General features: G+C 43.3%; 7 protein-coding genes across 22 annotated transcripts in view; 4 read left to right on the forward strand and 3 right to left on the reverse strand.

The window, feature by feature from the left end:
* emilin3b (elastin microfibril interfacer 3b) overlaps positions 1 to 8,876 on the reverse strand; it is a 17,166-nt gene extending 8,290 nt beyond the window's left edge. Inside the window, exon 1 of the mRNA XM_030421723.1 lies at positions 8,192 to 8,876. Within this exon, the coding sequence (XP_030277583.1) occupies positions 8,192 to 8,376 (185 nt within the window). The 5' untranslated portion in view covers positions 8,377 to 8,876. The remainder of the gene's footprint in view (positions 1 to 8,191) is intronic.
* A 64,465-nt stretch (positions 8,877 to 73,341) lies between these two features.
* Positions 73,342 to 76,530, reverse strand: aar2 (AAR2 splicing factor). Of its 2 annotated transcripts, XM_030422764.1 has the most exons (4): positions 76,423 to 76,530; positions 75,366 to 76,324; positions 75,040 to 75,269; positions 73,342 to 74,355 (listed from the first exon to the last, which is right to left on the reverse strand). In XM_030422764.1, exons 2-4 carry the CDS (start codon positions 76,132 to 76,134, stop codon positions 74,188 to 74,190), a joined length of 1,167 nt encoding a protein of 388 aa, XP_030278624.1. In that variant the 5' UTR covers positions 76,135 to 76,324; positions 76,423 to 76,530; the 3' UTR covers positions 73,342 to 74,187. The 2 variants fall into 2 exon arrangements, with proteins under 2 accessions (XP_030278624.1, XP_030278625.1); XM_030422765.1 differs by lacking the exon at positions 76,423 to 76,530 and having other exon boundaries at positions 75,366 to 76,416.
* A 678-nt stretch (positions 76,531 to 77,208) lies between these two features.
* prpf6 (PRP6 pre-mRNA processing factor 6 homolog (S. cerevisiae)) lies at positions 77,209 to 93,630 on the reverse strand. The gene is made up of 25 exons (XM_030422763.1): positions 93,395 to 93,630; positions 92,301 to 92,463; positions 92,029 to 92,147; positions 91,812 to 91,890; positions 91,273 to 91,449; positions 90,450 to 90,578; positions 90,240 to 90,334; positions 89,991 to 90,147; positions 89,287 to 89,449; positions 88,412 to 88,530; positions 88,064 to 88,282; positions 86,679 to 86,801; positions 86,472 to 86,593; positions 86,203 to 86,341; positions 85,951 to 86,070; positions 84,822 to 84,998; positions 84,541 to 84,674; positions 84,127 to 84,218; positions 83,789 to 83,903; positions 83,502 to 83,628; positions 79,777 to 81,997; positions 79,310 to 79,444; positions 78,979 to 79,035; positions 78,595 to 78,735; positions 77,209 to 77,749 (listed from the first exon to the last, which is right to left on the reverse strand). The coding sequence occupies exons 1-21, from the start codon at positions 93,580 to 93,582 to the stop codon at positions 81,845 to 81,847; spliced, it is 2,910 nt and encodes a 969-aa protein (XP_030278623.1). The 5' UTR covers positions 93,583 to 93,630; the 3' UTR covers positions 77,209 to 77,749; positions 78,595 to 78,735; positions 78,979 to 79,035; positions 79,310 to 79,444; positions 79,777 to 81,844.
* An 11,333-nt stretch (positions 93,631 to 104,963) lies between these two features.
* LOC115585825 (sterile alpha motif domain-containing protein 10-like) lies at positions 104,964 to 158,175 on the forward strand. 2 transcript variants are annotated; one of them, XM_030424480.1, is made up of 6 exons: positions 104,964 to 105,414; positions 113,919 to 114,047; positions 128,118 to 128,302; positions 138,466 to 138,634; positions 146,559 to 146,699; positions 156,090 to 158,175. In XM_030424480.1, exons 1-6 carry the CDS (start codon positions 105,402 to 105,404, stop codon positions 156,110 to 156,112), a joined length of 660 nt encoding a protein of 219 aa, XP_030280340.1. In that variant the 5' UTR covers positions 104,964 to 105,401; the 3' UTR covers positions 156,113 to 158,175. The 2 variants fall into 2 exon arrangements, with proteins under 2 accessions (XP_030280340.1, XP_030280341.1); XM_030424481.1 differs by lacking the exon at positions 113,919 to 114,047 and having other exon boundaries at positions 104,966 to 105,414.
* Positions 158,176 to 162,550: 4,375 nt separating this feature from the next.
* Positions 162,551 to 194,098, forward strand: znf512b (zinc finger protein 512B). Of its 8 annotated transcripts, none has more exons than XM_030422883.1 (17): positions 162,551 to 163,984; positions 165,523 to 165,669; positions 177,163 to 177,242; positions 177,399 to 177,527; positions 177,870 to 178,045; positions 178,160 to 178,443; positions 178,542 to 178,619; positions 179,717 to 179,851; positions 181,445 to 181,572; positions 182,880 to 182,972; positions 185,929 to 186,027; positions 186,720 to 186,869; positions 186,975 to 187,316; positions 187,590 to 187,691; positions 187,863 to 187,925; positions 189,272 to 189,370; positions 190,132 to 194,098. In XM_030422883.1, exons 2-17 carry the CDS (start codon positions 165,537 to 165,539, stop codon positions 190,474 to 190,476), a joined length of 2,436 nt encoding a protein of 811 aa, XP_030278743.1. In that variant the 5' UTR covers positions 162,551 to 163,984; positions 165,523 to 165,536; the 3' UTR covers positions 190,477 to 194,098. The 8 variants fall into 8 exon arrangements, with proteins under 8 accessions (XP_030278743.1, XP_030278741.1, XP_030278745.1 ...); XM_030422881.1 differs by having other exon boundaries at positions 162,552 to 163,984; positions 186,618 to 186,869; XM_030422882.1 differs by having other exon boundaries at positions 162,554 to 163,984; positions 178,548 to 178,619; positions 186,618 to 186,869.
* A 666-nt stretch (positions 194,099 to 194,764) lies between these two features.
* Positions 194,765 to 213,579, forward strand: uckl1b (uridine-cytidine kinase 1-like 1b). 4 transcript variants are annotated; one of them, XM_030423092.1, is made up of 15 exons: positions 194,765 to 194,915; positions 201,462 to 201,658; positions 202,120 to 202,226; positions 203,418 to 203,588; positions 203,928 to 203,999; positions 204,968 to 205,157; positions 206,372 to 206,433; positions 209,256 to 209,275; positions 210,014 to 210,112; positions 210,216 to 210,309; positions 210,767 to 210,829; positions 210,978 to 211,100; positions 211,522 to 211,629; positions 211,723 to 211,879; positions 211,974 to 213,579. In XM_030423092.1, exons 1-15 carry the CDS (start codon positions 194,878 to 194,880, stop codon positions 212,051 to 212,053), a joined length of 1,581 nt encoding a protein of 526 aa, XP_030278952.1. In that variant the 5' UTR covers positions 194,765 to 194,877; the 3' UTR covers positions 212,054 to 213,579. The 4 variants fall into 4 exon arrangements, with proteins under 4 accessions (XP_030278952.1, XP_030278949.1, XP_030278950.1 ...); XM_030423089.1 differs by lacking the exon at positions 194,765 to 194,915 and adding an exon at positions 197,590 to 198,006; XM_030423090.1 differs by lacking the exons at positions 194,765 to 194,915; positions 209,256 to 209,275 and adding exons at positions 197,592 to 198,006; positions 208,107 to 208,123.
* Positions 213,580 to 234,968: 21,389 nt separating this feature from the next.
* The window catches only part of zbtb46 (zinc finger and BTB domain containing 46), a 68,939-nt gene continuing 15,549 nt past the window's right edge, over positions 234,969 to 288,358 (forward strand). The window contains exons 1-4 of one of the 4 annotated variants that reach the window (XM_030423205.1): positions 234,969 to 235,453; positions 257,158 to 257,378; positions 257,893 to 258,820; positions 286,906 to 287,187. In XM_030423205.1, coding sequence (XP_030279065.1) covers positions 257,193 to 257,378; positions 257,893 to 258,820; positions 286,906 to 287,187 — 1,396 coding nt within the window. In that variant the 5' untranslated portion in view covers positions 234,969 to 235,453; positions 257,158 to 257,192. Of the gene's footprint in view, positions 235,454 to 257,154; positions 257,379 to 257,892; positions 258,821 to 286,905; positions 287,188 to 288,358 lie in introns of all 4 variants that reach the window. The other 3 variants (XM_030423203.1, XM_030423207.1, XM_030423206.1) reach the window with 3 other exon arrangements.

Below are 288,358 nucleotides of genomic sequence, written 5' to 3' on the forward strand. Positions count from 1 at the left end.
ATATGAGCCCCTGATGTGTGAGTGGTCATATGTGAACAGAAGAGTGCCAAATTTTGTGTTTGCAATTGTCTCAGCTATGTCAAGACTGCTCTAAGCTGGACATCTCAGGGGAGAAACAAGAATGAGAAGTCCTGATCCAGAGGAGTACAGAGAGGTGGGAGGAACAGAGAGATGGCATTGCTGACCTTCTCTGAGCTATTTTCACACCTCATCTCTCAGCCAATGTGGCACAAGGAGACTGCTTTTAAAAAGTATAAATACTTACTGATGTTTGTTTTAGCACTTGTTGGTGACAGATGGGACAACTCAGTAAGTGCCTGACAGTAAAAGTCACTTAGGGCAAATCAACTTTATTTATGGCTCACGTTTAAAAAGCAACCACCTTTGGGACACATACCACACAGCTGCAGTAGGTGCTTGCAGTTGCAATAAGTATGATTAACAGTAACAGTAAAACATAACACAACTGCAGTTTTCATAATATATATACAAGGCATCATTATATCTGGAGCATGAAGCTCGATTTGACTAAACTGTCAAAGAGAAACGAACTGTTTCAAGACAACGCTGAGTGCAGTTGAACTTTTCTTTAGCTTTGGGTCAGCAACAGCAAAGGCAGAATGAGCCTTGAAATGAACTTTGCCCCCAGGACAGGCAAAAGACAGCATCTGGTCAGAGGACCTGAGCGAGAGCCGCTGAGGAATAGCGAAGAGGGTCAGAGGAAGAGGAGGTTGCCGACATACATAATAAATCCCAACAGGACAAAGAGCCAACATCCCTGCTGGCTGCTCTGTGAGGCTATACTTTGGTAAAGTGGTGCCTTGAGCTAACTGCCAATGTCAGCATGCTAAGTATGTCTTCTTTGACTGAACAGTGTCTAATGTGTCTATTGTCTTCACACTGCACTCATCTGGTAAGAAGGTTCAAACAAAATTAGGCCTTGAAGGATACTGATCAACCTAGGTCTGAGTCAAATGTTGCCTGATGCATTCGACTTTTTCATGGTACAGATCCACTAAAAGTCAAAAAATGCAGATCAACTTTCTGCAAATTACTCTAAAGTTGCTGTACATTTAATTTAAGACATGTCTGGTTATATTCCACCCATTACTGACTCATTAACGTGTGTGAACTTAACTTACAAGTTAGATCCTACTAAAACAGCAGGAAAACAGTCAAAATAAAAAGCCTCCAGTTTATCCACACCCTCACAGGAACCACCCAACCCCAGCTGACTCCATACTGACTCAAATCATCAGTGTATTGAACTCTCTTGTGCACCTCCCACTGTCATGTGGCCTCTCTTCCTCCCAAAACAATATCGAAACAGTCTTCACCTCCCTTCACCATGACAGGAAAGTCACGCTTACTATTTATTTTGCCTCATTTTCCTTCCACTCTCACTTTCTGATTGCTTCCCCCCTTTTAACACCAAAATATCGTCTTTTTTTCTGTCATTGCGAGTCATTTCTTGACTGCTGGTCTGGTCCCACCGTAAATATTTCCAGTATAGCATTACCGTTCCTAAATCGCTTCACAGCCTCCCAGGGGGAAAGCAGAATTCCCATCTCAGATTCTCATGCAGAGCCTTTTCGGCAAATATTATTCCTGCCAGATCTCCACCCTCTGCTGGGTCCAAACAACTTACCTTTCAATCCCCCTTTTCTCATACCGCTCCTTCCTTTTTTTCTGCAAAATCTGCAAGTTGAAGGTAATCTCTGTTTACTTATCTAAGCATGCAAATCCTGCTCTTGACTCTGTCTCTAATACTCTCCTCCTCCTTTGATTTTCTTCGAAGCCTTACTCTGTGTTGCCTCATCACAGCCCTGACGTCTCCAGCCCTCCGGCCCACCACTTTTTCCTTCCTTGCCTTCATCCTAGTTTTGACGCTGCGGCACTGAAGGGCTAACCTTCCTCATTACTCCTCTCTCACCTGCAGGGTTCCTGACTGTTTGAACCCAGGCCACTGCTGTTGCCTCTGACAGATTTATGACTGGAGTAGGCCAGATAGAAAACCATGCAATCTTTAATAGGACCTTTAACAACCGTGTCTGTGGGCTAATAACTCTCCTCTAGGGCCCATCTCTTTCCATATATGCTTTTAATGAAACCTATTTCCAGCCAACTGGCGCGTCTTGGCGGCCCCATGGTGCCGGGTTGATTAACATTGCTCATGTGGCTACTGATTAGGGTTAAAGGAAAGATGTGATACTCCCAGCTCGAGGACCGAAGGGATCACGCTGTCATTCACTGCCAGCTCTTGTTATAGCTTATAGGCAGACTATTACTTTTACATGTGCTAAAATCTTGGATATTGGCCCCTAATCCTTACTATAGCCCCCCCAAACCGCACAACAAACCCACCAATCCAAAGAGTCACCATCACATTTGGCTTCTATTGAAAACAACATGGCCTCATTCTGTGGCAACTAGAATGGACCTCAGTAGAGTGCATACCTCCGCCAAGACCTACAGTCCCAATGTTGTACTCACCTGCCTAAATGCGGCTGATTTTTGGCATCAGGATCTATGCATTATTCCCTCAGAAAGCTCTATCCCCCAATGTTAAAGAAAATGAGAAAACATTCCTGGACACATTCCTTTATCCAGATCAGCACCAAAAGTTAACTGGGGCTATTCTGGGTCTGGGTCTACATCCTCCGTCCCAAGTTTTGTTGAAAACCTGTTCATTACCAACAAAGAGACATACTATCCACTTACACTTTCAAAATAAAGGCACCAGAAGTCCTTGGTTAAGTTGAGGGAAAGATCATGGTTTTGCTTAAGATAACTGTCAAGATAACTTCCTGAAGACACTCACCTTTGCCTATTGCCTCACACAGGACTCGAACCCAAGTCACCTGGGTGAATGGATGAATGTATGAATGAACCACTTTATACTACATCTATTTTTCCCTTCATTATCGCCCCTCGCTAGCACCGCACCTTCACACATGTGTGTTTCGGGTGGGGCCACCGTCACCCTCAGACACTGACTATTCCATTATAAACTTCGGCTGTGATAAAACCTGGTAGATATTGAAACTGTTTACATTAATGCATCTTTAATTCCTATTATACCCTATTTTCAGATTGTTGTTAAAATGTGATAACTTGTACGACTAATACGTTGCTTTTTTGGACTGTTCATATTCTTAATGGTGTTTTTCTTTGTGTTATAATTGAGCCACAGTAAGAGGCTCAAACACCAGTAGTGAAAAACACAACAATAACTTATCCTCAGGCATTTCCCAGAGCACATAATCTTCTTTGAGTAAGAAGAGCTCTCTGTGTTTTTGAAATAAAAGGGTATTCACGTGTAATAGTAAGATTTGTTGTTTGCTGTTTATGCTGTGGAATTAAATCATCAGCAATGTGCATTGTGGATGTTGGGCAAAACCAAAGCAGTCTTGATAAGTATATAATAAATCACATAACCAAGTGCTACTCAAAACAGATTTTGAAACAATCAAGCCAAATAACAGAGCCTTTCTCAACGTTCTCATCATCCATCCATCCACCCATCCATCCATTTTGCCAGGTTGCCATGGAAGCAGCTTAACAAGCTAGTTCAGTCGTCTCTCTCCCAATACTTTCCAGCTGCAGGTGGTGAATCTTGAGGCATCCTGATAGAATATGTTGAACTTCTCATATTGCTCTGTGTTCTGGGTCTGGTGTCCTCAAACCCTCAATGGATGGTGATCCTGATTAGATGCCTGAACCACCTCAGCTGACTTTTGGCGACTCCGGCTTTACTCTGTTGTCTGAGCCCAGGTCCCTACGAGAACTCAGCTTTTTTCACTGCTTGTATCTGCAGTCTCATTCTTTCGGTCATAAGCCAAAGCTTATGACGACAGATAATGTTTTCAAATGTAGAGCGATTGGTAAATCCACTGGTGAACCTCCCCAACATAATGGGTCAGTGCATTGCCAACTTTACTGCCGATGCCACAACAATCCACCTATTGATCTCCAACACACCTCTTCTTTGGGAGTGAGCTGCTGCACCAAGCGACAGAGTTCAAATATCAAGCGCGGCTCTTCACACATGTAGAGCCAAAAAAAAAAAAAAAAAAAGAAATCAACATTTTAGGACAATACTCTTATATGCTTTCTTGCACAGTTACATGAGAAGCCTGATGTCTTTGTCATGTTTGTACCTTTTGTACCTTGTAAATATGAAGCGACAGCTAGCAGGCAAACAAGCCGCTAGCTAAGGTTGGAAGAAAGCTGCCTAGCAACATTTCTAAAGCTTACATGTTATGTATTTTTTATGCTAAGCTAAGGTGATTGGCTGCAAGCTGTTCATTTACCAGACATAAGGAGCCACATGAATCTTTTCCCCTAACTCTGGGCAAGAAAGCAAACAAACATATTTCCCATCTCAAACTATTTCTTTAAAAATGTTATTTAAGTTTAGGGATTTACAGAATTTGGTGCGTTGAGGACACCATGTGATCATTCCCGTCCAGTGTCTGTTTAGAAACAAATCCCAAACATTTCAGCAGAAAGGTCAGTAGAAACAGTTACTTAGATAAATGTGTTGGTAAGGATCTTGGGAATTCACTGCCCAGTTTCTTTGACCCTTAGCAGGAGACTGGCTCCACTCTTGTCCTCCAATGAACACTCAACACAAACTTACAACAGCAACCCATAACCTCTAACCTCTACCAACTCACTGACCTCTCCCCCTTGATCTCTGTCCCATACATCACCGAAAAGCCCTCGGATATGTCTCTAATCTGATCAGTGAAGGCATCTGCTGGGATACTAATTGATTTATACAAAACCCATTTCCCAGTGATGGGTATATGGCTCTCGGATTAGGTTTCACCTGCCCTTGTGCATTCTGCGTCATAGTAATGTGTTATGGTGTGACAGTGTGAGATGCTTGTGGGATGACAGACACATTTCTGTGTTTGCTCTTCCCCCCTTTGTGACTTTTACAATTATATCAGGATTGTGTTCACATGATATATTGGAAAGATGGTATCAGGAAAAAGAAGTTTTGCTCTTGGACATGAAAAAAATTCTCAATGTCATGAAATGTTAAAATGTACGCCTCAGGCCAAAATGCCCATCATGAAAACCAAACTAAGCCACCCATTCACAGCTGTAGCTGTAAAATAATACAAGCGACACAATAAAGCTGTGACAGGTACCGTTTGAAGAGCCACAGTCAGTGACTAGAGGGCTCTATATATTCTCTGGACAGCAAGTGGTTGCCCTGAGTAAAAGGAATGACTATGAAATCAAAACGCTGGCTTTGCTGCCAAAACACGGATAATAACTCATCATGTCGAAAAGGAGTCTGTGGTGCACCAACAACAGCTGAGAATTTTTTTAAAAATCTCACCGAAGAACATGCGTGTTATGTCCACGTGACTGCGCGGTCAGTCACAAACAAGAGTTTGCATTTTACAAGCTGTAAAAGCACACGGGTGAAGGCCCTCACAGTAAACAAACATAGACCCGCACATATATGTGCACACTCGGACACACACGCGCACGTCATGGCACGTATGTTATTTTTAAGTCTCTATTTTCACTGACCAGTTAGGCTGACAACAACTGAGCTCATATATCTGTGGTGGTGGTCTGACACTGACACGTCCCCAGGGCCCACTGTGTCCAAGGTGGGTCAGCAGCTCTTGTGTCAACACTATAGTTGGACACAGACACATGTGAGGGGAATATAACAAGCTACCAGCGACAAGCAATTACTGACCATCTGTTATTAAAGAGAAGCATGTTTTGAATAGAACAATCCATGTCTGGTTGATTTATCAGTGGGATTTAGGCTTTGGCATAAACTGGCGTTGTTGAATTTAAATGAACATCTTTACGGTCATCAAGACCGTCAGAAAGTAAATGGATGTCTGTCATCGTGCCACCCACATATAGTAGATATGATCAGCAATGTTTAATATTAGCGAGTGTGCTAAATGAGGAAAAATAAGACGCAGGGCGTACAGCAAGGGCAAGGCAACGCCAGGGAGCCAAAATGTGTACAAAACATGTCATATCATGTTCACGTTACACGTTAATGACACGACTGTCACATCAGGAGGTGGAGGGGATGGTGGCAGAGCTACAGCTGGATGAGAAGATTGCCGAGACTGCTTTTTCACATTTTATCAACCACGTCAATATTTTTTTGGACGAGATGTCGAACATCTTCAGCTGTGTTTTGTGCCGACAAAACCAAATGTTTTCAACTAGACCAAAGGGATATCTCCAGCTGTGTTCGTATCAGCCAAAATGGCTGTTTGTGCCAGAACGCGATATTTTCCAGGCTCTGACCGCGGGGTTTTTGCACCGAAACTTAACCAGACCATGAGCACAGCATTGTAACAACATAAAACTCACAAGTGGAAATTAAACGTAAAGTTATATCCATGACTTGCAGAAGCGTAGACTGCCAACATTTATTCTGCAAATTTGGTTGCAAGGCAAGCTGGCGTAGAACTTTTTATTGAGTGTGTGGAAATCTCTTCTATTAGTTTGGACCCACTGATGATACAGCTTGGAGAACATCAATGCAAAACAATGCTTTTCATTAGATATATGAGAAATTAAGAAAAGGCAAAGAGGGCAATATAAAGGGACACAAATAAGATTCAAAACAAGTAGCCAATAATGAAATAGGAGATGAAAATACAATAATAGATTTTGAATAATAATGTACTGCAAGGATTAAGAATGGTGTTGATCTGAATTGTGGAAGCAAAGGAGGATAACAATTTTAAACTTCAGTAACTGCATGACAGTTTCTGATCTCTGTGTCTTCAACAATTTTAGGTTCTCTCAGCAACGCAAAGATGGTCGTGTTTACGTTCAGTGTGTTCTTTGCTGGCTTGCTAACTCAGGAGTCGCCTGGTTAGACTGGAGCTGGACGGTGTTTAAACTCTACGACCCTTGAGTGCTGCTGCGTGCGGTCTTTAGGGCCAACTTTAAGAAAAATAAAAACAGGACCAGTTGAGTTAGTAGTCGTTCGAGTATTGAGCAATGTGGATAGATAGGTAATGGATTAGATAAAATTTTCCGTAACACTGATCAAAAGTGAGAAAAGTGGCCATTTTTGGCTTGGGAGAGTAAACCCGTGATGACCCGCTGCCTGTAAACAAGAAAAGGTAAATGTGGGTGTAGCAGTCAGGGCTGTGGGATGCTGAAGAGCCCTCTTCCCCGGAGGTGAGGGCGCAGGGCAGACTAAAGCAGGGCTGGGTCGTCAGCAGCGCTCTGTGGCAGTTTGAGTGAAGCAGCAGGTAGCTGGGGAGCTGTCCAAAGACATAACGGCTCTCAGGGGAAGCCAAGCAAAAGAGACGGGGAAGGGAGAAAAAAAAATGGAAAAGAACCCTGCAGGCCAAACATCAGCCGTCTTCATCCAGGCAAAATATATCCGCATGGCTCTGTTTCATCTCACAGATTCATGGCTTGCAAAAAGCATGCGTGGAGATTTTTATTTCTCTCTCGGCTAATGTGGGCCTTACAGAATCGGTTCGGCTGTTTTACACACATCACTAATATAAAACAGAGGGAAATTCACCACCTCTACTTGTTGATACTGGAAGCGTTAGGTAGGGAAAAAAACACACTTTCCATAGCAATTTTGACACAAAATCCGCTGATACTCCCGTGTTACTGCTTGAATATATTGATTGGAAATGAGTTGTGCCACTCCCTTCTTTGCAGCGGGTGCCCAGCTGTACTGTAAGTCTTGCCTCTAATTGAGCCCCCCCCTCTCACCACACACACACACACACACACGCACAGCGGCTGCAAGGGATCAATACTCTTGTCAACAACTCAGCACCCCCCCTCGCCGCGCCGTAAAGCTCATAATGACGGCTTTGTTTTCGCAACGCTGCATGTCATTGTTGCTCTATAATGTTTATCCCCCAGCTACAGATGGTTTTAGGTGTGAACCGCAAGAAAAAAAAAGGAGGCTGATGGTGAGTAAGAGAGAAGAAACAGAGAGTCAATTCAGGGATCTGTTACCGAAGCTGATGCCCCTAACAAAAACCATATTTCTACAACCCGCCGGTGACATGTGTTTCTCGGGGGAGATACAGTATGAGGTGGGTCCGGCTTGCAAGCACTCAAGCTACTTGGAATGACTTTTTGGATGCAACATCCAGCAGCGTGGGAAGGGGGGGGGGGAAATGTGACATGTCCAAAACAGAGCACTTACTTGTGACGGGTCATGGGCTTGTTTGGTGAAAAGTGAGGGTTGAGTCCAGCCTTGTACAGGTTGTATCTGTTTCCATAGAATGGGTTGACATGACCTCCATAGAAAGTTCCTTTGCTGTCCACCACAGAGAGCAACACTTCTAGGAGAAAGAACTGTGCAACCAGTTGACACAACTTGGTCCTCATTGTTATTTCTTTCTTCTTCTAAGTCTTTAAAAGCTCAGTTAGTTCCAGATTCTTGGAGGGAAAAAAGTGCAAGTTGTAGGTTTCTCGGAGGCGCAACGTGCAGTCTCGTCTTCCTCAGTGGGCCCTGAAGGATACATGGAGCCCGAACAGCTGTAGCATCAGCAGCATCTCACCCCGCGGTACGCTCTCAGCTCGCTCACCAACCACAGTCTGAGCACACAGGACAAGAGCAGAGGGAGAACTAGTGAGGCTGAAGAGGGAGGGGAGAGGAAGAGGGGCAAGGAAAACAACACAAAGGTGTGCTGGAGGAGGGGGGAAAGGAGAAATAGGAGAGCAGAACAGAGGAAAGAAGGAGGGAAGAGTGTGTCTCTAGGAAAGTTTCAGCTCACACACACACACACACGATAGTGTGTGAGACCTGCTGACTAGGCTCGACCATCCAAGTCCTCAGCACTCTGCATGAGTGAGGGTGTGTGTGTGCAAGAAGCATCGTGCTGCTCTGCTGCCTCTGAAGGGGCAGGCAGACAGACAGCCTGGATTTGCATATCCCACCCCAACTCCAGGCTGGCTGCTCTGCACAAGGGAGAGAAGCGGTGGCGGTGGTGGTGGGGGGCTAATGTGATTTGGTGACTGTTTCGCTCATTCTTTCTTTTTCAGTCTTTCTCCCACACACACGAAGACAAACACACACATAAACACACACTCTCAAACCAGATTCAATGAACAAAAAAAGCTCTGTTGCTTAATCCTGCTTCAGCTCTGTTCATTATCCTCTTGCTGGGTCTTTTCCCCTTTCTCTCCAATCTTTAAGTTTTTTTAGAATATTTTTTTTGTCTCTTTAATCCCTTAACAATTTTATTTCTTTACCCTTTCCTTTTCTGTCTCCATCTGCTCCGGGAGCAGCTGTACATCAAAGCGCTGCCCCAGTGTGCGGTGCCATGTGCGTGGCTGCGGCTGCAGCCAGCTAAGACGCTGCAGATCTGGACACAATGGACCTCCTCCTTGCCTCACCGCGGTCAGTCATTAAAAATCCCAGCCACAGCTTCAGTTGCGATCCACACCCCGACCCCCTGCTTATGTCTTGCTGCACTTGCGCGTAGTTCGTGAATTCATGCATAACTGCCTCCTGTGTCTTTCAGGAGGTTTTTCCTGGGAATTACACTCATCAATTCAGTTTCTTTAATAGGAGAGCGTCAGTGTCTGAATTAATGTGTGCTGAGCCCTAAAAATATCTCCGCACATTTCAGGGAGAGTTGATTATGTTTAAAGCGGCAAAGTTCTGTTTTTATGTCCCTACATGACTTGTCCCAGTCACACTTTTTAGGAGAAACCAAAATCACAAAAAGCGAACGAGGAAAATAATAACAGTTCTGATGTTTAACTCCTTCTGGAAACATCTTGTTGTTGTTTTGTTTTTTGTCTGCTGTTGATGCCTGGTTACACCACAGTCTGGCACAGCCAAAACCGTTTGCACATCCTCAATAGGCCAGAAATAGGTAGTGCTGAGTTGGTAATTTCATGTGCAGGAGCTTCATTTGTCCTTGCTGAATACAAAAAGGAGAGCCTGGATGGTTGGAACTCCACAGTATATCAAAAGTTAGCACTCTCAAGATAGTTTAAAAATAAGTTAGGGACACAAACTTGTCTGTTAAAGTTCTTCAAAGTTTAACTGTGAAACTTTACTTCTTCCCCTCTGCAAGCACTTAAGTTATTTAAAGCGCCTACAAGGAAATTCTATTCCATTCTGGCGCCCCCTGTGGACAAAACGGTATATATGTTTAAGATTTTGATCTGGCTATTACATTCATTTGTTTAGGAGGCGAGTGAAAGAAACAGGGGCGATGTAGAATTGAAAAACTAGTAAAACGATGGTAAACATTCCCGTCCTGTGCCATCAGACTACAGAGCAGCTTCCCTCCTCAGGCTGTGAGACTCCTCAGTTCTTCCCCAGCAACCCGTCATGAAAGGTAGTTTGAATTTCACGTTTTGTATAATTCAGTATGCGACTACGTAGAAACAGAAATCTTCTTTCTCGTGGTCCTGCTCGCTTATTTAGGTCATATAAAGGCATCGGTGTTAAATTGAGAATTTCCTGTAACCTGCTAAAAGTTCCTTGTGGTACAACTAAAAGTTTGCTGTTGTTCTAATACATCGGGTCACCAACTGTTGTGGCCGGAACACAGTTTTACCCTTTCTGTGCTCCGTGTGATGAACAACAGGACCAAAACTTAATGGCTGGCCAAAGCCTGACCCTGAGAAGAGACTTGAAGGAAGAGGCCAATGTTTGAAATGGCCTCTTAGTTTCGATGGTTGGTTTGCAGTGTCCTCTCTCACCTGTGCGTGGACTACGCTCCATTTACCCTGCTTTATTTACCCTTCATTTACAGGTCAGTGTGAAAGAAAAACACACAGCTTCACGGTATGCAAAGAGACACATGAGAGGATTTCAGACCCAGGAGCTGCTCAAACGGCCGCGGAGATGGTCGACAAAAGGACGAACAAAAAGATCCTTCAAAACACTTTTGAGTTATGGTCCTTTATTTCCTTCCATCTTATGCCACGGTATGCTCTTAAGTATGGAATTTGATGGGATTCCTTCGGTCCATTTATGCTGCACAGATTCAAAGATCTACAGAGTGTGAAGCTGCTGAAGTGTTCAGCCTCCTGCCGAAGATCCACCCCATCACCCCAGAAACTATCACCTCTCAAAAGCAGGAAGACAGTGAAAAGGAAACTATTTCTAAATCCCTGTCTATTCTGGCAGACGGCTCTGTGCTGAAATACCGTTTTTCACAGGAATGACTGGCACTGTTTTTAAACAGATGTCTGCGAGCACACTGTCCAGATGTTAAGGAAAGATGATAGATACTGTATCTGTGGAGCTCTCACTTTTTTAGTTTATGATCATTTAGAACATTGAATGTCATCACACTGGCCTCACGGCAGAAAAATACAATCCAACCAAAACACATCGTATGAAATAGAAACAGGAAAAGCATCAACATGGAAGAGTTCTGGTTGAGTTATTACTGTAATTAGTGAACCAAAACAGTTCTCGTGACTCTGGGCGTGTTCCATTTGCTCTCCTTTTCTTTTTTTTTTCATTTCCGTGAGTTTTATGTAGAATAGACGATCGTTCTGCCAGTATTAGACTTTAAGTCTTTTGTGCTACATCTGTGAGTCGTTTCAGATAAATACCCTTATCTACTCCTGACAAAATCCATACCCTGAATGGAAATCGGAGAAGAAATTCATGCAATATTTGAAAAGGGCCGTAGCCTCTTGAGATTCGGCTAATATAACAGTTTGGCTTTCGTACTGAATACAAGACAGTGACCAAAAATATTACACCGCACTGTGCAATTTCCTCATCTTTAAATGGTTTAGGACTCAGGGTATGGTATCCTGTTCCAAGTGACATACAGTCAGTGTCCAGTTTTCTCCCTTTACTCCCCAGTGCCTGATAGAAGTGTTTAGGGTCTCTGTGCACAGTCCTGCAGTGATGAGAGACAAAGTTAATGAATCCACTTTAGTGAAACACGACACCACACAATTAGTTTCATTGCCCTAACCCCTCCGTGAACCATCCCCGCCGTTGGCTCTCAGTCTTCTCCAGGATTTTTTTTTTTTTTTTTTACAGGATACACTTTCATCAGTCCCAACACGGAGGCAAAGACATGGTGAGGGAACAGCAGAGAAAATGGATGGATTCCAGTTTAGTGACATCAGCTACTTAGCAGTGAGAATGACACTCGATCCTTTCTTACAGTAGTGTTCCGGGAGGCGACCCAACCTTTATAAAGAAATGAAAACAGGGAGGATCGCTGTCATTCATTTTTTTTGTAAGAAAGTGAGAGTTCTTGCACAAGTGTCGTAGATAAGCTGGAACCAGAGAGCAAAGCAACTTAGCCTCAAGATGTGAAAAAAAAAACTAAAACTTTTCTTTGCGGGTAAACTTAAAACCACCCCAAAAAAAACAACTTCTACTAAACGAAATGAACTTGCCGTTAGGCCAATTGGCGGGTTAATTTCTAGGTGGTGCGACCCTCCATCACTTCCACCATAAAATCTGCTCGTTAACATGTGACACCAGCAGTAAAATCAGGCCCCCATCTACAACAGTTCAAGATGGATGGTGATAAATTACCCTCTCTTTCCACTCTGCGGGCATTAAAGACCCACTGGTGCTTTCCAGCCAAAGAGGGAGGAAGCATTCTGTATCAGCTCGGGGATGGTAACATTTCACATGGAGTGCACAGAGAACGTGGCCTTCACAGGAAGTCCACTATCAGAAGAACAGTCTGATTTTAACTTACAGGGCCTGAAAACATTTTTCTAAAGCAGCTTGTCACTATGAGTGATGGGATCCAACAAAAACTCTGTAGTTTCTGCCAAACTTAGACAATTACGGTTATTTCACATACAAAATTTCTGCATTTCTTTTTTTCTTTGGGGTGGGCGGAGCTCGGTTGGAAAACGGTGATGTCGCATACTCATGTGCACCAGTCACTATCAGTGCTTTATGTAAATGTTTTAGTTTAACAAAACTTTCAACAGTATGTGAAGAAATAACAGTTTTGACCTGATTTTGAAGGTGTCTTTGTATTGTGTTAGAGAGATTTCACTTGAATTTAGCAGGCTAACAAGCTAGCCCCTAGCCAGTTTGTACCTGAAGTGGTGATAAACAACACCAACACTCCCTCCGTGGGCTGATCTCCCAGTGAGGGCAGAATAAACTAATGCCACCGCTAGCTGCACAGCTGACTGAGCTTATTAGCTAAAAGCAGCTACAGTTAGCAGCAGTCAACAGTTACTCTAGTGATGTGCTAATTCCTATTTGTTTGGGGTATGGATTTGATTGGTGTGCAATTCTTAAATATTACACCTTTAAGATTTCATCCAGATCTTGGATAAAAGCCTACGCATTTTGGATTTTTTCCAAACAAGTTTTTCAAGAATTGTCAGTTGTGTGTGTGTTTTAAATTAAAATTACCAAAAAGAGCAGCCATTGTGGATTGAGCCACTACAGACCCTCAAATAAGGGGGACAAACACAGGATTTTCATGGGGGTCAAAGGGGCCTACCTGTAATGTAAACAGCTTATTTTTCCACAATAGGATCAGGAGGAGATGCACTCGTAATAATGTAGGTGTGGGAATGGAATGGCGTTTTAGAGTGTGCACATTAATAGACAATAGTCACTTTTTTTTCTCTGCTCTTTGCAACCACACAAGTCCTCAACGTTGTTGTGGCTCCATGTCAGGTATGCCAGTCTTTACCATCAGTCCAGGTTTTCAAATAAAAGCCAAATGGTATGAATGGGTCACACAGAGAGAAGGAGAGCCATGTGCGTTTGAGACGGTTAGGAACATAATTGAGTCCGAGGTATCAGCAGAATCTTTGCTGTGTGAACGTGACAACTGTTGCTGCTGCAACAGAGTCCCAGTGTGAGCTGGAGATGACCCTTAAACTTCCTTGAGGTTTCATCAGGGAGGGATAAGAAATGGCTGACTACTATCATCTATGGCTCTTTGTTTGAACACTTGATCTTTGTTTCCGACACTGGGTAGCAAAGAAGAACAAGATATTAATGGTCTGCAGTAAGGGGCTCACTGTATTTTTTTGTTAGATAATAATTATTGCGTGTTTGCACCAACTATATGGCATTGTGATCATTGATAACATGACAAGTTTTTAGATATTTTTGATTTTTTGGGGAAAGAGGAAATTCCAGTATTTCTCAACCATGGCTTTACATTGACAGGTTTTGGTTTGCATTTGATTTATACTCACCAAACTTTTTGGAATCAGTCTAGTACATTGCCTCAGCTGGTCTCATCATAACCCTTTAGGGCAACTCCAAGTGCCTGACAACCTCGCTGAAACACTTTCTACAGACATAGACCTTTTCGTCAGAAAATGAACTTTCTTCATCAGCAGAAACACAAGTCTCGTTCAAGCAGATATTGTGCCAACTCGCTCCGTTGATGTACATACAAACACACAAGCTCTTAATAACACCACTGTACTAAACTATATCCCTTTATATTCTTAAGCCTTGAATAAAATAAATGATAACTACAGAGTGTGTTGCTCACTTGCTTTTAATGACAGCCACCTTCTAATGGTGCCATCCTTGCAGCGGAAAACTTTCTGCCATTTGGGGTTTTTTGTAGTTTGTTGAGGATGATGATTTAAAAACAGCTGAAGGGTGTCTGGGTTGGGACGGGTGAAATAATCTATGGGTGGGCTCACTGGGCTGCTTGGGGTCTCTGGTGAGATCATCTCCACAGGAGATGGTGTACTGGGCCTGTCGCTTATCACAAACCTGGACATGAAAAGTAGAGGAATAATGTGGAATAGGTTAAGTCTGAACAAGATTACATGCACATAATGAGTCTGCATGCAATCAGAACTTTGGCTAGTTGGCTTGAGTATCGAAAACAATAGTATAATGATCTGAAAAATGGACAAACACTAATTTTATTTTAGAAAGACAGTACAGTCAACATAATGTATAGACAATGAAGCATGACATAAGAGGAAATACTTGTAATTTGTGTACTGCATCATGAGTAATATGTATGCAGATGTTTTATTGTAGCAGTAGTTAATCAGTGTTTTATTAATTTTAACTGTATAATGTTAAACTGTTGAAAGGACAATAAACCATAAACACTGACTGAAAAAAATATGTAAAGCATACATATTTGTTAAGTTGTTAGCTCAATGTCCTTCATGACCAAACTGGAGTGTGGGCACGAAGAAAGGTGCATGTTGGCACTTTAAACACTCTGGTGACCTGATTTGGGGGATGTCATCATAGGTAGAAAGGATCAAAAACTGTGAAAATGGCAGATCTTCCTGCTCAAAACACATCACATTGCAACATGTGAGTTGTAAACTTGTAGATCTGCAATTTTGTGTGGCATCCTTTGATGAAAGTATGAAATAGGGCTAAAGTGGTTAATAAAAGTAACTAATCAATTAATCAGGATAGTATGTGAATATGGTTATTGTTTTCCAATACTTTAGATAACTAGATTTAGTTGTAACACACCACACCATCCAGAGTTTGCTATTTATTATGTCAGTAAAGTTCATAGACAGTTAAGCAACCATTCTGAACCATTTATTTTAATTAATGTTTATCCACACCATTCTAGAAGGCACATACCTGCTAACCACGGTATCACTACCTCCTTCACATGGTGGAGAGTCTTCCTCAACACTTTTTTTTTAGCCTCCTCCTGCACCATAAGGGCAGTGGTAATGGGAGCTTCACTCTCTTCAGACTCACTGTCAAACTCACGTGAAGGACCCGCTGCTGAAGCTGCAGCATCGGTGCTGCTAGCCCCGGCCAGGCCGGCCCCTGCAGCAAACATCTACGTAATTGTTTTACTTTTAGCAGCCTGTGCTGCTAGAGCTTTTCTTTTCCTTTCCCTCAATTTTTCCGCACCGCCTTTGCGTTTTTTACTTTCCTTCTCCATTTTTGTTTTTCATGTGCTGGTGTGTTGTTGTTTTTTTCTCTTGCTCTCTCTGTCATCATTGACTCCTCATCATTAAAAGTGATTGGAAGAGGGGGGGTCTAAAACATGCGTGGGTGGGACCCCTGGGCCTCTGTAGCCTCTCATAGGGCCATTGGGCCAGGTATTCTTTAGACAGACAAGCCACTGGGCCAATCGTGACCTCTCTGCTGTGTCTGCAGCTGAGCACTGTGGGCCGAGCCGATGCATGTCTCTCTCCCCGGGCCAGAAGAGTTACAATAGTTACCAAGGTGAGGCATGGCAAAAAAAAAAAAAAGTTAAATAAATAAAATTTTTTATTAAATAAAATAAAAAAACGGCTGTCCATCGGCCCATTAGTGACTGGCCCACCAGGAAAAGTACTCCCGATTGCCAATCCACCCGTGAGCTCGAGGAAGTCAGCGGATAAGCCTGTTTTTAGATCAGGGGCATTATTACTCTCCAACAGATTTGCTTGTGAGCAAAGAAATGGCCTCAATTCTTGCTCCTTTTAGGCAGTTTCAGCTTGTTTTGTGTGCTTGTTTTGCGATGCAATTAATTGTAGATTCAGTTTCAGATGCATTTCAGAGGGGAAAAAAATCAAGTTGAGAGAGCAGCTGGTCCGAGCCAGACATTCGGACCATTTTTCATTCCCTGTATTCCTTGTAGTAGCTTAGGGCATTTTTCTTTTGTATTTGTTTGACAGCTGCCGTATGATGCATTGTGGTACTTTCGTGCTGCCAATTTTCAAGTGCTGAAATATGAATGATAATATTTATAGCTATGGGATGAATCGATCACGGGTATATTTACCCGTAGTGTTGTTTTGAAAGGTTCATATGGCTCATGACTGGAGTAGAGGCTAATGTTGTGTATCTGGGATGTAAGCAATTAGCAGTACATGATTTATGATAACAACACATTTTTGTCTGTTGTTTTTCTTGTGCTATGGACTTTCCTCTGTGTCCTTAATAAAGTAATTATCTAATCATATTTCATCTTATTCTTGTGTTAAGCCCACTTACATAACTATTTTATTGAAATATAATTATAGAGGAATGTTGGCATGTCTTTGTTGCACACAGGATTGGCAGGTTTACATTTCTTTCTTCAAACTGTCAATGCAACTATCCAATACAGAAATATGGTAACTGAAAAACATCCATGTGAAAGCTCTTCTAGCTCTTACGGCCAATGTTCCTGGGACATAATCGCAGCAGCTGCTCAGAGCTGGCTTGTTCTAGAGGAGACCTTCTGGAGAAATAAACACCCAGAGTCACATTAGTTTCAGCTCTGTTTTTTACTGACAGAACAAGCACTCAAAGAATACTTACTTGCTTAATAATTGCTTAATTTCTTCATACCTGTTTATCAACCAGACCGCAGCAGCGGCACAACAGTAAAGGTGACCACCATTGCTGGGTGTTTACTTACTGTAATGTTGACTGTAGCTGAAGGCGAAATGTACTTTACTACACAATCAACATTACAGAGAGGAGAGGGGAAAAGAAGAGAAAGAACCAGAGTCTCTGGTGAGTGCTGAGTTTAGTGAGAGGTTGACCTGAATTAAAACACACGGATACAAACACCTTCGGTGTGTGACATCGCTCGCTGGCTTACAATTAATGCACTGTAAAGTCATCTGCTGTGTTTCAGCCAGGTATGGCATGACAGTGGATCGCTGAGTCTATATTTATCCATCTTAATTCTCCACAGAGAACATTTTCCTCAGTGGCGAAGGTGCCCCATAGACAAATGGCCATGCATCAGCCCACGCAGGCAAGTTTGGTTTGTAAGGAGAGTGACGAGGTCAGAGCATAGAAGCCAGACATAGACTGTATTCATACAGTGATAAATCCATTCCATGAGAGTTTTCCCACTGCACTTTTTTTCACAGCTACCCCAATTATATCATGAGATCCTTGTTCTTTGTCTTTATGAATTGAAGTCATCTGACCACTTGAAGGAGTCTATTCTTTGTACTTGAACAATGTATTCCAAAAATTTAACCTGATCAAACCATCTTGGCAAATGGATTGGTGCTGATACACACGTAGCATTGTACACACCAAGATGAACCCAGTGTGCGCTGTTCAGGGTGGATATTTTAATTAGATTTTGCTCATTTAAGAAGTTCCGCGGATAATTTCAGCTCCTTTCTAACAGCTGGTGCTGTTGTGAAATGACCTTTTGTATGTCAGATGTTTTGTCTTAAGCGCTGGATTTAAAATAAATCACATTTTTCACCGTCTTAATCCTTAATATATCAACTAAAAGATAATACATGAATCGCCACCTATTGACAGTTTATCTAAGAGGGCTTTTTAAAGGGCAGCAATAATATCAGTATTCTCCAGCCCCATGACAGCACTGGCTATATGCAGTCTGTATGATTTATGGGTCATGTGAAGCATGAGCTCATTCCAGTCAGCACAGTGTCCGACTCTGCCAAATGTGGTTGGTGCAACGCAAAATTACATTGGATTTGTAATCAATGCTGGCGCTGTGCATGCACCAACAGACACACGCACAGGCCTCACTCTCCCTCCAGTGGGTACTATAGTCTGCATCCACTCCACATCTGGTTTACATCATCACAAGACCACCGCCACCACCACCCAACACAGATCTATCATGAGACTCACACACACACTTTTCAATCTCACTCATTTTAATACCTCATCATGCGCAGCTCTTTTGGAGTGAAACACAGAAGCTCAGTGTTGAACTTCATCCTCCAGCAAGCAAGCTGACTTCACATTATTCCCCGGTAACGTGCTGCATCTCGACCTGCTGTTGGAACGCGTCAGCATCTAGAAGCGCAGACACCCACGTTAAGCGCGTCTGCATGCGAGCGTGCATGCAAACACTTAGCACTTTAATTGCTGCCTTTGTGTTTTATTGTAAATGCTGCAGAGCCGGTGGGGGTCAGGGTCTGCAGAAAATATGAGGTGTGCTGAGATGAACACGCACTCACAATGAGCCCCTTGTTTCCCCAGCAATGTGTTCTCAGTTGCAAAGCAATTAAAGACTAGTTTACTGGCCGGGACTGCGCTTTTCTCCGCCTGTGACGCAATCCTCCAGGTTTGCCCGGTTGAGGGCTGAGTGATGGGTCGGCACACACCGGCAAGCACAAACACAAGGCACGTGTGCACGCGCACGCGGAGGCGGACCTAAACACACGTGGACCCATGCGTGTGCGTGCTGCGCAAAACACACGCACATCATTTAAGCCCAGCCAGAGCTGGCAGAAGGTAAACACTCTACGTTACTCTTGAGCGTGATTAATGTTTTGACTCAACACAGAACACAGTGTTTACCTTTTATTTATGCAGCAACTTAATATAAATGCAAGGGTGGAGTTAAGTTACACCCGTTCTTCCTTTTCAGAGATAAAGATAAAAAGGAAACAGACAAAAGCGACTCAGTCAAACACCTCCCTCGCTTCCTCTACAGTGTCTCCTGAATTAACTATTTGTCCATCTTATTCTGACCTGTGAGATGCAAAACTGTTCTTGTGTTTCCCTGTTTTTCACACAAAGCTAAAAAGGCAGGAATGTGCACCCTCAAGTGATGATTAATTATTGATCAACCTTACCAAACGTTTACCTTGCAAGACAGAGGGATGAGCAAGATCGTGTTATCACCGCCTGGTCGACAGGATTTAATGTTTGCGGTTAACGATACGAACCACAGATACGTCAGGGGTTGACATTTGTACCAAACTGGGGCCTATCGCATTCACTGTTTATGCTCCATCACATCAGGGGGTGGAAGTGATGACGGTGGTGTTATTACAAGCCAACAAGGCTGAAGAACCACCACTGGGTATTTTTTAAGAAAACCTGCGGACTTGGGACTTTTGTGTGTAAATATAACCACAGCGTTGTGACAAGAGAGTAAGACAAATTCCAATCTCAGCAAATTTTCTATTGCAAAATAAAGAAACATCAGTTTAATTATAACTTATTTATCTTTTTTGCGAAAACATTAATTCCGGCGATTGGCTTTGTTTATCATGTGATGTCGCTAAAAAACCATCTCGCTGGAAAAACTGTACCAATGAGCCTCCCATGAGCATACGGGTGTGGTTTGGGTGTGACAGCAAGTGAGAGACGTGACTGTTCTTTTGAAAACAACAATGGCAGCTCCTAAAAAGGTTAGTGTAGCTGCTGCTGTAGCGTCAGTTGTATCAGAACTGGAGAGTGCATTTCATTGAAAAAAGAGCAAAGAGCGGCACTGAAGGCTTTTCCTCGATTGAAAACATGTTTTCGCTTCTTCTCTCGCCTGGCTTAGGTAAGAGTTTGAATTACCTCCTGGCCTGGTTGGTGGAAGCGCTCTCCTACTGTTGATATGATTGGTTGAAGTTTGACTACGATAAACAGATGGTTCATCCAATCACATGCCAAAGTTTCTAATGGTGCCTTTCCAGATGGTTCTGTGTAACAAACCATCTGGCACGTCATGTTTTAACAAAGTGCTGTAGGTATTCAAGGTTTTACCGCCTTTCTCCTGTTGAGTTTATATACCGTGCACTGATGGACGGATCCGCGGTGTTTAATTTCAGCAAAATATTAATTCATTAGCCACTGTTGATCATATTTAATCGCTCTCTTTAAACAAGAAAAGGTTAAACGAGGCTCACTTTTACAACAAAAGCAAATCTTTGAGTGTGGGTATATTGTGAGGCTAAATATTATTGGGACTCAGTCGGCCGGTATCCACGGCTCAGACTGGTATGTGCTGTACGGATTGTGTTTTTTCTTCGAGAGGCTTCCATACCAGTCCGATGTGTCTTATGATAGCACTGCAGGGTGTGTGAACGGGCATAACTTTCTCCATGTGTGCAAGACGTGGTCTGTACCTTTTTCTTTTTTCTTTTTTTTTTTTTTCGCTCTCTCTGAAATCTCTCCAGCAGCAAAATAGACACACATGATGAAGAAGGATTATTGTTATTTGGAGAGACTTGAAACAGGGTTCCACAGTATTCGGCCCACTCAGGGTCAGCGGGTTTAGGATTTTCGCTCTGGCTTAAGTGGGTGATGGGGTGGAAGAAGTCTCAGCCATAGCTTTTTTTTTTTTTCCCCTCCCTCTCTTTTTTTTGATACTGTGGTATGAGAAGCAGTGAGAAAAACTCAGCACTGCTGTCCTGTGCCGTGCTGCTCGGGCTTTCACATCACTTCAGATTACGCTTTAAAAAATAAATAAATAAATTTAATAAATAGCCTTTGGTTATTTTCGCCTGATAACTGCGTGTTAACCTTTCCTTATCTGTGTTAGAGCCTGGAGCTCACAATAGCGACCTTGTGTGTGTTTGTTCTCCTTCCTGTGGCTTGTGGTCGCAACAACAGGAATAAGCCAATCACTCTTACGACGGTGTGTGCTGTGTGTCCTCATTTGTGTGAGCTGAAGTGTGTGTGTGTGTTTTTCCCACACTCAACGGGGGGTTGTTAATGGTTCACGTGAGGTCAACACTTAAAAGGGTCATAAACTCACAATACTAAAGCCATCATTGCCTTTCCTTGCCCATATCCTTGATTATAACTCATCTGTCCGATAAAACTTGTCGGGTCTCATTCCTAAATCCCTTCTTCTCTCCCCCCCCAGTACGCCTGTTCAAACAGTAATCTCTCTCTATTCCATCCTTCAGATTCCCGCCGACTCCCCCCGCCCCTCCTCCTTCATCACTCCATCATAATGGAGGAATTTAATTCTTGAGTCCGACCAGTTTAGTTCTCCCCGCCGCAGCCCGGCTCCCCTTTCTAAGCGGATTCTGCAGTGTGCTAACTGCAATTGGTGCCGGTGTCACCGCCCTCTGAAACACTCGGACACGGTCCAAAACCACCCTCTACAATGAGACCAGGCACCGGGAATCACAATAAGCTTTCACTTTGCCACAGCATCAATGGTGCCAAATGGTTTCTCCTGGCCCGTCTGTGTAAAAAGCCTTCAAGTGAAAAGCCCTTTGGAGTGTCAGTCAAAAACAACAAAACTCCAAACACCCAGCCACTTAGCTTCGGTCTCCAAATACAGAAAGAGCAAACGGTTAATGGGAATGGTCTCTCAATGCAGAGATTGACAGAAACAAGCTCCAAAATTGGAAACAGAAGTGCTTGATGAGCAGATACTAAAATAGACTGAAGGGTGCATCACTGTCATATGTTAAGTTTTATTTATTTAAAGGACGCTTCTATCCAAAGCAACATATGAAACCCAGACGCTACAAGAACGATGCACGCATGTCAACCGGATCATAAATACTGAAATGCTTCAAGCGCTACATTTAGAAACAACAAGAGAGGTTATTTTATGGGCCGAGATGACGACTGTACAAATGAGTTTTCACTCGGTGACAACACATGTGTGGAGTTCCTGCAGCCCTGTTGTTAATGAAGAGCTTGATGCACCATTGTGGAGTGGGGAGAGTGAATAGTCGTGGTTTTGTTGAGCAGTTGCTGAGCCCCCCTTGGGGTGAATCAGTAGGAAGCCGATTGGCCATAGCATAGTGGACGGCCATGTTTTTGATGTACTGTAGGACCGATGAGGATAAACAATAGCAAGAGCAGGTTGCAGTAGCGTTGACATGAGATGACAAGAACCAGGATCAGAGGAGACAATGACGTGACATTTTCTCGTGCAAGATTTTTGAGGGGGGACGTAGTGGTATGTTGGCAGAAGGTTATCTGTTCATCCAGTGTCACACACAGGTTGCATGTAGTCCAAGCCGGAGATACCAGTTCTCACGGCCGAGAGATGCCTTTCCGGAAAGGAAGAGCAGCTCAGCCCTATCGAGGTAATGACAAAGGCTGATGTAATTATTAAGTTAAAACACTGATCTAATGATGGTGGCACCAAATGAAAAGCCATCTGATCACTGAAGTGATTACAGGATTCATCCTTAGAGAGACACAAATGTCAACATCATTGTGGCATTAGAGAAAAGGTCAGGGGATTACCAAAGACATGGGTGCCATCCTCTGCAAACAGATATGCACGACAACCCATCCTATAGTTGGTGAGATATTCCAACCTGATTGGAACTGCGACTGCAATCCCTAAATCCATGTGTGACTAAAAATGAAACAAGCAAAGGGGGGAAAAAAAAACAAAAGCTGTACAGTACGCCATCATTTGCTGCAACAGGAATTCTGAAAATGTAGATTTGGCAATCTTTTCAAACCAGTAACCATGATTTAAGCCGTGTCAATCTCGGTTTATTTGTGCAGCCCTTAATTAAAGAAGCAGTCTCAACAGGCTACACAACAGGCACATAATAAAACAATAAATGAAAGTAACAACCCTTACACTTCAAGCCTCAACTAGAACAAAGGAAAACAGAGACCAAAACGCAAATGGAGGAAACCCTGTGAAGACAATGAGACCCTCTGAGGACCACCCAGCATACAGTGGTGTCACCCAGCATACTGTGGTGTCGTCCAGTGGTGAAATCAGCTGATTTACTTCCAACTCCAGTGACATCAACAGCCAGCGCTACACAGAGGTTTACACAGTTGTAACATTGGTTTCAGTTCTGGACACCGTATACTATCATTAAGGTTCAGGATAGGCTTCCTCGTTTAATAAGAAACACGTCTCACAAACCACACACAGGAGTTTAACTCGGGAACTTAAACCAGGTTGCTGGTTGAAAAAACAGACACGTCATTTTCTCCACACTATTTTATGCTCTGGGCATAAAAAATTTCCCATTTAAGAGACCGTGCTCCTTTAGGGAACTTTCAGGGGAGAGTGAATTTGTTACTTCCACATGCAGACGTACAGGGAGCACAATGGATATGTGTCCATAGAGCGCAGCAGTCCTGCTTCTCCGCCTGTGTGGTGAGTTTATGATTTATAAACACCTCTGGCAGAGAAGAAGAAAGAAGAAAAGAGGAGCTCTTGGCAGGAGCTGCAGGCCGAGAGGGACGATTTACCGCGCTGTGATGTAGGACCACGATGAAGGCTTTTATCACTCCAGTGGAATTGGCATCGCTGCTCGCAATCTGTTTCTCCTTTCTGACCTTCACCACCAGCACGGATCCCCCAAGAACACACACAAACATTTGCCAGCATTTTTTAACAGAAGACACTGCAGCCTGCAGTCATTGACATTTATGACTTTCATATATTACTTTCCGAGCAGTCAGGAAAAAAAAATGGGATTCTGAGTGTTTATTTTCTGTACCACAAGTCATCGTCTCAGTAGACCCCTCATCAGGGAAGTAGAGAATGAGCGCAGTAAGTACAGCACTTCATCGCCTATCTATTATTCAACTTGAATGGACAACCCAATCAACCGAGTTCATGTAGAGTAAACTTCAAACTGAAATGGCCAAATTGTGTGTCTGAGTTCGAGCCTAGCTTCTTTCCTCCCTAATTTCCTGTGAGCTGAGGACGGCAGACACGAGTGGCGCGGAGCTCATCTGGGCTGCAGTCTGAAGCCGCCGATGCCAAGAACCCCTGGCCTGCATACCAAGGGGGAGCTGAGACAGGATAGAGGAGTCAAGGGAGAAGCATCAAGCACACCGCCCGGCAGTTCAAACGCTGCACCGGGCCTCACCGGCTTCTGAGGTAGAGTCAGCAGAACTGTTTTAAAAAATGTTGTTGTGGATATGAACGGAGATCTTCGACATCCTGGTTGGTGGTTTTGGGCACCAAGGAGCTTAATTCAACACTCCACTAACAGTGAAATGGGAAATAAGGAGCACAAATGGAAGGATCATCACTGACAACCCAACTACATGCTGACAGATAGATGAATGAACAATGTAACGGCCTGAGTGTTGGCCTCAGCTGGTTGGGCTGGTCCTTGTTGGCTGTGCGTTCTTTGTGTTGGAGTAAAATGATTGGTGGAGCTGGAACCTCTTCAGCACCTGAGCAGGCTGGGCTCCACAGGCTACAAGCTTAAAGTCAGAAACAGAAACTACCAAAGGGTTACAGATGTGTTGTTTTCTGCACTTATGCATATTTTGCATATTATATCAGCCCATTTACATGTCAGACATGTGTCATCGCTAGAATAAATGTTGGCAATGTATGTTTCTGCAAACCATGGATATGTTGAAACCTTACATTATCTTTACATTGCAATCTTACTGCTAGTTTATTTGGGGTTTCTATTTTAATATGTGACAATGCTGTGCTAATGCTCTTGCACAATAAACACCTGGTTATGGTTGAAAAAAACAAACATGTTTTGGCTTAAAATATGTGGTTTTGTCACCACGAACATGGCTGAAGCTCTCCCGACATGCTTTCATATAAATATCATGTTTTAGTTGCTGCAAGCGTGTCTGGAAAGTTGTGTGTCGCACTTTCAAAATGTTGAATCTCAGTCTTGAACAGCGGTCACTGGCTTGCCAGCCTTCTCACCTGTGACTCCAGTGCAACCCACCACCACCTCCCAGTATGAGGGTCAGGTCATAAAACATGGTAATGTCGAAATGATGTGACACATTTTGTCAATATGGTTATTAGTCTATGGCATGTACAAATGTTGACGTATCAGTGGTTTGTAGAAACGCTAACGGCTTTTATTTTATTTTTTATTTTTATTTTATTCTGGTGACTGGGCTGGGGCACTAAGCTTTAACCCAGTGCAGTACGAACAGGACCATTAGTGCTAATTAAATACAGCCCTTGGTTATACTATTAGTTGGAATTTCCCTGCTACAGTATGTCAAATCAAAATGTCGCCTGTGTCTTTTGCATTAAGTGGTGATATCAGTCAAATTTCATAACTTCTTAAGGCTGAGGTATGATTGAAAAGAACTAGTTCATACATTGCGTCTTTCAACCATCGCTGAAGGTAAAAATGTTTGTCTTTTTTGTATTGTAGGTTGCCAAGGGCTGCAAATAATCATTCAAACAGGGATCATGGCGCAAACCTTCCAGTTCATCGGAATAAATGTTTGCACTTACTTGTAATATAAAGTGGTTGTAAATATTGATTTGCAAGTTTAGGAAATGAAAATTTGATCGTCTGACAAAGTCTCATGTCAGAACGATAGTCAAGGAAGAGGATTGTTTGACCATCTGACAAGGACTTTGGCTGAAGCATCCTGATACCTTTACAAAAACTGACTACTACTTAAGATACTACAGCCTTTTATTACAGTCGCTTTACTCTATATTATTACAATCGTAACCATTGCACATTTAAAAAGTTAACATCTTCTGATTAAAAATGGATTTCCTCTTCTCTCCTCTCCTCTCCTCTCCTCTCTTGCTGCTCCCTACACCTGACTGAATTTATCCCTGTAATTAATGGATCACAAGTGCCACAGACTGTATTGGCACTCGGTGCAGCCACTCTCCAATCCCTGGGGCCAGGTCTAATAAAAACGGCTTCTATAAATAAGGCCAACTGTTTCTCTGGAGCCAATAAATCTTAGAGAGCTGCATTTCAGCTCCATTGTGGCATCTGGCGTCATTTGTCACATATGTGGTGAGCAATTAGGTATAAAAGAAAACCAGGAAACCCAGCAGAGGCTGCACCGGCTGGTGCCAGCAGCCATTGCTATGTTAAACTTTACCACAAAGAGACCACGACCCAGAGACTCTGGTCGGGTGAGAGAGAAAGTGAAAAATTACTTTTTAAAACAAAAACAAAGGATTGGGTCTGGGAAATGACATCACTGTTTTCCACTGAAGGATGTGGCTGAAGTTACAGCATTCTTGTTTACGTCCACCACAAGCTAACAAGCGTTTCATGCTGAATAGATTGCAATCAAAGTCCCTAACTCTCATAATCCGGGGATGTTAACCTGTTTCAAACAAACAGGGATGCGGTGTAATTACAGGCTGAGATACACATAAACAAATATCTGCAAGAAGGGTGTGCGTGCATGCCAACAGCACCATGAATCATAGACTTTTAAAGGTGGCCTTAATATGACAGATCCTTGAGAACACGATGCAATTTGAGACACTCATGATATGATTACATTATGATAAAAATGGCTAATGTATGGTGTCATTGTGCAGTATTTCCTGACTCCGGCTCTTGGAGGTCGATGTATTTCTGTCCTCTCGTTCAAACTCTACTATTCAGTGCAAACCAAAAAAACTATATTAGGGCTTCCTGTGTCACGCCCAATCACTTCCTGGTGCCAGTCACCGCGCTGCAGACCTATCCGCGTTGAGAGGTTTCGGGCTGCATTTCAAGATCTACGAAGAACAAAGTCTTGCGTACTATAAATACTGACATTCTGGAAGGAAAACTGAATCTCGGAGACTGTTATGTGATTTTGATTACAGCCCCACTAACTCGCCAGTCTGACGGGCCTTTTCACTCGGGACAGAGATTGCCGCTCTGGCTCCAGAGTCTCCCCGGCTCTTCTTCATCTTATACCCAAGGGGAGTCTAATTGCTGCATCTGTTTCTCTTCACAATTTCACCTCAAATAGGAGGTTTTCACAGCGTCGGGGGTCAAACAACAAAGCTACCATCTGAACAAAAAAACACTATTAGACACACTAATGACTGTAGACAGACCCAGACACGAGTCAGGCCCGCAGACCTTAGAGCTGTAAAGGAACTGTTCTCCATAAATGTTAATAGAAACGTCTGCAGTCAGACGCTGACGTTTAATTTTTACTGTTACAATAAGTCCAATATGCGGCTCAAACATGGACACTAAAAACCACTTGTAGATTCCATCTGGTGTAAGTAAAAAACATTCACCTCCACCTTTCCCTGGTCCTCCACTCCTCTTTCATCAGAGCCCCTCCTACTTCTCCTGACTTCCTGATCTGGCATCTTCAAAGTGGTGGAGCACGCTGCAGCACACACCTGTGCCAATAAACATAAAAACGTAACATCAGCACACATGCACGTGCATGCCAGCACATATGTATGCGCACTCACGCAGATACAAACTCACTTCGCTCGGGGCGTAACCAAAAAGTGTTGTGTACGCCTCCAGTCCGATAATCACCTTGAAAACAGAGGAACTCACTTTCCATATGGACACACAAACTGCGTCTGTCTAGACAAGAATCACAGCTGAATGTGTGGGAGCGGTGACAACCCAACTGGGAACTGTTGGAGTCCGAAGCTGTAGAGAGGAGAGCAAGGGGGGCTGCAGGAGCAAATTCTTTCTATTACCGGGCTGCCCTTTCCACTCACTATCCCCACAACAAACACAAAATAGCCACAAAATACTCTCTTAATGGGGTTTTGACCTTCCCAGTGGGAAAGTGCTTCTGAATGCCAGAGTTAGAATAGGGGGACGAGTGTGTATGGACTGAGTGTGGACTGGGGTCAGTGATGCACATCGAGCCACCAGACCCAAACCCGTCAACCCTTCATCTGCTCAGTCCCATAACCCTCCAAAGCCTCTCATCCCCTCCCACCGCCATCTCTGTCTATGACATTCTTTCACCTTCCACCCCACTCTTTGCCTCTCTTTCTATACCTCTTTTCATTCATGCTTTCCCTCTCTCCTCCTCTCTGGATGGTGCTGTAAAGAGAGGGGCCGATTTCAGTTCATTGACACTCGAATGCCATTCACAGCCTCTTCCCTCTGCGCTAAAGGTGCAATTTGTAAGAACTTGGCTGCCTCTTGAATTCATACACTCAAAAACTGGAGGGGCAGCGTATCACCAGAGTAACCACAAGCTGCTGCTGACTGTAGCTGCCATTAGCTAGTCAGCTCAGTTAGCTGTGCATTAAGTGGTCTGGACCAAGACCCAGAGAGAGCATCAAGCTTGGTAGACACTTTTCATAGTGGCCAAACTGTTGAAGTACATCGTCATGGCAGTTAGCCAGCTCTGTCAGTGGAAGTCTCTAGTGCGCACACTTAATGGGTTGCACAACACAGATCTGGTTATTTCATACCAGGGATGTTTAGCTTTTCGGCCTCAAGCGCCACAAAGCAGTTTTCGTAGGAAAGAATGGTGCTCCGTCTCCAACACTCCGTCCAGATTCCTTGATATATCCATGCTCTGGACTGAGAGCGCTCAGTGCTTTTACAAGAATGGACAGGCCAGGGCTAGCTGCTTAGCATGCTAACATCAGTAGATGTCTCAGCAACACAATACGTGGGCATATTGGACATAATGTCGTAACTCTTATGTCCTCACATTCTGTTTATAAGTTATAAGTTCAGTTATATTTAAATGTAACATTCTTACATGTCGCTCCTTTCATGGATGATTGTTATCGTTCTCAAACTCAACCCCTGTCTGAGATATTAAACTCTACCATAATATTGTACCGATCCTTCAGCAGAGGTCAACCCTCTTCAAAAGTCAAATATGTCTCGTGTTTGCATCAGAAATCGGGGGCAAAAACCTCTAAGTTCAAATGTCATATCCTCTTGTTAAGAGGCTTCAGCGCCGACCTCTGACCTCCTTTCTATTAGACAGAAGCTGTGGCAGCAACTTCAAAGGTTTACAGGACATACCCGAGGCATTACTGGCATTACCACTATATTACTTTTTCTTCGGGTGCGTGCCTTCACACGAGCACGTTTATGCACACATGCACACTACGTTACTCACTGACATTAGTGTACTGGCATGTCACTGTGTGATGGTAACCATTCAGTCAGCACCGCGAGCCAATACTTTGAGCTCCTGGGTCACGAAAAAAAAAGAACAAAATGCACTTAAATTATACAAAGCACAATGCGGCTTCTGTTGTTACAGTGAAACTCGCCCCTCTCTGTCCCCAACACACTCAGCAAAATCATTAACAGATGTTTAAAGAGCCTCCTTCGGCCAGCGTATCACAAACACTCTCTCTGCCTCATTATATTATTCCATTTTCTCAGTCACCGCGTCTGGCTCTGTTCCTTTGCATTTCCTCAATTCCATCTCCACCGCTCACGTGCCGATGCACTCACACCACAAACACACGCAAATGCTCACAGAGAACAACACTGAACTTCTACTAACTCACACATGCTGAGCGCGCTTATCCCAGTCTGACAAAACCATGATCACAAGAAACACATCCTTCTCTCATGTTCTGTGTCTTTTGCTGAAACAGCCTATGTTTTCTTGTGGGATCTAATTCCTACTTTACACGCTGTGCTACCTCTATTTATCTTTATTCAAACCTTTTTTTCTTTCGGGGGCGGTATCAATACCTAGGTTGCATTCTTATATAGTCACACTGGGCAAACTGGGCTGGTCATAAATTTGGAGCGCTGTTGGGATATACCCTTCAATTATTCAGAGCACCACGCTCTCAGAGCAGCAGAGCACACTCTGGGCACTCTGTCTGAGGAGACAGAGCACCACAGTGCCAGAAGCAGTCAGTGTTTCATGAACAGTTGAAATAGCAGTCCTAGCTCAATGTAGCAACTGTGGGATGATAGGTGAAATGACTGGAATAATTCAACCCATCAAAGCGGTACATTTGTTTTTCTTAAGTTACCTTAGCGGTGTCGGTCATATTGTTGAAATGGTAAAAAAATAAAATACACATTCAGTTATAAATTACAGACATATTTAGCTAGCTTTACGTTGATATGTAAAACGGCTACGCTCTCATTTTAGTGTAGCACCGCAGTGGATTTAAGAACGTACCCCTAATTTGTGCTTTGTAACAAAATACAGTAAGATATTTAAAACATCTACTATTGTACATTTTTGTTGTCTTTCGTTGTGTCTGTGAAAACCATTGAGTCTTTGGAAGCTCATTAAGCCGCACACCTTTCGAGGGAACTGGACTTTAAGGGAGCCCTGCTTCCTCAGCCACGACCACCACGCCCTTCATCAGCTGCATTCAATAATTATCACCTCATAATTAGTGGTCCAGGTTTTCACGAGGCCAAACAGAAAGTGTAAAAGGTGTGCCAGGGCAGGAGCTTGGCAAGCAGTTAAGTCGAGGGAGGCGGAATTCAGTGGGGTGAAAGGAAAAACTGGAGGGAGTCCACTGTGAGACACAACGCACTCAGGAATTTACAGTTGGTCTCATAAAGCCAATGAAAAGCAGGAGCTCTAAAACAGCAGGCGTAGTCATCTGAAGGAAAACACTGGCAGGAAGAAAAAAGAAGAGCCAGTTAAAAGTTCTGAATGGGCAACAACAAGCAGAGAGATGGAGAACTGGAGCGGGACGGAACATTGTGATGTTATTTGGTTACCATTAACGGTGAGGCCGTGCCTGGTTAACACCTGTAGATTTACCAGAGCTCATAATTAACTACACCGTGATGAAAACTGAGTGGTGCTGCTCTTTAACGCACCACTACTTGGCTGCAGGATCAGAGCAGCAGGGTTTAATTAAGTGCCGTGTGGTTTTCAGAGTAAAGTGATAATATCTATTAGGGCTTACGGGATTAGTCTCTGTTACAGGCGAACACAAGGAATGCAGAGAGAGTGTGGTTACTCTGGTCGATCGGTGCAAATCCACATGGTATTAGTCTGCTTACAGATCCAGAGGTTAGTGAACCAGTGTTGCCTGGGCAAGGCTGGAACACAGTGGTCACGTTTGGGCCAAAACTCATGGAGTCCTGCCACAGGCTACCTCATCGCCAGGATTTGGCTTGGTTACACTGGCACTGGATTAGTTGTGTGTGTGTGTAAGAGAGAGTCAAAGAGAAAGCAGGGATACAAGGCAAAGCCACGGGCTATTAACCACAGCAGCTGTGCTGGTGCTCATGGAACCAAATATTCATCACTGCTCGACTGTGTTTCTGTACGTTTGTGTGTACACTGGCGTATAAATGAGTAAAAAGTAGAGGTGTTGGGGGGTCATGTCCAAATCGCTCCCGGAGCTTTTAGAAATACAATAAATGAAGGGGAAAGGGAGAACGAAAACCAACATGGACAAGAAAATCAAATAGTTTGAAGCCAAATGATCCTTAATGAATATGTAAACAAAGCTGAATTGGATTTCCGTTAAAGACATCTGAATGAACTCCGGGTTGCTGTAGGTTCTGGCTGCTCACTCTATGTCCAAATGTTAAATTAGCACTTTAACCGCTGGCTGGTTCCAGGGGACACGACATGGAGTGACGGAGAAAGACTGAGAGAAAGGAGCTCATTACAGAGATGGTATAGGAGCTCTGCTTGTTTTGCTTTTGTTTGTTTGGCTGGTGTTTACCATTAGAGGGTAGGGTCAACATTCAGACCTAGGCTGTTAAGCTTTCTCACAGAGCAGCACTTAACAAAGGCAGGAGTCTGCTAGTCTGCACAGGGAGGCCCCTAGCCATGCCAAACAGGGGCCCGGGGTCACCTCGTCTATGTCCTCTGCCTATGTGTGGCCACCAAGGACAAACCAGGCCAAGTGTGCAAACCACATGACTAGATAGCCTGTACAAGATGACTGTGTGTTAGTGGAACTAAGGGCATTCAGCAGCAACGACAACATACATGATGGGAACATTCTTTGTCTGCAGCTTTCGTTCCGATGATGTGCTCACTCAGCTGTAGTTTGATGGATAAACATGGAAGATTTACTGAACTATTTCAATGAACTCTGAATCTCTGTTCATTACACAAATGCAGTGCCAAGTCTCATGTCCCTTTGGCATCTTTGTTGAACCAGTGCATTTACGTCAGCATCACAACACATGACTAGCATCACTGTCATAATTTGATCCATTTTATCCAATGACATTTGGACAATCCAGAAGAGCTGTGTGATTAAATCATTTTTATCCCCATGGAAGTTTGCTGGCTCCACCGTCAGAAGTCTCTGGTTTGATATTACACCTGGTTCAACCTTTTTTTATTTTATTTTTTTTTGGGGGGGGGGGGGGGGGTAAATGCAGCTCTGACACTGACACTGTATCAACTTTTCATTATGCATCCATAGTTAGTCATTGTATCAAACTTGCCCTATTCCAGAGAGCAAAATTGACATCCTCATCCCACTTGATGGCATGATGGCACTTGGAATGTCTGCTTTCGCTTTCCAGTGTTTGTCTCGGGCCAGTGCTGGTTTTTTTCCGATCACACTTGGCTGACATCTGGCCCTGCTGTGGCCTGCTTGTGGCTCACATCTGGCAAACAGGAGTGTCTTGCCCAACTGCCATCACTCCATGCAGCATGTGGGCCATACAATTTCTCTATCTGGGATATAAGATAAAAGTTTGTGATTAGCCTGATACGGATCAAATCAGATGGAAATCTGTCTGCCAGGCAAATGTGCTCGGCAGATCTGATCTTGAGGTTAGGCCGACATTTGTGCCCTGTGTTCATGTTGGTCAGTGATTCAGATTTCAGCTGCAAGATTTTGTTTGAAATCCATCTCTGTTGTGAACTGTGAAAGAACTGAGAACTCTACTCTTGATATCATTATTTTCCAACTCCTCTCTGTACCACATTACAGATATTGTGCAAGCATATTGGTAACAGCCCTGTCACATCTGTCATTTACATAACCAGTGTTTTGAAGTCCAAAAGAAATTACTTGAATAAACAGACAAAGCTAGCAATGTTTGAAAATGGCCATGCACACATCTCCAATTCCAATTCAACATTTTCTGTACACCAACACAACTCATGCACAGATGGTTACCAAATAAGTGCTACATCCTGGCTCGAAGTTATGGAAGTCATCAGCGACGATAGATGGCATTTTTTTCAGGCTGCATACTTCTCAGATTTGGACTGGTGTGTTGCTGCTGAAAGCCTTTTTCTGTTGTCATCTCTCTGATCAAAAGCCGTGCAGTGATCACGCCGCACATTCAGGGAACCGGATCCTCAGAGGACACATAGTCGGGATTCCAAAACGTGCTCTCAGTCTAAACACTCTCATACTGGATATCAAGGAGGACACTTCTCTCAACTCCTAATGGCCAGGTATGAGGTTTAACAGGTCGAATCAGTGGTTTATCCAAACCACTCACTTACTGGAGGAAGTAGTTAGGGAAAGTCAAGGATTTGAGTGAAGCTCTGTTTTATGTCCAAGTATGAAACAACAATTGGAGGGATGACTGGGAACTTGGAGAGATTTCCGTAGGGTCTGGGGTGGAAAACTCCTTGTCTTGATGGGCTGCTGATGATGGTGAGTGGGTTGCAGTAATCTGGGTGGTCAAGGATCCCAGCTGTCCCTGTCCCCTTAACCATGCCAGCTGGACGCAGCGAGGCCCTGAGAGCCACTGGGACCACAGGGACGAGAGCCAGAGAGACCAGGAACAGATTTCCTGGTAGGATTGGTAGAATTGGTAGCAGAGGAGGCATAGTCCACAGGATTAGTGACATCTTTGATAGCAGTGACTGAAAGCAAAGCCAATGGTAACTGAAGACTCTGGCAGTGTTTTCATTTGTGGAACAAAAAAAACAAAAAAACAGAGGGAGATGATGCAGTGTGAGATGAATGAGAAAAGGATATGAGGCTCAGTGGGATCCAAGGAGAATACTGACAGAATTGGCTCAAAACTGACAGCCTCCATGACACTTCATTGCTCTCACTCTGGATTCTAACCCACAGTGCTGCAATGATATCTCTGGATGCCTCAACAGATTACCTCAATTACAGCAGATTGTCCCTTCTGGCGCCTCCGAAGACCCCCAAAGCCCCACTGTCTGTCATTTAATGCATGCCTGTGTGTACAGTGAGTTTGCGTTTTTGGATGAGCGCTCATACATACCGTTGTCTTTCTGTTTTGCCAGGTTTTACATATCTGGTGGTTCTTGTCGAGCTGTTTCACATCTCTCTCTCTTGCCTCACTGACTTCAGCATGCCTGACTGTAAGAGGCTAACCTCCACAGTTGCTAAGTGTGTGTCTATTGGAGTAACTTGAGTATAATCTTCGGAGGTCTGAGTTGTCCATTTAAGCTAAGAATAGGAGCTTAAGTCATCGGACGCAAGAGAGGACAGAGCTCATCCGGGAGACGCCAGATTCCATATCTGTCTTTTCAAATTTAGTTTGTTCATCCCTACAGACATCTGGAGGAACTGGGACACATTTTCTAAATTAGAAGACCTTAGATGACATAGCCACTCATTGCCTTCTCATGTTATCATTTTTAAAGTTGTCTTGTCTCCTCGAAGCAAAGATTTACATGGTTGCTGTGGTCAAACGAGGACACCGAGCCAAGACAATCGATTTGGACCCAGTTATCTGGTTAGCCCTGCCTTCATGATAGAGCTGTGCAGATGAATCCCAACCAACAAATATTGACATCTGCAGACCAGAGATATATACGAGTAAACACAGGAAAAATATCAAGGAGACAGGCAGGGTGGCGCGTTTACATTTCCTAATGCAATAATAGCGCTGCAGACAGAAAGTGAAAGTGAGAACATGTGAAAACTTATCATATCTTGCGGGGCCTGCAGGGTTTCATTATGGCAGTCTTGCATCATATACGGGAAACAAACATGGCAAAAAACCCACTGAAATGCAATCAAGCATAAATCATCCCGTTGCGCAAAGCTCAAGAGCATCAACACTGTGGATGATCAGACACAGACACAGTAGTCGGATACTTTTTCAATTGAAATAACTCAGTGTAAAGACAGTATTTTGAAACTCTAATCTGTGCTGATGACAGAGGGAGTGAAGATTTTACTTCTAGCTTATAAAGCAAGGAATGTTGGCCTCTCCGCCTGTCTGAACGCAACAGAGCCAACCGGAGACATGGAGAGTTTTGCTGGCTCAGGCATGTGTTGGCTGACCAATCAGAGCAGACCGGGTATTCGGCGCGGGGGCTATACAGAGACGGGTAGCTAAAACTAAAATTTGTTTCAGATAGATGGGGGAACACAGTGCTGCAGGCCTGGACAGTATGACAAAACTAATGGGTTTTTGAGACATATTCTATCAGTAACCCAAAATAAAATCATAAACCTGACACATAGTTTCATACATTTGTCTTCATTTTATCCAATTTGTAGCCATGTGAGAGCTGTATCAGTAAACAGTGCTCTACTTGTAACCTCCCACTGGGGCAACCTGTTTGTGTGTGTGTGCAATCCCCATGGAGTGGTGCTCTATCAGTCCATCTCTTGGACAGAAAATGCTTATTTTTCCTCTTCTCATTCTCTCGAGGTGCCTCCCAACTTTATCACTTCCAGGCAGCTAGCTGGCCACCTGGGAGCTCAGGGCGTTGAGTGGTGTTTACGCACGAGGGCCCGTGAGTGTTTGCATGCTTGTACACATGCACATTTGTGGGTGTCCAGCATGTTGAATAAAACACAGCGGATTTCATTGAGAGCAGGAAAGAAAAAAAAAGGCATGAGCGATTCCATGACTGAAACCTGCGGGCGAGTCGAGTCCAGCACAGTTTGACCTTCTCTTCTCTTAAGCAAACACTCAGCGGAATCTCCGCAACACAGTGGAAAGAAAAATACAAACACACACGCATACACATGGAGTATCAAGTGGAAAGTCCTAGTGTTTCCCAGTTTGGGATGGTTGAGTAATCAAGCCTCGGGATCGCGAGCAGTGTTACAAGTCTGCATCCTCACTGATAAGACAGGGATCTTCTCCTATGATGCTCTGACCTTTTGGTTCACAGTGTCTGTGATCTTTCCTCTCAGATTTTTTTTCCTTAAACAACAGGATTCTACCCAACGCAACAGCTGAAGGGAGGCTGAACCTGCGCTGGGCCTGTTCCATTACTGAGCAAAAGCTTCAAGTGTTTTGTCTTGTATATAAATGAAATGAGGTGAAGCAGAAGCTTTCAATCTGCGTCTCTTAGCTGTGCATAATATCCCCTGATTAGGTCTGACATTGCAATACAAACAGATTCTTCACTTGAAAGCATACGACGGGACGGAGAATAATGAACTCTGTGTCTTATTAAAATGCCAGGAACTGATACAGTCAACACGTTGGACCGTAGCACCGATGCGTCAGGTCAGAGAAGAAACAGCACAAAGATTATCAGTCTGCGCCGTCTTCTTCTGGCAAATACATCTCGCAGCTCCTAATCAGCATTTGCGGGACACATTCGCTTTATTTGTGAACAAATTGACCCCATTTATAGCTTTCACACACAGACCAGAACACAAAGACTAATACAGTCCAGTGCACTGGTATGCAGACACACACATGCAAGCCACACATGCACAAACACAAACAGGCACCTCAGTGAGAGCGGACGGCTGCAGCCACTACAGTGTGTTTGTTTTTGTGCAGGCGGCCAATTCCGATGGGCGGACTTTCAAAGCCGTTTCTAATCCATTTGATTAGCTGAACCCAAGAACCTGGTCCGCAGACAAAGAGCTCTTTCACACATGCAGCCGCTGCTTACGGCTACATGTGATCCTAGGAATCTGTACATCACAAAACATTCTTCTGCATTCCGCCGGCCTCTCCTGCCTCGACTGATAAGACCACTGAGGTGTTTCTGACTCGAAATGATCTCTCAGCGTCGATGTCGTGTTTTTCTTTCCTCGAGTTCTGCTAAATCATTACCCAGTCCTCGACAGACACATGGCTCTTCAGGACTTGAAAAACCGGGTACTGAGTGACTGGCAAAATAACAGAGACGACATATAATGGCGAGCATTGAAGCACACCACAGCTTCAAACAATAGCACAGAGTTCCATACATGTCTCTTAAAGGCTTCCCCAAGGAGACATTTAATCCACGATAAGAAGGTTAAGGTTGCTGAGGTTTGATTGGGTGAATTACTGTTCAGGGGAGAGGCAGACAGTCAAATGAAAGCTTCCCCCAATCAATGGAGTGCCTATTTATGTGCATTTTGTTTTGACATGGGTAGTTATTAGATAGAAAGAGCAATAGCTGATCACTGTAAGAAGAAAAGAGCAATTGGTTGTAAAGGATAACCCCCAATTTCCACTGGATACGTGTCCGCTGTGTTGCAGCTCCGATCCGGTTTTGCTCCGCCGTCCGCCGTCCGGCAATCTCCACCGGTTGCGGTTTGAGTCCGCTGCGGCGCAGTACGGTAGACAGCTGGCTCACGAGGCAGAGGAGTTCCCGCGATAATCACATGATCACTCACGACCGCAGTTATAGGTCTGTGTTATTAAAATCAAGAACACAAAGTGTTCCCGACCGAGGGATTAGCAGAAAAGCTTGTGTTTGTCTCTTTTTTTGAGATTTATGTACTGGTGTTTGTTATTTTAGCGCTTGACTTCCTGTCTGCTCGGTACTAAATTCAGCTGAATTGCTGCGTCGCACTCTGGCATCCGCCAGATATAGGAGTCCTGCGTATCTGTGCCGGAGGGCGCAGGACTGCCGGAGCTGGGACAGAGCAGATACGCAGCGCAGCGGACCTGGTGGAGATTGACACATTGACTAAAGTGAAACGTATTTGCTCCGCTGGCGTGGCGGAGACGCAACGCAGCGGAGACGTATCCAGTGGAAATTGGGGGTAAGTTCACCCCAAAATGAAAATTCAGATGTTATCCACTCACCCACATGCCGATGGTAATGTTTCGTAGTGCAAAATAATTTCTTTAACAATTTAACAGCAAAACTATTTTGCATCACTCTCCTAAACAACTATATAAGTAGTAAGTACATTTGGACTTGTTTTTAATATGAAAAACACCCCCCCCCCCCCCTAAAAATGCTCTTTACAGATCATCCAGAGTCATCCAAGTCTCTGGAAGCCCAGAGATCCCAAATGGATCTGAAAAGACGTGATTTTCACTCTTGATGCGTCGTCGAACCCACTTCAGTAGAGGTGCGAGTTAAGGCTTCTAGCTTAGTGGCTTCAGTGAAGATTATGGCTTGAGAGGAGTGTCAATAATGTCTAAAGGACCACGACACTTCACCTGTCTTTCCATCAGCATCAGGGTGAGTAAATAATGACTGCATTTCATTTTTGGGCGATCTTATCCTGTCACGCAACAAATACAATAAAGTTGGTCCCATCCTTCGTCACTGTGGAATAAAAAAAAAAAGGAACATTTCAGAAAAAGTGACCTGCTGCAGTGGCTTGGAATCCTAAATGTTTAAAAGCCACCAAAGAGTAAAGAGAGAAAATGTGGCCGTAAACAAATCTGTTTCGGATATGAAATGGAAGCAGCAGAAAAACATTCCTCCTGGTTACGTTCACGTCAACATGTCATTAGCAGCTCCCGTGCTTTGCCATCTCTTGTCCTGAAGCTGATGTGGGAAACGTAATGGAAGGACCATCTGGTTCGACAGGGCCTCTGACATCAAATGGCTTAAAGACCACAAGAGATCCCAGGGAGGACCAGCATGGTCACACTCACGTGAATACCACCTCCTCGCCAAAAGCCCAAACACATGATCCAACGAGCGGAGCATGCATTCTTGTAAAATGGTGGTGATCAGAGAAACCTCAGAGGAACCTTAAAAACTCAAGTGTGAATAGCTGTGAGCGAGTGTTCTTTTTAGGTTTTGTTAAGCAGCAGCGGATCAAAGTTTTAACGAGTCCCCCAAGTTCACGACTCATCCTTTTCTCAGTTCCATCGAATACTTAAGCGTTTAGATGACATGCAGGAAAAGACAGGAAAGAGTGAACATCTTGTACTCTGTTTTCATGGCTTCCATCTGGAGCCGATAGTCGAAATCTTCTAAACACCGGAGTCCAACACAAGTTATCATTCCTCTCCTGTGTGACTGTGAAATTGTTCAAGTGAGCATCTGTGGGCGACTATGAACTGGATCTTAAGAAAGTAGGCAAACACACGTGCTATTTAGAGCCATATTTATTAGTTCTGACGCCGTGTATCCCCCCATCGCCCACATACACACATGCACACAACTGCCTCCTCTATTGGAAAATGTCATACGAACACTTTCTTATAACTGCGGCAATAAATAAAACAACAGCATGTCAAAACATTTAATGAAATGTGCATTGGGTATCATCCCCAACAGGCCAATTTAAAGGTGTGTTCCACAGCTTAATAGATCGTTCCAGACAAAAGCACTTGGGACAGAGGCTGACTGAAAGTCTGCATGCATGTGTGTGTGCGTGTGAGTGTGTGTGTGTGTGCGGCAGTTTTATGCGACACAGAGGAGAGGCAGATCTGGGTTGTGGAGGGAGTGTCCGTGTGACGGGACTCTAGAAGCAGGCGGTCTCCCGTCTCATGGGCCTCTGTTCTGCTTGCTGGAGACACTGTGGCAGCAACGGCTAATGAAATGTTTTCTCAAGGTCAGTGATAGCAAGGCCTTAAACACAGCCTCCACTGAGGGTCCAATAAAAAACACACAGCTATTCAAAAACACAGGAGAAGATCCTGTGATGGGCAGGAGAAGAAACAAATTATCTTCCCCCGAGTGTGTACGCACGTGTACCGATCCGTGTGGCTATAACCATGACGGACTGTTGTCTCAAAATGCACTGTTCCACACCACTTTTGTTTTTATGAAAGATGTTTGGCATTGAAATGCATACAACAATGACTCCTGCTTATCAGCAATATTGTGTTCCGTGTTTTGTTTGTTCTGAGCTGAAACAGAAAAAAAGACATAATGTCTGCAGAGTGACAGACCAGCAGAGATATCCAGGTTTGGCAGGTACCCTCAACTCTTTTTCTTTCTTTCTTTCTCTCTCTCTCTCTCTCTCTCTGCCTGTGCTCCTAGCCAGCTGTGAGTCTGTCCAGCCAGTCAGCATGAGACATCTGGGACGCATTGGACCCGTGAGAGAGGAGAGGGGAGGGCAGCTGGAACCTATCAGAGCCCAGGAGATCAGCAGATCTGCTGTGTGTGTATGTGTGTGTGTGTGTGTGTATGTGTTTATGTGTGTGTGTGTGTGTGTGTGTGTGTGTGTGTGTGTGTGTGTGTGTGTGTGTGTGTGTGTGTTCTGACCTGTCCTGAGCTCGAAAGCTCATCCACTGTCTTGCACAGGAATGATGACAAGGTAAAGAAGGAAGGGTGGCCATAAAACCTTTTGGAAACTGAAATACTTTTTACTCGTGTGTTTTGGGTTTTTATGGGTGTCAACAGTTTTCATGTGCAGGTCCAAGTGGGAGTTGTATGTTTACTTGGGAGCGTCGGTTATCCTTCTATTCTTTTTTTTTTTTTTTTAATGAGCCAAAAAATGGTTTGCCAAACACAACGCTCATTTGTATATTTTTGCATCTGTATTGCAAATGATCACATCTCGCTCCATAATGCAGGAGCAGCTATGTCAAAAGCGGATAATTAAACCTGATCACCCCCCAAAAATATGTCTGTCTCAATTTTTCAGAATCGACTGTAATATTATTGTTACATGTGCAGCAACGTCTTTTATTCTGCCCTCTGTCAATATAAAAAACAAAAGCCTCTGGTACAAAGAGAAATATTGTGTAAACAAGAATTATTTCATGCAAATTGTAGATTTGTCCATGATTTGACATGGACCAGTGCGGTACCCATTGAAAACATGCTGTCTGGTGCAGATTATGTGGTAATGTAAACAGGGTGGGCTCGGGATATTTGAGGGGCAGGGGCGGAAAAAAACAACAAAAGGGCACCAGCTGTATGTGATGGGGCTCCAGCATGCAGAAAGTCATGATATGTCACAATTATAGTGAACTAGAATAGTGATCCCCTGAGTCAACAGTGAATGTGAGGGGTTTTACAGAGCCATTCTTAAGTCTCCTGAACTCCTCACAGACTCATCAAGGCCGTCCCAGTAATATCAAACATGTCTGATATTTACAATCTGGATGACGCTTCTGCCAGCAAACATAAAACATTGTAGCCCTTGAGGCTAACGTTAGCTAGCATATTACCATTGACAGAAATGTATAATCTCACCTCAAGTTCTCACTGAAGAATGGAAAACCTGTGTTGACCACGTCTCCTCACTTATCCAGACTTGTTTAAACTTATGCTGTCTTACTCCCTTTAGGACCTCAGTAACAGTGTGAAGTGTGAAGTCGATCGCTTGAACTGTTGTCGAGATATGTGATTGACATAAATGAAAAGTAATTAAAAAGTCTTGTGAAAACAGATGGGTCTGCGTTACAATGCTTTGTGTATTTACAGAGCGAGACAGATTTATTTAAATCTTAAATTCAAAGACAAGGTTTTGATTTGTAATGCAGCGGAAACATCAGGTCTGTTATCAACCAGACAGGGGTATTTAGTAGATTATTTTCAAAGGCTTACTCTGAAGAAAGTTAATTGTAGTTTGTTTGTTTAAACTAGAGTCCACAGAGAAGCTTCTGTACACTTTAATTATTTCAGACATTGGCTTAAGGATGCGAGATTATGGAATCAAACATTGGGACGCAGCCAACAAATGAGCCCAATCCCACTTTTCAGCAGCTTCCCCCTCCTCCTTCAGCCCGCCAGAGTCAACATCTGTGCACAGGTTACACCAGGTGCGGCCTGTCCTGGGCCTGGGAAGCCCAGGGTTAGATTTGGATCTTAATGCAGGGGGACAGATGTGTTTATTGGGGGCGCGCTGATACTAACATGGCCCGACATCTGGAGCCTACGGTGATGATGGGGATATTTAGACATGACTGTACCCTGTAATCCCTTTACGCTTGGCCTTTTCAGATGGGAAGTGAAACGAGCAAAAAAATGTGTCAGAAAATCACCTGACAAGCGTTTTTCTTTTCTTTTTTTTAAACTCTGCCCTCTGGCAGAGCTTTGCCACAAAACTCAAAGCACACCTGCCTCAAGGCACCTGGCACCTGCCTCGGCTGAGACTGACACCAAATGTCAGAGTGGGATGGGGTCATTTGGTCAGGCATGTCAATGAACATTAAAGTAGCTTCAAGTGATGCTAACTGTGGCCATAATTTGATTAGTGTTCTTGGACGTGCGGAGAATATCATTTTTTGCTTTGGCACATAAAAGAAATTCCAAGCCAGCATGTCCCACTGTGAAAAGCAGAGGAAAACATCGAGCTGGAGTTCACGTGGACAGTACTCATCTTTAAGGGCTCCAGTTGTGGGCAGTCACAGATTGTGGTGTTGGCTTACAGTGTTTTTACGAGAACAATATTCATCATCCCTGCCAGAAATCAGGACCCACCCTGGGAAAAACAGAGATCCTCAAGTCTCCCATACGGACACATTCGCACCTCCTCTTTCTGCAACACATACATACACACAGAGCTGAACCCAGCGTCGTGTTTTTTTTTTTTACTGTTGTATGAAATCTAATATGTTCTCACAAATCTCAAGTGCAAAAAGATCCTTGCCGGTGCCCAACCACTGGATGGAGTCATGTGTGAAACATGACGCAGCAACTCCAGGCGAAAGTGTCCAAGCTCAACTCGGTGACCTTTTTACAACCACCGATCCACACTCTGAATTTACAGCTAGATTAGTGTTTCAGATTTCATCCCTCCCAGTGCATTTTCTCTCATGTCTGGCCAACAAACCAAAGGGCTTTCTTATTCACATGCGGCTTCCATATGCTTGACAAACGCCCCGAGCTATTCGCAACACGGGCTAAAAAGTAAGCAGCGGTCTACACACATTTGTTGGTGACTACCTACAGTGCCTACTGTATGTCGCAACTTTACAAGAGCAAATCTGTTACGTGCACTCTCTGCGCGACAGCTGATGTAGCTGTTTCCTGATTGGTTTTATGTAGTGAGTGAGAGTGTACTCACAATGTGACGCACCATCACTTTCTTCCCCAGAAGGCTTGAGGAAACAGTTGTGTTTGTTTCTTTTTGGGTGACCCTGTGCCGCTCTGTCGCTCCCTGAGGTTCCCAGACTGCTTTGTGCTCCCATGCATCTTCCAGCCTTCTCCTTTCCCCCACCGGTCACAGTTCATTAATGAATTATGTCATCCTCAAATTGCAGTTTATGTTTTATGCTCTCCCAATAATAAAAAATAATTCAGGCGGGACGCTGTCCAAGACAGTGACTCATTGTTTTTGAGTGTAAACAGCACACAAGCAGTGCGTATTAATCGCTTGCGACAAAGCTGATGGAGGCTGAAGGGGGATTTTGCATCCATTAAAATGTCGTATCAAGACCACCCAGCACAATGTCAGTGCCTCTGAGAAAGCCCTGAGCGACGTAACAGATATAAAATACTCAATTTGGGAAAACAACCGAACAGAAACAAATGCATCAAGTTGAACTGAAAATAAAGTTGAATTCATTAGTGCAGAGAAATTAGGTCCCTGTGTTTGTTTAAGGAAAAAGACATTAAAATAAGTTTTATCATTTTTTCGGTAATGATAACAACCCTGCATTAGGTTGTAAAAGGGTGTCAATTCTCGGTTGTAACTTAGCGCTGGTACTCTAATTGAATCATGAACCACAGAGACTTCAAGCGTAGAGGCTGTTTCTAAAGACATGTCCAAGAATGGTTTTGTCCTTTACATAAAATGTAAAACATAAACATCATTGTTGTTTGCCTGCACATACAAAAAGGGAGGACAAATCCAATTTCTCTTTTGAATTTAACATGATAAGAAAGGCATATACAGCAGGCTGTGCAGGGAAGCGGCTGAGACACTCGATCTAATCACGTTCCCCCTCCTTTACATAGATGCACATCCTCTCAGGAAGCCGGCTTCGCACTGTCCTGTCACTTCGAGACAATCTGATTCTTGCAGCTCCTGAGTCGTCGTGGGAGGCCTGGCAATCCTGGAATTCCAGAATCCCAAATTGTTTCCCCTTCTATCCAGGAAACATCTCCATTGTTTTTCCACATACCCTTCCCTCTGCGTCTTGTAGGTCAAAAGTCTTTTTGAAACCATCCAGTAGAGAGTTGCTCTCGTATCAAAGTCACAGGTGGAGACCTGTCCTGCAGAGGAGCCGTTAGATTCACTGTCACACAGCTCACTGACTCACAAACAACTCGTGACCCATGCAGCTCGCCTTTTCCACCTGCCAGACGATCCTTTCTTCATCAATGCAACCATAAAAGTACATTTTTCTAATTATTCACTGATAGAAATTGACAAATTGGTTGCCCTCATGAACACTGTTGACCTCTCAAGACATCGGAGCCACCCGATCTGGACCAATTTGGACCACCAAGGTCCTGTCGACCTTTGACCTACTTGCTGACTGTTGGTTTAGCAACAGCTCTGTCTTCCTGTCTTCCCCATTCTGTCTCCAGGGTTGACGCATCTGTCCGCATCACGTCCTCAATCTAACTCTTTCACTCAAAAAATCTTTTATCAGTTTCCATCTTTTCCTGCAATGCTGCATCACCTTTCTATTATGACTTTCCTTTGTATATCTTTCTTTGACCACTTTCATCCTTTTTTCCATCATTTCTTTTCTTCAATTGGAACTGCTGATAGACAAGTGAGTGCCACTCCTCTGTTATTTATTCCTGTACTCCTGCAGTTGCCATGGTGTAACAGTGTCCGCCTTGTCGGCACGGTTCTCACCGGGTCTTTTTGACACTGAAGGTCGAGCAGATCCTCAAAAGAAGGGGTCACTTAAATGACAAAATAATGATCCAGTATTCCTGCCTCTACGCGGCCTCTTGCCAAGTGGAATTCCTAATTATCCAAGAAGTTATTCCCAAGATCTCAATGCAATTAGAAAGAGGTTCAGCGCGAGAGACAGGGAGAGAGAGGGAGGCTGCACATGAGAGGAGATGGAGAGGCTGCAGAGTCACTAGAGTAGCATAATCGAGGTCTCGCAGAGTGCACACACACAGTAAATCTTGTGTCACAAAGGAGGGTGAGAGCACATTGGCAAGGTTATACGAAAAATGTTGGCCAAACATCTGGTAAGGCCTTGTGTTGAGGTGAGGGCTGTGTTTCATTGTTGTGCTGTGTTTCAGGGCAACAGTGACGTGGATTCAGATAAATGGGCAACAAATAACATTTACTGGGGCTTTTAGCGCCAATTAATCATCAGTTAATATGACAGAAATGGCTGACCTCTGTGTGATTAAAGGATCAGTCGTACACCACGGTTCTTAAGAGGGTGCAAGGGCACTGTGGACATGGAGTAACTCCTTGGGAGACCCTTATGGCAGTCTATATTTCACAGCGGGGCTGTTTAGACAAAGATAGATCTGATGGATGAGATCTAAAGACAGACAGATTTTATGCAGAACGGCATAAACAAATCCACTGTTTGCTCCACACTTTTTGAAAGAGAAAACAAAATAAAAAGATAATGTATGTAAATTTGCACATGAATCCATCTGGTTTTACCAAAATGTAAACTCATCAACACTTATAAAAATAACTTACACCATTGAACCAATAGTTTCACTTTAGGTTCAGCACGGTTCATACTGAAATCAATCGGTTTAGCGCACACCAGCCTGGGTGACACATTGTCGGTGATGGCCAAACATAAAAACTCGGATCTGTTGACACAGCTGGCAGTTTATGAGGGCGACAGCGAGGTAAACGGAACAGATAAACAGAGATACTTGAGGTTTGAGATACAGGCTGGCTCCGCGGCCTCCTGGTCAAACAAAAGCCAGATGCTATCCTGGCTTCCCGGATTACTCTGAGTATTATTTATTAACCTCTCTCATGGATCATGCCAAGGATTTCCAGAAATCTAAATTCCACCAGTGTGTTGCATCCAGTATATCATATGCCAGACGCCATTCTAGCCAGCCCATTCTTTTACAGTTTTCTAACCTCCAGGCCTATCTCATGGAGATGGGAGCCCATTGAAACAAATCTCATTTATCAATGACCAAATGGTCCTAGAATACAAGCAGGCACCATTTAGCCACTGCAGTGTCCCAACATGTGCTGTTCAGAGTGACTTCAGCTTCACTTGCAACTCCAAGGACATCGTTGTCCTGTTGCTGCTGATGTAACAGCAGCCGCTGGCCAGGCTGTTACATAAGCTCTGGAGCCACATGAAAAAGCCAAATTGCACATGAAAATCAATGAAAATCTCTCTGGTCACTTCTACAGAACCACACAGCTCCTCCAAACACAGGCTACCGGCCAAGCACATCATAACAGCTCTATGATCCAGTTCTCTATCCACCTTCACTGAATATGATTGCCATATGGAGGAACTGCGAATCAACAGCTGAGGGGCTGTGTGCGTGTGCAAATTGTTAACATAAGTTAACGTAAGTCAAATCTGCTGAAAAAATGTGTGCGTGAGCACCCAACTGCCACATGTGAAGCGTTGTACAGGATTCCTCAAAATGGTTCAAAAAATTCAAAATTTCAATCCTCAGTTATTTTGCAAATAAATAAATACAGAAATCCCTGACATAAACAGCAGTGACACTTTGAAAGTTGCATCGCTGAAATTCTCCCTTAGCTGTTCCCTCTGATTAAAACAACATGTCACTCCCATATTTTACATCTTTCGCCCCTGTGGGCTAAGATGACGACACATAACAACAAGTTATATGATTCTGATCGTAAAAAATGAAAGCCATCTCTCCTGGAGAGCAGCCAAGAATTCCAAACGTGTTTCGATCCAGTGAGTCAGCGCCATGCACTCATTCAACCCTATTTCTCCTCAAAACTGTGGGAACAACAAAATCTTTAGAGTTCAGTTTATTTGGATTACTAAGACTCTTAAATCAAGGAACCATTGTTAATGTGATTAGCAGCACGTGGCACAGCCTCTGCACGGGTAGGCACTAAAAATCATTTTTTAATTATTTAAAATACAACATCCTTGCAGGCAGTTAACCAGCTGGGTGTCCACTGACGTTTCCCATTGTTGAGCCCTGTCTGTGATTTTGTCCCTTTGTTACTCTGTGGCTTTTAGCTATTCAAATTACAGAGTAATGTACAGAGGGCTGAGCTAACAGGACTACAAAACGCTATGGGTTTTAACAGTGTGGTCACTGACTATCACCACATAAAGCCTCATTAAAGAAAGCAAAGGTTAACTAAACCACCCCCTTCCTATAGAGTGCTCGTGGGATGGCGCAATTTTGTAGGCTAAACCGATAAGTCAGCTCTGGTTCCCTTGTAAAAAAGCCTGTGGGATTTTTTCATTGAATTCCATTTTTGGATTTTGCAGAGTATAAACTTTGGAATAATCCTCACAGATGGACACCACTTTAGCAATTGTATTTATGCTTTGAAAATCCCAAATGTAAAAAGCTAATGTTAATGTAGATAAACAAACTACATTGCGGTTGCATGAGTCACTCTCATTACAGTTCGTACAAAATTGTATTTCTATCTTTCGGGTTCACAAAAAAGACCCTCTGATAAATGTCCTTTTATTGGAGGATTGTTAGCTATCTGCTAACCTAGAAAATCATGTCCATTTTTTAGTAAGGGCAGAATAATGACTCTACAAGTATTCTATAAATTGATCAATCTACAAGTTGCAGAGTTAGAGATTGACTATTTTTGAAACTAAAACCAGCCTGTAAAGACAGACTACAGAGATGATGTTTAATGTCCCGGGACAACTTCTGCAGTCTCATTTAACTTGTAAGCAGACGCCGTTTTTTAAGTCACTTAAGCGCTTTATTATTCAATTGCGGGGTGCAAAACTTGTAAATATCTTAAGCATGTGGTAACCAAAGACCTCATTTCAGGCATTTAACCAAAAACCCATTAAAAAAACTAATTTACTCTGAGATGAGAGAACCAGAAGGGCGAAAATGCGAGCCAATTTCCGGGTATTAGGACTCATTACTAGAGCGGTCTTTAATGTGAGATGAACATGACATTAAGGGTGCAGGATCACTGACAGCAACTCAGCAGGTGTTCAAATAACATTCATGAAATGTAACATCAAGTAGGAATCTGTGCAAATATTAGCAAGAAAACTAGCTAACTAGATTACATTGTCGAATGTGGAAAAGGGACAGACAGCTTAAATCCCTACGGCTAAATATCTTGTATCTTAAGTGTAACATGTAGGTTCATATAAGTGCAAAACACCTTGCAGCATGACATGTGATTGTTAGAATTCAATCCTTTCTGGGGATAAAGTAAGCAATTTAAACATCCGGTGTTCTTATTATAAAGATTGAAACTGAAACTGGGTTTTTATTTTAGCATCAAATCCTGCCTTTCTTTTAACTCTAAGAACAGACTGGTTGCTGCCACCTTTATGTCAGTTCTGGACAACGGTCATGTTATATATATGCAAGCCTCATCTCAAAGCTTACATGCTCTTGACACTGTGTATCATGGAGTACTGAGGTTCATCACTGGTTTTAAAGCGCTTACTCATCACTATACACTGTATGAACGGGTTGGATGGTCCTCTTTATCAATGCGCAGACTGAGACACCTGCATATTCTCATTTAGAAGGCAATCTTAGGTTTTCTTCCTTCTTACCTTTTGTCCTACATTAACCGAAGTAAAGCTGGGACGTACAATCTTCGGTCTCAGGATTTGTTCTTGCTGTCTGTCCCAAAGTTAAAGTCAGAACTGAACTTGGAAAGAAAGCATTTGGGTTTGCTGCTCCCTCTGCCTGGAACATGTTACAGAAAACTTTGAAACAAAATGAGTTGGTCTCATTGAACACTTTTAAGGGGAAATTGGATGACCTGGAGGCAGAAACATATGGTTGTAGATGTTTTGCCTGAGGCTTTTATTACTGTAGCTGACCTTCAAATGTTGCTGTTTTGGATGCTAAGTGTCTTTAATGTTTGTGTCCACCTTGTGTTTGTGTGTATGTATGATTATGCAGCTGCCTGTCTTGGCCAGGACACTCTTGTAAAAGAGATTTTTAATCTCAATGAGTTCTTTTCCTGGTTAAATAGAGGTTAAATACAATTTAAAAGATAAATAAAAACGGAATAATTGATGTCTCTCTCTTGCAGGCCCCTTTTAATGCACTGTATACTGAGTGTTGAGATGAGGCCAGTCTCACGTGACGGGGCAGAGCATGCCAACTTGGTCCACCCACGCTGTGTCCCGGGGAAATTACTCTGACCAGCCCTCCTGGCTGTCTTTGTGTGTGGATCAGGAGCATATCACCAGTAACACATGCTGTCTTTATTTTCTCATGCTACCTCATGTTCACATTTTTTGTTTCTGTATATCAACCTACAGGTTAAAAAATAAATGGAAGAAGGATTGAGAATTACATTTTTTGTAAAGCTTTACGGTTGACGTTTTCATTCATAAGAAAGTTGCTCCATGTCAGTTTCGTCATCCAAGTACGGCCAACCTAGAGCAGCAACACTCATTCCTATAGTAAAACCATGACCTCTATTCACACCCGGGAACAGACTCATTAATATAATCCTACTTTCATAAACCTGATTTACAAGAGTTTCCTCTGACCAGACCTGTTGAACGCGCCGTGTGAAAGTGGAGCATGGTAAACAACATAATCACTGATGAAATCTCACGCAATGCTGTTGGACAACTTTCCCTTCGAACTGGGAGATCGATGAGGGTCTTCTTTCAACCACTCAACGGACTGACACACAGAAATGCTTACAGGATGGTATTTCCTAACCAGTGTTGGGGAGTAACGAATTACATGTAACGACGTTACGTAATTTAATTACAAAATGTACGTAATTGTAATCCGTTACATTACTGGGAGAAAATATGTAATTAAATTACAGTTGCTTTTGGAAATTTCAATGATTACAACTTAAGTTACATTTGAAAAATCACCGCAAAAGCTCCGATTTATGAAATAGTTTTTCGCCCCTTCTGGATTCATGTTTGCTTTTAGTTTTTTGCATATCAATATCCTCCTTCCAAAACTGACGCTTGTGATTGGCTCTCTCTGGTCATGTGCCATTCGACTCAACCGACAAACCGTACGGCGGCAGTCAGACTCAGCAGCAACAGTGTCGGCGGCGCACAAGATGTTCCTGTGCTGGAAACACAGAAAACACTTCATACAGACAGAAGCCAGGCTTCCCTGTATACAAAGGTGGCTCTCTGTTAACCCGGCTAGATCACCATGGTAACTTATGTTTAGCTCATAACCTGGTCCCGACCAGGTTCTGTTCAGAGTTTAATCATAAAATTGGCTATAAAAGCGCCGCTGTTTCACTATTTAACTCATTTACAGCTGGCGTCACCTTTACTTTGAAAGTCCAGTGGAGCTGGATCAGAACATTTGTACGGAGGGAGAGATCGCGCTGATCCGCTGCTGGTTACTTTCTCTCTGAGCGTCTCTACAGATGTTCAGCTGAGGGGAAACGCTGCTCAGCTGTTGATCCGACTCGCGTCAGGAGGTCATTTATTAGACTGTAGCCTGTTTACTTTTATGTAGAGTCAGTCACCACTGAAAGAAGTTGTGCGCTCGCAGCAGGACAGATAATTTAACTTAATGTGGCCATGAATAAATTAATAGTTTCGCCTGTTATGTGTTGCCCAAACGCAGTAAATCTTGAGTAGGTCTTCTCTGTTTTCTCACATTTAAAAAGGTCTTTGTACAGAGACAACATGAGATTTGCTTGTAGCTTCAGCACCTAAAAAACCCACTGTAACCTATTTTCATACACACACCAGCCTCGCTTTCAATAAAACACACACTGGCATTTTATAATTGCGATCAGTGAAATATATGAAAACAATCTAAAACAGTTTAAAACAACAGTTGTTGTTGCTCTAAAGCTTCATATTTAAAAGCAGGTCAATGTAGAGCTGTCAGAAATTAAAATCAGCCTCTTCTTGTCATATTTGCAGCAACACTGTTGCTTCAGGCTATGATCAGGCTTTTTATATCGCTACTCTCTCCATTAAAACAATCTGCTCCTCTTGGCTGAAATCAGCCCGTTGTCACTCCATTTAGTGAGGAAGTGATCCTCCTTCAGTACAGGCCGAAGGTCAGACTCATAATATATGGTTCAACCTTTGAACTGAAAGGTTTATCACACTATAGGTCTTAAAATGTGAAAATTCAAAATTAAGAAAAGTAATCAAAATGTAATCAAATGTAATTAGTTACATTACTTTGACAAAGTAATCAAAATAGTTACGCTACTATTACATTTTCAACAGGGTAACTTGTAATTGTAACCAATTACATTTCCAAAGTAATCTTCCCAACACTGTTCCTAACCCAGAGCGCTGCCTTGCAAAGTTCTCTGATCGTAACAAAGCCCATTCAGCATTCAAATAAAAGAGTAGTGGAGGGTAGAATATATTAGAATATATTTCAGAGCCAGCCACTGTAACCACAAACAGATGAGTCCTCTACCACTGAAATTAATTGATGGAGGAATGGAAATAATTTGAGCCTCACCAATCAGAGGTAATAGAGGCCCGTCCTCCCCTGACACCCCTGTTCTAATTAAAGAGTACAAGCGGTGTACCGATAAATCCTTGGTTGGTTAATTCTGCTGTGACTCTGGGCTTTTAGATGTTAACATGCCACGGCATTATACCGCCTGACCCTGTAATTGTAAAGAGCAGGCTGTAATTTTACATTAAATTATTGCACGCTTTTTCCACAATCAAGATAAGAAGCTGCTCTGTGGATATCAGCCAGATCTCTGTCTCACTTTATGATTTGTGTGTCGGTAAAATTCACAAGAGAAAAAGTTCTCAATCACGCTTCCGTAGACTTTTTAACCTGCTCGTTAATATACAGGAACAAAAATGTGAACCTGAAGAAGAATAAGCTATTGAGGACAGCATGTGTTACTGGTGATATGCTCCTGATCCACGCAGACAGACAGCCAGAAGGGCTGGTTGGAGTCATTTCCCCAGGAAACAGCCTGCATGGACCAAGTTGGCACGCTCTGCCCCTCGACATTCCCCCACTGCAAGGGACTAAATCTGCACATTTAACAGTGATGCTTTCTTTTCTTTTGAATGTCTTATTATTTCCTTAGCTGAGCTTTCTTTGGCTGCAATTGTTGATTTGATGAAAACAATTCAGGATATCTTACATAATCCCGTCAAGAGGCACACAGTATTTCATTCTTTACATGCTAATACAATACAGTGAAAAAAAGGTTGGAAAATTCAAAATAGGAGATAAAAAACATTTGAAGTGAATCAAATGCATTCCGTTCAGGCAGCCTTTTTTTTTTTTTTTTTTTTTTGCCTGCGTAGGGGAACTGGAGAGAGAATCTTTGGTTTCTTGGATGCTGGTCAGCAGCTGAAGACAGCAACAAACTGAGTACTCACCAGAGGCTGGCTTGCAGAAAACTGGAGTCCACTTGGTTCTGTTAATAATTCTGGAATCGGCGCTACAACCGTAAACACAGAGAGAAGTGCAATCAGTCAGCACTTGAGGCAGTAAACAGACCAAGTTGCCACTGGGGGGCTTTGTGGAATTGATCGTGAGCGCACAGTCATTTATGTCTTGGCCAGAATAAAAAAAAAAAAGTGTGCACAGCAGAGAGCGTTAAATTATACAGCATTGTGTGACAGCGGCAAAATGAAACATGGTACATTTTATTGTAAAAGTATTTCCAAAAGAGGATCCAGAAGTCTTTTCAGGAATTAGAGGTGGTCTCTTAAAAAAAAGGGGGTAGTTAAATAGTATTCCATTCAGTTGCAGCCTGACAGTAAACTTTCCTCTGTTAAACAGGAGAAATATTGGGGGTGCCTGGTGGGAGATGACAAGCACTTGCCCACCAGGCATAGACCTCGGTTCAGCTGAGTGCAGCGCTGCTTTTGTTTTGGGTCTAATCGAACACAACTGTTTACTGCACAAGCAGGGAGCCTGTGGTGATGGGATTGGGTTCTGGGGGGGATTGCATCAACATCCTTGCATGCTACAGCCTCCCGCTGAAGCTGGTTGCTAATAGGTGAAAAGCAGTGGGTGGAATCACCATGTGGTATTAGGGGAAGATACACCCTCATGAAGCCAACACTGGGAGCAAAAAGGAGGAGGAAAACGGAAAAATGTTTTTGAAACACAAGAAGAGACATTTAATAAAAGTGTAAACTCCAGCAGAGGAGGTTGATCTCTACTGACATTCAGCTTTAAGAGACAAAGGCAACATGTCCTCACACTGAAATTACTGAATAAGTAGATTGCCTGTGACTCCTAAAATGAAATATGTGACCAAACTGATGTATTTGACTGGTGGAGAGTTAAGTTGTGTGTAGTAATAAAGCAAAGATTAATTTTTGAGGAAAATGGTTCATTATTAAAGGTCCAATTTGAAAAGTAGTTGATTGTTGAGTCTCATTCCAAACTCAATAAATAATGACGTTTTGGGTCGGAGGCCGGCCTTACTACCAACCCAAAGTGTCAGAATTGGACGAGTTCAGAATGAGACTCAACAATCAGCCATCTCTCTCCAGAACTTAGGTTTAAGAAAACTTGAATTCTCTGTGTGGCTTGTGTTAATAACGTCAGAAGTATGTGAGTTTGAATAAGTCAGCGCTTACTTTTGGTTTTCACACATGGATGTCTTTCTCCTGAGTGAAAGTCTGGGTGCATTTGACTCACACTTTATCACGCTTGCATGATACCACGTCAGAGGACTTCCTCTTTTGTGCCTGCCATAATTATTACGGCCACTAGAGTGTGGACCTTAAAATAAACATAATTATGGGTCTTCATAAGTCTGCTTGCTCAGGTGACTTATTCAGCTGTTTTCCTGTTGAGGGAAAAGATACAATGAGAATGAGAACTAAAAACAATGACTATCTGTCAGTTTGCACTCACTGAATAGCAAATGCCAGATTGGTCGACCTACTTTTTGGATCAGCATCAGAGGAGAGAATAAATGTAGAAGAAACTGGAAGCTGGAATCAGTCCAATGGTCTTCTATTCTCTTGAATTGACAACAGACATGTGTTGACAAGGCTGGGTTAAGCAAATACATGGCAGACATGAGGACTCAAGTCACATGACTTGGACTCAAGTCAGACTCAAGTAATTAATCTGATGCCTTTCGACTCGAAACCAAAAAAGTCTCGCAACTCACAGCTCTTTGACACTAATGACTTTAGCCTTTTGACCTGGAATAACCTGATTAGCCAGAAGATTAACATTTCGGTTGAAAGAAGAAGAAGAAGAAGAAGAAGAAGAAGAAGAAGGAGAAGGAGAAGAAGAGGTAGGCAGGGAATTAGCTCTTTTGTACAGAAAGGGATGGTGAATTTGGCAGAACAGGCCATCAGACAGATGATACCTTGGATTATACATTCGGATGTAAATAAAAAAAAAACCAGATGGCTTAATGCAAAGAGTTTACCGCTGATTGTAATTACATCGCTTGATGAACATAACAAGGCATGCCTGATCATTTTACTTATGAAAGACTCTCATACATTTGGGTATAGAGCACCAATCAACAAACAATAAGACATCCCTGTCAGTTTTTCGTGGGCTGCCTAGGTCAGAAAAGGTCCCTCAATCTGAGTATCTCCACCTACAGCGTGGGAACTATCTTGCAATGGTCCTCAATTTTTTTCGTTAGCAATATGTCGAAGGTAAGAGTTGAGCACAGCTGCTCTGCCGCTGGCTGCACAGACCAGCACAAATAATTACAACAGCTCTAAGCCTCAGAGGACATTAGAACTGAGTGGATATAGTTTATTTTTTATGGAAACATCCCCATAACAACTGGAAAACTCTTGTGTGTGCTAACAATTTTACTTTGGAGGGCCAGTGCAAAGCTAAGAGTAAAGACTGCCCTGTTGTTGGCTGCAAGCATAGACACAAAGGTCTTCATCTAATCCCATCTGAGGATGTCAAGACCCAGAGGATTAACTTGTGACAAATGTCGGCACAATGACAGGAGAACGCTGAGAATTGTGTGTGCATGTTTACTCCCGCACTGCTATGGTAACTTCTTAAGCTGAAGGAGGTCTGAATTTTTATGACCATCAGCTTTATTAGCAGGTAGCGGTGCTAGCTCAAAGATGCATTAATATGGCTTTCTGTCACCCGACTTCCGACTTGGAAGCTGTAACTTATGCCATGTTTAAGGTTGAGTTACTGTCTGTTTCTGAGGTTAGCCTGTTGAATAAGGCATTAGCACGATGCTACTCCCATCTGGGATGACATTGAAATAATGTTGTAATACTGCAGACATTCGAGAGAAACCGCGTGAAATTTTAGCCCAATTTAAGCCATCTTAATAATAGGTGGTAGGTTGGAACACTTTTTTTCATGTTGCTTTAAGTGTGTTTTCACTGCAGCTCTAACTCTGCTAGCGTTAACTATGTTGTTATGCAAAGCCTGTTTTTCTGCGGCATCCTTGCTGCTGTGTTTGTATGTGTTGCTGCTGCATGTAAATGTACCTGATAGACAAGCATGAGAGCATGTAAACTTAGTCTTGCAGCAACCAAAAATTAATGTACCTGTAAATGAGCATAATATGTCCCCGTTACATGATTTGGTATTAACTTTGCATGTGGACTTTCGACTTTGTTCATTTTGACCCTGGAAAATAAGACATAATCTCAAAAAGTTGGGAAAAGGTTGGAAGTAACCCTGGAAAGACATTTTCATAGAAACTTGTCCATTATCGGGTTTGATCTTTGTGGATCAGGGTGATCAGAGCACCAATTGCCAGAATAACTGTCCCCCAAGTCTGTTACTGTCATAAGGCAATGAAAGCATTGGACTACTCAAATAAATTCAGAAAAACTCACTTCAGATGGGGGTCCCATGGATACAATTCTTCCCATTAGAATCAGTGGAATAATGTGCTTCCCTTTGGGGACTCTACATTTAAGGCCCTACAATGGACATGATTGATTGTATTGCGTCATCTAAAGGAGGGATTGACTTTGAGGAAATGACAAATAAAGGACTTGCAGATGGAGGAACTCATGCAAAGGCAATGTGTGCTCAAGATTTTGCAACACGAAAGAAAGAAATAAAGCTAATTAGGGAGAGAGAGACTGAAATAAAGGAGTGGCTAACGTCAAATATACCGTGAAAAGTCTCTCTGTATTTATTTGGCCATTCATTGCCGTCCTTGTGTTCCAGAAACTTCATAGCTCTATCATTATCTATAGTGCATATGGCTATCAAACAGCCAGTGAACTGAGAAGACAGAGATGCCTTTCATTAAAACATCAAAGATCATTCCCCCAACCTGAGCGCTTCACTGAGCCACTTGGTGCATTGCATGCCTTATTAGATTAGTTCAAGCTAATCCAACTGTAACCAATTGTGCGTTATTGTTCACGCTAATTACTCCGTCGGAGGAGGTCGGTCTCCGCTGAGCTCACCTCAGGTTCACGTCGGGAAGTCAGAGGTCACAGCCGACCAGGGTTGAAACTTCTCGCGCAAATACCCCACCTTCACCTCCGCCCAGCCTCGCTCCGTCGGCCTCCGTTCACTCAACAGCTTAACCCATATTCCCTATACCCTTCGCAGCCTGGGAAAGATTAATCCGCAATAACGGGAGAGTGGGGTTGTCATTGGAGATTTAAGGTAATACGCATACATCCGCTCCCCACTGTGGACCTGTGACCTGTGCATGTGGCCCCGTCAGTTGAGAGCACAGGTATGCGGGGAATGCCATCTCAGCAGATGTTGCAGAGGGCTGCGAGTAAGAGCAGTCGCGGGTTAGGAGGTGAAGACCGCACTTCACGCCCAGATTCATGTTTTTTCAACCTGGGATCATTTATGATTATAGCAGTCCAAGCAGGAGGACATGGTTATGCCTCCATCATCTCTATCTCTGACTGGATAAGCCTTTCCCCCTCAGGCTATGCGATACAAAGAAAGTTATATGTAATGATGTGGAAGAATTTAGTCCAGCATTGCAGCCCCCCCCGTGGTGCAGCATGAGCCTGCAGCTATATCTCAGTGCCGTCTATCATCTGTCTTTAACCCTGATTTGTCCTGCCTGGATTGTAAGGAGGAGTGAGAGGGCTCCTTATTTCACACATAATTATCTCATTTCACAGCCTCTGGCACAAGATCAGAACAGAGGAGAAGCCCGGAGAGTTCTGAAAGCTGGAGCTCCGATCACATGGTGGTGTGTGTATGTGTGTGTCAGGGCCCTCTGCTGTATTGAGGCAGTGGGATATTTGAGTTATCTTGTAAATAAATGTAGGGTAGCATTAAGGAGTTGAGTTTATCCCCAAGAATTCTGAGCATCCCGCAATCGACATTCAATGCCAAGGTTCAGTGTCAGTGCAGGAAATAGTGTGCCCTTCATACAGCGAGGCATGTGAGATAAAGTAAGCATTTTGAGGTTCATTTTGGTGTAGAGCATGTTTGACTTTCATGCAGGGAAGTCCATTCAACAACCTACAATTGATGTTCACCTTTTCATGAATTGTAACCACAATCTGGTGATAGGTTTAGTATCTGTATGGGTTTACGTCAGGGCATAAAAACATGAGGATGACATTGTGTTGACCAGTTTGGACAAGCAAGTGTGCACAGATACATTCTTGAAACACACACACACACACACACACATATACACAGTATCTTTACTTCTACAAGCTGCACACATCTGCTGTGTAATTTGGCCAAATGTAATGGTGCACCTGTTAAGGCACATTTTTAAATCTATGTTAAAGTATTAAAGAGGGACAAGGGGAGCTTATACAGCACATAGATGCTGAAGGTACACTGTAGCTGACATCAGCAACACAAATAACCCTCAGTGATCGGTCGGCTTGGGCTGCTTGTGTTTTCTCTCACGTACTTCTGATGCCATTTTTGACGGTGAAGATGTCGAGACTCAAAAATCCTCTCGGTTTCAGTAGCACACATCTAGCAGAAATCATCTCCAGCGCAGAACTTCTGCTTTTATCACAACATCTATTTTAATCCTCTTATAATTTGGACTGTAGGTTTCTTCTGAATGAAAAGAGCATATGCACTTTCAGACTGTCCAGCTGTCAGCTCCATTCTTGTGAACACGATGTCTCAGGAACACCTTGAGGGAATTTCTTCAGATTTGGAAAAAATGCCCATTTGTCCACAGTGTGTGAATATTCAGAGATGAACTGATTCGATTTAAGTGGGCAAAGGTCAAAGGTCAAGGTCACTGTGACCTCACAAAACACATTTTTGGCCATTACTGAACAATTTATACTGTATAAAATTTAGACAAAAGGCTTATAGGATAAAATTATGACATAAAGACATTTTCAAAATATTCATATAGGTTAACTGTGATAATTATTAATGTCTCATTCACCAGTATACCTAATTGCTGTGGTCACGTTTGTGTACTATCTGTATATACTTTTTTTGGCCTTTCATGGCTTTATTGACAGACAAGCTGAAGAGGTGACAGGAAACACGATGAGAGAGAGACAGGGAGTGACGCGCAGCAAAGGGCACCAGGCCAGGAGTAGAACCCAAGTCTGCTGCAGCGAGGACAAAGCCTCTGTACATGGGACGCCCGCTCTACCAACTGAACTAAGCAGCGCCACACAATCTGTAAATTCTGTTGTGTTGGTTGTCCATACACCTGATGCTGGTTGCATGGACGTCAGTCCAGTTATAAAAACTAAAGCATGAAGTGTCCAACACATCTGCGTAGTGTTGTGGTGATATGTCAGTGGGTGAAATGAGCTGCTGAACTATCAATCAATTCGTAACCTGGAGGCGTCAACAGCTGCACTGCTGAATGCTAATTCCACCTCCATTCAAAATTGAATTGTCACTTCGAGCTTTGCAGGATAAACTAACACTAAAGACAGCCAGCATACATACATGGTGAGCTGACAGAGAAATGGTGTGACTTAGCTTGCATACAGTCTGTAACTGTAGATACAGGATCATACACATGACCCGCACAGTGATCTCCGCTTTCATATCTGCCGTCGAGCTCCTGCTGTCATTCCCCAAGAAAGTTTTAATGGCACAAAGAAGGTTATACATGTCGTTGTAATTCACAGAACACATGCCAAACACACAGCAGCTGCTGTCAGTGCCTCTGCTCTACATACTCTACTGCCTCACCATACACCTGAAAAATCCTAAGCATGCATGTGTACACATACATTACTTTCAGGGGAGCCTCCTGGTCTCACACTGGGCTTTGACAAAGCACAAAAGGACTGTTGCCACAATACAGTTTGGAATGTAATCATGCTTGATAGGTGGATCAGTGTCGATAAATCAATAATGAAGTGTGCAGTTTAAGCATGGGAGCTGGTGCATGTTGGTTTAATGGAGAGCTCGGCCCTGGGATGTTTAAACAGACTGTGTTGTCTGGTGGTGTAATCCTTCATATGACACAGTACTATCCAAACAAATCTCACGTTTTAATAAAGACAGGAATTCTTCTCTGGTCTAATACAACCAAGCCTGGATTGGGTGTGAGGCTAAAGGGAATGCATATTGCAAATGTATGGTCTTTAAGTATAAAGGACTAATTTGTAGGTTTGTACCCAAATCCTTGTTGTGCCCCGACTGTCTGTCCATGCAGTCATGCTACGTGCAGCTTAATCAAAGGTGCACTGAGGATGAGGGGCCCCAGCCAGTGTGTGTGTGTGTGAGTGTGTGTGTGTGTGTGTGTGTGTGTGTGTGTGTGTGGTTGAACATGTGGCTTTGAGATGTGTAAGACGTGAATGACAAAGATGTCTGGTGTGTTGTATCAACTGAAGATTTCATCTAACAGACAGCCCAGTCACCAGGGTAAAATGTTGGCAGTTAACATTCCTCCTCACCACTGATTGGTGTGTCTGTGTCATAGGCTACATATCATATTGACATTTCAAAAAAACATGTCATAGCACGTGTACATTACATTTTAATGACTTATCCAAACCAGTGACCACAGTTTGAGACTATGTTTCAACACTTGTCTGCCCGATTCCGCTGGCTCTAAAGAGACAATTGTGAGCTGCTTCTTAACAAGACCTTTGAACAGTTGTGTTTAACCCTAACCAAAACAGGTATTTTAAGCCAACGCATGATCTTTTCCTAACCCTAACCAAGTGGTTTTTGAGCCTAAACCTAACCAAGTCACAAGGACAGTGCTTTCATAACATAAAACTGAAAGCTGAACATAAAACAAGATAAATTTGCAACATTAACAAATGTAAAGTTTGAACACGTCCGTGGTTTGCAAAAGCATACACTGTCAATTGTCATTGTCAAGTGCAATGCAGTGGAGCCAGGGGAAGTAAGGTTGCCTTGTCTTACATATCTACGCATGGAGCAAAACCGTGCCAGAGCCATTCAGAAACGTACATGCAAACAGTGGAATTCCGGAGTTACACACAGACATCATCTCACCTCTGTTGCAGCTCTGTTACTTCCTACGCTGGTGGATCAGAAGCAGAACGAAACTTTCCCCTGATTCCACCTCTGTAACTTTCACACAAGCGGCGTGGCGAAATATCAGCGCAAGATCCCTGCTTTGAAAAAGCAATGTGAGAGGAGCTTCTGATACAGGGCCATGTTTCAAACAGAAATAAGCACACTGAAAGTTACTCAAAACATTTGCCAAATATTTGCCTTTTAACAACTTATCTGTAACACCACAACATGGCCTTCTGCATCCTCAGCAGTTCATCAAAACACAGTTACCCTTCCACAAACTTTCTCGCAGTGCGAATGTAGTAACTCCATGATCCCCACGACCTTGTCCTTGACCCCAACCCAGATCCCATGACCCAAAGCTCCCCCATCTACCGAGTCCATTAATCATACAAAATACCTTCATGCCTATTAAGTGGGCTCCTGAGCTTCTCACTAGAGGCATGCTGTACTAATGAACTTCCTTTTCAGTTAATTCCATCTCACTGTTTCTCCTCCTCAGCAAAGTTTTAAACAAAGCCCTGAAAAGCCCGGCAGCTATCAGGGGTAACATTTTTGATAACCTTTGCACACAAGTAAGAATATCTTCCTCTGCTGCTCGCTCGCTTCATTTCTGGCCCCACAGATGTGTTTAATGATCTGAGTGTTTTACTTGTAGGGTTAATAAATGTCCCTCGTGGCTTCGAGGAGGGTTACTTTGCCTGCCCTGAAGATGATTTTGTTTAATGAAGAAAAAAAAAAAAACCCTCATCCTCCTGGAGCTGTGACAGTATGGATTTAGCCCCTCACCCAGGCATCTCAAAGACTAACAAATCTCTGCTCTTTACTGGACAGGATATGAAGGATATCTGCCACAGCAATCACAGAACATGTGCCAGTCAAACACGTGCATGTGTGTGTGTGTGTGTGTGTGTGTGTGTGTGTGTGTGTGTTATGTGTGGGAAAGAGTGGGTGCATGCATGCACATGTAAGTACATTTGTGTGGTTTGGATTAAGAAACCCCAATGTGCTGATCTACAGACTGCCTTGTGTTTTCTCAGGCTATTGGATATTAAGGTAAGAATTTGTGCATTGGTGACCCCAGATATCTAACTTAAGGCAGACTGTATCCACTTAGCACTGCGGCACTACTGCCGAAACTGAAGGATTGCTACAACTGAAGCAATTCCCCCACTGGGCCAGTCTGGAATCCGGTTAGATTAGCCCCCAATCCCCCTAAAGCTTGTAGGCATCAGAAGTCCATCACAAAAGAGAAGGAGGTCTCATTCCTTTGTATGGTATGTATACATTTGATATGTGACCTCAAAGTACTCATGTCCCACTAATCCCTTGACTCGTAAAAAAGTTTAGGTCTGTCCTTATTAACAGTAAGACCGAAACAAACACATTTGCAAAATGCTCCCATGTCCTCGCTGGAGACTGAGGTCTCTCCCGGGCGTGCGAAATTATTGTGTGAAAAGCTGGACTTCAAATTGGTTGGGTGTGACGGCCACGAGTTTGCCAATCATTCCATTGCTTTTATGGGACTGACGCATGCTGCCAAAAGACAAGGAGAGTGAGACGCAGCCTGCAAATTGAAAGAGACAGAAAAACAAACAAATACTTGCATAGAAACATAAAACCGGGCTGAATTAATCCGACGATAAAGCTTTTATGGAGAGAAAAAGGAACTGCAAATCTGTGAAATGTCCGTTGTTTATGACCATGCACGTTCTCCATAAATGATCCAAGTGGAAGAGGTGCAGAGCACTGTTTGACACATCATGTGTTTGTGTTTCAGTCACAATCAAAAGAGAAACAAAATAATCTTACAGAAGCTGAGATGTCAGCTGATGAATTGTTTGTGTCATCGCCTTTCCATAAGAGCCTGTACATCCTACCTGTTCCTGTCATTGGACGTGAGAGGTAAACATTTAAACATATGGATGTTTCCCCTGTCTGTCTTTGAACATAAGAAGATAACCTGCCTCTCCTGACGAGAGTAAGCTGAATACCATATAGAGACACTGCCCGGACTGGCACATAAGCACCGTGTGTTCACACTGAGAGTTCGGTATTGTCCTTTTCCTACTGTTCATTTGCCTTTCTAAGTATTTGTTTACTAAGTGAGGACTTTTAGCTATTTGTTGATGCTTCAAAGATTTTTAAATGGGCTTGTGTCACAACAGCCACTGTGGCCACAGGTGACAATAACTGGAAAACACTAAATGCTAAAACATAGTGTAGTGCTATTTTAGTCGCAAAATTAGAGTGTAAACCTGCTAAAAATAGCCTACTGACTCTTCTCCCATTGCAGCTGTCAAGCGCACCTTTCTGGATTTTTTTCCCCCCTCACTCATGAATTGTCATGAATGCGCTGGAGTCCAGGCAGAACGATCACTTTTTAAGATTTGTGTCTCTCAAACTCAACACACAAGCTTAAAGCGCATGTCATAGCATAGCATGGGAAAAGGGGGCAAAAATAAGCACGTCCACCCAAGTGTCATGTTTCCATCGCAGCTGATCGGAGCCAACGAATCCTCGTGACTACTGCAGAGTGATTCGACCTTGGAGTGAACGCTGATTTTACCCTCACTTACTGAAGACAAAAGCCAGATGTTAGTGGTTTCACATCCAGTGTGAAAGTGGTCAAACAGTGGCAAAAGAACCAACTCAGCATTGTCAGTTACACAGCAATATCTGCCGAAAGGTTTGCTAGCGTTTGCACCTATAATCTACTGGTCGTTACAAACTACGCAAGGCTGTAGCTGCTGAGTGTAACGATTTGAGCAAAAGTAAGCTTTGTGCTGATGAAGTCAACTTTTCATTTGAGGGAGGAAACATATGTTATCTTTTCTTTTAAGATTTACATCCCTTGTTTTGACTGTAATATAATCCTGACCATAATAGTAATTTAGGCATGCCGATATAAAACTAGCATTAGTAAATCCCAGGTCGGATGTCTGTGTGCGACCCTTAGATTGGGGGCTGACAGCCAGCGCCAATCTTCTGTATAAAAAACACCCCTTCCTTTCCCCTCTCTGACCATTAAACACGACCGGATCGCAGCACGTGTTTCCGTCTCAGCGCGGGTCTTTGTTTGTCTACCCATGAATCCGGGCCGCTCTGTGTTGGGGGTGCAGGAAGGGATGCAGACTGGAAGCTGTGAGAGTTGAATATCATTAGCCATAAAGCAGATCTTCACTCTGCATCCCTGTACATAAACTCAACATATGGTCAGCGACGTCTTTACTGTCGGGCCCAGCTGCATGTGACTGAGCGAGCTCCCAGATCGAATGTTTACTTTGGACTGGAAGCCTTCCCTCATGAAACTACAAGAACAGGACACCCCAATTCTGGACAGAGAGGTGGATACCCTTGTCAGGTTCTGACACCCCACCTGGCAAAACAGAGGAAATGGTTTTAGTGTGTATCCCGAGCACACATATATACACGCGCGCATAAAATCACCCAACACTCACATGCATACACATTTGTAAAGGGCAAAATAATCTCTACCGTGGGCTCCGCTGTGAGGGACAGGTCAGAACTGAGGTCGAAGATGTGGAGTGAGACATCACTGACACAATGCAATGCTAATATTTTTTTTGTTTAGTATGAATACAGTATGTTTAGCAAAATAGATTGACTAATATACTATACAAAAATGTTTTGATTTTCTTTGCAAAATCAGATTCTGATGTTACTGTATTCCATCCAGCTTTAAATATTTATATTGAGATTTTCCAAAATCACTCTTATGTCTACAGTAGTCGTCCTCTGACTCCTTTCAGGACACTCCAATAGTTTGTGTGCAGATGTTCTGTGGGCAGTCAGGGCCTGACTTTCATTAGCCAGCTGTGATTCACGAGTAATGCACGTATGGAGAAGGACCAGAGGAGAAAACAACGGAGCTGCTAAAACACCAGCGCCAATGTCTGTTTACTGGCCAGTCACCATGGGTCAGAGAGGTAAACATCAGCAGCAGCTCCCGGCAAAGCCACATAAAGAGTATGACGTAGGGAGAAGGAGTGTTTGTGGAAACATGTGGGTGATACTCCTTCTGGGTTTACTACAGAGAGAGGAAGCTGCAGAGGTGGTTGTGTTTTTTTCTTAAAGGTCTCTTAAAAACACATTCAAAAACTGCAATTCTCAACAGAATGTGAGGACCCACACAGTACTGATGTTATAATGTCTATGCATGTTGCCAAGATATACTGAAATTAGCATGCTAACCAGCTAGCCGTGGCCCATCCCGGTTCAAAGTCTAGTGCTAGCAGTGTAAAACCAACACTTCCAGTGTTCCCCAAGCTCCCAGTCTGGATTGCTAACTGTATGGCTAACTGAGCTAACTAGCAAATTGCAGCTAAAGAGAGCTGCAGTTAACTGTTACCTAGTTATATACTGCTACCTATTTGTTTTGAGTACGAAATCGACAGGTGGCCAATTCTTACATATTGCACCTTTAAGTAAAAGTGGTACTGTGGACAACTACTCAGTAGAGTACAAGTTACAAGTAGAAGCCATGCAAGTGAAAGTACTCATTATTCAGAATTATTAGAATAATAAAAATAATAATAATGTGTCTATTACTTTAATCTGGAAGCTGGTAAAGGTGGTTTAACTAGTTTATTATCTGATGAGTAGCCTTTGAATTTCCAGAGCTATTAATAGAGGTAGAGTAAGGTAACGTTACCAGCTCAGGTTTGCTACCGGTAACACAGATAAGCTAGCAAAGCGGGGCAGTTTGGTTAGTTAGCTAACGTTAGCCAACTGTCTTATCCGAGTTTGATCCTTTTAGCGGTAAATTATAATCATGGTAAACAGTAACCAAGCTAAATATTTAAGAAAAAAACACTCCACCTGCTCCTGACGTTTCTCAGCTGCAGCTCTATAAAAGTGTTCGCCACTTTGCTCTCCATCTGAGCTTTTCCCTAGCCCAACATCTGCCTAGCTATGTTAACCTGAGCTAAACTGAGTTGGTGTAACTGCAAACATACAGTGTTTGCTCATCAAAACATTTAGGGCGACCCTTACGTGATATAACGCAACATGAACTTCCCAATATAAATGTGCACAGTGCTCCTGCAGTAAGATACATGGAACGAAAAGTGAAAATGTTCAGCACTTAACTAAATCATCTTACATACTTTTTCTGCACTCGGGAGCTGTTTACCAAAGTGGCACCAGTACAGAAATGCTCTGTGGCAGCATTGTGTATCATGGCAAATGAGCAGTTTCTGTAAGTTGTTAGTGATTTTGCTTGACTGACTTGAGCCCCTTAATCATCTCTAAGCTTACATACCACAATTATACCACACCTAACATGTTGCTGGGTTGCTCCTGAAGCCAGAAGACTTTTCTTGCTTTTCTTTTTTTTCATAAAAATCTAGATGATTTAATACTCCTAGCTGCCTCTCTGTTTTGTTTATATTGATATTCCCTGTGACCCAAGGCGTTTCGAACCTCTCCCATGTCAGCGTCAAGACCCAACCTACTCATCGGAGACCCTCTGGATTCTCATCTGAGGCTTATCTGTGTCACATCTCACATCCAGGGCTGTTATCTCTCCTTTCGCAGGCCAATTAAGATCTTTGGAAAAAACTCAAACCGCTTTGGTAATATTTGCATATGAGCTTTCGCCAGATTTTCGAAACTTGCAGGCCAAATGTCCCATTCCCGGTAACGTCTTCCCAGGCTTCTGTTGCCAAGTCTTTGGCGTCGTATCAAACCTGGCGCTGTGTGCATCACATGGCTGTGTTTACTGCCTGTGGTTAAACATCGATAGAAAAAAATGGCCTCCCTGCGAGCCAAGCACGTGGCCACCTGGCTCCAGTGAGCCTGGCCGCAAACATGGATGCAGACGCACATGCGCTCGCACGCACTGACAGAAGCCTGTCCTATTAGACAGACTTTAATTGCAGTGGTGACAGCAGCGGGATCGGGCAGGAGACAGCGAGGGCTCAGATTAGGGCCGATCAGCTGAGATGAGTCTGGGTTTCTGGCCAGTAACACTGAGGGAGAGTCAGAGATGGAGAGAGAAGGAGGGAAAGACTTTAAAGCAAAGGGTAATTAAGAGTTATTTACTTAATATCCCTAATAAACATACCCTGATGAGAATTGATGTCTCTTTTAGGCCTGTGAATGATTAGGAGTGAATTTGTGGGTGCTGAGATTTTCAGAGAGTTCACAATAAGAGAAGAGAAAATGCTGACAACAGATCAGACCCCGACTCTGCCTGCTCTGCTACGCTTGATGATTGTCCCATAACTCAACTTGAGCCCGGTCAGGGAAAAGCAGAGGGATGGAGGAAGTGGAATACGGTAGGAAAGAGAGGGATGGGAAAAAAAGTGCGCAGAGGAGACGGGAAGAGAAAGATTTACTGTCATATTAAAAGGGATGCCAGAGTAAAAAACAGGGGAGGTGGGGATTTTTTCTGAAGCTTTTAAAAAAGCTCCCCGTGTCACAAAACAAATCCTGAGCCTTTCAGAAGGAGAAACGAGATGATTAATGACAGAGAACAACACACACTCTGCATGAGGGGGGAAGGAAAAGGAGAAAAGACAAGGTGACGATGGAGAGCTGAATGAAAACTGGAAATTCATCAAACACTTACATTGCATTACAGTGGCTATATGTCACACACAAAATGATCACCTTTCTATTTTCTGTTTCCTTTCAAGATAACTGGGCAGCTTTGCCTGTCATATCACGCTCACATTGCATGTTTATTCCACTTAAGGATGGTGGTGAAGCCAATGACAGGTTCGAATCAGGTTTGAGTCTGCGTTTCAACATTTGGAAATGTGACGAACCACCTGCAGCCATGTTTGTGGCAACAAAAAACACAGGTGTTTTTAACGAGACCTTGGGACAAGTCCAGTCACATTTGTGGTGACGGAAACAAGTATTTTAAGCCAGAACATGATATTATCCCAAATCTAACCTTGTAGGTTTTCTGCCTTAACCTAACCAGAGCATACGCACATGGTTGTGACAAGAGTGACATTTTTAAAAATGAACCTACAGAAAACACAAAGCCGCAACATACAAAAGCGAGCTTTATTCTCGGGCTGATCGAACACCACGCCACCGCAGCCATAACACGTTATGGCGGTACTGGCAGTACATTGCTTACAGGCCAGCCCAAACTATATAAAAATATAAACAAAAAAACATGAAAATCTAGGGGTAATGCCCAATAAACAAATGCCTCTTCTGGGTGTGACAAACAAATGCCTCCAGGGAAGTGAAATATCGAACTGGTGTATTGGGGCTTGGATTTTAAGGGGTTACACATACAAACAGTTTTTTCACTTCAAATGATGGGGCAGCCAAGAAAACCCAACAGGGCCTGAACAGACTGAAGTTTCCGGCTGGCAATCTAAGGGGGACGCCGTTCTCAATGGGTCAGGGACTGATTCAGAATTTGGCTGAGGGCGACCTGTGCGCCATCCACCACCGCTGTTAAGCCTACACAAAAAAGGGTGTCACTACATAGTGATTAGCTGGGAGGGAAATGCCCCCAAGCTGCTTCCACTCCTCAGTCAGGAGTCAGTCTCCCCACCTGTGCACAGGTGATCTGAATCCAAAGAAAAAAAACAAAGGAAAACAGCAAGTCTCAAACAATTGGACTGCTACAACATTCACCTGCTCCACCACCTGAGCTACAGCAGCAGCCCCACACTTTGCAGTAATTGAGTGTAGCATAAACTCACTCACACTCTACATGCATTTCACTTTTGTAAATGTTTAAATCTACTTTACATGTAGGAGAAATATTGTTTGATAATACCTTTTTAGGAAATTCCCGATGACGTCATGTATGGTTGTACTGGCCGGCAGAGGAAGAAGTTCACAGAGGGGCACAGACAATGAGGATGTGTCTGGTTTTTAATAAAAGGGTAAAAAATCAAAGCAGACAAAAGCAGTGTGTGTGTGTGTGTGTGTGTGTGTGAGAGAGAGAGAGGGAGAGTCTGAATAATACATCGGAAATCACTGAATTATTCACAAGGTAGCGGGCAGGCGCTAAAGGTTTGGAAGAAAAGTACAGAAAATTGATAGAAAGCAGAAAAAAAGGAGCGAAGGAAACAGGAATGAGTTGAATACCCAGTAGAAAACAGTGAGTGATGAATGTTTTCATCCTCCTCCTCCTCCTCTCTCAGAGCGCCATCTGAAAGAGCCGGGTCTGCTCCCTCCTGCCCTTCCTCTCCGCCCTGTAACCATTCAGTGGCTTCTCCCCTGAGTGCGGGGCTACCAGGACGGCTCTGCTTTCACCTCAGAACCTTTTTTTTTTTCGCGCACAGTCACACAACCGTTCAAGAAAAACACGTAGGGTAGGAAGAGAAAGTGAGCGATGGAGAAAGGTTGTGCGAGTGTGTATTCGTGGTGCAGCAGCGGTATTCAGATCCTTTCTGCTGTGACAAGGTCTGCCAGAGTTCACGCTCTTGAGTGCGGCGGCCAAACACAACACACACACGCTAAAAATGGAAGTCGGAGATCAGTCATCTGATGGGCAGGTGGGGGGGAGAGAGCGAAAAGATATCTGATGGACCGTGGGGAGGGAAACAAGGAGCAGGAAAGGAGCTTTGATGTGGTTTGTCTCACCCGCCGCTTGATCTGAAGTGACTCGTCCAATGTTTCGTTAATCTCTCAAGGATGATATACGGCACCGGCGCAGACACTTTTATGAGCGCTGCGACAACGCTGAGACACGACAGCCGAGGTCGTGTCCGTCTCTGTTTGTGCGAATCACGGCGTGCACTTGCTTCACCTCTGCAACTTTAGCTAGTTTAGCCCGGGACATTTATTGGCCAGCTGTTGTGTCCTCATCGCCGTACACGACCGCACACACACACACACACACGCGCGCCTGCTGACCAGAACCTCCAAAAGGTCTACCGCCTTGTTTTTTAAAGCTCCTGCCTTTAATCACTTCAGCAGAGCGCTACAACAGAGCGTATTGTTCGCACACTCTCGCACTCTCCCCTGGTGTGTATGAAATTTCCAAGAGGGATTTTTTTTTTTTTTTTACCTTCATCGATCCAGGCTTTTAGTGCACCTCCACCCACCTTCTCCCCCCTTCGTCCATATGTCCGGGCACCAGAGCTCAGAACGTGCACGCGCCTCACACTCAAATGCACGGCCTGGGAAAAAAAATGTACACGTGCCTGCCCCACATTTGGGTCATGCGAGTCAGACATGTGAAGCCCCGCTGGTGCCGCGGCAGAGAGGAGGATACTGACGAGTCACGGTCTGGTCATCAGCACACACACACACACACACACACACACACACACACACACACACACACACACACACACACTTAGGGAGGCTGATAAAGAAAGAAAAGTCCAAGACGGAAAGGAAAAGTGAAGAGAGCAAGTCATTTGAACTTTGTATGTGTGAAAAGTGAGGATTTTAAAGGAGCTGTATGCAGAGATTTTATTTAAAAACAGTCGAGTGTGAAGAAATATCAGTGTCTTTGTATTGCCTTTCACTGATATAGACTAAAGCTAACCAGTGAGCCTCAGTCCAAGCAGGGGAAAGGGATTCACTAGAGCCCGGTCCAACATCTGAGGACGAGGAAAGGAAGCGCTGCCTGAGGGTGTATTCTAATCATCCGCTCCTGCCAAGAAAACACATTGCCAGAGACAGGAAGTGATAGCGACGGAATCAAAACAATTGTTAAAACGTCAGCCTTGCCAACCACGGCTGTTCAGCAAGAGCTTATAAATGCAGCTGATCCTCAGTCACACCGTATCCCAGCTGGACTCAAGCTATGTTGTGAGACCTTCATCAGAAAACACTCTGCTTGGCCTGATGAAGGTCTTCGGACTCATTAGGTTGAAACGAGTAGTTATCTGACGAATACCGTCTTCTTTTACCGAAAATACCTTAGTAAGGTGGCTGCTGCCAGAGAACTGGTGATAAAAACCACACCATCTGTACTTGCTGTAGGGTATATGTCACTTCCAGAGGAGAAATGTCCAAATATCACAGAATGAAATGTGTGTTTTCTGTTTAAAAAGTACAAACGTAGGACGATCTTAGCAAACGCTCATCTTTGACCTGAGTGGTTAAGTCTCCACTGATACTCCTGCCCACACCTAAAAGATAGGTGGTGTGTTTACATGTCATCACCAAACTTTCTGCTGACATGCTGCCCACAGTTTGTCTTGACAGGTTGTCAATATCTCACATGCAGCGCCTTTAACCGTTAACATCGCTGCAATTTTATAAAAAGGAATACGCATGTACGAATGTTTGTAATTATTCGTTAAATAGAGGTCAGAGGGGTCCACTTCTCTACCTACATCTCTCCCCGTGTGTAAGCTCAGGACACGGGCAATTAGCAAAAAAGCCCACTTTTTGACAAGCTATTCATTATAATCATGCATCTCGCCATACATCAAAGTGGTCGCAGAGAGAAACAGACTTCACTTCCACGGCTGAAAGACAGACAGCAGGCAGGGAACTGGCAGCAATCCGGACGGAAATACTCGGATTGTGAAAATTGAGAGCCTTGTTGTTAAAACCTCTCCAGAAACACAGTGTTTGGAGGGAGGCAGTGACGCAGGACAACGCAAACACAAACACTCAGATGGCACAAGTTTTTACTACAGAGGACAATAAGAATGATCTACAATCACCCATTTATTGCAGATGCGTGGGTGATGATCACAAACCACTGGGTCAATTAATAATTAAAGACCTCAGCACACACATGATCAAACATATGATTTGTTCAGTCAGCAATGATTAATAGTACAACCAGAGTCAGAGCATGGTCCACACACACACACACACGCACACACACACCCCAACATCCATCCTTTCTCCTGCCGTGAGAGGGGGGAGGAGAGCAGGGAAGTGACTGGGAGAGAAACAGAGGGGCCTGTGTTTACACTGGCAGGGCGAGCAGCTCGTGAGCCCCGTGGAAATGGCCGGCTCACATCTGATGGAGCGAAAGCTCCACCATGACTGACGGGGCCTGCTTGTCTTTGAGCTCCTTCACAATCAACGCGGTCCGTTTCCCAGCGTGCTTCGCTCCCCAGGGCGGGCCGCACCAAACGAAACAAATAAGAGAGACTAGAAGGGAAAATGGTTGCTGTACCGGGAATGAGGCAGGAGACCATACACTGAGGCTGAAGGAGGCTCGCAGAGAAGCAGGACACTCAACGAGTCGTCCGCTGACTTGCTGTACACTGTAATTCCAGCTTTAATGGAGGGGCTCGGGATGCCAAGAACGTCCCCTGTAGAGTAATTTCTGAGACTTGTCTTCATCGGCGATATACAGTATTTCATCCCCGGAGAGGAGAATGAATCTACAAATAATTGGCGTACATTTCCGTCCATGTTGTGCCGATATGTTTCCACCATGTGTTCCGAGCCATTTTCTCCGTGTAATTGCGTTCAAAAGGAAAGTTAGGAAAGTTAACAACCAGCGCCGGGCCCCAGTGGTCTCAGAGTGGACCACAAATACTGAACTGATCTTCTTTTAAGATGTGCGTAAATCTTCAGAAAGGGGGTGAAAGCCTAGCATTACCATCCATTTCACAATACCATCTGTCTTCTGGCAAGAGAATGGATTTTCTTTTTTTTTTGTATTGGCATTTGGATCTCCATCAACAGGGCCAGACTCTATTGATTCACATAATGACATTAGATGGCTTTAGTCCTTTTCACAGCGGCTTTATGGTTATAGATGGGTTCATGGAGCCGGGACGTGTCAAAACGGAGACGTCCAACTGGAGAGAAAAAAAGAAAGTTTGAGGACGGGGCGGTGGAGAAATAAACGAGCGAATGGATTGATGGAACGACAGGCCAACACAAAGCCCGTCCCATTCGTCACTGTCAAAGGGACACACACATACACACACACACAGCTAATAAAGTGCATGTAATTACGTTATCCAGTTGCTGTCTGTGCTCCCCACACTCATTCCTCCACCTGTTAGTCCTCACAAATCATCTTTGTTGGGATCAAGAGAAAGCTGAAAGATGATCTCCACCCAGACAGTCGTGTTTTACAGACAACTCACTGCTGATTCCAGTGTCTCCTTTCCTACTGCTCAGCACTGAAAACAGCGCAGTTTCATTTTGTGTGAATGCACATTTTACATTTACAATGGAGATCTTTAGGGAAGATGCACAAAGTTGCAAATCTTCAGAAAAAAGCCCATGAACGCCATCTAGTGGAGGAGAAAAGAGATGACTCCTGAGGTCCAGCATGCACAATTTAGGAGGATCAATTGGCAGAAATGAAATATAATTTTCATTCTTGTGTTTTTAATAGTGTAAAATCACCTGGAAATAAACAAGTATTTGTTTTTATGATTATAATTGACTGGTCAGGTGAAGTGCTGAATGATACGAGCACCGGGCCACAGGTCGGATTTGGACCCTAGGCACCTGCTGCGAGGACACAGCCTCTGTACATGAAGTGAACATTAGATTGACTCCTTGTCCACCATGCTCTACCACCATGTTTCAACAGAAGCCTAGAACGGACAAACCAAATACTGGCTCTGGAGGCCGTTATGTCATTTAAGCAGCCGTCGCTGTGTCCCCTTTATGCTTGGAGCAAGATGGAAATAAATCCTACACACTGGACCTTTAACGTTCATTATATGGCACTAACACAAAGCACTACAAGACTATTTTGTAACAAAAGTGTTGGTTTTATTTCAGGGATTTTTGCAATAAATCACAGAAAAGTAAAACTTAAAAACAGTTCTGAAGGAAACAGCTGAGACATGGTCTTTATGTTTGACTGGTTCACAAACCGCAACAATATCGTTGTCTAAACTGGCAGCAAAAGGGATTTATCAGCACACGGTATTATTTATTTGTAACACATGGCATCTAGAATAACAATACTATACTTGTGTTTTTTTTTATCTAGAAACATCCTAGATACTTACAATTCTGCTGAGGTTAGGTGATATTAAGATCACATTTACAGTGTTTGTACCTATGAAAGTATTATGCAGCAGTTCTGTCACCGATGAAGACAGCAGCTCTGTGTGTAGGTATTAACAAAGCCATCAGTCAACTATCAAACTTAAGTGAGGCCATAAATTCTAGTGGGCTGATTTTGCTGACAAATGTGTTGAATCTTCGGCTCTCAAACAGGCAAACAACGCGAGACAACTCTTTAGCTGAGCTCAGAGAAAACCACCACCAGAGGGCAGCACTGGCCTTTATTACAGTGCAGCGCCGCCATGACTTCACACTCAGGATGACTTAATAACATGTTTTCTGTCTTTACAACGGAGTACAAGTTGTCTGCATGTATAAAAGGTTTGTAACATGTTAATAGTGTGTTAGAGTACTACTGGTGTAACTGACAATATAAAAGTGTAATCTTTCTGAGGACTGTGGCAATGCGGTGGTTCCAGTTGTTTGTTTCCGTCTCGGGATTGGTGTTAAATACTGGGCTTCATTGTCAGGATATTTCAGTCCTGCTTCCTGCTCATGGAGTATATCGAGTCCACGGTAGAGTCTCAGTCCACTGTGACGCCTTCAGGCAGCTCCACCACCACGGGGGCACAGTCGTCCAAGTCTGCGTCGAAGTCCCAGCGAAACTTCTTGGTCAGGTGAGCCTTGAACTTCTCTGCTCTCTTACGCAGTGTGCCGTCTACGCCGGGTCCACTGGCAAACTGGAAAAAGTCCTGTGAGACAAAGAGTCAAAATCAAATCAAATGACTTATACCTTTAAATGTGAACATTCATGATGAGAATAATTGTTTAGGTGATGCGTTGACACTGCTGCTGATTTGCCGTTATGGCCCAGGCATGTCCAGTCAAGACAATTTGGTCACAAAAATACAGGATCATGAACTATCAGCTGTTCCTAACAGAGACATTGCATGAGAAATGTTCAATTTCCAAGGTGGCAATCACAGCTGTGTGGGACCCACATTTTCACTGGTTTAGCTTGAGCTTATTTTGCAAAAACACTTGAGAGTTGTTTGTTATTTCCATAGACTATTATGATAACAACCCAGACAAATTGTGTTTGTTGAGTGACATCAAACGTGCAACTTTAAATAGAAACGTCAATGGGGCAGTGGTGGCCTTGGGGTTAAGACAGCTCTCAAATCCTGGTGGAAATAAGATTATATTCCTGTGTGAATGGGCTAATACCAAAAAGTAGAATGATATGCGTGTCAATGTCAGAAATTCAAGAAAACAGACAAACAGTGGAAGTGGAAATTAACTAGAACATTATACACTGTTTTCTCCACTCAAGAGATGTTATTTAGACCACGAGAAGCTCAAAATGTTTTCATGCACTCTGATAAAGCGACTACAGACAGATACTGTCTTTGTGGAGTCTGAAGCTGCGCATCTACCTGAAGTGTGGAGGTGAGGAAGTTGTCCTGAGACACGATGTCGACAAAGAAGTCAGGCGGGATTTCTCCGAGCTGGTGGTAGAGCACGGCGATGAGCCCCAGGTAGAGCTCCTTGCGTTCCCGCATCGCCTCCTCCGCTCGACACAGCAGCACCAGGAGACGCTTCCAGTGCTCAAAGCCCTCGTACACATTCCCAATCAGGAAACACACAAAGGCAAACTGCAGCTCACCTGAAAGACAAAAGACAAGATTTTGGTACTTTTTCATATTCAATATAATGCAAATGTGAGCCAGTTTGATCCGATATGAGTTTCTCTGACACATACCGAGCACGTTGAGAGGCTGCAGCCTGTGGTTCTTCTCCAGCACCCTCTCCAGGGCATAGCTCAGGTCCATGCTGCACTGGGTGATCTCAGCCGGTGTCGCCCCAGGAGGGTAGTTCTTCTCTGGGATAGCAGAGAAGCGCAGCTCCGTCCCCTCCCTGTGCTTCATCCTGGGCAGCCTGTCGAGGCCCTCTTTCATGCTCTGGCAGGCTGTGTCATTCCTCGGCTGCTCTTCCCTGTCTTTGGTGTGTCTGAAGTCAACCACGGGGATGACATCACTGAAGGCGCAGACTCGACCTGAGAGAGGTTGCAGGCTGCTCGCCACCTCCTGGCTGAGACGGTCAGTGAGCGACACCCATTTTCTCATCACCTCATACGGGTAGGGTCCCAGGAAAGGATCCAGGTCTCGCAACGACGCTCTGATCCGGCTCACCTCCTCTTCGTTCTGGGAGGCTGAGAAGTCCAGATCTTCTGTTTTGGGGTCCCAGTTGGCCAACAGGATCTCTCTGGGTTTGAGAGTGAGGAAGAGGCCTGTCTTTGGACCAATTTCTCCTCCACAGCTCGGAGGGTTGGCAGAGCAGTAGTGGAGGAAGTGCATTCCCGGGGGGATCATCTTCACACCCTTGAAGCGGGGACCAACCTGCCAGCTCTTGCAGTCAATCCCGAGCTCTGTGCCCTGAGGGACACCCAGCAGCACCAGGAAGGCCCCCTCCTCGAAAAGCCTCCGAGCCACATCTGGATCCATGTCGACCACATTCCTACTGCTGGCCATGTCTGCTCTGTCAGGGGCTGCCTGACTTACACTTGATTCAAACGCGAGAAATAAACTTTAAACTTTTAAGTGAGAGTTTTTCATGTTAGGGAAATCCAGCAGGGTTTACTCAAAACGTGAAACGTTAACGTTACGTCAGAAAGTTCACACAGAATGAAGCTCCTTTGAATTACGTTTCGGTATTTTTTTTCTGAAAAGCCAGAAAACAAAACATAAATATACTTTAAAATGAACCCGTTTAAAATGTGTAAATGTGTTAATAATGAGGTGAATGCGCCGCAGCGGTACCTTGTGTTGCTGGTTGTTGATTTTTCGTATCGTCAGGAAATCGTTTGGTCGAGGCTGTGCATCATATTATCTGCTCCGGACGGAAACAATGCCGCATTAGAAGTGTTCCGCTTCTATAGTAATAATGGCTGTGTTCTCACAACTTAATACAAATAATAAACAACTTAATCATTATATGAGACTAACAAAGTATGTATTTTTTTCAAATAATTCCAATAACTTTATATTTTTTAATCAGTTATTTGTTATGTTTCCTTTTTTACACTAACGTCTTCTTGTAATATATGTTTGCTGTCTCTTTGTTGTACATTTATTATGTTAATAAAGTTTTTATTTTAATTGTATTATACATATATTTTTTACTACACCACAATTATTATTATTATTATTGTTACTAGTATGTGTTTTAGTGTGTTGTTTTCCTTTTGTAAAGTGACTACCATGGAAAGTGCTATATAAATAAAATATCTAATAATAATAATAATAATAATAATAACAGTACCAAGACTTCATGTAAGTAGAAATCCAACATTTTAAGGTAATATTATGAAACTTTTTTATACCGAAATAACAGCCTCAAAATCATGTTGATGGTATCGTGTCTTCTTATAGGGTTTCTCTGTCTCAGTCAACCCGCCTCCTAACACTTGTTTCTGCACTATGTAACTTAATGAAAATACATGTTTACATCAAAATATAACCTTGTTATCATGTAATGAATGGCACAAGACAGTGGTCTCGTGCTATTGTGGACACCAAAATCACATCAATCATTTCTACATAGCATTGCTTTAAATGTTTGTTTTATTGCATTACATATACTCCGAAAACATAAATGACAGAAGACAAATTCATGTATAACACACAGCGTACAGAGACAAACATGCTTATTAAAACATGAGACACCTTGGAAAATGTGCATATTCTGACAGAATTTGAATGCATGGTGGATATTTTTTTAGCTTATCTGTGGTTACTATAAAACTGTTCCATAAAACAAGGAGCAATGCTGACATACAAAGTCCGGTGTAGTTTTAAGACACAAAACACTGAGAACTTGACAAGAGTAAACATTCATGACATTGCATGTAGTTTTGTAGTATCCTCTGTTTAAGTGAACTTTCAGGAAGTTCACCGAATGTCTTCATAAGAGAGTAGCACAGGCTTACATGAACCAGGAAGCACGACGTTTTTCTACTTATAGCATATAGACACTTTGAAGTTTCTGCCAACAAGTGATCAGCGCCTTGATGACTTTGATCAACCTGATCCTCTTTCTCTTCTTTCCTCGTATTTTCTTGACAGCCGAACACGAGGCTTTCCTCCCCTGAAAGCACACAAACCAGAAGGATTGTTTATGCAGTTTAGCCAAGTGATCTGCTTTAATTGTGTTCTAATAAGGGTCACGTCCTTAAAGGAAAAGTTCTCCCATAAATTAAACTGAAGTAGAAGGGGGGACTTGTAAAAAAATAAACCACGGCAATGGTTCTAAACAGCTCATACAGCATGATGCAAGTCCCTGGAAGCCCTGAAATCCTAAATTGAATCATAAAGACATCATTTACACACTTTAATCAGTTGAAATTTTCGTCACTGTAGTCACTAAGCTAAAGGCGGACAACCTTTCTGGAAGTAGGGGAACAAGTTTGTTGTGTGTCAAGGGCGCCAATATTGTCCTTCCTCTCAGTTTGGGATCTCAGGCCTTCCAGAGCCTGAGATAATGCAACAAGAGCCCTTGAGAGTCATTGTCTATTTTTTGACATTTTTTAAACAAGTCCCCATGTGTTTCAGTTGTTTGGTTGAATGCTGCAACGCAGTTTGTTGTGAACCTCCAGAAATGTTCTGTGAACCCTGAAAACCTTACCAGATATTTCAGCAGCATGAGACTGAGTAGACAGTGTCTGATTTTTCATTTCTGGGTAAACTTGTCTTTTAAGGAAGTTTATATATCCTCATATAGATCAGACCATCTGTAAACCATTTCCTCCATTTGTTTCTTATTGTAGATTTGTGAGAATTGGTAGAGCAGTAATTTTTTGCTCTTTTCTTTGTTTGTTGTGTCCTTACTTTGCTTGGGGGGGGGGGGGGGGGGGGGGGGGGGGGGGAATCAATAGATATTCATTTAACAAAAAATGGAAGAACGTAGCTAGTCTCTGCTGTCCTCCTCCTCACCAGATAATCAGGGCTGCAGTTGTGAACGATGAGCTGCTCCATGCTCTCCAGTGGCTTCTCCAGGTCAGACTGCTGCTTGCCACCCCTTTGACACCGCGTCTGCTGTGTCATACCATAGATGGAAACCAGGATGCGACGAGCCTGCCATGAGATGGATGTGAAGAAAAATTAAACACAAAAGAGTTTTAAATATCATCCTCCGGCTCATCCGTGGATGGCACTTCACAAGAAATGTAAGTTACAGTTCATGGTTCCCTTAGGACATTATTATTTTGCCGTTGCCTTCATTGTGACATCCACAGAGTAACCATATGATGTCAGATGAGGACATCATCATTACCCTGTCCATGGTGCTGAAAGCGCACGTAGTATAGTGCCATTTACCTTTCCTGAGGGACAGGGGTCTCTCTCTTTGGAGGTATTAATGGAGCCAGTTAAATTCTGCAAAAGGACAAGCAACATGGTTTTATTTAAAACAATGTTTGAAAACATTTTATTATTATTATTGTTATTATTATTATTATACAAAAAATAGCTATAGGCTTCAATGGTGCAGTAACAATTGTGGCAGTCTGTCACAGGATATCCAAGCACTCCCCCCACCACATGATGTTGAAGAACAGCTGCAACATACAGCAACTGCAGTAAACTGACACTGAGATCGTGAAGTGAGCGAATTAGTACATACAAAATGTCGGCGACACTGCTATCATACCAGATTCTGAAGCTCAACGAAGATGACCTCTCTGTAGGAGCCCAGGATTTCTTTATAGTTACATCTACGTTTACCACAAGAGCTGGCCAATAAGAGAACCACCAGGACACTACGGAGTAGAGCTCCGGTCAGACACTATGAGACAGAGAGAGAGAGAGAGAGAGAGAGAGAGAGAGAGAGGGGCGTTATAATAGATAATATGTAAAAAATTAATCAATCAATGAGAAAGAAATGCGCGTGGATCAGTGTCCATTTGGCGCCGACGCACAGTGCGCCACAGCGCGTTGAAGCATCCGTCGGTTTCCAGCTGTCTGCAGCACAGATCATCACGACTAGAATGAGTTGTCCCATTTTACAATACAGCTGTGTACACAGACATAATCGTAAAGTGCTCGACTCCCAGCAATATCCCATAGCAGCTCGTCTGCTGCGTGAACACGCACCAGATGTGGAAAAACCGCACATACCATTTATCATGTTCTGCTGCGGGATCCTCAGACGAGCAAAGCCATCTCTGTCATCAGCAGGGAGATCCAGGCAGTCACTGCTCACCCGACCGCGTTCATTGTCTGCCTTCTTTTCTCTTTTTTTCCCCTTTCACCTAGTATTCTGACACTTCCTCCGCTGGATAGGTTAACGCGGTGGCGGGTAGACTTCCGATGTGGTGCTACGTGGTTTCCAACATCACCAGAGCCACTGCTGCTCCAATTTCCTTCCCGGTCATGGATTGCTGACACTGAGCTTAGGATTTCACCAAACTCCAGTCCGATCAAGTCGAGGAAAAAACTTCTGCAATCAATCACTCAGCTTTCATCCTTTCGGTTTCGCTGGAAAGCCGTGATGCAAGTGAGGAGGGGTGTGAAGGGCGCGGGCGTAATCTGGTGGATGTTTTTTTTATTGCAAAGCGCCTTTTTGGCACACATTTCAAGAGTGTATATGATACTGTGGTCTAAAGTGATTTCAGCCAAAACAAAACAAAAGGTAGTAAGTTACAGTGAAATCCCCCACAGAGAAAAAAAAACGCCACAAAGCTGCCCATGCATGGGAGGATTGGTTTTGGTGAGACTGTGGGAAAACTCATCTCACAAAGACTTGAACTGTGCACTCTGAGTTAGAATTGACATTCAAAGCACAACAAACCATTTTATAACAGGACTTGTTTGGAACAAACACGGAATGCTGCGATAAACTGGGTCGTTTGTTTATTGGATGCCTGCTAAGTATTTCAACACATTTCAAGCAATCTAAGTACAAAAAAGAAAGTTAATCACTACAACATGAGAAATCATGTGATAGTTCTTGATGACAAGGAGTTTATATACACCGCTAAACAGACGGAGCAAAGTCTGGACCTCTTACAAGAAAATCCCTCAGAAATAGAAACAGAGATGATTTCATATTTTCTGATGATAACAAACGCTCACTCAATGTCCAAAGAGTTCTATTCAAACATACTGTAAATCTGGAATCAGCGTGTGTGTGTGTGTGTTCGTGAGCACTTCTCTGTCACAGTATTCATTTTCATTTCTGCTTTTTTTTCCCAGCCTCAATGACTGAAATCTGATTCCTGAAACCAAACGGCAAAAAAATTGAAGTCAAAGTGAAAACAAACCTACAAAAATCACCCTGATTTAGTACAAATATAAATTGATCCACCGCCTCTTAAGTGTTAATCCTCTTTACCTTGCAGCCAGATATTAGGGTTCGCCTTACATGTTGCGTGGGGACACATAGCTGGCACAGAAAAACACCGACGGGACCAACAGCATGGCCAAACAACATATTAGTGAACACGGGTCCAAAAAACAAAAGGTATCTGTCACAAAGATTAAATTAAAGCCAATTTACATATTCATCAATTTAATCTGCACTTCAGTATGATAAATAGATTTCTCTTATTGAGAATTACACAGCAGTTAACTGGATGAATCACCAGGTGCAACTATTTGGTAATGTTGCAAGGAGGAGCAGAACGTAGGGAAAAAAAGAACTCAGAGGAATGAGTGAAACAAAGTGGAGGAAAGTGTTAAAGTCTAATGAGACCAGACCATTGTTCCAAACAAGCCATCTGCCCAACATCAAGCAGTGAGGTCAAGCTCAAACTGTGGGAATCTTTTCTGTAGCAAAACACAGTGAAATCCCAGAGGACAACCTGCCAAGTCAAAGGCCAGACCCCCAGTCCGTTTGTCCCCATGCTACGTGACAGACATCTGTAAATACGACCACTTACCACCATTTATTCACTTTAAGACGGTGATCAGTGATGGGTTTGAGTTTTATATTTGTAGATCTGGTTTCACTTTGGCACATTTTCCGCTGAAAATACACAAACTGACTCACTTTTGTAAGAAAAACAAAACAAAAAACGAATAAACTAAAACATGAAAAAGGTGGGGTACATGTGAACACTGTATCTGCTGCAGATGAGTAAGTCCTGGTAGAGAACAACAGTTGAGCATGTCCATATCTGTTTCCTGCTAGACTGGTGACTGCCAGAGTCTTCCAGGTGTTCTCAGTCAAACGTTTTCTCCAATCTCAGAATGTGTTCTTGATCTTGCTGGCTACCTCTGCTAAGATCTCTCCCGTCTTCTTCTGCCAGTTCAGAACGTGTTTGGACTCGGCGCACCACAGCTCCCCGTGGCGAGGCTCGGCGTTCTCACAGCGCTTTCGCACCTCTTCCTGTTGTTCCTGATGGATGCAGAGCAGTGAGGTTACACAACCATAACATGCACAAGCCTCAATGCCAACACACAGATACTGTTTTTTTGGGAGTGACTACCAACTTTATGAATGAGTGAAAAGCAGTGATGTGTGTCGCAAACTAGGTTATGGCGGCAACACCATGTACTTAATAACACATCTTGCAGAATGCCAGAATGTCTGGCAGCAATTTATCAGTTAATCTGTCAGGCTCTTCCATCTTACAAACCTGGTACATTGACAGAAAGCACCGCAACACAAGAACACAGACGGGTAAGAAAATGTGTTGCCTAAGGCTTATTCATGGATGAACTCCTCTCCTTAATACTTCTCAATAGTTTTGATGTTCGTCCACAACAGCTCTTAACAATGCACTATTGTTAAGATTCTAAATTATACAATAATAACATAAACCAGCCGCAGCAAAAGCTGCCAATCAAAGCAACATCAAAGGTTAACTTCACCACAAGTGTCTTTACAGGTCTTGGGGAGTGCTGCTGCATGTGTTTAACAAAGTTGTATTGAGCCATTTGTGGCTAAGTGGAAGCTGCATGTTATCGGATAAAATGCCTCCAGTGATGTCAGTCAGTGGTAAATTGCATTGTGGGTAATATAAGTGGCCTGTTGAAAAGGAAGAAGATTGCATGGAATAAAAAAGGTGTTTTTGGTTCCGCTGTATCCATTTTGGTTATTTGTATACCAACTTCCCATAATTAGCAAACAGTGTTAAAGGAGTGCAATGATAGACCAGTGGACTGCTTTTCAAACCTCAAACCCACAGTGCAACTTTGCCACTGAGTGAAACCGCTGGAGGAAATCAGATTACATGCAACTTTGTCTGGATCCACAAAAGGCTTTATACTACTTTTTTTTAATTTTACATATGCAGTAGTTTCCCCCAATACATAACAACATACTTTTACATTTGTAAAATTGTTGGATTTACTCTTTAAATAAACCTGCATTTGACTTCAGAATGCCATTCTCCATCAAAAGCACTTCACTCCAACAAACCAACAACCAACAACCAACAACCAACTATCTCATGACTGCATCTTCAATCATCTTATCTAGGTCAACATACAGATGTCTTTATCTTATTTATGTTTTCTGTATATTGTCACTGCATGCATCAGAAGATGGTTGTGGTCAGTCCTGCTCAGATGTGTATTGTTCTATCATGTTGCTTTCATGGTTGTATATGTGCGAAAACAGGATTTGTTTTTGGTGTATTATTGTTCTGATATCATTGTTTCTTATTGCTTTGCCCTTTTTATGACATCTTCTATTCTTTGTTGTGCAAATGTTATCACTTTATAGTTTTCAATTATTGCCAAAGGACCGCAGTTGAATATAGGTCAACTGTCCACAGAGGCACATTTACAGCAATGCTGATTATTGTGTGTTGTCCTTGTGAACATTGAAGACTGACCTCCACAAAGTGGCACAAGCTTTATACCCAGAAAAAGACAGACAGTGATAGGACCCTTACCTCTGTGCCGTGCTGCATTTCAAACTTGTAGAACAGAGCCCAAGCATCTCCCAGGTCTGGCTCGATCTTTACTGTCCTCAGGAACCACTCTCTGGCTTTGGTGATTTTGCGCTCACTCCAGAACAACCTAAAAGATTGCATTTGAAATTAATACAACTTGTTAAATACACTTTATAGCTCAGACTTCAGAGATAGAACAATATCATATAATCAAGATTTGCATTCACAGCAGAGGTTATTACTGAGAAAAAAAAGAGTAGAAAACAGTGAAAAGATTGCTGTCATACTTTGCCACAGCGAGCAAGACATGGGGATCATGTTCACACTTCTTCAAAGCATCAACACTCTTAGTCTTCCTCTGGGGTCTGGCCTCCAAGAACACTGCCTCAGCCCACAGGATACCTTGAAGGAAGGAAATGGGCGCGGGATAAAAACAGGGCACTTGAGATTACAGGCACATTCACCAGGTTATTGAAAAAGAATATCCTATGTATATAAAGGAGTATAAGCAGAGGTAATGTCTCTGTTGTTTTGCCAACTTATTTTACAACTCCAATTTAGTTTTTACTGCGACTGAAAGACTACGCACGGAAATTTCTTCCCAACAGATGAAATATATTCTCACCTGAATTGGGGCACTCCTGCAGGGCTTTGGCCATCAGGGTGTTGGAGATGTTCTTCAGTCCAGCCCGGAACTCCAGTCGGACTGACTCCAACCTGGTTAATATGATAAGAGAATAACAATCTTTGAGGCAAAGATTTACGTAATTAAGTCATTATTATCATCAGAGTGGTAGAATAATTTAACACTGATCCCAGTTTGTGCTGTTGTCAAAGAAAAATGTAATACATTTTGAAAATGCCCACTTTGGACATGTTGTTTAGTTTTGGAAAGCAAATTAATCATTACTACAATACTTTCATACATACATGCTTACTAATATATACATTTCCATTGTCCATTTGCAAACCAAACAATCAATGGGCAGCTGTGTCTGGTACTGTGCCTGTATTTCCTTCCCCCTTTAAATTTCCTCACCATAACTCAGGACTCTGGGGGTTCTTCAGTCGTGCCTTCTCCAGGATTGCTCTCGCTCTGGTCAGCTGTCCCACTCTCTCTTCAAGATGAGACAGCAGCAACCACAGGGGCACTGAGTGAGGACACTTTTTCAGCTGCAGAAGCAAACAGATTGACCATTTTAAGATGAATCAGGTAGGAACCCTTTTTGTTAAAACACGTGGTAAATAAAATGCAACTCCTTTTGTTCCCTTGCCTATGTAGTTATGAGAACACCCAAATAACCACTTCCAACAACTCACCCCCTGGTTGTACGCCTCTCTGGCCTTATCCATGTTTTCACACTGCTCTTCTATTTGGCCTCTCATCATCCACAGTTTGGGGAAGTCCTCATAATGTTTCAGGGCCTCTGTGCACAACTCCTGGCCAGCCTCTATGTTTCCCAACACCCACTCCAACTTAACGGACTTCATAAATACCTGTAGAGATTAAAAACCCACAAACACACACACAAACACACACACACACACATACACACACAGACACACACACACACACACACACACACACACACACACACACACACTTATCAGCTAAACAATATGTTAAACAGGACCCATGACCTGTTTTTACTTGCAATATACTTGACATGAGGTAGCATTATTAAAAACAATTTGTAATACCTGTATAAGCACCCATTTATGCAAGACCTTTACTGGATTTCCAATGTGTCAAATACCAGGTTCCAGGGGCATAGCCTAAATGCTAAGCTGCTTCATTAACACCTGTCAGTTGTCTTATCTGGCAGGTCAATCAGTACAGACAACATTAAAGTAGGTTCTCTTAGTCATAACTGTCAGTAAATACAATGAAGATAACTAAAAGGAGTGTAGCCAGGTCACCTGACAGAGAGAGTGATCATTTAAGAGCCCTGCTGACAGCATCAGTCGACCTGAGTACCACTGACTGTTTAGAGGTGTAGAAACCTGCAAGCCTAAACCTGAGATAGACAGCATGTTTGTAAAGATGCCTAAAGTACTATGCACTACCGAATTATTATTTAACACTGGCCTCAGACCAGAGAATAAAACAAGATAATCAAGCCACCCCTAAAACATGGGTCAGAGCTCAATTCATACTACATTACATAATGACAAACAAACTGTACTGGTACACAGGGTCATGAGAGGATAATTAGAGTGTAAAAGGACAAAACAGTTCAAATAAACAGACAATCTTCCGCTGTGCAAAACAACAACTGAAAAAGCTGGTAAATTTCTGTTAAATTTGTCATTTATCTTTTTAAACTATTTGATTTTTCAATGTCTGCTACTTTTTGTTATGGATCTTAATGAGAGTGTGAAACAGGAAAACCTCTCTTTTCAACTTTCTCTCTCACACACACACACACACACACACACACACACTCACCCTGGCTGTTGGGGCACTGCTGCGGGCCTTGGCCAGCAGGCGACGGGCTCTTTCGTACTCATTGTTCTCAGATTCCAGCTTGACAGCAGCCAGCCAGATCTCTTCACTGTTTGGGTTAGCCTAGAGGAGTGGAATAAAAGAGGAAGGACAAATATAGAGCATGAGGAAAGGAAAGAGGAAAGACGAGAATTGGACACAAGCTTGCATGAAAGCTATGTGAACAAGTGGAAGTTATCATAATCTCATCATCACCTGGAAGGCCAGAGCAAGGATACTTCTGGCTGCAGGAACATCCTCAGCCAGCCACTTGGACTTGGCCCCCATCAGCCACAGGACCTCTGCCTTGGGGCAGTGAGCCACAGCTCTTTGGAGCAGGGCCTCCAAAGACTCTCTGAGAGATGCAATGAAACATGGAAGAACAATGGAGGGGAGGAGCACAGAAGTAGTTGATTAGGCACATGAGATAACACAGGGGAAATCACAACTATTGTTTTCTAAATTTAGAAACAAAACCTGATCACCTGGTGCCGTTATTTTTTTCAAAGTAGGCCGCTCTGAGCCAGACACTCTTTTTACTGGGGAACACCTGCAGAGCATGGGCATAGATGGCCCTGGCACACTCCAGTGCCCCATGAGCCACACACTGAAACATAACAGAAAAGCATTTAACTTATGCCATACGAGTATGTCTGAACATGGCCTTTGTACAAAAACAAATCAGTACTTACACTATCGGCATCCTCCATCCAGGTATGTTTGCGGTCCTCCTCCTCAATGCCGATCCCTATGACGGCCCTTATCACTGCTTGGCAGGTAGCCACACTGCCTGCTTTGTCACACTCCTCTGCATCCTGCAGGACAAAAACAAACATTTAGGAGGAAATTGTGGGTGGCAAACTGAAAGAGAAAGTAAGATAATTGAGGTATGAACTACTGACCCCAATAGTAGTCAGTGAATTCAATGATATAAATGATGGAGCCATTGAAAAAAACACCTGAAATATCAGAAACAAATGTCTTCTACTACTGAGACAAGAAGCCCTTATATGACCCAAGATTACTGATAGATATCCAGTTTATGTAGATAATTCATCTTTTCATGATAGATGGCTCAAGGTCCAATCACACACAAAAGGATTGATTTAAGAACTGCCAAATCCTGTCATCTGAAGCTGACTTCTTGTTGGTATGCTGGCAAACGGCCATGATACACCTACCATAATCACCACATACTTTGCCGGAGGTGGTAAGAGATAAGATTTCAAGGGGAAAAGAGGGGGATTGCAGTGAAGGTTATTGATTGCAAAACAACTGTGAGCTGCAATTAACAAAATGTCAGTCACAGTGCTGGCTTGTGTTCTGCTGCACCCAGATGAAAAAGCAGCTTTTCCAAAATATGCTGGCACACATTTAAAGTTGACGAACTTTTGACGCAATCTCTTCTCCCTCAGTGCCAAGGTTGGATGTCTCAGTCAATCATGTTTTGACCTGATAATTTGCAGGTTTGTTAAAGTTTAGTGTTTTGGATCCAAATGGGAGCTTAGAACCTCTCTTAATATAATGCAATCTAATCAAAACAGTATTGTCACTTTTTAAAACAATGCCTCAGTACTTTTACGTTTCCTTTCATGAAAGTATATTAATTTCTTTTGGCCTTAGGTAACTCAGTTACTTACTCTGTCAAGGTTTCCCTCTCCCATAAATAGCTGCAGAAAGCCTGCAAAGTTCAATGCCAAGCTCTATACCCTGCCTCGATACAATCAAGTATTGAAAATGGCTTGTCATTGGATACCAAATTTCATCTCATCAGTGTGAGTCAGCCAGTAAGCATTCAGCACCCGATTTATGCCAAGACCCAATAGTGCTGGTGATTGGCTGTCTCGAGGCATGCAGGAAAAAGCCTAGGTCACGCCTGGAGAAGGGGATTACCACGTTTATGTGTAATGTAATCATTTAAAAAATGGATTTCATAAAATTGGTACCGAAAAAGCATTATTTAGGAACCCATGTCAAAGTAATGGTATCACATCGGTACGGGCCTTTATATTTTATAGGGTACTGATACCCAGTCCCACTCTATGTTTTCAAATCAAACCACGAGACAAGAACAGACCTGTATCCACTGCTCCCTGTTGATCTCCACGCCATTGGCCCGTAGAGAAGTTATGGCTCTGTCAATGATCTTCTCCACCATCTGAGTGTTGCCATTGGCCTCTTCCAACTTGGCAGCAGTGATCCAGATATGGCGATCAGTGGGGATGTTCTCTCGAGCTTTGTTCAGAACACGGCGAGCGTTTTCATACGTCTCTAAGCGGGCCAGTGCCAACCATAGCTATGAAGGACACACAAAAATATTTAGACATAGAGAAAGCTTCATATGTTGCATTGCACTGGGTGGCATCCTGTTGTATGAGTTTCTTTCATGTCTGGGGGATGAAGTAACAGAATGTGATAAGTGTACCTCCACACTGGTAGGGCAGCACTCCACAGCTCTGCTGAGCATGATCCTGGCATCCTCTTGTTCCTCCAGCTCAACAGCTGTCTTCCACAGTCGAACTGATTTTGACACATTCTCCAGAGCTACATGGGTAACAATTACACAACTATTAAGTCACTTCATTGACAATCTTCTTTCCAAGAGAGAACCATTAGTGAACAGTTAAGTGTGTTGCTAAAAAGCAACTAATTGTCACAAAAACAACATATTGCCAAATACCAGAAATATATTTAACAATAATAAGATTGGCAATGCATATACAGCAGCAAAGAAGGATATAAGACACTTCAATTAACACACATCCAATAAAAACAAACACTACATATCCTTCAATAGTAGTACAGTTCAACAGAGTCTGGGTAAGAAGTAAAAATATTGTGTATGTAATGGAGAAGTAGAGCAGAGGCAACCGAACATGTAGAGGCGAAGACAGCTCCTTCCACAAAGGAAGCTCCCCATTCATAACTGTCAGTGGAGTATGCTGCTGGGAAATATTGGTGTGTGTGTGTGAGGGCATTGACATGATGGTTCAAACAGGGTGCCTGGCCTTGACGAGAATCCAGAATTGCAGCTGCCAAATGTAACGCTTATGAAATCTTTTATGCAGTCTTATGTGTGCAGGGAGGGACTGAATTAGTTCTGTGTGGTGCTTTTATGAGACAATGGACAGATGATGATTGGCTTTGAATCTCTGCCCAGCAGAAATTATTGTCTTCCTTTTGGCAGGGTTATTGTGACACATTCATTCATATACACACTGCCGGTGAAGGCACACAATACCAAGACAAAGTTACTTCTTTTAAGTCACTGTTACAACTGATAATATCCAACACTCTTACCCTTCCTGAGGACTCGTTTCTTGGCTCTGACATCTGTCTCCAGCTCTGCAGCTCTGATGTAGATGCGGACAGACTGTGGCAGGTGGCGCACGGCCTGGGCAACCACGGCTTTAGCTGTGTCACCAGGCTGGAGCCTGGCTGCCTCCAGCCACACATCCTCACTCTGGTGGGCAGAGAGAAATGCTTATTTCAACAGGGGGGCCAGGACCATTTTCACAATTGCAACTTATCATGACATCAGACTGTCATCTTGGATTTTCGATATCATTATGATGTTATATGGCATAAGTGTTGTCGTTCCCTCATTTTCTGAACTTACAAGACTGACCACTTGTTCTAATACTTTGCTTTAATCTCCTATTCTTTATGTTAATATTCTGTGAAAGCAACAATTGTCATCCCTATAATATTGTTGAAATATAGGTAAAGGGCTTTTGGCCAATAAAAATGAAAATGCTTTTGAAAAAATCTCAAAATATTAACTTGTATAAAGTGTATTGCTTTATAGCTTAAGAATATTGCCCTAACCAAACCCTAATGTAACCAAACAGCTGGCAAGGCAAATTGAAACGTCTGATACGATCATTAATGTTGGAGATTGAAAAAGCTTCTTCCTCATAACATACATCAACAACAAGCAACACAAACAAATCAACTAACTATAATCGAACTAATGACACATACAAGCGTCCACCATTCTTTACCTTAACACACATCTCTGTGCCTTTCATGATCAGGTTCCTGGCCACCTGCAGTTTGCCAGTCACCTCCTCGAGCCTGGCAGAGGCAATCCAAGCAGGTGGGTGATGGGGATTGGTCTCCCTCACTGATTTCAGCAGCAAACGAGCTTTCTTGATGTCACTGGACATGCGGAGACAAACATATGTCAGACACTCACACAACAATGCATTCAACACAAACAGACCCTGCTTGTGCAGGCATGGTGTCTCTACCTGATGTCTCCTCCATGTGTGGGGATCATTGAGTTGAGATCTGTCAGATAACCCTTTGGATCCACTACAGTCTGTCCGCTCACTGAGTCAGACACCTGAAGATACATAAAAGACAACCACAGGTAAGTGAAAGTAATAAAACCTGTGTACAAAGACAACACTAGCAGAGTATAAATATTAGAGACGGGGTTAAGGATGACAATTAGTTACCTGGCTGAGCCTCATATCCATCAGAGTGTTCCTGGCCTGACCGATTTTTCTCATGTCCAACTCTCCTGTACCTGGTGTCATCAAGCCGGGGGTCATGCTTCCTGGATAAGGTGTGTTCAGACCTCCAAGCTAGTGCAGAGAAGAAACAATAATAATGGAGAGGAGCATTACTCTCTCTGTGAGAGTTGTGTTACAGCACGGTGAAAATACTTGCGAAACATACGCTTAGATCATGTAACACTCACCACTGTAAATGATGCCTGTGAAAGTCTCAAGTGTGAACAAGACTGCCTTCTGCTGTAAAACTGAACTATACTGAGTGGTGGTACATTTTACAATTTAATTATAATGAAAATTCCAAAAAAACAATAACCTTTTAAATCAAAAGGCCATGTTTCCAGTTATTTTCAATGTAAGCCCTGTGTAATGAAAACAACTTTCAAGCACAATGAATAGGACCAGTCAAATTGCCTAATTGTGAAATGTTACGTGCCAGAGAGGTCACACAATCAATATCAGAATTAGGTGTCTGTTTACAGTAAGCAAGTTTGTTTTCATTCATTTTAAAAAATATCTTTAATAGATATATCAATCTTAATTCCAGTATCTATCAAAACCACTGACATGATATTTACACTGAGATAACATGATTGAATGGATAAAAGGAGAAGCATTTACAAACTGCACTGATTGTAAAACCTGAGTGATCTGCTTCTTTGCACTGAGATATCCTGACTCCTGCTGGTGCAGGCTGACACTACATCATGTATGTTTTGATGTTGGTGTCTGCAGTATGTGAATATGTAGTTGTATGTATACTGACCCCTTGCAGAGGGTCAACAGTGGTGTGGTTCTCTCCAGTCTGCAGGTGTTTGGAAAAGAAGCTGTCGGGGACAGGAGTGAGTTTTTCATAGCGGGGATTTCTCTGGCGTTTATTCCTGGCATCGCCAACCTCAGGGATGCTCAGCCACTCCTCTTCTGACACCTCTGCCAATTTCCTCTGTGAATAAGAGAGAGAATTAAGATGAACAAGGGAGTGATTTTAATAAACTTGAAATGTCAGCAATGTTTAAATTTCTCTCTGATCACATGAGAATGCAGACTAAATGTTGTTACTTAGAGGGCATGGATGTCCGGGGAGATTGATTTGTAAAATTGTGTAGTGTTATCAGTGTGCAACATTCCTCTCATTTATTGATTCAGCATAGACGTAGACTCTTTGTAACAAACTAAAGCAGCACACTGCTTGTGAAAACTTGTACAAGTCACAGGGGAACAAAGGGGACAGTAGAGGAATATTCACTGTGATTACAGGTTGTAAAAAAAAGTCAATAGTTTAGCGTTTTGCATGCAGTTCTGTACCTTTAGATCTGAGAACTGCTGCTGGATTTTTGGTCGCTCCATACGATACTTCTCAATTTCTTCCTTTTCTCTCAGCTCCCTGAAAATACACAAGAAAGGTTTCAAAATCACAGACACACAGTGTCAAGTGCACAGGATGTCAAACAAAAAGCTGTGTAAAACTTGAGAGAGGTGTGCTTGTTCCTTAAAACGCAAAATAAACATATTTTTTAAGAACCTTCTTTCTTTGCGTCTTTCATCCATCCTCTTGTCCAGTGCTGCATAAATAGCATCTGCTTCTTCATCATCCTTCTCATAGGGCCCACTGGAGAACAAGCTGCCTGCGTATCCATTAAACTAAAAGAAAAAGGCATCATAATGTGATAAGAATGACTAAAGAATCGTATTTGCAGAGTAAACATTTTTCAACTTTAAATCTTTGAGTGGGTGTATTAAGGCCTTACAAACAGCCCTAGTAACAAGTACAAAATACAGTCCATTCATAGGCACCTCATCATAATTTGTGTCGTTCAGATCTTCATCATCATCATCCTGGTTCTTTTTCATTTGGTCCCCAACCGTCCTCTTCCCTGGGGGAGCATGTCGGTCATCCACTGGATCGTTGGCATCACGAGCAGGACCGATATCAGATCGGGTGGTGAAACCAGTTGCACTAAAGAGAAACAATTAATTCAAAAGTTACACACATAAACATTGGTAGACTTTTGATTAACATGCGTGGTGAGTGCATCACCAGCTGACAATGGTTGCAAAGCAGATCTATACTTTTAAGCAACCACTTTGGTCTTCTTTTTGTGATTAAAGTTTAATTTTTCATAATTGGTTATGTTGAGTATGGCAGCAAATCTTCAGTGTTAACAAACATTGACTTTAGGGCTGCACGATATTCTCAAAAGGTGATGTTGAGATTCTTTTAACAGATATTGCAATTAGGCCATTATTTGTGATATTTCTACATGATTAAATATCACTATTTTAATTATAATTAAAAAACTAGTAGAAATCATGATGATGTGGCATTTCTCCCACTCTCCGCCAAAAAAAAATGTTTTATTACACCTGGAGAACTAGTCTGTAGGCCAGAAGTCCTTTACAGCACTACAACATTTCATGAAAACACTGTTGTGAGACACACTTTACATGTATTTAGATTATTTTCCGGTCAACTGTCCAGCTATACTTGACACTGATACATTTAATGGAACACAAGTACAGTACTCGTGTTTATCTATATAAAGAATATATAGTATATATAACACATACATTTAGATTATATTATATATAATTTACACATATAAATAATATATTTATACACACATTCATCAGCTACCTTACAAAAACGCTTTTATCTTTTAATCATTTTCAGGGGTTAGATCATGCTGCCATGTCAGGCACTTTGCAGGCAAACTGGACCAGACTTGACTACAGCTTAAGTCTTTTCTCATCAGCTTAGTTGACAGCACACGCCTATTACGATGCAAGATACTTTGCTCAGCCACCAACTTTATCTGCATGACAACAACCTAGCTAACAAGCAAGACAACTAGCCGTAGTTAGCGAGCTAGCTTGGCACGTTAGCTTACCCTCTGCCCAGACCGGGGACGTATCCGAGCGGGGCGGGCATGCCCAGAAACGGCTTCTTCTTCTTCCCCATGAGCGGAGAGGCGAGGGGCATCACTGGGGGCCCGCCGCTTGCCCCCGCCGCCCCGGCGCCTCCCGCAGACGACTTGGAGACAATTTTCGTCGCTTGTTTCCCTCCACCGCTGGCCATCGTTGCACCGACGAGAGAGGACTCACTGCCGGATGAACAACAGTCGCACTTCCGGTCCAAGCAGACAGCGACCCTGTGCTTCTCGAAACTTCCGCCGACGTTTGTTACAGCGGCCCCCACAGGACAGGGAGGATCACATGTACCTTCTCTTCTTTTATCATATTCATTTAACTTTCAAATCATTCGTGTTGTTTACGTAAAGTGCTCATTCTCCATCTTTCGCACCACGAAGGTGTTATTTAGATAAGCTCCTTAGGATATTTCTGCATGTTTCACATTAATTATAAATAATTTTACATTTCGACTTTTGCCACAGGAGGGCGCCACATCCCGAAAAATTAAAAGGCCCACTGAAACACAGCAATCAGTCACATTTAAAGCAGACCTGCAGGCTTGATGGATTATTATTCCTGATGGGACTTTTTGCAGTGAGTTATTGTCATTCTTCATGTCCAGAGTGTAAAAGCTGAATATAGTTCATGAAGTTCAACTTTATTGTATATATTTTGGTAGATTTGTGCAGCATTCTAATTTACTGTCATATCCTCATAATTAATTTCCTTGAGGGCATTCATGCAAACTTCAGAGGCATATAAAATAGGCCTGATAATAAAATTCAATTGAGTGCCCGGCATGAATTTTATGAGATTATTTCATTTCCTCCGTTGATTTTCATAAAGGGACCTTTGACTCCAGTCAGAGGATGCATGACACAGTTTACACAAACGTTCAGGCCCTGAAGGTCGCATACTGCCTGATTCAAAAGAGCCTCCCCATTCTTCATAATCTCAGGGCTTAAACAAGGCTCCTACCAGGATGCACTGCACAGTAAAATCATTGCTATTGTGCCAAAATTGCATCACACTCTCATGTTCAATATGGAGGATATAGAGGATATTTAGACTTGTCATCCACGTGAAGTCATTTAAGAGTCATTCCGACACACATTAATATTAATGTACTACAGCGATAACTCACTGTATCTGTGTTATGAGTTAAAAATATTCATATTGCAGAGTCTATATCCGGACATGAGACGTGAGACTGCAATAAAGGTAATTACATTCTAACGTGACATTTCTGGGTTTCATCTCTTGAGATGAAGTTAAGCCATACATCAATTAGTTTGAATCAGGTTTAACTTAACCCTGAGTCTGAGTCTCAGCCCAGGCCTTTACATTTTTCTTCATTTACATCGCCTGGAGGGCAGACATTACTTCACTCCTGGGAGAAGAACGTTATGATGAAAATGGACTGTCAGACACATTAGGAGACACATAGCTCACCCAGCCGAGGACCAATTTAAACATGGAGCTCGACTCGAGCCTTGATTTCATCTCCAACACGCAGCCTCTTTTTACTTTCCTCTGATTATTCAAATTATCATTTCATTTCAGCTGAGCGATTTTTATAATCACACATAGAAGACTGGCGCAACGTTCGGTTTGAATTTACATACAAGGGAAAAGCAGTAAGGAAAACCACAGATTACATGTCAGTGTGCTTTTAATAGTGCTGAGCCATGGATGAGCGATCCAGGTCAGTCTCATTAGTGATGAATAAATCATTAGCAATACTGGCCAATATAAACAATCATAAAATGCTACAGAGCCGGGTCCAAGCACAGGATGAACTGGCACAAGGACGGGCCCATTTCCCTCATCTGCCACTAATATATGGGCAGTAACAACAATGCAAAATACATAAACTGACAACCTGTATTTTGGTAACAAAGTGTGTTTCGATAAACATAAACACATTCAGCAGGAATCCGCCACCACGCACACATTAAAATGTACAATTGTGGCAGCTGAAGATATCAGATATCTGCTCTGGGGGTCATTGGGGCCGCCTGTGGTCTCGCCAGAGATGGTACAATAATAATTCCCTTTGAAGTGCTGCCATTCAACACTTGGCAGTGCTTCTTGTAAATGCAGCTGTGAGCTGGAAAGAGAATGTGAAATGAAGTCCTGGATAAAAAAAAAAAAAGCAAAAAAGAAAAAGGAAAAGCACTTCTTTTCTAGTTTACCTGCATTAGAGACAACTTAGTGCCATGGCGTAGAGAACTGAGAGTGGCTGGTGTCAATGTCGATGAATTATGGATGGCGTTGCATCCGATTTGCACTGAAATGACAGTTTTCCGGGTAGTTTTCAAAGTGAATATGTAAGAGATCTTAATGGTGAGTGGAATTATGATTGACAGCCCACTTGTACATTTCTTATTATGCCGAGGGGAAAAAAATAATGATTTTTGAGACTAGGCTATTAGTGTGGTTTGTCAGTGTGAGCAAAAACAATCTTATAATGGCTAAGCCTTTTTCCTTTTTTAAATGACTAATCACTTCATTTGGGCAGAATTAGAATTTGGATGAAGGAGATTCACAAAAACAATATCCCTCATTTTTATGGATAATACTTTTAATTTGCGATGTGGAGATAAACCGGTGTGTGAGAAAATGTGTAATTAGTGAATTTGAGATGTTATATAAACGAGGCGAATCATATCTGGGTTACTGTGTGTGTGTGTATCATGGTGTGTGTATTTTTCCGTGCCAGCGTGGAGTAATCTGCATGCCTCTGCAAGTTTATCCATTCATGTGTGTGCCGGTTTGCATGGATGCATGACTCCATTTAATCTGTTTATACAGTGCATATGACACGAGATGGAGGGGAGGGCCACTGGACTATCTGTTCTATCTGTCACAGCAGATGTCCGTACGATAATAAATGTAGATGTAGGATGTGGGTGGAGCTGCATGGATGCCGTATGTTAGAAGATACCATGAATCGAAAAAGCTGAACTATTGCAGCCAAATGTCCCATTTCTGGTCTGCTGACTGAACTGACGGCGCCGTGCGCAAGAAGGGAGCGCGGGAGGAGATGTGTCGAGATGACGGTTCTATTGATATCACCTACAAACACACACCTACACACACAAAGAAACACAGGCGTTTCGTTCATGTCGCCTGCGCTGCATTGTGACTTAATTTTAGCTAATTATATTCAACAATGCAATGTGGGCGAGGGAAGAAAAAAAAAGCAAAATGGGACACGGGCATCATCATTTTTCACTATTACACACACATGCTAAGCTCAATTACCATCTCTTAGTTGGATGGAGTCTACGTACACAAAGCCTGACTTCACACATAGAAGAAACGTCCTCGGAGGATTAATTTAGCTTACTTAGTGCTGATTACTAAGTGTGTATCTTTCTGAAACAAAGAGAAGTGTCCTTGGGAGAGGACAGCGGTAAATTGCTATCGGGGGCCTTCCTTCAGGAGCGGCTGACCGGAGTCGTTTTTGGGCAACAGATGCTCAAATGGAATTTCATTGATCCGCTGAGCTTAGTGCAACAACAGCAAAGCTTTGAGTCGGGACGGTTCAGTAATTAGTCTCCGGCAAGATCTGAGGCACTGTACAAAAGAGAAAAAGATGGTGGACTTGTGCTGTGAATCCTAATGCATTGATCTATACTCTCAAGCTCCACAGCATCCACTCTACTTTTCACCTCCATCCCTTTGCTGCCATGTTACATTTCCACATGTATACATTGACAAAGGGAGAGCAAGTGACACTCGGGCAGTTTTAGCAGGAGGCTGTCATATTTTTCACATTAAAAGTGACAGCTAGCAGGATCCAAAGTGGAGCTGACTTGTTTCCCTGATGGCTGAGCGGATAAATGAGATTATTGACTCCAGCTGTTCTCTCTGACCCGTTGTTCGAGTCAGACCGGTATTTAGCCCGGTTATTTAGACAACACGGATCAAGCCGAGATGCATTCCCTTGTTTGTTTGTTTTTTCTCTGACCCTGTGTTTCATGAGTGGAGAATAGACTCTTACACTGCTTGGGTTTGCACAGCACAGATTCAAAGGGTAAAAGAGAGAGGAGATCATTTTAGAATGAAACAGGGAGGGTCTGACAGAGAGAGAGAGAGAGAGAGAGAGAGAGAGAGAGAGAGAGAGAAAGAGAGAGACTGAGCATCCTGCCATTGGTCAGAAGTATGCCGCTTGAAGAAATCTGGATCCTCTCCAGTCAGAACCTTCCCTTGGGACCCGATGCAAAGGTGTCTTCTTTTCATACACATAAAGATGAAGCGAACGTAGCGCTGTGCTCTTGTCTGCCATTCAATGCAGATCACCTGTCTTTGAATTGTCTTAATTCAGCCAAGGCGCAGTGTGAAATGTATTCACATTTTTTTTCTCGTATTTTTATCACATTCAGAGAATCGCTCCCTTTTGAAGAAGATTATACAGTGAAATAGCATCGAGTGAGGCGATTATTTTAATGTACTGCTCTGAAGTCAGCCGCCATTAGTGGCCGCGGATAAGAGCAGAGAGAGGATTATAATAAAAAGTTATGTTCCAGTTTTAAAAAGCATGTTTTCTTTAAGTATATTGTGATTCTGTATAATTAGAAACAGTTGTGTTGCACTAATGGAAGCTAACTGAAATCAAGAACTTCTGGACACATTTCCCCCCAATGCAACTCCTACTGAGTGACACTACTGGAGGTAGTTTATCAGATTACAAACAGCTTCCTATGGAGCCACGAAAAAAGGTTACCGTTTAAGTTTATTTGAAGCCCGAGCTCACTCTGTTCTTAACATTTTGCCGTGTTCTGTTTGTAAAAGCAACAAAAACTGCTGTTTTGACACAAGGTTTGGCATTGTGTGGGTGTGTGAGTCAGAGAACCCTCCATTTTTTTAAGCGAGAAAAAAATCCTTGGAAAAACACAGATAAATCACTCACAGTAAAGCAATCTTCCGCAAAAGCTACCATCTCCAGAGAGAGGCGAGAATGACCACTAAATTGACTTGCGCAGACTTTTAAAATATGAGACTCGAGGTGAGAAGAGATGATGATGCAAATTTTGCTCTTCTTTTCTGCATGACTTGCAGGGTTTTCTGTTTTCACGAGCGGTGTTTTTTTTTTTTTTTACAGGGTGTCTTTATTTTTAGGTTTTGGACCAGCGCTGACTGTGAGCGAGCAATATGTGCTTCACCAAAGTGGCTAATAACTACAAAAATCAGTATTACCATTTTACCAACTGAGCAACAGTGATTATATTTTTTTTTAGCCAGTGTGGAAAGAAGTTATTACTGTTTACAGGGCTCAACTGTTCTTCTGGTCCAACTCAATCCAAACTGACATAAATAGAGACGGCTTCAGATACAAAAATGGCAGTTCAGTTGAGCCCGTACCTCCACCAAGGCGCCACAGCCCCCTTTAATTCAATCAAGCCTAATCCAGTATCAAGTAAACATATTTAAACACACTAGACTCAGATTTTTATTTGGAACTCTCTCTCACCAACCTAAATATGCCTGACTGTTAAAATCAAGATCCATGTATTGATCCCTGAGAAATTAACCAAAGTGTCAAAAAATGCCCTTTTCTCAAAACATTAAAAGAAAGTGAAACAGATCCATCCCTTCATCCGGAGCTGCACTAAAACTTAATGGGGTCTATTCGGGGGGCAGTTCTCCGTCCAAGTTTTTTGTGGAAAAATCCGTTCAGGAGCTCTCTGTGTAATCCTTCTGACAAACGGGGTGCAAACCTAACCTCCTCGGAGGTTATTACGGTAAACGACAGTGAGGGAACAACCCACATAAATTGTCATAAGCTGCCGGAACATTTTCATTCCTCCTCGGCATCGATTCTAAAAAAGTATATTGAACTTTACGATGGAATGAAACTGCATTTAAAGAACAGCTTTTCCCTAACTCGAAGTTTCCTTGGTAGTGACAGAGGCACAACGATCCCATAGCTGTGTTCACAAAGCCCGTAGCGCATGATTCACATTATGTTTATACTCATTAAACCATTTGGCGACCTCTCGTGCCCTGTGGATGAGAATGTGACATCCTGTAAGAGACCCCTCCCGTCGGCCAAAGCTATGTGTCATCATGGAAGAAAGATTATCACTTGGAGTAGATTTGTGTTGAGTTGCAGCGACCTTCCCCTCTGAGGAGACAAGAGGACCCCCCAAAAAATGTCATGTTATTTTTTTTTTTTCTCAGAAAAATATGGAGTTAAGTATGGAAGCATCTGTATTTAACATCTCTGGTGAAGGGTGCCCTTCCAGTGGACAAAACGCAGTGAAGTGCCATCTCCTCGCTATAGATACATCACAACACTCTGCTTGGTGCTGCCCCCCCCCAGCACACATGCGGTGCCCTTTTTGTTGTTTTCACCCCAGCACCTCAAACATCTCGAGTCCGCCGCTGACCCCAATCTCCCCATCGCTTTACCACCTCTTTATTTCTTTCTGTCTTACCTCTGTGACACACTTGCACGCATTAACTCACAGCTAGAGCATTTGGTTTTGTGCCACGGTGAAAGGAAAGGAAGGAACCAGATATAGATAGATAGATAGATAGATAGACAGATAGACAGATAGACAGATAGACAGATAGATAGATAGATAGATAGATAGATAGATGGATGTACTTGGGTTTGTCTGTGTCTTTGTATGAGAAAGAGAGAGCAAGTTTGTGTGTTAGTAGCACAGCTCAGTGTCAGACACTGTCTGTTACACTGTGGTTATTTGCATAACAGTGAGGTCACCATCACAGAGTGAGTGGAATGAGAATCGCTCTCCTTTCCCATCCCTCCCTCCCTGCACATATGTGCATGCACAGACACACACACACACACACACACACAGACACACACACACACACACACACACACACAGAAGAAGCAGAAGCTCGAATACATTGCACACACAAAAGCAAACACACACACGCACACAGGGTGTGGAGGGGGGAGACAAGAGGTGATGATCAGGGAGTGGCGAAGGGAATATATCTCTGAAATAGGTTCTGTCATCTTTTGCTCCGCAGCCTCCCTGAGTCCAGAGAGGGGACACAGCTTTTTTCAAAGGAGAACCTCTCCACAATATGCGCCTGGAATTACAGAAAAACTCCCTCAGGTCTCCGATTAGGAAAACAGCTCAGGGCCACAACTTAACACTATAAAGTGGATTCCTCTCTATCATCGGCTCTCATCTCAGTGGAGCAAATGGCTTCCTGTGGGAATTCATTAGATTGCTTTCACTTCCACCTGAAAGAGCCCCTCTCTTTCAGATCAGATTAAGTACAGGCAGAGGAGAATGCTTATGTTCCATTGAAATCCAAACCTCTTTGAATCTCCCGTTTCCAGGCATTTAGATGCGCCAGAGGTTTGGGTCCGGTCTGTCCTCGGCTGCTCTTTTCTCTCCAGTTTTTTTTTTCTATCCTGTTTGGCACCATTATTTCTAACTGCCATCTCAGGGACAGCCATTCACCATGACACCAGCTTTGGCAGGGCTGATGCCACACTCCAGCATCAATAGCTGCTCTATGTCTCTTGAGGAAGTGCTCGAGAGAGAGAGAGAGAGAGAGAGAGACAGAGAGAGAGAGAGGGCTCCATGACATTCCCTTTTTACAGTGGTATCAGCCTCAATCTGTTAGCTATACAAACATGCTGATTTTTGTGTGTTGTACAGCTGTTTTTCCATGAAATAAAACAGTGTTTGTTGCACGCATTTGTCTATGCGTGTGTGTGTGTGTCGTGCAGGCAAAAGAATCGAGGTCTCTTGGCGCGAGGAGGACAGGCCATATGCGACGGTCCAACACTGACAGTAAAAGTTTAATAGCATCGTCTGTTGGTTACAAGATGTAATGCGCGGGCCTCGTGGAGACACCATCGCTCCACTCTCCCCACAACTGCTTATCGCCGTGATTCTTGAGCTGAATCCCAGTGGAGACTCCCGACTACATGGTAACAAATGAATATCTACAGAGGTATAAAACAATAACATCTTTCCATTCCCTCACTCCTCCTCTCTCCTCTTGTTTTATCTGTGCTGTGCCAACGTACAAACATTGCTTTTTTCTTTGTGTCGCACAGGAGATGCTCATGTCTTAGCTGCTGCGTCTCCACCACCTGACACCCCGCCGGACGGCGCTCGGCGAGCCTTACCCCTTGATCTCTGCAAGTCCCGCCCTATTCATTATTCACCACGCTGACCAGGGCTTCTGAATTAAAGATACACACTTTCACCGTTCAATTTTTTACAGGACAAATTGTCCTTACAGGCACACAGTAGCACACTTCTAAATTAGGCCCTGTCTCGGAGAGTGTCAGCGAGTGCGTACGAGTGTGTGTCTGAGACCATGGGTGTGTGTGTGCGTTTGAGATGGCGGGGCACACGCATCTGGTGTCTTTGTGCATGTAAGGGTGAGTGGGTAGCGCTTCTCGCTCCCAGTCAGCGTGTGTTCTGGTGAAGCCCCCGACGGACCAGCTAGTCCTTTGTTCCTCACTGTATGCCCTTTGATGATGCAGTGCTTCAGGGAGGGCCCTCATCCTCCAGCAGCATCCAACCGATGGACCGTCTGGAAGTCTTTTAGGGGCCTATATTTTCTGTGTTCAAAAAAGAGCTGCAGCACCGAGCAGCCCCGACTGCATCTGAATCTGAGTTGAATGCCAGCAGAATCAATTAGCCGGGTATGTTGTGAGACTACATTGACAAAGACTTGCTCACAACTTGCTCCCAAAATCTCTGCTTTGAAGTGGAGCTCGGCTGTTTGACGGGCAAATAGCGGCTGATGTGGGCGTCTGCCGAGGGACGGCTGTTTTTAGGCTTTTTCTGCAAGCATCCAGTGGATCTCCTCCTGCTTTCTGTTTCTTGGTTCATGCAAAGACCGCGTGTTTGCAGAGGTGGTAGCCCACACACGCTCCTGACTTTCGTACTCATTGGAAACCTTAAAGGGGAAACTCTACACAACACAACACCAAGCGGTTGTATCCATGTTGGAGAGCACCTTTCAGCATGAAGAAGCAGCTGTATGTCTTGTGGAAGGAGATCTAGAGGGAGCTCTCTTACGTCTTAGAGGAGCGCAACCTGAGATAACCTTGATGACATCGTGAGGGTTATCTCAGGTTGGGCGTGAGACTTTTAAATTACTGAACGTGCGGTTACTGTACATGCTGTGGGTGTGGAGATTTGTGTTGATACCATTGATACTGTCGTTCTTCTTCAGATGACAGTTTTGAACTGGAGGTTCAAGAAGAATACCACTTTGACACACAAATTTGCATGTACATGCAAGTTTACATGTAGCGACACAGAGGCCAGAGACCGCACAACGGTGGTTACTTCTCTTTTCAGTCTTTACTCCTAACTTCAGTGCCGATTGTGCGATGTTCAAGAGGTTCTTGAACACAGACGGATGGAAGGATTACCAAACCAGCAGCCTTAACTTTTAACACATATCATGGCATGAAAAGGGGCGAAAATGAGTGTGTCAACCCGGGTATTGTGTTTCCGTTACAGCCGAAAGGAGCTGGGAGAGACTGTCACTCTTCACGAAAGCCTGATATTAGTGGATGTTGGTGGGGTTTCTTTTGCCCAGTGTGAAAAGGGTATAAAAAGTCAGGATATCTCAACCTCCGCCGCTTCAATATTGACTTTCTTTTCATTAAAAGAAAACTGTAAGGCCACAAACTTTATGGATATGCGGTATGAGATTTCCAGCAGAGAAAGTGCAACTCCTCTACGGCCTTAAAGAAAACAGACATCTACCGAAACCATCTCAGCACTTGTTTCTGCGTCTGACTCAAAGCAAACACAGGGAGCATAGCTGATCCATATTGTCGTGCCGGCTGACTTATTTGCTGTATTCATGAGTGCGTGTAGGTTTGTTTATGTTTGTCTGAGACGGGGCTCACTTTTGATTTGGCTTGTTTTCATAGAGAGGTGATAGTGAATGCGAGGCTGCAACCCGCAAAAATGAGAGGACACGGTACACAGTGTGCAGTTTCCAATGCTGCCAGTCCCCTGGGGTTCCTCGGGGACTACTTTTTGTGCTTTACTTTCAGTCACGCTCAAATGTGAGTATTTCAGAAGATCTCTGTTAAATTGAAATGTTTTTTTTCAAAGGGTGGGAGGCATTTGCTCTTTGCCCTTGTCAACACCAGTCTTACCTCAGCCTGCATTTCCAAAACGTCATTAACTGCATTTTACATGGACCCTAATATTCCACTAACAATCGGAATAATAGCCTGGCCAGAACCTACCTTTGTTGGAGTTGCTGAACCATTTAGGAAAATATTAGTGTTTGATTACCATATAAATGCTTAATCTGATTGTTTCTCTCTAGTTGGACTAAACATATCCTCTCTGTGCATGTTCACATCACACAAGGCTGAAATTAGGTGATGTTTCTCCCATGAGCGACAGAAACATGTCAGGAGCAAAACAGAACTGATCCTATACAACTGTTTTGTTCGCGATTTTAACAGATTGAAGGGTTGTTGAAGGCCTTGATGGTAGAACGGCTCGAAAATGAGTTGTTCAAAAAGATGAACGAAGCCAGAATCCACTGAACCACTGACCGAATCAAAAAGCACTGGGAAGTTTTGAAGGCTGCTGATTAAAAGGCTAAAGTCAATATACCAAAAGTTGTTCAAACCAGCCAGAGTCCTTTCTTCTTCTTCTGTAGAAGAGATAAGACGCTATCGGCAGGTGGAACGACTTTGGGGCAACAGATGTTGCGGGATCACTTTATTTAGGATCATTATAAACGGTTAAGTTTGAATCACACCCAAGAAATATTGTCCATGTCACCCCCGCTGTGGAGGACAGAGAGCATGAGGACTACACTGTGACTGACAAATACCATGATTTCATCTTGATTTTATATTTCGATTAGAATGACCTTTACCCAACTACATGCCATTTGATGAAATAACGCTTATTGAGTTTTGTGTACATCTTTGTATTTCTGTCTTTAGACACAGTCTGAGTTTGATTGCAGGGTACCTGATTGTGGGCAATTCTGCGGTCGTAGCCACACCCAGAGGAGGGACTATTATGATTTATTCAGTAGCAGACACCTGAGTTAAATATGATACCATATTACAGATTGGACTAAAAATCTTCTTTTTTTTTTTGGGTGGCAGCATATTTGATGAAAAAGGGTGTTTTACACACTGATTGCTCGGTTCTAACACCAATGAACTTGACCCTTAAAATTCAAAATTGAAAATTCAGTCTAATTGTATTTGGCATTTCCGCACCTCCGTGTTAAAGTATTTTTTTAAAAAATGTAAAAAAAAAATATAAAAAAAAAAAAACCACCAAAAAAACACCAACAATTAAACAGAAAATGTACACAAATAATAATAATAATATTTTTTGAAAAACCAACACATTTGGATTTATATTAAAAAACATTTCTGGAATATATAGTTTAAAAAAAATCGCTGATAATATTCCTGCTGTAGCCTATATGGTTGCCATAAATGAGGCTCGAGGAGTGTGTGTGTGAGAGAGAGAGAGAGACAGAGAGAGAGAGCGAGAGAGAGAGAGAGAGAGAGAGAGAGAGAGAGAGCGAGATAGAGAGACCGAGAGAGAGAGAGAGAGAGAGAGAGAGAGCAGTCTCTCCTCTGGATCGAGTAACAGCTGGTGTCGGGGCGTAGTGACCTTTTGTCTCCCGGCGGTCAGGTGCGGAGGAGAGGGGGGCGGAGATTCAGCAGAAGGAGCTGCTTTACATCGGACCGGTCCCGGCGTCCCGGACAAACAAATGGCCGTGAACCGGCAGAGAAGGACAGAGTGATCCAGGTTTCTTGGTTTTTTATTTTTATTTGATTTTTTATTTCTCTTACCTCTTAGCGCGTCTTCGGCGCAGAGAGCTGTCTCCATGCTCACATAGGAGGTTAAAGAGGGTAAGAAGCGCTCTTCATCCTCACACTCAGCGCATTTCATCCATCTGGCAGAAGAATGGGAGAGTCCTGTTGACACCACGGAGAGATACACGCTGAGACCGACCATGGCTGTGGACGGTAAGAGCACTTTCTACTGCCCTCACTGTAACAAGCTCCACAGTTACTGACGACTCCACAGTGACCTTACAGCACTTCTTAATGTTAAATGCCACATTAGACCTCAGCTGTATATGCATACAGTAACCTATTTCCAGAGGGACATGATGTTTAAATGTAATACATGCTGGTACATCTAAAGCCTCTCTGTAAAATGCAGCTATTTAAAGACTATATATGTAATTTTCTTACATATTCAAAATCCTCAGAGTTGTTGGGGCAGGATTCCAGACGCTGTCGAAACAAAGTGTGACTTCACGTTTTTCTGTCAGGGTAACTTGTATTTGACATGATCCACTCTGAAACTTATGAACGTTCCCCACGCAGTCGCAGCCAAAAGCATCCATCCGGTTGAGCGTTTCATCGATGCGATCTTTGTCGGAAAATATTTTAATATTCATCGTAGTTAAGCAGCTGCAAATTCTTTTTCGTTTTTTGTTTCTTGACAGTGGTTATAAGCGGGGCCAGCGAATGCCTCACCTTGGTAAATTACAGCCCGGCTCAGGAACACAACAATGAGGCAGCAGTCTTTGTTCCTCAGTCTTTTGTTTGACTAATAATGGAGACTTAATGCTGTACACGGAGGTGCTCTTTTATTCAAAATGAATATATTCTTCTTTTATGTATGAAATCAGAGGAGCGGAAAACCAATGGACTTCATCAAGGGGTGTTTTTGTTTGCTTTGTTGTGAAGTTTTTGTTTTGTTTGTACAGTATTGAAAGCAAAAACCACGGCTAAACTCACGCCCTAACCACCATCCATCAACTGAAAATGTAAAACATTGAACAATTCATATGTAATTACAGTTCTGACTTTGGAAAGCGCCATCACTTGATTCATGTTTGGTCTATCAAATGTCAGAAAAAATGGAATTGTTTCTGAAGCCCAAGGTAACATTTTCAAATAGCTTGTTTTGTTCGATCAACAGTCCACAACACCTTCCCCCAAAACATTTTTAAATCGATTATGATATATAACAGAAAAAAACATTTCAAAGCCCCCCTCCAGTCAAGAATATGGTGTTCTTTTTGTTCCGACAGTTGAATGTTTGAGCTTCACTGTGTAGGATGATATGCAGGTTGTTTGTCGCCAGAAAGCTGTTTTCACTTTTATTAAAATCTGAGTTTGAGAGACGGGACTACGAGCATGATTTGGGACATCACAGATAGTTTAGAAGCCAATCCTGGTCCGGTATGAGGTCGAAACTTGAAGCCTCCAGTGCAAATGACACTTCAAATTCATATACTGTGCAGTTAGAGGGGCAATATGTAGGAATTTTAGTTGAAAACTTTAAAGAATTGAAACAATTTTGATGTTATAAAGTCGTGTATGCCGTGTTGCAGAGATATCTACTGAAGTAAGCATACTAACCAGTTAGCCCCGGTCCAAAGCTTGCGTGCTGGTGATTTAAACACCAACACTTCTCTGGTCCCCGAGCTCCCAGTCCAGACAGGTGCAAGGCTAACTGTGCTAACGGCTAGTACAGTTAGAAGTTAACAGTTGCTCTGTTGAATTTCAGCCTCCTATTTGTATAAAGTGTGAATTTGACAGGTATTAATTTCTTGCATACTGCACCTTTAAAATGTGGGAAGTAAAACATTTTTGCATTTTAAGCATTTTACCGTACTAGTTATGTATATTTTTTTCTACTAAAACCATGTCAGACACACGTTACAGAATGTCTACAGTGTGCATGCTTTGATACACCTGTGGAGGGGATCTTTAAAGCTGGAAAAACTCTAAATGATCAAAAAAATTGTTTCCAGGGAATGGGTTAAGATCGAAAACATCTTTACCAGATTAGGTCAAATTCAGCCTCATCTTAAAAGAAATATCTGTTTACAAGCCTCTGAGAAACCCAGCCAAGTTCCCCAAAGCTGATTAGCCATAATTACGCTTTGCCTTGAAAGCTTAAAAGTATTTTCCGACTGTTTGCACCACAGTTGTTGTTGTTGTTGTCGCTGTTGTCCTGCATCTCTCTCCTCCCGTTTGTTTGGCAGGCTGGTGTTTGCTCCGGGCTAACATACTTAAGTGAAGCCTAATCAGAGCCCTTCTGTGCTCAAGGGCAATACTGCTTGTGAGAGCACCGGTGTGGTGTCAAGTGTGTTCTCCATCTGTCCTCTGTCTACTGAAGCAAGTTAGCTCTTCATTAGCATGGCTGCAGGTAGGACACTCAGCCAGATATGCATGCACGCCTAGTGACACATTGGGCTATCTATAATTAATCCATAGTTTACTTAAGCATCATTAATTTACTCAGGGCCCTGGGCGTTGGGGCCACCCTGACAGTGTGCCACTTAAACTTTAAAGAGTGTTGGCCTGGAAAGACTCAAGCACTGTTTAAAGATGATAAACAAGGCTTGATTTTACAGGAGCAGGAAACAATAAGATCCACCAGCAGTCCTCGTGCACAGATGCAGGTTAAGGTGCCCTTGTTTGAGAGGACTTTGTCTGAGATTTCAATTTTTTAAAAAATGTTCTGCACTAGAACTGAGCGAGAACAGTCGCTGGGGACAATTCATCACTTCCTTCTTAAAATTGCGAGACAGCAAAATCAACTCCACATTGTACCGAGTGAGGTCCCGGACGCCATTTGTTACCTGTGAATGTTTTAGGTGCAGGTATGCACAGTATAATAGCTTAGTTGATTGGTAATGTCCGCATTGATTTCCATTTGACGGGAGGTCGCGGTTTCATTGTTCGGTGGGCTGCTGGCTAGGAGCCCGTAACACTATCAATTACAAGGGGTGACCCGCATTTTAAATGGCATAATAGACATTATTTTTTTGTCTCATCTTCATGCAAATTGCTGGGAAAATTACATTCTCCTTCTTGCTGCCTGCGAAGCAAGCGAGTCACGCCATACAATTATGTTCCCCTCCACATTTGGCTATTCAGTGTGGATAAAATTCATCAGACGATTGCTTAAATCGCCCGGGACATCTGGCTGTATTGTTATATCTGAGATAAGCAGCCGTACAAATTATGCTACAGGGCCACTCCATTGTCCAGCGCGCAACATCCAGGAGGAACACGTTATCGGAGGAGGAAGAGAGAGTGAGCAGCGTGGTCCATCCACTGTTCACATCAAGGATAGACATGGGGGCGACCCAGTGTGTGTGTGTGTGTGTGTGTGTGTCCACTCAAAGGGGCAGGCCTGAATAAGCTCAGCGTGCAGGAGATCCAAAGATTCGGGTTGTTGCAGAGAATTCCAGGGTGGCTTCCATCCATCCGTATACTGCTAGACATATGTGCTCACCATCAACCTGACAGGCGAACAGGGAGACGAGGCGTGCAGCTGGATCAGAATCCAAAAAACAGCCTATTTATTTGTCTCTCCGAGCATGTGGGTGGACAGTCCGCTGTAGCAGGGTCGATTTTTGGATGTCGACATGATGGACATGCGAATGGGAAGGGAGCTAGCAGATGTGGCGAAATGCGAACGGAGTAGAAGCCTGAGAGTAAAAGGAGGATTTAATGGGATTTGCTTCCTTTTAAAGCAGGCAGAAATGACACAAAAATTAAGTGACGCTTCTATGAAAACTGTCTCTAGAGGAACATAATGACTTTCTTGTTTGTGGTAATCGGAGAAACCGTAATTTTTTCGAAGATGCTTTGAAAAAAATAAAGTCTCATGTCTCGTTTGCTTATTCAGAAATAACAACATCTTCAGCACTGATCTTTTTTAAGCCAAAGAATTGTCAACCCTCTAGACCATCGTTAACCCCCCCCCCCAAAAAAAACCCCAACACAGCAGACAAACACACCCTTTCTTCTGATCAGGTCACACAGTCGTCGGCTCAGTCAGCTGTGAAATAATTGCCCCTTTCCAGAGGGGTGCTCCTAGGATTCCAATCTGTACGTGTGCGTGTGAGCGCATGCTTGTGTTTTGGTTCGTGTGTTGTGTGTGTTTTTGTTTGTGTATGCGAACATGCAGAAAAAAAAAGCAGAAGGGAAGCCAACCCCCTCCGTGGGTGGGACGCTTGGGGGTGGGGGGCGAGATTGTTAGCTTTAGACAGATAAATACAGCCTTTGTTGTTTTTCCTGGCATGTGTTACGTCGCCTGCTGGAGACAGCGTCCATTTGGCGCAATTGGAGTCGGAGCCAAATGTGTTTCTGGCCTCCGTTAGTAAAGTAATATGGTAATGGTGTGTTAACCCTCTCGGGAGGGATCAGGCCATGATTTTATTTGTGTGTTTGCATGTGGGAGAGCATGCAAGCTGTTAACCTCTTTCCCCCCATCCATCATCATCCCCTGCTTCCTCCCAGCAGGGAGTGTGTCACTCAATATAATGCATGGAGAATCCCTCTTGAACGCGCACATGCACACAAACCCCCTCCTGTCATCCATCATCAACTCTCTGATCCGCCACCGCTCCGCACCTGCACCTGGACTGATCCCGTGGATTTTTTAGACTTGCAGTAAGAGGAGCGAAGACAAAATGGACAGAGATAGCGGGGGACAGAGAGGGATGTGTTCGCATGAAACTCTCTAAATGTTTTGACAAGAGCCCTGACATGAAAAGTGCTCATAGTTTGTTCCCTCAGAGGAGTGACGTCTCGAAGGATGTGTGATTTTTATCAAAACCTGGTACTCATTTTTTTCAGTTTTTCCATCATTTCTACCAGTTTTAATGACATTGGAGAACACGGTGGCCGTGCTGTGAGAACCATACGTGTTCAAATGATCAGACAGGTTGGAAACAAGGCAACAGTTGGTCTGTAAACCGTGACGGATGATCATTTTACAGTTTGTTTTCTCGTCCCAAAAAAGTTTGGCTTAACACAGAGTTGGTTTAAGTGCTGCGCAAATCTTAAAAGATTTCTCCACTAATTTAGCAGCGAACCATTTGAGCGTGTCTCACTCACACTGGATGGCTTCAAACAAAAACAAAATAGATGCAACCGAACCATTTAATAGATACTGTCTTTTTTACTCCACATACTCCCGTAAAAGGAAGGTACCGACATTAGGCACAATTAGTGGTGTTAGTTGATCAGTGATCCACACAGGCTGCGCCCGACAGTTGAACACGCACGCGACCTGCAGATTAAATGCACAGTTTAACGATCATCGTGGTGAAATACGCTTTCACTGCCGCCGTTACGTTTTAAAGTAATAATTACCTGAATCTCAATGAAGAGTCGCTGGTAGACAAGACAGATGCATCATCACTTTGGCTTCCATCGGGTGAAATGTGACTCGGGCAGTTTTGTTGGTGTCATCGCGGAGGTAGATCATAAGATTATGACGTTTATTGCAGCGTCAGTAATAACTTGTGCCTCCCCTTTGACACACTGCTGCCACCTCATCCTCTAGCGGCTCTAGTGTCTCTTAGCCTGCCAAGCACAGAAGCCTTCAGTGTTAATGGGCTATTACTCATCGTGTGTTAGCAGTGCGGTGTGGTGACCACGGATATATCTAAGAGCTGATAATGCAGCGCTCGTACAAAAAGATGAAAAATAAATAATACATCAGTTAATAACAATGCTTAAGCTGGGGGATATGGCCTAAAAATTATATAGTGTATATTATAATAGTATACCATTTTTAAGACATATAGCGATTAACTATTTACATCTTGTTTTTTTGAAATCTCCTTAAAAGCCTTTCATAAATGTTTAGATTAGATGGCAAAATCAAATATCACCATGTTTCTGACCAAATACCTTGATTTTGATATTGTGACAATATTATAGGGATGACTACTGGAACTTTGACAAAATATTAAGAGCATATCTTTAGATAAATAATCATCAGTGACGCGGATAAAGTGACTAAGTTTTTACTTTCTGTACACTTCAGCCATATCACAATAAAATGAAATCCAAAATCCATGACCATATCTATCCTGATATCATTATAATCATATTGATATATTGCGCAGCCCTAAATAATACTTACATGTCTATAATAATAGGTGTAATACATGAATGACTGCAGACGGAGAGAAGCGGCTATATCATCGCCAAAGAAGCACATTTTAAAAATTAGTTTGACCCTTAGCCCAGGGTTTTCTTTTTGCTGATCAGGAAAATGATACAATCCAAATCGCAAGTTGCAGCCCTACCCAGAATGCAACTCAACCGCAGTTCGGTTAGCGATTCAAGTAACCTGCAACATCTGGCCTCATGACATCATCATCATCATCATCATCACCAGAGGCAGTTTATTTGAAATATTATAGAATATATTATATATTATACAACCTTTTGCACCAATGCAGTTGTGCTCCCTGACTCCTGTAAACTGACATTCTTGTGTAAAACTTTCAGGGTTCCTCAGCCTTTCTGAATTGTTTATGCCGATGTTGCTCCTTGGTGAGCAAAACCTTATCACTTTGGTAAAACTGAAACAATGGAGCGAAGACTTAAATCACGATAGAAGGCAATTATCGTTAGAGGAACTCATGCGTACCACAGGATTAGGGCGCTCAATGCCGCTCACTACTAATACAATAATCAATTAATTTAAGCTGACGCATCCATCAGAGTTGGTGTTGATGGAGAACACTTTCGGTGGGTTATTGATCTAACGGATTTGTCAAGTGGTCCTCTCTGACCGCCCGCCAACTGTCATGACCCCTGACCCAGTGTGCAGGGGTGGGCTCGACAGAGGATGATTCAGTAGATAAACATTTACGCTCAGGTCCTACGGGCTCTTTCAGAGATTGATGGAGTGGTAAAAGAGGAGAGTCCTGCCGCGGTATAAATCAGCAGTGGATTAACAGGACACAGCAGAGTGTGCTGGAGTTTTGGGATTCTGTACGAAGGCGTCACACTTCAACTGTCTCATCCTCTCTGCCCTCGCCGCTAACCTTGCCATCCCTTTAATACTTCCAGAAATGACACGGCTTCACCGTTCTGATCCAGAGCCCTTGTGTCGGGTCCGACTTCTCCACTCCCCTCACACTCCCCACACCTCCTCCCCCCCTCCTCGCTTCTTCTCTCTCTCTGAATTAGAGTGCGCACAGGCCCATATCCAATTTCTCCGCTTTAATTAGCCTTCTGCGCTGGGAGAGGGATCGAGGGAGAGGGGCTGAAAGGGTGCAGGGACGGATGAAGAAGAGAGATGTAATTTTTCTGAAGGATTGCACTAATTAGGTATAATTTCATACAGGGGTTGTATCCCTCATGTACAACACTGTTGTTACTTAATACGCAAACTCTTAAACCATCACTTCTCGCTGCGTCTTTCTCCCGGCCCGCACATGCTCAATCAGCTTAATCAATGCGTTTTGGCTTTTCAGATAAAGGATTTGTTTACTTTCATTTTTACGCCGTAATTGCATTAGCCGCATCGCAATCATTCAATTTGCCATTTATGAATGCTGCCCATTGTTTCTCCTCGTCATTACCCGTGCAGAGAAAAACAGGACGAGGCCGCGCTCCCTAATATCCCCGTGTCCTCCGTCTCATCCTTGGCCAGATGTCTTTCAGACTGAAGTTTCAAGGAGAGCGCTGAACCTTTCCTCCCCCCCACCAACTCGCTATCCCTCCCATTAGAGCCTTCTAAACAAACAGTCTAATTAAGTGTGGCCTCGTGCGATAGGGTAAGCTAGGAGCTTTACACTCCTTGTTAATAGGTTGGCCCCCCGCTCCTCCTACCGAGTGCCGGGGGTCAGTGTGGAGTCTGCGGTTCAGATTGCCCATTAAACCAAATGGCTAATGGCTGCAGCGACACCACAACAAGGCAGACATCCTCGCGCAGTCAGGAGTGCAAGTCACGTTCATCCGCTGCAATGGCAATTTCGCCGCCACTTGCAATCTAATAGCATGATCTGTGGCTATTGTTTATATGCATTATACAGCACCGTGTGTGTGCGACTTTGAAATTGAACATGTTTTAGCCTCATCGGTCATACCTCCTCCAAAAATAGAAATCAATTTTGCCTTCTCTCTCCTCCTCTTCTTATCAGCCTTTCTTCTCTGCACTCCTCCAGCCTATATCTCGCACCTTTTTCAAAAACGCCTCTACGCGCCTCACCTTCTGCAGCTGGCTTACTTACTTTGCGCACATTCCTCTCCAGCTCCTTCTTTGTCGCCCTGACGTGTGTCGTAATCACGCCCCGTGAATATTCAGCCCTGACAGGGTCTGTCGAGGCTGGCTGTCACAGTGCTGATCAAATGGGCCCTCAATTTACCATGTCAATAGGCAGGCAGCCAAGTGTCAGCGCGTCAGTTCCACAGCTGAGGTGGGGAGAGAGTTGTTTAAGCTGCAGCTCAACTCTCTTTAACCTCTGAAACTAACAGTCTTCCGGTGTCTCCTCGCACATCTCGCTGCATTTCGTTGCCTGTTTTTCAGGTTTCCCCCTCAGCTGCACTTCATTCTCACGTCTGTCTCCTGCCCTTATTTTTTCTGCAGCGTTCCTAAAAAGTCCCTTTTCCAGTCCCACAATCCTTTGCATGCTCATTAAAAATGTGAGATTTTCACTTCACAAGCTTTTCCCTTTTCTCCCACCCAGACTCACTGAGCCCAGGGGAATCTCTGGCTGAGCTGTATAACAGCCATATGGCACTATCAAGGAACGCCTCACACCATGGCGACCATATACTGCAGAGATTTACAACACGCTCAGACTATATGGACATTTGTGAGTACTTTAATGTGACATGTTTGGGTGTGGATTATCTGCCTTTCAGCCGCGAGTAAGAGCTGACTCTGACTGTGATTTTCTTGATGTCACAGCCTAGAAAATGTCCTGCAGGCTGAGCAGAGGAGATCCCTTTTAGCCTAAATGTAACCCACTACCTCATGCAACCCCTCCTGACTTTCTATTAAATTATTCATTTGCAAAAAAGGAAATTGGGGCTACAATGCATGAATCTGCACCTACTGATCATGTTTTACAAAAATGAATATGATTTTATTTGACTTTGATCTGTTTCTTGATTTGGAATTCAAGATCCGTAGCTAAATTCAAATTCCTCTTTTAGTTTTCTTTGGATTTGTCGTTTTAGTACTTTACTTTGGTTCCTTTACATCAGGCAGTGGGAAAACCGACTGCGACTCTGCAGTCTTTGTGTACAAAAATGCCCTTTTGAGTGTCTGCACCCCTTTGACCTGATTTAGTTGAAATCCACTGAGACATGTGGCTGTTGTACCTTATCCGTAGATTAAGAAGGATTTGGCCCGCAAAAGTGGAAGATAGAAGCAGCGGGATGTGATTGCCTAAGTGCTGTGTGGGTCACAAAGGCTGCGGGACTGAAAGACAGACAGAAAAAGCTCGGGGTGATACGTGTACAGCCGTGTATGCTTTGACTGTGTACACGCACCGGGGGCGTTGTAAGACTTTTGCAGAGCTTGACAGTCGCTTTAAGGGATAAACAGCCATCAGTTTGTCAGCGTCTCGATAAATTGCCCTAAAAAGCAGTTCCTCTTCATTCCACTTCATCTGCTTTTGTCTTGTCCTCCAGCCCTGTTGAGATGCTTTTATAGAACTTTGCCCCAGAAATAGTAGTTATATTGAGCTTGGAATGACAGACGTTGAAGTGGTAGCAAGACCAAACTATTGTCGCGGGAGGCAGCCGAGGTTACAGGGCTGTCAGTCAGAGTTAGTGGGGGCGGGCTCTAAGCTGTCATCCCAGCGTTTTTTCGGTCTCGCCCTACATATCAGGTCACTGGTGCTCTGCAGGCGTCGGGTGTGTTGGCAGGGGCCAACACACACAAGCGCACACGCGCGTACTTCTACGCACGTAGCACAAGCTACATATATGCATGCAGTCTATGCACACGCGCGCACATTTGGACTCGCGGGCTGAGTCACCGACCGTGGCAGCGATTTTTCAGCTGGGAATAAAAACTGACACAAGTCCCGTATTAAGTTTGCGAGAATCTCTCTGTCATCAGTGGATGGAATAAAACCTTTCAAAATGGATCACCAGAGAAGTGACAGATCTTTTGAAACTTTTGAAACTGGTTTAGAGGCCAAAGTAATTGGTGACTGCAGAGGAAAGTGCGGCTACCCTCCTGAGGGATATCAGGAGGGACGGGCTTGAGGTGCACCCAATTTGGCTGAAAGTGAAATAATTAAGTGTCGGATAATAAAGTACCTCTTTCTTGTCCTCTCTCATCTGAAGTAAAAATGGCCCACAATCAGCCAGTGCATTAATATGAGTGGATGTAATGCGCATACGTGGGTGGTGGGTGTGTGTGTGTGCGTGTGTGTACGTGCGTGGGTTAGAAAGTGAGAAAAGCCAGTAAAACGGGGCGGCTCATGCATGCTATTAATGTCTCATTGTTAACATGATGTGTATGTGGGATAATTGGAGTGTGTACATTGGTGCGTGTGTGTGTGTGTACGTGTGAGTGACTGTACGAGACGTCTGGGTGATAATAAGGAAATGGTTTAGTGGAGTGGAAGAGAGGGTTGGAACGAGAACCGGTTTGGCGCTGCACTATTGGAACAGAACCGCTGAATTCGCCTCACACACACATACACACACACACATGCCATACAAGTGGCGGTGTCAGCGTTAACAAGCGAGCACACACATTGGTTGACGTGGTCGCACACACGCTGAGGCTGATTAATGGTTGGGTCTGTGAGAGGAGCCCCGAGCATCCTCTACTTCACGGTGCTGTCTATAGAACATCTGGCGCCATTAGAAGTCAACATTAGGAGTTATCAATAGAGAGCTAATAGTGTTTGAAAACCTGACATCGATAGGGCACAGTGATGTATTTGCCCTGGCAAATGTGTGAAGGAAGTAGATTCTAAATCACCTAATTACACTGACTATTACTGTAGCGAATGTTTTACACGGTGCAGAGATTTACTGTTGTAGCTGTGGATGGTTCAATCACGTGAATAAGTCAAAGTGTTGGGTCATTAACTTCACAGAGGAACACAAACATTTGATGCCGGCACTACATGAAATACAACATGAGTGTTGTCTGTGTGCCTCTGATGTGTTTGAAGTTGAATTATAAATTATTTCTAATATTGACCCACGGTTTCTTTCTTGGTTAATCGGTCTAGCGTTCCGTCTGTAAAATACTGCGGACATTTTCTCAACCACCACACAAAGGGCAATACCTGGAATTGTGTATATGCGATTAAAACGATGTGACACTGACAAAAGCATCTTCACATTTGAGAAGCTGGACTCCTAACATGTGACTTAAACATTCAAGCGAATATCAAAATTCAAGTTAAATGAGACATATAATGCTGCTTGTCTGAAACACGCTGTCTTAGCTCCTGTCTCTTTAAGTCTCCCCAGATTGGTCAGTTCACACACGCCTGACCCAGCACCACTTGCAACAACAGGGCAGCTGTACTAAATCAGTTGTTTCGTGGCAAACGAGCAGTGAGGCATACATTATGCAAATGTGTGACATAGTGACATAGTGTGATGTCACAGAATTTAAGGTGGGACTAGTGACGAGGCCTTTCAGGAGCAGTGTTTTCTGTGGGAGAGTGGAGCTTCTGTTTGACCTTTTAAACTTTTAGGATCTTTTACATGCACCAGATCCTATATAAAATGCTGAAACAAAAGAAAAATTGCCTAATAGGTCTCCTTTAATTAAAAATGGTTTCTGTACTTATTCCATACCTGCTGGAGTGAGTTGGAGAAACATTTGGTTGAGCTAGAGCGGCTGAAGTGCCTGTTAAGTCCAGTATAAAAGGATTTTCATGTTTTGGTGAGAGCCCTTATTCGCTTTCTTGCAGAAAGTTTGATTTGAAGATTAACATTACTGTTATGTCTGTATGAAAAAATATGAAGCTACTGCCGGGGGCTAGCCTGGCTGTGTTCAAAGGTACCTCCAGTATGAGCACCTCTAAAGCTCACTAATTAACACATTATCATGAGCTAAGATAATCACCTGCCGGCTCCAGATTTTTATTCGGTGCACAGCCACAAGAGTGTTGTCAATTTTTCTCATAACTCCAGGCAAAGAGAGGGAGAGAATTAGGGGTATTTCCTCAAATGTTGAACAGTGCGGTTACGGGAAAGCAACACGGGGAAACAAGCAGAGGGAGAAGAGGTGAGAATGAGAGAAGAGATGAGACAGTGCGAGTGTGTTTAAAGGATTAAGAGGAGGAGGGGGAGCAGAAAAGGTTCCCCTGGGATCTTTCGGCCTGGACAAGAAGCTCCTGCTGGGACTTTATGTGTATTGATGTGTGTATTTGTCTGCCTGTGTGCATGAGGGGCTACAAAGACCTTTGATTCGCTTTCCCCGTTTCATCCCTTACTGCCCGTTTTGTACCAGCTGCCGTCTGCTACGTTACCTGACAGCACAGCCTTAGGAGTGAGCGGGAACAAGTGAGCGCGCAGAGGAGGGTAATTGGCGTGTCCGTCTTGCTGTCGGACTGAAAGGCCTGGGCGAAGTGGCAGTGCAGGAGTGGAGCTGATAACATGGCAATTAAGCTTGGGGGAGACAGACCTCCAATCAGCACAGCATGCTGCAGAGACCAGGAGAGACAGGTAGGACCTGCGTGAAGTGGATACAGGGTTGGGGGAGAATGGACGAGTGCCCCCAGGCGTGAGCTGATTTGTCTCACAAAAAAAAGCTCCTGACTGTGTTGTTCACACAAACCCTTCCCTCTCCTCACTATAGACACCTGCTGCTGCTGAGAAAATCCCGTCACATCCCTTTCAAACTCACACTAAGACTGCACATTTTAAAAAGGAAGTCGACTGCTGGCAAAGTTAAGGGCTTGCATCTTCTGTCGCTCACTGAAATCAGGCATAGAGGAAATGGAGCAGAGTTATTTTAATGTGTCTGTTTGATAGTTCTTTGTCCGTGGCAGCGCCGCAATCTTCCTCTCACCTGTCTCGGTGGCATTGCCTGAGCCTCTCTGTGTGGCCCCCCGCCACAACCTTTGCATCTTTTACCCACCTTTCTTCTCTCTTTCTCTTCTTCCCCGTCCCTCGGGGGGAGATTAGAGGCAGCCCTTTTGGATCACATCACACAGGAGCACGAAAAACTTTTTTTCCGAAGCTCCGAGAAGTGTTTCCACCGTAACAGCCACCACCGCTGTTTCTAATCATTCATGCCGCATGCGAAATCTACAAACCGGCTCCCTGTCTGTAATTTCCGTACTCTCTCTATCTACCTCAGCTTCCAACTCATTGGCACATTTCCCTCCTCTCCCCCCTGTGTGCCTTTCTCTCTGTTTACCTCTCAGCTTCTGTGGAGCATTAACTTTTATCTTTTTTTCCCCCACCAGCTCTACAGCCCATTCTATAAGCCTATTTCCTCCTCTTTTTTTGTCGCTCTTTATTTTCTTTTATCCCCTCATCCTGGGCTCTTTGTGTGGATGCAAGGATGGCGTAGAGCAGATTATCAACTAACTCGCAACGGTCATTTATTCGAGTCATTGTTTGCAAACCCCTCGGTGCTCGATAACCTTTGTGTTTGTTTGCGCGAGAGTGTGCGTATATGTGTAAAAATGTTGTGCCATCGACCGGTTGTTAATTTTGCCACGCTGCATTGCTCAGACATTTCCTCTCTAATATGTCACGGAGGTCTATGAACGCTGACACACATGCGCAATCAAAGTTGGGTACTTGTGTCACGGCTTAGGGACGCTCAATAAAGTATTGAGTGCTGAACCCGAACCACATCCCAACGCTCTCACCAGGCCCCGGCGTGAGTGCACCACATCGATCGACAGTCCACATGCGACAATCACAATGAACTGTAGTCCCCTCTCATTAGAGCTGTGCGAGCATGAGCATGAGTTACTCCCCTCAGTCTGCAAGTTTGACCTCTGCAGATGGCGTCCGATCTTCTTGTATCATCATGTGCGACCAACACGGAACTTCTCTATGATCAGCATGGTGGATCCCTGCCGCACGGCCTTACAGGCAATCACTGAAGGTATTTGTGTCGTGCTTCTCAAGGATCTTTGCGTGACATGTGTTGCTTGTGTAAATTGCTTCTTTGATTCCAGTTCAGAAAATGAAAAAAAAAGGAAAGAGATAATGGCAAAACCTGTTTGTCTGATTGCTTGAATCACTTTCGACTTCATTAGCAGACCATCTGGCTCGAAGCTTATAGCAGTTGCTTCCGAACGATCGGCGCAAATTGCACGTGGAAATCAAAGGATTAGACTCTGATAGTGGAACGCGCGCAGACATTATTTTTGTGGTAACCTGCTAAATTCCTGGTTTCCTGCTGTTAATTGAGACTGCGCCTTCATCATGGCAGCTGCGCAAAGCTAATATGCAAACGGAGCGTTTCAGAGCTGTAATATTTTGTACCCAAACATCCGTTAATCCACTCAGACGGATCACTTTGCCACTCAGGGGAGCCGCTGTAAACAAACACTAAATATTTCAAAAGGCAATCTTGTCTAAGCTGAGAAGTTGTGTGCTACTGTTCATGCCGTTTTCCCCACATCCTTCTGTGGAGTCGTTCCAGTAGGATACAGGGGAGGACGGTCGTCATGACATACCCAAGTTTGAACAATATGTATTGAGGTTTGAAAGCTGAGGAATACATTTTTTTATTTATTTATTCATTTATTTTACATGACATCTAAAACAACTGTAATTCAACACAGAGGAACAGAACATTCTCTCACTGTTACATACTCAAATCTTGAAATTGTCAATCTGCAAGCCAAAGATGAAACATTTTGAATGGATGTTGAGTTTGATCAGTTAACGTCTCTCGTTTGACCTTTTGCGGAATCAAATTATTCAGCCAATCAGAGCGGTTAGCCTAACCTTTACACCGCTTGCTTGTGGTTGCCGGCTCCGTACTGAGTTTAAAACTGTTTAAACATTCATTAAGTTATGCTCGTCCTGCGTGACCTTTTGATGTAATTTTTCCCAATTTCGAGCTCTGTGCCATCTGACATCTCGATCCACTTAGGTCTTAAACAGGTGCGTTCGGATGGATTTGTCAGTTTTTTCATGAGCTGTGAATGTCAACAGTGTTGTGGATGTGTGTGAACAGTTTAATTCATTTGATCATGTCGCCAGTTAGGGTGGCTTGTCCAATGAAAGTTCAATATCTCATAAACAAGATCATGCACATGTACACGGATAGCAGTGCCCTTAAAGATCTCTGGCACTTCATTGGTGTGTTGATTATACTGGAGCTGGTGATGCTCTTCTGTGTGTGGATGGGAGCCCAGCGTTAGGGTCAGATTTGCTGAATCACAACATCAGTACAGTGGTTGGTAAATCATTCATTCTCCCGCAGAAGGGAAGTCTTATCTCACATGATTTCTGTCTCACTGATGGGAAGTTGGACATGCCGCCTACTTTTGCGCACCAATCAGGGTGTAGCACCAATTGAAAGAAATGGGAATTTGACCCAAAGCTTACTGTCAACCAAATCGGATCAAACCAAACTCATGAATATTAAATGAACAAAAACAATATTGGAATCTGTAATAACCACGGTGATCCAGCCAAGTAAAAAAAAGGTCAACCTTCGCGAAATGTAGAAATGTTGAAATGTTGGCCTGCAGAAATGTACAATGCCAACATTTTGTTCCGACAAATGGGCTGGAAGCTCCTGATAACCTGGCACATGTGAAGGCATCCAGCGATCCTGCCAGTTCCTCAGTTTGATCAAGCCTGATCACGTCCCACATCCTATTACCCGACCACGTTCCTCTCCTCCCTCTCCGTCCCCCCCCTCCTCCCCTTCCCCTCTGACTTTCGCTCTGAATTATCGATTGTCAGCGAGATCTAATCTGTCCTCCCACTGTCATCATATAAGGGGCTCGGCGGTGAAGGGGAGAAAACAACAGATCTCATCTACTCATCGTTTCACTCCCCTCCATCTCCTCTTCCATTTCCTGATGCAATTAATATTAATAGTCTGCTCTGAAGCGTAATTTTCCATCTATTTTCTCCTCTGTGACTCGTCAGTCTGCCATTTTTTTCTTACGTCTCTCTGTTCCCCACATTTACCGCAGGCCTCATTCCTTCATCCTGTTAGGAGGGCATGACCGAGCCCGACCCTTGTAAAGCATCCCTTTGTCTGTGTCATTCTTCCTTTTCCTCCTCTTGTGCGAGGCATGTACTGAGTTTCCTTTGAGCAGAAGTGGACATGACAGCCGGCGGCCTCAGGTGGAGGAGTTAGCTGGACTGTGTTTGTGTGCCCGCCTTTCTCCGCGTGTGTGTTCTATCTTAAGTGATCTGTAATTGTATGTTCTTTGACACGGTGATGGATAATCAATAGTTCTGTCTGTCTCTGTGGAAGTGCGGGCAGGGGCCGGAGTGGAGACTGAAAAGTCACCCTGTCCTCAGCGCAGGACCTTGCAGTCCTCTTTTCTCCCTCACACCAATGCCTAAAAGAGTCTTTACAAAAATGTCACACGGGGAAACCTGACTTTTTACACGTGATCGGCTATTTTCAGGTTTGAAATACAATTCTGAGAAAATGTCACACGTGAATAAGAATTTTTGCATGTGAAAACAAAACATGGCAAAGTGAAATCACGTGAAATTTGCTTCGTCACAAGCGAATTCCAAAATGTTCACCTGCCAATGTCTATTTTGCCAAAATGTCATTTGAAACTTGCCTTTCCCATTTGATTGAATATATGACATGTGATTGGCTGTGAACTAAAATGTCAACATGTGAAAATACAACAATGCCCCATTTTCAGACTGATCTACTTTTTCCACGTATAAATAAAAATATCCACGCAACAAATCTACACTGGCACATGTGAATTACTTATGTCTCTTTGTGCTTGACATTTCTTTTCACATGTGGATCAGAGATTCCACCTTTGGAATTAAAACATGGCAAATGAAACCCTGCGACATTTACTTTGTCACATGTGAATCCCACATTTTCACATTTGGAAATCACAATTTCACATGGATAGAATAATGTTTGTGGTTTTTTTTTTCATTTATAAGCGTAGTATTTTAAATGTTCAATTAAAAATTTCACATGTACACTTATGCATTCACAATTGTCCTTTTTCCACGTGTGAAAACGATCTATGGCAAATTCAATCAGGTGAAATTTCCTTCACCGCATAGCAATTACACATTTTTAAACTTGTTCACATGCCATTTTTCTCTTACTAAAACCTCACAGGTGAACCTTTTCACATTTGAAAATCATAATTTCTCATGTTAAAGCAACATTATGTAGACATTGGCATGTTGTTTGATTTGGCGCCCCCCACAGTTTCTGAGTGCATTAAAACAATCGTATGTTTATATCCCAGGCCTGTTACAATTCATCAGACTTTGTCAGACTGCTGACTACAAAAAAAACTCATCACGTCATAACAATGTTATGTGTTGAAAACTTGTATCTTGAAGTAAACATGTATGTAACCCTGTGATCCTACCATCTCACTGAAGTTACATAGTGCAGAATTAAGAGACAGAGACACCATTCACCATGTTACAAGACACTGTACCATCAAAATGATGCTGAAGTTATATCCTAAGTTTTACGAAAAAGTTACACAACGTTGCTTTAACTGCACATTTTCACATGTGATTGGCATGTGATTATTTCAAATGAGAAATAAAATGTTGAACATATTGATGAATACAGTTGTCTACAGATTAGGATTACATTTTCACGTGTACAGTACATATGTGATGTGGATCAGAATTTCCACACAGGGATAAAGCAAGCAAAAAATCCGCATGGTATCTCTCAAACCCACCTTTGTTTTTGTTGTCTGCTTTGAGCTTTCAGGGCGCAGACGCACCTCTACAGTTACTATCAGTGTCATAACAGAAATGTCAATTCCACCTGTGTTTTGAGCTACACCCTGCATTGTGAGCGCCGCATTTTAAATCAGAATTCACCCTCCATCCATACACAGACTCCCTTTGCAGCTTTACCCTGATCCGCTGGCATAAACGAAAGCAGTCAGGGATTATACAGATGTGTGTGGATATGTGACTCCTCATGCTGGCAATCGTGAGTCACATTCACGTATGCATGAGCACGCCGGCACTCGCTGACACACCCAATCACTCAGCGCAGATTCAGTTGGCCGTTCCCTCGTTTGTGTCCTGATGAGAGTTGGTGTGTTGTTATCTTCAATCAGTCTGTGTTGCGGATGTCCATTGTTTACTCCCATTTCCCTATCCGCGTGCTCCCGTGATACTGATAGTTTGTGAGAGGTAAACCTCAGCCCCAGCCTCTGTGACAGCGTCTCATGTCAGCACGGGTAATAGACTAGCAATGCATCATGGGGAAAAACCCCCTGGGGTTCTTGGGTTTTTTATATTTATTTTTAAAGCTTCAGCCAGAATACTTCTTTTCTCCCCCGTCTGCTTTTTTAAAATGGAGTAATTTCATGGCTCATTCCTGGGGTTAAGGCCAGGCCTGGTGGAGTGGAAGAGTTTGTAAACAGCCCCTCGCTTTACCCCCAACATACTATAGGTGCAACAAATCTGGATCATTGGTGGATGTACTTTACATAGTGTAAGTTGGCAGCATTGGTCTGTTCAACGCTATATTTAGAATTTCAGGTTTAATGTGTCACGCAGGCATGAAATCACTGCATGATGAAGTTTTCACCTCCTTGCAGATTACAGAGGAACAGGGCTGAGTGTGATTACCCCCCACCCATCTCTCTCCCCCCCCCTTTGTCCTCTTTCATATGAAACTTGGACTGTAAATAGAATTTTTCTTTATCTTCGAGTTGAATAAGAGGTGCTCAGCAGGGAGGGAGTGGATGCCAATACCGTGCTGCTGAACTGCACCATGGCGCCCTCCCTGCGACGCCTGAAATGAAGTGGATTAGCCAGACCGCTTCCCTTTTCCTTCATGCAAGAGGCAAACACACATACACACAAACGTGCGGCCTGAAGTTAATGCCAAGGTCACGCAGAAAAATCAAACTTCCACAAAAAAGCCCCACACAGCAAAATAGTCCACTCGGACTAATTTAGATGCGCCGCTTTTGAAGTCAAATGAGTAATGTCCAGTGATGCCACGTTAATCTACCACGGGATTCGGCTTGGAACGACCTTCGGAAGTGCCGTACCTAACAGCTTAATTACCTTTTCAAAAGGGAATACCTCTGAGATTTAGCCGCCACTCTGCACCGCAGATACGCTGCTCAGTCTAGAGGAGGCGATACGAGGTCACACTTCACTGGGCTGATTCTCATTGGCCTGCCCACCCTCTGCACACACACAAACACCTGTCTCACCCGTTGACCTTCATTTATGGCAACCAACAGTTCTCGCCCTTTCCTTCCACCTTTTTTTTCTCGCTATGTGAGGCTGAAGTTACACATTTCAGAGCGTGAAACTCTACATCACCGTAAAGGAATTTCCATATGTCTCATGAGTTCATAGTCGTAAAATTTGGCGAAATACATCTCCCACTCCGCTCAACCCGTGAGGTGAAGTTACGCCGAGGTCGTGCTCTGTGTTTGCAGAGGTTCCTCTTCCATCTCCCTGCACTGTATCTCAGGAGACGGTTGTTTTGAGCTGCCGGGGAGATAAGGCGCAAGTCTCCCAGACAGCCGAGGTCACATTCAGTTCCTTTTACATCTAACCTTCACTGTATCTCACATGAGAGACGCACCGGCTCCACGATAGACCAAACTCCAATATTCTCCCGTCGGTTACGGCTCGACTGAGGTGAGCAGGTTTCCACAGGGTATATTTCATAGCAGGTTACACAGTCACAGACCAGGAGGTGTGCTAGTAATACACTGTGTTGCTCCATGTGCTCCTGAGCCTGTTCTCCTCCATCGCGCTTCATTAAAAAAACGTCAACGTCTCGTGAATCTCCTTTCTCACCTGGGTTAACCAGATGAATGGAAATTCATCAACGGTCATATCTTCTTATATCCTTTCTGATCACCCACTGTAACTCAGAAGACACGCGTCATGCCTTTCGCTTTTCCCCCTCTGCCTCTCTCCCTCCACCCTTCATCATCCTTTCTCCCACCTCCCTTGACTGGAGGCGATAAAAGTCGACGGCAAGGGCGGCGAGAGATAATACAACGCCGGTTAGTGACAAATAGGACGGGGGGGAGATTTGGCGGTGGTCCAGGCTGATCAAACGTGTGTTGAGACAGACAAGGAAAGGTGACAGATAACCCCTTCCTGCTGAGCGGGGAGAGCCGTTTCAGTAAAGGCGAAGATGTATTTTCGCAAAGCTTTCTGACTTTATAAGTAACCAAGCACGCTCAATGTCACTTCGAAAGAGACATTCAGCGGTTTGAAGGTATGGATTTTTAATCGCCTTTGGCTGATTCTATATTCTCAGCCGTGTCCTGTGCCAGGAGGTTAAGACGACCGAGTCCATCGAAGCTTGCGAAATGGGCTCTTTGTCTTGGTTTTATGACTGCTGGAGGTGGCCAGGTCTGGGCTGTGTGTGGCAGAGATTGAGACTTCAGTGGAAGCGGGATACCGAGACGCTGCAATTCATCTTCGCAGAGAGCTTTATAAGGTTGCTCGGTCTAATAATTGGGATGCTCTGTTTGTATTAGCTCGTGAAATTAAGTTGTTCTGCGGTCTATTAACGCGGCTCCCTGAGCTCTTTTCTCCTCGCTACAGTTTGATCAGTTTGCACGGATCCGGGGCTAATTTACAGCGCGGCGCCTCTCGCTCTCTATTTCTTGTCGGCCTCGCTCCCGCCTTTTGTGCTTTTCTCTTGTCTCTCCCCGTGAGATTGGCAGGTCTTTAAGGGTTGCAAGGCGCTTAGCTTCCCACGTTTCCTTCCTCCTGTCTCCGCCCCCCCTCTCAGTCTGACTGGCAGTAATTACATCGGGGCTGGGCTCGGTTTGTCCCGACGACCCTGACAACCTAGAAAGAGGGGCGAGGGAAACAAGAAAGATACTGCTGCATAAGAAGATTTCCAGAAGCAGCAATGTATAGAAAAGGGGAAAGCGGGAGAGAGGCATACGAGTGGAGAGAGGCAGAAAAAGGTCACACATCACTGATTTCCTGACAGGCCTTTGTTGTTTTTCATCTCGGCACCCTCTTTTTTTTATTCCTCCATCATGGCTGCGTGAACTCTGCATTCAGCCGCGCTCACTTGAACGGACTCTTCACTCCTCCGACTCCTCTTGAAGGCAGCCAGCTGTAGCTCTAAAATATGAATACTGAAATACGTGTAGGAAGGCTTGTTGATGGAAAGGAATGGCCTGGTTCTTTATTTGTTCTGTTCGTGTTGACCACCTTTTTTTGACAGCGTATATCATCGGGTATGGGAAGATGGCGCCCAAAAGGGGGGAAAATAACAAAGAGACAAATAGATGAACACGCTTAATGTAACTTCAGGTAGCACATTCAGATGAATCCAAGCTCTCTCTTTTTTTAAAAATGATGTCCCCCCGAGGAGGACGGGGAGAAAAATAAATTAAGAAGTCGTTTGTGGGAGATTAATTGAGGCTTTCCTCAAAGAATGCTTCGAGTCTGTTGCGAACGAGACTTTTTTCTTTTTCTTATATAAAAAGTGATGAATGAAACATTTATTAAGTCTTGTTCTACTTCTCGCTCCATCATCAGTAATTCTGTCTCTCTCTCTCACTCTCTCAATGACTGCGTTTACATGCAGACATGAAACCGGGGATTTGAGGGAGAGATCCAGTTAACTTAGGGAAATTGGAGAATTCCTTACGTGCACTGCGACACTGCCGGTTGTTAGTAATAGTCATGATCTCGTCTCTTCTTTTGCGTCGCTGCGCGCCTCTTCTCCAGCATCACAATACGGATTTCAACCCTCTCTGCCCGGTTCAACTATGTTTCTGGTGCGTCTACGAACAGTTTGAATTATTTTAATGTGACGTGAACATATCAGAGCCTGTACTTTCTTTTTACGTAAGGAAAGAAGTTGAACCAGTACTTCCACTTATACCTTTTTACCTTTATATCTCTTCTTCTACTTGAGTAAACAATGTGTGCTCTTTGCCACCTCTGCTTACATGCCTCTTCTGCTACAGAGATACTCTGCTTTGAAAAGCTGAAGTGCCTCTGTCTCCGTTTCGCTTCCTTTCATGCATTCCCTTGACCTTTCCTGCTCCCTTCTACTGTCTCCTTTCCATTCTGTCTGCCTGATGTGCAGTCAAATCCTCTTCCATCATTCACGTTAAAGATGAATCGGTGCCTACTTTAGATAAGGGGGGGAGCGGTGGCTGTGTTTTCTCCCGCTTTACAAACCAACTCCCACAGATGACCGACAACGATGGGTAGCCTGTTCAACTTGACATGAACTGCAGACGATGCCCCGTGGCTCTCACAGAGCTGGACTCTGACCTCGCATTGACAACTTGTCCTGCCTCGCTGTCTCACAAGCTAACGCTCGGCCCAGGGAGGGGAGGAGAAAAGGATAAATGGAGGGGGGGAGAAGAAGAAAAACCAAACAAATATTCATGATGGAGGATTTAAATAATCCGGGGCTAATCTAGCAGGAAAGACACAATTCCAAAAAATCATGCGCCGTCTCTGTGAATATGCACTCACCGTAATTGGAGATCAGCATCTCTGCCCGCCACTGTCACCAAAAACAGCCATCTGTTTGTAGCGGTATGAGAGTCAGTACACAAAGCATGTAATCTAGAGTGAATGCAGCCTGTTAAGCTCTAAGGGGATTATCAGTTATTTATTTTTGTAGTTGTTGTTTTTTTTGTAATGCTCCTGTTGCTCAGTTCATGCACACGTCTCAAACAAAGATGATACAAAGTCACTCTTCTTGTCTCATTCTGTTTTTTGCTCTCCTCTCCTCTCCTTCTTCTTCCTCTCAGCGGCGTCCAGCTTCAGCTTCTGCCGCGCCTCCCTGGAGCACACGCTGTCCGCTGAGGAGCTGAGCTACCAGCTGCCGCGTCGCGCCGGAGGCAGCAACCTGACCTGGCACGACGGCCGCGGCCAGAAGACAGCACACACACGCACCGTCAAGCTGCTGCAGCAGCCCGGCACAGAGGGCATCCAGGTATGAGGACGTCCATACAAACAGACCAGAGGCGGTGTGGAGAAGGGTTTTTCCCTGCATGTGAATGACTTTCAAATGTGTTTTTTCTTCCTCGCCTAGGAAATAAGTCATTCCGTCTGAGAGACACAGCTCACAATTGGGAAGGTTAGACCATAAAAAAACATGGAAAGAGAAGAAAGCTTCTGAGGCCCAGACCATACTTGGTTTCCCTGCTGTGAAGTGCTTTGTGCATAATCTGTCACTGATTTTTTTCAAAGGGAAAAAATTCAAGCCACTGGGCAATCACAGCAGCACAGAAAAAGAAAACAAGCCTTTATTTTTAACACAATCTATTTAAAGAGTTTCCAGTTTAATCACATTTTGCAGCTGCTTGGGGTCAGTTCAGCCAATTCCACATTCGGCTAGTGTTGTTTTTGTTTGTCATTTCAAGGCATAATTTCCCCTCGAAATGAATGTTTTTGGACAATTCTTCTTTAGCTTCTAGTATTTTTTACTATTTTGCTTTGAATTTTTAGTACTTTATCGTTATTTGTGTTCCAGCTCTCGAGATTAATTCAAGAAAGTCAAAATGTGTTTTTCTGTCGAGCACATGATGAAGCTTCTATATAAAACGGAAGCAAAGGGATATATAGTTGAAAGCTAGAGGAATCGTGAAAGTTTCTCATCATATGTCTACTAAAAGATCTGATGAAATAAAACTCAAATCAGTGTTGTTTCATTGGTTATTTCTTCTCATTAGGATATAAAATGATTTCTAACTATAGTGACTGTGTCTGACCAAGTATAACACAACTTAGTTAATGTTGTAACCCAGTTAATAGCACAGTACGGTTTTGTCTTAAATTACATCAAAGTCAAATATTTTGAGTATTTTTAGCAGCTTAGTTGAGAAAACATTATTTCCCTCGAGGGGGGCTTTGCTGTAATTTAATATCGTCTGGCGTAAATTAACTGGTAAGTCATAAAAGCTTCGTAAATTCAAAGCAGCGTGTCTCTAAGTGTGTCAGAGAAGAAGAGGTGTGATGAAGCTGTCCTGACTTGGGTGCGGGGAAAAAAAGGCAGATAAGGCAGATAATCTGTTATCATCCGAGAGACGAAACAGAACATTTAGTGAATCAGCGTTGGCGCTGCACGTCTAGCTGTCAAATCTCAGCGGTAACAGGAAGTCTAATGGTTTTATCTTGTACAAACGTTGGCCGGTCTCACCTGAGACTGTCATGTTAACCACCAGAGAGAAGCTGGTTATGTAATGGAGGAGAGGTAAGAGATGTGTTACCTCACCATCTCGTGACGTAATGTTGCATGCACAAAGGAGCACAAACTGTATAGAAAATAGAATCAGGAGTACACAGCTGATTGTGCCTTTTCTGTTGAAAAAATCCCACATGTTTATCCCCAAAGCGCAGCATAACACAGCTGACACCGGTTATGTTTTTGTTGAGGAAATGCCTGCTTGGTGGCTCAATGTCTCAGCAGTATAATGTAAGAATGGCAGCCAGCGCATCATTTACAAGCACACATCGTTCTTGTGCAAAATGGGATCCCATCTGTGTAGCACCAGAGAGGCAAAAAAAGGAGGAAAATAAATCTATTTTAAGGCATTCTGCCTGTGTTTGACCTAAAGCAGCATATGACACAAAAGCTTCCTTTCTACTCACATGAAAGGGAACAGAGAGCCCGGTGGAGGTCATTTGTGTAGTCTCTCCTATGCGTTAAGGAAAGTTGGCTACTGTAGGGCTGTAAGATGTACATATGCGCTGCAGGATTGTTCAATAATTCATAAAAGAGTGCCCCCTCAGCTATAAAAGCTATAAAAGGCTTAATAAAAGACAAGTGGGAAGCTGTTTCCATGTGATTACACACAGACTGGATAATTAAACCTCCTCTATACCATGAGAAGTAAGGCTTATCATTTCCTTGTGGCAACAAGCCTCATTATGCATTATTCAACAACTGGGAGAGCGGTCCAGCTCTCTCTGATGTGTTTGTGTGTGTGTGTGTGTGTGTGTGTGTGTGTGTGTGTGTTGTGTGTGTGCGCGCGCGCGCGCGCATGTGCATTCACAGAATTTTGCATTGTCCATTTGCACAGACGTACTTTCAGGAATCTGCATTAATGGGCGTGCACGTGTGTTTGCAGGTTGTGTGGACTGGTGTCTGCGTGCGCCGTACTCTCAGGAGTGCTGATTAGATTATTCTCCATTACACTGGCTCCCTCATTACAGCTGATGTGTGCACAAGCAGTTAAGTGAAACACCGCTCAGCCTCCATATTGAAGGCGGGACCTGGGGAATGGTCGTTATCTGTTTAAGAAAAGCTAATAAAATACATTATGCGCCGCTATTCAAACTGCCGTACGCACACACACAAATATGAGGATGCAGACCAGACAGTCGGTGGAGACGAGAGCGCGAGATAGTGACAGCAGGGAGGACATCAACCTAAGATATATACTGATGTTCATGTGTGTGAAAACATGGCCGTCATTGTCAGAGACATCCCCCGCGTGTTTTATTTATCAGTTTATTTGACAGGGACGTTCATCTAAATAAAATGCAACTGGTGCAATGCTAATAGTCTTTCTATCTATGGCTTATTTGCAGCTCTTGTCCCTGGTTAGGCTTTTAAGGAATAAAACACCGTTCTGATCAAGTACGGGGACGCATAAATGGTGGCAGATGTACCTATTTGATCAGTACATGCAATATTTGTAGGAGCAGCTGTAGCTCAGAAGGTAGAGCTGGTAGTTCAGCAATCACAAGGTCGCTGGGTTGATTCCTCAGGTCCCCCTTCAAAGTATATTTGAGCAAATTGCTCCTTATGAGCGGGTCGGCGCCTTGACAAACCAACCAACAAACAGACAAAAGCAAAAAAAAAAACGACTTCCTTGGTGGAGGTAATAAGGCTCATTGCTGCAATAGCGATGTAGAAAATGGTGCTTGAATCAAGTTAATTTGTTCTGTAAATGGGCGAAATGATGCCACCGGCAGCCACCGACTTTATAACAGCCAACTAAATGATTTGTTAGAATAAAGGTTATATACTCATTTGTGTTGCTACACTGCTGCAGGTGGACCTGTAGGCAGACGTATCGCTAATGGGATTTTTCCAAATAATGACTCATTGTGTACTTGGCGCACCCTCTGTGCTATCCCTGAATTGGCTGTTGTTTGGGTAGCCAGATGGGGTGAGGGGAGGGGTCTGCGGTCGGCTCATTTCGCTGTCTGACACACAGATTGCGGGTGAACCTTTAGATGAGACTGGGGAATAGGTGAAATAACAGAGACGCAATTTAGAAAGCAACAGCAGCGACTGTGCCTTCTTTCCCAACATCAGAACCAAGACTGTTACAGGAAGTAAGGCCCTTATTTCTCTAATTTGCCATGCTGGGTGGGCGAATGAGAAAGAGCAGTCTGTGATTATTTTTCCCTCCTCATTACAGAACACAGTGGCTGACCTTTTCAGCTGTCACCGTCGCGAAGCCGCGAGCCGGGCAGATTGAAACACACAAATACACAACACGGATTCTTGTAACTTGGACCACCCCTTCAACTCAATATGTTTCGCTTTAGGTTTTTAAGGTGGTTGTCTCCGGTCGGGCTCATTATTTTAGCCACCAAAATGGATCAGAACATGGAATCCTCTGTTAGTTACTCTTGTTGTGAACTTTCTGCTTTGGTAGTTGAATTATGCCATTAAGCTAACAAACTCACCCAAATGTGCGGTAACATCAACAAGATGTCACATAATGTAGTGTACATGATATCCAGACTGATATATCTGAACAACTTTTGGATAGATTGCCTTGAAACTATACACAGGCATTCCTGGTCCCCAAAGGATGAGACCTCCGATCTGTGATGATTCGTGATTTTTCCACCATAAGGCTATCAGCAAGTCAAAACATTGAAATATCTAAATGTCTGCTGAAAGGATTGGCCCAACATTTTGTACAGAAGTTCATGGTGCCCAGAGGATGATCCCTACTGATTGCTGTGATGCCCTGACTTTTCCTGTAGTGCCTTTATGGTGAGGAGATTTGGGGGTTTTGAGTGAAATGTTTTAACTACTGGATGGTATTACTGTGAAATTTGATAATTTTATCCCCTTCCGGATGAATTCTTATCCCTATGCTGGTCTCCTGACGTTGCAACATCGTCAGGTCAGAAGCTCAATTTGTCCAATGATTTGGTTTGTGATCAACACATTACACGATCACACAGGCGAGACCTGACATGGGAGTGATACAGTCCCAGTAGTCCAAGTCGTGTGCCGATTTGCAGCGGGAACACAAGGAAAACAACACGAAGAATACACAGGGAAGAAAAATGAAAGAATATGGGTGACAGAATGAATTAGGACATGTGGGCAGCAAGGATTATTTTTGCACTGAAAATCTGGGGTGTGTCTTTGAGCAGTTCACTCATTGAGATCATAGCACGCGGGAGTGAGTGGCGATATGCCTCTGATCGTGGGCTTTTCGATGGCGATCTCAAAATTTTCATTTGCCTGAACTTTTCAAACTTTAATTAAGATTAAAGTTTGAAGAGTTCAGGCAAATGAAAATATTTCTTTAAACATGCAATTTTTCATTACTTTCAGTTACTAAAGACAGATTGCATGTTTTCCTCGGGAAGCATAACCTCGGTAGCAGACGGCCGAGCTGGTGCAGTGATGATGCAGTGAAGAACAGAGGTTTGAAAGGCACAGCAGAGTGAAAAAAAAAAAAAGAAGTGCTGGGCTGCAAGGCAGAAATGCTTTAGCCCGTATTGTCCTAGTCCTGCCACTTAGTGATGCTTCGCTCTCTCACTCTTTTGCACAGGAGGAGTCAAGTAGAAGCTCAGAAAAGAGACATTTTCAGAATCACAATGACACACTCAAACACACACATGTGTACAAGGCCAGACGGAGCATTCGGAGACACAAGAGGGCTAAGTGAGGTTACAGACACTGCAAGGGACAAGGGGGGAGGATTTTGTATTTTGCCAAGCGGAGCGGGATGAGAGGTACGGTGAAATGAAAGGAGAGGCAGAGAGGTGTGAAGAAGATATAAAGGATCATGTGTCAGGATCTGTCAGGGTCTCAGGGATAGGGAGGGGGAGACAGATTGAAGATCTGACTCTATGATGACAGAAGATAGATGGGTACAGTAGATGGAGAGATAGACAGAGAGAGCTGTGAGGTGAGACAGCGGAGCACACAGAGAAGACAGAGGAGGGGTGTTTAGTATCCTGTGGAGAAAATAAAGTGACAGCGAGAAAAGATGCAGAGAGGGAAAGGCAGGTGCGAGGCAGAGTACATGACGTGCAGATTATGAAACATAGATTCGCTCGCTCACACACACACGTTCGAATTTCAGACCGCTAATTGGCGCGGCATCATTGATCAATCTCAAGCAGGGTGTGAATGTGCAGAGACAGAGACGGGCACAGGAGGAGAGAGAGGCGTTTTGGTCACAAAGAGTGAATTTTAAGGATTCCCCACGCTCCCCTGACTTTTGGCTAATCCCCCGCCTCAGAAACACAGAGAGGCAGGGCTCAAACACACACTCACAAAAACACGGAGACGGAGAGGGCAACACAGGCCCTTCTGTGGACGAAAAGCAGCTCAGTGCACAGAAGTCGAGGCAGAAGAACAATCGAAGGGAAGAAACAAGAAAAGGGAGGACGGGGAGGGAGGAGGGATAGTGTCAGGCAGCCAGAGGATAAAATTTATGAGGAGCAAGACGGGAGCGGGGGGGTGAGAGACATGATAGAACAAAGTAAGCAGGGAAGGACAAATAAGCTGTTCGAGGATACAAACAGAATGATCAATAGAGTAGTGCAGAGAGGGGAAGTCAGAGTATGGGGAGTAAGAAGAGGATAAAGGATGTGAGGAAGCAATAACACAGAGAAGTTGTTCCTTCAACACAGCGACTATAAGAGAGTTAGAGAGAGATCATATCTACATATACACCAAGATATAAAACTATGAAGCTTCAACTAGATTGCATACTGAGCATACTGAACAGCTAGCCTGGTCATGGCCACATGATACAAACAACTCCTCATACCTGCACCTGCATAGGTGCAAAGTGTAAGAATTGGCCATGCATTGAATTCGTACTCTAAACCAGAGTTACTGCTAACTGCTGCTAACACTTAGCTGCTTAGCTCAGTTAGCCGTGCAGAGGCTGGTCTGAACTAGGAGCTCTGAGTAGTTTAGGAAAGGACGGTGCTAGCGATTAGCATTCTAATTTCAGTAGATATCTGTACAACACAATACAAAGACTTTTAAGACCTGACACCAAAACTCGTCTTTCGTCACATTCTTTTGACGCCTTCAGTACATCTTTGAATGTTTTGACACTTTGATTCAAACATATAGAAAGTGGCTTTATGTAACAATTTGTAGCAGCCCTCTGTTAGTGATGAGTTGTTGTAACGCGATGTGAGACCTTTTTCCCTGAATACACAGTAGAGCTATTTTTTAATGGGGCTCTATAGAACTTCTGTGCTGTGCTGGAAGCCGGTCGTTACTTTGCGTTAGCAAGATACATTACTTATTGTTGCACTGTCTTACCAAGTTTAGCAGTTTGTCTACTTTAAAGTCAGATAATTTCCGAACACTTAATATGTGACACAGTCCCCTAACAATTGACCTTTTAGTGAGATATAGGGAAATCCTAGATCATTTTCACTTTTTGCATTGGCTTTTTACTGGCAAAAAACACCTGGTATTCGTTGTTTATTTCGCTTATTTTTGAAGTGGCATTTTTTCCAGTGCATCCTTTGGACTGTCGCGGAAAAAAATCCAAGTCCCTCACAAAAAGCATTACACATCTCAAACAAATCATCCACAGGCTTGTACAGGCGACCGACAGAGAAGGGGAATGTCTCATTTCTCATATGAGCCCCTTTAAATTTAATTTGATAAAAATGTATGTAAACATGAGAAAAGGCATATTCAAATATCCATGTTAAATCCAAGTTATATAAGCACCAGTTAAATATGCCTGACTTTAGGGGGACTTTGTTTTTTGCTGCTGACTACAACATACCACCGCATACCCATTACCTTCCCCTCTTTCCCTTCATCCCCTCTGTCCTCCACCTCTCATTAGACTTCCGCTGCACATACAGCCTTTCCCTTTGCCTGTGCCTTTGCCCCTACCTCTCCTGTACTTAATAAGTGAGGGAGCTCCTCCCGCTGGACAGAAGTAGGTCTCGGGAGGGATTGGGGGAGGTAGTAAAAGAGTAAATGGGGACGGCAGAGAACTGGCCAGAGGAGATACAGTCTGATGGATGGCCGAGGAGCAGCGCGGGGAGGAGAGAGGGAGGAAGAGGAGAGAAGGAGAGGATGATGGGAAGCTATCATTCCATTTCCCCTTCTGTCTGGTTTATTGACGGCGAAGGCCATTATTTACTCAGAGAATACCACCACTCCCCCCGCGCACCGTCTTATCTTTCTTTTCGTCGTTTTTCTGTATTCTGTTTTTGTAGTTCATTCATTTTCTTTTCTCGTGACACACACTGCGCGGTAAAATAACTGTCAAATAATATGTGTCATGAAATATGCAGAGATCTGTATCTATTTCCCAGAATTGTTATGGCTACTAAATTATGCCTCAGCGGATCTAAAAGCACTTTATTTTATTGCTTCTGTGGTGATGCAATGCCATGTAGCTCTGTCACTCTTTAAGATAAGGTATTGCAGACGCTTGCATCATCTTTTTAGTAACATGTGAACGCTATTTTAAAGTGCGTTGTCTTAAACATGTATGTCCCTGGCCTGGATCATTGTGAATCTTGAAACTTTTATATATACAGCCTAATGTTTCTTTTTCAATTGTGCAAACTCAAGAAAAGAGTGCATTGTTTTGAAAGCAGTTGAAGAGGCCTGTTTATTTGTACTTTGGAAGTATGCCTATGTCTTGTTAGGTAAACGTGAGAGCCAGTTAGCCTAGCGTACCATGAAGACTGGAGGCCATAGGAAACAGCAAGCTTGGCTCCGTCTACAACAAGAGCCAGTCAAGCTCTTTCCCCTGTTTCCAGCATCATAACTACGGCACAGCTATGAGAACGGTGACGATCTCCTCTGGGGTGTTTCCCCAAATGTTGCTTTAATGAACAATATGTGAAGGCGAGATGGCCTTATGCTCATACGCTGTGTGCCGCCCAGAATATTGTAAACACCAAATTACCAAACACCTTTCCTGTTTGGTGATGGGAGTGCAAACAGCAGGTCCCGTTGCCTTTGACTTGGTTTGCACAAGATCTATTTGTCTTCATAAATGTATCACCTTTGATGATTGCCCAGGCCGATGCAGCCTCCGCTCATTCTAATATTTAATCAAATATGCCAATATGATGCCTGACGAGACGATAGGGACTAAATCAGCAGGACTGTAGCCTCGCTGTGGGAACAAGTTACGGCTATCCAAAGACTAGGGAGCATTTCTGATCCCCTCTTGTCCACACTCGCTCCCAACTCAATCACAATTAATGACGGGGGCCGGCAGTAAATTTGGGTTATTAAAATGGCTTCGGTGCTCCATTGAGTTGAGTTAGAAGCATGTGTGCAATTAGGAAAACGAACAAAGACACCGGAGCGGAGCGATTGGAGTTGTTTTCAATTAAGGCCTACAAAGCAGAACGCACTTAGCCGGTGGATCAGCCAGAGCTTGAGAGGGCTGATTGGTTTAAATTGACGGGAGTGGATCTCGTTACAGTGTCAGACAAAGATGTAAACAGCTATAAACCTGCGTCTGTCACATATAGACATGTGAAGGTGTTCTGGGCGCCTGTCATTGGCGCCATGAACAAGACGCAGCGGGGAGAGCGTCGGACGTTGAGCTACGCGAGTGTGCGCGAGTTGCATTTGTGTGTATGACATTTCAGCATACATAATCGCATTAAATGCAGTCAGTTATGGAGTGGAACGCTTGGCAGCAGTTCTGTGTTTTTCTGTTGAAAATCAGCCAAAGCCTTTGTTGTTGGAGTTGGCTCAGTCAGAGCATGAATGAATGGATTAGATATGAGAGTACGTCCCACGAGAGAGACAGAGAGAGAGAAGGGGGGAGAGTGAGAGAGAGCTGAGGGGGGGGGGACAAGGAGTGGTTGTGTTCTCGGCCCATATGAACTGTTTGTGACTCTATTAATGTCCGTATTAACTCCCCGCACATGGCCGCGACACAAAAGGAAAGGGCCGAGCCGCTGTCTGGCGACGGTCGGGGTCAGGGGAATGTGTAAGAAAATGAACTATGAGAGAAATAAAGACGTGCGCTCACACAGTCCAGAGGTACAGATGACAGAATCATTCGGAACGTGGTGCTGACTGACTGCATAATGAAGGTGCTGCTGTCGGGAGAAATTATCTCTGGAAGGAGACCAAACCAAGCCACAATCCTACGCCGACACAATATGGAATGTAATTACCACATCAGGGCATGTTGTCGACAGAGGGGTGAGCTGCCACGTGTGTGGGAGAAATAGCAGCTTTTACATCCGCTTCCCTAAATTAGGGGTTTAAAGGTGAAAAAAACTGCCTGCGTCCCTTTTAATCAAAGAACAGCAGTTGTTTGCCCTCCCGTGCCTACAAGCATTTAAACCGTATGTTCGCTGTTAATTTGGGTAATATTTGAGCTCATTACTTGAATTCCATTTGTTTCACACGAGGGGGAGACTCTAACCTTTACGAAGATTTCAAGCAGTTAAATGCAAGGTGCGCTTTTTTTTCCTCACAGGGCCCTGCGCTTCGGGGCCACCCACAATGCTGTACAGACCCTTAATAAGCTGTCTTCCATTACATGACTTTATTTGCACCCTGCACATTGTTCTACATTTGCGATGGATTCGCCGCGCTACCGGGAGGGATTTTCGTGTCGCGAGCTGAAGCATTAGCACACATCATCCCGGCTAATTTCAAATTAATGAGAAAATCCAGCATGTTGTATATTTAAGTAAGCTACTGTAGAGAAATTACAGTGTGATTATCCGAAAAAAGGCAATGAAATAAAAAAAGCAATGTTCCAACTTGCATCGTGTATTACCCCAGGGAATTCAAACACAAATACACACGCACACACACACACACACACACACACTGGTTCTCTTCTTGCTAATACTGCACCCACACACAGTGCCTCCATATAGTTGATATAAAGTTTGCTTCTTGTGTTGTTTCAGTTGCGTCCGGGCGAAGCCTTCACTGTGTATCACACCAGCCCGACTCTGTCCAGTCTGTCCAAACCTGTGGTGCTGTGGACTCAGCAGGACGTCTGCAAGTGGCTTAAGAAACACTGTCCTCACAACTACCTGACCTATGTAGAGGCCTTCTCCCATCACGCCATCACAGGTACTGTACACAGCACAGTACATTGCATACACACCATTAATCATTTTTCCTCCAGGTCTTTTGGACTTTGACTTTGGGTTTTGGACTGTTGGTTGGAAAGACACAGGGAATTTGGAGATGTGACTTAGATAATCAGCATATAAATCAATAATGTAGTAATGTAAAGTAGTTATTTTTAGCCCTAATGCACCAGCGAAGCCGCCAGAATAATGCACAGCATTGTCACGCAAAATGTTGAAAATTGAAGACAAAGAAATGTAAAGTTGCAGCATAAATTATTGCAAAATTTCTCGTTTTATCCGTGGTTTCCAGAAGCACACATTGGGTTGAATGTTCAAAATCACTCCTCAGTGAAATGATTACACCGTTGTAATATAAAGGACTTACTTTCATCTTTGCAGCTCTTAGCAGTAGAGTAATGAATTGTAGAAGTTGCTTGACGGTGGCATGGGGCCTCGCTCACTGACCTCTGCTCTTTTAAATAGGCACAGCAGCGATGCTCCTTCAGACGAAGACATTGTGAACCAATGCCATAAAAGGCTTACCGAGTGTCACACGACTTTTATTTTTAGGTTCGTGGTTCCACAGCTTAGCTTTTTCAACTGGAAACAGGTTTACACCCAAATCTCTCCAAAGGAGATTTAAAAGGCATTCATGTGAGGTAACGAAAAGAGTGCAGCCTATTTTGGGAGAAGAGAAGGGAAAGCTGCGGAAAAAATGGAAATTGTGGGTTATCGTGTTTGGAGTTCAAACAACACCCCCACCCACGCACACACGCGTTTGTTTGTCGCGAGCCCACCCAAATGCATGCGAGAGCACATAAATCACAACGCCAGCAGACACACACGAGCAAGTGCATGTAAAAGTACACGCAGACACGAATACACATTTTATTCACACACATCCCCAGCCTTGACAGACCAGACGCCAGAACAGTTTCTTCTTTCTCTCAGAGAACAGATTGCTGCTTTGTGCCGCGGGGTCAGCCACCACTCGCTTACATCAGCGTGCACACAAACACAGGCGCACGCGGACACACACACACGCGCGCGCGTACAATGATTTCAGGGTTAACAAAGCAGCCGCCGTCACAGATACAGCAGCTCTGATCTGATCATTTTTATTTATGTATTCTCGAACAGAGAGAAGGAGACAGAGCTCGGCTTGGATATAATTATCCTTGTGTATTCACTTGCTGATGTCCAGCTGGATTCCATTTCGCCTCGGTTTTTTAGCTCCTGTGTTTTCTTGTGCAAATATTGGCCGAATATGTCTTTTTTTTTGTTGCGGATGCATATGGAGAGTATCTGAGGATCACATCACTAAAAATGTTTCACAACACGAGTCCGCTGTGTTTTTTTTTCGTACACAGAAAGATGCAGACGGTGGAGAAATGGATTCTGTGTCTATATCATCTTAGTTCAGTGACCCAAAAGTAATTGTGTTTCTCAGTGGCGGCATCATTTCAGTGGAACAAGATGCCTTGAGGAGACCAGTGCAGCTTATGTGTGTGTCTTGCTTTTACATAAAACACACTCGATCGTCTTTTGTCCTTTTATATCCATGTGATCACGACTGTTGTTATTGTCGTGTCTGGTTTCTACTTCCAAAAGTTGTAAGTAATAGTGGATAAAATGTAGGTGATTCAGGTCGGCTCAGGTTAGAAGCAGGAAACAGACTGTGTGATTAGCATACTTTTCCACTGCCAACTTTGTGATTAAGTCTCCTATATTCCTCCTGTGATTTCTTCTCCTCTTAGTAGTATATCGTAGGTGTAGTCAGGAGATTTGTTCATTTTTAACACGGGGACCCCCTCCCCCCCGGCTAAAGAACATTAAGATCCAAGATGAAACTGATAGAACGGCTCGATGATAAAAATGTCCAGTTATTTCGTCCAGAACATCATCATTTCTAACTTGGATTATGATTCAGTGGCGTACGAAATATTGTATTTCCTGTTCCCAACATCAGATTTGAGTCTAGCGGTGGCCATCGCATTGCCACTTTTAATAATCGCCACGGTCTCATATCAGCTGATTTCTGGGAAGAATTAACATATAAGAGTCCACCGTTGATTAAAAGTACTGTTTTTCGCTCGTCTCGTCTCTCATCTTTGTGTCTGACCCGAATCATAATGCTGAGCAAGACACACAGATTTGAGTGGCTGAGTAGCATCAATCAGAGTGATTTACAACGCATGCGATTGGTCTGTGAGTTTTCCTGGGCTGCTGGTGCTAGAAAAGCTGTGCCAGTTAAAATAGAAAGGCTCTGTCAAAATGTAATAATGATCAATGATTTATCAGCCATTGGTCCGGATAGGATGACATCTTGGTCAGCAGTCTGAGTGACTTTGTTGGCAACTAAGAGGGATGGTAGGTTAACCAACAGATGCATTTAGGTAACTTGGCTTCTCAAAATGTCTGCTTGGTGTATCTGAGAGGGGGTATTAAGCCGGAAAAGGTATTTTACATTTTAAATGTAGGACTTTTATTCTTTTAGAAGGTTTATTGTCACAACTTGGGAGTCAAACTGATCCTATTTAACTTCTGCTAAACAAAAGTGGCCGGAGGTCAACTTTACAAGATAATGGCGAGCGGTAAAATGTGGTATGACATAGCACAGCTAAAGATGATTCATAAAGTATAAATAATATTACCCAGATCTAATAATAACTTAAATGTAACTAACATATATGTTAGCTAACCTTAGCCATTATAAGCTACACATTCTTCTGGACCAATTAAAAGGTAACCCCAATTCCAATTTTACACATTAAACTGTGTTTACAGGTCATGAAAAAATTTGAGTAAGGCCTTTTGTGGCTCAAGAGGAAGCTGCATGTAACCTGATAAGGTGCCTTCAGTCACTTAGTTGCTAAGCGGTATTGTGGGTAATGTAGGCGCCAAGTTTTAAAAAGGATCCGCTGGTCTAACGTTGCATAACATTGCTGGACTCATTGTGGACAGTTTAAAAATAAAACATCTAAATTAATAGAGCAGAACCTGAGAAAGCGATACCACCTTTTTTTATTCCACTCATTCTTCTTCCTTTTCGAAACCTACTTTACCCATAATGCAAATTATCTGCTGAGTGACATCACATCACTGACAAACAGCTTTCTCTGGAGTCACAAAAGACTTATATATTACTTTTTTCACATATGCAGTAGTACTCCCCAAGACCTTTAAACACACTTTAATGTGTACAATTAGTGGAGTCACCCTTTAATGCTGAAGTAGAAAAAAGTGCATTAAATAGTGAGAGTTACACGCCTCACAGTGAAAATGGATGCATGGAGTGTTTGTGATTTAGTGACCGAAGCCTGCTTTTCACCCAGTATCAGCAAAGGGATCTTTGACTAGATGAGTTCTCAGAAAGACGGTCACGCCAGGGGTTTTTCTTCGTCTCTAGATGCATTCTTTTTCTTACAGTTGCTGTTGTCTACGTTCTGTTCACACTGTGATAAGAAATTGCCAGCGTGCTGTAGGTCAGCAGGTTTGAGAGACCTCAGCTGCCAGACGAGTCGATAAACTGTCACCTGCTGTCCTCAGCTCATGTGCAGACGATACTTTCTTGTGGCTGCGAGCTGTATTGAATGCATTTACAGGCTAAGATGTGAGACCTCCAGATGTGATCTTGATTGCATTCCAGCTGTTGACTCATGGATTGTAATTATCCTTTTTTTTTCCCTTTATCAAGGTAATATATTGGTGCAGGTCACAATTGTATAGCGGCTGTGAATTACAGATGAGGCAGATAGGATGGAGGCATACAGAGAACATGTAGTATTGAATATATGCTGTGAAGTAAAGTTGATACATGTGGCTGCAGGGTGACATACTTACCGTATTATTACTGTATAAAGAACCAGCTTAATACAGTTTGCCTTCAGGGACAGCCTGGACGGGACTGGTCTGCTATCAAAGGCTTAATCTAAAGGTTGTTCTTTCATAAGGAAGTCTTTACCGTCGTCCCTCCTGGATTGCTCTTTCAGACGGTCGTAAGTGTCATTACTGTCCTAGCCAGGCTGGAACTGCTTCCCATTTGCCCACAGACACTGTTAATAAGCAATTTATTTTGAAGCCAAATTGAGAAAAGCGAACAGCTTTTGTTTTTGTGTCTCTTTTCTCCCTTTGACAAGCGCTACTTTCCCTATCTGCAGGCAATTATTAGGAGCTGTATTAAGTCTGTCTGAGGGGAATTGATTTGAGCTCCATTCATCTGCTTTGTCTCATTTGTACACACGCAAACACACACACACACACACACACACACACACACACACACACACATGCACGCCCAGACCAAGGACAGTGGTTTTTCTAGGACATACTGGTACTGCTGTTGTAAAGCACACACAAGGGGGCTGTAGGGGAGATGGGGTGAAGAGGTTGATGAGCGTGTACGTGGAGACTCGTGTGTAAGATTACTGTAAACCGAGGACAAAATAAATGGCAAAATTAGGGTTATTGTATTCCCCAAGACGGCTGTGCTCACATGAAATGGTTTGTTCCACTCCGTGTGCTAGAAACAGAGAGCACCTGGACTCGGAGGGAAGGTAAATAATGTGCCTTTAAACCACATGTACGCACACATACACAAATCCATTAAACCACGATGAAAGCTAAGGGGTTTGTCATTGCTTTGTCTCCCAGGGAGTGGAGACTTGCCCACAGTAGAGGTAGCTATTGTCTGTATTGTTCAAGCCCATCTGGTTGCAAGACAAGGGCTGGCTGACAGTTCTGTCCTCGTTTGGCTGGCAAAAGCTCTAGTGAGAGCTATATATCATATCTCATATTTGAGAAACAAAAATCATAATTGTATCAGCTTCCTGATAAAATGTTCAGCAGTCCGTCTGCTGCCTACAAAGAATCAATCACTTTACTTCAGAGAAGCTTTGTTAACAAAAGTTTCCTCAGTGTTGTGTCCCGAGACAAAAAAAAAATAACCAAACCATAACCAAAACTTGACTTCTTCAGTTGCTCCTCCAGAGATTGAGATTCAACACTGATTTTTTTATTACGGTCAATTTTTTATTTTTTTCAAGCTGAAATGCTACTTCAGTTCACCTCCAGAGGTATATGCATAAACTGCGATATGAGCAACCAGGCAGCAACATAAATATAGAAACGGAAGAAGAGACAGAGCTGCAGTTTGTTTTGTAAGAGTGCAACGGTCAGCAGATGAGTCATACATTCGAAAACATCGAAAGACTGTCTAGAAGTCCAGCAGTGGGTTCCTGCAGTGGAATATGAAAGTGTTAAAGGGCCATTATACATCAACAGAAGTCGCTTGTCAGATGGTCAAAGAGCTTCAGAAACCCCCCTCCACCTACATCGTTATAATATTTGAATTAGGGGCATCTGTACTAACAATTTTTCGAAATTTTTCTGTAAACCAACAGTCCAACTTTTAATTGACTCTAAACGGGAACTAAATTATCATAATGCTGTGTTAAAGAAGAACTGAACCTAGTGATTTAAACCATGAACTCATTTGGAAACTGTATTCTGAGGGGAAAAAATTGAGAAGTTGGATAATTTTCTCATAAGCTTACATACAATCACACTCCTTTTTGCAACCAATGGAGTCACCATCCGCTGGACGTTTTTTAGACTCAGGAGTTCTTTCCATATTTTATATAGGCTGTCGTTATCTCCAAATTTGAGCCACTATGGCTTCTTGTGTCTCTCTGTGACATCCAGCTTTTCACCCCACCTCTGTGTGTGGTTGTTCAGCACAACTATAAACATTCATTGTGTAAGTATCAGTTTTAGGGGATGTGGGCAAAGAACTGATGCAGTGTTGTCACTTTACATTTTACCAGTACTGCTGAGGTAATGCGGTTGGGAATACTATGGCTTGGGGCATGTTACATTAGTTTTTACAGATGGTTTTAGAGGCACTTAGCTCAGGCCTGGGCCTGCTGAGGATCACAACAGACCTGCCTCAGTCCCACCATTACACATAGATCTGTTCTCTGCCCTACAGCCTTCGATGAAACATGACTTCTGACTCTTTATGAAAGATATTTATATTTCATAGGCTCAGAAAAAAAAGACAAAGGAGTCTAATTATCCTTTCATTTACTAATTTTCTCTTCTCTTTGTGTTCAGTGCTCGCCCTCCTCTCTTCTCTTGAACTCTGAAAGACATGCTTATTAGCAGCTGTGGCTAAATAAAGGCAGAACAAACATGCTTTAATGATTGTGTCCCATTAGCTAGATGAGAGAGAAAGCCTGAGAGACACTGTTCATTATGCGTCTGAAGTATTGTGTGCACATACTATATATGCATGCGTATATAAGTTGGGGGACTTTTCCTCTGCAGCACCTTCATAATGCGCAGGTACTGTACAGAAACAGAAGGAGAGACAGAGATGCAGAGGTTGTACTGATGTCTGCTGGAAGGAAATGGGAATGAATGAAATGAAATGGAGAGTGAGCTGCATGAGTAATGAGTCTAATTATGATTTGGGCTGCTGCAGGTATGATGGATTCCTTTTCTGTCTGCAGTGGTGAAGGACATAGCTCCCTTTACCTATAGTAACTATTGTGTGTGTGAGAGAGAGAGAGAGAGAGAGAGAGAGAGAAAAAACTGTATTACCACGTGTGTGTGTTCAAGTTTTTCATATTGCCTTTGTGTTTGTGTAAGTGCAACTTGGTTGTAAAAGCTGTTTACTGTGGGTAATGGTATGTTAAATGTGTGTCCCCTCGGGGTCAACTGCCAAACTCTGTAGTAAAACTCAGCCAGCCTGAGCCACTGAGCCATCCTCCCCATGCCAGCCCCTTTTACTGCTAACAACTGGAAGGCTGCTGTACTAAACATGAAATGAACACCTTGGTCTTGGAAATGATACGGTGACTGTACAATATGAATGCACCTTGCCCATGTGCACAGAAAATGTCATGTATACAGATGCAAACATGTTCTCAGTACATGCAATAGATAGAATATCCCTGTGAAAGGCATGTCTGTGAAGTATGGGAGGAAACCCACATGTACAGAAGAATACGCAAACCACTTAAAGAAATGGTTACTTTTTTAACCTGGAGACTTTTTAGGAGGTTGCACAAAAGTCGTTAAGGTTCCCATGAAACAGCTAGTGGATTGCTATTTGCTTTGGCATAGGTACATGTTTCCGATGAACAGGCAGCTGGGGAGTGACTTGTCACAGATATTGATTGCCGTTTTCAGTAGCCAAAAGTGCTGAATGTGTGTTATGCATCCCCCTGTTACTGAGCTTAGCCAGCAAATAGGACCGTGAACTAGCTAACGATAGAAACATTTAGCAGCAGTTTGAGCAACAAACCTACCGGTATAAGTCAATACTGCGTAAATCACCTCTGTAACTGGCCTCCATCATTCTCGGATGGGGCGAAAGGGCCTGGGTCCAGAGTTTTCCAGACAAATTACCACAGCGTGTACTTTTCTAGTAGGTCACAAATTCTAAATACCATTAAAAATAACTACAAAACAACGTTTGCTTTTATCATTGTTGTGCCTGATACTGCTGCATAGGTGAGATATAGAGCAAGACGTGTGTGATAAAATCATACTTAAACATTGATTTTGACTATGTAGAAACTTTAGATGTAGAATAGGTTTTGATAGGGGATGTCTGGTGGAAAAATATTTTCGAATAACACCAGGGAGTTAAATCTATCTGCAGTGTAACTCTATCTGTATTCTAGGTGAATTTGATCCTACCTCCAGTGTAGGGAGCTAATCAAAGACAGTTTGTTGACTGCTGTTTCACACCAGGCTGTTCATGAATAAAATTAGCAATCATCTGGTTCATTGAAATGACAAAATGGAACTGAGCGAAATTGATCAGCCCCTATTGGTACTAATAATATTTGTGTCGAAAGATGTTTTAAATCAGAATCAAAACCTGATCCATATGCCCCTCCTTTACCCAACAGGACGGGCGTTGCTGCGTTTGAACGGGGAGAAGCTGGAGAGGATGGGAATCATCCAGGAGACGCTGAGGCAGGAGGTCCTCCAACAAGTCCTCCAGCTGCAGGTCAGAGAGGAGGTCCGCAACTTGCAGCTCCTTAGTAGAAGTAAGTAATAACATGATGTCTGTGTGTGTGTGTGAGAAACCGTGTTTCTGTGTGTTTCTGTGAGTAACTGTGTCTTTGTGAGTAAAGGTGGAAGATAAAGAAAGTGACAAACAGGCGGAGAGCAGTCTGGTTTGGTTAAATTGGAGGGAGGCAGTCTGAGAGCACGCGTGCCTGCTGGGACAAACATGGAGTTGGACATCCAATTGTTTGTGGCTGTGTGCGATTTTATTGATGGCAGCTCTTGATTTGCTGCCCTGCCTCTGAATGATGACTTCGGTAAACACTTTTATTATCTACCTATCAATAAACTGGCTCAGTCAATCACTGCTGACCTGGTTTCAGAGGTTTGATGTGGCTTGCTTCTTGCAAGTCTGTTTTGGCTGTTGTAGAGGTTGTTGTAGGTGGTTGTTTTCTCTGTTCATTGATTGCTGCAAGTGTTCAAAGTGAAATGGCCGCACAATTACCTTTCCCTGGAGTTGAAATTCAAATGTTCTTCAGTTTTGCAACCAAATGTTCGCTGTGAATAAATACTACATACAGTGGGGTCAAAAAGTCAGAGACCACTAGTCAAAATGCTTCTTCATTGCAATTTCAAATGATAATATAAGCTGAACAGTTTGAGTGAAAAGTTGAATCTTCACAAATTTCAGAATATCTTAGTATGTAAGAATTTTAGTTGAAATCATTTTTAAAAAATGTACTAAGATTAACAAAAGGATGTGAAGTGTGTTGTTGAGATATCTACTGAGGTAAGCAGGCTAACCAGCTAACCCTGGCCCTTCCCAGTCCAAAGCTCCTTCACTAGCGGTGTAAACAATTATCTGGTTTTCTCAACGCCCAGTCCGGACTGCTAGCTTCACAGCTAATGGAGTTAACTGGCTAACAGTAGCTACCATTAACAGCAGTTAGCTGTAACTCAGCAATCTGCTGTCCCCTAGTTGTTTTGTTGGACCAAAGAAGCCCAAGGAGTCCTGACTGTCGTGGACAGTCACTTGACCTCAACCCCATTGAACCTTTATGGGGGCACTTTATGGGAGACTGAGAAGGCAAAGCATTTTGGGACATCCCATGAAACTTTGAATAAAACAGGTTTTACACAAACCTGTGGAGTTCATGCCTGCTTGAGCGCATGCTGCCATGAAAGCAAAGATATTCAGCAATTCGTGGACATTTTTTCAAAGATTCATCTTTCTTCTTAAGCTGATCTTACCATTTGTAAAGAAAGAAATAGTGTTATACTCTAAACAAATGCAGATAGATGTATTTTGACTGATGTCTCAGATGTATGGGTCTCAGACTACTGATTGATAAAGAGAAAAAAAATCCAAATTCATGTACTGCAAATATGAATTTGGAACTGTTGTGTTTATTCAGCCTTATAAAGGCACATTTAAGGTTTTGAAAGATGAGAAAGATTAATTTTTTTTAATTTTTCATGATATTTGTATTCAGAACAAAATGGACTCAGCGCCTTTTAGCTATTTCACTCCTTTGTTTTCCTTTGGGCACCATAGTCTTCAAGATCATGACCTACATTCAGCTGCAGCAGAATCCTGGCTGAGCTCATGTCACCAGTGAGAGGGGATCTGCAGCACTTAAGGGGAATTGCAGCATGCTTGTTGCTTCAGTTGTTCCCACTGTGCTGCCTGGTAATTCAGTTCCCAAACAAGGAGGGGAAAAGCGTCTGGAGGCTTTACTGTTCTCTTCTTATTCATGTCGCATCCTGAAGAGCACAACCATTTCTGCAAGAAAATGGAAAAAGAAACCGCATAACCGTTTTCTTCTAAATGGTCCACTCTCCCCCGTGACATAAGTGGGTCAGACCAAAAAAAGAATATTTTGTTAGTTCAGGCAGAGCAGTGGACTTGTGCCATCAAATGATCATTAAGAGCCGGTTGGTGTGAGGGCTCTTACAATCAGCCGCTACTCTCAAACAACTGAATGAAGTGGTCTTTGCAATCCAACAAGCTCACACTCTCACTCTCTGATCATTCATGCAAGAGAGTTTGCTCCGACGTAAGTGCCTGACAGAAATTATATAAATAACTCTGGGTTTGACGCCCATTATCATCTTTCTTTGGCCCCAACTCCAGGACCTGAAAGTGTTTTTGCAGACGTGTGAAAGGGAGGGAGACATAATAAATGTAAGCGAAATACAAAATAGAGATTGCAAATGTAAGTCTTAAAAATGGGCTCCTGACTGTAAGATAGCATTTGAAAATATAATAATCCGAAGTCACTGAATGGCTCTGTGAAATAGCTTGAATGGAGCGTTTTTCAATAGCTACGCAAGAAAATAAACTTTAAGCACCACTAACCAAACAACGTGAAGTTGTTGTCTTTGAACTAATGGTGGTCAGCACTGCGACGCAACAGGTGAACTGAATATCGCTTGAATAGCACTTGATCTGACTTCTAGAATTACCTTTTGACGTTTGGCGAGATAGTGACAGGAAACACAACAGGGAAGAAATGCAGTAGATATGCAACAAAAAGGACCTGATCAGAGTCGAAGCAGGGATGTCACAGCTGCTTTAACCAGCGGATGACCGGGACACTCAAACTTTTATGACATACATGCCCACCAAGCATGTTGAATAGAATTAAAACTGGATTAAATTGAAAGATGGAATGCAATTTACTGGTAAGGAGACAGAATTTAATTGCTGTTGGACACTTCTATTAATAGCGCAATGCTAATGTAATTTGCCAGTTCACCAGGCTCTGACTTTAAGCTATAAGGGCAAGCTAATTTGGTGGCCTCATAAAACACCTGAGGCTCACAGGGGTGGAGGGTATTCAGAGGTGATGAAGGCGGAACAGGGTGGTAAGCATCTGGAGTGATAATGGGGGTTGCTTCGGTGCTGGAAATTAAATGAGAAGTGTGATGAGGTGGTGATAAGGTGGTAGATGAGGGCAGAGGTGATGAAGGTCTCAGTGTGGACTGGAGCACTGAAAAAACTGCTTAACATTAAATGTCTGTCCTGACACTTCGGTTCAGTTCAAAGTTCATGCAGTCTCACCAGAGTCTCTGCATCTCAGCATATTCTTTCAGACAACTCGACCTCGACATGGATGAGGTCACAAAAATGTTCAGTCTATTGGCATGAAATGTCTCTTAACAAGTGAAATATCTTGACAACTACTGGATAGATTGCCATAAACTTGATACAGACATTCACGGTCCCCAGAGGATGAACCCTACTGACTTTTATGATCCCATGACTTTTCTTTTAGTGCCACCAGCAGGTCAAATGATCACGTATGTCAGGAAATATGTTGACACGTACATGATGGATTGCCATGTACATTTTGAATAGACATTCATGGTCCCCAGAGGGTAAACCCCATGAACTTCGACTGTCCTCTTACTTTTACTCCACTGCCACCGTGAGGTTGGCATTTTTGCTCTTTAAATGAAATGTCTCAACAACTGTTGGATGGCTTCCATTAAAATTTGGTAGATTTCCATGGTGCTCAGAAGATGAGCCCTAGCGACTTTGATCCTGTGACTTTTCCACCAGCCGGTCAAAATGGTTATAAATGTAGTGAAATATGGTAACATGTGCGTGATGGGTTTCCACATAAGTTTTTTTTACAAACATTCATGGTCCCAAGAGGATGAATACCCATTGATGTTAATGATCTTCTAACGTCCCTCTTGTGCAACCATGAGGTTGGCTGAATCAAATATTTCAACAGCTAATGGATGGATTACCATGAAATTGAACACACATGTTCAGGATCCCCACAGAATGATTCATGAGTGGTCTGTCACTGAAATTCACTTCAGGCAGCTAATGTGTATAGTGCTTATTAGAAAGTATTAGTATACCAACACGCTTAAATGAGATTGTGAGCATACCTCCAAAATATCAGCATGTTGACATCGTCCTTGTTAGCACGTTCAAGATGTTCACAATTGGCTAAAAACACTGGTGTGCCTGGGTGCAGCCTCACAGAGCTTGGCTGCACTCCTCTTCTTCCATGGAGAGAAGGTGCTGATGTTATGACGAGCAAATTGCAGGTGATGCTGTATGCGTGGAGAAGCATAGTGATGTCGGAATGGACAGATGAGAGCTAGAGGTGAGAAAGAAAGAGCCGAAGAGTGGCTAATGCACCTGCAGGGTTTGCTGTCAGGCTCATGTTTGAGAAGCAGAGCACAGGCTGTTGGTTCACGCTGCACTCCACTCAACCCTAACACACCCATGCAGCTATTCTCCCAAAGCGACTCCACCAATACATTTACAATCCTGGGGTGATTTAGTAAAGCCGTGCGTCATACCGCCTTGTCAGGTCTGATCTAGCTGCAATAGATTTACCAAAAATTAAATATTGATCTCACAATAACTGCTGAGAAGAGAATGAAAATTCAAAATAAGCTTGAATGTGATGGGAGTTTGTCTGTGAACGGAGCCATGACAGCACAGTATGACACAGCGCTAACAAGACCCTCTTATTATTCACACCGGCAACTTTGTAAAAAAAAATTCCCATAAGTGATTTCTTATAAAAAAAAATCTTTACAAGCAATAACAGCCCTCTCTGTGTCTCTCTTTTGAAAAAATTAAAAATGGGCAAATGGTAGAAAGGAGCACAGAAACATCTGAAGGATAAGATTTAAAAAGGGATTGAGCAGAAAAGGAAGAATAGCAAGCAATAATAAAAAAGAATTTAAAAAACGAGGGCATGGATTGAAGGTGAGATGTTTAAAGTATGGGGGAAAATACAGAGGATGAAATCAACAGATCACAGAGATAAAATAACGAGACGGGGCGAGGAGGTTAATGAAGGAACATGGATAGCGAGAGAAAAGCCTCTGATAGGTCCGATAGCTCCTTTTTTTATTCCCCTGGCTGTGGGGCCCTACTTTCTGCTTCATGCTAATCTGTCTGAAGCAGGCTCACTTGCACAAAGCACTGTAATAGCATTTCACACTCGACGCGGAATCACATTACTTCTGTTGCAAATTATTGTTGAAAATGTTGTTCTCCACCCAATACCCGAGGAAAAAAACGAGTTTGAAAAAGGACGTGTCTGTGACTAAAAGAGATAGTGATATTTTTTGGTTTCACTGGAAACATGTGGAAAGTTGTTTACGCAGCTCATCTCTGTGTTTTACCGACAATTTGATCGGTAAATGAAATGATTCTGGGAAAAGGATTTAACGACGGAATTAAATTTGTACTAAAGGGCAGTCCCCAGATTTTACACATAAAGGTCAGCTTGCTCATCACATCGAGGACTCCATGAAAAATGGAAAAAATAGAAACGCCACGCTATATAATGCTTCTTTGAACATACATTGCCTCCATGTGGTGTTTCGTGTGCATCTACTCATCAGACATGGAAGAAATGCAGAGACGCTCCTTACAAGGGCCTCAGGCTGTTCCGCCTCATGAGTACCAAGTTATTACATGAGCCCTCGGTGCTGATGGGTTGGATCGCGCTCATGTTCAACTTCATTTTGATCACAACTTCACGCCCGTAAAGTTTCATGACTGCATCAACACGAATGTAGGCCTAGGTGAGCAAAGTGTGGGAAGAGTGAACCCCCCATACTTCCAGCCTTTCTCAGACCGTGCCCGCCTCAATCTTCATGTTGATCTCAACCACGCACCTGTTAAGTCTGTAACTGTGTCTTTGCACGGCTGCGATGCTATCGCGCTGACAAAAATCTGGCCGCTGACAGGCAAATAAACACCTGCCAGAGCACTCAAAACGGCTTCTGTGTTCAGTCCCGCTGCAATAAATATCTCCAGGACCACACTTTGCCATAATGACACACACAGACTCACCAGGCGTAAACATTAACTGCCAACGCGGTTGAGGCTGGTGACATGTACACCTAGCAAGTATAATTGTTGTGTGCTGTGAACCCTGTAAGTATAATATATTAGATAATGTGGGAAGCTTCCTAAAGGCAGACAAAATAACCCAGACGGTTTCTTGAATTAGTCTTTAAATGGGAAGTATTTAACATATTTGACACAAACTGTAAGGTGGAGAGATGGAAACATGCTTTTGAGTTGCATTATGGAAATTGTAGGATGCACAAGTCCCTCTATATGGAAGCGTGATACTACTTTTTACGTTGAACTTAAATGTGTTTGGTTCTCTGCAACAGCCGACAAGCAACACTTCTTTTCCATTCCTTAATTAACAGACACATCAGTATATTTTATCAGATCTGCAGGATAGTTCTCACAGACTTTCTTGCAAAGTACCACAGGATACATGAATGGAACCATGATTTAATGAACGGGATCATTTAAACAAAACACAGTGCTGAGTGATAGACTTTTAGGCGTGCTGTGTGTTTGAAGAATGGAAGGCAGCAGACAGCAAGGAAATAAATGTGTACAGCAAACATTTTCTGAAAATGAGCAAAAACTCGGAATCAAGGGTAATTTGTTGTAGACTCGTGGAGGAAATTAATTCCTTCAAAGAATAATGTGACTATCACTAGTTGAAATTGTGAGCAAAGAGAAAACAATTAAAGTTGAGTCACGCTGCGCTTGAAGCACTTTGAACGTCATCCCCGTTTTTTTCATCCTACACTGAGAATAGCGACCCTCACACTTTTGCCAAAACATGGCTTAACACCTGTAGTGAAGTTTTGATACACACATTATCAGGGACAAGCTTTTTGAAATCTGTCCTCTGCTCCCAACTCCAACAAACTTTAAACCTTTCACACTGTTCCATTCCACAGAGAGCGTGAACTTCAAAACCTTTTTTCTTTTCTCTTATCACTTTAAACTTGGCGCAAAGTTACACTTCACGGTTAGATAACAAAACTTATTCGAAATTTGAAAGTCGCTGACGGTTGAAAAGTAACGCAGTGTGGAAACTCAAAGCAGAACATCAAAGTTGAATGCAAATGTACGTTCAGTATAAAGGTCCCCCCCAATCTCTCCCCCCCCGCCACGTTAACCTTCGCTGTTCGCATTGTTTCAGTCTGTTGTTCGTGTTTTCTCTTGCACACAATCCTTTCATGGAAGGGAAAGCTATTCCTTTTTGTGCATGAATGTTGTATTTGTATTTTTTTAGACACAGTATTTCATTTATTTTCAGGAGCCTGGTGGCTGATGTCTTCCACAGCCCAAAGCCACAGCTCTCTCGGGGCAGTGTGAACCACGCAGGGGTTGTTGTAACATCTGGATAGCTTTGGGAAGGAGGATTCAGATCAGAGCCTGGTGGGGTATCTGCCCTTCTTCTGCTCCTCAGCTTCTGGTTATTGGTATATCTTTATAATAAACTGTCAGCTCTTCCTTCCTTCTCAACGCATCAAAATTTCATCAAAATCGATCTGCGCCTTTGTGTCTAGCCATCTGCCGCGTATCAGACTCTCAGCGATAATTAGCTGAAACAGGATGACGTTGCGAATAACCCTCGATGCGGGCCTAGACCCCTACCCCACCTCAAAAGATGCTGTCGCGAGAGACCGTCTTGCCGGCCTTGTTCCTCTGAACGCTCCTGTGATGTTGCCCATCCATGCAGAGCTTTACTCAGAGCTCCGTGTGGCGTCTGCCAGCTGAACTGAAGCTCAGCGTTAGAATATGAATTAAACCCTGAGCGTGACAGACAGGGGGAAAGGAGGAACATGTCAGTTCTCCTCAGCACAAATTTCGCCTAGTTGCTGTTCAAGCACCCCCCCTCCTTCCCCACCGCCTCTCCTCTGCTGCACCTAGGCTCTGACGACTCCATTGGGAGCTCATTTAAAAGGATTTCTATCAGAGAAGCGGTTGTCTGTACAAGCCTCGAGTCATACCAATGCCTCTCCATCCTCCCGTCTCTCTCTCTGTGTCTCTCTCTCTGTATCGCTTCCTGGGTCAGGTTCACTCCTGTGCCGCCTTACATCTGTCTGTGTCTAGAGACAGGTGGCGCATCTTCCCCGGCTATCAGCAGAGGAGGGCTGAAATGCCAACAGTCTGGGAGAGAAAAGTCTGCCTTCCCACTGACACTTGGTGTCATTTCAGGATGGAACGAGCTGGCTGGTTGTCAGGGAGGCCACCTGCTCGCATCTGTTGTTTCGAGAGGGGGAAAAGAGATAATGACTTTGAGAAAAAAAAAAAACGGCTTGTTATTACCTGCTGATTAAGTAAATGTCATAATTTCTTTCCCTTCAGCTTTGAAGCTTTATAACGAGTTAACTACAGCGCATTTTGAAACACCTTTATTTTGGGGAGTTTCATCCTCTGTATGGCGCTGTTTTAGTGTCTGTCTGTCTACCTGTATCACAGGTATCGCCGCAATCCTCATGCACTACCAATGACTCTCTCACTTATTCAGTCAGCCAGTGTTTCATACTAAATTATTGGCTGTTACAGAGGTTGGTTCTCTGTGATGGAGTGCAGTGTGTTACATGAAAAGAGGCCAGCGGCGCAGGTTACTTGATAATTCAGTAGAGTCGGGGGAGTAGAGTAAGGCGTCCCACACAGATTTAGGAAGGTCATGAGCTGCATTTATGTGCTTTGAAAAAGGCTCTCAGATTAAAGTGAAGCAAGAGAGTTTTACCAAAAGGTTCCATGATGTCCTCATTTTCCAGCTCATACTTTTATTTCAGTTGTCTAATAGATAATGTTTACACGCCTGTCTCTTTAAGGCCCCATCGCCTACAGAGCCCAACTGTTGCTCTGATTGGTCAGCTCTCACAGGCCTGAGCAGGCACCGCCCAACGTGTTCCCTCATCACCTCTGCCTCCACCTCTGAATTCGGACTGTGTGACTTTCTCCAAGGATTAGTACTATTACTACTATTTTGTTACTTTCACAGTGTTTATATAGCATCCAGACCTGCTTTGTGGATATGGAAAATCACACTTCCTACAATACTGGACCTTTAACAGACTTACAATAGACCATATTCACAGGATGGCCATTTTCCTCTGGCGTAGCACTCGGAGTGGGAGGCTCTAAAATTGTAGACCCCTGCTTTGTTCCCCTGTTGCAAGTACTTTGAACGACAACTTGTTATCATTCACCTCTTCCTGATTGATCAATAAGTGCAAAGACGATTGACAAGAGACCATATTTCAAGGTAAAACAACAAATTCAATGACCTGTTAGGTTACGTTAGACAACCGCTAACATTAGCATTCAGCCACTTGCTAGCCAACGTGACTGCTTGATAGTGTAACAGAGCACATGTTGGACACACACTGATGAGGAAGCTTTGAAATGACACGATTTGTTTATATCACTTGCAACCTGGAACACGTATCATGATCCATCTCGGAGCATGACATCGGAGTAAAGTGGCCACTGTGTGAATGTGGTTTACAGGACATGTTGTGAGGACATCATTTTCTGCTTTTTTCTATCCATGGGAATCCAAATTGTAACACAATAACACATCCTCTCTCTCTCTCTCTCTCTCTCTCTGCAGCCTCCTTTGGAAACTTTTCTTAGCTCATCCCTGGATCCATTTGGCAGCCCCCCTTTTCCTTCATCCCCCCCCTGTCACAATACATCTCCAGGAGCCATGGAAGAGTTGCTGTCTTCAGATGTGTGAGCAGAGAAACAAGGAGTGAAAGGGGAGAGGACAGGCCTATAGACTACATGCCAGCAGCCAGTCTGGAGGATTCTCATTCAACACGGCCAATCTGGTTTACGGTCATTGAGACAGAGACAAAGCCCCGCTCAAGGCAGGGGTACCCACTGTAACATAGTGATAAGATGTAAGATTCATGACACTAGTGATGATGTAGGCTGATCTCTGGTATAATTTTTGACCGCATCAAGTCACCCTTTGGTTTCGTGTCTCATTTGGATCCGATTGGTTTTGGAAAGAACTGGTGAAACACACGTCCCATGGTCTTTTTTTTCTCTCTCCTCTGGTAAAAGGCTTTCATGAAAAACTTGGTTATGGTTCAACATCAACTTGTGAACCCATGATGATCCCATGACGACCGCCCACTGGATCTGAGGTGAAGGAAAACTCCCGGTGGATCGCCAACTCCCCCACCGACCGACTTATTCCAATAAATTAATAATCACTTCCCCACCCATGGGTCACACTGCATTTTCCTCTCAGGACTTCACTTTGGAAATTGTAGGTTTTGGAGCATCAGCAACAACACTTAAAGCCGAATGTCATTCCAACAATCAGTCTTTTTGTATTGTGACTGATCTGCAGTATTTCAGCGAGAAACTAGAAATATGAAGTATATATATATATACACAGTCTGAGCGTTAAGAATAACTGTAAATCTGCGTATACTGTAACAGTACCATAGTCTTTTATTAACGGAGTGGATCCTAACGTCTTAGAGTTAAAGGGTAACTCCACCTATTTTACACTTTGAAGTGTGTTTACAGGTCTTGGAGTTTAAAGTGAATGAATATGTGGAAAAAAAGTAGTATAAAGCCTTCTGTGGCTCTTAAGGTAGCTGCATGTATCCTGATATTGCCTCCAATGATGTCACTCAGTGGCTACATTGCATTATGGGTAATAAAGGCACCAGGTTTTGAAAAGGAAGAAGAATGTGCCGAAGGAAAAAGAAGATCATTTTATTGATTTTGATCTATATACTTAATGCAGTGCCAGACCAGCAAACTGCTTCTCAAAACCTGGCGCCTACATTACCCACAATGCAATTTAGCCATAAAGTGACATCACTGGAGGCAGATTATCAGATTACATGCAGCTATCTTACATTACTTTTTTCACACCTGCAGCAGTACTCTCGAGACCTGTAAACTCACAAAAATTGGAGTTACCCTCTAACGTGATAATCACTGATCATGCTTTATAAAGCAATAATTTAAATCATGATAGGTGGAGAGGTGTAGCACTGTATGGGGGTAAATATTAATCAATCTTTTTTTAATGAGTCGAGATGTATGAAGTATGAGTGTCTGTATGAGGGAAATGTACATTTTGCCTGTTATGGCTACTGCATTTGCCAGCCTCATGGCTTCTGTCTTTAGGGTGCGCGCTATTACTGTATACTGTATGTCATCTCTCACACACGAGCACTAAGAAAAGGACAAGCCTCTGTTGTATTCCGCCCACTTTCTGTCACTGCTGTGACACAAATCAAGACTCTGTGACAGCCACCCAGATGCAAGATTCCCGGCCTAACTGAAGCGAGCACCCTTTGATGTCACTCCAGACGGCAGCAGACAACTACGTATGACGTCGACGTTTAAGTCTCGTGAATAAATAAATTACATAAATAAATAAACCTCGAACAAACAGAAGCATCCTTCCATCTGTCCTGTGACGAGGACTCTTGGGGCTAATGTGAGTAATTGGCTGTTCAAAAGGGAGAAAACACACTGTATTATTTTTTGGAATTCCTGATGTACTGTAAATATTGACACTTTTGATTTACTCTGTCAGACGATTGATGACGTGTTTGAAATTCTGAAAGGAAAAATGATAAATATGTATCTGATTTACAGATGTGAAGATGTGTGGTATGGAGCGTGATGGAAGCTGTCTTTTTAGAATAAACTAATTGACATTATTGCTCCTCATTTTCACACTTTCATATTTACTATAATGTAATAACTGTTTTTCCTCTTGAGGTGCTTATTATAGAACCAGGTCAGCAGACATTGAAACACAGAGACATATTAGATACAAAAGTTACACTGAAAACAACAAAATACCCTTATTGGAAATAAGGATGATAGAAACTCAACTTTAAAGGTCCAGCGTGTAGGATTTAGTGGCATCTAGTGGTGAGGTCCCTCCCCCATGTTGGCCGCTAAGAAATGCAAAGGCCCTCTACAGCCAAGGTTTGGTTTGTCTTTTCTAGGCTACCATAGAAACATGGCAATGCAACATGGTGGATCCACGGAAGAGGACCAGCTCCCTCTGTAGTTACAAAAGTCTCATTGTAGGGTAACAAAAACACACCAATTCTTAATTTTGGGTGATTACACATGAATGAAAAACAGAAATATGAACATTATATTCCATCTCTGTTAATAGTTCTCCCTAAATCCTTCACACTGGACCCTTAAAACCAAAAGTGACCCTCAGTCTCGCACATTTTTAAACCGTTTTTTTCTACGACAGAAATCACTTCTTCTTACCATCTTTGGAAACGTGTTCAAATTGTTGTTCTCCCCCCGTTATAGAGAGTCAGTTTTTTTCCCATCCTCACAGTTGACGAGAAAGGGGAGTGATAGAGTGTTGTCTGAAAATAGCCATGTCTCTGTGAGGAAGGATAGCTGGTTTATATACTGGGGAAATTCGAAAATAGACCAAAATAAATGTAGCGTTCGACTTTCCCAAAGTAAACACAGGGTTCGTACGGGTGCTTGAAATCCTTGAAAGTGCTTGAATTTCAATGTTGTGTTTTCAAGGTCTGAAAAGTGCTTGGATTTTAGTTTAAGTGCTTGAAAGTACTTGACATTATGACTCTGTGTCTTGGCAACATTGGGATCAGACTGGATAGTTTTCTTATTACAAGGAGAAATAAAATAAGTGTGTGTGTGTGTGCGTGTGTGTGTATCATCACACATGCAGCCTGGTAGCAATAGAGAAGGACGGCTGCGGAGAAGGTGAATTTGATGCAATTTGGACTGATGACACGTTCAATATTAATAAACTTTGATGAATAAGCGAAAATCTTATAAAAGTTTATGTCAAAAAAGAAAATTACAGGGTGCCCACAGGTCTCTCTTTGTCCCGGTGTGCAAGTGTACCTGAAGAACGCCAAGTGGCTTCCTTTTTTTTTTTGGATAAAATGTGTGTTCTCTAATTTCTAAAGTTTTTGCTATCATGAAACATCATTTTAGATGTTTACAGCATAATACAATGTACATAATTGTGATAAAAAGTAAAAAAATAAAATAATCATGAGTGTATATATATATTCCTGTAGATGTGTATTTTACCCCAGCGATAAGGTGCTGGAAAATTTTGTAAATGACCCTTAAAAGTGCTTGAAAAGTGCTTGAATTTGACCTTGAAAAATGTGTATGAACCCTGTAAACAGCAGCAGCAGCAGTAACAACATGGAGACAGCGAGGGATAAAATGAGTAGAATCAAAAAATGGAATAATGGAACCTGTGTACGTTCAACTGTGATAACCTCTGCCACATTTATCTCTTTTTCCCATTCTTCTCTGACACTCTTAGTGGGAGCACAATCATTTAAAGAAAACAATTCACAGGTTTAGAAAGAACAATCTTTCCCCGTCGTTCTTTTATGTCTCCTCGTTTCACACACACAGACACACACACACACACACACATTCAGCACCACACACAGAAATCCATCTGGACCCATTTAAGTGGCATGAAAGTGATTCCCCTCAGTGGCCGTCTCCACAGGTCCTACAGGTGTCCAGAGATGTGACTGTGTTCCGGCCATAACCAAGAAACGCTGCACAGCTCTTGTGGATACTTGTTTTCTCTTTCTCCGTCCTGTTCTCTCTTTTGCCTTCATGCTATGCCACCTTCCCCCGACTTTTTGTTTCCTTGCTGTTTGCTTTTTTTTCCCGACCATTAATTCCTTCCTTCACTCATCAGTTATTACCTTAAATAGCGCACGTTTACAAGAAAGTCTCCAACTTGCACCTGTGCTCTGACCCGTCACCCAGGATCGACAAGTTAAATCATGTACAACTCTAAATGCAAAACAGTGCCGCCTGTCTAAAGAGGCACACATGCTTTGTCTTTGTCTTTAGCTCTCTCTCTCTCTCTCTCTCTCTCTCTCTCTCTCTCTCTCTCTCTCTCTCTCTCTCTCTCTCTCTCACACACACACACACACACACACACACACTGAGACCCAATTACTGGGAGACATGAAGCATCTCACCAGTTGATAACAAGGCACGTGCATGATAAACAGATCCAGTGAACAGTGGCCCTTCTCAACCCCGAATAAATCCACAGAGCAGATGGTTGGATGGTGCAGTTAATTGGTTACTGTTTATTACGAGGTGTCTTCCTTTTTTGAAAGCTTGTCTTCCATCATTATTCTCTAAAAAAATAAATAAATAACACACCCAAACGCCAAGACTCTCCACTCAGCTTGTTTAGCGTTATCTGCCCGTGCCTTTGATCAGCTGGATCTCAGTCCGCTGACAGCACTGATGTAGAATGAGAAACGCTCCATCTGCATCCATCAGCCTGTTTTGAGGAGCCCTTGAGCAGCTGCCAGTGAGCTGCTCAGTGACATAAACAGCTGAAGACTGTAATTTTTCTGGCCGGCACCCAAGCGTTAATATACAGTATTACAAAGCAAGTCAATATGGGGGGGAAAAAAAAAGGTATGTGTGCTCGCTCAAATTTCACTGAAAAGGTCAAAAGATAAATAACACAATCAGCTGCTGGATGGACTCCTCAAGTGCCTTTCAGGGCACAGACCACTCCACCTAGCTAGTTTTAAAAACCATTAAATAGCCTTTTGCTCACTCAGCAGAGGACGAGAGGGAACATAAATCACCAACCTCCGGTAAGAGGATTAATCATGGGTCAAACAAGGCCCCGCGTGAACTATTCATCAGCGGCCATTAAAGAGAGCAGGAGGAAGATTAAAACTTTATCAGGTGGACACGCCGTGCAGGAGAATGGCAGTCGTCACTTGTGTCGAGAGTGAGGCACCCCTCCGGGCTCGGTGTGTCGGGATCCAGCTGAGCATCGCCTAGAGTACACTGAGGTTAAAGCAGTTCCCAAGATGTGCACATGACAACTCCTTGAAAATCAAATACCATATTTAAAAAGTGAGAAATATGCTACAGGGGGCCATGATTCATGTTAAAGCCGCTTCTGATCACAAGACAGCACTGCCCCCTAGTGGAGGATTAACGCAGACTATAGACTGGTCATTAAAAATCTAGAAATCAGCAATAAAAATAAACACTATCTTGTTCATATATAGTTTAAAATTTTTATCAAAGGAGATCTATGATGCGTTTTCATTTATTCCTTTACTTCAGTGTTTTGTGTAGGTTCTTGTCAATGTAAAAGATCTCAAAAGTTAAGAAAACACTGCTCCTGAAACGCCGTTTTGCCACATAAGAACTGATTTAGCACAGTTTTGTTGTTGTCGTTAGCGGTGCTGTTTCAGGCGTGTGTGAGCTGACCAATCAGAGGAGATTGGGGAGTCAGGAGGCGGGCCTTAAAGAGACAGGAGCTGCGGCACTGAACAGAATGAGCAAACTGATGTGTTTTTTGAGCATTAAAGCATGTAAACCTAATCTAGCAGCAACCCAAAATAGAACGAAATATAACGGTATAAATATAATGAATCTCATCTTTCTCAGTCATCTCTTGATTTTGTGCATTTTAATTTGAAAAAAAAACCCCATCACTTTCTCTTTTATTTAAAGTTGATAATCACGAAAATGCATTTAAAGTTACTGACACACAAGTGGTACTGTGGGCTCGCGCGTCACCAGGTACAATAAATGAGGCTCTGCCGCCCCCAAGCGGCAACACCGGGAATTGTTTTTAAACACACAGCCACATTACATCATGGTTTCAGATGATATTTCCCACTAATAGGAAATATTAGGTCATGATGACTGGCACCAATCAAACACTAAGAGAGACCCCTCTGTTGTTTTCCTTGCTCAGACCCGAGTGAGGTGGCACTGACACCATGAATGATTCATGCAGTGAGCTGTGGCACGGGGAGGACGTGGCTCCACACCATATGTTAAACATTTATTATTAGCCCACTTAAATGCCAGGGGACTGCCTGTAGCAATTTAAAAAAAAAAAATCCAATATTGTACTGAGTGTCGTCCTAATTATCAGTTTTTAACACGAATAGGATTGTGTCTCATACATAAATATTGACCTTGAATTTTGGGGGACTGGGGGGAATAGATCATTATGGGGTCTGGTTTTATATGGAGGGGGGGGGGATCTTCGCTTCAAACTCACCAGCTTTAAGCAAAATTTGGGAAATATTTTGTTATTCCAGTGGGTTTCTTTTTTGGGAGACATCTACTTGCAGTAACCGGCCTACAATGACAAAGAATAGCCTGCCACTGCCTGGACTATGATCATTTTCCCCCTGACTGATCTGTTACAGGGGGGCTGGAAGGGAACGCACAGGGAGATCATTTAGCAAGCAACTAGATTAAAATACTTGGCGTAGGTTGATTTAAGGGAATTTAATTTAAGCCCTGACCCCTTTTTTTCCTTCTTCTTCGTCAGGGAACGAGCGCCGTTACGTCGCGAGGAGAAGCAGCACGAGTCGGTATCGCGGCGGGGTGTTTCTTCTTTTTTTTTTCTTTTTTCTTTTTTTTTATTAAGACAGAAACATTAACGTGCTTCGATGTCGACGGCGACGATAATAATAACGCGAGAGTTCGCAAGTTGCTTTCAAGACTGTAGTTGCAAACTGTCAAAAGGTGGAGTGGGATACGCGCATGACCTAACACACATTACTGTAATACTGTACACGGCCGCCGCCGCCGAGATAATATCCGTATAAAAAAAAAAAACCGAAAAAAAAAACAACACCGAAATAATCCCGAGGTAAGGAGCCGAGGAGTGAACCCACGGCGACCGAGATTTTGGCTTCTTTTTCGGGCTCGTTTTTTTTTCCTTCGCTTCGTCTTCTTTCACTCTCGCCAACTGTGTCGCTGCCGTCGAAATTACTGCACTAAACATATTTTGTGCCTCCCTTTAGCTCCAGCCAGCGCAAGGATTTTTTTTTTTTTTTTTTTTTTTTACTCCTCCTTCGTAATAAAGTCGCCATTTTGCTTCACTGCCTATATAAACCATCCTGTATTCTAATATTTTTTCCCCTCCGAGGAGTCGCGGACCCTACCAATCTTTCCGGGGCTTATTTTCTAATATTTCTGGAAGCGTTTGACGAGAAGACAAGAGGTTGAAGAAGTGTCCTCGTGGTTTTACATATTAATGCAGGAAAGGAGGAGGAGGAGGAGGGAGGAGGAGGGGGGCAAGGCTGTTGGAAACTGGGAATAAGGTGAAAGTATCCGGGATTTTTCCTTTTTTTTTCATGTACGCACGAGATTTGTCATTTCGCTTCTCCTGCCCGGCTCTGTGGTTTTTTTCTTCCTCTTCCACCTCGTCGTCGTCTGCAGAGAGGGTGGGTGGGTGGGGGGGGGAAGACGCCGGACGACGGTGACGACCGTCCGCTTCCTTTCAGGCCCCCCAGCCCCGTGTGTGGCCGGTCCTTGACGCACGGCAGGTGTGATTTGCCATGTAACGTAACATTGGCGGAGAAAAACGCCCACTTTTAGGTGCCTGTCTCCTGACCCCCACCTCCTCCTCCCTCCTCACGTGGGTGACCCGGGGCCACCCGGCCCCTGGTGCTGGGTGACTGCCCGACAGTTCAGGTAGGTGTGGCCGACCAGAAGAAAGTGTAGCTGTGTGTTTTCTTTTCTACCACATGAGAGGCAAACTCAGTAACCTTGTTGTAGTTGACACACACACACACAAACTCACAGACACACAGAGCATGGCAGTGTGCCACGTGCGGAGCTAAAACACTTATTTCCAGGTTGGAGTTTGTCAGCAGATTGTGTGAGGAGGAGATGTGAGTGGGTGTCACCAGGTTTTGTTGTGTCTAGCTGAATGTATGGTAATGTAGGGCTGTCGTTTACTAGTAGAATTCGTTTTCTCCTTCCTCAGCTGCAGCGTTTGTTTTGTTTACTGTACGCATGTAAGAGCAAAACTCCCCCCCCCCCCCCCCCCCAAAAAAAAAGAGTGCTACATCCTAAAGAATATTACAGTCAAGCTGGAAAATGCACACAGAGGTCAGAGGCGTCACAAGCGTCTCTCTTCAGTGCACACTTCTTCGCCTCTCTCTCAACACGTTTGTTTATTTTAAGCCCTTAAAATGCTTGTGAGTAGATATCTTCACACATCATACAGGAAAAGGAAGGTGTCTGCATGTCTGCGTGTGTGTGTGTGAGAGAGAGATATTTCTGCAGCTTTGCAATCGTGCAGCAAGCTCATCGTGCCTCTTTTTTTTTTTTCTTTTCAAAAGTGAAAAAATATCAGCGACTAAAGAGCTAAAAGAAAAAAAACCTAGCGAGCACATTATCGCCGTGATGGATGAGCCGTCGGAGCTCAATGTAAAGTGAATAGCATGGCTTGTAAACAGACACTGAGTGACCCCCTGCTGGGTGACCCCTTTGTGTGCTGTTGTAATTCATTAGGAGAGTGACACGAATGTGTGCTAAGAGAAAGCATGTTGGATCCCAATCAGTCCCACTTAGCGTAATTAGCGATTGTCAGCCTTCATCCATTAGACTGTCCCATGCTGGTCTCTGGGAACTCGGGGTTGAGCATGCGGAGCCCCTAAAACTGACAACCAAGGCTTACTATGGCTAATAGTAGTGTGGCATTTGTAACGGGTTGGTGGCCTGTGCTGTGTAATCGATCTAGCAGTCAACAAACGCGGATCGGCCCTCACATGAAGCTCAGAAAACTTTGTGACCTGATGGAGAGACTAGGTTTGATTTTAGAGACAGAAAGCAGGGTTGTTAAGGAAAAAAGGGAGCTTCGAGTCCCCCCGTCTCTCTCTTTGACTCACCTTTTGTTTAATAGCCGGAGCATGGAGTTAGCGTGTAAGTGGGAATATTGATTTTGAAATGAAACATGGAAGGTCACACCCTCATTACCACCAGTGATGATGTGTGTGCCCTCCACTCAGATAACCTTCACTCCGGCAGCAACGATGGCCGTCGCGAAGAAAGTGCACCGTGGAACGAGGAGACGGCATTATTACGGGGTATCGATGCGGTGGACAGTGCTAATAATAATGTTTTGACAAGCGACGGAACAGGATTAATGAGCGGCAGGAAGCATCCCAATGTTGCCTCCAGCTATCCATAGTGTTTCTCCTGTGTGTGTGTCTCTGCCCCCTCAGCTGCCGTCACAGGCATGGAGAGCCCAAGTGGCCCCAGGCTCGGGAAGCTGTCCTCGTCAGGGCTGCCAAGGGGCCGGACCCCCAAGCATGGACATCCTCAGGAGTCTGTCAGAACCGCACCGGGCCCAGAGAACAACAACAGACACAGTAAGTGACGAGTCACCGCGTGTCGTCAAATAAAAACAGTGCGGTGCCTTCAGGGTCTAACTGATATCACTCCGTTTGACATCATAACAACAACTTAATTAATGTTGCTCCAGGACCATCACCAGAGCGACGAGGTCAACCCTGGAGACTGAGGTGCATGTCCCCCCGTCGATCCTATTGTTCTATTGTTGACTTATTATTATTTGTTATTTGTTTTTAGTCTGGTTAGGTTTAGGCAACAAAACTACCTGGTTTGTGGTTAAGTGAAAGAACCTTCCACAATTACAACTAATGTTAAGGATAACTCTTCCCACGTATGTACTTTTCTGGCCTTTTCCCCGAGTTGCAAAGGTATAAGATAACCCCCCCCCCCCCCCCAAAAAAAAAATTACTTGTCACTTCCAATGGAGGTACCAAAGCGACATTTAACATGTCTTTTGCTTGAACATATCATGAAGTAAATGTGGATTGTCCAATACGATGGCTATTGTTATTGGTAAAGTTATTATTGGATAATGACACCATCAGCATTTAGATCGGTTCAGACTATAAACTCAACTATCACTATACAATTGTTTCCAAAGGCAGGCTGGCAGCCCTTATACACTGATACATAAACACACGTTTTGTCTCCCATGTGCATGTTTTTACGGTCTTTTAGAGTCGCGCGGCTATGAAAACACAAAAATGCGACTGGTCAGTTGTTTTTTTTTGCTTTTTGACTTATGAAGTAAATGTGTATTGCATAATAAAATGGCTATTGAGTAGAGTCACCATCTGCGGTTAGCTTGGTTCCCTGTAAACTTCTGCTATTGGGCACAAAATCTCTGACACTGAAGCTTCGTGGTGGCAGCCTGGCACCATTTCTGTCCGTCTCCCTTATAGGCTGATGAACGATTAAACTACATGTTTTGCCCTGTGTCGATGTTAGTTTATACTCTGAGGAAAACAGAAAGTGATCCAGATATCGTTGCGACAGCAGCATAAACTATAATAGAACTTTAAAAAACGCTAACTGGGGGGTGTCTGTTTCCACTTAATTATGATGTTGGAGTTAGAAACACCAACACACCAACATCAGATCGTGGTGCAGTGTTCTTTACAAGTTGTTCAAAAACGTGTGTGAATGAGGAGAGATTTTGTTTGTGTGATCCAGGTCTGCTCATGGACTTGCCTCCAGGGTGGATTTTATGCGGCGATGAAGTGTAAAGAATGTTGTTTGTAAACAGCGTGACACGCTAACACATTTATCTCCAGACCCAGTTGACTTTCCAGCGGCTAAACTTTTTGAGATTCCACACTAGCTGCTCGCAACTTCAGTGTTGCTTTTCAAGGATTTGATCACCATACTAAACAAATAACTGTCCCTGCTGCTTTTTTTGAATGGGTTGTGTTTTTACAAAGAATCCGCGGTCCCCCCAGCCTCAATGTAATCCTACCCCTCTCGCCACAGAAGGGCCTGGAAAACGACAACATTTTTCCTCCGCCTGCCTTACAGTGAGGAAACCAAACAAACAAGTAGTGCCAAGCATTGACATGAGTGAAACCCAGAGCCATCTGGATGGAGATGGAAGATTTTGGAAAGAGCCGAGCCGGACTGGGGGAATTATGTTTCAATCCAATAACCAGCAGATCATCATGACTTTGTTAATGGAGTGAGGCAGAGTTGGAAAACTTAGGCCGGTCTAATATGACCCAGTTGTTTTGGTTGCTATGAAATAGCCTCTCATTCCCAGACACACACACATACACACACACAGCAACAACAAACAGTGGACTAGGTGCTTCAATTTGTTTTCTCTCTGTGTTAATGTTCAACCCCGTAGGCTGGATTTGCATGTCTGTGTGGGTGCGTGCATTTGTCCGCGTGAGCGTGGCTGCTTCGCCGTGGATAGTAATACGAGAGAGAGAGAGAGTGTAGGAAAGCATGTAACAGTTCATTCTCGCTTAATTGTGAATGCATTTCTTAAACCGTCTTAATTTGGTGTCTTTATCCGCCTGATTGTCTGATAGTTAGCAGTGTAGCACGGGCTCACAGTCTCGTCTCCGGCTCCTTATTGTATACAGGCTGCCTGCTGCTTTTCGCTCTAAAGAATTCATTGTAACACAACGCAGTGTTTTTTGAATGACAGCTTTTTTTTCTCCTTAGCAGCCTCTCAAGAGTTTTATGTTTTATAGATTTCTTTTATACTTTATGACTCAATAAAGAAGACGTGTTTATAAATCAATCAGCGCAGAGGAGGCAGGGAGGATGGAGGCTTGAGGGCTGTGAATTGAAAGAAACAAGCTCGGCTTAGGTTCACTAATGAGAGTACTGCCGATGATTGTGTGTGCGCGCGTGTGTGTGCGTCAGTTAATGCTATCACAGATGGCGGTGGCTTGGTCCCGCTCTTGATGGGACTTTTTTTTTGGTAACTTTAGACTCGACTTCTGCAGCCTGCCTGTTTCATTTTCATTTTTTCACAGTTGATTTGCTTTGACTCGTGAGGTCTTTTGACAGATATCGTGATCGCTGTACGAGCCAAAACCTTTTGTAGGAATGCTCATTTGTACCCAACAAGAATGTTTCCTTACATTTGGAGAATATGATACAAAGGCCGGGGCACCTCTGTGGTACCCCAGTGCTTCGTTTGTTATGGTATGTTGTGACACATTTTGCCTTTATCATAAAATTGCAGCTCCTCATTGCAGATTTGGATATTGCACATGGCCATATTGGGATTAATTTTGCAGCCCTAGACTCTCATTAAAGTAAAGCCTTTCAAAAAAATACCAGTACAGTAATTATATCAGTTTTGGGACTGCAAGTCTGTGCTAAAGAGCCTGTGTTTGTTAAGTCTGTTCTGAGGACAGCTTCCAGCACAGTTTGATTGCACAAGATAAAAATCTACATTCCACCACGTTGTAGTCGAAAAATTGTCCTGTTTGGCTGGAAAGTTGCTCTTATCTGGAACCCTACCAGGGGTTTCCCTTGCCTTTAGAGAGGCTTAGCTGTTATTAGTGGACTGAGTTTTTATGTGATTATGAGGTTTGAAGATTCTCTAAGAACATCCAGCAGCAACCTTCAGGGGGGGAAGAAAAAAAGCGAGGCTTTCGCGGAAAACATGCAGAACCTGGTGCAGCAGACGGGATCGATTTACACATGAGGCAGAGTATAGGGAATGGCTGGGGAATTTTACATTTTTATTTCAAAAAAGACACTCAATTACCGTGGCATTTGTATTCCCGTATCCACTCCGCTAAACCTGGTGCGTGTTATGATTCGCTCAGATGTAGCTGAGGCGAAAACAGAAAGGTATTCATTCACTGTGATTGGACTTTCTGTTGTTCCTTTCTTTATCAAAATGCTTTACCTTTTTTTTTTTTAAACGACAAATCCGGCCTCCTTATCTCATCACTCATCTGTGACTGGCTCGAGCTTTCTGTCGCTAATTATGAAGAGGGATGCTATGCTGCTAATCATAATGAGGCTGGTGCTAGCTTGTCTTTCCCAGGGGGGCTGTGAGCCTCGATTTTTGGAAACAAAGGCATCAATATCTAAGGCTCCCTGTGGATTTTTTTTTTTTTCTTTTTTTTTGCAGTGCTCTGTCTATGCACATAGTCCACAATGTGCTCTTCACATAACCAGGTACCACAGCCTGCGCCCTCGTTCCGTGTCCAGCCAAAGTTTAGGCTCTTGCACCTCGTTGAGTTATCCAATCTCATGTTGGTCGGGAAACGTCCTTGTCGGAAACTTTGCATGATGTAACAATGAAGAAATCCTGTCTGGCCGGGCGGGTTATTTTTTTGTGCTTGTGGTTTCCTGAAATCCCTCCATGCTTTTTTACACATGGAAACAAAAGGCTGCAAATGGGGTTTGTGTGCTTTCCTAGAGCGGTGTGGTTGAGCTGTCACCTTGCCACACCAGACAACTTTGCAGCAACGGATGTGGTCCTTGAGGGTGACTTGCTCTCGCTCTCTTTCGCTCTGTCATTTTTTTCCTTGCTCTCACATTTTTTTCACATTAACATCTTATTAGAGCCCACTAGTTTTGTCATTTTCTGCTTCTCCAGCAGCGAGCCAGGCTGTTTAACAACCTAAAGTGAAAGTGTTTGGACAGAGCTAATGCTGCCCTGCCAAATGCTTTAGGCAAGCCCTTTATGCAAACATTAATGCAAGCATAAATGAGTCTAGGCTCGCGTGTGTGTGTGTGTGTGTGTGTGTGTGTGTGTGTGTGTGTGTGTGTGTGTGTGTGTGTGTGTGTGTGTATTTGACCATCCTCTGGCTTTGTTGGAAAGTGGTGCAGTACTCTACCTGATCTCAGGACACAGTCTTTCCATTGGGCGTACTGTTTGCAGTGTGCTTTCTCTATAATAATGGGGGGCTGGTGTGCATAGGTTCATATGATTGTGGCCGTGCGTGAATGTTAAATGTTTTGTTTGTGTTTGCATGTCTGCGTGTGTGTGTGTGTGCGCACTCTGGCATGTGTGCTCTGAAAAATGACAGTCCACCACTCTGACTGCAGGACTTTCATTTCAGCCCGCAGATGCCATCTGCTGACCCTGCATATTTGCCTCAGCAGCAATCTTGCGCTCTTCCCCCTCCAACTATTGCTTTCTCGCACTTCCTCCCGCTCGTTTGTTGTCCCGTTCTGCACACATAACCGTCGCTCCTCTCCATTTCATCCTCCCTCAAACTCCTCATCTCTCCCTTGTCTCACTTATTAGGCAGCATTATCAGCCGCAGTGATTCACCGGGGCCTCCAGCCGCAACATCCCCGCCACCTTCTATCCAGTCCCTGCAACCCTCTTCTTCACCCTGCACTCACCCACTTCCCATCCTCACTCTCCTCATGTCTCGTATTTCTTATTTTTCATAGTCCTCGTCTGCTCATGCCTTGAGTCTCCCAATACCAAAGATGGAATCGATAAAGAGCTATAGATCGGAGATTGTTTGTTTTGGGATGACTTCAATTCTGGTGCTTTTTCTCAGCCTGACGCTGCATCTCGTTTTGAGGAGAGTCCTTCGTCATTTTTGTCACACCTTTATTTGGCAGGCTTGAGGATGGCAGATGAGAAGGAGTACAGGGAAATGGGAGAGGAGAGAGATTGAGTTGGTGAGTCACTGTCCATAAGGAGGCCACAGCAAACAGTCTGGAGCAGGCATTGTCTGTCTGGTTTGCTTATACTGTATGTGCTGTTGCATAAACACAGGCCCTTTTTGTCATGGCTGCTGTATTACGCACTATGTGTACACTGCAACATGCCTCGATGCATGAATGCGAAATTCCACCATGATGTATGTATTTTTTTTTCTGTTCAGTCAGTCTTATATTTAAAATGCATCTCCCCCTGGGAATTTACTGACCACATACCACATGTGGCCAGTCATCCAAAGCTGTTGTGATTGGATGTCACTAAACACACTATTGGCCCCGAGCCAAATGGGCATCAGGTGATAGATTAGGTTTCCAATAATATGAAGCATGCAGCCGATGTGGAAGGCTGTAAAAATCAATGCAGGTCTGAAGAGGCTGTCAAGGTGCTCTGAGTCACCAGAATATGTAGCTGGATTCTCAAGCCTGGCCTCATTTCTTTGATTTGGCTGCTGTAAGTGTGCTTAAGTGGCGCTAGTAAACTGATAGTCTACCACTGGTCTGTGTGGTTCAGTGTTGTCACAATTCTGGGATTTTAAACCTCAATACCATAATTTGAAAATGTTTGATATTAGATACGACAGGGAAAAATTGACACAACATGGAGGAAATTAAACAGAAAGATAAATATAACCAGGCCTGTGCGCAGGCACAGTAGAATCCAAGTTAATTTACTGCCGGAGGAGGCGGGCCTGTTTGGTAGGGCTGCACGATATTGGTAAAAACTGGCGATGTGACAAAATGTGATGTTTTGGTTTTATGGGATTTATGCAGTGCTATTAAAAAATACGTAAATTTCCTCCAGATGACTTGAATAACTCTTTGACCAGTGGCATGCAGAGCCTGTACGATATGTGTTGCATATTGTCGATCCTGGAAGGGGGATCCCTGCTCTGTTGATCCTCCTGAGGGTTCTTTCTGGGTTCTCTTTGCTGAACGGGTTTCGGGGAGTTTTTCCTTATCACAATGACAGGACTCCAAAGACAAATGAAGCAGTTTTGTGATTGTGATATTGGGCTGTATAAATGAGATACAATTTGGTACTCTCCAGTGACCATTAACATTTTATCAGCAAGCAGCTTGTAAAATGTTATCATTCAATAGATTATAGCCATTATTTTTTAGGTTGGGGAGCAAATCTACCAGCAACTTGTATACTGTATACAGTTAGCTGGTGCTAATTGTGTGCCCTCCCTGTGCTCTGAGAAAAAAATCTGAGACAATATTAGAGGAAAAAACGTAGGTCGAGAACTTACACTGGCACTCAGCCTGCCACAGCTGCTCAAACACACTGACACACATGACCAGCCTGCAGAGACTAAAGAAGCATCTCTGATGTTTTGATCCTTCTGGTAATCAAAAAAAAAAAAAAATGGTTCTTAAATAATGATAGCACCTTTGTAGTATTTTTAAAAAATGCCATAATTTTATTTCACCACAAAAAGGGATGATTAAATGTGTTTTCAGTTGGACTGAAAACAAGGAAATAATCAACATGCATGAAAAATATGTTTTCCATGGCTGCAACTGACAATCAGTTTCATTGTCAATTAATCAGTTTGATCTTTGTCTTTATTCATTGATTAGTTGTTCTATAAAATGTCAGACAACACAAGAGGAAGTCCTCAAATGTCACGTTCCACAATCCTAAGATAATTGGAGGTTTACTGACTAAAGAAAGGACTAAAGAAACCAGAAAATATTCACACTTTATTTTTTCCCCTTTTTTCCTTATTTTAAATGAAGTAAATGAATATTAGATCATCATGATAGATTGAGATTAATATAAATAGCTGTCAACTAATTGATTAATTGTTGCCGTTGTTGTCATATCATGCCCCAAAGTGCCATTGGCTAACTCCCAGAACCACTAAAGATCCTCGAAAGTAGTGTGACGCAAGTAGCTCATTTCACACTGTATGATGCTGTATAATCCCAGCAGATGACGGTGTTCATTGATTTGTCTTCAGTAGCAGAGTGATTTCATTTCACTGCTGGAGGTAGAAAAATGGCGGCAAAAAAGTAGTATGTGCTTTTTCAAGAAAAAATATGTTTGTTTGAATGTGTCAATAAGTATCTGTGTCAGAAATAACAACAGATGCACAGTTATGCATAATTCGAGTGAGAGTGAGGGCAGGAAGAGAGAGAGCGAGGGAGAGAGAGAGAAGGGAAAAAAAAACAAAGACAGAGGGTGAGAGCCCCACTCACTGAGAGAGTCTGGTTTTCTTTCAGTTAGTCAGTGTCTGGGTAGCAAGACTGTTCTGGTGCTGCTCCACCTCTCTTCTCCTTCTTCTTCTTACTCACTGTCTGGAATCAGGCCTGACTGGGAGGGACGTATGGGGACGTCTCCAAAAAGAGGTGCGTATAAGATGGAAAGATTTTCTGCTGTGTGTGTGTGTGTGTGTGGAGAGAGAGAGAGCAAGAGAAGGGAGGGAATTAGAGTGAGGGATGAAATATAGCGTAGGAAAATAGGAAGAGGTGAAAGTGAAAATGGAAGCGAGAGAAGCAAGAAACAGAGATGACATTAACAGGTCCAACCAAGTATTGCTCTGCACATGAAGGAGACGAGCAAACTTTGTTGTGCTTGCCCTGCTGTGTTTCCAGGTGTATCAGAGTCTCCATCTACTGTCTGTTGAGATTGAGGAAGTAGCGATAGTGACTCCTCTGTCCATGCAGTCGTGTCAGTGCTGTTTGCTTTTTTTGCTGTGCGTTGTCTATCTGAGCTACAGTACGTCTAAACCCCACTGTGGCCGACGCAGACAAAGGCTCCTGTGTGAGTGTTTGTTGAGGAAAACAAATGACTGTTCTGTGCGCGTGCTGCTGCGCGTGTGTGTGTGTGTGTGTGTGTGTGTGTGTGTGTTCACGGGTAATGTGTGCACCCTTGCACTCAGGGGTAGCAGTTGCAGGCGTAGCTAGGAGAACTCAGAGGTTATTTGAGATCATTAGGCAGCTGCCTGCACTCCTGGGTCCTGACTCCTCTCTTCTTCTCTCTCCTCTTGTCTTCTCCTCTGTGAGGATTAAGCAGTTTCGAGCAACAGTTGCAGACAGCTGGGAGCGAGTCATACTCTGACATTAGTTGAACAGCTGTTTTATCCCCACGGCCTGTGCCTGAGAACCGGGGGTTTAGATTTGACACAATGGGCCCGCTTTGTTTCGTACAAAGACAATGGTTGTGATTGCTGGAACGTCTGAGCGGCGGAGGGCGCTACCCGTTCTCAGAGACAGGCAAAGCAAAGTGTAAGAAACTTAACACGTTTTTCTTGTGTTTGCATATTTCGCCCCGGGAAAAACAAGTCTCCCGCTTTGTAATTTCATTTTTTTTACTGTACGTTTGCACCTGCACTGCCTCGGCTCACGTGCACACCAGCCTATTTGCATCATAGCCTTCTCCGTGAGGTCCTAATTGTTCTGCTCGCTGAAAAGAGGCCTCTGATAGTGGTAACTAAAACAAGTGGATCTTATTCCCATAGCAACAAGAACATATCTTTCCCCAAGAGCAGAATTCATTAATTATGCCTTTCTTTTACAAGACCTTTATTTTCTAAGACAGGAATTAGAATGCATGCTCAATTTCCTCCTCAGCACAAGAGCTGCACCGCCGACTGCATCACCTCTCCAGCTGCTACCCAGACAACTAATAGAGAAATGCTCCGTCGCCTGGAGAATATTAATACACTCATATCTATGCACACACATCACACCCGCACACACTGGTAATGGTTATGTGTACTTTTTTGTGTGTATCGGAGTGCGCTTTTTATGCATGTGTTTACACCTTGTGTCATGGACTATTCCTAAACACAGCCAGCAATGCCACGCTGCTCTTCATTCGATTTTACTCAGCCTCGCCGTATTTTTTCTTTTCCACCTTATTATTGCCAGTCTGAGGTAAAAGATTACATATAATCCGCCGGCCTGTGTTTGTGTCTCTGCTTGAGTGAGAAACAAAAACAAGACGAATGAGGTAAAAAGGGAACGTTGTTACTGTGTAGTAAAACCTCACGTCACGTCAGGTTAGGGTTAGAGTGTCTTTTTATGCGTGTTAGCAGTGCTGACACATGGAGATGGTTGTTTCGGTTTTAAGGCTTCCCTTTTTGCCATCATGACCTGTTTTCATATGAGCAGCGATGGCAGGAAGTCAATTCATTTATTTGATGAAAAATCCTCCAACCATTCTGATAATCCTGGAAGGCACACAGAGTGCTCTGATCCAGTTTGGGCCCCGCCACAAATGGGCATGCGCGCCTCCTGTTGCCGCTTGCAAGAAGAAGAAAGCAGTAAACATCCTCATCGTTGGAAAGTTGGCACTTTAATTGCTTCGTATCAAATCCAATGCGATGCACAGCAAAGCCAGCACAACAAAATGATGCGTCCCTCTCCAAACACTCGACACACTGAACTGCAGATACCGTATGAGCAATACAAATAAAGATAAGTGATTTTCCCCTCCAAATCATCTTCTCTTAGGCAGAGATAATGTCATGTACCTAAATGTGGAGGAGTCGAAAAGACTCAAAAGAAAGCCTGTGCAAGAACACTGCTGCATCCCACTTCACAACAAAGGATTATCATCTCTACTTCGAGTAGTCTCCCTTTGACGCTCTCTAGATCTGATATGACTGAATAGGCTCTACAGAAGCAGTGCTCGCCTTGTCTCTGCTGCGACTATCTGGTCCTGGCAGATCAATGCAGAGGAGATGAGAGCACATGTAAAGATATATCATTCTGAGGGGGGAGAATACAGCCTCAGCTCCTACCTGCAGCACTGTCATTCAGTATTCTGCTTGGTCAGAGGAAGAAGTCATCTGCCACTGCAATTCTCTCCCCTCTCTCCCTTCCCTTCCCTTCACTTCCTATCCTCCCCTCCCCTCCACATGCACACACTCATCCTCCGTCCTCCCCCCCCCATCTTCCCTCCCATTCTCAAGTGGGACTGTATAGAGGAGTGCAGGGCTGATAGTGCAGAGGTCTAATTGTAGCAGAGAAGAGAGCAGTAATGAGCCGGCGCACCGCCTGAAGTTCACATGGAGAAAGAGGAGGGAGGGTGCGAGGAGGGGAGGGGAAAAGAAGGGAAAGTGAGAAAGCCACACACAGGGTGAGAAAAAGCGGAGAGATGGAGGGAGGGAGGAAGCAGAGAGGGAGAGAGAGCTGAGGCAGTCGGTCTGCTGGGTGCTGTGTCAGTGGTTCACACAGGCGCTAGCATTTTATAGCTGCTCTGTTTGGCTCAACTGAAGGCCTTCACTGCCCTCTCACACACACACACTTGTGTTTCCATCCCTTCAGTTCAGAGACGTTACACTGATTTACATAATTCCTTGGGATTGACTAACCCTAACTTTAATGTCTACTTGCCTAACCTGAACCCTTCTGACTCAACCTCACCTTAAACCAAGTCTAGAATAGAATGATATATCTAATAATGACTTGTGTTTTGTCCCCAAAAGGAAGTTTTAGGCCCCAAAACATGATTTATACATCCTAAAACTTGCCCACTACCTGTATATAGAGTATTTGTTGTGGTTGTATCTGTTTATATCCATATTTGCTGTCAAGCATTGTGGAGGTTTTAGAGCGTTATTCACGCTGGTTACTTATAGAGCTTTGTGAAATATCTTGAATATAACTAGAAGTGCTAAGCCTAAGGCAAAGTTTCCACACTTTGATAAAAAACATGGCATACTCAGAAAAAGCTTCTATGATTCTAGATCGTAACGTTGGCCATCGTAATTAGAGCTTCACTATTGCAATCAAATCCAAATATATCCAAATCGGAGGAGCTGCAATTTTTTTCATGAAGGTAAAATGTGCCATAATAGCGTTATTATAGATCCCACTCAACTTCTTCCAAGACCAGCCCTATGATGGGTTGGCTTTGTTGGTAGTGTTCTCGATGCTCAACTCAAACTATTAACTCACACAGTAGCTCCAGTAATGTCTGTTATCTGCTGTTTATGAGCTGTAATTTTGCGGGTAAACACACCGACCTCTTGAGTCAAGCACTTTGAGTGAGCTTCTTGTGAGAAGAAGACACTATTATAAATAAAGCATTGTGGTGCTACAGAGATGCACCAACCTACAATCACAGTCTTTTGACATAAAGGAACAAGCTTGTTCTGTTCAAATCACTGCAAAAAACACCTAATTTTAATACGTTTCTCAGTGAAAATGTAATGCAAAAAAGACTCTTTCCAGCGAAATCCTGACTCTCACAGCATTTGCCCTATCTGTCCAAATAATCACAATATGATATTCTTTCCAATTACTTTCTGTCCTGCTTGTAATTAAAGTGTTCCATTCAGTGAATGTAAAGCCCTGGCGGTATCTGCACTAACATATGGCTTTGCTTCTCATTTTACCAGGTCCGGTATGTGATGAGCCAGCAGAGGGGAAGAGGAAAGGTCGTCCTAAAGCAGAAGTGCAGGAACTAAGAAGCATCCCTGTGAGTATCTCTTTGAACTGACTGGGTGTTTGAAGTGGGCTTCATTTTTCTCCTGCTCAGAGTAGGCAGCTCCCCATGATTATGCACAATATATAAAGCACAGTATAGCAATAATCTTTGCTTGTATTGAACTCTCTCTTCCTGACCCCCGAGCAGGCCCATATGATAGTACAATGGAAGGAAGAGTTTAAGCGTCGCTCCAGGGTTAAGTGTCCGTGTTCAGGCTGCTGGTTAGAGTTTCCCAGCATCTATGGCGTCAAGTACCACTATCAACGTTGCCAGGGGGTGAGTCACTTACCTCTGTTATTTCCCGCTATGCGGCTATTTCCACTTTATGATTCAGTATGGACTTCATCACAGTAAAGCTATTGGAGAGAAAGCACCAAAAGAGGGACGATTGCAGTTGGTGATAGATTAGCTGTAAAGTTAAGTCCGAGTTTAAAAGCTCCAGAGACTTTATAACGCTCACACCCCAAATATTAAGTGATAATTACATGAGCTGTTGTTTCAGGAACCTGTGATTAGTCAGCTGAAGTCTTCCAGTAAAAGCTACCCTCTGTCATTTTGTTGTGCCTAGGGAGGGAGCTCAGTTTAAATCCCCTCTCCTCATGTCTGTGTTTGCTTCAGGCCCCCGTAGCTGAAAAGCTGAGTCACGGCTGCCCCTACTGCGAGGCAGTGTTTGCCACAAAGGTGCGCCTGCAGAAGCACAAGCTCTGGAACCACCCAGACAGGGTCAGTATGGAGCCCAAGGACGAGCAGTCTAAGCTTCAAAAGAGCCCCGTCAAGTTCAACACCAAGAAAAGGTGACTGGGATTTAGAGCTCAAATTCCCACCCACACTGAGCCACATAAGCGTGTTTGTAACGTCATAATGCTGACTGCCCCGAAATATTGTCCTCCCTCGCTCTGTGATTTCAGGCCCATGGAGAACAGTCCTCCCTCTCCGGTGTTCTTCAAAGTGAAAAAGACCCACGAGGTGTCCACGCCCTCTCAGAATGGGGAGCTGGCCCACCAGAGGAGTGAGAGGAAACAGCACAGCCACAGCCAGCCTTCACAGCAGATTCACCAGTCGCAGCCGGTCCAGTCTCAGTCCCAGCAGTCGCAGTCCCACAGCACGTCATCAGATGCGGGCGGCAGCGAGAGCGAGGGGGGCAGCCTTCCCCCTCCGTACCCTGACGAAGACCCGGAGCGAATGAGGCACAGTAAGATTACAGTTTACTAGTCTTTGTGTCACAGCTCTCATGTCCTCGTTAAACGCTTGTATGTGTTTGACCCGTCCTTGCTCCGTGTTTTTCTCTTGAGCTAGGACGGAAGCAGAAAACGCCTAAGAAATTCACGGGAGAGCAGCCTTCTATATCTGGAACATTTGGACTGAAAGGTAAAAACTGTGTAAAGCTTTAGTATTTAACGACCGGAGAATAAAAATCTTTTTCAGAATTAATTGTCCACCTTATTGCACACAATGGGCTTTCCTCGCCTTCCTGTTTCTCTCTCAGTCTGTGTCCGCTCTGTTGCCCTCGGCAAAATCTTTTAAGATATTGCCCAAAAATCGCACATCATGTTTGTAATTTCTCACCCCGATTCTGTTATCACAACAGTTTTAACGACAGTAAAAAAAAAAAATACCAAAAATTGGGCCACGAAATATACCTGGGGGTGTGGGAAACATTGAAACCACATTTTATAATGAACACTTACCCACAACAATCAAACAACTATGTGGTGTAATCTCCTGTGGGTAGAAGTAGAGTTTGTAACTGATTCATCGTTGTTTACTGACAATACAGTAAGCCACAGGATCCATATGATAATTTACTGAATAATGAAATACAATGGGAGGACATATGTACCACTGATTGAAGATATTTACGAGAATTGTGGGTTTTGCGAGCCTCATTCAGAAGAACTTCTACTAAATTGACTGCTTGAGCGATTGTGAACGCTCCCTACTGCTGCTGATCAATGGTACTGGTCGTTTAACAGTGCTAATGTGGCAACTGCAGAGGTGTTTCATATCCGGCTAAATGAATCAGCGACTCACACACACCAAGCACACGTCGCACTCGCACAGTCACACAGAGCTTTTCCCGTGTCTGCCTCTCTCTCTCTTTCTTTTTCTGTCTCATTCATATGAAAATGCTCAGTGACTCATATAGCCTACACAGGGCTGCAAACTACTTATCAAACACTCCATCTGCAGATTGCAGGACTCACAGCGCTCTCTTGCTCTTCAGTCTGCCTGTCACCGATTCAGTTGAACTTAAACAACCTCCTTGTCTCGTTTCTCTCTCTCTCTTTTGAGCGGTTTTCTATTTTTTAACGCCCAGTATCAACTTTCCTTTTTTTTTTTGTACTGCTCTTGCTCAGCATTGTCCTCCACCTATCCTCCATCGTCGTATCTCTCACTTTACTGTGAAGACTTTCAACGGGAGTATTAATTACTACCATGGCTGTGTTTCTGTGTGTTTGTTGTAGGTATGACTAAGGTGGAGGAGAAGCTGAAGGCGGGCCGCGCGAAGAGACCGGAGGGGAGTGGGTTTAGTGAGGAGCCCCAGAGAAGACCTACGCCAAGTCAGTCATCGAAGAAAGACCCAGCCACAACGAGCTCTGGTGAACACCTTCTCAGTGTTTTAATAAGTCATAACAATGTAGAAAGTGACCCAATTTTAAAGTCAACAAAGGCTCATACGATATAACCTTAAATCTCTTTTCTTAGGCATAAATATGGTTGTAAAAGGGTTGATCCATTTCCAACTAAAATTCTTGGAATTCTTCTGGAAGGTTTTCAATAATTTCAATATTAACATTGTACCATTTAACAGCAAGCATTTGTATTAATGGGGGGGAATACACATAAAAAAGCAAGACTTTGGTCAAAAGTATGCCCACTTTATTGGATTTTAAACATGCTCTTTCATCACAGGTACAGATATTTTTTTACTACCCATTCAAGAGGAAGTCAGTAAAATTACAACCATCTGCATGCACAGTGCATTCTCCCATCAAGTGTGCATCCACCACTACTGCCAACACTTTTGCACAGTCAGAGCCAACAACTACAGGCTTCCAATCACTTGATTATATTACTGGAGTGAGCTGCATTTAATTAAAGTTCAGCTCAACTGAATTGTTGTTTTTTTTTATAACAATGGATTATAAACAGTTCTGCTTATAATATGGTATAAGTTTTTTTGTCTTTTTTTCTTTCTGCCTATGACAGAGTCATATTTTATTCCTGTTATTTTCCATACCTTTCCATAAATTCCTGATAATATTTGAATATTCCTGGAATTTTCAAACCCAAGGCCGGAATAAGACACATTATAACTATCACAAAATAGTGATTATTTTAATCATTGATTGATGTGTCAGTTATTCTGTCCATTTCATGTATAAAATGTCAGAGAATTATGAAAAATGCCCCTCACAGTTTCCCAGAAGAGAATGTGATGCCTTCAGGTTGTTGTTATTCAATCAATAACAATATAAAACAGATATTAGCACCAAATACTCTTTGGGACTAATGAATGTTTGCTGATTCAAATAACTTAATTATTAACTGCTCATCAAAATTGTTGCTGATTGGTTAATTGACTAACCGACACAGCTCCACTGTGATATCTGACAGGGAATCAATCAGAGATTATTTACATCAGCGACTCACTAACTGCACATTAGCTCTGCTAACACTAGCATAAAATTAAGATGTAAAACAAGGAAACAGGAATACTAAGCACACAACCATGCCAGCAGGGTTGGATAGTAATAGATTATAGAATAGTCTGTTTTAAGAATTCAGATTACAAAAAAATAAAGAAGTATAATCAGACCAAAATATATATATATATATACATATATATATTATAAGAATTTTTTTTTCAATTACCTTGCGTGTTACCTTTTTTTTATAGAGTTAAATATTTTTAAATGTTTAAAGAAAAAAATAATATTTGTGGTATTCGCTGCATACATTTTCTTAGTTTAAAGTGCAACATTTTCAATATTTGATTTTAGAGTAATCTAAAGGTATTCAGATCAGATCACAATTCTTTTGTTAAAAAAAAAAAAAAGTTACTTAAATGTACTATGTCATTTCTATTTATCAACCGACTGAATTTCAAAGTTATCTGACCCAACAAAAAAGCACCCCAGTAATATTTGATTGGCTAACTGAGAGTAACACCGCTTTTGTATGTTTCTAAGGTGCTGTTCCTGACACTCAATGGCAGCGAGCGATCTCAGAGCGAGGTGAAGTGGTGTGTCCAACCTGCTCCATCGTCACCAGGAAAACAATCCACGGCCTCAAGAAACACATGGAGATTTGCCAGAAGGTCAGTAGGCAATAACGCTGTCCATTAAACTGGGAGCGAGTGAGTGCGCTGTCTAGCAGAGCTTTCTGTGAAACCATCATGTAATATCAGTTTACATACTGACAAAACTTTTGTGAGCCAAAAGTGCTTTTTTTTTCTCCTGATTATAAAATAAAGCTTTCTCAACCCATAGGATAGTTTACGCAAGAGATTATAACTTTGACTGCAGTGTTATTAGATACCTATCCCCGAGGACCCCATTGTGCAGAGTCAAGGGAGCCTTTACTGTAATCATATTGATTCGAAGTCCTCAGAAATACAATTAAGCAGTATCTCAGTACAGTAATCCCAACCAGTATTCTCTTGTAATAATCTTTACTCATCTGCTCTGATAGGAGAGCTAATATCAGTGAAATGAATCATGGGGATGGACCCTGTGTAAGCATGTGGTTCATTTGCATTGCACTCAATTGTGGTCAATCGTAAAAGATGAAAGAGAAGTGAAGTGCAGAAGAAGTTAATCCGGCTGCATTATATTGAGCTTTTCCCCGAGAACAGCCCAGCAGGAGTGGTGCAGCAGCCTGGAGGCCCTCAGAGAGACGAGTTCCTACAGCCATTTTAATGGCTCTTTGGCCCAGTGGCCCGTATGACTCTATTAAAGTGACAGTCTGCCATTAAGCAATGACAGAATCACCACATTACCGCTGGGTCACTCACCATCAAAACACCTCCAGATCAATACTGAGGTGTGGAGCGAAATCTACGAGAAAGAACACTTTGTGTTAAATTGGCTTTCCTGGTCCTTTGTGCTTTATGTTGACCAAATGTAACAAACTATATTAGGTTATAGATGAAAGGTTGCCATTTTTTATAGATCCAATAAAGAGTGTAGCCAAAGGGTTTGTACAGGTGCTTGAAAATACCTACATTTTGATGTAGCGTTTTCAAGGCGTGAAGGTGCTTGAATGTTGGATAAAGCACTTGAAACTGTATCTTCATGATGTTCATGATACGATGTTTTGTATTGTCTCAGCCAGGTTTTATAGGACACATTTTGAGACATGAAACTTGGTTGTTTGTAGCACAATCGTATCAAACTTAATGCCAATTTAAATAATAATTTGAAGTATGCACATTGTATATACTTGTTTTTTATTATCTAATTTACCACAGCTGTGAGGTTCTGGAAAAACCTTAAAAATGTAACTTGAAAACACATGAAAAGAGAAAATGTATAGGGACTATATCACCACAAAGAGAGTGTGACTTGTAAGTTTCCTTTCATAGAAATGTTATCTGATCCACTATCTGGCCTTCAATCCCTGCAGCTCCAGGATGCTCTGAAGTGCCAGCAGTGCCACAAACAATTTAGGTCTAAGGCCGGCCTCAACTACCACACCATGGCTGAACACAGCACCAAGGTACATCACACGCATGCATACATAGGAGCTAGTCGTTTCCAAAGTTCGGTTTAATAACGGGTCCCTTAAGCTTTATATTTGACCCGATCTGCTCCCTCATCCATCACTCAGTAGTCCAGATGAGGATGCTTTTGGGACATAGAGGTCTTATGTTTCCCCTCTGTCACACTGACCCACTGACCAGGGTGGTTAGTTACTGGACACCACACCGAAGCACTGCACCCGTTCAGTAGGAGGTCAAACTTGCACTTGTGACTCCATGTATGGACATCCGCCATACACTACTGCTGGTGTCAGCTTTCACTGTGTTTGGTGAAGGGTGTTCTGCATGTACACATACACATACATTTAGTTTCCCATGAGCTATACTACGTGTTATCTTTTGAATATTCATCGTCAGCTGCTATGCCCTTCTCTAAAAAAAATCTGATCTCGGGGGTTCGTAAAGGATCAAACATTTGAACTTGTATTCTTGTCCTTGAAGTTCTCACATTTCTCCCTGCAGCTGTCTTAACTCTGACAGCAGATAGCTTCATTAAGATATTATCGTGACACTCCTGCATTAGAGCAATGTTACCGCTATGAAGTTTGCTGAATAATTCAACACTGCCTGTTTCAAAAAGTATCATGAAAGATTAATGAACGTACGTGCATCAAACCTTGCAGCATGCGGCATTAGTGTTTGTGTTTACATGAGCTTTCTTTCCAACAGTATATGACAGTATACAGTGTGTGAACATGCATGGCTACGGGTGTGAAGGGCTTTAGGTGTCACCGTCAGTTTAAAAGTGATGATAGATGGCTGTGCGGTCTGTGTCAGCCTGGTTTAACTGTTTGATACAGCCATTTGTCTTCAGTTTGGACCTGTTGTGCTCCAACTTTATTGGCAGCATTCCAGTCTAGCAGAGCAAAAAGACACCAACTATGTGTGTGTGTCTTAAAAGTGAGATGCTCGAAGGTTTGTGACAGGCTGAGAGCCATCACCATGTTCATCCTGTGTTTCTGTGTTGGCGTCGGTGATTGTGCCGATCAAAGAAGGCTTTTATCATTCGCAGGTGTGACCGATGTTAGACACATTATTTATTTATTTTTTTTGTGTTTTGGGTCAGGTTTTCGAGCAAGCAGGTCATTGAGGACATTTTATATGTATTCGTATATATGTTAAAGAGATTTTTCTTTTTTTGCGTTTTTTTTTGTGTCCACAGTACACAGCAAGTGCTGACAGTTTTGGTCTTCTTAAGTCATAGTCACATATGTGTTGTTTATGTAAATGCATTGAGATATAGTATTGTATTGTCCAATGGTAGTTGATCTTTATAATAATATAGAGAATGTGTCTATATACTACTTTTTCTGCCATTTTTTTCATCAGTTTTTGTTAATGTTGCTGGTCGTGTTACCTTTTGTTGAATCTTCACTGAGTTTTCTCTTGTTTATGAGTTATGACGTTTGATGTGCTTAGTGTATATGATAGGGGTGCACCGATCCGATATTAAGATCGGATATCGGCCCGATATTGACAAAACGATCCAGTTTTTGTTTTGTTTTTTTCTCCGTCGCAGCACATCCTACGTCATTCGTCAGCGTTAGTGTGTCGCATGCTGGAGGAGCACAAGTTGTTGTTTGACCAACTCTTTATTAGTTTATTCTCAGGTTCAGCTGCTATGTTTTATTTTGTATTCCTGTTTGCAGGACGTTACACCTACTCACGTCACATTTCTCCGCTGATTAGCTAGTAGCCCCGCCATCAGTTGTTAGCCTCACCGATCAGCTGTTAGCCTAGCAATGCTAACTTTCAAACCGACGTACTCAATACTATGTGGGCTGTCCATCGTTGCTCCGTTGGTCCTCCCTCCACCAAAACCTCAGAGTTATTCACCGCCGGGCTGCTTTGTCTCCTCCTCTGCTGCTGCGGTCTCCCCCGGCTCGCAGCGATGTTATTATTATTATTAATGTTACACATGTTTACAATGTTCGGTAACTGTTTGATTATTTTGTCTTAGGTAGGAAAGTCTGGTGCCTTTAGTCCCTTTCACATGGTGGAAGTTATACAGTTTATTATTAATTCAACAACAGTATCGGATCGGTATCAGATATCGGCCGATACGCTCAGCCCAGGTATCGTATCGGTATTGGATCGGAAAAAACTGGATCGATGCATCTTTAGTATATGATTTGACTTGGCGTTTCCACTCACGTCAGGACCATTATGTTCTCAGTGTGGTCACGTGGCACAGCTTGAGTGCAGTGTGGGGAAAACACAGAGGGCCGACAGAAGGACAGGGGTCACCCACTGAGCTTGACCTTGATGTTGCTGTTGCTACTGTGATACTGCCACCTATTGTCTCACTCTCTTTCTCCTGTGCTTGCTATTTTGCACTCTTTCTGTCTCTGATAGAGGCATTAAGAATACATGCTGATGCTGTTTCATGCCCCCAGTGTAAATCAGTGGCTGAGGTGGTGTCTGTTCTCTTGCCCGCTGGCCTGAGGATGATTCCCAGAAGGAGTTAAGCTCTGTCACAGTTTCCCATCCGCTTCTTACCTTTACATAAAACTTAGGTTGTGTCTCAGTCATCTCAGTCCTTTCTCCTCGTGTTAACACATGAGAAAACACATGAAGTTCGCTCCACTGGGATTCCTCGCTAAGTCCAGACTCTCTCCAGTCCCCTGCATTTCTCTTCTTTCTCCTCCCTGGCAGCCCCGCCATCTGTTGTTCTGGTCTTTGCTGGGGTTTGGCACAAGCCCACGGTCGAGTGAAAACACGAGTCTGACAGTTGTCATAAACATGCCTTGAGTAACAGCCTCACCATGAAACCATTTAATGATCCTGGCACAGTGTGAACACATGAGATGGAAAACACATTTTCATCACCATTTTTTTTTCCCCGAGTCAGGAGGGAGGGGGAGTTGATGTGGTGGGACACGCTTACGCGACGTTGTGTTTGTTCCCCTTCAGCCCTCGGGGAGCGAAGGCCAGACGGGCGACACGCACAAGGAGAGAGAAAGGCTGCGCCTAGTGCTCAAACAGATGGGACGAATCAAGTGTCCTACTGAGGTATGCACCCCCTCTTTCTTCCTGTGTCCCTTTTCTCTTTTCCTTTCTCTCATTCTTCACTACTTCTGCTTTCTGGTGTCCTTCATTTCCATTGCCTGACTTTTCTGTCTTTTCATGTCACATTTTCCTCTCTCCACATCTGCCAGTTTCGATTTGGTTTCTCCCTTTTCCTCAGGCTCCTCTTTTTTGTGTCTGCCTCCTTATACCTCTCTCTCTCTGTCTCTCTCTCTCTCTCTCTCTCTCTCTCTCCTTTTTCCTTTATGCCTTGTTCTTGACATGTTGCCCAAAACCACATCAACACTCTGCTTCCCATTACTCACACTAGAGTGCAAAAAGGCAGAGAGAGCTGCAAAAATTAGACTGTGACATGTCCTCACACTGAAAACACACAGTTTCCTCCTGTTATCTCTGTCTTTTTTAACAGTAGCCGCAACATATTGACCAATTGCTGTAATATCGTGCCATTAAACCTACACTTTGTTCCACTTACCCAATTTCCTGCTTAATCTGTGTTTTCATTCTGTCTCATTTCTGTCACCCGCCTCACACGATCACACAACGCACACACACACACGTATATACATATACAGGGCTGTTCAGCCCACTTTTCCAGTCTGATGGGCTACCAGTACCACCAGAAACGTTGTGGGGGAGAGTTCTCTGACGATGAGAAGCCTGTGTTTCTGTGCCAGCGCTGTGGAAAAACCTACCGCTCCAAGGCTGGCAGAGACTATCATGTGCGCACCGAACACTCCCCGACTGTTACAACCACCATGACAGCCACGACCAACAACAACAAGGACAATATCACTGACACCAACAACAACACCGGCAAAGAGAGGGTAAGATCGTAGTTATAGCAGGCAGACTTTTTTTTCTGTTTCCTGCTATGTTTTACTGTAATAAGTATCTAAGTTTGTCCACATTTTCCACTACTGCTCCTCCAGATTGTCTCTGAGGAACCTCCGTCAGGAGGCAAGAAGGAGCAAAGCCAGCCTGAGAAGAAGGACTGGCAGGAGAAAGCACCATCCGTCCAGCTCAAGGAGAAGGAAAGAGAACCCAGGGACAACGACAGGGAAAAGGAGAAGGAGAGGGGGCGAGGCAAAGAAAAAGCAACACAGAACCAGAGCCAGGGGGATGACTTTGAACGGACCCCCAGTGGCAGAGTGAGGCGCCGGTCAGCTCAGGTGGCGGTGTTCCACCTGCAGGAGATAGCCGAGGACGAGCTGGCTAAAGACTGGGGCACCAAGCGCCGCATCAAGGATGACCTGGTGCCTGATAGCAAGAGGGTGAGGACAAGAGAGCGGGTGCATTGGCCACACATGATCCACATTCCTAGCAGACATGAACACATCCGCACGAGTACAAATGGGATTACAGACTGACACACATCAAAGCCAACATTTACATGAAAAGGCTCCACAGAAACATCAGGTGCAAGTGCTGTGAATGAATCTGTCCCTCAGTCTTTCTTTATACACATACTTGAAAGCTAGAACACTACCAAGAATACTGGAATGTCCTTTACTGATGTAAATATGTAAATGTTCTCTTTTACATAGTTAAACTACACCCGACCTGGTCTCCCCAACTTCAGCCCAGAGCTATTAGAGACGTGGAAGAACCAAGTCAAGGAGAAGGGCTTCATCTGCTGCACCAATGAAGTAAAGAGCATTGACTGGTTCAATGTGTCACCATCTATACAAAATCACTTTGCATCGCTGAACTTAACAAAATGTTGATTCAGAGATTTTGTTTTAATTTTGAGCAGTGGCTTTGCAAATAAAAGGCTGTTGATTTCACATGGATGTTTGTTTGTTTCTCTTTGATCGCAGAACTGTGAAGCTGTGTATTCCAGTGTGTCAGGACTGAAAGCTCACCTCGCCAACTGCAGCCAGGTACAAAACACTCACCTGCAGCACAGCCGCTGACCTGATTACATTTGTCTCTTCAGCAACACACACATGCACACAAGTGGAATTCCCACAGAATTTTAACCTAGATTCGTACTGTAGTTCATAGGCAGGTCACGATTCTTCTCATCATGACTTCTATTTTTGGTTAATCATTTTTCTGCATTTTTCTGCTGCTATCTCGACTTTACAACCTACTCTACAATAAAATACAAGACAGCACGACAGTAAACATGACGGCAACAGACAAATTTCAAAGACAATGTTATTAAGTCGTAAAGGACTTTGCTAACCTTTGATTTGAAAACATCGTGAGGCTGACAAACACATTATAGCAACGTGATGTAAAAGGTATGAGAAGAGGAATGCATATTTTACTGTCTAACTTTAGTAGCCAGACGCATAAAACACTCAACTCCGTCTGACCTGAATATTTTTTATGAATCTGAGTCATTGTGGAAATAGGCGCACGTGCACAGGCTTTATTTCTAAATCATAGACTTGTCTTTAGCGCTAGAAGAACATAGAATAAGACGTTTAACCGACCATGTTTGCAGCTGAGCAGCTGCCATTAAGCACAACCATGACACACAGCCTTGGATATGATTATCGCCGTGCACGCACATGTACCTGTAAACCATCATCGCGGTGATGTCTTAGTCATCATTATTAAATTTCACATGGATGATCAAAGATTTATATATAGAGCTCATATTGAAACAGACCTAACAAGTGCTTCGCAATTCAGAGTGAAATGAAACAATCATTAACAGGGATGTAATCGATCAAATCTAAACACATGAATGAAAGATTTCATCACTCTTCAATAATTTTAAATTTACTTCATAAATGCGCTTCTCCACTTTTACTGAATGCTGTGTATGCTACGAAATAGTAACACAATCCGTCAAATTCTCAAGTAACGTAAACAAACAACATTTTACTCTGAGGTTACATCTCTCACCTCATATTTCATGTCCACTTCTTCATTTCAACTGTAGCTATCTCTTGAAAAACATGTGTACATATGGTCTGATGTATGTGTGAGGTGTGTGTTCTTACCACACATTCTTCCTTTATCATTACCAGTTTATGTATGAGAAAAGCATATGCATTGGTTTGACATGGTACACATTATTTATACATCTGGCCCTGCTGGTAACTCATATCTTAAGGTAATCTACTGTGTAACAGGTGAAATGCTGTGGTGTTTAATAATAATGGCTGCGGAATCAGCATGCATGCGTTGCTGTGGAGATTGTTTTAATCTGAGTTACATGTATACACTGTGCGTCTATGTTTGTGTGTATGTGTGTGTGCGTGTGATGCAGGGTGGTGGAGAACTGGGGAAGTACAAGTGTCTGATCTGTCAGAAGGAGTTCAGCTCGGAGAGCGGTGTGAAGTACCACATCAGTAAGACACACTCACAGGTGGGTCAGTCTCATCTCAAAACTTCAGAAATCTTTTTTTTTTTCTTTCACTGAATGTTGCTCCAGGACCATCATTGAAACCAACCAATCAGGTTTTTGCAATGTCACAATTTAGCAACTTGGGGAAAAAAGGACTGGAAATGAGGGGGAAGTTATCTTTTCAAACACATGTTTAACATTCTTAAAGGGTCTTTTACCCAAATCATGTTTTCCTAAACCTAACCAAGTCATTTTTGTTGTCTAAACCTTAGTATTTTAGTTCCCAAAACCTAAGCAAACAGTGACAGAAAACTGACAAGAAAAAAACAGAAAATAATAACTGAACAGTATAATAATACATTTCAAATTGTATATGAACGCTGAGTGAAAGACTGATATGTGTTTTTTTTCTCGCTTTTTTGTAAGTTTAAATGATGTTCCTGGAGCAGCATTGGTTATGATGTTCTAGAAACACCTCGAAATCAGATACACCAAAAGTGTGTACTGCCCCTACGTTAAGTGTTACTTGTGGAGAAACAAGATGCTTATGTTGTCCAAACAAGTGCCTCATTTGTGGAAAAAATGTAATCCCAGTAAATAACAACAACACTTTCCCACAATTAAACAGCTTCTTGAATAATTCTCATTTTCTGGGACTTCAGGGGCTCCATGCGACTGTACTCAGATATGGTCGTTTACTCTGCTGACTACAGTAGAAATATGCTCCTGTTTCTTCTTCAGAGATTGAGCTGATCACTAATAGTGTGTTTTAATTTACTTAGAACTGGTTTCGTGCAGCAGCCAGTCAGGTGGTCTCCAGTAGCAAGAGTAAAGTACCGGAGAACAATGGGATCAAAGCCGAGGTGAGGAATGGTGCCACAACTGGTAAGAAAAGGGGCCGCAAGCCCAAAGAGCGCCCTCCTGTGGTGGCCCCCCTCCAAACAAAAACTGAAGCACCCGCCACTACTCAAAACTCAACCCCTGCTGCGAGCCCTTCTTCGGGCCCAACACAGTCCCCAAACCTGATCCCCGACCCAACGGACAGTGCTAATTCAGCCCAAAACAGACAGCCCACATCCTCCGCCGCTAGACGAAGCAAACCCAAGAGGCTGTTGTTGTCAGAGTAGCTCTGCATTTGTCGACCCAGGAGCCACAGAGAATGCTTACTGTAAATGTTGCGCCAGGAAGCTAAAGGACCTTTCTAACTCAACACAAGGACTTGGCACTGAGAAGAAAGTTGAATCAACCATTAGGAAGTAAAACATTTACTAGAGACTTCAACCTTGGTTTGAAACCCCCAGAGTTAATATGTCTACTGTTATTAACAATACTCATGTGACAGTAGTGTTTTATTTCTCCATTCCACCTTTTGTCCCCCTTTTAAGGCACATGTTTCAGCTTCTGTACTCACAGCAGGGGTGTCAGTGGTCAGCCCGGATGAAATCCTGACTTCCATGTGGATAGCGTTTTTTTTTTTAAACAGAGGTAGTATTCCAAACAAATGCAGAGTAATTCTCTCTACAAGATTCATGTTGTGTTTAAGAGGTTTGAAAAAGGATATTCTATTAGCATGGTGAAGTCATTTAATGATAGCTAGTGTTTTCACATTTTTTTTTTCACAGATATACTGTACTGTGTACATAAACATTATCTATATCTATATATCTATATACTCAAAGCAATGATGCCATCTGTCATTTTCAAGCCTGACACGTCCAATTAGATCATGAGCAATCACAATTTTTGCAGTGTGTGCTGTAGTGCAATGTTTTCAAAGTTGATTTTTTAGATTTCTTTCCAGATTTACTTTTAGTCCTTGTTTTCGTTTGTTTGTTTTTTTTTTGTTTTTTTTTTACCTTTCATGTTTCAAGTTAGCAAATATAAGCTAAAATGTTGGTCAGTCGTTAACCATATCTCACTCTGTTTTTCCTACAGCTGTGTGGCTATCATTTCAGTGACATTTGTTTTTTTATTTTTAATCCCAATCACACGAGGATGAAAGGTGTCTGCTTTGATGACCCAAATTAAGTGTCAAACGATTATTTTCCACAGTTCTTTTACACTGAAGTTAATAAGCAGAATGACCCAAAAAAGTGATTGTTTGAGATTTAAGTTTGTCACAATAACACTTGAGATGGCATTGTTTAATTGATTTTAAACACACAACAAAAAGAAAAACTTGAAGTATCCTGTCTAAAATAGGACTGGAAAAGCTAAATGTTGGACAGAAGGATGAATTTTGTGTGAAGCTTGTTGCACCATTGCAGCACAATCAAATGATGTGACACCATTTTAAAAAGAGGCCGTATTTTGGCTACTGCTTTAGCTTGAATCAAAGAGCTGAGGAGAGAATAAAAAAATACTATCTTTTATAGAGAGGTTGAGGAAAATGATCTTTTATTAAACAGAAAAAAAAATTGCAAATGAAGATTCACTTATAATGATGTATATGAATAAATTCCTGGATGCTCAAAGTTATTGCCTTGCACTTTAACCCTTAACCCCTCTCGCTCCCCTCTTGTATTTTTGCACTCCAGGGGTATTCAACCTAACCTACTGTCCGTTAGGCAACAGGAGCAGGAATATTTTACTGAGACTAGAGAAAAAAACATTTAATTTGTCTTTACATGGGTAATGAGCAGCATGGTTAACTCTTTCTAGATAGTTTGTGTAATCCAACCTGACCGTATAATTATGACTCACCACATAAAGCCATAGCAGGTCTTGTTGAGGCTGCTCTAATGTTAGTTTAGCTTCAGATAAAAAAAAAAACAATAATAATCCAATATTATTAAACATCTTTTCAAATCTAAAATGTGTGCAATCAGAATATTTTCACTTTAACACGTTTAAAGTAGATACTTGAATCCACAATTATATGTTAACAATTTGAGCAAATGAAAAAAAAATCATAAATATTTGATTTATATTTGCAGTCTATGTCCATAAAAGTAAAGACTAGCTTGCTTAAGAAAAGAAAAAGACAGATCATAAATCTAATTTATATTCTCTTGTGTGTATTACCTAGATAGCAATCTGATAGCTTTGGATAAAGTTGTGATGTGAGGATATTCTGGTGAGATAATAAGGGTGCTTTACTTGCCACTCTACCTTAAGGACCTGATACATCAGTGGGTCTGTTTAATCCATCCTGCCATTTTCTCCTTTTTCCGGCAAGTCCTCTGAATTTTTTGCACCAACAAAATGTCAATGTCATCATTTTGAATCAAGCACTGATGTCAGCGGAACATTTTCAAGGAAATTTGAAGTTAATGTGTCCCAGGTGGTGTCATCCCTGCGCCGTGACCTTTTATATTGTAAAGCAAAGATTTGAGCTGAATTCCTCCATCATTAATCAACTGATGGAGTTTATTCAGGTGGGGATGATTATGCATGTGTCTGTCTCTGTTAACGGGATGGACCTTTATCTATCCAGGTTAAACTGATGGAGATAAGTTAGACAAGCACTGATCGGTCCTCGGACCTTTTCAATATGAGTTGTCCGGACCCTGTGTGTGTGCGCGCATGCGTGCGTGTGTGTGTCTGTCTGTGCGCGTGTGTGTATAAAACAGTTAGCACCTTTGTAATGACTGGATGTCAGAAATGGTAACACTTTACGTTGAGTGTTATGCTGTGGCACAGAATCAGTTCATCAGCTGCTTGTTACTCGTTTCATTAATAACGTCACATTGACCGTGTTTACCTGACAAGCTTTGGTGTTGCAATATGATAGTTAGGCACTGCTTTTAACAGTGGGTATTTTATATTTTATCACACCCTTTACTATCTGTCTTCCTACGATGTGGACAACACATATCTATCCCGCAGTGTGAGCTAACTGCAACATGTTTAGAGAGTACAGCAATACACCATATTTAGCTGGTTTTGTTGGCTTGCTGATATTTTGATATTGATGTGTCTTCTCAAAACTGTATGGCTTTTTTCACTCCCCCTTCTTTTATTTGTTGCTTTAAAAAAAATGCTTTTTACATATTATGAAATCTAAAACAAACAAAAAAAAGGTTGAAGAATTTGTAGAACACAGGAGAACATTGTAGGCCTATGTGTCGGCATACACTGTTATTTTATCCATTTTGATGATGCACATAAATTGAGCTTTTTCAGTACACGATGACAAACACATTGAGAGAGTCCTTTATTATTACCTACTCAATATGGGACAACAAGGCATATGTATGTGTGTTTGTTTCTGTATTTAGTGCACTTACTATACCATGAAATAGGCTTGAATTAGGAGTGTCGTTGGAGCTTTCTAGTTACCCTGACTGTGTGTGGTGTGACTTTTGTACCTGGGGAAACAGCAGGCTCAAGTGTCTTCCCTTTGTCAGCAATGTTATTTCCAAAACCCAAGGTTAATCCTTGGAAAATCCCTCTTAGACAGCCTGAGAATTTAACCTTTTTATTTGGACAACAGTGGTTGGGTTTGTATGCTACCTACTTCAAAAGCAGCAAAATGGCATCCGCCTCTGTTGTCGGGGCCATCGTGATGAAACTGTCGAGAGTTTTAAGAGATGATGTTGTAGCTTATAACTGGTTATGATATATAGGTAACAGGTGACTAATGATGTATTAAAGATTTCCATATCTGAAATTAAGCTGTATAGAACCTAACATAGGAGGCCTCAACACCTCCTTTGAGTCTGAACTGTTACAGTTTTTCTCCCAAACTTGTTGTATTACCTGTGCATTAGTATCCCTCAACTAATTAATAAAAAGTTTGTTGACTAATTTTGTGTTAACTGTGTCAACTCTAAAGTCAGTTCTGATAACTGCTATCTACAGCACAGTTAAGATGGATGTATAGTTAGATTGTAATATATATTGTAGGATTCTGCTTTGTGCGTGCTGGCTGAACCACCTGAATGAAAGGGGCTTGTTGCTAAAATGTGATTATCAAAATGAATAATTAGGTTTTCATACCTGCACGTGGGTCTCACAGTGTTAAGAGTGTGCCAAGTATTTCACATTTACGTGCAGGCTTGTATCATGGTTATGAAGGCTTTATTACCACTCAGACTGACAGCAGCCTATTACTGTATCTGTACATTTAATGTACTACATTAGTTGTGCTCGAATTTTAGGTCTATTGTATCTTACACATAATTTTATTATTATGACATATATTCATGTCATAATACACAAAGTGTGACAAAACAATATGTATATTTATGTAATGAAATAACACTGAAATTATATAAGTAAGTACTCAGATCAAAAATCTCACACGTGGCCTGTTGAACCTGACCCACTGCCAGCTTCAGGAAAAGGCCTTTTATGCCTGCTTATGATACTGTACATGCTGTTCGCCGTGATGTGACGGAATAGAACATATGCATGCTGGGGCTTGAAGTCCATCCGCAGGAGCGATACCACGGTAGCCTGATGATGGTGAACTAGGACACGCCTACAAGCCCCGTGATGCCTCAGCGCTAACTGTACTCCCCACACCTGATTGTCAACAGAATAGCAAAGTCTGGCGTTAGCAGGGAGGAAAAAGGCTCGCAAAGATGGAGAACGAAGAGAAAACTTCTTCTGTGTCGAGCAGGTAACATTTTTGGTGCTATTCGTAAACCGCTGGCATCACTAGACGATTTTTTTGGTGACTTTTTCTAACATTTTCACCGGCAGTTTGGTTAAGCATCTTTAAGGAAACACGACCTGACTATCACACTGTGTGACTTAATGGATACAGTCAGTGAATCGTTATGTTAGGCCTATATATAAAGTAACATGTCGCTAACGTTACTGTGTAGCTGCTAGTTTATCACATATGTCGGACAAGCTAGGCCTGCTCTTAGTTCGTCGCTTTGTCCACTCTCACTTTGTCATAACAGTTGTCATTTTACACGAGGTGCCCCCCGAACACAACTACATTGTCATTTTTCTTAAAGAGAATAAGAATATTTAACAACCCCTAACGGTACCCCAAACATGCTAAGCTACCGTGTATCGCATGTAGCTAGCTAGACAGAAATAATTAGCATGAAAAGAGGAGAAAAAGACAGCTTTCAGGTTAGCAGAAGTGACACGCATGGCATGGCGTTTTCTTGCTGGCAAAGCAACGTGCTCATCACTCACAGACATAAGTCCTGCACTCATGGGGAAGTTGTCTTAAGCATTTGCATACGATGACTAATACTGTAGCAGGATAATACATAGCGATGTCACACTGTCATATTCACCCAGAAATTCAGCCGTCTCTGTATCCACCCACATTTAAACCAGCCTTCAGCCTGGTACCCTGTTGAGCCACAAGAGGGTGTTACTGCACTGGTCTTCCCACTGAGGGTTAGTTCCTGTTTCATAAAGAGTCACCAGACCGGTAACACAAGCATTAAAGCTGTAACGTTACTCACTAACATGACAGAACCTGAATGTAGGTGCAAAACAAACCCTTAAAAGTGATGTGAGTAAAGCTTAGAAATATATTTTAATGATGTGAAATCTGTGAACACAATTGACAGGTGTATATAATCTGATCCAACTAGAGCTATAGCAATTATTCGATTGGATGTCAACTGTTAATTTAATCACCAACTTTTTTTGATAATCGATTCATTGACAGTAATGTTTCCACCTTTTTAAATGCTAATATTTTTCCACCCCTTCCACATCAAACTACTAATCTTTGTGTTGTGGACACACAAGACAGTTTTTTGACATGTTATAGACCAAACAGCTCATTTATTAATCGAGAAAATAATCTACAGATTAATCAACAAAGAAATTAAATGTTTGTTGCAGCCCTAAATCTAACATAAAAATGTATCTATTACAAAGTGAATCAACAACTCGAAACAAAAATCAAACACTAAAGGCTTTGCAAAGATTTTATTTAGCTTTTTGTTTTTGTCCGTCCTATGTATATATAGCTACTTACATAACTCTGTCCTAGCTTCTAAAATAGATGTTAGATTTTAGCATTTAGCGTCAGGGTGATGTCACTTTCATTTGTCATTTAAGACATTCAGTTTATATAATGTCTAAATTATGAAATCTTAAATGAGTCACAAGAGGCAGTTGCTCCACATTCTTTGCTGTGTTTAATATTATCTCTGTTATTGTACTTACAACATAAGTACAACATTTCTACTTCGGCTCAGGCCTGTAACCCTTCTGTGCGTCTCTATAGCCATAGGCAGATAGCTGAATGTTTAGCATAGCAACCAGTTCAGGCTTCTTGTTTCGATGGTGCTTTCTTGCTTCGCAGCTGTCTTCTGACTGCAGTTTAAAGCAACAGCGGCACACCCAAAACTACATTGAAGATTAGAGAAACACACTGGAAACCCTTGTGTCTATCCCCTGGTCCCCTGGTTTTACCAGGAAGTAAACAGAAATTAAGTCTTGTCAAGTCCAAACTCCAAATATTTGCAAACGCCTTACTTGTCAGTGTAAATCGTATATAGTTGCATCTTTAAGCAGTGCGGTTCTGAAGCTGTGGCCTGCTTCATTCTTTAGTTTGTTTTTTGCTACGCTGCAAAACAAAGAGTATGTCTCCTCTGATCTATGGGAATAATGATTTGTTTGTCTGTACAAGATGTGGCCTGGGAGTGAGTGTCAGTGTTTGCATGTGTGTGTTTATGTGCTGCATGTGTGCATTGACTTGGGCTGTTCCTCCAACTGCCAGCTGACAGAGCAGCAGAGGTGGTGTTGGGTTTCATCATGCTGTTTATTCCCCAGTCTTCACTGTGAGTGAAGTTGGGGAGGTGACATCGCTGTGTGCGTGTGTGTGTGTTTGTATGTGTTTGCTTCTTGCTGACGTCTCCAGACTCTGGTGTAAGGCACATAGAGACATGGCAAGTCCCTGCAGGGGAGAAAGCACATTGCCTCCCCTCTGCCCTTCCCCTCTCCATTCCTCCCTATCTTCACCTCCCTAACGCCGCCTGAAGCGCCTCTCTTGTAAATTCAGTCAACTGCGTCAACATCAGAGGAGAATAATAGCTCGCTGTTTGTCTATCCCTTTTCTTTTTTTCCTGTTTTCTCCCCCACCAGTTTGTCTCTTGGCGTCTCTGTTGCTCTCTTCTGGTCCCTCTTTCACCTCCAGCCACATATTGCGACACTGACTGTCAAAGACAGTTGACCCAAGCTTGGCATGTGTGTGTGTGTGTGTGTCTGTGCCTGGAGTGGGAAGGTCTGGCTCAAACCTGATGCTATTAATATCACCTAATGAACATAATCTGGAGGGGTGGTTATCCTCTTACATTTGTTGGCCGGACGACTGAGGGGAGGAGTGGAGTGCGAGTGAAAGAGGAGGGAAAAGCTGTGCTGTAGTTTCACAGAGTGTGCTCTCTCTCTACCAAGCTGCAGTGTCTTCTCTCTCCCTCCATTACTTCACTGAATGGCAGAAACAGAAAGCTAAACAGATGTCTAAAGTTTCGTTTCTCATCTAAGCCGAATCCCTTTAATATTGCCCAACCTCTATCTCTCTGTCTCTCTTGGGTTATACTAGAGGGCAGTACTGTTAAGCTATATTGTAACTGAGTGTATATATAAATACAGAATATACCTACTGGCAATAATATAGGTCCGTGCACACAGTGGGAACCTCCCTTATACTTTTCTTTAATTATGAACTCGCTACCAGCTTACTCAGGAGCTAGAATATCCGGCTGTTGGACTCTTAGATCTGATGGCAGGTAAGTGAATTTTATTTATTTAAATATTTCAATTTATTTTAAATAATTCTTTAATTCTTGTATTCTAAAGTACAATTATCATTTGATTGGTTGTTTATTTGACCCTGTGAGAGAGTTAAATGTTTTCTCTTCAGAATGTGGACAGACAGAATAGCAACTTCAGCCTATAGGTCTGTGGAGTATATCAGTTTTTGTTGACATGCTTTGGGAACGTTTGCATCTGTCACTTAGTAACACACATGATTTTGCCCCTGACTGTAATCATGCTTTTGTGCTGATACCACAAGTTTTCAGTGTAATATAATACTGTGTTGATATGATAAATGACTGAACATGAATTGTAACTAAAAAGTATGTAGTTGCGTGAGTTTGTTTTAGGTGTCTGAGATGTTTTGTCTGATGCAATATTGCAGTGGAATAAAGATACTTTAGATAAACAATGTATTACTTAATCCATGTTTTCAGGAATATGCCATATCAATATATATAGTATATATTTGCATCTATAGATATTCAAAATATTCATATTAGTACTCGACCTGACAGGATATTTTCGCAATAGATTTATCATACATATCTTATAGCATAACTTTGTTGCTTTTTGAAACGGTTTACTTGCATTATGTTAGATTGAAATAATTAGTTCATTCATAAATATTTCTTAACATGACAAATGTAGTTTGTCACTAGTAGTTCTGAGACAATATATCGCCCAACAAAAGTAGTTTTCCAGGCAGGCATTATACTTTAATATTGATTTCAACTGTATCGCCCACCTGTCATGCAGCTGGGAGTTGCAAGTTTATGCAGGTTGAGAAGTCGTGCTCTGTTGATTTAAGGATGGCGTTTGTCAAATAAATGCCATTACATATTTTTTTATCTTAAAATCCTCTTTGTAAAGATCCTCCACAAAGCTAAGTGGGCAAAATAAAGAACAAGTAGCATAAGTTATGATGCTTTGTCTTATTTGCCTTTTCACTGACTCCTGCAGACCATTGGGGCTTATTATCCCCATGTCTGCTCTGGCCATCTGGTCTTAGGTACCTTCCACTGTGGCCTCTTTACAACCTTTTCTTTTCACAAAGTTGCATTCGTAGATGCGTTTATGTAATGTTTATCAGCACTTTAACCACTGAATAAGGGTATGATTCAGCACAGTCAACTAGGCTAATCTTTTATGGCACCCTGGATTTGGTTTTAACTGATAACACTGCTGGAGTGTGCTGTGCCTCATGTACGGTATATGTGTTCTCTCAGCCTTAGCCTGCACCGTAGCTCAGGTGACCCTGTTGCGATAAGATAAATCTTTGCTCTCTCTTGTTTGCTTCACCTCTGACCTCTTGAGACTCTACCTGGGGAGGTGTATGGCCCATATAAAGATGAGAGAGCCAAGAGATGAATGAATAACAGAGAAATAGACAGAGGACTATCTAGGACTGTTCTCTCAAGCTGACTACTATAGATATGGCATCTGGATTTTTACAGTCGTCACTGGGTGAAGTGTGGATGTCTCGGATACTGAAGTAAGTGTTGCTAGCAACTGTTACCAGGTTAGACTTGTTAAACAGACTTTTTTTTTTTTGCTTTGGTGATGCTTCTTGCGTGGTTATAATCATTGTGCGATTCATGGTTTATGGCATCAGTACATTTAAAGTGATTGCTTCACTGACATTGTGCAAGTGTTTTGTTTTTTTCTTCAGATTATAATTTTGTATAGCTAGTGCAGCCCAGAAGCCTCCAGGCTTTTGTAAGAGAGGCAAAGCTGGTTTTCCAGAAGTAGTTAAGTTGTGAAGTTGAATTCTAAACAGGTTACTCAGCAATGGGTTAGACTAGTTCTTTGTACCATTGTCCTCTGCTCTGAATCTTAATTAGCTACAACCATTTACTGATTGTTCAGGCTCACTCTTCTTTACTTTCGTCTCAGAACACAAAGAACAACTTTTTTTTCTCTAGGTGAAGCAATGAGTAACTGTATTTCCAAATATGGTGACAAGTTTGAAAAGCGTCAAGACACTTGCTTAATGTGTTACATCAACTTCTCTTAATGGAACTTCAGTAATGTTGTGTTGCGCAGAAGTTTTCAACCTTTGTTTCTAGTTTGAATAATCTACGCAAATCACTCTGTACCTGGTTCCCACAAGAGTCTCAGCCTGTTTTGAATGAGCTTCTTGTCATTTGTTTATGAGGCTCTTTTTTATCATCTTATGTTTTGATAACACATTTTACACATATCTACTGGTCTTGGTAAAACCCTCAACACAATGCATGAATAAATGATTCATTTGCAAAAGCCTCTGCAGAACTGTAGTCTTGTAATAGAGTTTGCATTTTTCCACCTAGTTAACATAATGTGACTTGAACTTTGGACCCTCAGCAGTCTTTCTGTAGACTGAACAAAGCTCACCTGTAGAAAAATTTAAAATCTGAACATTAACCCATGACAGGAGGAAACATGACTATAGGTCAGTCTTGTTTACTGTCAGGTAACAAGGCCACTGTTCATGTAAGTCCACCCCACAGTTAAGTGTCCAAACTGAAGTCTGTCTGTGTGTCAGCAACCATTCATCACACATTGATAACACAATGAGAAAGCTTTTTTTTATTGATTTATTATTTTATTTAATTCAAGATGATCCTGCAGATTACGTTTGTGTCTTACTGTCATGACTATCTCTCAGGATGTTTTTATTGCTAGTTTCACCACTGTTCAAATTCTACTCTTGACACAAAGGCACTAACAAGCTAATTTGGTTATACTGTGGTTGTGTGCTGTCTTTCATTTCGTAGTAAATGAAAACCACCATCATACTGTGACCAAAAGCTCCTCGGTTATGTACCACTTGATATGACATAACTGTTTATAAAGATGGTACTGTATATTTAAGTCAAAATCACAGATAAGAAATTGTTCTTTTTAGCGTGTACAGATTTGCACAATAAATCCAGTATTGGCATCGCAATGTGCGTATGCGCAATAGACGCATCACAGGGTGTGCAGTGTCAAGTAAGCAAATTAACTCAAACTGTTCATGCTACAACTTGCACCATTCACATTTTACATGTCTCGTTTAAAACAGACGTCTGTTTAACATTGCATAATTTAGTCCAGTTTAATGGATCTTGCATACATGGTTGTGAGCCTCAATCATTCTTGATCAATTTATCCAACAAAACATGGCCTGCACTGGTTGGTTGATAAAATGCACTCCGCTACAAAACGCCCCTGTCATTCTAGAATGATTTTTTTTTTTTCCCAAATAGAGCTCCTCGGGTTATTTGGAGGAAATTTTTGTATTTTTCATATCGCAATAAATATTGCAGAAAAACAAAATATTACATTGTCAGTTTTGTTCCAACATTGTGCAGCCCTACTTCTAACAGTGCCGTCAAATATACACCAACAGAATTGTCAATATTAATGTCATCTTCTGTTGTTGTTGTTTGGTGTTTTACAGTGGAGGTGGTGAGGGATCTTTGGACCGGCTTCTCCCCTCAGTAAGCAGCACAGGCCTTTCACCTAGGAAAAGGACCACCAGCCAGTGCAAATCTGAGCCTCCTCTCCTACGTACCTCCAAACGAACCATCTACACAGCCGGTCGCCCACCCTGGTACAACGAGCATGGAACACAGTCCAAAGATGCCTTCGTCATTGGTAGGACACCTAAAGATGTCCTGTTATATCTTTTAATTTTCTTTAGAGTACATTCTCCCATACCTTTGCAATGGCATATTGTACACCTGAATCCATATAAACACACTTGGTGTCAATAAATCTAAGCAGCCCTAGAAGTAAGCAATCACCGTCTTTACTGGTAATGGGTGTTGACAAGCCCTTTCACTGTCATTATTGACATTTTAACTGAGTTAGAGGTGGCTCTTTTGCCACCGACAAGTGTTGAACATAGGGAATAAGATATTCTGAAGTGCTGGTTTCTGTTTTCTTGCTGCCTCTTTATATGTGGTAGCCTAAAGCAAATACAAAAGGGTGTCCTGTCAAGCTAGCACTTGTACAGTAAGTTCCCACAAAGCAAAGGTATTTTAGAAATGGTGTGCCTTTCAACATGTATGCAGAATACCGTTGCTTAATGCCTTCATGTCAATGTGCTGTCACAGGTCTGTGTGGTGGAAGCGCTTCAGGAAAGACAACCGTGGCGAGGAAAATAATTGAAGCTTTGGATGTTCCATGGGTGGTACTGCTGTCAATGGACTCCTTTTACAAGGTGTGTGTGTGTTTTTGTACAGTACAGTATGTATTGATGGTTTGTGTCCATTTGCATGCAGACACACACCTGTATACAAATGTTGTAATGAGAGGTGAAGACACTGAATGCCTTTTACTTAAAATATAGGTTACATGAATTTTGACATGTTTTTCCACATCTTTATGTCAATCCAAATGCTCTCAGATACAAACTTGACATGAAAGGAATCCAAGAAATAATTTTCCATATAATTATTACTTCATCTCTGTCTTCTATGGCTGCTAACCTCCCAGTGCCCTGAAGGAAATGTTCGAAAGAGTGAGACTGAGTGCAGAAGAGAAGAGTGAAAGAGAGAAAATAGGATTGCCTTTTGGATCCCAGAGGGAAAATGGGGATAAGACGAGTGACTGGAGAAAAAGGAGACAGGATAATATTAGAAGGCGGATGAGTTAAAAGAGAAGCACAGTGGTGAGTGGAATGGGGAGAGAAAAAGAGTGGTGGAGAGCAATCAAGCAAGAGCCATCATTCTTGCCCCTCTATACCTCCACCCACTCTGCGGTTATGTAATCCTGTCACAATCTGACAGCAGTGGTTTAGACTGTGCGGAGAAGGAGGGATTTACCACTGGCCAGTGGCACTATAGCTCCCACCACGCTGCGATACCAGAGGTTGGCATCCAAAACATTTCATCTAGTATTTATGTCTTTTTAAAATGAATATCTTATGCATTTCTGTTGGGGGTATCTCATGTTTGAACACAGTCCCCAGAGAGCAAGCTACACCGGTTTATCATATTAAGTGTGTAATGGGTTCACTTGAGAAGGGGGTGTTGCTGTTCTGAAACTGCCAAATACCAGATCTGGAGCTTTAATACTCAACTACCCTAAGGGCACACACAGACACACACACCACCTGGTACAGACGTCACAGTGGCGCATGATGATCTCCTAAATTTAGGCCTCCTAACTTCAACTGCTCTTGAAGAGCGATCTGTGTTTTTGCACAAGCTTGTATGAATTATGTTTTACAACCAATATTAAAGCATGTGTACTTAAAATGCATCCATGTAACATTGTTTTATAGGTCTTTTTCTTCTCTTTTCTTACTATACATATGTTAATGTAGGAAATGATTTTTGTTGTGCTTGGAAATAATTATTATGTGAAATTTGCTGTAAAGTATGTCACACAACATTGTTGCAATCCTCAGGTCCTGTCCCCAGAAGAGCAGACTCTGGCTGCCAGTAACGACTACAACTTTGACCACCCCGACGCCTTTGACTTTGATTTGCTGACACACACCCTGCGCAAGCTCAAACAGGGCAAGAGCGTGAAAATCCCTGTGTATGACTTTACCACTCACGGGAGACAGAAGGAGTGGGTAAGGATGAATGCACACATCCAAACACATGGCATTGAACTTCGTAAATTAATGAGTAGCATGTCAGAAATACTGGATATAATCTCAGTTTCTCGATTACCTAAGAGGGTTTTAATCTCCCTTGCTAGAGGTTTAGAGTCACATTGCAAATCTGCTACTCCAGATGGTCACTGACAAACCATTATTGTGAATTCTGTCTACTGGTTTTTATACTTTAGTATCCATTAAGTACAGTTAGATGTTTTCTCATCTGTTGCAAAATGCTTGTATTGCCTGTATGTCCATGTACTGTGTATGTACATTGTCTTGTTATACTACATGCACATGTGTCCCCCACAGAAAACCGTATATGGAGCCAGTGTTATCATCTTTGAGGGAATCATGGCCTTTGCAGATAAAAAGCTCCTGCAGGTAGAGTAAGGTTATTGTCCTTTGACATGTTCAGCTGGTCAGTGAAAGGTGCTGGTGTCAGGTTTATTTTTATCTGTACATGTGGATGGCCATATTTTTCTGTGCTTTTCTTGGAGGGGGCTTTTTTTTACCATTGTATTCACTAACAACTGTGCTGTTTATGCATAAACTAGCTTATAAGTGTATACATATTGATATTTATATATGTATATATTGATACGGGCCAACACCTTGCTGCAAAGAACTGTCAAAGATATGTTTAAAGTGACTGAGAAACAGTGTCTGCACCACATACTTCACACACTACGTCCACCAGTTTATTTTTCACCGCAAAACATCAATTTTTTAATGGATTTATCCTCTATCCTAGTTTATTACTTCTTATTTGATTGATAAGTATTTTAATGTACAAACTAATGCAACAAGGTTGTTTCTTTCAGATGCTCTTAAATGTTTATTGATATCAGTTATTATTTCAAGTCAGAAACGCTTTTTCATTTACTACTTCTTTGATAAGAAACTGTGTTTATAAATGTAAGTGAAGATACAATTTATGTAATTAAAACATGTTGGCCCTTTTAATCTTGCTTTTGGGACAGAATTAGGTTAAACCTGTTAAAATGAGATGACTGTGAACAAAAATGAACAGAATACATTATAAAGATTAATTAGGAGACGCCACACACTTGAAGCTCCAATGGGATCATTCATTTTGAAAGAAAACTGGTATCAAAAGTGAATTGTCCTTGTCAGGGTTAGTCTTAGCATTAATTCATATCAGACTCTGTCAAGACACAGTAAACAAATACCTTAACATTAATAGTATATCATGACACAACTGTAAGCACAATTATGCTCAGAATGAGTTGAATAGATTGAAGAAGTTATATTTAGCTTGGTTCTCACTGTGTGTTAGGAACCTTTCCTTCAGCTTAACCTGTTCTCCCTATTTCATGTTCTCTTGTCAGCTGCTCGACATGAAGATTTTTGTTGACACAGACTCTGACATCCGGCTGGTGCGTCGGCTGAGGAGGGATATTACAGAGAGAGGCAGAGACATTGAAGGCGTCATCAAGCAGTACAATAAGTTTGTCAAGCCGGCATTTGAGCAGTACATTGAACCCACCATGCGTCTGGCTGATATTGTGGTGCCACGTGGTGAGTGCAAACAACATACACACACATTTACATTTGTATACAGGTCTAATATCAATTTACAAATACTTTCATACTCTCAATATAGAAAGGAATGGACTCAGTAGACTACATTCACATGGCAGCCATTTTTCTCTGATGTCACACTCAGGGTGGGAAGCTCAAATGCTGGGATAATGTCATTCTGCTGTGTTCCAGGTTGCAAGCGGTATAAACATCAGGAACATGCCACATTGTTATTCCTTTCCCACTGAAAAGATGGTGGATAGTGAAAATTGGAGGATCATCAGGCCATATTTCAAGGGAAAACAACACTTGAGAACCAGTTAGAAAAAGTTAGCATTCGACCACTTCCTTCCTTCCCAAGTGTATCAAATTGTTATGTTAGCGAGGAAGTTGAGGTTGACAGCTGATGTTGGCTGTTATCTAACAGAGCAGGGTTTCCATTTATCCTGGAAAACCTGGAAAACAGTTGACCAATTCCGGTCATGGATAATTAGAGAAGACACAAAATGTCCTTGTGTTGTCCTGGAAAATTATTGAAACATTGTCCTATTTTCACAGGTCCACAAAACACATGACATTGTCATCTGAAAGGGCAAAGTTATCTTAAGAATCATATTAATATTGAAATGGTGACATTAGTAATGGACAAGAGTATTTTGAGTAGGCTGCCCACTGTGAACAGACCCCCAAGTCACATCATACAGTAGCACCACAGGCTGGGTGACATTAATGTAACATGACAATTCAAATGGCCGAAAGTCCAAAAAATGTAAGTTAAATTATGTTTCAAATGTAATTATTTGGCACTGCTGGCTAAACAGGAAACCACTTAGTAGTTACCAGTTACAAGTTAAGTATATGGCCTCCACCCCTGTCTGTCTTACCAGCAACATTAAAAATGTTGTGAAAAATGATCTCTTGTAAACAGTGGAAAATATGGTCTGACGTCTCTCCAGATGTTCAGTATCCATTGGCTTTTTAGTTTTCTGATCAATCAGGATTGGTGAAATTATAATTATTTGTCAGGTTACCTACATTTGTAGGACCAAGAACACAGCGGTAAGTGCAGTTTAAAAGGGAAATGGCTGTCGTGTGATCACTGCGCAACAGTACAGTAGTTTATTTTGTTTGTAATTTAGTCAACTTTCCAAATATTTCACAGCTGTTAAACTAGAGAATTCCCTTTGTATTTGTGTTTGTCTCTCTGTCAGGTGGTGGCAACATGGTGGCCATCGATTTGATCGTGCAGCATGTCCACAGTCAGCTGGAGGAGGTAAGAGAAATCACACTTACACACCTACATGCTTACTGTCACACACAAACACACACACACACACACATACACAGAGAATGTGGCATAACTACCCCTTCAATAAAACCACCTGGGGTGGTTTTGTTTGTCCCTGACTAAGCTCATCTTAATTTTAAAGCTGAAACGATATTAAGTAACTGTTGGGATGATTTGCTGAGTGTTGATGCAACCAGCCCTTATTATTTGTCAGTAATTACAAGCTCCATCACTCCCTCTAGTGGATAGAAATGTGAGGATGATTGCTCCAGACAGTTTGACAGATAAATACATTATTTTGTTAAGTGTTGTGATAGCAGTTATTATGCGTAGTCACTAACATTTGTTTCAGGGGAAGATTTTGCAATTTGGACCAGAATAATGATGTTTTTTTTATTAGTTTGGTGTCATTTGACAACTACAGAGTCCCCTCGTGCTTTCTGAGTCTTACTGGGGTCTAAATTTAGCAAATTAATACTTTATTAATTCTGATCACAGTAACAGCTCTGGGAGGACACAAAATCAATACTTGGTAGTGATTATCTGATAAGAGTCTGAATCTAAAGGTTATGTTTCTGTGCTTCATATATTAATATTTCGTACAAGTCCAACTGTTATGAATGTGAATATTTCCCTTTCATCACTCATTCAGGACACAATTAAGTAAATGGTTTACAAGCTCTTATGAGGGGGTGGCTGACAAAAATCAACAGCGAACATTTTAAGGGATAAGTTCGTCCAAAAATGAGAATGCAGTCATTATCTACTTGCGGATGGAGAGTCGGGTGAACATTTGTTGTCTCACAAAGTCAAAAGTCTCCAGACGTCCCTAATCGATTTGGAAAGACCTCCTACATACCCAATAGTACAATCAAGAACAGTGAAGATTTTTGGCATAAAAAGCGTTTGAATAATGTATTTTCAATCAGTCTTTACTCCTGCTGTCATAGACTTGGATGACAACGAATGTTTTCGATCGTTTTAAGACAAGTCCCCAGCTACTTCAGTTGTTTAGGAGAACACTGTAGCGCTGTTTTGCTGTGAAGCTCCAGAAATGTTTTGTGGACTACAACACTTCACATGACTTTGCAACTGGATAGATAACGACTGGATTTTCGTATTTGGCTATACTCCTTTAAGATTAACCTAGAGTGCGTAGACGGTTGAAGCATTTACCCCTGATTGATCTTTATCCATATCAAACACATTTCAAGACATTTCTTTTTGGGATAAGGGATTAAAAGTTTATTTCAGTGAATTAGTAATATAAAATGTATAAGTGTGGAAAAGTTAATCCTGATACATAATTATTTGAAAACCTGTCTCAATGGTTCATTCTGCTTCCTTGTCAGAATAAGCTCTTTTGAATACTGAACCCGAGTGTGCTGTTTCCACTTTTGGATTGGTTGTGCAACATGCACTAAATGTCACCGAAGGCACACTTTTGCTCGTGGGGAGCACTTTGTGCCACCATGCAGTTTGCTTTGTTCCCGCCCCACTCACACACACACACACACACACACACACACACACACACACACACACACACATACACACACACACACACACACATTAACACACATGCTGCTGATGGACTGCTCTCTCACTCTCTCCCCCACCACTTCCCCTCCACCCCAAATCCCCTCCACGGCTCACAGCGCGAGCTCAGCGTCAGGTAGAGTGGCCTTTATCCTGTCTATCATTCTCTCCTCACCATCTGTCCAGTTCCCCACTTGTTCTGCTTCTTATTGGGAGAGAGAGGAAAAGAGGCCAGCAAAACCAACCTCTACTTTCCACTGATTTGCTGGTTGCCGTGGCACATCACCAGGCGGCACTGTTGTCCCTGTAGAGCAAATATACTGAATTAGTGATCAGTCATATGGGTATGACACTGTGCCAAAATATTGTAAAGACTGTCTCCACAACTGCATTTAGTGAATATATAAAAACTGCATAAATTGCAACATTTGGAAGTCGAACCAAGACGAAAAATTTTGATTTGGTGTGGTGCAGCCAGCATTTGATGCAAAGACGGTGGTTTTCCTTCTCTCTACATTCTAGAGAAATGACAACTCACACTCTTCCTGCCTTCTGTGTCTAAAAATACACCAATGAGTCAAGTCACTGACCCCTCCTTTCAGGGGCAACAAGAATAAGAGAGAGAGTGACTTCAACAGAAAGCAAGAGGGAGGAAGCTCTCACTGCAGCTATTGTTGACTATTATCTACCTCAGCCACAGAGAAAGTTTCCAATACCCTACTACAAAGTGCTGAGTTTTTCCATTGAATGTCGGCCACAGTATCTGAGACAGAGAGAGAGAGGAAGTGAGCTTGGTGTCTGTCTTTAGACACAGGATGTGCTGGGGCCTGTGAGCTGAAATACCAACCTTTACTGTTCTACACGGTGAAAGAGTGACAGCCACACGATAGCTTGCGCACCTCCCACGCAAACACACAATGGATGCATCGTGCACATGTATAGATCTCAAAATCTGTTCAGAAATCGCTCTGTCTTTTACTCTAGCATCTGTAATAAGATCTTTTAAAGCATAGCCTCTTCTCTGGACCATAATATTTAAACATTTAATTGAAATAGCAGTTTACCTCTGTGCTTAGAGTACTTCCGAGACACTTGACATTTTCAAGTCTCGGCTGTCACACTTTTCACTGTGTGTGATAATCCCTCCATCCACCTGATGTTGTGTCTCTTCTCATTTTTTCCTCCTCTTATGTGTTTTTGTTGTTTCTGTGTCTGTGTCCCACTCTGTTGTGTCTGTTGTTGTTCGTCAAAAAAAACTCTCCCCATAGAGGAAACTTCGCTGGGATATGTGAGCAGATTTGATATGATTTCTCTCTTCTATTTTTTTTTATTTTTTATTTTTTTGCATCTGGCTAATGTTTATCTCAGTGACATCGTGGATACATGTAGTGTCAACATGACTGCATCACTGAGTGTGTCTGTTCCCCTATAGAGCCCAGGGTAGACCTCGGCCAACTAGATATTCAAACCTAATGACTTAGTGTGTGGAGTCTGGGGAAATTATTGCAAGTAGTAGAGACCTATCATGGAAAATACCATCATGCTTTCATTTATATGAGACAGAATTGTTTTTATATATCATGCATAATTTTTAAACAGATGTTTTATTTCTTGACCTTTCCAAGAATCTGTCTAACTTCTTTTCCATCATCATGGTCTCTGTGCTGTTGTAATTTTCCACTGAAACACTCAACACTCAACACTGGCACTGTGTGCTTTGTAATGTTGTGCGTTTGCTTTTTCCCAATTAATCCGATTACAGTGGTTACACACTACCATGATCAACTGTGCTCTAAGTACTTCAGAAATATTTGTAAAAGGTTTTGCATGTACTTACGCTTGTGTGTGTTTGTCCGTTTGTGTGTGTTTTCTGACTATGCACACGTCTTGTGCACACTTGCCGAGAAGCGTCAGTTGCACTTATTGTTTTTACGTGTGTTGTATTCATGTGTCTGCCCATCTTCCCTCTTCCCACTCGTCTCACCCTGCACCACCCCCGCTCTACTATTTGTTGCCGTGGTTACAGGGCAGCCCTGGCTTCTGCACACCAGGCCCAACCCCTCCCCCAGACCCTTAGTGTTCTGGAGAGCACACCCCAGGTCAGGGGTATGCACACCATTATCAGGTAAAAGCTGAGAGACCTCATTTGTTACATGAACAGCTAAACCCTGTGCAGTGAGCAAGCAGCTAAATCTTGTACTGTTCTTCTCCTAATCACCCACGTTCAGAAACAAGGAAACCAGCCGCGATGAGTTCATCTTCTACTCCAAGAGGCTGATGCGTCTGTTGATCGAGCGGGCGCTCTCCTTCCTCCCCTCGCAGGTGTTTAATACTGACATCCACTGTTAATTAATTCACAGCACTGCATGAAGGTTCGGTAATCCTTTGTAATAAGTAGAACATTATCACTGAAACATTAGATACCAGAGCGTAGACAGAGACGTGTAGGAGAAAGAAAGCACGAGATAACTGAATGATAGGGAAAAGCTGACAAGACGCAGCAATACTGTTTATTTTTTAGCTCTGAAATGTATAAAGATTGATGGAAAAAGAATAAGTGCCTATTTGCTAAAAATCAGATAGACGAACACACGAGAATGGAAACTTATCAAGTCACCACAATGGAAAGTTTCCATACCTTAACCATAATTACAGGGTTGTATTATATAAACACACGCGTGCATGAGAGTTTGAAATTCACCACAATTGATCACAGACTATTTCCTTGACTCCAATCAGCATTGCACTCACACCGTTCTGATTTTTAATATTATCTCAGGTCCACGTAGTCCAGACCCCCCAGGGAGAGGATTATGAAGGCAAGACTTTCCACGGAAAGAGGGTGAGTGAACTCCATTTACAGCCTGACGTCTCCACAACCCTTAAATTTGTATTTTATTTTAAAGACCATCTAGGAGTGTTTGTCGCTACCCAAACTGATGCAATTAACCTCTATTATTTTTTTCTTTCTTCTCTTTGTTTTTCTTCAGATAACAGGCGTGTCCATCCTTCGAGCCGGGGAGACCATGGAGCCGGCTCTAAGGGCCGTCTGCAAAGACGTCCGCATCGGCAAGATCCTCATCCAGACCAACCAGGACACAGGAGAACCAGAGGTACAGATTTAACTATAGGAACATTTTTGCTATAAACACCCTTAAAGTCCTAAATATATATATAATAACTTAAAAGAAATGTGCTTGATGATATTAAATGTCCAGTGTGTAGAATTTAGGGGCAGAAATGGAAAATGATATGAATAATTAGGTTTTTATCAGTGTGTAATCACCAAAGACTTAGGAATGTTGGGTTTTTGTTACCTTTGATTGAGCCTTTTATACATTTTTTAATAATATCTCAGAGTATAGTTTTTTGGGATTTGTCATTTTCATACTTCTAAAGAGTCTCTTGGAAATTGGTAATTCTCCGATTTAAGGATTTCTGCATTGTGCCACCCATGTTACCACTACATGATGGTACTGGTCATGTAGATTACATGACGGTATTAACTCACACCCTCTCTCTAAACGTTCTCAGCTTCATTACCTGCGTCTACCAAAAGACATCGGCGAGGATCATGTAATTCTGATGGACTGTACTGTGTCGACTGGAGCTGCTGCCATGATGGCTGTTAGAGTCCTGCTGGTGGGTGCGCCCGATCGATTACAAGTCCATGTTGTCTGCAACAAATTGCTGTCCTCATGTAGCTTATTTTCGTGGATGTGTTTTTATTTTCAGGACCATGATGTCCAGGAGGATAAGATCCTGCTGGTGTCTTTGCTCATGGCAGAAATGGGAGTCCATTCGGTGGCCTACGCATTCCCACAGGTCAAAATCATCACCACAGCTGTGGACAAGAAGGTCAACGACCTCTTCCACATCATACCTGGCATAGGTGAGCAATGGAGAAAAGATGCTTTGTTTATGCATAATGTTAACTATTATTTTTTGTTTAAAATGATGTTGACACAATTTTTTGGTTATCATAGGAAACTTCGGGGATCGATACTTTGGAACAGATGCACCACCTGACTGGAGCGACGAAGAGATGGATGAGCCCAGTTACTGATCCAGCTGTTGTTTTATGGACTATGATTATAATTCTTTTTTTTTTCATGGAGTGAATCAGGGCTGAGCCTTTCAGAGGACAATGTGAGGACATATTCTTTGCGTCTCTTTGGGCGTAAAGTGCATCTGTTCAGGTGCCCTGAAAAAGAAACTGACGACGGACAAAGCATACAGCCAACTTGTTGACATGTTAAATTATATTATTTTACCTTCTGTAAATGCTGTTGTGGATGGTTGTATTATAAAGTCTGAAATATTTTTATATGTACAATATGTGACTACTGTAAGTCCAAATGTTTTATTTGAGTGTTTAAACTGTGACAATCTCTTTTTAAATCTGAAGGCTCATTGTTTTGAAGGATATATCTCGCCTTACGCCTAAAACTGTGGACGACACAACTGAATGTGAATTTTGCACATGCAGTAAAAGAAAAGAAAACAAAAAAACTTCTAAGGTTATTTTTACCTTCCTCGCAACTTTCACAAAAGTTAAATCAGAACACGAACTCGTGTTGCTCAACTTCTATCGCCATGAGCACTTTCTGAAGGACCATTCAATCGGAAAATGTGTAGGTGTATGTGTCTTTTTTTTTTTTTTTTAGCTCTCTGGTTCACTCTTTTCCTTCTCTGTGGATGCTGACCTAACCAGTCGAAATGGGTGTTGAAAACCATTTTTTCATTATACAGCTAAGAGTATGCACTCGTCCTGTATATTTATGCAGCTCATCCTTCATTTACATATTTGGATATGGATAGACCTGACCAGTCGGCAGGCAAGTCGTACGTCTTTTTTGCTGCTCTGAAAATGGGTCGTCTGAGTTAAACTAGCACAGATTAAGTGTTGATTTCAGACGCCCTGATTAATGCCTTGCAGAGGATTGTTTGTTTTTAACCATAAAAGGGCTGTTGAGTCGAGGATGTGTAAAAACTCAGAACACGTGCAAATACCGTAGTCCTGTCCCGTGCCTGATCTTTTTATTTGGTTTCAGTATTGAGATGAAATGAGATCTGTCTGCTGAAGTCCGTGCCTGTTAAATATTGCCTCGTTCTTTGTAGAGAAATGTTGACAGTTTGCCAGATCCTCCACAATATTCATCCGTTTGGTTGAGACATGGGAAGTAGCTTTGCATATCAAGTTCATTTTGATGTCATTGTGTTCTCTAGGTTAGGATGTCATAAACTATTCAACAGATTATTTGTGAAAAAAACTTTATTTATTCTAACAATTAAGGGGGGGGGGGGGATAAAAAACTGAATTGAAAATATAACTGCAAACTTGTTGTGACATTAGTTACAAGTACTTTGCTACTCACCATTACACTTCCATTCAGTCACCTTTTACTGTACAGCGTGTGCTTTCTGCTGAGTACAACTGTTAGTGAGTCATTCTGTGCTGAGAATCCATCAATTGTGTTTGCAGCCTCGGTGTCTGACTGTGTGCTGTTTTGTGTTTGCCATTTCTGCTGCATGTTTCTTTTTATATATAAAAGTATATATTTAATAAAAGTGCAATACAGCTTTTAAAAATGCATTCAGTGCTTTATTTCATTTATGTCGAGTGTAAATTGTTGGTCTGGGTCATAGCGGACAATGAGACCGAGGCATTAAAACACATACACAGCACTTAAAGTAAAACTCACTTGATTTTTTTTTTGGAGTTGTTTTTTTTTTTTTTTTTTTTTTATCAACCATTTCAAGACCGAAATGCATTACCTCCCCTTTGAAACTGAACAGGAAGGATATTGTGGTTGTCCTCTTCTCATGGAAAGGAACCTTGATATCTTCCATCACTTTCCATAATTATCACTCTGACAGCTGTCAAGACGCCAGCCGCGGCAAAGTATGATTGACACTCATTTGATGAGGCTGATGGACAATTACGAACCGGCAGCCTATTAGGCAGATATTGACCCACAAGAGGCATCTTTTTTTTTTCTTTTTCTTTTCTTTTTTTTTTTTTTTGTCAGAGGGAGGAGGTGTGAGAAGGACGGGCAAAAGACGTGCAAGAGCTAAGAATATCATGAGGCTCAGAAGCAGCATTTGAATTCTCAGCCTACTCTAGTTTGTCCTCTGTTAAATATGCAGCTGGTACGGATTATTAAAGCTTGAACTTTTTTTTTTTTTTTTTTGTCTTTTGATTAAAATGTTATGAATTCATTACATTTTTGAGGTTGGCTTAAATATGCAATACATGCCAAAAGTCTGCCTGCTATTGATTATCAAGTGAAAGCATTTTGTATCAGTCCCTTTCTTTCTCACACACATAAGCAAAACAGAGTATTTAAAATTCAATGCAGATGTTTTTTTTTTGTTTTATATATTTCACAGCAAACTGCATCAAGTGTTCATATTGCCTCTTGAATGGAAGATGTCAATGGAAAGTTTACCACCAGCACTGACAAACAGGAAGGTGGTGTGTCTGGTAGTACAGAGCATGATGAGGTCACAGCCTAGTAAAGTCAGCAGGAGTGGCCTTTTTTTTTTTTTTTTTTGTAACTCAGCGACCTGTGTTTCTTTTACATCCTCATGTCACAAGCTCAGCTCCAGGTTGCTCTGCTCTCTTCCTGTGCGCCTTCTTTTGGGTCTCGACTCTGACGTGATGAAGTCGACTGCTCGGGCCTGGGTCTTCTTGAGGAGTCACCGGGGGTCCTGCCACGCTGTGTGGGTAAGACAAGGGGAGGCTTTTCACACACTTTCTCAGTGAGTGTTGTTTTTTTGGTTTGTTTTTTGCGAGATGAAAGGGAGGAAAGCAACTGTGTATTTATGGTTGTTATTTGCTGGGTTAATGTGCTATCTGGCAGGGAGTGTCTAGATTGTAAATGTGAAGTGATGGTGTGAGTAGGGCCAACACAATCCAGTGGCTTTAATGCAGATAGTCAAGGATGAATTATTCAGACGGTGGAGTATTTCTGAATCATGTGAAGAGGGTTTTGGATTAGTCGGTTTGAAGAGGGCACAGCATTGTCTTTTTCCTTTCTCTCCCTCCTTCTCCTCTCTCACCCTCTCTCTCTCTCTCCCCATCTGCAAAGTTTATCATGAGGGGAACATTTTCTAAGAGACCGGACCGTCCTCATAAAGTCAGGGCCGGGGGTGATTTAGATGTTTTTTAGTATGAGATGCAGTGTGTGCATTAGGTACTCCGTTTGGCTGAGTGTTTAATTGCTCTCTGAGTGGTTTCAGTGCAGGTTAGCTAACAACAGAGAGCCTGACGCGGTGTTAACCGTCTTACATTGTGCTTCAGAGTTTTCTGAATGGGAGCATTCGCACAAATATGAGCCAGATGTGTTACCGAAATGCAGTTGATTGTGGCTATTGGAGCATGTCATTACAATAAAGACCTACATTTACGGAAAAGTGATATTATATTTGTATATGTATCTTCCTTTTAACATTAAGATCACATTCAAATCCCTTTTTTTTTTACGGGAGGAAGTGAAATCATAGTACCACAATTTAATGAAAATCACTGTTCCTATCTAAATCTTTTTAAAGTAGTTCACTGTGATTTCGAGAACCTTTTCTCGTTTTTGAAATTTTTGGCTGGCGCCAAATTCCTCGAATGTCTGTGAATCTGTAAATCTAAAATACTTCACGTAAAGGATGCCAGATTAGTTTTTTAATATTAATACTATGTCTTTTAAATCTTAACGACACAGCAACAATAAAATAGCCCCTTTTGGCCACAAACACCAGAAACCTACAGTGCAGCTTATTTGAACAGATGCTGTTTTTACATTTTTCAGGTAATGAGTTTTAAAAAAACAACAACTTTTTAGATGATGGTGATTAGAAATGTTAGTGATCAACAAAAGCAACTTTTTATAAGTCTTTATAGTGGACATTTGTGCATCTGGATTTTTTATACTATGTAGAAAACAGTGACACCCACCAGCGTACCGAACGCAAGATGTACATTTTGCAGATGCGTAAACACATCTGGACTAAAATCATCCTAAAACAGACATATTTTTCTGTCTTTTCCATCAGGTTTTTTTTTTTTTTTTTTTTTTTTTTTTCGGTCAAGGTGGGTGTTGCCTCACCGTGGACACAGCTGCTGAGGACTCATCAGCACACCGAGTCCCGCTTAAACTCTTGAGTGGCTCTTTCTAGGACTGTCCAACCTGAGAATGGTGATTTCAGGCTCAATCTCAGGTTCGTCAGCCCATGAAACGCAAACTCACCTCAGCAGATTAAGCGGAGGAACAGCAAAAAAAAAATCCCTGAAAAACCCTGTCCGGACTGTGCTGCAATATGTTTGATATTCAGAAAGCTCATCAGACAGACAACCACAATACTTTTTTAAAAATATACTTTATTGTTTAACTCATCAATACTTCACTTTATCGCTTTACATTGCCTGACTTTATCATTGAAATCTGCATTTCAGATTATATCCGGTTCCTCTTTAATGTATGGGATCAACTTGAGTATTGTACATCAGAGTTATGGTGAATATTTTTTTTTTATTTCACTTATAATAAATAACATATGTTCATAATAAATGAGCTCTGACAGCATCTCCTCTCCTCACTCAGAGGTCTGATGTTTTAATGATGAGACACACTGTAGACAGCAACACTTTTCCTCTCAAAGAAAACTGCCTCTTTACCAGCAGAGGGAGCAACGCACACACTTACCAGAGAGCAGAGAGCTGCTGCTTGAGGAAATTACTTTGATAATTTTTCATTTAAGCCTCAGAGCTCAATCCCCTCAATTCAGTGATTCTGTTCTGATGTCAGAATGAAAAGAACGACTTGATTCCTGCAAACAGGAGAAAAGCAGACGCGTTGGAGCTTGCCTCACCCGCTTATTTCATAACGTAACAAACTGGCAAAAAACAGCTGCCAGAGGTAAAAATGTGACGTTATTTTCAAGCACTGAGACAAATGACTATTTCTGTTAGTGATGAACCTTCCAGCACTGTTGTGAAGGATGTTATTTGATCACATGTTCTGCTGTTTTTATTCAACATCTGAGGAAAATATGTCTGTACACAGTCATATTGTCTCAGACTACAAAAAAATGATGCCTTCGCAAGAAAGTACAGAGGTGCAGGATTTAAAAAAATCGTGTATTGATATATTTATCTGTACATTACATTATATATTAGGATTATCAATTGTTACAAAGCGTGTGTGGGACTCAAATCTACAAAGGCAGGGTAAGACATATTCTATTGTTTTCTTACTTTACTACAAACTATTTGAAAAAATTCTGTCTAACTTCTCAAATCAAGCACAAATATAGAATTTCAGCTTCACAGCTACGGTACGCACCTGTGATTTCATTTGGTTTCACAGTAGGTTCCACAGTGAGTGTCGTAAAAAGCTAAAAATGTAAAAATCAGTCCGTCAATCAGAGTTTGGAAACTGACCAGTAATTCATTCATTCGTTGTCTTTTTTTCTTAAAGGTAGCTCAAACATTAACTGAATCTTTGTATATGTAAAGATTACAAAACCGTTGGAAATGTTACGCTCTTGAAAATGTAATAAAACAAGATGAAAGAAAATATAATAATGTGTGTTTTTTGGCTACTTGAAGGCAGCTAGTTGTTTAAGAGGTACACATTATGATTATGTTTTATTCTTAAAAACGTCCCAAAGAAAACACTTTAAGACGCGCGTTCTTGTACAGATTTGTCCCTTCTGTCTCCTTTTTATTCTCGGAAAGACTTTTAGACATTTCTGGCCGCTCGGCATGTCAGCTCAGAAGAGTTGTCGCTCTTTCTCTCTTTGCTTTTTCTGAAGTTTTTATTAAAATCAAAAGTTGTGTGAAAATTATTTCTTTTTTTCACAAGTAAATTGAACATAACAGAGAGCCGGCGGGCATTCAACTCCAGGAAGGACATTTTTTAAAAAGTTATTTCTTATGAGGTCAGCACAGTGGCATGTGCAAACCCATTCAAGTGGACAAAACGCAATTTCGTTTTACACTCCCACCTCTCACTCAGATTGATGTATAATTCAGTCTAAAAATCACGGGTGTAAAATAAAATGCAAAATGGAATGGAAAGAACCTTGATATATACGGTCTGATCTTTGCTGTATTAAATTCGATTTCAAGCGCGATCATTTCCCATTCTGCTTTTTTTTCTCTTTTTTTTCACAAACCGTCCCTGCAAATGTTTCCATACAAGATGTGAAAACACTTCACGATTTAGAAAAAAAAAAAAAAGATTTTCCTCTTCATAGAGTTTGTATAGCAGGAACGCAGGGAAACAGGTGTAACATTTAAATATTTGTCGGCCTCTTTGGCATTTTCTTGATGCAAAGATGAGGCATCTCAGTGTAAATACTGATGTGACCTTAAATATATGATTGTCTCGTCCCTCATTACTGTCACATACATCACATGACTGGACTCAACGTTAGATATTCCAACTGTGATGTTATTAAATTTAATCATTGCTTTAATTATCTGTGCACATGTCGTCCAGTTTTGCTCTTGCCACTTTCATCCAGGTTGTAAATCTCCCTTCTTTCTCCGCAGCACGGTCCACATCATTCAAACTTGTGTATCCAATCTCAAAACCATCGTTTTACAAAAAGAGTTACTGTCTCCAGACTGTAAATAAACTGCATGTAAACAGAGTCTAGATTTACATATTGTAGCACTGTATTATTGCTTCACTTGGCCTTTGTGTTGCTGTTTTTCTCTGTTTGTGGAGCAAATGCGAGGACATATTTTTTTGTATGATTGCATGACTGATTAAAAACTGAACGGATGTAAGCTGTTGCACAGATGTACAACATGTGCTTGTGGTTTTGTGTGCTGTAAAAGTCTTAGTTTATTGGTCGTATTGGCCTATTTTGATTTTTGAGGTATTGTCCGAGCGACTCCCCCTTCATAAAGTCTGTGTCTGATGCTGAAAAGGGCCTAAAGTGACAGCAGGTGCACCGTGTCGCAGCCCCTGCCGACATTCAAAGGACAATGGAGTGTCGCGAGCTTTGTCAGTTTCGTTTTTCCCTCCAGCCACAACCTCGCGGTGTCTTCAGTCGGGGTTTACGGTAATTGAATCAAGACAACTTTGTTACAAATAAATGCATTCACGTCAGCTTCCTGCTGCCCGTGAAAGAAACAAGAAAAAAAAAAAAAACATTTACAAACAGCCTTTCAAAGGGAAAGTGCTTGTGAAGAAAATGGACTAGAGGAGTGTGTGACCCTCGTGACCTTTCTTTCATCAGGGTCAAGGGTCAGATTGGGATGCAGCTCTCTGCGGAGAGATTAAACCCCGTCACCACGGTAACATTATGTGCAAGCAGGATGACCAGGGTCACATGGGTGAACGCTGACTCTTATATTATATCGCACGCTGACTTTTATCTAATGGAAGGAGGGGTTTATCTCTGTCAACTGCCTTTTATGTTTTCTTGTTTATCTCAATTATTAATAAATGCTTGGATTGAAGTAAAGCACCAAGAGTGTGTGTGTGTGTTTGTGTGTTTTATGTGTGTGTGTGTCTGTGTGTGCCTTTTCATGCTAGCTCTCCTGGGCATTAACCTTTGCTGCCCCACAGCGCCATGTTTGTGAGTCAGCCGGCCGGGGGTTGTGGCGTTCTGAGCCATGTCGCCTTGGGGGTCAGTTGGCCGGTGAATGAGCGAGTCGAAGGAGCATGCACATGGACCAGAGAAGCCAGATCGGGGGTGGCCAAGTCCGATCCAGGGCGGCTGGCATACAGCGCAGTCAGAGGCTCAGGGAGGAAGTTCAGGTCGGCCCCCTGTCACGGAAGAAAAGGGAAAGGTGCTTGAATGCATGTGTACGTGTGGAGAATTCCAGCATATTTCTTGTGGTTGCTTTGAGTGTTTTGGAGTTTTTATATTTTCATGTAGAGAAACATACCAGTGTTTCTGGCATATTTTATCCAATTTCAAACAAATGAATTCATGGGAAATTTTAAAAAATTGAAAGACTTTCTGCCTTTCTGTTTGCCACAAAATTAAACTCAATAACTAGGAGACATGAAAATGACTTGAGCTAATAAATATATATCGCAATAAATATTTAATCATCTTCAATGTGACGTCACTACTTAGTTATCGTAGTGTGGGCTGTTCTGTACGTGAGTGTGACAAATAGGTGTGTGATGTTTGACATCTACTTTGGTAACCGCTCTTAAAGCGAGCAAGTGACCATGCATCATCCGTGTGTGTGTGTGTGTGTGTGTGTGTCTGTATGTGTAGGTGTGTGTATGTGTGCCTGTGTGTGTGTGTGTGTGTGAGGGTTAAAAGGTGTGGTGGGAGCTGTGAGCTGAGGTCAGTTAGTTCCAGCCCCGAGGAGAGCGCCGCCGCGGCCTTGGAACAGTGTGGGGGTGGTTCACTTCCCCTTTCCCTGCCTCACGGCTTCCTGTGAGCGCTATAACCGTTAACCACACCCTCCTCCCCTGGCCTACACCCCCTCACACCACCACCCCCACCATCACACACGGAGCCCTAGAAAACACTGCTCGTACGCCAACTCTCCCGCTTTCTCCTTTATTCCTTGGCCAACCGACACACTCACACACACACACACACACACACACATACTCCAACAATAGTCCTCTTCCCTCACATTGTAGTAGTTACACCTCTCTCTGCCCTCACAACAAACTCTCAGTTTCTCTCAGGAGCTCCAGTCACAAAGAGAAGTTAGCACAACTGTACGTAGGCATGCCTCTGTGCTTACGCCATCGTGGCTACGCAGGTAGGTTTGCACTCGTCATCCCTCCCGGTGCCAGTTTCTCATCGTATCACCAGTAACGTACATCTCATTGAAAGACACCCTGAAGATCTTGTCTCTGCCAGGCAACAGCTGAGTCACCGCTGAATGATGTCTGTGATATTTCACCAACCTAATCTTTCTGCAAGCCACGGATCTGTAATGAGACTTTACATGTCTTCGTGTTCAGCTTTGTTTTTGTCCTGGCTAGGTTTAGGCACAAAATACCTCCGGATAGGGTCGGGAAAAGATTGCGTTGTGGCTTAAAATACCTATTTTGGATTTGACAAGCACAGCTGGAGATGTTCCGATTTTGCATAGAACTATATCAGTTCTTTGTCTCCATATGTAGGGTTGAGGATGTCCTGATTTTGTGTAAAAAATTAAAAAATGTTGGTCGCCGTAAACGTAGCAGGAAATTGCCCCCAGGTCTCCTTCAACATAATGCATTGATATCACGCTTACAAATGCTGATATGTTGTAATCCCTCCTCAAAACATATCCAGTGGTTTCACCCCGTCTCAGACTGTGGTCACTGGCTTGGCAGCCTTCTCGCCTGTACAGTAACTCAATCACCAGCCTCTCCAGTTCCGGATATGAAAGTCAGGTCGTAAACATCTAACGTGAATGTGATCTGACATGTTTTGTGCAAATGTAAATATGGTCAGCGGTTTGCAGGAGCGTCAAGCGCCAACATTTCATCCTGACGACTTCGATTTCCCCAGAATTCCCCTTAATCAGAGGTGATTGAATTATCTTTTATGGTGTGTTGGTGTGTGGATGAATGAAACGGCTAAAACAGTAAAACAACAAATTCAAGGCACATCAAAACCCACTTCTTACTGTACCGTACCAGCGCTCCTACTACGCTCTGATCAGACATTAAGCTGCAGAAGAGCAGAATTCTGAACGAGATCTTCTGTGTCAGTGTGTACGCGAGTGGGCGTATATAAGCCTGTGGTCTGTGGAGGGACAGTAGAGATGTGTTGAAGAGTGTGTGTGTGTGTGTGTGTGTGTGTGTGTATGTGTGGGGAGGTGTGCTTATACATTGTGAATGCTTGCGCGCAGTGGTAGTGGTGTTTTTGGGGGGGGGGGGTGTCGGGTTGGTGGTTGAGGTCCACTCCTCTAAAGGGAGTGCTGTTCCCGTCGGGGAGAGGAGGAGTGGGGTGGAGTGCATGGAGTGAGTGTATGTGGGGGAGTGAGTGTGGGGGCAGCTAGGCCATCTGGACCGCGAGGAGGCTGAAGAAAAGGGAGTGTGTGTGTGTGTGTGTGTGTGTGTGTGTGAGAGAGAGAGAGAGAGGGAGGAGGAGGGAGTAGGGATGAGAGGAGAGATGGGAAGAGGGAGGGAGAGTTGAAATTAAAGGGTGTGGGAGAAAAAAAAAAAAGGATGGAGGTACGTGAAGTGCAACAGAGGGAGGAATGTTGCCCGTGGTCATTACGCTAAACACTCGTACAGTAATACTCGACATCCTGCTACATGTATTGATTTGGATTGATAGAGGGAAAAGTGCACGCCGGCGTAGGAAAAGACATTTCAGTCAATATCATCGACAGTTTTATTTCTACTCTGTATTTCATGCCTAGCATTAGCCTGCCAAAGCATAACTTTTACTCGGCTCTTTGTCCTGATACTGACATACAGAATGAAACGCATGTCCTCAGACTTACAAGAGCCGAGTTCAAATTAGAGTGTAACTTACCTGATCTTGTTTATTTAAAGGGCGAGACAGGAGAGTCTTGGTTACGTGACACAGTCGCCTGAAAGTGTTACATGACTGTTGTTTTTACGCTCCGACAGAACCGTACAGGGAATAATGTTCTTATTTAGTCATGTAAAGTTATGTATGTATTGTGATGTTTAACTCAATAAACAAACATATTGACTTGTGTGTAAATTATTTTCAAATATAGCAATGTTTACTGTATGAAACATATTCGAGAGATGATCACGCAAGCTCTGGTGACTTCAGTTACAGCAGGATGTCTATCCTTAGTGTATATACTGTATCTTTTTGATGAGAAAGACACCGGCAAGACTCAGGTGTTTTAATAACCCTACTTAAAGCAACAAAATGTGACTTCCCACAGAAATATGGTTGATTGTTGAGTTTCATCCGCAGGTCATCACATGACGTTTCGGGTTGTGTCCAACCCCGAGCTGCCAACTCAAAGCATAAATATTTGAAGAATCTGGGGACGAGACTCCTCCCAATCAACTATCTCTCTCCAGGAAGCACATTTTGTTGCTGTGACGACGACAATCTTAACCTGGAGACTGTGCGTATGAGCCTCCGAGGGAACACGACCATGATTGATAATTCACATTCCTAGATGCGAAAATCGAAATGCAGCGACACCCACATACTGAGTTTGATTGACTTGAAATTTAACACACTGGTCCAGCTCTAAAAAAAAAAGAAAAGACAGTTGGACGTTAAAAATATGCAATTTTTAATTTGAATAGACTGAAAAACAATAATATGACATCTAATTTGGGGGATTTTTGACCATATGACCATCAAATTTGATATGCAGCCTTGAGGGACTGAGACAGACAATTCTACAATAAAGATCAAGATCGGTCAAAAAAAAAAAGATCAAAATCAATCAAAAAGTTTTGCAAAGGGTGGAGCTCAGCAGGAAATTGGCGATAAATCAAGTTGTCTTAGAGCAATCTGGAAGTTCTGGAGTTTCATTTGCATCTGCCAAAGTGGGAAGGGCCAAAAGGCAGAACTTTGCTGCAAGCTTATTGATGATAATAGTGCGTGATTTGTCTCCCTCCTTTTGTTTCTTGTTTTTGCTTCGCCTTTTTTATGGCTTTGTTGGAAAGTACAGCTGAAGAGTGACGGGGAGCATGTTGAGGGAGATGGGAAATTACATGCAGCTAACAGCAACCAGTCGGATTCAAACCGCCAGTCACTGCGGCGAGGACACAGCCTCAGTATGCGGGGCGCCCTGTTTGACTACTTTGGAAAAGATTTAAACTAGCTGAAGTGACTTTACTCAGCTTTGTGAAGCCTGAACATAACTTACTGCTGCTTGGAGTTTTAATTTTGACTTACTGAGTTGCCTCCTTCTGTTAAGCACAAAAAGGTTTGAAGTTGCTGCTTGCAACTTTCTATCATTTGGCCATCACAACAAAATATGTATAGTGGTTAGGAGCCCTAGTTCATCTGAATAATATAAAATAATAAAATGTAGTAAGAACAAACTGAGAGATAATTTCATCAACAGAAAAAAGGCAAGACTGTAAGACTACATACTGTCTCTATCTAAACTAACTTTCATAAACCACAACAATAAATGATTTATTTTTAGGCGCAATATGTAAGAATTCCAGTTGAAAAACATTCAAATAAGAAACTCAAACCATCAACAGAATGTAAAGAAATCACTGTTTTGACGACATGTCAAAGACATCTGTGTGTTGTGTTGCAGGGATATCTATTGAAGTTAGCATGCTAATCAGATAGCCACAGGGGCTGACATCCTCTTTCTCCCGGCGGTGCAAAGCTCCTCTGCTTGCAGTGTAAACACCAACGCGTCCCTCGTAATTCGACTAGCTGCGTGGCTAACTGAGCCAACAAGCTAACAGCGGCTACAGTCATTGATGTACAAACAGAGTACATTCGGCAGTAGCTACTAGTAACTCCGATGATATGCTGCGCCTATTTGTTGGGAGTATGAATTCAAGTTGTCCAGTTCTTACGTATTGCACCTTTTTGAACAGTTTTGCAGCACTACATTCCCTTTTAACTGCAGATGTATATATTCCCGCCATTTCACTTTAATTGGACAGCTAACATTGAGTGTATAGACAGAGAGAGAGAGGCTGTGACACACAACAAAGGTCCCTCTCCACCATGAAAAAGATTACGTTAAAAGAACATGCTGGGAGTTTAAACCAGCAGACCTCCAGGTAGATTTCAATGCCAGTTAACAACGCTCAGGATTGGAGAGGCGAAACATTCACCGATTGGTACCATACATACCCGACTACGTGTAGTCTGGCAGTGTCGGATTAATACAGTGAGTCATGCGGGGAAAAAATCAAAGACAATATCCCACACTGCTTTCGGTTGGTTATACCTGTTCTGTACCACAAATAACCACTTTTTCTGTCGGTGAAAGCGCAGCGGGCCTTTTTTTCACACTCGACATTCCGCCTTGTCATAAAGAAAAGCACAGGTGTTACTAATACCATTAAGCGTGACTCCGTTCACTGTTCTATTTAAGCGCCTCGGAAAAAGTGACAGAGAGACAGCATTTGCAATAAAGCACCCTGAAACTGAGGCAGCGAAATGGAATTCAGCCATCATTAATTCTATTATTTACACCTGCGATTTGCCTGCTGGATAGATTAATGTGCACAGGGGCACCTATAGACCCCTCTGCTCCTCCCACTCTCGTAAACCCCTTCGGTGCCTGAATACAAGCTGGCCCCTGATTTTGCCGCGTGTGCCAAATGGGAAGCGGTACCCTCCTCGATACAGGACCGTGTGATTAGGTCTCAAAACATAAAAAAAAAAAAAAGAAAGAAAGAAATTAACTCTTCAGTTGACATAGCAGGCCTGGAGCTTTCGGGGGGCCCTTTTCACGGGGCAGTTGCCCAGCGTTATCAGTGGATCGTGAGTGTTGGCACTCGATTAATGACGACTAATCTTCTAATTATGTTGCATTGTGGGATCGTTTAAAATCTCTGGAGAGAATCGGACGTGACTATGAAACGGCTGGTGTGTTACTTCATTTAAAAAGTGAATGACTGCAGTTCGGCGTAAATTGCCTCTCAATGAAAAACAGCGCCAACTGTACTCCAGCCAAGTGTGTGTGTGTGTGTGTGTGTGTGTGCGTGACGTACACAAGATGCTAAAAGACAGTCAGCTATCAGAGTGGTTTTTGTGTGTAAACAGATAAACAGGTGCGTGAGACAGATGTGAGGATGGAGGTGAACGCTCACAGTGACGAGCCGCACGTTCTCAGGTTTTTGGTTTTTTTGTAAGAGAAGAGAAAAGGCCTCCATATTGTCCTTGGATCATCGGCTGACCCCCCCAGCCCCCCCTGACCCTCACCCCCTTCAACACATTACATCCCACTACCCCCCTCGACCCCCTCCCCCTACCCACCCACATCAGTATAACCTCCCCCAAGACCTTCCCTCCCATCCCTTCCCTTTTGCCCTGAGCACCTCGGGCCCTCCTGGCTGAGGGGGTCAGCCGGGGTCGGGAGCTCGTGACCCCCTCGTTCTCCCTCTCTCCTGACCCCGCTCTCGCTCCATCGCATCTCCGTTCATCCCTCTCTCCCTCGCTGTCCTCCGTGCAAACGCTCTATCCTTCCGTCTCACTATTTGACCCACTTTTTTCCCTCTCTCTCCCTTTCTTCCAGTGTCTCCCGCTCCTTCGCCGGCTCAAGCTGTTCTTGGATGGCCGTATTGATTGGGGTTTTCTATTCACCTTCACTAACATCCTCTCTCTCTCTCTCTCTCTCTCTCTCCGTCTCTCTCTCTCTCTCTCTCTCTATTCCTTTTGTTCCCCTGTGTACTGTAATGCTCGAACCTCTTTGATCTGTGTGTTTGTGTCTGTCTGTCTACTGCTTTCCTAAATGTCTCCATTTACTGTAAGCTCTACCGCCACGCTGAGCTCAATTTCTCTCTCTCTCTCTCTCTCCGGCACACACACACACACGCACACTCACACACATACACACACAGCAGCAGGTTGATGTTTGAAAAATAAATATCAGTCAGCCTCAGATGTATAACGAAATACGACCGGAGTCTGACTTGCATTTGAAACACTTGCCTGTGCTTGTCTCTGTTTCATTTCTATGTGTGTGTGTGTGTGTGTGTGTGTGTGTGTGTGTGTGCGTGTCCACACATGACATAAGCCCACATGTTTCCCTGCACGTTAACCACGAGTCGCATGTGTGACGCTCGTTTTTCCCGAAGGCCATCAGTGTTAAATCATCATTTCGAAGAAGGGCCGCGCAGCAAAAAATAAAAAATAAAAGAGAGCACTTTAGGGGATTTACATACAAGCGGGTGTGTACAGTGCAAATACACACTTGCACACACACACACACACACACACACACATACTCGCAGAGCAAACACAAACAGCGCCAAGGGGAGGGGCCGTACTTTACCCCCACATAGCTGAAGGGAGAGGAGATGAGGTGCAGGGAGAAAAAAAAAAAAAATTAGAAACCAAATTAGAGGAACTGGTCAGGCGAGGAGGAGAGGCAGAGAGGAGTTGGAGGGGAGGGAGGCTTGAAAGAAAAGGAGGGCTAGGACAAACAGAGCCAGTGACCTGAGGAGGGAGTGTCTGAGAACCTACCCAGCATGCATCAACACCAAGGCTGCTGAGAGGACAGAATATCAGAGTTAAAACAAGCAAGGGGCAGCTCGCAGAGAGAAGCCGGTGAGCGCACAATGGCGAACGCGCGTGCCGCTGCGAGTCGTCTTTGTCCGGCCGTCGCCCTCTGACCCTTCCCTTGTTTGTGAGTGTCTATTCTTACACGGCGGGCCTAAATGAGCCCAACAAAAGCCTTTTTTACTTGTGTCCGCCCTTATCACACCCTGCCCCCACCAGGCATGCGTCATCATCACCCCCTCACACCTCAGCGAGACGAGGCCCTAAGCACACATAGGCCTGACAGTGAGATAGGATTTTTGGAAGGCGCATGCAACACGCTGCGACCCCCCCCCCCCCCCCCCCCCCCCCTTCTCCTCCTCCTCCTCCTCCTCCTCCTCCTTCCCCGATGAAAAACCATCTCCTGACTGGTGCGTCCCACGCCTTCCCAGTCAGTCTCTCCTCCTCAAAAAAAAAAAAAAAAAGAAATCTTGGAAATGTTTTCAAGTCGGAGGGGAGAAGAGTCAGCAAAGGGTGGAGCTGGAGGAAAAACACTTATCGCATTATCGTCCCGGTGACTCGGCTTCCCACCGGTTTGTCAGTACAGTACAATCGTCATGCTCGGAAACATGACAGACACTCTGGCATAATGAGTGACGAAAAATCCCCCACATAAGACAACCCTTCCTCGGTGCGAAGACAGTCGAACTGGTATACTTACACATTACAACCTCCCACAACCGTGACCTCCGCCCCCGTCCTCTTCTAACTCTCTCCCATTCTCCCTCTCTCTCATCCTCTCTGCAGCTCCTTCTCCCTTTCTGTCTCCCTGTCTTCTGTTGCCTCATCTCTTTTCTCTTGTTGGTGTAAGTAAGCAGCTTAAACACCTACAGGGTGTGACATTGGGGCCCCACGCGCCTCCAAATGCAGTCAGTGCGGGCGGGAGAAGGCAGCGCTGAAAAGGAGAGCGTTTCATCCGTCTATTCTCTCCAACCCCGCTCCGCCTGGCATCCGCGGCGCGAGTGTGGTTAAGGCAAAGCCAAGGCTGTCCCCTCACATTAGCCAGGGCTGAGCCAGACAAGCCGTCAACCGCCACCCCCTGCCCCCCCCACCCCTGAAACACAAGACTGTCCTCAACTGCTCATCTCATCAACTCCCCCCCCACCCACCCCCGACTCTTTCTCTCTCTCTCTCTCTCTCTCTCTCTCTCTCTCTCTTCCTCATCCTCTTTTCCTCCTCTCCTCTCCTCCGCTCGGCTCAGCTCTGCCATGGGCACCGGTCCCCAATCTCCAAGGTGATTATGACAAAAACGAACGACCCCCAAGAGACGGGGCCAGCAGAGATAAGACAGAAAGAAGAGGATGGCGGAGGGAGAGAACGAGGAGGAGGAGGAAGGGATTGGATGATGTAACAGGGAATTTTGGCCGTGCGTTATGATTTGGGTTGAGAGTTTCAGAACCAGCAGTTCATATCAGTCCGTATCTATCTATATCTCTATCGCCATCATTCTCACATTATTTTCTGCGGAAAGACAGAGGACAATGATGGTAGGTGGGTAGCAGCGGTGCAGAGTAATCGAGTATCTTTGAGATTGTGTTACTACACTGTAGAATTTGAGGTACTTGTACTAGACTTGAGTATTTCCATTTTATGCCACTTTATACTTAAACTTGATATTTCAGAGGAAAATGTTGGACTTTTTATTCCACTTTAGTTATCTAACAGCTTTAGTGACTCATTATCTTGGAACGGTTTTACATTTAAAAAAAGGGAGAGATGGGCTTTTCTTTTCTTGTAATACTTTAAGTGTGTATTGTTGCTAATATCTGCATAGTTCAACTTGAAAACTGCAGTGCATGACTTTTAGATGTAACTGAATGTTACATTGAAGCACTTGCCAAATGCTGATTTAGGGTGCACTATGTAGGAATTTCGGTTTAAGACATTCTAAAACTGACTAAAAATGTGAATAAAATAAGACATCTACTGAAGTTAGCATGCTATCCTGCTAGCCACAGGGCTTGAAAACCTCTTTCGACAAGCGGACCAGGGCTCTTGTGATAGGAGTGTACACATCAACACTCCCCTGGACGTCTGGCTAGCTGCACAGCTAACTGAGCAAACAAGCTAACAGTAGCTACAGTCATGGATGTATAAACAGAGTACAGTTAGCATATGGCCATATGCTGACTATTTGTTGGAGTATGAACTCAAGTCAAGATGTCAAGTCCTGACATATTGCACCTTCAAGCTTCCAGGTAAATCTCTCTTTATTAGACATACTACTGGAGTTTTGACATCTGAAGCATGTGGCGCTGCTGCATCAGTAGCTATCGGTTTGGGGAATTAATCTAACTACCTGCTCACTACTACTTTTTTACTCATCCAGGTGCTATAGGACAATATTATCATAACCTTGGAGCTGTATTTCCGGACAACTAGCAAATAAGTCCAGTGTTTACCTATTTTTAGCTCTGTTTTTGGTCTCTACCAACTCCATAGTAACAGTTTTTAAAAAAAATTGCCCCCTCATAGCTGCTACATGCACCTACTGTGTTTGTCTGCAGTTCGGCAAGATTTTTCACTGAAAACGGCAGCAAGCTTTGACCGTAAACATTGTTACGAGAGCGATGAAAGAGAACCAAAACAGTAATTTTGGGTTTGGAGAGCTAAACAGCAAGTTGAAACTAAAGCTCCATAAAGATGCATGGAGCTGCAGGATCAGATGATAATCCTCTATAGGTTCATCATGATGATAGATAGATAGATAGATAGATAGATAGATAGATAGATAGATAGATAGATAGGTGCTGGACATATTGATCATAATAGCATAGAAAGATGGTGAATAACACAAATAAGTTCTAGCCCCTCCATAAAGGTCAAAGATAATTTGTTGTGGTATGGAATGGGGTCGCGACCCCACACGGTCAGCGGGGTCAAATCAAACCACGGCACTGAGCCCAAGGAGGTCATTAAAGAGACAGAGAGGCCTGATGGGGGGGAGGCTGAACGGGGAATGCTGTTAACCCCTTCCCCCTGCCTCCCAGCAAAAATGAGAGGAAGCAATGGGAAGGAAATGTAGTGGAGGAGAAGAGATGAGAGGTCATATTATTGTAGCATAGCAACCCAGGTTTCAGTGTGGGTTGAGGCAAGCAATAATATATAATATTGCTGAGAGGTTAGACAGCTTAGAAGAACCTTTCAAGATGGATGTGGAAAGAGAGGTGCACTTTCTGTGCTGAAGAGGGGGAGGGAAGGTAGGAGAGGGGGTGGGGGTGAACTGAGTCGGTAAAAAAAAAAAAAAAAAATAGCCCAATCCGCCCATCTCCATCTACTCCCCTCTTCTCTCTCTCTTTCTCTCTCTCTCTCCTGCTCTGTAAGTCTCCTTCTCTCTCTCTCTTTCTTTTCCTCCCTCCCTCTCCCCCCGCTCTGTGCATCATTAAAACAAGCAGAGTAGTGTTCAGAGCGTGGGGCTGCACTGAGACGGTGACCTCCACAATAAGAAGATGTTCTTGCTTCGGGGAAGAGAAGGTTGTTTTGTACTCCTCTCTCTCTCTCTCTCTCTCTCTCTCTCTCTCTTTTTCTCCTACTACTTCCAATAGAGTAAATGAGATTTGGAGGGGGGTAGGATAGTGGAGGAAGGGATCAAGAGGGTAGACATGCAGAAAGAGAGATGGAGATAGCGAAATGTAGAAGGGAGAGAGGGCGGCCTAATGTAAGACTCATAACACTGAGAGCTAGTGTATGATAAACAGGGAAAGATCTGAATTCCCCTGAAGTAAAGTGGCTCGGAGGGTTAGAGCGCGGCAGACAGGGGGCTGAAACCTCAGAAATCCAGGCCATGAAAAAAGCCTGAATTTAAGTCTGCCCATTTTTCATTCGCCGGGAAGATTATTCCTGCCCTGAACTGGGGGAAAATACATGTGTTTTCTGCGCACGTTCAGATGGACGCGGAGAGGTCAGCCAGGAGTCGTCCTTATCAAAAAAACACAACGACTTGAGGGATTACTAGCGCGCTATCTGCATCCTCGTCCAGAGGCATCTTTCCATCATATGCATACAATGGATACAAAGCCCCCCGCCGCTGTAAGGAGGACAGGAAGTCCTATGGGTGACACGAGGACAGGCAGTGGCGTGAACAGCCCCAGCCCACCCGCTCCCCTCCCTCCCTCCCTCCCTCCCTCTCCTCTTCCTCCCCCCCTTTTGCATGTCGCCTTCACACAGGAACAAAATGTGTGGGCAGCGAGCACAAACACATTTTCTCTATCCTCCAGATGATTATACATCCTTTAAATCCAATAACCTCGATTCATTCTGCTTCTACCGGTGACATTCTTCATTGGAATTCATTCATTTGCACTTTCTTTGAGAAATATGCTCATTCTTTGGATTCCTTTCCTCCTTTATTAATGCCGTCCTCCCTTCCTTCCTTCCCTCTTGCCCCTCGATTTCTCTTCCCGTTCTCTCCTCCTTCCCTACCATTGCCTCCCATACTCTTAATTTGCTCTTTCTCTCCGAGGGAGGACTCTTTATAAAAAGCCTTGTCGTTTCCCGATACTGATTTGAGTATCACTAAGCTGCACCTTCACACACATATTGTTGCCACACACCTTGTGCCAAATATTCCTTTGTAAAGCCTTCCCCCATCCCCTGCCTGCACCTGGTAGAGATAGGGTGCTTTCAGCTGCAGGCTCTGCTTTCTATACAAGCAGGGCTAGGATGGCACAAGCAGCACACAGCTGTTCCCCTTGGTAAATTGATAGTGAAGGGTAGTGGATGGGGCTTTGAAAGCGCCTTGTGCTATTTTTATGACAGTTGTAGATTTTTTTGCTGTTTAATTCGATGTGACCAATTACGCCGCTGCGTTCCTCAGCAGGGGGCCACTCCGTGAGAGCACATTAATGCTCGACTTCAAAAAGTTTTTCCTAAAGTGCGTTTACATACCTCGTCCGTTTGCTGCCGTTCAAACACAAGCCATCACGAACGGACCCGGTCTCGCTTCCTGCGCCGAGCGCAAGAAAAATAAAATGTGCGCGTTTTTCTCTCTCATCTTTGTCTGTTTTCTTTTTATTGCAGTCTCTCTGGCCTCTGTGACAAACTTTATATAAATAAATAAATAAATGAAATTCACATGCTTGCTTTCATCGAGATACACTCAAGTGGGGGAACTGCCGGATGAGCGACTGTCCCATTGGGTACCCAGCAGCTATTCAGCCTGATTCACTGACCCCCCTCGTCAATGTAAACACACCACAACACACCCATCACCTTGTGTTTCAAGGACTCTTTGTGAACACAAGTGTCACAGACACACACACACACACACACACACACACACACACACACACACACACAGAGTGGCACCACCGTACAGAATTCTCGCTTTCCCCTCATACCTCTCCTCTCCCTCCTGAGTGGATTGCTGTGATGAGTGTTCCTAGGACTGAATACATGTGTAAGTGGCCTAATGATGCCTAAACCCATCCATGAGCAGACAGAGGGAGGGGGGGGGGGGGGGGGAGGGAGTGAGTGAGGGAGGGGAGGGGAGGGTTTGAGGAGGTGTAGCAGGGTAGGCCTGGGTCAGGCTTGTCGTGTCAGGCGGATTGGAAGGCCACGTTGGCGTGAGGGAGCACAGCTTTGAGTAAAGCAGCTTGTTTCAGGCGGGGATTGTATTTGTGGACCCTACTCCGAGAGAGAGTGAGAGGGAGAGAGTGTGTGTGTGTGTGTGTGTGTGTGTGTGTGTGTGTGTGTGTGTGTGTGTGTGTGTGTGTGAGAGAGAGAGAGAGAGAGACAGATCTGTGCCTGGGCATTACAGACCTACAGCCTTAATCCACATGGCCTGACATTCTCCGTTATCCAGCCCTCGGCGGCCAACTTCCCAGACTGATGGAGGCACGGCTCTACCCCCTGCTGCGTCATGCCACACATCACTCTCTCTCCCCACACACACACACACACACACACACACACACACACTACATGTTTTGCTGTGCCACCCGCTCTCTTCCGCATTAACTTTTTTCCCACTTCCTCAAACCTACAACGATTCCTGGTCACAGCGCTGATGCTCTCATTTCCTAAGAAACAAGCCCCCCCACAGTTCCTCATTACTGCAGACGTTCACACACAAGGAGGAACTATATGAACTCAGGCTCACACTCACTTACGAACAAAACACAGTTACTCGAGGGCCGCGCTGAAGTGCTAAATTCAAGTACTTGAAGATATACATGTTGTGACGCTACATTTCAGAGGGAAATATCGTACTTTCATCTGACAGATAGTTACTCTGCTGTGACAAACATGATAAACTAATCAAATACAACACATTGTCAACAAAGACACCCCATAATGACACAAAAAGTTGTTTTTTCTGCTAATCTTCTCAGACATTTTAAGGATACGTTCACCCAGAAAAGAAAATTCAGTCATTCACTATCTATCCATGCTGATGGCAGACTGGGTTAAGTTTCCCAGAGATTCACAGCAGACCAGCGTTGCAGCATTTCTCCCAAACAACTGAAGATGGTGACTTGTTTTAAACACCTTTTTTAAGAAAAGCAACTGATAAAAGCATAAAATGGCTCCATCCAGCTCATCTACTGTAATAATCCAAGTCTCCAGAAGCCCAAACTGGTTTGAAAATATGTTACTTGCATCCTCTTGTAAACCAAAATCTTCACTGTAGCTGCCGAGCTAAAAGCGTTAGCGAACACCACTTATTTATGCTTTATGCAGCATTTACTTTTGCTTATTTCTTTTTTTTTTTTTTTTTTAAATAACTTTTCAAACAAGTCCCCATCTACTGCAGTTGTCTGGAAGATTTGGGCAGCGCTGTGTTGCTGCATGGAGGTGAGTAGATAAAGATTTGATCTTCCTTTTGGGGTGAACTTGTCCTTTAAATAAATACTCACCATTTCAAAACAGAACAAAGATGAGAAAAATGAACATACATGTGCGAAACTGTTTTTACCCACCCTATCAATCATATCACGACTGCTCTGAATTACTTTCTGACCCTGTAGAGGGTCGCGACCCCTGGGTTGTTCGCCACCAGGCTAAACTTTCTATGAAGTGGTTAAAACAGCGCCACCCTGATCAGCTACAGCTATTGATGCAAAAGTCTAGATAACCTCCTGAAATGTCTCCATTAAAAACACATGAGTCATAGGGTACTTTTACTTCTAATATCTCACATTTACTTCGCCTAAGGTAGAGTCCAGGACGTATAATATCAGGAAGCTCTATCACAATAGACGTGTTTTTCTATCTGTTTAAGAAACACCACACCACTTCCCACATCTTCCTCTCTTTATGCTCTTTCACAAGCTTCAAAAACAGTTTTGTCGCCTCACGATTCCCCCCCCCAATAACTTCAAAACAAAGCGGTAAAGAAGAAAAGAAAAGTCCATCCAGCGTCAGAGGGAGAGATCTGGCTTTTTCAGTGGAATTACCCCAGAGTTTTCGCCAAAAATTGGCCTGCATGCTGCACATCACATGCCTCTCAAAAGGTGTTTTCCAGCCGCACAGTGTCAAAACCCTAAATGTCAGTCTCTCTCCCTCAGTGTGTGTGTGACTGACTGACTGACTGAGGTGTTTGCGTGTTGTTGCCACAAGAGGGGGTAAGTAACAGTTAGCCCCTGGTCCTCACTGAGCCCTATGGCAACAGACGCACAAGCCAGAAGCCCCCCATGAGCCAACACAGGACTCATGACACCCCCTCCCACCCACCACCCCCCATCACAACACACACATCTTTATTATTGATATTACATTTAGGATTTATACCATTAATATCTCTTTTTTTTTGTTTGTTTTACTACGACTGTATAAAATGTGAGTGTCTCTGATGAGAGTGGGACTCGTCCTAGATCAGATGGATACGCGCGGTGTGTGCGTTGTTCACGTTGTCTCATTTCCTGACTCTGCCCAGAGAGAGAGAGAGGAGATACGGGGACACGGAGAGAGAGAGTGTAGGGGGGGAGAGTGAGATAGAGAGAGACAGAGAGAGAGAGAGATTGAGAGAGAGAGAGACATGCACAGAAGAGGAGGAAGAGGAGGGGGAGGAGGAGGAGGGGGAGGCTCCTGATACCAAGACACGGAAAAGCAGGGGAGGGAGAGAGAGAGAGAGAGAGAGAGAGAGAGAAAGGGGCTGGTGGAGGAAGAAGAGCGGGGAGTGGGAGAAAACAGGGGGAATAACACTTCAAGAAAAAGCACACAGAGGAGAGGAAGGACAGTACCTAGCGCTTTTGGACATCCCCCCTCCTTTTTTTCTTCTGTCGGAGCTGTCACAGGCAGATTGGACTCCGAAGGACCGACACCGCGTCCAGCCCCAGACCCCATGGGGTAACAGGTATGTCCGACTTCCTCGTTACATTAGTAGTATTTTTTTTTTTTAACGTACAGCGGTTTTCAGCCGTGTAGGGTTTTCAACTGAGATGAAGGCGGGTGGACACGGCAGGGTTTCCACATGCCTTCTTCTTTTTTTTTTCTCACATCATGTCAACAATTAGTTTTCTCTGCGTCCTCGCGGAGCCGTCGCGTCTCCAGCTGATAGTTTGGTGGGCGCACACAGGTTGGAGACATGACACAATGCAACTCTTCGCAATCGTTTGGCCATCGAGGTGGCGGTGGGAGAGATAGAGAGAGAGGGAGAGAGAGAAAAAAAGAAGATACTGTACGAAGGCCTGTGTGTCTGTCTCTGTCTGTCCTCTTCTTTTTCTGATTCCACTCCATTGGCATCATGTTGGCCGCGGCGCGAGCGTATTTTGACAGCTAAATACCCGGCCGAGTGGAGCAGGCGACAGTCTGAAAGTACGCCTACCTGTTCCATACGTGACAGCCAGCTGTCTATTGCGCTTGTTGATATTTTGGAGAAGCTGTCATCGCATTTTCGCACATTTGTACATTTCACACATTATGGAGCCGACGAGGGCAACACAGACAATTTAATATATGAAATAATAATATTAATAATAATAATGACAAGATTTTTTTTTTATTGTTATTTTAAACGAGACCGATTTGTGAATTTTCTGCGTGTCTTTCAATTGTTGAGAAAACACTCCCAAGTTGGCAGAATGTCCTCCTTGAATGAATGAACACACTTTTTTTTCTTTTTTTTTTTTTTCCAGAGGAGACCCCCCTCTCCTTCCCGCACGCTCTCAGGTGGATGTTTGTGACACTTGCAGACACATGAGTCATTCTTCTGCCGGGGTTCATCCCGGTTTAATGAAACCCACCGGCGGATCCTCCTGGTTAAAGTTTTTTTTTTCTTTTTTTTTTCTGTTTCTTCTTGGAGAGCATGACAACCTCATTGCCACATCGGCCCGAGGTGGTGGTGTGTGTGGGGAGGGGGGGATTGCCATGCACAGATATCGTGCCACACTGAAACACGGGGGCTGACGCGCCGCGCAGCCGTCTGGAGGGGATTCAAAATGAAAGCGCTCGCAGGGGGCTGAGAGACAAGGGCTTAAACCCTCCCTCCTTCTCCCCTCGATTAACCTCCAAAAGGGGGATTTCTCCAGCTGGAAATTTTTCTGCTGCGTCAACACCCAACCCGAGGAGGACCAGACAAGACAGAGAGTAGAGAGAGAGAGACAGAGAGACACAGAGAGAGAGGAGGGTGGTGGTGGTGGTGGTGCCGTGGGGGGTTGATTTTGTTTGCAGATGGTTCTCTCGGGTCATTTTTTTTTATGTTTCGTGTGTGTTGTAGTAGTAGTTGTCGATCATCATCTGATCCGTATTGGGAGTTGAAAAAAGTGTGGCGTCAAGTGTTTTCTCCCCCGTTCGCTGGCGACTGGAGCTGGAAGCGTCTCTCCCTCCACCGCTTCTCTGTCTGTCTCCTCCTGATGTGTGTGTGCGTGCGTGTCTGCCCTCTCAAACCGGTCAGTTCCGTCTTCCTCCATTTTCTGCCCATGCTTTAACCCCCCCATGCACTGCAGCCAGGTGTGTCTCCATCAGGTGACCAGGGAACTCACCTGTGTCTCCCTCCTCCTCTAATGATCATCTTTGCACTGGTGGTGGTGGTGTGTGTGTGTGTGTGTTTGGGGGGGGTCCAAACTTTCTCACAAACTTAAGGCTGACAAAGGGAGCTCTTTCTTATTTTTCATGTCAGGCTCTTTTAATTGTTGCACCTTATTATAGCCCTGCTGTTCGCCGGAGAAGACACTCAGCCATTGTTGTACTAACTTTAATGAAAGCGCTAGTCAGTTTGCAGGAGGCTTAGGTTGGAATCTGCTAATGAGTGTTTGTATTAAGTTAGTTTTTTTTTTTTTTTTTTTTTGAGGAGCATCACAGAACCTGGCAGGAATCTCGTCTTTCGGTTGTAACTTCAACAGCCAGTTAGATCTCTTGAAGACATTTTCCTTTGTTAGCTAACTGGATCTTTGGGATTAAGAGAGCATCTAGTGATTTTTTTTTTTTCTTCTTCTCCAAATTGTCTTATAGGCCTTGCTGGATTTATCTGGTTGTTTTGTCCTTCCTACCACAGAGTAAACCCCTCCAAAGTCTTTTATTCAGTAATTCAATTAGTGTTGTGCATGCGCCTTTGCATGCTCATCCATCTGCGCACATTGTGTCCTCATGAGCAGAAGATGGCTTATCTATCAACCATAGCATTAAAAGAAACAAACTTGGCGTGGATTATCTCCCGGGATGCTTTGTGTCTGCGGGGTGTGGCCCCCACTGAGGTCGCTTCCCCCGAGGTGGGGATGTGTAGTTATTACAGTTAAGAGGAGCAGTGGACATAAATGTGTGGATGAGTGTGTGTGTGTGTGTCAGCACCTTCTCCATCTGCGTGTTCCGCGGGGAAAATATAATACCGACCAAGACAACAGCTACAAGGATGAGTGGAGGAGGGAGTGTAGGCGAGATCGGCCGAAAGATGGAAAAAATATTAGCTGCTCGTGCGCTCGTGGGATTGCAACGGAGAGGATTTTCGAAAGCACTTTTCCACTCTTGTTATCTCTCATGAATGGAGCCCTTTTAGAATTGATTAAACAGGATCAGCGAGTTAAATTTACCTTTAGGTTCTTTTTTTTCTTCTTCTTCTCTCGCTCAAAGCCAAACTTTTGCGCGCCGCGTTTGTCGAAGGTGTCTGAGGTTGTAACGCTGAATTTCGTCCACACGTACACCGGTTTGTGAGTTTGGAGGTGTGGTAAAGGTGCAAGAAAGAAAAAAGAGGGTGAGAAAAACAAACAGGGTTTTTTTTTTTAAGGTGGTAGTCAGGTTCGGCTGCTCGTGACACTTGCTTCTTTGCTGTGTGTGCGTGTGTGTAAGCCTGCTGGTATGTAGGTGGTGTTCAGTCCTCCCATGCAAGTTGTGGGCTGAACTGTGTGGTAGCAGGTTAGTCTGCTCGGGGGAAGGAGCGTACTACTCCCTCATGTGTGTGTGTGTGTGTTTATGACAGCATGACAATAAAGCGTACAGTAAGTTATCTCATCCGGAGCACACCCTCCAGAAAACACGCGGACGAGGGCAAACGCTCCATAAAGACGCATTTTGTTCCCCGTTTGCAAACCCCCTTGTACTCCATTCATTTTCTCTGTCTCGATCTCTCTCTGCCAGTTTTTCTCCTCGTCCCGATCCCCCCTCGGAGCTCACTTGTTAATGGGAACACCTGCTCGGCTAACACGCTGCAAAGTGAACCGTTTACACTTGCATGTACACATCTTTCCACGACACGTCTCCCCGGAGTTTCCTGACAACTCTGTCTTTTCTGTCTGTCAGGTCGCTAATGTTATCATTTCTCGAGTCTGATTCGGTGTCGAGACAGTTTGGCTCACATTAACCCCCCTGAATCATCCAAACCAGCTCCCCCCCCCCCCCCCCCCCCCCCCAAATAACTCCCAGGGCTTTTTTAGCTTAACTGCTTCTATAGCTCTTTGTGCAGTGCTGAATACAGGTGTGCCTAATCCCCGTGGGGTTACATGGAAGCTGTGGGGGGATTTGTGTGTTTGCTTGCATGTGTGTGTGTGTGTGCTTGTGTGTGTGTGTGTGTGTGGAACAGCTGTCTTCCCCATACCACCTATCTGACATGCTCCCCCCCTATGCTCCCGCACCGGCGCAGAGAACAGGTGAGTATAAGCTATCCCCACCCCATTGTACACACACACACACACACACACACACTCCCCCACCGCACTTGTCTTTTCACGTAGGTGTTAATATTTCATAGCTGTATGTGTGTGTGTGTGTGTGAGAGGGAGAAAGATAGGATGTCAATGAAAGCAGTAAGCCCCCTGGTTTTTCCTTTCATTCTTTTGTCGCCAAATTTTTAAATTGGAAGGTCATTTTCAGCTCTTGTTTTACATTTTTTTTTGTTTTCTCATCTACGCGTAAGAATTTAAAAGTCAAGAAGCAAAAAAATTATAAATTTGATTGTTGCTAAAAATAAGCGCATGAGGGGGTTTTGTGCAGGGAGAAAAAAAGGCAAGATGTCAATTTCCTTTTCTTTTTATTAGGAGTTGTTGATATTGCAAAACACCTTTTTGGATCACACATTCCTAAGGAAGCAGATGAGGGATTTCAGCTTGTGTGCTTTCATCAGGGTGTGTTTTTCTTTTATTTAGGAATGCGGAGCAGATTGGCTCTTTCCAACGGGAGCCTCGTGATCACACAATGCTTATCGGCGTCATTTTCAACGTTTTTCTCGAACATCGGTTATCAATTGCTTCAATGTCCAAAGTGGAGCCAGCCTTGAAATCTAATCAGCCGCTTCTCCTCCTCGACGCACTCCTAATTGTTGGGTTTTATATGCTGTGCGTTTTCATTTGTTCAGGGCTGTCAGAAACATATTGCAACAAGTGAAGTGATGGAGGCAGTTATTTTTTGCATGTCAGGTGATGAAAGCCAGATAGAGAACATGCACATATTATCCTTTCAATTAGATTTATGTCTGGTGTTAGAGAGAACAAAGGAAGGGATAGAAAATTAGATATAATTCTTATTTGTGCTATTTTTCCTTAGCAACAGTTCCCTACATATGTGTATATGTTTATATATATATATATATATATATATATATATATATATATATATATATATATATATTTATTCATAGCTTTACATTTTCTATTGACTCCTGTGATTTTGTAAAGTAAGAAAAACCTCAGGGTAATGATTCTCTGAGTGGAACACTGAAGTGGTTCTGTGTAGTTTTGGAGAAGAAATTTAAACTCAGAATTCTAATATTTACATGATTAATGAGGTAACAATACAAACTTAGAAATAAACATTTTTTCCACAACTGAATAAATAAGCTGTTCTCAGAGGAAAATAAAGGTGGCAGGGTCCGCCACATATAAACAGAATAAAACAGTATGAAATTTAGTTGTCGTTTATCCAGTTGATTCAGTCGTGACACTGAAGAGAGTTTGTTTATTAAGTTGGTTTAGGTGTAAATGCATCAGTCAATGAAGATCTTTCTCATCTTACCCTAAACTACATAGTGCACCTTTAATATTTCTGCTGGAATTAAGACCGAAAGAGAATTACGTTAAAAGATCGCGCTGATTTGCGTTCACAAACGAGCATGTTTTTAAACATCAGCCGCTGATGTCGCCGCTCCCTGGTAATGAGCTGACATGGGACCGATTACCGCCGCTTGATTTGCATTTTCTTTTACCAGAAACTCACTAAATATTTTGCCTCCTCACAAAGACTTGATGCTAAATTATTCACCAATTTTTTAAATCTTTTGGCAAATTGTTGTGTTTGTCCTTGAATGGCTCGAGTTTATTTGGCTCACACGTGCATCCTGAATGCAGTGTAATTACCTACAGTAGCTGGACAGGACTGGTAAACCAGTGGGAAACCAACTGTCCACACAAACACGCACTCTTATTCAAAGTCCTCCATTGACAAGATAGTTAGTGTCCTCAAAGCTCTCCACTTTGCAGGAAGATCTCCATTTTTTAGGCAAATTTATAAAAGCTATTAAGAACTTGATCGTTTGAGCCTCTCTGTTGAAGTCTGGGGGTTTTGCAGACTGCTGAAAGCCTTGTATAACTACGCGGTTGTTAGTTGTTATTTTCCCCGTGAAAGAGTTTGCCGTTATACACACAGTGTGAGCATTTGATGAGAAATTGAGCAGCTTTGAGCAAATACATCTTTAGAAACAGTCAACTAGCCCCGGGCTGTGGCTGGTGAGAGATTTCCATATCAAAGCTCAGGTGAGAGAGGGAGACAGGGAAGGCAGAGCGAGGAAGGAAAAGAGGGAATGTGAAGGAGAGAGTGTATTGGGGGGGGGGGGGAATGCAGGGAGGGAGGAGAAGGAGGTGATGAAACAGACACCCACTCCAAAAGAGTTCTAGCCCTTGTTATTCTGTCGCTTTTTTTTTTCGTGCAGCACAGTTTAGTCTGCGTGTGTCAGCGCTGTCTGTCTCAATCTAAACTCCTGCATTAAAAAAAACACACACACACACACAGAGAGGGGAAGGTTGGAAAAATACAAACCAACACCTTTCTTCTCGACTCGATACCACACGAAACGCTGTCTCTACAACCTCATGTCTACTGGCGCTGACCGCAGGAAAGCAGAAAATGGTTTTCTCCCGGCCCGCTGCCTAACATCTGACCTGTGAGCTCCTGCCAATATTTGGATCCCTGTTTAATATTATTACTAAAGCATAAAACCATCATTTTCCCTGGAAATATTTCTCTTCTTCAGCTATAAGTATCAGACCTGACCCCATGGAATTGATGGCGACACTCTAATTAATGGATGGAGTTTTCGTTTGCCGCTTTCAAAGATGTGTGCGTGTGTGTGTGTGTGTGTCGTGTGTGTGTGTGTGTGCCTCTGAACTGTATGCGTGTGTGTGTGTGTGTGTGACGAACATTATCCCGCTTTGTAGAGTTTTGTAATCCAGCCATGGACTCTGGCTAGAGTGCTAAAGTGCTGCTAACAAGGCCTGTTTAACATTCTCTCCCCTGCTCAACATACAATTATTCCACTTCGCTGCCATTAACATGTACAGTAGGACTGGGCTTTTAATTGGCCTGATATGACTAATGCCAGATCAACTTGGATTTGCTAATTAGTTTTTGCTTTAAAAGTGCCATCAGGACATGAAATATTCATTGATGTGAGGTGGAGCGAGGACTGTGGGTGGTATTAGTGGGATATTAGTGGTATAGGCAGCCTGTTCCAACGTGCTGCATGGGAGAAGAGATTGAACCTACATTGGCCTGTTGTGGTCGCTTATTCATACTTTGGGTGAGGTGTTAGTTTTTCGTCATAATTTTAGACACCCACACACACAAAGGGACGCGCGCGCACACACACACACACATTCATCCTGCTTGCACAAGCGCACACCACCTCCACCACCACCATTCTCAGCATCACAAGGCCACCTCTTCTTCTCCAGCCCCCACCTCCTCTCCTCCTCTCCTCTCTCTCTCTCTCTCTCTGCTCTCATCTCCCCCTCTGCCCTCCTCCCCCTTCCCATTATTTCATCTCTCCTTTTTTTCTCTTTTCCTCCTGCCTCCTCGCCTTTCCTCACCTTTTTTTTTTTTTACCGCTCCTTCACATTCACCCTAGCCCCCCATCCTCCCTGTGCCCTCTGCTCCATCCCAGCTGCATCTCCCTCGCTTCCTCCAGATCTCCTCCTCCCTCCTTTTTCCTCCTCCTCCGCTGTCTTCTTTTTCTTTTCCCTCCCACTCCTTAATCTTCCACCTCTCCTCCTCCTCCTCCTCCTCCCCCTCCTCCTCCACCCCCTCCTCTGCTGTAAGTGGGCCAGGTGCCTCCTGTGGCCTCCCCTACTCCATTTCTCATTTTTACCCTTCCTCTACTCCCTTTCTCATTTTTACCCTCTCCCTGCTCTCTTTCTCATTTTTATCCTTCCCCCTGACCCTAGCTCATATTTATACATCCCCTTAACGCAACAGTGAAGCAACAATGGACGCAGGCTCAAGTTTTTCCGCTCAAACACAAACGTTCTTTTGGCTGAACGCGGCGTCGGCTGCCAAGGTGAGCCGTCCGAGTTAGAATAACTCGTCCCCGTAGGTTCGAAGGTGACGTCTCGGAGGGGAAGTTGGATTATTCTGATTTATAGGGGATTTTTCAGCACTTAAAAACAGATCCCGGGCGTAATATTTTGTGAACTTTACAAATCGGTGATTAAAGTGGAGTTCCGTCGCTGCTGCTGGACAATTTTTACGAGCTCTCCTGTGTCAGTGTAGTTCCCTTTACGAACGAGGGAGGCGAAGCCGGTCCAGATGTCAACAGAAGTGAGAAAGGTTCACATCCCCTTTTCAGTGGCGAAAGGCAAACCCCCCCCCCCAACGGCCTCCTCTCTCTCTATCCAAAGAGCAGAAACCAAAACGAGCACATGCATGGGAGTCTCATTGTTGATGCCTTTTTGTTCTGTGTGAGCTGGCGGTGCGCTTTTCACCTTATCTCATCCTCTCTATTTTCTTTCTTTTTTTTTTTCCCCCCTCACTCTTCCTCTTTTCACTCATTGTCATTCCCTCCGCCTTTGTCTCCGGCTGCCCTCTCCTTTTTTTTTTTTTTTTTTTAACTCTCACTTTCTCACCCCCGCACCCATTCCCTCCTGTCTTCTGTCTCACCGTCCCCCTCCCGGTTGTTTTGGTGAGTGCGCTGGTGTGTCACGAAGGGGGTGGCTGTTGACTGGTGGTTGGTGGTTTGGACGGACACCTGATACTGGCACTGCCTCACAATGTGGGAATGTGTAACTTGCTCAAAATTAGGTGGGTGTTGTCCTCGGCGATGGCGAGCTCGATCGTGAGAGTTTACACAGTGGTCCTTTTGTCTCTCCCTCTCTCCTTTGTGTCTCTTATGTCTGGCTTTGACACTTCTGTACATGAATTTGCAGTTCTTTCCATCGCTGTCTGAGGAAAGGGGGGTGGGGGAGAAAGCAGCAAGAGTTCAAAAAGCCTGCAAGCCATGGCAGCAGCTCATGTTAGTCAACAGGTGACAGTCAAACGTCAAGCTGCGTTGGAGTAAACAGGTTCTGAGTGAAAAGACGGACAGATAGGGAGAAGGGAAAAAGGGACGACAGAGGGGTGAGGATCCAGGTGAGGCGTTTGTCTGGTTGAGCCTCGCTCTTCGTCAATCACAGCCGACGCGGTAGCCTCAAGCGACACCGCTATCCGCGCAGAACTCCGTAAGAAAGTTGCTTGTTTTAAGCAAAAAGAAAATCTCCACCTGAAATTTTTTTGGCAGTGGCTTCAGCAGCGAATCCACGAACAGCCAATCGCGGCGCAGCGTGTAAACAAAGAAGACAAAGGACTGTAATGCTTTTGCATCTTCACTGATTACTATTAGAGTTTACTCAGCGTAGGGGGGGGGGGGCTGCAGCCAATCTGTTGCAAAGAGCACTGTGAAGGGGCAGACCCTCGGTATCGACGCTGCGTATTGATGGTGATGAACATCTCTGGTGATACACTGTGCGCGGTATTGAACTCTCGAGTCTCGCAGACAAAACCGAGCGTCGTCCATGTCCAGCGCTCCAGCAGTCCGCGAAGCATACCCTAGCACGCTTCGCAACCATCTCCTAGTCTTCTCTTTCCTGCTTCTTCCATCTCTGTTATTTTTTCGCCATTGCTCTTCACTTTTCCTTTCCCTCTCTCTCTTTTTTTTTCTTCTTCTCGCATCTCCCTCCCTCTTTCTTACCCTTCACTGTCTCTTTTCTGACTCCAAAATGTGAGGCTCTCTATATTTAGATGCTCCTCTCCTCTCCCCTTGATTTCTCTCCCTTTATCTCACCTCCTTTTTTTTTTTTTTTTTTCCCTTGCCGTTGAAGGACAGATTCGCAAAAGCGCTCCAAGATTCATCAGTGTTGTATAGTAGCTGCTTTTTGATCAGCTTGATGAGTGACAACGCAGCCTCGGGCTATTATATACAAATGTGTTTTTATAAACACTCGCTCTATCTATATGTAAATTACCATGCTGCTCAGTTGTTGTATGGTGGGCTCGGGGAACGTTACTTAGGAAGTTATTAGTGAATGTTGCATGTCAAGGGCTAAGTTAATATAGTAAAATGATGTGTTTTCCTTGTTTGCGCGTGCTCTGGAGTGTTTGTGAATTAGATTAGCTGGGAGTGAAGTCTCTTTTAATATTTGCTCAGAGGGGGGATGGAGGGTGTGCCTGTTGTCCTTGCGAGTACACACTTAAGCTGCGGCTTTTTCGCTCCCCTCTTTGCATGAGCTCATTGTAAGCCGCGGCCCAGGCGTGGATTTGAGAAAGATGCCTCTGTTTGCCGTCTGACAGAGCGACAGTCACACAAAGTTACCTTCACACACACACACACTCTCTGGACAATCCGCCTCGGCACCAGATAGCGACCGGCCACCAGCAGTGAGTCACCGGCGTTCAGTCATTCACCCGTACGTTCAAGAACAAACAATTAGCTTTTTCAGTCCTCAGACATTTATTCCTTTAGGATGGGTATTGTTCTACCATATGCTCATTTTTTTTTTTTTTACATACTTCCTCCTGCTAACCCTGCGTTTCATTTCCTCCATGCTTGCTCCGTGTGTGTGTGTGTGTGTGTGTGTGTGTGTGTTCTTGTCTGAGACCTTTGTGGCTGGTGGCTGCGGTGACTCTTTTAACAGCTCGGGAACAGGCTGCCTGCGTTCTGTGCAGTACAGTCATGTACAGTCGTGTCTAGCTGAGTCGTGAGTGGTTGCTTTTTTTGCCGTGACAGGTTTTGTGTTAAGACCTACGGAAGAGTCTGGACAGCCGCACACAAGCAGAGACACACTCTGAGTGGTATCGCTGGAAGAGCGAGAGATCACGGCGGGTGTTCAAATGTGAGTTTTTGAGATGCTCCGTAGCCTTTACATTGTCATCATCACTTTAGCCACAAAGCCATTTGGCGCTTTTTCTAAACAGAACTGAGATACGACGAATGACGAAATTGGAGTGAAACTGGAGGAGAAACGGCGAAGGGATGTAAAAGTCAGCTGGAGGGGAGAATTTAAAGAAAGTTCTGATTTGTCTGTTTCAGTGTAAGGAACATGGGCGGCCAGTTGAGTTGTGAAACTGAAAGTGGGGGGGGGCACCCGAGGCTCACCCAAATGTGAGTTATACGAATGCGAACAACTATATGTATAGTACCAGAATCCTATACTGGTATGCTATATGTCCAAAAGTATGTGGACACTCCTATCTAATACTTTGTGGCCCTGTACTGTGATGCAGAGAGTTGGGTCGCCTCTTTCCAATTATGGGAAATCTGTAGCCTACATTGACATTTCCGACGTTAGTGTGCTTCCAATTTTGAGATGGCCCTGTTTCAGCATTGGGAGAACTTGACTGGCCTGTTGCAGAGCGCTGAACTCAACCACATCAAACACCTTGGGCATGAACTGGCACACAGACAGCGAGCCAGATCTTATCATCTGACATCCCTGCAACCAGGCTCCAAACGTCTGCGGAGAAGCTTCCCAGAAGGCCGTAAGAGCAGCGTATTAATATCTTTTTTTGGTGACCATTTATTTTTATTTATTTTTATTTTCTACATTTGAATGTATACGTCAACAGGTAACTTCGGTCAGTAACATAATATATACAGGCTTGGGGTGTAACAGAGTACATGTGACGGGATTACATAATTAGGATACAAAAAAAAGGCATTCTGGTGAAATTACGTAAAAAAAGAAAATGTAATTATATCACAGAGGATTACCAACAGGATTACAATTTAAAACAAAGAATGATGTACTAGTCTGTAACCATGCACATGCGACTTAACAAATCTCATACAACAACACTCTGGTCTCAAGTGAAACCGAACACAGTCATCTTATTACTCTCTCGTATTTATGCACACGTATTTGCTTTTGAGGTCATCCAAAAGTAACAGTAAGTAATCAAGTTACATTAGTTTAATATTGTGGTACTGGGATTAGTTAGCTGATGACATTCTTTAAGAGGTAGTTAGTGTCTAAGTACTGTATCAGAATACAGTTGTAAAGTCACCTTCCCAATCTTGAACATTGACATAGTAGACAGGTAAACAAACAAAACCAGGAAATGATAATTAGTCTATAATATTTCCACCCTCTCTTGATATGTTAATCTCAATGCAGCCCTACCATCAGGACAAAGGCGGCAATACATACAGAAAGTTAAGAAAGCACACACCTGATATACATTTAGTGTAACTCGGGTGTCTGTATATTTTTGTGTGTATGTGGTGTAAGTACAGATTTGAGACATGAAAGTCAGTATCCAAAAAAAGTTGGATCGTTTGTCTTCATTTTCCCTTTCAAACAAGAACAAAACAAGCACAGTTTCTTTACAGACCATGTGATGGTCTTTGGTTGATAAGACTCCGGATCAAATGAAATCTTCAAAGAATGTTTTTATCACCACCCAGATTTGGAAAAAAGGACGAATTTCCGTCTTAAAAGGAAAAAATGTGCAGCGTAAGACCAGTCAGTTAGTTACTAACCCTTGCTCGTGGGAAAAAAATAAATAAATAAATAAGCTGACCCAAAGAAAAACCCCTTACACAACGCACAGAGTTCCCAGAAGTCTAGACCTAATCCTGCTATTAGACAACGTCTAATTCCCTTCTGATATCAGGGTGTTTGTGCATCGGCAGATGAGTCTCCAAAGTCTTGCAGCGACATAACTGGGTTTTGCACCAGGAGACCACACAAGGTGATGCAGTTATTGTCACATGAAGACCCCCTCCTCCCCGTCAGCACCACCACCACCTTCTACTCCTACTGACAGATTCAGATACAGTAACATCCTGTAGGTGATTTCACTTCCCTGTGCCACACAGAAGTAGCCCTTTCCTGCCTTTTCTACCAGATAAAAAGTCAAGCTCAGTAATAATCCCCTTGGGGAATGATAAAATGATCAATCAAAACACATATGGCACATATTTACACTGACCACATATTCTTTTTGAGAAGCTCACACATTATTTGCACATACATTACCTGTGATTGCTCTATTGTAGACACTAAACTTTAGTGTGAAGTATAAGTCGAGTCCTCCGGCATGTTGGTCGTTCGACATTTGAATGACACCTCTGAACTCACACCTTAGTTCATTGGGGCTCCACCCCATTTTGCATAGGTGGCTGCCTTCTAACTGCAGCACATGTGAAACAAAAGCCTCACTGTCTGCCTATCTGCTCCTGTCCCGTCACCTGTTCTCTCCTCCCTTTCACATCCTCCATTCCCTTTTTTTTCATCTCCCATCCTTTCCTCCTTTATTTCAGGCTCTGTTTCTCCCTGTCCTCCCACCCTCCCTCCCGCCCGTGCCAGCCCTCTTTCTCCTGCCGCTTTCGTTGTCTTACAGTCCTCCTCGTCCGCCCCTCTCTCCGCTCCTCCCTCCCCTCCCGCTCTCCCCCCTCTTTTCATTTTGGGTTCTCCGACAGTGGTAATGAGATGTTTCATTATTTGCATTTCACAGCTTTTAATAGAGAGAGAATTTAGGCTAAGCCCCGGGTCGTCAGTCAGGGAGTTACCATGGGAGACATAGCAGGCTTAGGGGCCTAGAGAGAAAGATAGCCCAGAAACTACACACACATACACACTCGCACATGCACAAGTGCAACAGAGGAAGGGACGGATAAAAAGACAAACAGGGAGATAGGTAGATGATGTGATATGGCATTTGTCACCCTCTCTTCGTGAAGCCCTTGATATGTTAAATGGTGTCACTGATAGTTTGTGGGTCACTGGAGGAGCTTGAGGTGAAGTTGACACAACATTGACATCTGAGAGCCGCAACCCTTTTTCCGGTCATTCTTTTTAAATATTTTTTTTGGCCTTATTGATAGAACAGCTGAAGATATGACAGGAAACAGGGAGAGAGAGAGGGGGAGTGACACGCAGCAAAGGGACCCAGGCTGGGAGTCGAACCCAGGTCCGCTGCAGAGCCTCAGCACATGGGACGTGCGCTCTACCAACTGAGCTAAACAGCGTCCCTTTTCTGGTCATTCTTAACTTACCTTGGCTCAAAAGATAAGTCAAAGCTTAACACCTGTGTGGCCAAAGGGGAGAGGACAAGGAGGCGGAGAAGATTTGGAGCTTTTTCGACTGGTATCATAAGCTGGAACCAGAGGCTTACGGAGGCAGACATTTTGGCAGGGTTGCACTGAATGTGCAAAAAAGCGTGATGAGCAGCATGTAGGTCTTCAGGTGAGGGTGCAGAGCGTCCAGGTATTGTTTACCGGTGGCGAGTGTAGGAAGAGTGGGGGGCGAAGGATGAAGCGAGTGGCGCTAAGTCTCCCTAAGCCTCCTGGATCCTCTTTGGTCCCTCTCCACATGACATGGCTATCCTTCTTTGAGTCAATCTCTTCCTCCGCCTTGACTCCCTGGACTCCGGCCAAGAGCGGACGGAGGGGAAGGGAGAGCGTGGTACAGGCGCAAAACGTGGCATGATCAGAGCTGGTGGGGAAGGTGGAGAAAATAAAGGTGGACAGATGGAGGGACAGTGATAAAAGTGACAACACGAACACATGCGGAGAGTTAGAAAAGAAGTCAGAGATGGAATGAGAGATGAACATGAGCAGCGACTGATTCTCAACAGAAAATAAAGGACAAAGAAGCTAAGAACGAGCCTTTCACAGCGAATAGCTTTGTTGTGTTATTTTTTTTTAATTGCAGCCTCCATGCCTGTCTGTGTCTAGCTGTGTGTGCTTGTGTGTCATATGCGTGTGTGTGTGTGTTATTTTCGTCTGTGCCTGCCTTGTTGATGGGCTGCCACCCTGGCTTGTCCCGGAAGGCTGCCAGCTCCGTCGGATTGGGGATTAACCCCAGGATAATGGCCTTGATGCCCAGTTGAGTGGAAGCAAAGCTGTTTAAAAAATATTGGCTGCTTGAGTCACTCTCCCTTCTCTTCCTGTCTCCCCCTCTTTCTATCTCCTGTCTCTATCTCTCCGGCCTCGCCGCCTCTCTATCTCTTCTCTCTCTGTTTTTCACTCTTTTTCTATCAGTCCCGTGCTTCGGCTCTTTTGCCTCATTCTCTTTTCTCTCCTATTCTCTCCACCCTGCAACCTCACCACATGTTTGTAATGACCTTTCACAGGGCCTCATATTTGCAAATTCGGTTTCGGCTAACATCATTCATCACACATTCAGGAATTTAGCGTGGATTAAAAATGATAGCAGTAAACTTTGAGATCTAATGCAATTTTAATTTTTCACTTAAGCAGCAGAACTAGTAGATTTTGCTCTGTAAAGTAATGGCTGTCCTCAATCATGCTGTCATGTGTTTGAAGAAACAGTGGCTCCATTGTCCAGCTGAATATCCGCTTATGCATGTTGTCATTTTTTTTTTTCAGCATTACTTTCTCAGACCACGAGCTAGCAAACCGACTCTTTCTTCCTGTACCTTTTAAATTTTTCATATGTATGAGCATATCAAGTCAGAGACTGTCTTAATATCTTTTTTCCTGCGCCTAACATCGTTTATTTCTCTTTGTTTGGAAAGCCTCACATGATCTATAATTCATTCACAGCCCAAAACCTGTATGTCTTTTCCAGAGAAGCTGCCTGCTATCACAGGGGAGTGTGCCGGTGCAAGTTACTACTGGAAAATATGCAAAGAGGAACGCATTTCTTTTTTAGACGAACTGATAAAAATTGCGAGGCTGAGGCACGAGGCTGGGATGGTTGACAACATACATGCCAACTCTTGGCTACTAAATCCTTACTTGATTTCCACTCCTCCTCCTTCCTCACATTCATTCACTTCTAGTGTGTCCTCCCCACTGATTTTAAACGACAGAGCCAAGATAAAAGTAGGGATGTGAGCAAGAAGGGAATTTGCTGCTAATAGCTGGTCCTTAAAAGTAGAAACGAGATGAACCAGAAATGTGTCGGTACATGAAGATTGGAGATCTGTTGCACGCCGCGCTTAGATGAGTCAAACTCTGCGCAACAGCACAGTCAACTGACAAACTGTAGCCTCATAGGTGTCATCCGTACAACAAAATATTAGTGATAAGACAGATGTTAAGTTTTTTTCAGCCTGTTTGAGACATATCCATTCAATCCTCCATTGACAGTTTTTTGGGCACAATCTCTGAAAATTAATATTCACATATTATCATCTCCATAGAGTGCCAAAGTCAGGCCATTTTTTTCCAGTGGACAGTAGTCAGTTGGGAGAGGCAAATACTTTCTGGATCCCATTGTTGTGAGATTTGTGCCTTGAATCACACATATGATAGGTAAGACACTGGAAATGCACTGTGTTCAGGGATGTTTGCATCATTCATTGCTGTCCTTCATCTAAAAATAGAGCAAAACAATGGTCATTTTTGGCATTCGTTGACAGCAAACTGATTTTAAATGTGTCAGGGGGTAGTTTCAATCAGTCTGTTGGAGTAACAGGTGGACACACTGGATGTGTTACCTCTCACTTTTCATTTCGTCGTCCATGTTAACTGGTTATATCCTTCACACTGGATGCAAGTGAGCTGTTAGACCCTCCTCCGAGGCCCGTCTAACTTCTCAGTGTGGTAGCTAGCTAACTTACTTTTCCCTCATTAACATTATCAGGATCCCTGTTAGCATTGAAAATGTTGCCAAATAGGCGCTTTTGCTTTTCACTTTGACATCTGCCATGGTCTTGTCAGTACACTAATTCTCACAATACAGGTGAAATGTGACTGAAGCTACTCTGCTGCTGGTCCAGCTGCTGCAGTTTACGAATTCCGCCACTGCAAAATGACCATGTGGGTGGAGGCTAGGTAGTGTAATCGTGTTTGCCTGACCACACCACCGTCTTCACACCGCTAACCCCGGACATCGGCAAGCCTACTGGCCACCTCTCCAGTATTCACTCTCCTTTTAGCTCCTTTGTCGTTCTCCATGGGCTCCTGAGAAAAATGTCTGGCTCATAATCTCCTAAATGCTCCACTCCATTAACTAACTAGCTTGCTGATATCAGGGGCTGGTAGCATACACTCTGTATCAAAATGATTATGCTGAAAAAACATTGATGAGATCAGTAAAAAAGAACCAAAAACCAAAACTATGAGCTGAAAGGTGCTAAAACATCAACAGAGCTGAGACGGACTGGTGATAACTTTCCGTGTTTTGTCACTACAAGCGAACCTTTTCCACATCCTCTTATTAAGAAAATGGATTAGCGTAAATAAGGCAGAACAATTTTGTTAATGATCCTGAATTTACTAAAAAATGCACACATGCTTTTGTATTTGTTCAGTCTGCACATCATATGTTTTTCTCTTTTCAGATGGTGTCAGTCTGACTTTTCTCTCTTTCTTCGTGTAGTTTTTATTTTTTAAACACTCCAAGGCTCTGTAAACTCTGTGTTCATTCAGTTTGACATGCTCATCCCACAAAAGTCATGTTATCAAATAATGAGCAGAACTGTTAAATTAGTTGAGCAGAGGGCTGTAACTTGAATGCTGAGTGATTAGCTGAGGGTGGCAATTTTCGCATGCAGCACACTGGCCACTAAATGATAATTTGCCCTGACCAACTGGAAATCCCTTAATTCAAAAATAAATATAAAAACTGCTTGGATAGTGCCAACACACGCATGCAGGAACCTGCAGCCAGTTTAAACCTGTACCTGCGAGAGTGCTAATTAGGAGTGAATCAACAAACAGGATTTACCTGAGGAAATAGTGTGCTTCACGTGAGTGTTATTTGCTAAAATATGTTACGCTATCGTGCATCCACACCCCTCGTGAAAGAATTTCCCCTGGTTGTAACATCTTCATCCAGTGCGACATCTGAATATTGCTACGGAAATCTGTCTATGTTAAACCCCTTCGTAAAAAAAAAAACAAAAACAGAGTATCGCTCTGCCTCAGATCCAGAAGGACCTTGCGCCTTGTCTCCCCACAGTCCTGCGCGGTCAAGGAGGCAGAGAAGTGGCTCGGAGCGACAGGCCGCATTAAGAGAAACACAAGCAGGAGGAAGCCCCATTCTCTCACTCCATCACACGTCTCATCTCTTTAGTCGTCTGGCTGGGGCCTAAAGTGACTTTGCTTTGATGTGACCAGGACAAACCGGGTGTGATGCCATGACGGCTCTGCTACGCATGTGAGCGTGTGTGTGTGTGTGTTTTCAGTCCTTGCATGTGTTTGTGTATTTAGGAGCAGGGGCTGGATATGTGTGTGTGTGTGTTATGAAGGGAAAGGGGCTTTTGATCGTGTGTGTTTTTGTGAGAGGGGTGAAGGGGCGGGGGGAGTTAAGGAGGACATTCACTTTTGATTTGGCCTCAGAAGGGTGACAGGGACTCAGAGCTCTGGTGGCATGCTTTACTGAAACAGTCGTCTCTGACCACAAATAAGAGCTCACAGACTGTCAGCCTGCCTCCTGATGACTTTTTCCTTGCTTTTTACTCTTTTTTTTTTCCCCCTGCAAAATTTCACGGAGAGATGAAAAGCTTTTAGTTTAGCTTTAGTTTCTTTGTAGCCTTGGTGAGACTGCTAATGCTTTGGATGAGACACAAAAGTCTCTCTCTCTTTGCTTGATTGTGTGACAAGTTCATTTTATCTTACTTTCCCATCGTGTGTCAAGTGTATATTTGAAAAAAAAAAAAAATGTTCCGTAAATCAAGGCTGTGCTCACACAGTAGAGGGAGCGGCTCTTGGTCCTGTTGATGGTCTAAGCTCGTCGGGGGGGGGGGGAAGAGATGGAGTGGCTCTCTGAGGGAATGAAAAAGCCAGGATGAACACTGGAGAGGTTTATGTGGGTGTTTATGTGCTGTAAGCGGGGTAGCGCTGGGATTGGCTCCTCTGGAAAAGGGGTCTTTGACTGGAGGGATTTGGACATGCTGAAATTAAACAAGCCAATTAGGCGAGCAGAGAGTTTAGAGGTCAAAGCGCACTCCATTAAAGTTCCTCTTCTCTGCCTAACTACTAACTCAGTATGTCTCCGAGTCTGTTGAAGCAATAAATCTGATTAGACCTCTCCCTCTCCCTCTCCTTCTCTCAGTCCTTTGCTGTTGTTTTCCCTCCACTGATCATTGTTTTTGTTCAAATTTGAGGCACCATTTAGCACGTCGTTGGGTGCAATCCCAGCCACACATTCACGCCGCATTCATCTGAATTCGCACTCGCAGAACTTGTGCACTGCTTTATAGAAACATAGCCTCTTGTGTCAGAGTGCAGCACCGCACTGACGACATGATCATTATGTATTTGTGCATTGCTTTACCACGCAGATTTTAAAAAGTTGCTCTAATGAACTTTGGAGTCCCAGTTCTCAGGCTTTCTTCATTAAAACACACACACACACACACACACACACACACACACACACACACACACACACTTTTTTGTTGGGTTGAATTTTCGAAAACTCCAAAAAATAAATGTGTTAAGGTTCGTGCTTCACTGCATTAGGGCCATTTCGCCTTAAATACAAAAAAGAAATATTTTTTCTCTTTTCATTTTGGTCTTACTTTTAGGATTAACCCTTGGAGATTTTCACAGTAACTTGGAGCTACTTTCTTTGGATAAAGGTGAATAATTAAGTTGCTTTTTCCTGGACAGAGATCTGTTCTTAAATATACTTTTTTCAACGGCAAGAAATTCCATTTGCTTCCATATTATCCGCTTGAAGGCTTATATCTCAGAGACTCATATACCATCTAAATGGCCATAACACGAGTAATTTGTTTGTAATTTGGTTGAACTCTCTCCTTAAAGACGCCTGTTCAGTTACTGTCATTAGCATGTTTCCTGTTTCCTCGAGTCGAGTGCTTCCCATTGTCATCGCTTGTTGATTTTAGAACTTCAAAAATTGTAACAAAGATGAAAATGGAGAACTGAAGGACCCTGACCTATGCAACACTTGTGCGATGGCATTCTTGTTCCAGCTGTTGATTTGGGATTGCTAGCTTTCTTTCACTGATTCCTCTCAGCTTCCAATGGATAAATGTTTCAAATGGGGCTGACCGACGTTTGCTGTACAGTGACCTTGTATTTCACCATCTACATTGGCTGGAAAGAAACGAGGAATAGCAGGGCATTGAGGTATTTTTCAGTGAATAAATGACTTCTGTGTTGTGTGTGTGTGTGTGCGGTGCTTGGAGGGAGCCTATCTTATAGACTGGGCTATACAATTGAATATGCCAGCGGCCCTGAGAGAAGAAGAGCGGAAAGAGGAGGTTTGTCTCCAGAGGTGAGAGGTGGATACTCTCAATACCTCCATCAGGGCAACACTGTAAGGAAAGAATATCTCAAGGTTAGAAAGGCAATAGATTTTTTTTCTGTGTGAGCTGGAGGATAAAAAACACAACAATTGCGTCAAAACTTGCCTTTTGAGACTCTGAGGGACACGGTTTCTCTGTATTCACATCCAAGTTTCTTCCTCCTTGCAGTCCTTTATTTCTGACTTTAAGGAACGCCACTCAAAGTGAAGGTTGTGAGCTAGCAGTGCATTGATTAGACCCACAACTTTTTCTTTTTTTTTTTACCTATCTTTTTTGAAAAGGAGAGGCTTCAGCAGTTGTCACCGTCACTCCATCCGCCCATCCACTGCCGTTCATAGGAGGTGTGCTTGTCCAAGTGGACGTGGGAGACACTGTGGATTTATCTGATCTTACAAGCCATCAGGTTGAGCAGAGCTTTGCTAAACATGACCTGAAGTGTGCCGGCCCCCGAGCAAACGCTGCTGTCACCTTGGCCAACCCAAGCTGTCATCTCTCAGGATGGCCCATGAGAGCTGACAGCTGTGGCGTTCCCAAAACAAATCACTGCTGCGTTTGGTAACACTCTGCGTCCCCGCGATTTAGCCCTCACCAAGACGAGAGCGAGAGCGGCGGCTGCTAACGCTCTGGCTAATGCACTGCCTGAATGTGTGTGTCTGTGTGTGCTCATCTTCTTCTTCTTCTTCTCCTGCGTGTGGGTATATTTGTGTTTGCTCGGGCTTATGTGATTTCTCTTTGTTTTGCCTCCACCTCCTTGAATGGTTCGACATAGCGATGCACCCGTCTCCCTTTGTCTCCTGCTCTCATCTCTCTGTGGCCTTCAACTGCATCCCATTTGTTGTGTGGGCTCAAAAATGCCTCTTTGATGTCATCTAACCTGTACACAGGAGAAAAAAACACAGGCGATAATGTTTTTATCCGCGCTCAAGAAAAGAACATGTTACACCTTAGATCAATATTCGTGACCTAAAATACTAGAGTCTTTACGAGCTAATGGATTGTAAAAATTTTAATTTGAGCTTTTTCTGTGGCTTCTATTCCGTTAGATTGACAAGAAAATATGCCAACATTCCTGTCAGACTGCCATAAATCCTGTCAATTTTTACAAAAAAAAAAGTTGAATGTTCATCCGCTGACAGTTGAGCAGCTCCACAAATTGTCATTAAGGCTCTTTTTCTCTGTAGTTCTCAGAAAAACTTTGTGTTCACAACCCTAGAGTGAACTGTGCAAGATCAGAAACACTGAGGTGAAGGTTCAAGAGTGAATTTTCCTCTTAACTAGACAGTTGATTGAATATTCACAGTCGAAGGCGAGATGGGAACAAAAATAACAAGGAACTGAGAGTGTGTTTATTGATAAATTTAATGGTAAAGTGGTCTGTACTAAATGAGGTGTTTTTCTCCCTCTCAACTGTTTTTGTGAAAGTGTTATGCTTTTTAACTGACATTTTTAATGAGCTTACACACACTCACACACTCACACACACTCCCACGCACACACACACACACAAATGAACCTGTCAGACACGCTTAAAACACAGTCATTTTTGACTATTTGTTACTGGGCTGTTTTTAGACATCAAACTACAGCAGTTGAGATGTGGGCTCTATTGATGTCATTGTTTTTTTTATGTCACAGTCATTACTGAGATATCCTTACCCTGCTGGCTCGTCTTTAAAGGAGTGGTTCAGCTAAATTTGCTTTTCCCCCCCTCCATACATGAAAAAGAAACCGACGTTCTTAGCAGAGGGTTTGAATACGGCCATATATATATATATGGACTAGCTGAAATAGCAGAGATCTTGTTTTCTCAAGTCAAATTTCCATGCTGTGAATTTCATGATAACACTTACAAAATTTCAATATTACATGATGTGACATCTGAAGTGAATTTCTTGCGCGCCTTCTTTTGTTTCCCAGCAGACATTTGGAGGAGAGGCTTTTGTTCAGCTACACAGATGAACAACAGGAAGGAGGACATGGAGATCGCCTCTCACTACCGTCAGCTCCTCAGAGAGCTCAATGAGCAGAGGCAGCACGGCATCCTCTGCGACGCCTGTGTCATCGTGGACGGAAAGATCTTCAAGGCCCATAAGAACGTCCTCCTGGGCTCCTCACGCTACTTCAAGACTCTTTACTGCCAGGTAAGGGACTGCTACACTTGGGAGAATGGGTCAAGGGAGTCTGTTAAGTGCTTGTTTTTCTCTCAGATCATAGTCGTTTTGGTACTATGTGTTTTACCGCTGATAAAGTGATGAAATTGTTCTATCCTGCAATAGATAAAATGAATAAGGAAACACTGGTATGAAAGCTGTTTTAGCTTGGTAGCTCGCAGTGGGTAGTAATGTTCCCTCACAGCAAGGAGGTCCTGGGTCTCAATCCCAGCTGGAGCCTTTGTGTTTGGAGTTTGCATGTTCACCCTGTGCTTGCGTAGATTTCTTCCAGCTACTCCGATTTCCCCCGCCATCAAAACATGTACATGTACATACAGTCTTCACTCAGTGCCTTGATCAAGGCACTGGCTTCGACCTGAAGTTGGTCCCCAGGCGCTGTGCATTGGCTTCCCACTGCTCCCTCAAGTTAAATGCAGAAAAACAATTTCACTATGTTTGTACAGTATGATATGTAATAAGAATAAAGATTCTTCTTCTTTCTCAGGTTAAAAAAGGGGCCGAGCCTCACCACCAGACTACTGTCACTCACCTGGACATCGTCACAGCGACAGGCTTCAAAGCCATCCTGGACTTCATGTACTCTGCACACCTTGCACTCACCAGTAAGAACGTGATCGAGGTCATGTCAGCCGCCAGCTACCTGCAGATGACAGACATTGTCCAGGCCTGCCACAGCTTCATCAAGGCAGCACTGGACATCAGCATCCGCTCTGAGATGGCTGACGAACTGGCTGACTTTGAGATGGGGGCTGTTGCTGCTGCAGGCATAGGTGGAGGTGGAGGAGGTGGAGGTGCAGTAGGTATAACAGGAACAGGAGGTGTTGCCGGAGCAGGTTTAGGAGGAGGAGGAGGTATAGTGGGCATGGCATCTGAAGCTCTGGCCTCCATCATGTCTGGTCGCAGCACCTCCCCTTGGCTGGCGCGCCGCACTAGTCCGGCCAACTCTTCTGGGGACTCGGCCATCGCCAGCTGCCATGAGGGAGGCAGCACGTATGGCAAGGAGGACCAAGAACCCCCCAAGAGCCATGAGAGCCAGGAGGAAGCCTGCCACGACTCCCAGCCCGCCTGGCCACACGACTACAGGCCTGTCACCGTCAAAGAAGAACAGGTGTCCCCCGCATCCTCCTCTCATCCACGGGACACTCCCAGGGGAGCAGCCCAGAGCCAGGGGGAACAAGGAGCTGGAGGGGCTGCTGGGGGAGGCGGAGAGGGACCCTGGCAACCCCTATCAGGGTCAGGGCGGAGAAAGAACAGGAAGAACAAGGACACGGTCAGACATATTACCCAGCAGGCTGAGAGGAACTGGGACAGAGAGCGGGACAGGGAGAGAGACAGGGACAGTAGGCCCGGATCTCCTCTGCCCTCCATGCTGGCCGTGGCTGGATGGAACTACAATGGACAGGAAATCCCAGGTAAGGCTTTCAAACCTGCATCTTAGAGTGTTTTTTAGAAAGTACTACTGCATATTTCTATCTGACAAAACTGTCAGTGCTGTAGATTTGGGTCATCTCACAGTAGTAGTGACAGCAAGGCTTGCATTGTTGGTTCCAAATACTGTTTTATAGTGGATATGATGGTTAGGTTATTAGTTTAGTGTCACAACAACAGCTGGAATTAACTTGAAATTGCTCTCAGTATTGGAAGGATGGACACAGGCCAAAAGAAAGCAGACCTGCACTTTTCTTGGAAAGAACTTTGCGGTGCTGATTTGATGAATCTTAGGCTTTAGACTGTCCCAGAGTTTGGTAATGTTGGCAGCTACTTAGTTAGTTATCCAGTCATGTAATTAGTAAATGACTGGTGAGATAATAAGATTAGGTTAGATAATTAGATGAGAGTGTTGTCTCGACACTTAACTACAGTAGAATCTAATTTATCTGTGCTTCTCTTTTATTTTCTAACTGATAGGGCAGCAGTGACGTGCAAGCATTATAGCTGCTTTGTTGATTTTTGTTGAACTCAAGTTCAACAGAGTCTTCATGGTGCTTTATAGTACATGATGCATGTAATACTTTGAATCCTGCATGGATATTTCAATGCATGTCAGCCATTCGCACAGTTTACTAGCATGAAACATTCTCTTTTCCTCCTCTGGGTTGAGATTAGCAAGCTTCAACACTAACGTGTTAGGCCTAAGATGATTATCTCAAATCTTGGAGGTGTGAGGTGAAGCCGGGGTAAATGCAGATGGATAATACAATCCTCTTCTTACTGCAGTTTATGTAACACACACTCCCACATAAACATGCAAATGCAAGCACAACCCAAACACACACAAGCACACACATGTTTATTTTGAGAAAGCCTCTCTTGATCCTCAGGCTTTCTCAATTGTTTCACGAATTCCTTTACACTAAAAACTAATACATGAAAAACACTTATCTGCGTGCGTGTGTATATGTGAGTGTGTGTTTGTGTGTCTCTGTGTGTGTGTGCACTGGTGGGCCCAAGGCGTCGATAGGTAGATCATTAAAAGTAAGAGAAGCTAATCCTGGGCGCATTAAGGGAGTTGGCTGTGAAATGGGCACACGCGTCGCGCAGCAAAAGAAAACAGGATAATTGAATTGACCTGGGTCACTGCACGGATTACCAGCACGTCCTCGCCATCCCAGGCTCCTCCCCCTCTCTCTGGGGTTTAGGGAAGGACCTTCTGGAGAGGGCAAGAGGAGGGAAAAGACAGAGAAATGGAGGCAGATGAGAGGGGTAATGAGAGAGAGAAGAAAAACAGAGGCAAAAAAGAAAGAAAGCATCCGTATGAGCTTATGAAGGTTTGTCTTCTTAGAGCTAAGTGTCCTAAGTCCCAGATTTTCTGACCTGCGGTCAGACCTTATTACGCCGCCTAAGTACATCTTGTCTTGAGCTTCAGAGTCACACACATGCATGCCTACCCACACACACCCACAAACTAAATGCCACTATTTAGCCCGCTGGCCAGTTTAATGGTTCTGTGCTGTGGGTAGAGGGTAGGGTTTTAGTCTGGCTATGGTGAGGCAGCCATTACTGAGAGAGTGTTTTCTCACCTAAAGGTTAGAGGAAGTCTAGTGTTGCTGTTGGTGTAGACTCTCCTGGTGTTAGCCAAAAGACAACCATTTATCCCAGCTTTCAACTGGGTTTCTGGGACTGGGCTCACAGTGGAAGAGAGTGGGGGAAGGAGGAAACGAGAGGCATCATGAGGTTGTCAAGGGTTTGGGTCTCCTTCAGAGGGCTGACCCTACCATTTAGCAGTAAAATATCATTTTACCAGTGGGCTTAGATGGTTTGTAAGAGTGGTGGTGTATGACAGGCAGGATGTGTTTCACTGTTGTGTGTTCATTTAGTTTGCAGGAGGTGGTTTCTGTGTGTTCAACGGAAGTTTGGGGGATTGCTGAACAGGTTTAATGATGATGTACGTGGGATGGTGTGATGTTTTGTTTACTGGAGTGCTGTTCTGTGATGTCCATAAGTTCACACAACGAAAAGGCTTGTTGGTTTTGACAAAGTCGGAGTCAAAAATACACAGACTCTCTCTGGGCTTATTGTCTACTTAAGTCTTAAATCTCCTTAAGTCTGGATTTTCTCACCTGCAGTAGAAGATCTGATTTAGATGTCTTGGCATGTAGAAAGTGATTTACGGTTCTATTTTAAAGTTTCTAATTACAACATTGAACAGCCCAGAAATGTAGGTACGGTTGACAGGTTTTTTTTGCATTTTGTTTGCGTCTGCGCCAACTATAGCCATTCATGTGAATGCAATAGCTCAAGAATGCTGAAAGAATTTCTTCAAATTTGGTCCACCTCGACTCAAGGATGAACTGATTAGATTTAGTTTTGAAAGGTTAAGGTCACTGTGACCTAACAAAACATGTTTAGGTCATTAATCAAGAATTCATGTAAAAAATAAGGACAGAATTTTATATAGAATATGTCTAATGATGACAGTGATGAAGTTTCAAAGGTCAAAGGTCAACTTTTGGAAGAGCAACTGGTGCATTCAGGCATACAACCGCATATACATTAATTCCAGTTCATCATAATCAATAATCAAGCATTATTCCACGGGAAACTAATGAAGATGTCTAAATACACACTTTATTGCAATATTAATGAAAGTAAGAAAACATCTCTTTATACAAATCTGCACCAGACGTTAACTGATGCTCCATCCAAGTTTCGTGGGTATCTATTCTGTCGTTTTTAAATAATCATGCTTTATATTTACATATATAAAACTGTACCATGATTGTTAAATTATCTCTCAGACAGGTTCACACTGCATTGTTTCAATGATGTATACCACGGTAGATCTATCTTTAAGTGATAAGTTGCATCAAAGTAATCCCACATTCATTTATTCATTGCTGTTAAACGATAAAAAACAAAAGACATGAAAAGTTCGACATATCAAGCAATGTTTGATTGCTAATTGACTAAAACAATTTATCCATCATAAAAATCATCAATTAATTTATTGTTGATCAAAATAATGGACTATTTTCACAGATACTCTAAGCCACAGACTTGATTCATGAAACTAACAATGGCTCTGTTCTGGTAAGCAGTGACTTCATACAGCAGGCTCATGTCAGAACCCTGAATGTGACACACCTGAATAACATGCAGCTGTTATTAATGTTACTAATTTACACCTATTTGTTTCCCGCTACAACAAGTGAGACATTTTTGATGAGAGAACAAATGTGTGTAACTGTGTGTGTGTGTGTGTCTCTTTGTCGATGTATGTATGGGTGTGTCTTCCTGTATTGCTATCGTTATGTGGACCTGTAATATTAACTGCTTCGTGAGGACTTTTCTGCTTTGTGAGGACATTATGGACGATTCTTAAAACTTGTTAATCAAATGTCAGTCAGGTTCCTCACAGAGGCGTGTGAGTGTGTTTGTGTGTATTTATATGTCGGGGCTGTTGTTTCATGGAGTCCAGTTGTTTGTTTCTATGAAGGAATATGGTCGGTATAAAGGAGAAAGGGCACCTTCAGTCTGAGATTAGCTTAATTGCTTCATTCTTTATTGATGAGAAGTGCCTCGACACACTCTCTCTCTCTCATTCATGTGTGATCGGTGCTCATGCTTTATTATTAGAGACACTTATATTACATACAGCACAGTGGCTGCTTTACCAAGGATTTTAGATGGATTATTCTGTAATATAAGGATAATATATGGCCGTGTAAAGGCTCAGTGTATTAGCGCAGAGCTGAGTCAAAGCGTTTTTTTTCTTCTTAAATGCCGCGTGCCTGTGTTGACATAAACAGCTGCAGGAATTAGGATTTGTTTTCTTTAGATCCCCTTCCCTTGCAAACATCTGCTGTGTTCACTTGATGTCATTATTAAGGCTGCTATGTGCTCAACTTCCTTTTCTCTCTCTTTCTAACGCTTGATCTCCCTCTTTCTTCTGCTCACCTTGTCTGCTGATACAAATATTTGAAAATCTTGAATTGGGAGAAAGGAAATCAGCACGGCTCGCATTGCAGTGATCTGATCACGTGCACAATACTATATTGGAGGTGACAATTTTTTGAGGAGGGGAGTTTTAAATAGTCTCTACTTCTCCTACTTGTGTCCTAAACCTTTAAATAATTACCTGAAATTATTTTTAGTTTGGCCCTCGCTGCTTCTTCCAGACCTGGATTAAAAAGCAGCTGCAAATCAAAGACAGAGCGTTATGAAAATCAAACATAAAGCTTTTCTAAATTAATTATTCAGTATGTTCGTCTTATGTATTATGCCTTACACCAGCCTCTCTTCTTGTAATCCGTGTAATGCTGAAATGAGCTGATTAATTAATGAGTTAAACAATAATATGAAAAATGTTGACTAATTGATTAATCATTTATCAAGCAAAATTATCAAACATTTACTGGTTCCAGCTTCTCAATTGTAAGGACGTTTTTTTTTTTTTTTGTTCCAGTTTTGTTTGACGGTGAATGGAATATTACCTACCTTGGGGCGGTTGGTTGTGCAATGCAAGCTTAAGAAACTTGAGATAATCATCTTATTAAAATGGATGGAATCTCTGTTAGTTTGTCTGTCCTTCGATTTTCTCGACAACCATTCATCCGATTGACTTCACACTTGGTGGGTGTTCTTCTGAGGACCCAAGAAAGTGCAGTGTCGAGTGTGAAGTCGTTTGGACGAGCTTTTGTTGAGAAAACTGCAAGCAAAAAACATCACCCTGCAGAGCTGCAGAGTCCCCGCAGTTCCAGGCGAAGCAGTTCCAAACCCACAGTTACAGACCTACGCATGCGTGAGTTTCAACTACAGTCGGTTACTACATTAACTCAGAGCAATTTAGAGAGATCGTTATGCTTAATCCTCTGTTTTATCTGCTTATTAGACATTTTGATAAACTTACAAAGAGGTAAGCTAAATGTTACATTTTTGATACATAAACTGATTTTTATATTATTTTTAGTGTGTATTGGGCATACGTTCAGTCCGCTAAATGTCAATTAACAAAGAAGCAGAAGTAACAATGACAATAATTATTACTGATGAGGCATAGCTCATGTTTTGGAAAAGATAAACTGCATAAAACTGGTGGTGTATTTGGTTTATCACTGTGTTAGTTAAAGAAAGGTGGGAAGAAGCTGGTGGCGTATGCGTCTTTATAAAACAGGAACTGCTCCATCTCCATCTACAACTTCAGGGGCTTTCCGGCTCCACAGGTCAGTGATTTTGAGAAATCTGCAACCAGCAATACTGGCCCTTTACGAACAGTAAATGTATGTACTGTGTAGTATGTACTTTACTTGAATATATCCATTTTCTACCACTTAATATTTCCACATTACTACATTTGGAGGCAAATATTGTATGTTTTAATACACTACATTTATTTGATGACTTATGTTACTAGTTACTTTGCAGAGTGCACTTGAGTAGCACATTTTTAAATTGATGTTTTTCATCGTAGATGTTTTAAGACTATAATATTTATATGACTTTTCACTTTTTACTTTTACCAAAGTAATATTTTGATATCTTTACATTTACTCCTGTATGAGTTTGGTGTACTTCTTACATCACTGCACATGACGAACGGTGTCTTAAAGCCCCTGTGGCAATGTGATTGATGAGGGTGGGCTATATAAGTTAGAATTCCACTTCCTTTCAGACTCATCATGGAGTCTTTGCTAAAGAGTAACATATAAGGAAATAATCACATGAAAGACTTGACGGGTATTTTATAAAATACAGATCTTTCAGTTTTTAGAAGAGTCATTTTGTCCTCGAAGGCCCAACCTTCTAACGTGTGACATTGTCAGTTTTTTTCTTTATATTCATTGTGTCACTATTGTCACTATTATTTCTTTTATTCAAGTCAGTATCATCTCTTCAAAAGATGTCGCGTCGGACGCGAAACTCATTCGCTCTGTGACACCTACTCATAGATTGTGAAGAAGCTATAGTAAAAACATGAGTGAACAATTGATTTATTTCCTACTTCCTTTATACTTGGGGCAAACACCAGCTTGATCTCTATCCCACATAATAACAGCACTGGAAATACTTTTTGTTTGGTTTTATTTTCGCTGGTATTAAAAAACACACACACACACAAATGGTGACCTTTAGTGGCAGCTTGGGGGATTTTGGCAATCCGGTACATGGCCGGTGTGATGTATACACATACGCACGCACACACACAACACATGCACACAGCTTAGAGCATCTGATTATGTAGACGTGAAGAGTTCAATCACACGTGGGCTGTTCTTTCCATTTCCCTCTAGCTGTTGCACATTGATTACATCGAGAATCTTTTTTGAAATCCAACATCTTTATCTGACTGTCTTCCTCTCCTCTCTGTGGCTTCAGAGTTCCCCTCCTCAACCACTAATACACACACACACACACACACACACATACACACACACACTCACACACACTGACATACATACACATGCCCACGGAGACACACACACATACACACAAACCAAACAAACAAAAAATAAAAGTGAAATCATTTTTCTGAAGAACCTTTTCCTGTTTATTCCTGCGAGCTTGGGAGCGCTGCAGTTAGCGCTGCATGTTTTGGCTTGTTTGAGTTCAGACCATCATCCTCTGGAGCTCCTGGACTCACCTGGGGCCCGCAGACAGGCGCTGGCACAAACTGCCCTCTAGTTTGCACTTCCGCACAAACTTTCTCTCTTTTTTTTCCCTCCCTCCCTGCGCTCGTCTCCCCAAGTCTCGGCAGTCTAAAGGTGAACACTTGAAATAATGAATCGGATCCCCCTTTCGCCCCCTTCCTCTCTGTATTCCAGTTAAGACTCTCCCCATAGTATTTGCACTTCATTAAACTTGAAATAGGTTTAATATTTAAAACACCTGAACAGATATCAACCCTCTCACCCCGCGCACACCTCTCCACTTTTTCCTCTCCCTCCTCCACGCTCTCGGTTTTTATAATCTACTCTCATATTTCCTCCCTAATTCACTCCTTCTTCATTAAAAACCAAAATAGATTTAATATTTCAGACGGTGCTGACTTAATTTTTAACCCCTTTCTTCGCAGCCCAGTGCTTGACACGCCACGGGTTAGATAACGACATCGTGTTGAGGCCTCTCCCCCTGTATTTCCTCCTGTCTTTCTGGTTCATCTTTCTCACTCTACCCTCACTCAGTGTATTACCGCTTCTGTCTCTCGCTGTCTTTGTACTCCAAGCCTCTCTCTGTGTCTCGCTTTGACTCCCCCCACACACTCACATTTTGCTCTCCCTCTTTGTCCTCTGACTGCACAGATGATTTCAGCCCTTTTCCTCCCACCCTATTGACTTTTGTGGCCTGCATGTTCACCCTCCACCTCCCCTCAGTTTCCCCTGCTCCCTCCATCCTCTCCTTCCCCTTTTTTTGTGCCCTGCCACCACACGTATTCACACTCATCTCCCCCCTCATCTCTCAGTAGAGGGTTGAGTATGCTTTTTAATTTTATTCTTCTTTTGGGATTTTTTTGACAGATGACTAAAATACTCTCCTTTCCCCCTTTTTTTCCTCTTTAGGTCTCATGTCGGCCTCCTGCTCGGTTTATACATTTATATTGAAAAAAAAGTTCCATTATCACTGTGGTAACCAATCATTTCTCACCACCCACCAGCCATCTTTGTCATATGACCTCACATCCTGCTGGACATTATGGGCAGTCCACCAGCTAAAAGCCCCTTCTCCTACTCCACCACGCCATCGCACCACACCACACACACATTCGCACAATTTTTCACACTCATGCTGTCTGTCTTTTTCTCTCGCAGCACTCTCTTTCCCTCTCTCTCTCTCTCTCTCTCTGTTCTCAATACTGACACCTGCTCTATTTATAATTCTCTGGCTTTAAGAGAGCCATTTTGGACAGGAAGCTGCCCCCTCCCCACTCCCAAACATGGCTTTTTTCCAAAACGTCAGCACCCCCTACTTCTCCACCTCCTGCCCCTGGAACAGGCCGAAGAAGAATTGCTAGGTGGAGAAGAGGAGGAGTGTTTGTGTGTATCTGTGTGTGTGTGTGTGTGTGTGTGTGTGTGGTGGGGGTTAAAGATTAGCCATCCCACCCTGAGTGCACCTGGGTTGGGCCCATGTGTGTGTTTTAGTCAGCCGCGGCCCACACACATACTGTACGCACTCACCCACTAACTTACACGCAAGTATATAAACACATGCATTCATCACAACTGCAAATGTTCTGTAAAATGTGCGCACGGCACCTACATTTCGCTTCAAAAACCAACTACACACACACACACACACACACATCTCTTGGCATTGATCGCTCAGGTCTAAGAATTAAACTACCCAGAATGCATCCTGAAACAGGATGTCCTGTTGGCACGGTGCAGAGTGGGTGGGTCAGGGGGTTTTTGTGGTTGAACATTCACAGCAGTACCCCCACAGTTAAATCCCCACCCTCACAAATCAACATACACACACGCTTTGAATCCGTCACTTACCCCACATGTCCGTGCACACATATGTTAATACATGAGGTTGTGGATCACACACATAATTACTTATTGTTAAGCTTGTTTCAGTCTTGACGGTACCTGAGGGGCTTTGGATCATTTCCCCCTCACTTCCCCGCTCACTTTCAAAACACACTTTTCCTTTCAAACCAAGGATGGAGTACTGTGTGATTTAGCTTATTTCCATCAATTGTTTGTGTCTTAAAAAAATCAACAGTTATCACAAGCCTCACTCACAAACACTGTAATTCAGCCATTAAACTATAATGTGCTAGTCCCTTAGAGGGTCTGAATGATAAGTGGGGAATTTATCAGCTGTCGTGATGGGAAAATAAGCAGTTTTTTTGTGTACCGAATGACTAGAATCTGCTCATTAAAGCAGACAAGTGAAAAAAGATAAGTTCACCGAAGTGCGTAGCCCCACTCAGTAAACTGAAACACAGCTCGGCTGAGTTCAGCTCAATAACTAGTCAACTGAGAACAGAGAATTTAGTTTGATGTAATAACGTTTGCAAACTCAAGGCTTAAGCCCTAGTTTGTGGTCGACCCTTTATTTTTTTCAGGGCTGATACAGATACCAATTATTAATAAACAAGGAGACCGAAAACCAAAATTTGGAACCCATATGCATTTGAAAAAATATATGTATTGTTAAAATTTTAAATAACAGTACCAACTAAAATGTACTGAAGTTGTAATAACTTTTGTTACTTATTACTTTGTCAGTTCAGATAATTCAGTGTTGTCTGACTATTACCTTTGACCCATAACAAGTCAGATATTGTTGTTAGGTGGGACAGTAAGAGAGACTACAGACAAAAAATGCTGCATCAGAGCCGAAGTAGAGCATTTTTTAATACATTTCTTTTATCGGCAACTAAAAAAAACAAACGGACAACAACAATCAGAAAAATGCAAAATATTGGTCCTGATAAACTGCTTGTCCTGCCCTATCATGAATAGAACATATAAACAAAATATTTGGTTGTGCTTCCAGACTTAATGAGAGGGAACAAGAGGGAGAGGGGTGGGCTTCAGGGACTTGCTACAATTTAGTGAATGTTACTTCCTGCTTGAGACATGAATAGAGGGGCGGGGAGTTTGATGGGCTTGGGCGATTCAGTGTCTGTCTCACTCGGGGCACTCGCTCAATGTGTTGTACCTTCAGTGAACGTGCTGAACTTAAGCGTACACTGACAGTGAAAGGACCTGCCACAGTTGTCAGCTCAGCCACCTGTTTTTTCATAATGCAAGGCAGATGTCCCCGTGCATTGTAAAGTCATGTGTGCGGCACTGTGCCTTTTCCTGTGTGCAGACTGGTTAAATGTGATCCTACGCGTACAATGTCGCTCTGGATAATGTCATATATATGGATTGCAGTGCAGGATCAGCATGTGTGTTTGCTGTCTTGAACACAGCCCATTCAATGACAAACAACAAATGGCACGAATCAATGAGTGAGCGCATCCCGTCTCACATTCACTCGTAACCAACTGCGAGTGCAACTGAACTGACTAATGAACAGATCCTTTCAGGAAGTGAATGAGTTCAGTTCAGCTCGCCCCAAATAATTTGTTTCCTTTAAACAAAACATTCACAAACATTCACAACAATAATCAGCAGGGATTTTGTGTTTTGCTCCTGTATTCTGTTGCTTGGAAGCTTCTTCCCCGCGAGCGATTTTAAGCCTGACGCTGTCGCCCCTCCCATCTGAATCACCCCCCTCTGCTCTAATGTCAACAAATATTGATGGTGCATCATTAACAAAGTTGATATGAATGGACTTTGTCACCCCTCTCATTATTCTTTGTCTTGATTTCTGGAATGACCACGCTCCAGCGTTTGTAACTATGGTTCCCAGAATGCTGTGGGAGCTGAAAGCAGTAAGTTTGTTGCCATGGCGTCAGTTAGATACCTGTGTGCCACATATTTAGACCCATTTATTTGCCTATATTTGTTTGCGTGTGACTCACTTCAGGATTACTCTATTCAAGCATCCAAACAATTGTCATTGGGTGAAGTATTTGCTAGCTGACACAAGTATTCAAATAACTTGCTTTTATGTAGTGACAAGCTGCGAGGACCTCTGATATTAAATGCCAAAGCAAATATATTACATTTGATCTCATAAAACATACCTGTTGGTGTGTGTTCCCCTTTTTGTTTTGAGCCAGGTCATAACACAAGCCAAAATGGTTGTGAACCTCTGATCTCAAGTTGTCACAGGAGGAGCTTGTTTACTGTAAACTGCGGCGATCGGTGTCCTCTTGCAGCAGGAAATACAACTTTCTTGTGCCTTGTAGCCTCGGGGTGTTTTCACACCTGTAGTTTGGTACATTTTGGTCCAGGCCGAGGGGAAGAAAAAAAATCGTGCATTGTTGCATTTTTATTCTGGTTCGGTTTTCTGTTCACACTACATTTATATAAACAAAGCAAGGGGAGAAATATGAAGTTATACAGACTGACAAGGACCAAGTGAGGGAGCAAACTCCAGAGCAGTTTGTGCGCCACTTTAAATGCTTCTGAGGGGTGTGTGAGCTCAGTTCTCAAGAGCTCCCGAAGAAATAACTGATTATTAGCATTATTAGTATTACGAGACTGCTAATCTCATGGTATGAATAATGAATGATGAGTAAGAGGTGGAGACGGGACGAAAAGGAGGCATGTCGTTCAGTAGTGTGTGCTGAGGGATTACTGTCACACATGTTTTGATGGATTTAATGAATGTACAGCCTACTACAATTAGGATACAAGCAGCTTTTGGTTTATTACTCAGGGAAATACCTACGCTTACATGCAGAATGAACATGTTACCTTAAAATACAGGGCTTAAGAATGCTTCCTGAATAATTCACGATCAGCAGATGGATTTATTAGTAATTTGGCTTATTGAAATCATTCTAAAATCCCATATCTGTTATCGAAAATCTGCCTGCTTTCGCACCTCAAACAAACTGCACCAGAGCTCGCTTGGAAGCGGACCAGGTACAACCTTTTAAAGCGATCTCACTCCAGTTCCTTGGCCCACTTTGAGATTCGATTGACGGCTCACCGAAGGCACACTTACCAGAAAAAAAACACACCATACATACATTTTAACCGAACCAAGAGGTGAAAGCCCCCTAAAACTGAGCATTGTTTTTAAACCCACCTGCGTATTTAAAAAAAATTGAGGTACTTTTCATGGAATATCCTTTAGAAATAAAAACCACTGAGCGTTACACATGAGCGAGGCCACCTCCTCCTCCTCTTCCTCTTCCTCTTCGGTTGGAGATCCATGACGAGGCTCCTCTTTTGGAGATACGAGATGGAGATATGATGTGATGCGAGCTGGGATGCCTCTCTCCTCTCTTCTCCAGTGATCTGATAGCCAGTAATGGGCCCTGTAGCCGTGAGCCTGGCAGCACCACTCACTGTGGCTTATGTGTCACACTGTACCCAGCATTCACTAAGAGTTAGTCGAGCGCAAGCAGCCGGGATATTGAGCTTAGTAAAGTGTGTGTGTGTGTGTGTGAGAAAGAGAGAGAAAGAGAGCGAGACAGATAGATACAGTGTCAGACTGATTGACAGGAAGAAGTAGAAACTGTAACTTTCCTGCAGAGTTTTTAGAAAAAAAGTGCTTTACAGTAAAAACCTGTGGCTGGACTGTGGCCCGTGTTTCTCTCTCATTTTCAGTCAACCTGAAGTTCCTCTTTCCCCGGTGTGTTTATTTTAGAAAGGTGGCTTTGTTCTATTTACTGTACCCACTCCCTCGGCAGCCTCTACCCCCGTCAGACCAGTTAGAAAAAGGGGAGCGACGAGGAAGAGGAGGAGGAGGTGGAGGTTGGGGTGGGGGGAGAGAGAGAGGGAGGGGAGGAGGGGCGCATGATGTTTGGACAAACGGACAACCCGAACAGGATATAGAGGTCTGCAGCCTGTGGGTGTGTCGGTTTGGCCGAGGCGCAGCTCGCACACACACACACATACACACAATCGTGGGAGTGTTCCCGCTGGAGGGCAAAGTCTCCCTTCCTCTTACACATTCATTCTCTCCCTTTTCCCTCCTTCCCTTCATTCCCCCTTTCCGCCGTCACACCCCTCCACACCTCCTTCCTTTAGACCTCTCTGTCTCCTTCATCCCTCATTCCTTCTCTTGTGACAAGAAAAAAAACGCCCCTCCTCCCTTTTGAAAAGAGGAAAAAAAGAAAGTGTTAAAGATACAGAAGAGTTGGCCAACAGCAATGAGAAACCAGGAGGGAGAGGCCAAAATCACCACAGGGGACAATTATGGCTTGGGCTGTGTACATACAAGTGTGTGTGTGTGTGTGTGTGTTTGTGTGTGTGTGCGTGCTTCTTTTCGGGTTTGATAGTTGGCGAGGCGTTGAGACAGTCCTGGAAGCCACTATCTGTCCTTCACAACTATTTGTCCACTCCTTCTCTCCTCTATCCCTCCTTCCCTCCGTCTGTTTAGACCTTTCTCGCCATCCCGTCAATTCACGCTGTCACTTCTATTTTAACTCATCAGCCGTGTGTGTGCGTGTTTATGTGTTTGCTTGTGTGCGCCTGTGTGTGTGTGTGTGTGTGTGTTTGGTTTCAGATTGAGTCTATGGGCTTCAAATAAAGGCTGTGGGTCACACTTCCTTCTCATGATGTGTGAGCTCCTGTTTGTTTGTTTAAAACTGGAACTTCCAGGTTGTGTTCAGGTGTAATCAGAAACGAGTCAGCGACGCAGCGAAAAAGTTCCCTGTGGAAGTTTTCAGATTCTTTTATCAGCACCGACCTGTAGACACATTTAGCGTCTAGTGGGTGAACACAGCAGAGAGCTTAGCAACTCAAGACCAGGATGGTTCAAAAGTAAGCGGAGTCCAAAAATAGAGCTACGAGAGAGTGAATATTAGACTTAAATTCGGCAGGAAACCCGAAACAAGTTGTTTCTTGTCTAAATATACGTATGCAACTATTTGCCATATCAACTTTAAATAACTTTGGTGTTTTTTTTCCTTTAAATACCATCCATAAAGCACTGAAAGAGACAAATAGATAGGCAAGGAACGAGACGCGAGAAACAGTTATGATGACATGTAAACAAATACGCGCCAACACCATGGGAGCTGTAGTGTTTTTTTAATGCAAATCATAGTCAGATCAAAATCAGCTGTATTTGCCAAGTATGTTCACGCACACAAGGAATTTATGTCACGGAAATAGACATATAGTGAGGAACATGGACAACAAGAGCCCAACTCAACTTTATTTATATATAGCACTTTACACATAACAAAGTTGATCCAAAGAGCTTTACAGCCCCACAGAAGAAAACTAAACTAAAACATAAAAAGGAGACAAACACGAGAGAGGAAAAAGAAATTAGCGTGAAGATGCAATAATCAATAATCAGTAATCATTACTGTTATTATAACGGCACTAATGATAACAACAGTTGCTGATAATATATTGCCGCCATATCATAACAGCACCATTAACAGTGACAACAGCAGTAATAACAATAGTAGTGAGGGCACACAGCCAAATGGAGCGGCCCTGAAGAGACAACAGAGGAATCACCTGGGCTGATAAGAACTTAAGACAAGGTTTAAACAATGATAAAGACCAAAGAAATATGAGTGGTCAGAAGTGTTCTGCACAACAGCAGGTAGAAGAAGGTCAGTGCAGATTAAAATCACCAATGGCCAACAGTATAAGAGTATACACAATAAAAGTCTGTATATGTATATAGTGGTGCAGTGAAGCAATAGAAGTAGTTCGAAGACATAAATACTGAATGAATACGTGTGCGTGGGGTGAATGGATTACACACATTATATGCTATATATACATTATACTTACGTTTAAAGAGTGTACATTATATAGATCGTCATCACGCATAACAACAATAGAAATACATCTTTTTAAATCACATTTTCAGCTTTCTGTACAGTAAAACTCACAAACATGCCTCCAGTCGTACTCGCTGTCCTGTGTTGAGAAAAACTTTTATACCTAGTCTAGTGGTGACTTTCATTTTTTCCCTCTATTCTAGCTGCATTATTTTAGAGTAAAACAAATTTCATCACATGGACTATGTTATGTGAGCCGGATATATGACAGGTGATGAGTGTATGATGATATGAACATATTCAAATGGAGCATTTAAGATGGTAAAAACATGTTATAGAAGTGCGTGGATGTTTTTGTGTTCCTGGGTTTCTGACACTGTATAAAATCACAATGTGTTTAGATTCGTATCACAGCAGCTACACTCGTAGAGCTCAGGAACATGATTCACGCCTCTAGCCAGCTAGCCAGGAAGTAATGTCAGGTCTTTGTCTCCTGTATCCTCTGCTCGCCGTCTTTAAACATAATGCTAGTTTTACAAAAAGAGGCCAAACCTCAGCCCCCCCCCACCCCTCTTCTCTCCCTCAACCCCTTTGCCCCAGATCACCTGCCAACCCACATTGCTCATTGTTTCCACCTTCGTCAACCTCCCTCACACACCACCAGCAGCAGCATGCAAAGAATAACTCCACCTGATCCGTTTGATATCCTCCCCACTACCTCTATCTCAGCTCCTCTGCCCCCATCCCTCTTCCTCGTAATTCGGTATCTTTGAATCTAGCTTGCTTCAGGTGGGATCTCCCACAACAGAGCGAGCCTTAGTTTTTGGTATTAACAGTAACTCCCCAGTTGAGGATAGATCTGACCTGGGGGGGGGGGGGGGGGGGGGGACACTTTAAGGGGCCCTTGTGCGAATTCAGAGTGAACGAGAGACGGTGCGTTTGAAGGTTGGGAAAAGTAAGAGAGGGTGACAGAGTTTCTGCTGTGTGTGTGTGAGTGTGGGAAAGCATGTGAGATAGATAGAGAGGTAGAGAAAGACAGTGTGTGTGTGTGTGTGTGTTTGCGTGTACATGGTGTAATTGTCTGTGACCCTGGCATTTTTTTTTCTTTTTTTTTTTGTGGTTAGACTGTTTGGCCTTCCCATAGTTCCTCTGGCCTCAGAGACATCTAGCTTCAAGGTTTAAGTGTGTGTCTCTGTGTGCAGAGATGTGGAGCAGTGTGTGTCTGTGTGTGTGTGTGTTGTAGAGGAGAGGAGACAGGGAGCATTGGGGGTAAGAGGTGGATTTGATAGCGCAGGACACCGTCTCTCCACCCTCTCCCCCCTCCATACCCCTGTGTTCAGGCCTTGATAAGTGGAGCCGGAGTCTGTGGGGGTTAGGGATTCCTGTCTGGCACAAACACACACATACACATAGACATGCACGCACGCACACACTGGGATCCGCCCGCTCTTACATTCCTGTGTCCGACTAAGGAAGCAGCCTAGCCGTCTTCCCCTCCACTCCCAAATTATCCCCTTCTCCTAAAGTCACTGCATACTTATCACACGCCTCTCTACCTCTGTCCTCCATTCTGACTCATGCATACCTCCTCTATCTATCGTGTTCCCAGTCCTCGCTGTGCTACCACCGCGCTCCGTGCAAACAGCGCATCTAATCATCCGGCGGTGGTGATTCGTAAAAATGTTCTATTAGTGAAGAAGATCTGACATAATGTCACCTTGTTGCCAGTTTAAACACACGTCCGTGTATAATTTTCATGAAAGGCAGACGTAGAAGGACACCAGAAACTGCGCTCGGAGGCGTCGGAATTCGTTGCACAGACAGATATTTAAGAAAGAATTAAATTCCAAAAACATAATTTCAGATATTTCTGCTGCGTGTCCGTCCTTCTGTCCCTGTGGGGTTTTTTTTTGTTTGATCTTACGCTGCTCACCCTTTTTAAAAATGTTTTGCTCATTGCCCAAACTCCTACATGTTCAACTTTTCCTCTTTACCCCATCTCTCCCTTTCACCCTCTTAACCTTCTCTACCTCCCCTTTCGCTATCCCTCCCTACCTCCCTCCCCCATCCTACTCCTCCCTCCCTTCCAGGGGTGTGTAACAGGGGTTAGGAAGGGGTCATGTGGTCTCACGCTGCCCTTCTCTCTAATGGCTTCTTAATGAGAGAGTCAGAGAGGGAGAGAGAGGAGCAGTTTTGAGAAGCGGGGTGAGATATCAGCAGCTCTGCTCAGGGCGCTGACTCTCTCTCTCTCTCTGTCTCTCTCTGTCTCTCTCTGTGTGCGTGCACGTGTGTGTGTCCATGCGCTGTATGTGTGTGCGCACGCCTGCACTTTTCGAGCGACCCCTCTGTCCATTTCGAGCCCTTTCTGAGCTCTATGTTCCTCTCCAGGGGAAAGAGGAAATGACACGTTTGTAGCTTTGAATAAGCACCGGGGCTCATCACACGCACTGTCCACTGGGCCTGGCTGGCTCGGGGGTGGGTGGGAGATGTTGTGGAGGTGAGGGAGGAGGGGTGGGGCTGCGGCCCGCTCTTTAATTTGCACAGCTTCAGCTGATTTGATCATAAGCAATTAATCTCAATGGCTCAGCCAGGCTGCAGTGGGGGAAGAGAAGATGAACACAGTGCCACTGTATGCACGCCTCCCTCGCTGTGGTTTTCCCCTCTTGTCCGCACAGCTTGATTTCTGCTCGTACCTCTTGTACTTTGTATCATAGTCATAGAGGAAGCATGCTGTGGCATTTGTTTTCTCTTGTCACTCATGGTTTCCCCCTGCACAACAGTGTGGTTCATTGAGCAAATGATGGGTTTGCAGACAAATATCTCCAAAAAGTGTGTTTTAAAAAGGATAAGTTCACCCCAAAATGAAAATTCTATCAATATCTGGTCTCTGTTGTAACATTCTCCTTAACAACTGAAGTAGATGGGGACATGTTTTTAAAATGTAGAAAAACAATTAAGAAAAAAACATAAAATGGATCCATCCAGTGTAATCCTCAGTCTTTGGAAGCCCTGAGAAACCAAACTGATTTGAGAATAAGTCATTTATTCCCAGTCTGGGATCATTAAAGTAATTCTATCTATCTAAACTATTTAGAACCTTTTGAAAGCTGAAATCTTGACTGTAGCTGCTAAACTAAAAGTGTTAAGCGCACACTGTCGAAGGGTGCAGCAGCTTGGCCATGCATCGAGGGTGTAAATATTCTTGCACCCTGTAGTCTTTTCAAAATCTACTTGGTATCTCAGAACTCGATTCTTGCCGAATGAGCTGTACGGATCTATTCCAAGTTGCTTTCTTACATTTTAAAACAAGTCCCCATCTACTTCAGTTGTTAAGGAGGATGCTGCAATGCTGTATTTTTCTGTGAAGCTTCAGAAATGTTTTGGGGAATATAAAACTTCCCCCTACTTTTCTATCAGCATGTGAGAGAGTAGATAATGACTGAAGTTTCATTTTTGGTTGCACTTGTCCTTTAATGAGGTTTTTAATGAATCACTTGTAGGGATTTGTAATGTTTTGAAAGAACCAAACTCATAAAAACAAAGTTGGATGTACATGATCAGTGCGCATAATCAGTTCCGTGATGGCTGCAGTGCCAGAACTCTGATTTATGGACTGATCTGCGTCGAGCTGCGTCTGTTTCCGTGGCATCCTCGCAGGCTGTCGAGAGGCTCGTGGAGTTGAGTGAGGTTCAACGTCCAGATCTGTCCTGTCTTGATCTTGACATTCATCCAACTTCTATCAGCTCAATCGTGACACAGATCACCACTGATCTACTAACACTAAGCTTGCAGCTTGCACAGGTTTGGCTCCCTCATCCACGTCTCATCTGTCTCACTTCCTTCCCCCGTTTAACCCTACGCCCCGTTACCTCATTTCGACCTGCGGCATCTGTAAGCGACAAACCCTGCAACTTGTTCCTTCGCGCTCCCTTTCAGCCCAGACGGTCTGCCAGTTTTCCATCTCCCTCTATCTCCCTCGCCCTTGCTTTTCCTCTCCATGGCACCATCCTCCTCCCATGCTGAGGCCAGAGCTCTCTCCATTGTTGGAGGCAGGTTGCCAAGGATACAAGCACAGAGAGGCACAGTCTTAATGTTATAAGATGGGAGAGATGAGTGGGGAGCGGGGAGAGGGGCAATAGCTCTCCTACTCTCTGGTCACTGGGCGGCCTGACAACACACTAATGCTCTACAGAAAACACGAAACACCCAATGCTCCCTGCCCTGTGGAGGGAGCAGAGTGACATCGACTGTTTGTGGAGGGACCTCTTGTACTGTTCATCTGCTCCCTGCTTGCCTGGTGTGACTCGGGGTGTGTTTGCGGTGTACGTCTTCACGTGTTGTCCTTTTGTACATTTGTCAGGCGGTAACTTGATGGAAGGGGGGGGCTCTTGAGTGGTTGGTCCGCACAGCATTTATTCATCTTAACAAGACTGAAAAAAGTCAAACGTGAAAGGGAAGTAAAAGGGGAGAATCTGCTGGTGCGTTGGGTCCAACTGATACACTCCATGTTAATTTTTGGCATTTTGACGCCACAGTGGCACCACAGTGTGGTGGCATTCAGGAAACAAGAGGAGAGAGAGGGGGGATGTATCATTCAACAAGTGGAACCAAACTGGGGCTACTGAGGTTATGTGAAATGCGTCTTGTCCATTCAACAATCATGTCACCCCAGACTGGAAATGTTTCCTGTATTGGATCTGTTTCACATGCAGTTGACAACTTGAAGGTGCACCTTGCATGACAGTCGAAGGCTTGAAGGAGATGTATTATGCTCATTTTCAGTTTCCTAATTTTTATTTCGACCAAAATGCCCTAAATAAAAAAAAGAACAGGTTTACATGCATTAGTGCTCAAAAAACACATCTGTTTTCTCCTGCTGTCCAGAGCTGCAACACTTTATTCCCCCTCTGTCTGAAAGGCTCTGTTTTAGCTCTGGTCTCTTAAAAGGCCCTGCTTCCTGAATACCCAGTCGCCTCTGATTGGTCAGCTCACACATGCCCGAGCCACACTGCTAACTACAGAGCAGCTGTGCTAAATCAGTTCTTAAGTGCCAAACTAGCCGCCAGGCATAAATTATGCAAATGTGTGACTCTGTGATGTAATGTGATGCCACAAAGAATTAAAAGCGAGACAACTGACGACGCATTTCAGGACCAGTGTTTTCTGTGGGAGAGAAGAGTTTACGTTTGTGCAGACTTTGACCTTTTTTCATTTTCAATATGTTGAAACTCTTCATATCTTTGCGATCAGTTTTCAATACATGATGTGACAACATTGTGTTTGTGGTCTGGTTAGGTTTAGGCACTAAATCCACTTGGTTCTGGTTTGGAACAGATCATGTTTTGGCCTTGGCTGACCTTGTTGTGTCACCACAAACAGGCGCAGCGTTAAAAATATCCAGTGGTTTCACGCCTACAAATGATGACGTCAACAGTTTGAGCGCCATCTCACCTCACAGTCACACCAGCATCATACCATCCACCTCTTGACATGATAAGAGCTCATATGCATGTAATCTGAACATGACATAGACATGTTGATATGACATGTATGTCATGTGAAAATGAATTCGAAGCTATCCGGAGTTTGCAGAAACATAAAATGCCAACTGGGCTGAGACACCCTCTTCGTTTATCTTTACTGAACAAATTCAATTTTCATGTGTCGTAGTGTTTAGCTTTCTGTTCTCATTAATAATTTAGTAGTCCGCTCCAGAATGTCCAGCTGGAAACAAGTTGATTTTGCCAACTTTGACTGGTTGTTAAACTCGTCCTTAATTCATTTCCAGGGAGCAGTAAAGAAGTAATTATGGCTTGTTAGTTGCCTGGAGCTTGTGAGCTGGTCAGTGTGAGTCGGAGAGAGTGTTTTAACCCACACACCAAATAACCCACAGGCTCTGTCCAGCATCCCCACCCAGACTCTTTGTCGTTTTCCCTCCTCCACTTTCCATTATCCCTCCTCTCAACCTCTCTCTTTCTCTCCCACCTCACCCTTCAAACACGACCCTGGACAAGGCTGGACAAGGCTTTTGGGCACGTGCCCGCTCACCAGTTCCTCCCCTGTGCATAAAGCCAAGACATAACCTCTCTCTCTCCCTCCCAATCGCTCCATCTCTCTCTCTCTTTGCTTTTAGCACAAAGCCCTGCGTGTCTGCCTTCCTTCCCCACCCAGCATTCTTTCCCCATGCAGACCTCTCCCCCGCTCTCTTTTCTCTCTCGCTGTTGACTTCCCTCCTACCCGCCAACTCGCTCAGCCTCACCCTACCTTTCATTAGCCCACTCTTTATCTCACACTCGGCTCGCTCCCCCCCCATCCCCCGACCCCACCACCCCCCTTTCCACTCTCCTATCTCGCCAGCTTTTACACTCCGCGTACTCGCTCTCTTTTTCTCCCCCCTCAGTTGCTCCGGCTTTTGTTTCTGATACATCTTCATTTATTCCTCTCTCCCTCTCTTTCCCTGCTGACCCTATTATTTTTATATTCTCTCTCCTCTCTCTGCCATCACTCCCCCTCTCCCTCTATCTCTCTCTCTCTGCCTCCCTCCCACTCCTCTCAGTCCCTCTAAGCTGCATTAACTCCCCAGATTACCTTGAGCCCTGCAATCCTCCATCCCCCACGCACACACCGCTCCCTCTTTCCCTCCCTTCCTTCACTCATTCATTTGCTCACTCGGACTACGTCCGCAACGAAGGTGGCTAATTTCGAAAAAGGGCGACTCGTGACCATGCTAGCATTTTCATGGTATTTTCACGGGGATCTCCGTCCAGGCAGAAAAGTGACAATCGGAAACTTGACAAATCTGTTGCCCGACGTCCTTTATTTTGCTGTGCATTGCTGCCAACATCTGGTAAACAGCGGCACGGACACAGCCAGGTTAAGTCCATCACCTCCGGCTCCGCTCCGCTTGATCACCTGACATGTTCCAGTACAGCAGGGCTCATGATTAATTCTATTCTTTGTCATATTTTTTCTGCTTTTGTTGTCGGAATGAGCATAAGATAACAATTGGATGGCCAGTCACGAAAGCAAAGCAGATGTGCTGAGATGTTGTGTTGTTTGATAGCGTGATATCGACATTTAAAATGAGAAGGATTTAACAGCAAGTTGAATGGAAGTCCGCTTCCATTTAACCTTCTCTGTCACAGTAAAAAAAAACAAAAAACTGTTCTGCAAAAAGAGGAAAGTATTGCAGACAGTTATGAGGCTGGATGCAACGGTACAAACTCGTCTTTTGACAAAACGATGGCGCACTTGTTTTCCAATTAGCAACCAGTCAAATTCACTTGCAGGCTTTCTAATTCACCTTTTTCTACCACTTATGTGACTCTTTAATAAACATACCACAATGATTAAACTGGTTATAAAACAGTCTGCATTTAATATGCTTCTATGAATATGACATCCATAAGCAAATAAGACCGTCAGCGAGAAGATCAGTTATTTTCATATAGTTGTTCTGTCGCTGGGGCGCATTTGGAAAATTACTATTTTTTGATGAGGAAGAGTTGAGGTGTCCCACAGCTTGACGAAAGAAGGCGCTCTGTAGTCAGGTGGTACAGCAATGGGTACAGCTGTAATGCCTGTATCTTGCTGTTCGCTTATTATTTCGAAGACATCACCGGGGAATGTTGATAACTTCAGCTCTAGCTCAACAAAATTACAGTTATCAAGCAACACACTCAGTCGGATTACATGTAACCTCGGTGTATGACTGGTAGAGCTTCACTTTGTTTCACAACAGTCATATTAAAGTTATTTTTTATGTTTTGTTATGATGACCTGTTTATTGTCTTTTAAAAAAAAAAAAAAAAAAGAAACAGTACAATACCAATACAGGAAGTAAGCATGAAGTGAGTACAATAATTTGTAAAATCGCAAATTCAAAATACATTATGCAATAAATGATTAAGGTAATAAGCAACAAAATGAAAGGAGACATTCGCATCCTGCACAAAGTTGTGTTTCAAAAGGAAAACAAGCTGTGAGTTCTATTCATCACCTTTCCGTGCAAAGGCAGTGAATGTCCAACGTCCAAATCAAAACCACATTTGTCCAAAAATCTAAACCACATTTGCCGCAATGATCAACGAAAAAATGTAAGTTCTGTTTTGCTGCTTTAAAAAGAAAAAGGGCACAATCCAGAGAAGGATATGCCAGGAGGAGAGTGAACGATCAACTGTAGCAGATGGAGAGAGAACTCAAGAAGAGATATAGTGACTGAATAAAGCGCTAGCGGTTAGCTCGTCCGCTACCCTTCAAACTGGGGGGCCACTTTTATAGTGTGACCAGGACCCTGAAAGCCTCCAGTACATCCACCAGGCAGCAGATGAGTGTCAGATCAGACTTTGGTTGACACTGCAGAATTCTCAAATTTTGCAAAGTGTAAAAAAACAACAACAAACAAACAAGAAAATAACAACATGGCGGCAGGTTAAGATATTGTTAATGAGACGGTGCGGCAGCAAGTCTTCAGAGCCTCATGTGTGCAGCCCCTCATGCACATTTGTGTAATAGTATATCTCGGAGGTGCAGGGTCCGTTTTTTTTTCGAGCACCCTCACATTGTTCCGATGCTGCTTTTTCGAAATAAAGCTTCGTTTTAGGTGTCAGAAGCAGCAGCGCGGTTGTTGTCAGCAGGCCAAAAACATAGAGGAAAAAACGCGCATTTTCAAATTTAGCAGGCTTATAACTGTAGACGCACTCTTACACACTCACTCACCCCCACCGTCAATAGTCACTCATCCCTCCCCTCCTTCCCACAGCCTCTGTAACCTCCCCCTCACCTCTCCTCGCTCCCCCCTTCACTCACCCACCCACCCACACTCCATCACCCCACCGTCCACCTCTCACCCCACCACTCTTGCAATCGCTGTGCTCCTCTTCTCTTCTCTCCCTCTCCTCCCCTCCACCCACACTCTCTCTTTTTCTCCGAGCCCCCAGCAGTACCACCATCACCACCAGCACCATCATCTCTCTCTCTCTCTCTCTCTCTCCTCCCTGTCTTTTACCACTCTCTTCCCCTCCATCCCTCCCTCCTCTAAAGCCTTCAGGCTCTGCTTGATTTATGCTTGCCCTCCCTATCCACACACACCCCACCACCACCACCACCACCACCACCCACCCTTCCCTATCTCTCCTAGAGGTTGTGGCCCGGCTAGTCCCTAAAAACAACAGAGAGAGAGAGCGAGCAAGCGAGAGAGAGGAAGACAGAGAGAAAAGAGAGAGGGAGAGAGAATAACAACCTCTTTTACTTTCCATCCTCCCTCCTTTTTAACCCAGCATTTTTTTCATTCCCCTCTCCCACACTGCTTTTTAAATTGCCTCTGAATTCTTGAGCTGTTTTAGTGCCTCACTCCCCCTTCTCGGCTGAAATTACTTTTTTACCCTCTCAAACTCTGGCATGCTGAGGAAGCAAGTTCCACCTTCCCTCCCCTCTTTGTCCACTCCAGGACAAACACACACACACTAATCACATGTACGGTGCGCGGCGCTGTTTGTGGAAATAAAGGTGAAGGAGCGCAGGGTTTTTTTTTTTGTCCGCTCTTGTTTGGAAACATGTCGCCGCAACGTCACGCAAAAGACGGGAGTCATGTGGCGACGCGGCTCTTGTAATGCCTTGTCCTCTCCAACCCGGGGCTGGACGAGCCATTAACCAAGGCCGACTTGTGGCATGACTTCTTTCTGTGTCTTTCTCTGTCACACATATACACACACACACACACACACATGCACACACACACACACACACACACACACACAAAGATACACAGTGAGAGAGTCTTTCTCCTTTGTTTGCACACCCATACTCAAACATGCACACAAGCCCTACTTTCTTCTCTGACAGCTCTCTTGTGGTCGACAAGCCTCAGTAACTCGTTGCTTAACCACCCTGGACTTTTTTCTCTCCATTGTGTTTGGCTACTGTCTCTGTTGATTTGAAGGTGTGGCGTGTGTGTGTGTGTGCACGTACGTACGTACGTATGTATGTGTGTTTGTGCAACTGGAGGTGTTAGGGGAGTGTGTCCGTCAGCGGCCAGGTCATTTGCGCGTACACAACTAGAGTGATTTATGTTTATCCATCCATTTATTTATCCCAAAAAAATTTTTTTTGTCTGTTTGTAGAAATGGAAACTCCCTCACAGAACAGCGTTTGACTTCATTCAGAGGCGAAACACACACACATGCACGCACGCACGGACACACTCCTTGAGCACAATCAGAACAGAAGATCAGGGGTCAAACCGGGTCAGCTGACCCCTCCCTCCTTTTTCAGGCCCTTCTCTCTCCTCCTTCTTTGCTGCGTCAAAGTGCGCTCTCTAATAACACAACTCCCTTTTGAAACACGCACACACACACACGCGCGCACACACACACACACACACTTCACTCAGATATACAGTGCAGCCTCCAACCACAGCACATAAAACTGTATCTTCTATCCATTAGCTGTAACTCTCTCAATGGATGATAAATGCAGTATCCCTCACGACACATTTGAAGTATAGTTCAACACACACATCTTTTATTCCGCGGCAAGTCTTATTCTGCCTTTGCCTTTTTCCCACTCAAGCCCCCACATAGCTCGCAGCATCGCTCACGCGCGTGCACGCACACACACGAAAGGCAAACACACACACGAACAAAGAGAACCACCATTTCCACATATTTGTCTCTCCTTTTTAAAAGGGGGTTTTATTTAGCATAAATGTTGAAGCCAAGGGTGCCGGGCTACCATGGCAACCAAATTAAACGGAGTATCTCTTCAGAAAGCAGAAATCTAAATTATTCGGACTCTTTTATGAAGGGGAAAATGAAAATTCCCTTCACTGTACAGAGACCACTGCATTGTAAAGGCAGAAGAAAGGGATGGGGGGGGGGAAGACGAGGAAAACGCTATTGTTTCTCGTGTCTGACCATGCAATTCAAAGCCATATTCCCCACGCTATTGAAATTCATAGGTTGTCTCATGACAACCGGTACGTTAACACTCAGCATATGTGCACAAAAGAGTGATGTAACCGCTGTGTCTCTAAAACTCCACATAAACCTATTGCCTTTGAAAGACACCACAATATGTGTGTCTACAAATCCTCAGCAAAACCCGGCGCACGTATGATGAAATCCATAAGCTGCGTGCATGGGATTAGGTGCGACTGTTTCTGGTGTGGTAAATGATTTTATCTGTCGGAACAGGATGAGGTTTAAGTAAGACACCAGCTATGCAGGGCCCGATAAAGCTTACATAAGTGAAGGAGGATTATGTGGTATATTCCGATTATTTGGTGCGGAAGCCTGTTTGCGGTCAGCCGAATACTAATTTCTAATATCTCACGCGCGGTCTGAGTGATGAGTCCTCGGAGAGCAGGAGACTGTACGTTGTCTGAGCGCGTCCTTTCGCTAATGAGTAAAAACACAGATATTAATTACATGCTTTTTTTGTGCGAGGAAAATCTCAAAAAAAGCGTTCCCACAACTCTGCCCGTTGAATCCGCGGTGTGTGACTGAAGCATTGTTACTGTATGACTGTGAGGAGGGTGGACATGTTCCATCTGTGGATGCACGTGTCCAGGGGATGCTGGGAAAAGTGGTCAAGGGTCGTTCACTCGTCCAATGAACAGATGAGTGGAGGGAGATGGGGGTCAGAGGTGACCCTCTTTTCTCTCTCTCCCCTTCGCCTCCTCTCCTTCCATTTGTCTGCCTCTCCTTTCTCCATATACGTGCACACGAGTGTGTGTCTTTGCGCGCGCGCGCGTGTGTGTTTGTGCGTGTTTGTTGTTGGCCCACAGCAGATCTATGTTATTGATTGACTCCTGTGGCTGCTGGGCTGCCCACTGAAGGAGGGGGCAGAGCTCTAATGAATTCCTGCACCTCATGCCCCTTGCGCCAACCCCTACACCCCCACCTTAATTAACTTTGTGTGTGTGTGTGTGTGTGTGTGTGTGAGTGTGTTTTTTGCGGCTGGGGCGTGGGTGTGCGTGGATGTGTGCGTGTGTGTTTTGTGTGTATCTTCCTCCACAGCTCCACACCCCCGCTTCTACACTCCCCTGCCTTTATATATTTCTCTTTCTCTCTCTCCGTCCGTGCCTCCTCTCCTCTTTCTTCATTCCTCCCACTTTATCTCCCTCTTTTTATATCTTCCTCCGTGAGTAGTTTTGATGGCCGCTGATTATTCCTTATGTGTGTCACTCTTATCTGCCGCGTCCCATCTCCATCCCTCCGTCCTCGGTATCTCACTCATATCTCCGCGCCGCACAGATCTACGGCCGCACGTGCGACCGTGCATACAGAGCGCGTATCCATCCATCTGGCCTGTGATCATTTATCTATACTGGCCAAGAAAAATGACTGACGGCATGCGCGAGCGTGTGTGTGTGTGCGAGACAGAGTGGTCAACATTGACCCAGGAAGGCAGCGAAGAGGCTGCACACCCATCGGTATTCCAGACGTGGAGGCAAACTACTGTCTCTGTCACCTTGACTCCCCCTGCAGCAGACGAGCGCTGCACAGGGAACACTTAGCACTACCTGACTGTAGTTAAAATGGACAACAGGGCGATTTTTGGTCTCCGGCTTCCATTGTGTCTCTCCACCCTCCCCCTGTTCTCGCTGTGCCCCCGCGTCACCCCTGTTTCTTGTCTCCACTTTGTTTATTCCCCATTAGCCCTTAAGTGTGATTTCAGCTGTCACCGCATGCGCTTTGTGCGACAGTAGCCTTATATATTAGGATGTCAGAAGGTTTCTGTCCGGAACAATCACGCGTAATTATGCGCACACACCTCCCCTTAAGGCAACGCGTGCAAGTCTGCATTAGCGCTCCGAAGTCGTGTTTGTTTTAGGTGTAGACAAGCCATTCTTTCAAAGCCTCTGAGCCTGTGATGTGCGTGGTGTGTATTTTTGTCTGCTTCTTTGTTGGAGAAAGCAACCTGTCATCAGTTAAATGTCAATTAGGAAGCAATGAATGTGTGTGTTTTTTTTGTATTTTTTGTGTGTGTGTGTGTGTGTGTGTGTGTGCGCCCGCGCTTGTGTGCGTGTTGAGCGAAGCTGTCGTCAGCAGTGTGGTCTGACAGTCTTGTAGATCTACAGTGGAACCTCCAGCGACATGTCTGCTGCTGACAGCTTCTCTACACACTCCGCTTTCAACGACACTGACGGCTAAACACACTCGCGCAGACATGGCGCGCGTGCACACACACCGCGTCTGTGTCTGCTGCCTCTCTCTCTGTCTCCTTATGATCTCCCTGTATTTTTGTTGACTGGTGATGATGAGGTATGTTAGGGAGTTGAGGAGAGAGGGAGATGATTCAGAGCGGTGACGCGATGGTAGTTGCTACCGAAAAACACTGGGTGTAAGCGATGACTCGGCTGAGTGGAAAGAGTTGGTTTTAATGTGATGTTTTTTATTGTATTTCTCACTCGAGCTGCTATCCCTGTCAGGTGAAATCTTTACATTGACAAAACCCACAACTATTCAAGTGCAGTGTCAGGGTTTATTAGTTTGACCACTGTCCTCTTTATCCGCTTTGACAAATCCAAGAGGGGCCGGATTTTCAGCCTATAGAGACGCATGTAATCCTTCAAATGAGGTTGAAACACTGGCTGTATGAAATGTTTTGTGCCTCACCACCTACTTCAATTCCTCAGCTTTAATTTGTGTTGTGTCACAAAAAAAACATTTTGGTTGATGGCTGCAGAGGGACAGAGGAGCCTAACCCACGCTCTCTTACTTCATCTCTCTTCAGGGGCAGACGTGACCGAACCCAACAGCTCAGACAGCCGCGGCGAACGCCTCGACTTCTTCCTCAAACAGGAAGAGGCACTGACCACAGAGCCCAACTACCTGGGTCCCAACGAATCGGAGGAGGCCGGGGGAGGAGCCGGGGGCGGAGCGATCTCGTCCGTAGCCAATCTGAAGGCGGCGCTGATGAGTAAGAACAGCCTGCTGTCACTGCGGGCGGAGATGATGGGAGATGATAACCCCTTGCTGTATGAGTACCTGCCCAAAGGAGGACACTCCCTGTCTTGTAAGTCACTGTTTACTAACACTGTGCTCACACTGATTGTTACGCGCGCACACACACACACACACACACACACCCAGCAAGCCACACGCCTCATCATGACTTCCAACACAAACTGCTTCGACTCTACTAGTGTATTTTTTGAGTACCTGCTCATGTGATCACCTGTGAGACATAAAACATACAGGCTTGACCGCTTTTGACATGAGTATCCTCTTCCTCTGCAGAGTATTTTCCCTCATCAGCCACTGTATTTGGATAACTCTGAACGCATGTGTGTGTGTGCGCGCGCGCGCGTGCACGTGTGCGTGTGCGTGGTGCCACTTGAGTGTGTAAAAGGTTTGCGTGGCGATGTCAGTGATGACTAGTCAGCGGTGACTCAGTGAGAGAACATTTTGCTGGGATCGCTCTCGCTGTCGTGAGAAAATTTGTTTTGTATTTTTTTATTTTTTTTTATGTGACAGTTTCTTTGTGCGTATCAGTGGGTCCACGGCTGCAATTCACAGCAGCAAAATAACACAACAGGACCGCAGCAACTGTTCACATATTATTTACCTCCTTGTACTTCAGCACCAATAACGACTGGGCAATTTGCCTCTCCTCATCGACGGGCACAATCCTCCACATCCTGTCGAAAGCACCTTCAAAATAAGTGAGCGTTTTGAAAACTGTGTCCCCTAAAAACATGTGATGGTCAAATGTGATGATTACAAATTACAGGAAACAATAGAAATTCAACCTTATTCATTTTTTTGTGAGTATCTGTGAATAGTTCGATGCTCAGGTGTGTTAAGCCATCGATGACTGTTCTTCCCTGTCTGGGTATCTGAATATCTCACCGCACAAGAAGTAGAGTAACTCTTTTTTTTCTCCACCAGTTCCTTTAGAATGAGCCATTTTTCTGATCATGATAAAATCAAAAATTCCTTGTTTGTGCTTAATTTGCCCACGTTAACAAGAGATTTCTTCTGCGTTCGCTCCGTTTTTTTTTTTTTCTTTTGCCTTCAGTGAGGGTGTTAAACTGTCAGTGTGTCTACATGTGTGTGTGTGCCAGCGCGAGCGTATATTTGCTCGAGTCCATGTCCGCGTGGGCACATTTGTGTGTGTGTGTGTGTGTGTGTGCAATTCGTGTGTTTGTGTTTCTTTGCTTTTACCGACTAGTAATTGGATCTTT

Source organism: Sparus aurata, chromosome 7 (assembly GCF_900880675.1).
Source record: "Sparus aurata chromosome 7, fSpaAur1.1, whole genome shotgun sequence".
Classification (NCBI taxonomy): Eukaryota; Metazoa; Chordata; class Actinopteri; order Spariformes; family Sparidae; genus Sparus; species Sparus aurata.

Bases quoted from the DNA above. Each gene is read 5' to 3' on its own strand.
- aar2 (XM_030422764.1), bottom strand. From the start codon at position 76,134: ATGGCCAGCAGTAGGAATGTGGTCGACATGGATCCAGATGTGGCTCGG. The intron at 75,270-75,365 runs GTATGTGTCAGA...TTTGTCTTTCAG, and splicing joins GCAGCCTCTCAACGTGCTCG to GTGAGCTGCAGTTTGCCTTT. The intron at 74,356-75,039 runs GTAGATGCGCAG...TTTGTCTCACAG, and splicing joins TCCTCACCTCCACACTTCAG to GACTTTTTCCAGTTTGCCAG.
- prpf6 (XM_030422763.1), bottom strand. From the start codon at position 93,582: ATGGCCAGCGGTGGAGGGAAACAAGCGACGAAAATTGTCTCCAAGTCG. The intron at 89,450-89,990 runs GTAAAGAATGGT...TCTGCCCACCAG, and splicing joins GCACAGAGATGTGTGTTAAG to AGTGAGGATGTGTGGCTGGA. The intron at 86,594-86,678 runs GTAAGTACTGAT...GTTATGTTTCAG, and splicing joins GGATGGAGGATGCCGATAGT to TGTGTGGCTCATGGGGCACT.
- LOC115585825 (XM_030424480.1), top strand. The intron at 128,303-138,465 runs GTATGAGGACGT...GTGTTGTTTCAG, and splicing joins CCGGCACAGAGGGCATCCAG to TTGCGTCCGGGCGAAGCCTT. The intron at 146,700-156,089 runs GTAAGTAATAAC...CTCTCTCTGCAG, and splicing joins CTTGCAGCTCCTTAGTAGAA to CCTCCTTTGGAAACTTTTCT.
- znf512b (XM_030422881.1), top strand. From the start codon at position 165,537: ATGGAGAGCCCAAGTGGCCCCAGGCTCGGGAAGCTGTCCTCGTCAGGG. The intron at 186,870-186,974 runs GTAAGATCGTAG...CTGCTCCTCCAG, and splicing joins ACAACACCGGCAAAGAGAGG to ATTGTCTCTGAGGAACCTCC. The intron at 187,926-189,271 runs GTACAAAACACT...CGTGTGATGCAG, and splicing joins ACCTCGCCAACTGCAGCCAG to GGTGGTGGAGAACTGGGGAA.
- uckl1b (XM_030423089.1), top strand. From the start codon at position 197,939: ATGAACTCGCTACCAGCTTACTCAGGAGCTAGAATATCCGGCTGTTGG. The intron at 204,000-204,967 runs GTAGAGTAAGGT...TTCTCTTGTCAG, and splicing joins CAGATAAAAAGCTCCTGCAG to CTGCTCGACATGAAGATTTT. The intron at 210,830-210,977 runs GTGAGTGAACTC...GTTTTTCTTCAG, and splicing joins AGACTTTCCACGGAAAGAGG to ATAACAGGCGTGTCCATCCT.